At 42.7% G+C, this 207,660-nt stretch overlaps 1 protein-coding gene, 1 non-coding gene and 1 pseudogene across 4 annotated transcripts; 2 read left to right on the top strand and 1 right to left on the bottom strand.

Annotated features, from left to right (window-relative positions):
• Positions 1-21,216: 21,216 nt before the first annotated feature.
• LOC144508822 (U2 spliceosomal RNA) lies at positions 21,217-21,406 on the top strand. The gene has a single exon (XR_013500360.1). It is a non-coding gene; the product is annotated as a U2 spliceosomal RNA (small nuclear RNA).
• Positions 21,407-60,033: 38,627 nt separating this feature from the next.
• On the top strand, positions 60,034-191,475 carry LOC144508506 (serine/threonine-protein kinase 35-like). 3 transcript variants are annotated; one of them, XR_013500292.1, is made up of 5 exons: positions 60,034-61,495; positions 83,598-83,753; positions 127,117-127,266; positions 174,541-174,624; positions 191,436-191,475. XR_013500292.1 is itself a non-coding variant. In XM_078236485.1 (2 exons), the coding sequence occupies exon 1, from the start codon at positions 60,336-60,338 to the stop codon at positions 61,458-61,460; it is 1,125 nt and encodes a 374-aa protein (XP_078092611.1). In that variant the 5' UTR covers positions 60,035-60,335; the 3' UTR covers positions 61,461-61,495; positions 70,119-74,063. The 3 variants fall into 3 exon arrangements, 1 of the variants encoding a protein (XP_078092611.1); XR_013500293.1 differs by lacking the exons at positions 127,117-127,266; positions 191,436-191,475 and having other exon boundaries at positions 174,541-174,619; XM_078236485.1 differs by lacking the exons at positions 83,598-83,753; positions 127,117-127,266; positions 174,541-174,624; positions 191,436-191,475 and adding an exon at positions 70,119-74,063 and having other exon boundaries at positions 60,035-61,495.
• Positions 96,496-96,701, bottom strand: LOC144508823 (U2 spliceosomal RNA; annotated as a pseudogene).
• Positions 191,476-207,660: the final 16,185 nt, after the last annotated feature.

The raw sequence follows: 207,660 nt of genomic DNA, 5'->3' as shown, positions 1-207,660 counted from the left end.
TCTCCAACTGGAATTTGGATTGGAAATTAATTGATTAACACTTTCCATTGAAATTATTTTCTAACTTGTCTCTGTTTCAAGTGGACAATAAAACTGGCGACAGGGGGAAAAACATACTGTAATGCACTTAACTGTTAGTAACAGCAAAAAAAAGTGTCTTCAATGATTTCTAAATAACTAAATGGTTGCCTGTAAACTTTCTATTCTGAATTATACATAGACAATGACATTAAATTAACCTTTCTGGATGGTTAATAAACACATTGTCGAAAAATCATAAAGGTAATTGAAGAGATCCTATCATAAGCCTGATGAAATACAAGTTTTTGTGTGTGCATATGTATTAATACATTGTAATCTTTGGGTAAGGTTTAATTTCCTCTCTCAACGTTGAACTGATTTGACCATTTCTTCTTTTATCTCACAAATGAGCCACGGTGCAGCCACACAACCTTCCAGACTTGTATCGATCACATTGCACCCTGCTTTGTGTTTTTTTTAAGAGAAAATATGTTCCATCAGGGAGAAGGTGAGCAAGGAACATTTATTTATCCGGCTCACTCGATACAGATATCTGCATATTGCAAAGCCAAGTTACGCTGGATGCCAGTTCAAACAAGAAAAGACAAGGCGAAGCTAGGGTAATAAGAGTGGTAGGTTTCCAATCACGATCTTCGTTACCGCTGACGTAAATAATAGTTCGACATTGTAAGATCACTGAATGAGTTCAATGACGAAACCAAATGCACTCATAACAATTAAAATTGCGGCCCTTGCACGGTCACTTAATCCATTGTATGATCATTGAAAAGAATAAGCGTAGATTCAAAGCTAGGGAGTGTATGCAGGGAGGTGGCAGGGGATTACAAATTAATGATATTTGCCAGGGACATTGAAACTGGTGGCACTTAAGTATTAAGCGCTATTGGGATGGCAAGATTGTATTTAATTCTCTCCAATTTATGTGCTGTCATGCTACATGTATAATATGCATTATTCATGAACATTAAATGGAATTACTTACCCTTACCTAGACCAGTTTCCGGTCTAAAGTACGCATCAAACATCACGACAGCATCTTAGAACGTTAGAGCTCCAATGGGGCTTTGAGTCTGAGACAGTATTTTCTACATATGAGCCACTTGGCCACGATCTAATTACACACTTGCCCATTGCCTATTGTTTTTGACATTAATCTTTTCCAATAATAACTCATTTAATATCGCACCTTTAACGTGAGACAATGTCTAATATGCTCAAAAGAAGATATATTTGTAAAAATGGATTCCAAGTCATAAAATGAGGGATTAGGAGAGTTGAGCAACACTTTGATTAAAAATATGGGTTTTCAGAAGGTTTCTAAAGTTAGTGACAGAAATTGAGGTATTATCAAGGAAGGAGTTTTCGAGGGTAGGGATAAGGCAGCCGGAGGCTTGGTCACTAATCCCCAATAATATGGTAAAGTATGGGAGAAGAATAATGTGGGAAACCAGACAGGAAGGTGGAGAAATAGTTGAGGAGTTTAAATTTATTGTTTTGAGGAAACTATTGTCGGATAGTACTGGTATGATGGGTGAACAGGCCATAATATGGGACAGGGTATGGCTTGCACAAACCTATCAACAATTTACCACTAATTGTTTCAAACTGACTGTCTCGCTCAGAGATTACAAAACTGAATAGTGTGAGAAATGAAAATATCACACATGCAATTGAGATATTTTGTTAATATAGGACAGGGTAGAACTTTAAAGGTGGGAGCACATGACCCTGATGCCAAATGTCCATTCTACCAATGAATATCTTTGCTTTGATAAGCACAATGACCAAAAGGAAAATAAGTCTACATGTCTACCCTCTGGTATCTTTCAAATACATAGGCAGAACAAAAACAAAGTCTATACTATTAGCTACTGAAAATGGCATTGAAATTCATGAAGGTATGACCTTAACAGTTTTCTGTATTCACAAGTGAACAGGATTGTTGTAAAGTGAAATTCTATGAGTCAAGAAGAAGGGTGTGATAAATTAGCATTATTAGAGTTGATGCTTCTCGGCCTTTTGGCTAAGATCAAGTGTAGTATGGATTGGATGCTGCACTTGGTTGAGGTCATTAGGTTACATTGAAGCTTCATATGTTTCATATGAAGCAATTTTTAAAAGCGGCATCTCGGCCTTTTGGCTAAGATGCAAATGAGCTCAAGCCTTGGAGGAGGAACCTCCCCCTCCTCCAATCAGCTTGGCTCATGTAGATCGGGCCCAGGACAGGGTGATTTGGTCGCTCGCCCTGTCTTGTCAGCCTGGATCGGAAATGTCTCAACTTGTTGAGACTCTGAATTGGATTTGATTTGATTGAATTGGAAAAGTACAAAAAAAAATTAGAGTTGATGGTTGGGTGCTTGAATAAGCTGTGAGTGAACAAAACACTGGGGTCAGACATGGGAATATCAGGAAAGTAGGCTGGGGCTATTATGGATAAACCTCTTAAGATGTTAAGTCAATGTTTACTGCTGTCAAAGAAACAAATATAATACTTTTTGATGGCTTTGACTGAAAAATGTTGGCCAGAGTTCCTTTTTTTAAGTAAGTATGGAACCCAATTCCCCTAGTGGTAAGCACTCTTCTTGAACTGTTGCTGCCATTTGCTTTAGGTACACCCAAAGTGATATTAGGAATGGAGTTCCAGGTTTTGACCCAGCAATGGTGAAGGGAGGGTGACCAAATATCTTGTCAAATGGTGTGTGGCTTGGAGAGGAGCTTGCAAGTTCTGGTGTTCCCCTGAATTTACTGCTTTTGTCCTTGTAGGTAGAAGATGCTGTAGATTTGGAAGGTTGAGGGAGGCTTCAGGAGTTGCTGCAGTGCAACGTTTATATGATCCACCCCGATTTAAATATGTACCAGTAGTGGAGGACGTGAATGTTTAGGGTGATGGATGGGGTGCTGACCAAATGGATTGCTTTGTCCTCGATGGTGTTGAGCTTCTTGAGTGTTTTTGGAACTGCACTCATCAGGCAAGTAGAGAATATTCCATCACACTCCTGACTTGCACCTTGTAGACTGTGGACAGGTTTTGAATAATCAGAAGGTAAATTACTTCTCACAGAATTCCCAGCCTCTGACCTGCTCTTGTAGCCACGGTATTTTGTTAGCTGGTCCATTAAGTTTCAGGTCAATGCTAACCTCCTGGATGTTGGTCTTTGCGGATTCCTTAATGGTAATGCCTTTGAATGTCAAGGGGAGATGGTTAGATTCTCTCTTGTTGGAGATGGTCATTGTCTGGCATTTATATGTTGTGAATGTTACTTACAACTTATTATTCCAAGTCTGAGTGTTGTCCAGATATTTTTGCATATGGACCCATCTGTTTCAGTATCTGAGGAATGGCAAGTGGTACTGAACATATTGTGCAGTCATTAGTGAACATCTCCATTTCTGACATTATGATAGAGAGAAGGTCAATGATTAATGAGTTGGAGATGGTTGTGCCTAGGGCACTACCCTACTCCCATAGTGCAATGATGGGCCTCCAACAACCACAAGCAACTTTCTTTGTGTATGACTCCAATCAGTAGAAAGTTTCTGATACCTAGTGACTTCAATTTTGTTTGGGTTTTTTGATGCCACACTCAGTCAAATACTGCCTTGATGTCAAAATCAGTCACACTCACCTCACCTCTGGAATTCAACCCTGTTGTCCATGTTTGGTCTAAGGCTGTAACGAGATTTGGAGCTGAGTGACTTGAACCCAAACTTAACACCATTGAGCAGGTTGTTGCTGAGTAAGTGCCACTTAAAGGCACTGTTAATGACATCTTCCAACACCTTGGTGATGATTGAGAGTAGACTGATGGAGAATAATTGGCTGGATTGAATTTATTCTGGGTTTTTTTGGCTAGGACATACCCTGGGCAAATTTCCACATGGTTGGGTAGATGCCAGTGTTTTAGCTGTAATGGAAAAACTTGGCTAGGGTACAGCTAGTTTTGCAACACAAGTCTTCGATTGATGGGATGTAATCAGTATTTATACCCTTTGCCGTTTGCAATGCCTTTAGCCATGTCTTGATATAATGCGGAGTGAATCTATTTGGATAAAGACTGACATCTGTGTTGCTGAGGGACTTTCTGAGGCTGAGCTGGATCATTTATTTACTGTTCTGGTTGAAGATAGTTGCAAATATTTCAGCCATGTCTTTTGCACTGATGTGGTGTTCTTCACCATCATTCTTAGAGGTTGGATGTAGGAAAGATGTTTCCCCTGGCTGGGGTCATAGACTCCGAAAGCTAGTGCTGCCAAATAAACCTGTTGGACTTTAACCTGGTGTTTTGAGACTTCTTACTGTGCTTATCCCAGTCCAATGCCGGCATCTCCACATCATTGGGTCATAGAACCAGGGGATACAGTCTTAGAATAAGGGGCAGGCCACTTAAGACTGGGATGGGAGGAATTTTTTCACTCAAAGGTTGGTGAATCTTTGGAACTATCTTTCCCAGAGGGTTGTGGAGGCTCAGTCATTGAGTACATTCAAGACTGAGATCTATAGATTTCTACATATTAAAAACATCAAGGGATAGTGCAGGAAAATTGTGTTGAAGTAGAATATCAGCCAAGATTTCACTGAGTGGCAGAGCTGGTTCGAAGGCTGAATGGCCTGCTCCTGTCCTATTTCTTATGTTCTTATTAAGATGGGGAAATTTGTGGAGTCTCCTCCTCCAGTTCTTGTTTAATTGTCCAGAACCATTTGTGACTGGTTATGGTAGGACTACAGAACTTTGATCTGATCTGTTGGTTTCAGAATCGCTTTGCTCCACCTATCACATGTTGCTTCCACTTCAAGCATGCATGTAGCCCTCTGTTGTAACATCACTAGGTTGGCACCTCATTTTGTGGATGCCTAGTGCTGCTCTCGGCATGCTGTTCTGAACTCCTCATTGAATCAGAGTTGATTCTCTGGCTTGATGGTAATGATAACGTGAGGAATATGCCAGGCCATGGGATTATAAGATGTGGTTAAATCAAATTCTGCAAATGGCCCACAACATCTCTTAGATGCTCAGGTTTGAGCTGCTAGACCTGTTCTGAATCTGTGCCACTTTGCAGGGTGGAAGCATCACACAACACAGTGACTGGTATCTTCAGAGAGCAGACAGGACTTTGTCTCCACAAGAACTGTATGATGCTCACTGCTACCACTACTGTCACAGACAGATACATCTTTAAAATTCATTCATGGGACATGGGTGTCGCTGGCTGAACCAGCAGTTATTGTCTATCCCTTGTTGCCTGAGGGCTGTTGAGAGTCAACCACATTGCTGTGGCTCTGGAGTCACATGCAGGCCAGACCAGGTAAGGACAGCAGATTTCCTTCCCTAAAGGATATTAGTGTACCAAATGGGTTTTTCCGACAATCGACAATAGTTTCATGATCGTCAGTAGATTCTTAATTCCAGATATTTTTTATTGAATTCAAATTCCACCATCTGCCATGGCGGGATTCGAACCCAGGTCCCCAGAGCATTAACTGAGTTTCTGAATTAATAGTCCAGCGATAATACCACTAGGCCATCACCTCCCCTGTGACAGATAGATTGGTGAGGGCAAGGTCAAGTGAGTTTTTCCTTCTTGTTAGTTCCCACAGCACCTGCCATAGACCTGTCCTGCAGATATGTCCTTCAGGATGCGGTCAGCTCAACCCAACCAGGTTACATTGTGTGTTCTGAGCACTCTCAGTTAAAGTAAGCTTCCTCCCTAAAATAAATCTTTCTAAGGACGGCTTAAGGCCTGCTGAAAATTAATTATAAAAGCATTTTGAAGTCATTCAAGGGGGGAATAGAAATGAGAATTGTGTCCTTAACTTGAATTTAGTTATGTGAAGAAACCACAAGGTTTCACTGCTTAACAGACAGCAGAATATTCATTCTTACAGCATGCAGACACAGCCATTGATATCCAGGAAAACTGGGGCCCCAAAGTGCCAAGGTGTAAGAGGATGACAAATGGCAACAGGAAGTGAGTGTGCTGCACTAAAGGCATTAACCTGGGTGCAGAGGGAAAGTTACTCTTTTATATTTTTGTTCCTGTCTATGTTAGGACAGATTATTTGCCGTCTGTCATTGCATTCATTAATTATGGTGTCCTTCATTTTCATTGGTGTTTTTAAGCAACAAAGCTAGAAGTATCTTCTACACATATAAACCACCTCCACGTTCAGGCTCGATAACATTTCAGTCTTAGCTTGGTGCCACTTTCCAAGTTTTGGAACATCTTCTGATTCTCTTCATAGACCCTCATAGTGATAGAATCTAAGCTGACTCATTTACAAGTTTGTTGTCCCGACAGATGGGCTGCACTTCAGGCCACTGCCTGTCATTACTGCAATCTCAGCTCCCGACACTGACTTCCCGATAATACTGTTGTGCTTTTTAAGGGGTCTCCCATTTATGATGGAGGTGAGGAGAGATTTAATTGTTAGGTGTTTGGAATGTTCTTCCTCAGTGAGCAGTGGAGGCTGGGACATTGAATTTATTCAATGTAGAGAAACAAGATTTTGATTGACAAACAAGTCAAGGGTTATGGGTGGGTAGGGTGAGGAGAGGTTGGGGGGCAGTAAAGTAGTATTAAGGTCACAATCAGATCCTTGATCCTATTGAATGGTGGGACCAGCTCAAGGAGCCAAATGGTCATGTCCTGCTCTTATTTCTGATATTATATTCTTCATGCAGTTCATAGCTGGATAGAGATAGTACTTGCCATTTATACTGATTAATTGTCCATTTAGCTAATTGAGAATCATAAAAAGGGCATTATTACGGGGGGAATTTTACCATTTAGAGTCTAAGTGACGGATCTGGGCGTCAAATAGATCCGCGCCTGGAATCCTCTTTCCAGCGCACTACCAGCCACAGCCATCTCTCCCGCTCTCTCGTACCTGCAGGGAAGAGTAATCTGTGGCTGGTAGTGTACCAGTGATGGTGCCAGGAGGGATCGGCCGCAGACAGGCAGGGGAACCCCCCCGACCAGAGGATGAGACGTCACACCCCCTCTCCACCCCCCTCCCAGGGGATGATCGGTCACACCCCCTCTCCTCCCGCCCCCCCCCCCCCCCCCCAGAGGATGAGACGTCACATCCCCTCTCCACCCCCTCCCAGTGGATGATCGGTCACACCCCCTCTCCACCCCCCCCAGGGGATGAGAGGTCACACCCCCTCCCCTCCCACCACCCCCCCCAGGGGATGAGACGTCACACCCCCTCTCCTCCCACCCCCCAGGGGATGATCGGTCACACCCCCCCCCGCCCCCCCCCCACCAGGGGATGAGATGTCACACCCCCTCCCCCCCCCAGGGATGAGACATCACACCCCCTCTCCTCCTCCCACCCCCCTCCCTCCCTGACCAGAGGATGGCCTGGGTCAGAGAGCCGTTGCAGTCTCTGACCCCGCTCTTCGGAGGCTGCAGCGGCGACTTCAGACTTTTATTTCACAGGTCGGTAACAGCGCGGACACGGATCAGGCCAGAAGATGGTAAAGTGGGATGTGGCGGTAGAGTTGGGCGCGCGGTTCATTAAGTCGATTTAAATGCATGCAAATGCATTTAAATCGTCGGGCCGGACCCGCGCCCGAATCGGGTGATGGTAAAGCTGCGATCTGCTCGGAATTGGGTGCAGATCGCGGTGTAGGCCCGACGCCCAACTTTACCGCGCTTTCACGCCCCAAGTTTTGGTAAAATCAGGCCCTACAACTGCATTATCAATATTTTTTCTTTTTTTCCTGAAACAGGTTAAGGTTGCACCAAGTCTTTGGTGATAGAATTGTGTTCAACAGCCACATGAAATAATTACGTGAATTAAAGGGAATTAATCTTCCATCGGCAAAAGGATAAATACTCTTAATGAAGAACCTATAATCCATGTAGGGATACAAATTCACCTGCCCCTTCAGAAAGTGTGGCTTTCAATTGTGCCAAATAATCTTTTCTCATTTGAGGTTTTTTTTAAAAACATGGTTGTGAACTCTTGCTGTTAATATTTCTCTTTCCAAAGAACTTCATCCCAATAAACTAATCTAAGGTTGCAAAAATGGAGGGAAAGATTTTTTTTGAGCAATATTAAATCCTGGAAATGTGGATGTGGATGTTGCTCAAGATGGAAGCTTTAGCAGTCCACCACACAATTTCCCCCTTGCTAATTGTGATATGTGTAACAAAAATAGAACATGTCAGAAAAAGCTAACAAGCCAATTAGCAACTTCTGAGATCTGCCAATGGGTGTATCTGGTTTTGTTTCAGATTTCCAGCGAATGTTCTTCCAGGTGGTGTTTTTGCTTTTTATTTGTGATATGTGTATTATGCCTACGACAATCTACTCAGGTAACAATCATGTTTTAATAACTCTATTTATTATTTCTTTCAAGCACGTGGAAACTACAAAATTGCAATAATAAATGGGCATTACTAGCACTGGATGAGAAAAGCATTTTGCACAGTCACTTATTGCAATATAGGACTGACTGTTCTATTGTTAAAGTTTGCCAATTTGTGTTTTCTACAGTGCTCCTTAATTTATCATTTTATTCTAATGTCATGGATGCTATGAAAAATGTTTCCCCAAAGTCATCTGTGAACAATGTATTTATTATTATCTTTGTGTATGTTTTCTCACCTGTGGAGCAGGAAATTCAATTTAAAATGACACATCAGCAAAGCCTTTGCTTTGAACAAAAGGTTAGTTTATTTTCCTCTCTTGCTCTGGAAGTTACTTAAGGAAAGATAAATTCAGTTACAAATGAAGATAAAAGGGCACTTTAAAAGACCGGATCAATTTAGTCCATGTTCGATGCGGGCTTGACATTTTTGAAGTTGAGATGTTGTGTGGTCTGAAGTGAAAGTTTTGAAGTTGTAGGGTTGTCTCTGCAGCTGCGATGGTTTCACTTGTCAAATTTCCAGAGGTTGCTGTAAAACAAGTAGCATAATAAACAGAATCAGGTCGAGTTTCTAAATAAAAATAAAATACTGTGGATGCTGGAATTTGAACAAAAACAGAAAATGCTGGAAAATCTCAGCAGGTTTGACACCATCTGTGGAGAGAGAATCGAGCCAATGTTTCGAGTCTGGGTGACCCTTCGTCAGAGCTCTGTCCTTGGGCAGTGCCAGCCTGGCACCTGGGCAATGCCCACAGGGCACCTTGGCACTGGGGGAAGGGCCTATGGGGTTCAGAGGCAGGGCCTATGGGGGTGGGGCCTGAATGTGGCGTGCCTGGAAGTGGGCAGGGCCTGAAGGCCTGATCAGGTGGGAGGTGTGGGGCTGGGGTGGGCCGCCGCTCACTCTGCAGATGCGGTCGGACTGGGGTGGGGAGGGGGCCCACTGCCATTCTGCCTGTGATCAGACCAGGAGGGAGGGGCGCCGCTGCCGGCTCTGTAGATGCGATCGGCGGGAGGAAGAAGCGATCGGTCTGGGTGGCGGGGGCTAGATGTCCATGTGTTGTAGGGCTCACAATCGGGTTCACATAATTGTTGGGGGTGGGAGTTGGTACAGGCTGTTGCAGCAGTAGGGGCCTGACAGTTGAAATTGAGCATGTGAAGCATCAGAGATCTGGACATGTGCAGTACCTCTCTCTGCAGGCTGGCTGCCGAATTAAGCACAGCCCACTGCCTGCAGCAGCTAGAAACAGTCCAGACCATTTTTTCAATGAGTAAGTACATAAAATCGGGCGTGAAAACTTGCCCAAAAAATGGATCAGGAACTCTCCCATTTTCATGCTAGCTGGACACTTAGAATCATTCTCGTAAAATTCCGCTCAATATCTCCTGGATGAGACCACAGTGAACCGCATTAAATTAAAGATTATTTTTTGTCCACTTGGAAGAGGAGACATAGGGGCGGAATTTTTTGGCTATTCACTCCGGCAGGATCTTCTGGTCCTGCTGCCATGTACAGAGATTTGACTGAATGCCAAATTCTTTGTCCTCGCATGGAGCGGCAGTGGGGCATGAACGGCTGGTAAGATCGCACCCCTAGTCTGAAATCCACAATTCTGTCTGGTAGCTCGGAGCATTTTGAAATAGACTTTATACTCAATCCAAGGTTTTTTTTTGATATAACCTTTTAAAACAGCCTTTCTAAAAATGTGTAATATGATATAAGTGCACCGTAACACTAGACTAGCTTGGCAATGGTTCATCTATTTGCATGTCCTGTTATGAGTAATTCTGTAGTTATTAAGCTGTTTGATAAAGCTCATACAGGGGAAATACCGCAATATAATCAGAATCACCAAGTAACTTCAACTGCATTTAGCTGTGCAAGGCCACTTGACCAAATTAAACCTCTGAAATTTGTGGAATTTAGTGTGATATATGCACTTTTCAATATAATTATATCCATTTATGAAGTGATCATTATTCACATATAAGATTGCCACTTAAAGAGTTAGCCAGTTGGAGTTGTATGGAGAGGAACAGAGAAACTGAGATACTGTAGGACTGCAAGCATAATGATGTAGAAAAAATAGTTTAATGCTTGGGTACAGATTCCAAGTCAGATAAATTTCATATAGATATATATGAAATGCAATCATTGGCTGTGCTTTACCCTTGATTAGCTACCAGTTACCCGTTCCCTTCAGTTTTCAGTAAAGTATGCATTCTTTAAAAATGACATTAATTTAATAGGTAACATCTCCATTTTCACCCAACAACAATTTGTTTTGTTTACTTTCAATATCTTTTCAGTAAAAATTGAAAGAGCTCTTTTTTTGCTTCCCACCTGTCCTATAGGAATTGCTTTACTATTTCATTTATACTGAGATCTGATTGCTGGAACATTTTGTGTGAGTTTCACCAGGCACTAGGTGGAGCACTCTTTAAATCAGTGCTTTATCTAGTTTGTCTTTCGAGGCAAAAATGACCATCTTCAGCATCTGGGGTAGGCTTCCGGTAAATACGTAGGTGAATACTAAGGCCAATCTGAATCTAGAAAGTTCTGCTTCAAATAGGACAGGACACCACAGACAGTAGAGTTTTGGATGAGTTGCTGACCTGTGATTTATTTTCCTTGCATTTTCTCTCTGCCTCTGTATGTGCTCGCTTTCAAAGGAGGCTGCACCGTTTTTTATTCGTCTGCATCAATGCAGCAACCCTGAGCAAACCTCTCTCAGAATTTGATGCCAATATCAAAACTCGTGAGTGAAACATTCAGCGTCTCCTTAAGAAACTTCCTTTGATATCATGAGAGCACACCCCAGACTCAAACTTTCCACAGAAGATTTGCTTTGGTAAGTGAGCTGGTCATGTGAGTACATGACCAGCCCAACTGTCCCAATATGGTGTAGATGCTTGACATGCACACTGGGGTGAGCACCTCAGTGTCTGGTAGTTTGTTCTGCCACCTGATCTTCAGAACTTTCTGATGACAGCTCAGATGAACATTGCGGAGCTTTTTCACATTATGCTAGAACACAGTCCAAGTCTTGCACGTGTAGAATGGGCAAGGCCATCTATCTTTATTACTGGAAAACAGAAATACTACCTGGACTATTGGACTATCTGTTCTATAGCTGGGCATCTCCTGCAAGCCACTCATGGAACAACATAAGTTCCATGAGCTGTTGTTAGTGACCATCTGGGCTTCCCTGTCTATGGTTCTAAAGAGAGTGGAGGACATTAAACAGGGAAAGCATGGGATAACTTCAGGAGCATTTCTAAAGTCTAAAATATTGAATTGAAGTAAAATATTTAACAAAGGTTCATGACAAAACCACCTTTCAAATCAACTTTATTCTGAAACACAATCCTTTTGTTGAGTTCAGGACTACTGTCATATCTAAGCCTCCAGTACAAAAGCTACAAACTGGTACTTGCAGTTTATTTTATAAACATATAATTAATGTGTCGTGTGAATTATACTCATGCCATGTTCCAGTACATTTTGAACTTTCAGGCAATACGTTGGACTCATGTCACCTTTGGCATTTTGAGCTCCAGATATTCCCGAGTCTCAAGCAAATATCTAATTAAATATGGACATTCAAAGTTATTTGAGGAATTCACACATCCTTTTGCTTAAGGATGGATCATCGACAACATAACTATAGAATTCCAGTTGGTCTGTCTCTCTGTTTCACCATGGACTAAAGGAAACATTGAAACTCAATGTGTGTAAGACAAATGTGAATGGATCCCATTGACCTTCCCTTATATTATGATGGTTTCCCTCATCCAAACTGGGCTGGATGAATCTTGAGGTATCAAATGGAACCAATATACACATGATCCTTTGTTTGGAAAAATAACTTTGAACTGTGGAAATCACGTGATGAGGGAACCAGTTTGGTTGTCTGCTCTTAAATCAGCAGAAGCTGCTTATAGACAGAGAGAATTCATAGAAATCATAGAAATCATAGAAACCCTACAGTACAGAAAGAGGCCATTCGGCCCATCGAGTCTGTGCACCAACCACAACCCCACCCAGGCCCTACCCCCATATCCCTACATATTTACCCACTAATCCCTCCAACCTACGCATCTCAGGACACTAAGGGCAATTCTTAGCATGGACAATCAACCTAACCCGCACATCTTTGGACTCCACTGAATTCCGCTGAAAACCATCAAACTAGCTGCAGGTTATCCAAGCAGTCAAGGTAATAAACAGCAATATATTGAAAGCAAGAGATCCAAACTGAGAGAACTCCCCTCAACCTGTTCCAACATTTGAGTTCATCTGACAACCAACTTTCTGGAAATTTGATGACAAGAATGCTCACAATTTACAGAGAATCCTTTGATTTACAAGACCTTGACTTCATCTGCAATGTGTCACCTTAATTAAGAAAGTACAGATCTGCCACGAAAGAGACTGAAGTAATTATAAGTTGTAACCATATTGTTTCACCTTCGTCGGTATCAAAACTTTGAATATGTGAGAGCGTGAGTGAGATGAGTGTGTGAGACATCGAATTCAAATATCCGGGGTGAGTGTTGGTGACACATTCCCTTCTATATTAAAAAAAATCACAAAAGACTTGCTGCTGGAATTATTTAATTGGCTCACTCACTTTGAAGGTAAGAAAACACACATTCCTTACATACAAACATACTGACCATGCGCCGAGAAAAAGAACAAATATATTCTGTTCATGACACTCAATAGATTTCCTCCCAATCAATAGCGATAACATAACTAATTTATGTGCCAGCTCTGATGAAGAGTCATCTAGACTTGAAATGTTGGCTTTATTCTCTCCCCACAGATGCTGTCAGACCTGCTGAGATTTTCCAGCATTTTCTGCTTTTGTTTCAGATTCCAGCATCCACATTATTTTGCTTTGAATTTATATAACCATCCATTTGCAGTAATAATAATATGTTTTTCCCTGTTTGACCTCCCTTCACAGGGAACATCATCCGTACCGGGCGGCACAGTTGCACAGTGGTGCGTCACAGCGTCAGGGACCTGAGTTCAATTCTGGCCTCGGGTCGTTGTCTGTGTGGAGTTTGCACATTCTCCCCGTTTCCTCTGGGCGCTCCAGTTTCCTCCCACAATCCAAAGATGTGTGGGTTAGATTGATTGGCCATGTGAAATTAACGCTAGTGTCAGAGGGATAAGCAGGGTAAATTTAAGGCTTTACGGGAATAGGGCCTGAGTGGGATTGTGGTAGCAGCGGATCCGATGGGCAGAATAGCCTCCTTCTGCACTGTAGGGATTCTATGATTCTACCTTTTTGTTTTCTACAGATTACATTCTTCCTCTGTCCCTTGGCTCCTCATATCTTTTGAGTTTCCGTACGTGATCCACATGGTTTCCTCTCAAAAATGTCATTCATTAGTCTTCTGTTGTATTCCATATATGCATGACCTTTCAGCCCTTCTGATAGGATCCTGTCACTGGAATTTTCCCATCCCACCCGCCATGGGAATCATAGTGGGAGGAGGTGGGGGGAGGGGGGAGGTGGGGGGACAACCATGCAAAGGTCCGTTGACCTCAGGTGGGATTTCCCGGTTTTGGGGTGAGCACGGCTGGAAAATCTTGCATGACGTGGGACCAAGAAGCAGAGCTTGTCATCTTTTGTCTTTTCATTCTTTTCTCTCTGTCTAGCCCTGTTTTAGATCTTTGTCATGTTGAACTAATGACCAATCAAATCTTGAATTGACAGTCACCATGGTACTCTTATTTTGCTGATCTCTGCTATGCTGTCTATTGCAACATAATCAAATGCTATTTTGGAAGTGAATGTCACTACATTCACTAACGTCAGCTCCTGGAGATTTGGAAATTCTCAAGGCAGACATTCTAGGAGAACTGCTCACCTCCAGATTAAATGCGTCATTTTTTCCCCTCTTGCTTCTGGTTTATTTTGCTGCTTTTTGGAGAACCAGTGTAAATTGTCTGGTTCCCAAGGTTTTGTGAAGTTCGGTGAAGAGGATGTTTGCTTTCTTGTGCATTTTTGAATTGAGGCGAATCTTCTGGTTAAGAATTATACAAAGTGTGCCTTTCCTGTGCAGTCATCTCTATTTTGCTGAAACTGAACGATCCTGCCTCCCACCCGCTGCTCAATTTTTTAATGTGAGATAATTGAATCCTTAGATTGAGTTACTCATAATTACGTAGAATAGACAAGTATAATACAGATCATTCAGCCCTGCAGTTTTAGCCACTACTTGTACTCCATTTGGTGCTCATACTATCATTTTTCATCTAATTCCATCAGCATGATGCACCATTCCCTTCTCTCTCATATGCTTATCTGGTCTCCCCTTAAATACATCCATACTTTTGATCTTACCTACTTTTTGTGGTACCCACATTCTCTGGGTAAGGAAGTTTTTTCTTGTTTCCTAATTTATTAGAAGCAAAATACTGCGGATGCTGGAAATCTGGAATAAAAACAGAAAATGCTGGAAAGTCTCAGCAGGTCAGGCAACATCTGTGTAGAGAGAAACAGGGTTAACATTTCGAGTTTGTGCGACTACTCTTCAGAGCTCTGAGGAAGAGTCATATGGGCCGGAATTTTCCAGCTGTTCACGCCCTGTTGCCACTGCAAGTGAGCTCAGGAGGAGGACCAGAGAATCCTGCCGGCTTGATTAGCCGGATAATTCTGGTCATGGATTTTAAATGTTAACTCTGCTTCTCTCACCATAGATACTGTCAGACCTGCTGAGACTTCCCAGCATTTTCTATTTTTGTTTCCTATATTATTCCTTGGTGACTATCCTACATTGATAGTCTCTAGAGTATGAAGGGCCATAAGATGTAGGTAGAGGGGCTTGAGTTGGCATAGGGATATGAAGTCCCTGGGGTATGGATTGGAGCATGAGGTAATATAAGTTGGCATGGGGCGTGTGTGGGGTTTGATCAGGGTGAGGGATGAGGGTTGGGAACTTTTTTTCCCTATTTTGTTAGAAGCAAAATGCTGCAGATGCTCAAAATCTGAGATAAAAACAGAAGAAGCTTGGAAAAATAATCAGCAATACTGACAGCATCTGTGGAGAGGGAAAGAAGGTGAACATTTTGAGTCCAATATGACTCTTCTTCAGAACCCTGAGCTGGCTCAGAAGTTCTTCAGAGGATGCATTCCAAAGAAGAGTCATATTGGACTTAAAACCTTAACTCTGTTTCTCTCTTCACAAATGCTGCCAGACCTGTTGAGTTTTTCCTGCTCTTTCTATTTTTATTGTTGGAACTCTATTTGCCTATCCCCCTTTACCTATCTCTTCTGACCAATTATTTCAGGTTAGTTGAAATCCCCCATCATTGTTATTCTTTACCCAATTTATTTGTATATTTCTTCTTTCAATTCCCTTCCATTATTAGGCTTTCTGTAAACTATCCCTATTGGTGTGAGTGATCCGTTTTAAAACTCTTTATCTCAATTCACGTGAATTCTATTTCTGTCATACTAATGGTTGTGTTCTTTTTTCCCACTGCCATCTGTCATCTCTCATTAGAATAGTTACCCCCCTCCCCTTTTCCCACTCTATCTTTTTAAAGTATGTAATATCCTGCAATTTTAATTCCCAGTCTTTATTTTCACTGGCTGAGTCCCAGTAATTCCCACAATATCTGGTTGCTCACAATGCCTATTGTCTCCAGCTGCCCTGTTTTATATGGACACTCTGTGCATACCTGGACAGATAGATTAACTCATTGCTCTTCCTCTCACTTTATTTTTAAATTGAGGAAGAATGCGCTGTAAAAGTTTTTTTTCACAAGATGTGTTTACTTATTTTCTATTTATATCCGCAGATTGTGTAAATGAAACCTAATGAAAATCTGGAAAGCTAAATTAGCACACATGTTTCCAAGTAATTTTCAAATTCATTTTTTTGTTGTATTACTTTTGCAACCTCGAGATTTCTTTTTGCAGAAGGAACCTAGTAATTTGTTGGTTATCATAAAATTATATCATGGAATTAATTATAGAATTATAGAATTCCAACAGTGCCAAAGGCAGCCATTCAGCCCATCGAGTCTGCACCAACTCTCTGACAGAGTGTCTTACCCAGGCCCTCTCCCCCGCCCTATCTCCATAACACATTTGATCATGGCTAGTCCATCTAACCTATACATCTTGGGACACTAAGGGGTAGTTTAGCATAGCCAATCCACCTAACTTGCACATCTTTGGACTGTGGGAGGAAACCGGAGCAACTGGAGGAAACCCATGCAGACACGGGAAGAATGTGCAAACTTCACACAGACTGACACCCAAGGCTGGAATTGATCCTGGGTCCTGGCAGTGAGGCAACAATGCTAACTACTGTGCCACTGTGGAGTGAAAAGGGACCTGGGTTCAGCCTCCTCTCTCAGTGTGATTCTATTTGCATTTTTTAGATATCCCAGTCCTGTAGAGAGCTTTGGGATTCACTTTTGTATCTGGATCCAGGTCCTTGTTGGTTGAGCCCATCAAGCTTTTACAGGAGGTTCAGTTCAACACAGGCATTGGCTGTGATAGAGAGCCTAACAAAGTTATGGACGATGAACAGGGTTTCTCGGAATGATTTGTCTTTATAACACAGTGTTGCCTGCAGGGCGCCTATGACTGCAAGTCCCCTGCAATGTACAGGGGTATCGTGCGTGACGTCAGCAGCCATGGTTCTTTGTCCCATCATTCATTAGATTGTGGATAGGGTCATCTGCAAACTGAATTCAGCTCCCAATTTATTCTAACTTTTTAATTGGGTGTTCTGCAGACAATTTAATGTTAATGTTTGTTGTAGACTGCCTTGGGGATGGCCACACGCTTTATTTCCCTGCTACCTCTTTTACTTCGGCATTCTTTCTCTTGAATTCTTTTTCTGACACACAACAATAATGTAATTACATCATGCTACTGTTGCTAAGTTACTGCTCTCCATATAAACAATGTCCATGTCATGTGTGGATCACCAGATTCTAAATTAGAACAAACAGATGTGATTTAATTAAAATGAAAGCTATTCTGCATTATGATGTTGGCTCATTTCCAATGTATGATGAGTTGCTGTTACAGGCCTTACTAGTGCAAACAAATATATGCAGAGTAGCTCTCCTAAATACAAATTTATTATTTAAGACTTAAGTAACAATGATCTGAAAATTGACCTAGTGGTTAAAACTTGTGCTCTTTGCCTCCTCGCTCTGTAATTGCAGCCCAGAAGCCACTTTACAACGCATCTAATGGATGTTCCTCTTGGAAAACAATGCCATGCCTCCAGCTTAACAACATAAGAGCCTGGTTTCCTGAGCTTCATGCAGTTGTACACTAAAACTGCCAGGTGCACTCACTCTCAATATTGTTCCTGTGATACCGAACAGGAAGAATGGCTTCACCTGGCAGAGAAAGACGTGAACACCAATAGACCCTTCAACTAGCAATTCACCTGGTGCAGCACTACATCATAATTTATATGCGGCAGTCTAACTACATCCATTCCAGGAAAGTTTATTATTTTCCGCAGAGAAGCAGGTTATTCGGTTCAACAGGCCCATGTGGCCATTTATGCTTCACATTAGTCTTCCCCCAACTCTATATCGAAATGCCCTGCTATTACTTTGTTTATAATGGATTCAAACATTTTCCCAATGACAGATGTTAAGCTAACTGGCCCATAGTAATCTATTTTTTCTCTCTCTCCTTTTTTGAATAAGGGTGTTACATGGCAGTTTTCCAATCCTCTGAGACTTTTCCAGAATTTAAGAATTCTTGGAAGATTACTACTATGCATTCACTATTTCTGTAGCTACTACCTTTAATATTCTGGGATGCAACCCATCAGGTCCAGGGGACTTATCGACCTTTAGCCCCATTAGTTTCCCTAGTACTTTTTCTCGACTGATAGTTATTGTATTTATTTCCTCTCCCAACCCATTTTTGTCCCTTGGTTATTTGGAATGTTATTGGTGGCTTCCATCATGAAGACTGATGCAAATTATTTATTTAACTCCTCCACCATTTCCTAGTTCCCCATTATTATTTCCCCAGTCTTATTCTCTAAAGGGCCTATGTTGACTCTGGTCTCTCTCTTCATTTTTATGCATTTAAAGAAGTTTTTATTGTCCATTTTTATATTACTTGCTAGTTTACCCTCATAGTTTATCTTCTACCTGCTTATTTTTTGTTGGTTTTTCAAACTTCCCAATCCTCTGGCTTACCACTAACCTTTGCCACATTGAGGGGGCCATCTTGTTTGACAAAGTCCCTCATGGTAGGTTGGTGCAAAAGGTTGGATCTCATGGGATAAAGGGGGAGGTGGCTAGATGGGTGGAGAACTGGCTTGGTCTCAGAAGACAGAGGGTGGTAGTGGAAAGGTCTTTTTCCGGCTGGATGCCTGTGACTAGTGGTGTTCCGCAGGGCTCTGTATTGGGACCTCTGCTGTTTGTGATTTATATAAACGATCTGGAAGAAGGTGTAACTGGGATGATCAGTAAGTTTGCGGACTACACGAAAATGGCTGGAGTTGCAGATAGCGAGGAACATTGTCAGAGGCTACAGAAGGATATAGATAGGCTGGAAATTTGGGCAAAGAAATGGCAGATGGAGTTCAATCCAGATAAATGCGAAGTGATGCATTTTGGTAGAACTAACGTAGGAGGCAGTTATACGATAAATGGCAGAACCATAAAGGGTGTAGATACGCAGAGGGACCTGGGTGTGCAAGTCCACAGATCCTTGAAGGTGACGTCACAGGTGGAGAAGGTAGTGAATAAGGCATATGGCATGCTTGCCTTTATAGGACGGGGCATAGAGTATAAAAGTTGGGGTCTGATGTTGCAGTTGTATAGAACGTTGGTTCAGCCGCATTTGGAATACTGCACCCAGTTCTAGTCGCCACACTACCACAAGGACGTGGAGGCTTTAGAGAGAGTGCAGAGGAGGTTTACCAGGATGTTGCCTGGTATGGAGGGGCTTAGTTATGAGGAGAGATTGGGTAAACTGGGGTTGTTCTCACTGGAAAGACGGAGGATGAGGGGTGACCTAATAGAGGTGTATAAAATTATGAAAGGCATAGATAGGGTGAACGGTGGGAAGCTTTTTCCCAGGTCGGTGGTGACGTTCACGAGGGGTCATAGGTTCAAGGTGAGGGGGGGGAGGTTTAACACGGATATCAGAAGGACGTATTTTACACAGAGGGTGGTGGGGGCCTGGAATGCGCTGCCGGGCAAGGTGGTGGAGGCAGACACACTGGGAACATTTAAGACTTATCTAGATAGCCACATGAACGGAGTGGGAATGGAGCGATACAAAGGAATGGTCTAGTTTGGACCAGGGAGCGGCGCGGGTTTGGAGGGCCGAAGGGCCTGTTCCTGTGCTGTATTGTTCTTTGTTCTTACCAAAAAATTCTAAGTTCCGAAGAAGCGTGAAAATGGGAGAAAACTGCACCCATTTTTTGGGGAACTCCCATATGCTATCTTATGGCACTTCAGAAAAAAAATCCCAAATGTGAATCTCACAAATAGGTGGAATGGATGGAGTCTATTCACACCAGGAAGCCAGCTACAGACTGCTAGAGGGTGCTATTGCACCTGTGCCCTAATCTATCAGTGCACTGTACACAAGAGCACATAGTGCACTGGGAAATTGTCACTCCTCACACCCCCACCCAGACATTGCCACCCCCGATCATGACACCCTCCCCAGCTGATTGATGCTCCGACTGCCCCCCCAGGTCGATTGCCGCCCCCCAATTTCCCCACCCGGCTGATGACTGCCCCCGTTTACTCCACCCCCCCCCCCCCCCCCCGCCCTCTGCCGGAAGGTTCACCACTTGGTGATCCCTGATGCAGAGTACACAGCTCCCCACACCCTGCCTCCCCTTCAGTTCATGCCCCCTTCAGGCCTTGTCCCTCCCTTAAATAGCGCCCTTCCCCTTTGGCCCTGCCCCTTGGCACCGTCTGCTGCCCCTGACCACCCAGGGGCCCTCAATGGCCTCTGGTCCCACCACGGGGCCATCATGTCTGGTGCCCATTGGTGGGGGATCATTCGTGATCCTTGCCAGTGAGGGCATCCACCAGCGAGGCCATTAAGGTAAGTGAGCCTGGATAATTGTGTCTTGGGTCACTAATAATATTAAAATGACCTCATCAATATTTAAATCAGCCTCATGCCCTTCTTGGGCGCAAGGCTGATTACGCTGGCAGAACAGGGCTGGTAATATGGCAAGAGGCGAGAAACCTGTAAAAGAAAACAAACCAAGCACAACCTGGATTGCCACGGATATGTAACATTGTGCGGATTATAATAGTCCCTCCCTTAATACAATATTATAATATAATAATTAACTCAAACTTGACTGAATTTTACCATGATATGGCTTCAGTTGGTCAATTTCTACACCTCCTACTGCAGGAATCCTCCACAAAAATAGTCTTCAAACTGACTTACAGTTAAGTAAGTGTATCGCTTCTCAGCGAGAAGCGAGAAGCGATACCGCTTCTCGGCCCTTTGGCTAAGATCAAGTGTAGTTATGCAGATGCTGCACTTGGTTGAGGTCATTGGGTTGCATTTAAGCTTCATTTTCATATGAAGCAATTTTTAAAAGCGGCATCTCGGCCTTTTGGCTAAGAAGCAAATGAGATCAAGCCTTGGAGGAGGTGCAATGCCTACTCCAATCAGCTTGGATCATGTAGACCAAGCCCAAGACAGGAGGTGAGAGCCCTGTCTTGTCAGCTTGGATTGGGAATGTCTCACTTGTTGAGACTCTGAATTGGACTTGATTTGACTGAATTGGATTTTTAAAAAAGTGTATCGCTTCTTGGCCTTTTGGCTAAGATCAAGTGTAGTACTGGCATCCTGCACTTGAAAGAAGTCAATGAGTTACACTGAGGCTTCATTTGAAGCAGTTTTTAAAAACGGCACCTAAGCCTTTTGGCCAAGATGTAAATGAGATCAAGCATTGGAGGGGGTGCAATACCTGCTCCAATCAGCTTAGATCATGTGGATCAAGCCCAAGACAGGAAGAGGCTTGCCTGTCTTGTCAGCTTGGATCTGGAATGTCTCACTGGGTGAGACTTTGAATTGGACTTTGATTGGATATGATTGGATATAGCTAAAAAAAAATGTTTTTCTAAACTATGCAATTTCCTTCTGTGTACCCTTGCAGAAGTAATTACAGTAATTATGAGCAGTATAACAAATTACAAACCAAATGCAAGTGAGCAGTATTTTGTATGAGTTTAGATGAAGTGTGGCAGAATGGAGTATGCCAGTCTTAAAAAGGACAAGCGGTTGAGGTGTATAACTATTGAGGCTCCTATCAACATTTGCAGTAATTTAAACTCACCCTATCTCGCAAGAATATCGCAGCCTCATAGTTAAAATTGACCCTTAAAGCTTAGCATCTCTACTGAATTCCCACCCACTGGCCCACTAACTGGGTACATGCTTTAAATGATGCAGGTACCTACCAGAATCAGGCATGAATCTCAAAAATACATACACATCGGGGTCCTAAAGTGTGATAAGGACTCCCATCGCATTTGAATTGAATGGGGCATCTGTTGCAGCAGTTTCACTCAATGGCTTCTGCTCTGCAGGAAGAAGAGATCTTGCGAGGTAAGCGTTAAACATTACATTACAGGTTCAACAGGAGCAGAATTGTTCCTCAGGCTGCATGAAGAAAGCGTGGGCCTCCATGGACTTGTACTCCCACAATCCCTTCCTATCTCCCTCTGCATGGTCCAAAAGCTATCTAGTTCATTATTGTCCTTTAAGGAAGGAAAACTGCCATCTGTAACCTAGTCTGGCCTACATGTGACTCCAGATCCACAGCAATGTGGTTCACTCTAAATGCCCCCTGAAGGGCAACTGGGACTGTCTGACCTGATGCAGCTCATCAGCTGCCCCTTTCTATCCTTCTGAAGCAGATAATTGGACAATAGGGCACAAATGATCTTGAGATTTTTTTCATTCTTTCTTGGGATGTGGGCATCATTGGCTGGGCCAGTATTTATTGCCCAACCCTAGTTGCCTTTCAGGGGGCATTTAGAGCAAACCACATTGCTGTGGATCTGGAGTCACATGTGGGCCAGACTAAAACTAGCTAGGTTTTTATGGCAATCGATAATGGTTTCATGGTCATCATTAGACTTTTCATTCCAGGTTTGTATTTAATTCAAATTTCACTATTTGGCATGGTGGGGTTCAAACCCCAGAGCATTACACTCGGTCTCTGGAATACTAGTCCAGTGACAATACCACTACGCCACTGCCTTCCCTATGTTAAAATAGTTCAAATAGAAGTTAAAATATTCGGGGACAGTTGGTGCACTGGTGAAATTCTTCAATCCCACTCCTTTTATTAATGATCATCGAGGCAGCTTCCGTTTAATACTGTTACTATTTTGTTAATTTTTTTTTGAAGTTCTAATATAAGTACAATAATTAATCCCATCATTAACCAGAGGTTGACTGCATCTGAAAGGATTGCTGTAAAGAAAACAATGAAAGGTAAAATTTGTGCTTCATGTGTAGGAATATCATCATACAAAGTTAATATGCAGTTCATGTAATATTAGGCATCAATGTGAACACCAGGGGGCACCAATGAATGATTCAAAGACTGATTCAATTGCTATAGAAACTGATATGCAGGAACTGTAAAGAATGACCTAAGTACCTTCGCAATTGTGTAGAATTATATTATGCTAATTATCTCCCAGATCATTAAGGAAAGATAAAATGTCTTTGTCTTCTACTTTTCTCACTCCCTTGTTTTTTTCTTTCTCTCTGCCTGGCTATCATTTTTTTGCCATCATTTCTATCTCTCGTTACCTGAATCTTTTTCAGTCCTTTTGTTTGCATCTTTTTGATAGACAAAAGAAGCAGATGATCTCTTTTTAGGTAAGATCTGTGCGATGTGATTGTGTTAAGTGATGGATGTTTTCCTATATTATTCTATCTGATGTAATTCCTGAACAGTTTCCACACCGATCATGTTTCTGAGCTTGCTACTAAGTGACTTGTTGGGAAGCTTATATTTTTCTGTGGAAGAGTAATGTCCTGAGACAAGCCTGAGACACAGGCTTGTACTCGCCCATCTGACCCACGCTGTCTAAAGTGCTGACATCTTTGGCCATTGAGGTAATGGCCTTTCTGCAGAAGCTCATCCTCTGCTAATACTTCCCATTTGCCATTCTTCATCAAAACATTTGACAGTATTTTGAATGATCATAGCCATTAATCACACTTTTTCTTCATCTTAACTTGTTATTGCTTCCAGATAACAATGTCTGATGTAATATGCTTCTCCACTGTCACAGCTTCTTAGCTTGTTATAACCCTCATGCAATATGCTGGGGTAATGTCATGATGGATACAGACCATTGAACAATATCCAGGGTAACTCCTGACAATCTATAACCCATAATACTTTAATAATCATAGGAACTTTAAAACTACCCAGATGGAGAAACACGGAATAACATGAGGACATACCGTATATTAATTCACTTTTGACATATTTTATTTTTATAAAGTAACATTGGTTGAAAATATTCCTTAACGAAATGAGAGAAACCAGGCCTGTTGTTCATCATTTATCTGATAATCAAAGATCCAGCTTTCTTCTTCACCGCACTCGAGGAATTGTGATTGATTACTTAAAGCAATGTCAACCATGTTTTTCTTCAAAGTTCAATGAATTCAGCTCCCAGTGAGCAACTAGAAATGAGAATCATGGTAATTTCCTTTGTGTCTGGTAGAAACACTTGCTGATAAACATTTTCCATGATATCATTTGAACATATGCACTCTTCTGGAATGTTGGCTTTCACAGGGAACTACACGGGGACATTCTCTCTTTCACCTTGTTCCATTGGGAAAAAGGTATAAAAGTCTGAGATCACGTACCAACAGACTCAAAAACAACTTCTTCCTTGCTGCCATCAGACTTTTGAATGGACGTACCTCGCATTAAGTCGATCTTTCTCTACACCCTAGCTGTGACTGTAACACCACATTCTGCACTCTCTCCTTTCCTTCACTATGTACGGTATGCTTTGTCTGTATAGCGTGCAAGAAACAATACTTTTCACTGTATATTAATACATGTGACAACAATAAATCAAATCAAATCAAATCAAAAGCTATGACTGTAACACTATATTCTGCACTCTCTCCTTTCCTCCTTTATGTATGGTATGCTTTATCTGCAAAATCAATACTGTAAAAAGAATACTTTTCACTGTATACCAATACATGTGACAATAATAAATCAAATCAAATCAGAACAACAGCCTTTACTACAAATTTCATTCTCCCAATTAACCCTACCAAAATCACCAATTAATTATCCTATTTCACAAGGCAAACAATGACCCTGATGTTTATTGAGGTTTTTCAAGTCAGGGAAGGAGTTCCTAACAACCCAAAAGTGTACGTTTGTAGCTTTTTGATTCAACAACATGCACAATTTTGAAAAAAGTAAATTCCTGATTGGAATCCAGCCTGATAGACAAGCATGGCAGCCAGGTGATTGGAGAGTTTTGCAGCAAATGTCCGAGCCAAGAAACAGGTAACTTGGAGCTGCTGGGGTAGAGGCATATTGTGGGTACACTGTGGCTCCTGGAGTTTGGGTGGGGTTAGGCTGTGGCAAGGTCAGAGACTGATCTGGTGGCAGTGATAGGGGAGACTCGATGCTTCCAGGAGGGAAGGCCTACCTTGGTGGTGGTAGCGGGGTGGTGGTAGTTGATGGGAGGATGGGGTATGGAGATAGCTGGTTATCTTGGGTGATGGGAGAGAGCTCTCTTATTTCTCTTGCCCCACAGTCACTGCTGGAGAGGTAGATACCTTTTCCACGCAGCAGTTATCTCCCTTTAGCTGTTGGGTTTCCTCAGAATCCCGGCTCACTCGGGTTAAATTTAAAATAAGGATATAATCTGAGGCACGCTGACTTAATAAATGAGTAATCCACCTCCTGGGAACAGATTGGTCACATTGACCCTTGCCTCGCCACCCCCTCTCCCCCCTTGCCCAGATCCCCATCATGCCTAAATTAAGATCAGAAATGTTTGGGTTTGAGGTAAATTGGGTTTGAGGTCGAGATTTTAAAAAAAACCTAACCCAACTCAAAACCACCCATTTTTTGAAAATTTCCCCTTAATAACTTTGTTCCTAGGGTATTAGTGATGCATCCCTGTTTTCATATGATGATGATGAGCAACATTGCTGCAATGAACAGATTATGGGGTTCTTTTTGACCATAATTTCAAAATAATTGGTTGACTGAAAATTAATATTTCAGATTCTTAGTCAATTAGTTTTATTAAACTGCCTGGATATCTTTTGGTGCGTGGGATGGTGGCACAGAAAACCTAAGCTTGAGAATCAGTGATAGTAGGTGCCATTTGGTGAAATGAGACTTTTGACCAGACTTTGAATCAGATGTTAAATCAGACTTTTGAATGGATCTACCTTATATTAAGTTGATCTTTCTCTACATCCTAGCTGTGACTGTAACACTATATACCGCACCCTCTGCTTTCCTTCTCCCCGATGCACTCTATGGACGGTATGCTTTGTCTGCATAGTGCACAAGAAACAATACTTTTCACTGTATACCAATACATGTGACAATAATAAATCAAACCAAATCAAATCAAAGGAATTAACAGCAAAAATGGAGAAATAAATTGACAGAACATCAATGAGGCAACTGATAGCATTGTTACAGATACATTGGTACAGTTTTCAATTTTACAAAATGGAAAATGATGTCTAGCTGAATTATTTATTTTTGAGAGACAAAACTAAAGTATAAAATTGTTTTAAAAAAAACTACCATAACAATGAACATATTCTCAATTTTTTAAAGCATAAAATGATCGCAATAACTGATCCGTGAAGCCATGTGTACTTATAATTAAAAGGAACTAATTTTGATAGTCTTTAGCTGCGTAACCATGGAAACCAATAAGGAGATCTAACCTTAAACTCCCTAGGTTCTAACAAAAAGTGAAATAATAAAATCTTATTAAATTTGTGTCTACGTGTCAATAAAATATGTGAATAACACTTAATTGCTAACTATGTTTTCAGATTACATGATGCATTCCGAAATAATGTCTGGGACCAATTCAGTGATAGATTCCAGAAATATTCCAAACTGAGTGTAAACTAACAATGACAGTTGGAGCCACAGAACATTTTATTTGCCATTCTCTAAAAAGCAAGACACGTTGTAAAATTGTTTTATTTCAGTGACAAAATGAAATGACGTTCTGACAAGACATTGCTGACATTCAACATTTAAAGGAATAGAAAATAAATAAGTATTTCTGTTAACAAAGGTTATGGACAACTGCCATCACTGAGAGACAGTTCACTAGATAGCATTTTGGTGAGAATTTATCCTGTGGAATTCATTTCTTGCAACACTGGCCGAGGAGATCACATCAATAAATTTTGATCCTTTTTTCAACTAGCATTTTGCAAGGATTTTCCTTTATGTTTTCTGTCCTTGCTGGAGTCTACACAAGTAACATTCCATAGTTCCGAGAATGGCTTTCAGAAAATCTGTTTTGGGTAATAGCACTGTGAAATTGGTCACTAAAGTGTACAGGAGCAGTTGGGTCCCCATTCACTAGTCCAGTGCAAAAATGTTGGGACTTTGCCTGTGTGTCAACAATCTGTGCCACTGTGTGTAGGCTGTACGACACACTGAGCCAACCCACCAGACACAGTTTTAGGTTCTGAATAAACTTGGAGGGAGCGCGATGGATAACCTAGCTGTGGAAACGCCGCAATTGTGCCAGGCAGTGTTGTAATCCCTCTCTCAGTGCCACATGTTGAGGTTCAGTAAATCAGGCAGATTTTCCAGTCATTTCCAAGTTCCGATTAGGAATTAATAATAAAATAAAGATTTATCACTTAAATATTCAATCAGAAGGTTAGAATATGTTCTCTTCAAATCGAAGTATGATATGGAAAGGCTCTATCTACCCTTCACATCCACTTACTCACCAACGCTCAGTTTGGGTTTGGACCGGACAACTCAGCTTCTGATCTCATTACAGCTGTGCTTCAGACTCGGACAAAAGGACAGTAAAATTATATCTGCCTGTTTATCGTCCAGGCAGCATTGTTAATAATTTATAGTGTATTTATAGTGAAATGTATATTGGTAAGGAAGTGAAAAAAGTAACACCTTATGAATTCTATACATTTTTGTGTCTATTTTTCGATTAGCTTGCTTTTTATAAAGGCAATTTTTAAGACCTTGAAGGCAGGCTTGAAATTGTACAATTGACACAATACCAATGACTCATTTTGTGTGGAATGTCAGCAAAAGATACAGCTGATCAGAGAATGGAATTGAGTCAGGAATTCAATAGACATATGGGTCCATTATTAAATCGATTTAACAGCACATAAATAACCTTGAACACGGTGTTCTGAATCTTGTTCTGGCACGTGACTTGTTTTAAGAGGGAATGCTTACCATTAGCACTGGGAATGTCATGGCAACGGCTTTGCTCATAACAATAAAAGCTAATATTCTTAGAACTGTTTTGGCTAGTTCTAATCAAAGGGAGAAAAATGTCAAAATGTGAACATTTTCTTTCCTCCACTTCCTCTCATGGCTTATCACCAGAACACTGACAATGGAAATGAGCCATTTTGTCAGAGATAATACCGGTCTCGAGAACCTCATCTGGAGGGCTGATCTTCATTTGTGAACCAGGAAGGTGGGCATTTGTGGGGTATTTAATTCATAGAAATCATAGAAACCCTACAGTGCAGAAGGAGGCCATTCGGCCCATCGAGTCTGCACCGACCACAATCCCACCCAGGCCCTACCCCGACATATTGACCCGCTAATCCCTCTAACCTACGCATCTTAGGACTCTAAGGGGCAATTTTTAACCTGGCCAATCAACCTAACCCGCACATCTTTGGACTGTGGGAGGAAACCGGAGCACCCGGAGGAAACCCACGCAGACACGAGGAGAATGTGCAAACTCCACACAGACAGTGACCCGAGCCGGGAATCGAACCGGGACCCTGGCGCTGTGAAGCAGCAGTGCTAACCACTGCGCTACCGTGCCGCCCATTGTTGCATCAGACACGATTCGGCCTTCATTCACTCTCCAAACATAAACACTTCTAACTGGAGCCACTAAATAGTGATGAGTATTAACCCTGGAAAATAGTAGCATGCCCATAATTAACCTGACCCGAGATTATCTATTATAATAAAGACTAATGACCTTACATCCCATAGGTTTGGTTCGCTATCACACACCTTCGCATGCTGAATTTTTTACACAGAAGCATTTATATTTTAACAGTGGTAAATTGTAAAGAGATGTTTAGCTTTTAAAGCTGTAGTCCATATTTTAATTTTTAGCACATTTGCAATTATTTCTTAACTGTCAGAAACTGCACACAAATATGTTTGCTTTCAATCTACCATTCTATACTTTCACTATTTAATGTCAGGTTAGGAATGACTGAGTTAGGCAGTGTGTTAACACTATAGATATTCCAGAGTGAAGGATGGAATGCCACAAGAGTGATTGACAAGGGAAGTGGAAAGTCATACTATAGAAAAAACTGTTCTCAAGTTGGTGTCACACCTTATTGATCAAGTAGAGCAAGGGAATTTAAGTTATGAGCAGGGATTTATTTTTCACTTCAAATTGATCTAGTCATTTTTTTTCAGCTTACCAAGGAATTGATAGGGTTGATGGCTAAATTCTTTATGATGAAGAAAGTATCAAGAAAAACTTGCAATTTTATAGTGCCTTTTCTGATCACTGGATGTCCCTAAAGTCTTTACAGTCAACAAAATAATTTTGAAGTGCAGTAAATGTTGAAACTGTTACTTCTAAGTTTTTGATAAGATCTGCCTAGGGACCAATAAGTTCTTGTTTAAAGTTAATAGCACGGCACCGTGGCACAGAGGTTAGCACTGCTGCCTCACAGCGCCAGGGACCCGGCTTGGGTCACTGTGTGGAGTTTGCACGTTCTTGCCGTGTCTGCGTGGGTTTCCTCTGGGTGCTCCAGTTTCCTCCCCAGACTGAAAAATGTGCTGGTTAGGTGCATTGACCTGAACAGGCGTCGGAGTGAGGCAGCTAGGTGATTTGCACAGTAACTTCATTGCAGTGTTAATGTAAGCTACTTGTGACTAATGAATGAACTTTAAAAACTTTAACGAAGTTTGAGATTCACTTACAAAAAGAATAAAGCCACAAGAATCCACAGGTTTTGAACAAACAAAATATGCTTTACTGTACAAGGTCTGTAAGATAGAACAGTTTACAAAGTTTATCTTATACTCCAACATTCAGAGTTAACATGAGGTACATTTGAGTTAACAGGTGGTCAAACACACCACACTGCATAATAAATGTGACCAAAACAGATTCTACAGACTTCTCAACAAACCACCCAGATTTAAGTAAACACTTTGAGTCAACCAATTTCACTGAAACTCTGTCTCTTCCACAAGGGATTCTAGTCTTCACCTTCAAAGATCTAACCTGATAATTCTCTCCAAACATCACTCCAACTTGGATGGCATCAACGATGACCCACCTTGCTTCAGTCCGACTATCCGTCTCCCGAAATTCTATTGCCCTGGATTCTCGAGTCAGCACTCAAGCACCAACTCACAATCACAACTTCAGCTTTTTGGCCATGCTGGGAAGAATACTACTGCACTAAAGGGGGTACCTTTGCTCCAATGGCCCACAGCAGGGATCACCAACCTTTTGCTGCCTTTGGTCTTCAAGGCTTCTTCTGAGCCTTCAACACTTAATGTCTGCTGACACCAGCCCTTTCTCTGACTGGAGCCTCTTTCTCTGCTCCTCTCATTTTTCCTTAACTTAACTGCGGCCGGTCTCTTTCTTTCTCCTGTCTGGGACTCCTTGTTTGGGACCCCCTCCTTTCCCTTTGGGACCTCTCTCTGTCTCACCTCCTGCCTGTGACACTTGCCTGCAATGTTGCTCCACTCCCGGTCACATGACCTGGGCTTTTGTACCATTTTCCCTTTCTACATAGGTCCATTGGGCCCATCCTCAGCTCAGGGAACTTAAAATGCTCAATTGTGCATGTGCAGCCTGCTCCTGGTCTGTGCATGCACGGAAGCTATGAGCTTTGTCAGGGCTTGGAGTTCCCGACCTCTGCTCTTGAGGCGAAGGGGTAAATTGGCTTTCATAACAAAACGCGGTAGGCAATTTGCACACAGCAAACTCTGAAAAACAACTATGTGGCAATGACCAGATAATCTGTTTTTGTCATGTTGATTGAGGGATATGTATTTTCTGGGTCTGGGGGCATAACTCTCCTGCTCTTCGTTGAAATAGTGCATAGAATATAGAACATAGGACAGTACAGCACAGAACAGGCCCTTCGGCCCACAATGTTGTGCCGAGCTTTATCTGAAACCAAGATCTAGCTATCCCACTCCCTATCATCCTGGTGTGCTCCATGTGCCTATCCAATAACCGCTTAAATGTTCCTAAAGTGTCTGACTCCACTATCACTGCAGGCAGTCCATTCCACACCCCAACCACTCTCTGCGTAAAGAACCTACCTCTGATATCCTTCCTATATCTCCCACCACGAACCCTATAGTTATGCCCCCTTGTAATAGCTCCATCCACCCGAGGAAATAGTCTTTGAACGTTCACTCTATCTATCCCCTTCATCATTTTATAAACCTCTACTAAGTCTCCCCTCAGCCTCCTCCGCTCCAGAGAGAACAGCCCTAGCTCCCTCAACCTTTCCTCATAAGACCTACCCTCCAAACCAGGCAGCATCCTGGTAAATCTCCTCTGCACTCTTTCCAGCGCTTCCACATCCTTCTTATAGTGAGGTGACCAGAACTGCACACAATATTCCAAATGTGGTCTCGCCAAGGTCCTGTACAGTTGCAGCATAACCCCATGGCTCTTAAACTCCAACCCCCTGTTAATAAAAGCTAACACACTATAGGCCTTCTTCACAGCTCTATCCACTTGAGTGGCAACCTTTAGAGATCTGTGGATATGGACCCCAAGATCTCTCTGTTCCTCCACAGTCTTCAGAACCCTACCTTGGACCCTGTATTCCACATTTAAATTAGTCCTACCAAAATGAATCACCTCACATATATCAGGGTTAAACTCCATTTGCCATTTTTCAGCCCAGCTTTGCATCCTATCTATGTTTCTTTGCAGCCTACAACAGCCCTCCAACTCATCCACTACTCCACCAATCTTGGTGTCATCAGCAAATTTACTGATCCACCCTTCAGCCCCCTCCTCTAAGTCATTAATAAAAATCACAAAGAGCAGAGGACCAAGCACTGATCCCTGCGGCACACCGCTTGCAACCTGCCTCCAATCCAAAAATTTTCCATCCACCACCACCCTCTGTCTTCGATCAGACAGCCAGTTACCTATCCAATCGGCCAACTTTCCCTCTATCCCACACCTCCTCACTTTCATCATAAGCCGACCATGGGGGACCTTATCAAACGCCTTACTAAAATCCATGTATATGACATCAACTGCCCTACCTTCATCAACACACTTAGTTACCTCCTCAAAAAATTCAATCAAATTTGTGAGGCACGACTTGCCCTTCACGAATCCGTGCTGACTATCCTGGATTAATCCGCATCTTTCTAAATGGTCGTAAATCCCATCCCTAAGGACCTTTTCCATCAATTTACCAACCACCGAAGTAAGACTAACTGGTCTATAATTACCAGGGTCATTTCTATTCCCTTTCTTAAACAGAGGAACAACATTCATCATTCTCCAGTCCTCTGGCACCATCCCCGTGATGTGAAGATGCCTGCGTTGGACTGGGGTAAACACAGTAAGAAGTCTCACAACACTAGGTTAAAGTCCAACAGGTTTATTTGGTAGCAAATACCATAAGCTTTCGGAGCACTGCTCCTTCGTCAGATGGAGTGGAAATGTGCTCTCCATTTCCACTCCATCTGACGAAGGAGCAGTGCTCCGAAAGCTTATGGTATTTGCTACCAAATAAACCTGTTGGACTTTAACCTGGTGTTGTGAGACTTCTTACTGTGACCATCCCCGTGGACAGCAAGGACCCAAAGATCAAAGCCAAAGGCTCTGCAATCTCATCCCTTGCCGCCCAAAGAATCCTAGGATACATTTCATCAGGCCCAGGGGACTTATCGTCCTTCAGTTTATTTAAAACTGCCAGGACATCCTCCCTCCGAACATCTATTTCCTCCAGCCTATTAGCCTGTAACACCTTCTCTTCCTCAAAAACATGGCCCCTCTCCTTGGTGAACACTGAAGAAAAGTATTCATTCATCACCTCACCTATCTCTACTGACTCCATACACAAGTTCCCACTACTGTCTTTGACCGGCCCTAACCTCACCCTGGTCATTCTTTTATTCCTCACATAAGAGTAAAAAGCCTTGGGGTTTTCCTTGATCCGAACCGCCAAGGACTTCTCATGTCCCCTCCTAGCTCTCCTAAGCCCCTTTTTCAGCTCATTCCTTGCTAACTTGTAACCCTCAATCGAGCCATCTGAATCTTATTTCCTCATCCCTACATAAGCTTCCCTCTTCCTTTTCACAAGACATTCCACCTCTTTCGTGAACCATGGTTCCCTCACTCGGCCATTTCCTCCCTGCCTGACAGGGACATACCTATATTTGTTCCTTGAAAAAGTTCCACTTTTCATTAGTTCCTTTCCCTGACAGTTTCTGTTCCCAACTTATGCCCCCTAATTCTTGCCTAATCACATCATAATTACCTCTCCCCCAATTGTAAACCTTGCCCTGCCGTACGGCCCTATCCCTCTCCATTGCAATAACAAAAGACACCGAATTGTGGTCACTATCTCCAAAGTGCTCTCCCACAACCAAATCTAACACTTGGCCCGGTTCATTTCCCAGTACCAAATCCAATGTGGCCTCACCTCTTGTCAGCCTATCCACATATTGTGTCAGGAAACCCTCCTGCACACACTGCACAAAAACTGCCCCATCCGAACTATTTGACCTACAAAGGTTCCAATCAATATTTGGAAAGTTAAAGTCCCCCATGACAACTACCCTGTGACCCCCACACATATCCATAATCTGCTGAGCAATTTCTTCCTCCACATCTCTATTACTATTTGGGGGTCTATAGTAAACTCCTAACAACATGACCGCTCCTTTCCTATTTCTAACCTCAGCCCATATTACCTCAGTGTGCAGATCCCCCTCGAAGTACCTTTCCGCAGCCGTTAAACTATCCTTGATTAACAATGCTACTCCTCCACCTCTTTTACCAGCTTCCCTACACTTAGTGAAACATCTATACCCCGGAACGTCCAACAACCATTCCTGTCCTTGTTCTACCCACGTCTCCGTAATGGCCACAACATCGTAGTCCCAAGTACCAATCCACGCCCCAAGTTCATCTACCTTGTTCCGGATGCTCCTTGCATTGAAGTAGACACACTTCAACCCACCTTCCTGTCTACCGGTACCCACCCTTGACCCTGATACCTTCCCCAATACCTTACCACCCTCACTGACCTCTGGACTACAACTCCTTTTCCCACTCCCCTGGCAAATTAGTTTAAACCCCCCTGGAGAGCCGTAGCAAATTTCCCTCCTAGGATATTGGTGCCCCTCTGGTTCAGGTGCACCCCGTCCTGTTTGTACAGGTCCCACCTTCCCCAGAATGTGTTCCAATTATCCACGTATCTGAAACCCTCCCTCCTACACCATCCCTGCAACCACATGTTTAACTGCACTCTCTCCCTGTTCCTCAACTCGCTATCACGTGGCACCGGCAACGTACCAGAGATGACCACATGTTTTGTCTTGGCTCTCAGCTTCCAGCCCAGTTCCAGAAATTCCTGCTTTAAATCCCCGTCCCTTCTCTTACCTATGTTGTTGGTACCAATGTGTACCACGACTTGTGACTGTTTCCCCTCCCCCTTCAGAATCCGGAAAACACGGTCCGAGACGTCACGGACCTTGGCATCCGGTAGGCAACGTACCATCCGTGAGTCTCTTTTGCTGCAATGGTTTATTTTACATTCGCCTGAGGGGGCAGTGTGGTGACACAGCGATTAGTACTGTTGCCTCACAGCGCCAGGGACCTGGGTTCGATTCCCGGCTTGGGTGACTGTCTGTGTGGAGTTTGCACATTCTTCCCGTGTCTGCGTGGATTTCCTCCCACAGTCCGAAAATGTGCAGCTTAGATTGATTGGTTATGCTAAATTGCTCCTTTGTGTTAGGGAAATGTCGGGGGATTAGTAGGGTAAATGTGTGGGGTAATGGGGATAGGGCTAGGGTGGGATTGTTGTCGGTGCAGGCTCGATGGACCAAATGGCCTCATTCTGCACTCTAGGTATTGTAGGACAGATAAGGTCTGGGTTTAATGTCTTATCCAAAAGATGGCTCTACTGACATGCAGCACTTCCTCAGTACTGCACTGGTCTATCAGCCTAGATTGTTATGCCCAAGTCCTGGAGGAAGATTTGAACACACACCCTTCTGACTCAGCAGAAGAATGCTACCAAGTGAGCTGACTCAAAGGTCTCAAAAAGCAAGGAATGCAAGCAAAAAAAACAGTATGTTCAAAGGCGGCCAGTCAGGTAGAACTTTAGTTCCCAATGGCTAATGAAATTGTAGGGATGTTATTTGAAGCAAATTGTATAAATGGGTTCAAAATGCAATGGAATGCATTTCTAAAGAGAAGGCATTGGGGAAAATGCTGAGAAGATATGAAACTTGTGCTATGAGTAAAAACTGTTGGACCCAATAGCTCATTCTTGTTTCTTTAATAAAAGTCTATGCTTTAATTTAGTGAAAGTCTTTTGATCTATCAACCAAATGTCGATCTGATCTTCTTTGCAAAAATTTCAATTTTTCCGATTAAATTGATTAATTATTTTTGATGAGGAGATTTTTGTTTTCTAAAGAAACTCAGTGGAAACTCATTATTTAAGGAAGTGCTGCTGTTATATAACAACCCCTGAACCTGGACAAAAAATAAATATAACCTAATAACAAAAATTGTTCAGCCAATGTGATAATTGTTCAGGTGAAGGTTAAAAATCAGCCATAGTCACTGAATTTAATCATAATTGTCATCACTCTTAACCAGACGGAGAGGCTATGACTTTAAGGAACTTATTGTATTTAAACTGTTTAACTTGTCTTGTTGCTTATCTTGATGCCTCTTGCTTGTATCAACTTCTAAATCCTATAAAAACTACACCGATTTCACAATCATGTGCTCAGTATTAATTCAAATGTATTTCATTTGATTATTTCATATTCTAAATGAAACACTAAATTAAAAGTTAGAATAGAAAACAGGTATTGTTTACCAGAGAATCGTTACTTGGCAGTTTATTTACATTTTACTGATACATATTTTTTGATTTTTTTTAAAGTGAAAGGCCTATTTATTAGAGCATCCAATAAATGTTCAAGCAGCATATTGCATGCCAGATATTTTTTAACGTTTTGATTAGAAGATTTTAAAAACAACTTTTTGAGTTGAAGCCTAGGATTTAACATTGAACATGTTCCATGCACAATAATAAACTCTCTGCCAGTCCACTAGAGGGAGCACAGGTTGGTATTAAAAATCAGCAAAGCCTGGGTAAAAGCAGGGACACTCCTCAGAATAAATATTTTTGATTTGATGTATTATCATCACTTGTATTGGTATACGGTGAAAAGTGTTGTTTCTTGCGCGCTATACAGACAAAACATACTGTTTATGGAGTACATAGGGGCGAAGGAAAGGAGAGGGTGCAGAATATAGTGTTACAGTCATAGTTAGGGTGAAGACAAAGATCAGATTAATATATAATAGGACCATTTAAAAGTCTGATGGCACAGCGAAGCAGTTATTCTTGAGTCAATTGGCACATATTTTCAGACTTTTGTATCTTTTTCCTGACGGAAGAAGGTGGTCAGGGATCTGAATGGTCCATGATCCCCATAGGCCTCATTTCTTTGCTCTATATTTTCTGTAATTTCATATAATGCTGTTGGTATCATTCTCATTGTATGTTCCATCTAATAATATAACATCTATGAATTTTCAAATATTTATAAAAGATTTTTGATTGGATAGCAAAAAGAAATTATTAATGTAATAAAGGTACTAAAAAGGCAGTGAAACTGGATACTGACCCTGGCTTTTGGAAATTGCCACAGCAATTTTCCCAATGGGAGAAAGCATGGCTGATGGTGAGCCCAGCTTAAGTGCATGGTTTCATTTAAGTGCATTGTATTGCCCAAGTGAAATTATGGCTTATTTTCCATAAGAATACTTCAAGCCACTCTAAAAGGAAAGTTAGACAATTGTAATATTTGCAGCATTGATAGTTGCTGAATTGTTGGAGAAGACATTAAAGAGAAGCCCCAATCGTCTAATCAGGTGAACATAAAATAATGCATTAGCATGATTCAAAGAACAGCAGCGTTTTTACAATCAGAGAATCCCTACAGTGCAGAAGGAAGCCATTCGGCCCATTGAGCCTGCATCGACAACAATCCCACCCGGGCTCTATCCACATATTTACCCTAATAATTCCCCTGACACCAAGGGGCAATTTAGCATGGTCAATCAACCTACAGTTCAGATCACAGATCCTCAGGTTGTATACATAAGTGTAAATGTAAGGCCGACGAAAGCTTGCATGGTGACAAGGGGAGTGGAAGGACCGAATTACATTTTTGTGAATAATTACAATATATCACTGGAGTGGTTGATGTATGGGTTACTTGGCGTTTTGTTCCCTCGTATGTTGCTGGGGAATGGATATCATGCTGATTTTAAGATTTGGGATTAGGTTATGCTAGCCAACTCCAAGGACTAAGGGTTTTTATTTATTCCATAGAGAGGTTGGTGAGAGGAGGCAGTTCTTTGGGCTGAGACTTGCAAATACTTATACTGTATTCATCTATAGTGTTGAGCCAAATGAGTATATGGGAGAACTTTGAAGACAAAAATGAGCTGGTCTGAGTCATGTTGGAATTTAAAAATGTTAAAAATTTGAGTACTGACCCCAATCCACATGTAATCCACCTATTTCCAGTTTTAACAGGGGCGGAAGTGGTTTGGTGCTTCAAATGTTATAATCAGGCTGCAAACTGCATTGCAGCCAATATTCTGAATTTAACTGACTGGCAAGGTTTCCCAAAACCCGGCAGCTAATCCCAGGCAAGGGACAGGTTGGGACCAAGCTAGAGTTCCAGGCTAGGCACATGGACTCCCACCAATTATGGCAAGGTCTGCAAGACTTAACAGGCTACAAGATGAAGGCATGTAGAATCGCCGGCACCAATGTACCCCTCCCTGATGAGCTCAATGCATTCTATGCCCGTTAAAATCAAGATGTCTGCCCCGGAGGCCTCGACCGAACCGGTATCCGAGGTAGCCATCACAGACGGCAGATCAGCCTTCTGGGAATTCAACCCATGGAAAGTGACTGGCCCGGATGGGGTACCTGGACGTGCACTCAGATCCTGCGCGGACCAGCTGGTGGGGGCATTCTCCTTACACTGATCTGAGATCCCTACCTGCTTCAAGCAGAGGACCATCTTCCCTGTACCAGAGAAAGGTCAGGCAGCGTGCCTTAATGACTATCACCCAGTAGCTCTGACATCCATCATTATGAAATGTTTCAAAAGGTTAGTCATGGCACGAATCAGTTCCAGCCTCCCAGATTGTCTGGATCCACTACAGTCCACCTATTGCTGCAACAGGCCCACAGCAGATGCCATCTCCCTGGCCTTACACTCAACCCTGGAACACCTAGATAACAAAGACATTTATGTCAGACTCCTAATCTTTGACTACAGCTCAGCCTTTAACACCATTATTCCGACAAAACTCTTCTCCAAACACTGTGGTCTAGGGCTCGGCTCCTCTCTCTGCGACTCGATCACAGACTTCCTAACTCACAGACCCCACAATCAGTAAAGATAGGCAACAGCACCTCCTCCACGATCATCCTCAACACCTGTGCCCTACAAGGCTGTGTCCTCAGCCTCTTTGCTCCTTATACACATTATGACTGTGTGGCCAAATTCCGCTCCACCTCCGTTTTCAAGTTTGCTGATGACACCACAATAATGGGTTGGTTCTTAAACAATGATGAGACGGAGTACAGGAAAGAGGTAGGAAATCTGGCGAAATGGTGTGATGACAATAAACTCTCCCTCAATGTCAACAAAATGAAGGAGATAGTCATCGACTTCAGGAAGCGTAATGGGGGATATGCCCCTGTCTACATCAAGGGGATGAAATGGAAATGGTCGGGAGCTTCAGGTTTCTAGGTGTCCAGATCACCAACAACCTGTTCTGGTCCCTCCATGCCGACACTATAGTTAAGAAAGCCCACCAACACCTCTACTTTCTCAGGAGGCTAAGGAAATTTGGCATGTCCGCCACCCCTCTGAGAATCAACTCCTTCTGTCCTTGATTTGATTTGATTTATTATTGTCACGTATTAACATACAGTGAAAAGTATTGTTTCTTGTGCGTTACACAGACAAAACATACCGTTCATAGAGAAGGAAATGAGAGAGTGGAGAATGTAGTGTTACAGTCATAGCTAGGGTGTAGCGAAAGATCAACTTAATGCAGGGTAAGTCCATTCAAAAGTCTGACAGCAACCGGGAAGAAGCTGTTCTTGAGTCGGTTGATATGTGACCTCAGACTTTTGTATCTTTTTCCTGATGGAAGAAGGTGGAAGAATGTCCGGGGTGCGTGGGGTTCTTGATTATGCTGGCTGCTTTGCCGAGGCAGCAGGAAGTGTGGACTAAGTCAATGGATGGGAGGCTGGTTTGCGTGATGGATTGGGCTACATTCACGACCTTTTGTAATTCCTTGCGGTCTTGGGCAGAGCAAGAGCCATACCAAGCTGTAATACAACCAGAAAGAATGCTTTCTATAGTGCATCTGTAAAAGTCGGTGAGAGTTGTAGCTGACATGCCAAATTTCCTTAGTCTTCTGAGAAAGTAGAGGCATTGGTGGGCTTTCTTAACCATGGGGGGACCAGGACAGGTTGTCAGTGATCTGGACACCTAAAAACTTGATCAGTTGCCTTCTCTGAACTGCTCCCTACCTGACAGGAAACGAAACCTATTGATTAGGATTTTCTATCAGCTATTATCACTGCACCTGCTTCGAGTTCTTCATGGGTGCACCTACCATGTCAACATCAGACTCTCTGGTATCTGCCAGAATATTGGCCTTCAGTACTTTCCTGAATACAAAGTTATGAAGCATAAAACACTATTAGAGGGAGCTGTCCACAAACTGCAAGGTACCTCTACATCTTGTCTAGGCACTGGAACTCACCTATGAGTATCCCAGACACTTGTTCAATTCTGATCCTTGCCTTTATATACAGTTACCTGTGGTGCTTCTCTGCAGCATTGGTAATCCTCTGAAAGGCATGGGATGTCATGGCCAGCATTTGTAACCTGGTAGCTACTCATACTGTCTTAAATGGTTGTCTTAAAAGGATCTATCAATCAATTGTAATATTCAAACCAGATATATTTGTGTGGCTCCTCGACCACTACATGTGTGGTGGGGTCTGATTTGCACCCGAGTCAATACCTGCTAGGAATGGGGTTGAAAGACTCCTGCTAATACACGACCCACAACTGCAACATATTAAAGAGGCTGTTCTCCTCTATGTCCATGGAAAAGCAACTAGAATAATATGGAGTACCAGTAGAGTGACAATCAATTGTTCTCCCCGTGATGAGAAAACCAGATTTCTGGCTTACTAGATAATAGCGCTCAGCTAAATCTCCTCTATGTAAATAGAACTGTTGAAACTATTTATTTTTTAAAAATTCTATTTGGAAATATGTTTGGAAAAGACTAAAATAAATTCATATCACCAGCTTAAGCTGGTAACCGGTTATGAGAAATTTATTGGTGGTAAGGTTTTCTAACAGGTAAAAGTCAAGCAATACATTTAGAAATCATGCAAAGTTGACCTGGCTGTGCCAGTATTTAAGTCGGGCAGGTTACTTATTTGTCCTGAAGCTGCGGGGAGCTGACGGTTCCCAATATTAACCGGTGCGACTGAACAGGTAATAAGGACACCCGTTAAAACATAATGGTGTCCTTTACAGAGTGTGCATGGCAGATCATGATGTCCTTGGAAGCAGTCTGCCAATTTAATTCTCTGGCTTCAGGGAAGGTATAGAGGCATTCCTGCCAGACGAAGATGGTGAAAAAGAGGATCGTAGGCCAGAAGAGGCCAAAACATTTTGGTCACTTTCCTTGTGAGTCAAGAAGGAGCAGTATCTGCTGTAGATGTGTGATAATTGGGCCATTTCATTTTCCAACACCTCCCAATAACTCCCACCCAGTACAGGTGCAGACAGCTGGTGTCATGTAACTGAGACCTGGATGTTTAAATACTCTGTGCCTCATTTCTCAAGCAACAGGTGAGGAGCTAAAATTGCTGTCCATCCACTTAAAACTGACCCGGAGTTAAAACTAGATACCAAATTTTATAAGGAAGTTTTATGCAAACTTATATCACTTTGGAATAAAACTCATAATTATAGAAAATGTGCAGTGTTTCTCATGGAGGAATTATTTACTTACAACAGCGGCTACACATTCAAATATATCTCATCAGTAAAGAGTTTGGATGTCCTGACATCAGGAAAAATTGCAATAATAAATGCAAATCTTTCTTTCTTCTTTAAAGCAAGTAACAACAGCCATATGTATTTAAAAAAGAATCACTCACCTCTGGAAATGGTTCAAAATAAACAGGACTTTATGAATCTCTCGAAGTGATGCTCCCTGGTGCAGCTGACACTGGCTGTGCCAGGGGTCCCTTTAAATGAGTGGCTGTGACCACCTTCTAGGTCATGGCCTGCCGTCGCTGTGTCCCAGATGTCCCACCCTTATTGGCTCAATGGGCGCACAGCCCACCATCCCCTGAAGCTGTTTAATTGGCTGCTACCTGTATTACATCTTTCAAAGGTAGCGGTGGGAATCAGTAAGCCGCCAACCTCTGGAATGGACTTCCACTCACCACTAAGATGCATAAAATTCAGCCCCAAATGTTGAAGTGCTGAACTCAATTTCACTCCCACTGGTTCGGTAAAATCCAGTTTCTTGAGTTCTTAAACTAGGTATCATTGCGTTTGAAATGCACTTGAAATTAAAAATGCTAATGTAACATCTATAACAACATAAAAAGTGTGAAACTATATGAATGGTTTTGAAATTGTTCAATGAAGTCTTCGTTATATGAGAATAAGTGATGCTAATCTTTGCGCAAGTGAAATGTACTGTTTCACTTGCGCAAGTCTCAATTCTTTCTTTTGTAAATAAATGTTCACTGAATGAATCTGTCATGAAGACAGTTCCTTCATTCAGATTAACACAAGTTCTGACAGATGTTATCAAAGCTGAAGGTACTCTATTTAGTATCTGAGATGTTGCAGCACATTGGGCAGCCAATGTTATTGAGCATTGAAACCTGAGGTTCCTCTCCATCTATTGTACAGAATGTGTGGCAATGCAGTGGCAGATTGCTTTTGGTAACAAAGAGTTACACACAAACCATGTGTCAGCCTCACTAAAAGAAAATGATGACCCCCTTAATGCATTCTTATTTTAACTCTCCCCGATTGGTAAGAATACATCAATTAAAATGGATCTGGTGCTTGATCCTGCTAAATCCCCATGTTAACACTGTGAGTGTATGAAGCAGCTCTTTTAACAAATTCTAATCTGATATGATGTACATAAGATGTGATGGTATTTTAATCTGCTCCTGAGCTGACATCTGCAGCAGCAACTCTGGCAAGTAAAACTGCTGGGAGTTCCAGCAAGGCCAATGGAGATAAATGTAGAAGGTTTCCTTAGTGGAGCTTCTCAATGCCCCACTAGAAAGCTCTGGCCCTTTGCTGTACTTAGCTTCCCGAACCATCTTCAGCTGTGAGAAAGAAAGTTCAATGAAGTCTTTCCTGCAATTTACCTTCCAAACGGACACCTTCCCTTAGTGCTGTCAATCTGGGCTTGATGTTTTTTTTTCTCCCTTTCATTTTTAAATTCCTGTAACTGCTGCTCATCTGTAACATCTCCTCATTTTAAGGAAAGGACTTTAGAGCTGAAACATTGTTTGGTATAGAAGGGGAGTGGTGCTGCGGGGAGGTCATTAAAGAATTAAAATTGCACGGAACACAAGTTAATTGTTGCTGAATGGCTTTTCTGGGGGTTGGAAGTCCAGCGGGTGAGAGGGAGATGGAAGTTGATGACTCTGCAAGGTAACTGTCTTTCCAACACTCCCTGTGGGCACAAGGGTCTTAGGCTATCCCATCTCCAATTGTAAACCTTTCCTCCTCCCTCGCCTACCATCAGCCTCCCAGTTTATGGCCTCTTTGGCCATTACTGACTGTTGGGCCTCTTCGTCCTCCCAATGTCATGGAACCATCATTAAGGGTCCTCAGCTGCAGCCTCCTGTTACTGGTGTTCCCTTCAGGCCAGTCTATCCATTTGGAAAGCTGCTGGGCAGAAGGTGGAGCTAAAATGTTGAAGAAGTCTTTCCATGTTTTTGTTCTGCCCTAGATCCCTTTCGGAAATGTTGGGACCCTTTACTTCTATTTTTCCACAACTGTTGCTTGATGGACAGTTCCTCCTGTTCTTTGTTTCTGTTTTAATCAGGTCCTACATTATTTGAAAATATAGATACACAGCATTTGAAAAGATGGTATTTGAGAAGTTTCAGTGTTCGGGTAAGAAATTGGAGAGGGTGGCTGGCTTAAATTTACTGACATATCAACACATAGGAGGTGATTTTCTGGTTCTTCCCATCGGCAGGATCTTCTGGTCCTGCCGACAATGACCCCCTACTGCGGGTTTCCCAGTGGTGGGTGATGGATTCAATGTAAAATAACATTGACTGTGGCGGGATCAGAAGATCCCGTCACTGGCCAATGGTCCTTCCGCGGCTGAGAAACATGCCACAGTGGTGCGCGGAACTTCCCCCCAATAAGCATTTTAAAAAATGGAGAGGGGAAAGACCAGCTGACCCATCTAGCAATCTCCCATATCTATGAGCATTGAGCATCATAACCCCTACAAGACTAGGTGGAAACATACACTATTACAAAGGTACGTGGAAATATAAGCTATAAGGACACAGAGGGGCTGCAAAGAAATAGAGACAGCTTAACTGGGAGGGCAACAAGGCGACAGATGGGGCGGGATTTTATGGCCTCACTCGAGCAGGACCGGAAATTCCCGCCTGAGGTCAACAGACATTTCTGTTGTCCGTCCCTTGCCTGCTCTGATTCCATGGTGGGGCAGTAGAATTCGGCGACGGAGTATAATGTGAGAAAGTGTGAGGTTATTCATGTTGGTCATAAGAATTGAAAACCAGAATATTTTTAAAAGGCATGAAACTTATAAATGTTGATTTTCAGAGAGATTTGGGTGTGCGCCTATGAGGAACTCAGAAAATTAGCCTCCAAATACAGTAAGCTATTAGGAATGCAAATGGCACGTTGGTCTGTTTTGCAATGGGATTGGAGTACAGGAATAAAGAAGTATTGCTGCAATTATGTAGGGCTTTGGTGAGACCATACCTGGAATACTGTGTGCTGTTCTGGTCTCCATATTCAGAAGGATATATGATGCGCATCAATTGGACACGAGGCACGAAGCTTCGGTAAAAGAAGGCTTTTATTAACTAACAATGGAACTAACAGAACTTTAACACACTATCCCAGACTGAAGAGGTCCCGCCCGAGCAGGGGGTCTTATACCTCTCCTAGGAGGCGGAGCCCGACTGGGATGTGCCACAACAGTAACAACCACAGGTGTATCAATCCCACCCTAGCCCAACAACAACATTAGAACAACCCAACAACAACATTAGAACAATCCCACAGTGGGAACCAACGATGGTTCACCACAATATACTTGTGTTATGTTTATACAGGCATGAAAATAGTATATTTTTAAAATTGTATTTATTTTTAATTGACTCTAATGAATTGTAAAATGGCTGCCAAAGGGTCACCTGACTTTGGCTACTGCAAGATTATTCAAGCTTCTGGAAATTTCCAAAGTAGATTATAATGGACATGTTGAATATCATTCTTCTGTGGAATTCCACACCTGCCATTGTTAAGACTTACTCCAAAACATCCAAAACACATGGATAATCAGCCCCCAGATTCTCTGATTCCGGGCTTCACCTTCAAAGATCTTGCTTTGGAATTCTGTCCAAACGTGGCTCCAATTCGGACAGCCTCAACAATGACCGACATCATAGATTTTCAATCTTGTCTCCTGAGACTCCGTTCCTCTCGATTCCCAGCACCAACTCACCACTGTAGTTCTTTGGCTGCGCTGAGCAGAATACAACTGTTCTGAAGGGGTAACTTCACTCCAACAACCACAGCATGGCATCACCAACTTTCTGCTACCTTCTTCGATCAGCAGGGTTTCCCCTGAGCCCTCACTACGATTTACTAAACGGAGCCCTTTTTCTGCTTAGAGTCATAGAGTCATTGAGGTTTACAGCATGGAAACAGGCCCTTTGGCCCAACTGGTCCATGCTGTCCTTTTTTTTTTAAACCCCTAAGCTAGTCCCAATTGCCCGCATATCCCTGTATACCATCTTACCCTCGTAACTGTCTAAAAGCTTTTTAAAAGACAAAATTGTACCCGCCTCTACGACTACCTCTCACAGCTTGTTCCACTCACCACCCTCTGTGAAAAAATTGCCCTTCTGGACCCTTTTGTATCTCTCTCCTCTCACCTTAAACCTATGCCCTCTAGTTTTAGACTCCCCTATCTTTGGGAAAAGATATTGACTACCGAGCTGATCTATGCCCCCCATTATTTTATAGACCTCTATAGGATCACCCCTCAGCCTTCTAAACTCCAGAGAAAAAGTCCCAGTCTATCCAGCCTCTCCTTATAACTCAAACCATCAAGTCCCGGTAGCATCCTAGTAAATCTCTTCTGCACGCTTTCTAATTTAATAATATCCTTTCTATAATAGGGTGACCAGAACTGTACACAGTGTTCCAAGTGTGGCCTTACCAATGTCTTGTACAACTTCAACAAGATGTCCCAACTCCTGTATTCAGTGTTCTGACCAATGAAACCAAGCATGCTGAATGCCTTCTTCACCACTCTGTCCACCTGTGACTGTACTTTCAAAGAGCTATGAACCTGTACCCCTAGGTCTCTTTGTTCTGTAACTCTCCCCAACATCCTACCATTAACTGAGTAAGTCCTGCCCTGGTTCAATTTACCAAAATACATCACCTCGCATTTATCTAAATTAAACTCCATCTGCCATTCGTCAGCCCACTGGCCCAATTGATCAAGATCCTGTTGCAATCTGAGATAACCTTCTTCACTGTCCACTATGCCACCAATCTTGGTGTCATCTGCAAACTTACTAACCATGCCTCCTATATTCTCATCCAAATCAATATAAATGACAAATAACAATGGATCCAGCACCGATCCCTGAGGCACACCATTGATCACAGGCCTCCAGTTTGAAAAACAACCCTCTACAACCATCCTCTGGCTTCTGTCATCAAGATGTCCATCATTGACTGTCCTGGCTGGAGACAATACACATCTCTTTAACCTGTGCTTAACCCTCTCTTCACTCACATTGTCTGTACCTTTAAGACTTGATTACCTGTTAAGACTCGCATTCCAACCATTATTTTGTAAATTGAGTTTGTGTCTTTATATGCCCTGTTTGTGAACAGAACTCCCACTTACCTGACGAAGGAGCAGTGCTCCGAAAGCTAGTGGCTTTTGCTACCAAATAAACCTGTTGGACTTTAACCTGGTGTTGTAAGACTTCTTATTCTGTCATCAAGCCAATTTTGTATCCTCAAGCCAATTTTGTATCCAGCTTGGTGAAGCTTGGTGCTTCTTTCTCTGCTCCTTCTTTCTTCTTGACTGCAGCCTCTTCCTATATCCTCTCTCTGTCCCCTGTCTGGGAGTCACTTTGGGACACTACCCTGTCCTTTCGCCCGGTCCCCTGCTTGGGACTCTTCTCGATATGGTGCACCACTCCTGGGTCACATGATCTGGTTTTCGTAACCTTTATCTTTTTGCACTGGGGCCGTCCTCAGCCTGAAGCACTACAAAACGCCGGATCGCTTATGCTCCTGGTCCACCCATGAACGAAACTCCCGAGGCCTGTCAGGACTTGGAGCTCCTAGCCCTCATTTGCCAATAAGATTGGAACTTGTAACAGCTTTATCAAAAAAATTACATTACACATTACAGGCAGAAGGGAAGGAAAATTGAGGTTTTCAATCTATCTCTCTCCCCTGTCGGTTACATTTACACATGAGACAGAACAGTGAAGGTTCACTGGATTGGTTCCTGGAATGAGAGGATTATCCTATGGTCAGAGGCTGAGTAATCTGGGCCTATACTCTTTGGAGCTTAGAAGAATGAGAGCTGGTCTCATTGAAACATATAACATTCTGAAGGGACTTGACAAGGTAGATACAGAGAGACTGTTTGTACTGGCTGGGGAATCTAAAACATGGTGGCACTTTCTCAGGATAAGGAGATGATCATTTAGGACTGAGATGATGAGAAATCTCTTGACTCAAATCTTTGACATTCACTCCCTCAGAGGGTTGTGGATGGTCCATCATTGAACATATTTAAGGCTGGGATATATATATTTTTGGTTTCTCGGGGAATTAACAAATATAGGAAGGGGATGAAAAAGTGGAGTTGAAGCCCAAGATCAACCATGATAGCACTGAACAGGCAGGATGGGCCTGCTCCTATTACTTGTGGAGTTGTGCCCTAAACAGCAGCAGAATTATGAAGCCTGGGAAGATGCAACAATGATGTGGAGATGCTGGCGTTGGACTGGGGTGAACACAGTAAGAGTTTTAACAACACCAGGTTAAAGTCCAACAGGTTTATTTGGTAGCAAATACCATTAGCTTTAGGAGCACTGCTCCTTCGTCAGATGGAGTGGAAATCTCCTTCGTCAGATGGAGTGAAAAGATTTCCACTCCATCTGACGAAGGAGCAGCACTCCGAAAGCTAATGGTATTTGCTACCAAATAAACCTGTTGGACTTTAACCTGGTGTTGTTAAAACTCTTAAGATGCAACAAAACAGATATAAAAAAAAATCTTGTAGAATTGTAGATGAGAAAGTGAGGACTAAGGACAGATCCCTTTGGATGCTGGAGCTGCAGGAAAGGCAAAATAAGCCATGTTAGAGATATGATGGCTGTATCCAGATCCCATACAAGGACAATGACCTGGAATATACTGAGTACCTAGGTTCCAGTGTTCACTGTGTTACTATATTTGATATTGTTATCAATGTTAAGGCCGAAGATAATACTTTGGAAAGACTTCAGGACTAAACAGAATCAACGGGAAATTTAATTGGGAAATTATACTTAAAATTAGGACAGGAGAAAAATAGTGGCTGCTTATATAATTAAGAATGTAAGAATATAAGAAATAGGAGCAGAAGTAGGCCATTCAACCCTTCAAGTCCACTCCGCCATTCAGTGAGATCATGGTTGATCTACTACTTCAACACAAAGTGGTGAGCACTGCTGCCTCATAATATCGGGGGCCTGGGTTCGAATCCCGACTCGGGTCACTGTCTGTGCAGAGTCTGCACGTTCTCCCCGTGTCGGCGTGGGTTTCCTCCAGGTGCTCCGGTTTCCTCCCACAGTCCAAAAGACGTGCAGGTTAGGTGCACTGGCCATGCTAAATTCTTCCTCAGTGTACCCGAACAGGCGCTGGAGTGTGACGACTAGGAGATTTTCACAGTAACTTCATTGTGGTGTTAATGTAAGCCCACTTGTGACTAATAAATAAACTTTAACTTTAAACTTTATTTTCTTGCACTATCCCCACATCCCTTGATGTTTTAAATATTTAGATATCTATCGATCTCAGTCTTGAACATACTCAACAAATAAGTCTCCACAGCCCCTCTGGGGCTGACAATTGCAAAGATTCACCACCCTTTGAATGAAGAAATTCCTCCTCTTCTCTTCTAGGCTTGCCCCCTATTCTGAGACTGTTCCCCCTGGTTCTAGGTCCCCCAGACTTGATTAGTTGTAAGTATTCGCATTCCAACCATTATTCATGTAAATTGAGTCTGTGTCTTTATATGCTCTGTTTGTGAACAGAATTCCCACTCACCTGAAGAAGGGGCTTAGAGCTCCGAAAGCTTGTGTGGCTTTTGCTACCAAATAAACCTGTTGGACTTTAACCTGGTGTTGTTAAACTTCTTACTGTGTTTACCCCAGTCCAACGCCGGCATCTCCACATCTAGGTCCCCCAGCCAGGGGAACATCATTCTTGCATCTACTCCATCAAGCACTCTAACAATGTTCTATGCTTGAATGAGATCACCTCTCATTCTTCTAAACTACAGAGAATAAAGGCCCAGCCTATTTAATCTTTCCTCATAAGACAATTTTTCCATCCCAGGAATTAATATGGTGAACGTTAGTTGCAGTCCCTCTATGACAAGTATATCTTTCCTTGGGTAAGGCGATCAAAACTGCACATAATACTCAAGACATGGTCTCACCAAGGCTTTATATCATTGCAGTAAGGCACCTTTACTCTTATAACTCAAATCATCTAAAGGCAAACATACCATTTGCCTTCTCAATTGCTTACTATACCTGCATGTTAGCTCTAAGTGACTCATGAACAAAGGCACCCAAGTCCCTGTGAGGAAAGAAAGCATATTGCATTGTTTGAAAAAAAGAAACACCCAGACAATTCAGTAAAAGGACTGGACGATTCCCAAAGTACTTTCAAAAGGTACTTTTCAGAAGAGCTAGGAGCTGGCCTGTGCTGGATATAGCTTAAACAGGAGAGAGGGACAAGGGTCAACAGGCAATGCGTAGGCTGCACAACAACAGATGAGCAGCAGTGCACTAGGTACCCAGACCAGCTGTACATGTGATTGTTTGAGAAGAGAGAAGTGCAAAGGGAAATAGGGACACACTGTGAGACCAACATAATTGCAAAATATTGCTGGAAATCTGAAATAAAACCAAAAGTGCTGGAAATACTCAGCAAACCAGGTAGCATCTGATGGGAGATTTAGAGGGGGCGATTTTGAGCCAGTGCTCTCCGTTTGCGGGAATGGCGGCAGGAGTTCGACTTCTGGTGAAGCCCAGAAATCGTGAATCTCGCTGGCAAGATTGCGATCTCTGAATTTCGCCATCCCTCGCCAGCTACATAATCAGGTTCACACCCACAACAGCTGTGAACCTGATTCTAAGACATTTAAATAAATTTAAATATGATTAAAGTCCCCTCATGCCAGATATTGAGCCCGTGCTGCGCCATATACTCAAATCTTACTGACATTACATCACGTCGGTGAGGTTTACAATAGATTCACCCATATGTGCACCTGTTGTGGGGTTCGCCCTGGGATGCAAAAGGTGAGTATAGCCCCCGGGGGAGTAGAACATGACCAAATAGTGCCTCCTGCCTCTTGCTCTGGCACTGCCAAATTGGCAGTGCCAACCTGTGCTGGGGCAGTGCCCGGGGCAGACCCTAATGGGAGGCTCATGGGGGCGGGGGGGTGTGGGGGAACTCAATTATTTGTGGTGGTGGGGGGGGAACGAACATGTGGGCTGGGTATGCTGGCATTGACTGTTTGGGATGGGGCGTGGGAGGGTGTCCGATGGCAGCCATTTTCACGGGGGGGGGGGGGGGGGGGGAGAAGGTGGGGTGCCCGCATTGACTGTTTTATGGGGGGGGGAAGGGCGGGGGGAGAAGGGATCCAATGCCGGAGATGTTCGGGGGAAATGGGGGGGCTGACAGCATGAAACATGCCCACCTGGAGAGCAACATGTCGGTTTTCAGTCAGACCCTGGCAACTTTACCATTTTTTGATAAGATTCCACCCAGAGTTTTAGAATTGTTGACCTCCCATCAGAACTGGAAAACACAGGAAATATTTAAAGTTTTTAAGCAAATGTAGAGTTAGGGGAAAAGGAAGGAAAGAACAAAAGGGAATGTCTGTGGTAGGATGGAAGGAAGGAGAGATTACTAACAAAAGGGAGGATGGTGCAAGGCAAAACAGGCAGGCAGTGGAACAAGTAAAGGAACAAAGGATGACTCTAGAGAGACTATAAGTGACAGAATCATTACCAACACTGCTGACTGAAAAATTGGAGCAGTGGTTATGACCTAAACTTATATGGTGGAAATTTCCCACCCCACCCCCCACGGGAATTGTAGCGGACTGGGGCGGACCTGGCATTGACCTTGGGTGTGATTTTCCAGTTTTAGGGCTGGAAAATCTCACCCATAAAGTCCAGATGGTTTCAAAGTGCTTACCTGAATACTGAAGCTCAAGCTTCGACTCTGTATCATTGGACAGTGAAGGAAGCTGTAAACAGTGAGGTTAAAGTGGAAGTGCGTTGGAGAAATAAAGTGGCAAGCGAATGTAAGCTCAGGGTCATGCTTGAAAAGCGAATACTTCAATCTGCATTTGGCATTCCCTATGTAGAGGAGATCACATTGTGGGCAGTGAATAAAATGGTCTAAATTTTCCGGTCATTGCTACCAGGGGAATCGTCACGGGCAGGATGGAAAATTCGACAAACAACCAAAATGTCCATTACTCTCGGGCGGGAATTTCCAGTCCTGGGGCGGGAGAAACCGGAAATTGCTGCCCAATACATTAAATTGAAAGAAGGAGAAGTGAATGATTGTTTCAGTTGGAAAAAGTATTTGAGGCTCAAAATAGAGAGACGATGAGAGGGAAAAGGCCTGGGGTTGTATCTCCTGTGTTTGCATGGTTAATTGTAGGAAGGGGAACTGGTGTTGAAATTAATTGAAGATTAATTAATTGTCTTGTGGAGTGAACAGTCCCTTCAGAAAGCTGAAAAGAGAAGCAAGGGGAAGATGTGCTGGTTGGTGGTGTCACACCAACAGTGGTGGAAATGGCAGAGGATAATCTATTGAATGTGAAGGCTGCAGTGGCGGAAAGTGATGACAAGGGGAATCCTGTCATGATTCAGAGAGGGAGAGGAGATCAGAGGTGCAGAAATTAGGCCAGACGTAGCTGTCAACCGCGAAGGTGGCAAATTCTCAGTTGGGGACAAAATGGGGTGTATCAGAGGTACTGTATGGGAGAACATCATCAGATCAGATGAAACAGGGATGATGGAATAGACTCTTTACTGGGGGAAGGCTGGGAGGAAGTGTAAACAAAGTATCAAAGTCAGTGCGCTTATAGTAGATCGAGGTTGACAGGCTGTTCCCAGATATGGTTAGAGAAGTCAAGGAAGGGATCAGAAGAGTCAGAGATGGAACATGCAAAGATAAGGAAAGGTGGAAATGTGAAGAAAAATTGGGTTCGTTTTCCAGTTTGGGCCTAGAGGAGGTGAAGACACTGATAAAGTCATCAATGTATTGGAAAAGGAAATGAAGGCAGGCACCTGAGTAGGACTGAAACAAAGAAGTTTCCATGCATTCAACAAAAAGGTAGTTATGGCTGGGATCCACAAAGATTCCCTTAACAGTTTGTTTTTGGAAGAAGTGAGAGAAATAAAAATAGAAGTCATTCAATGAGAAAACAAGTTCAGTCGCGAAAAGGAGGGTGGATTGGATATTGTTAAGCCACCATTCAGGGAAGAAGAGGAAAGCCCTCTTGGTGAAGGATAGAGTTGCAGAGGTACTAGATATCTCTGGTGCAAAGGAAGTGATTAGAGCCAGAAAACTGATGGTGGACATTGGACGAATTGCAGATATAAGTCAGAAGAGGATTACATCCTCTTCTACAATTAACCTCCTGTATTTCCATCCACAAAGCATGTCCTGCTAACAGCTTTAATGATAACTACAGCACTTTCCTCCATGTGGGCGAGAACTTGAATGGAGGATGGGCCTCCACTACCTTTTGTCCTCCCAAGTATTGTGAGACAATTGGTCCTGTGGGAAGAGTGAGAGTAAGTAAGTGTATGGTTCCTGTTAAAGAGTTGTGTGATACAAGAGGCTGCTTCCTACTGTGTGCATGCTGAGAGGAGCAGGCAAGTTGTGAGCAGGATGGGGAAGTGGTAATGTGCAAGGAAGTGGCTCCAGTGTGAAATGTGAAAGCAGTTAGCAGAGGAAGGAAATGCTGTCCAGTTGTTACCAGGTAAAAATGGCAAGCCTTTTGCAGCTGTTGTGAGGATAGCAGCAGGAACTCAGTGTGATTTGCCTGAGAAAAGGGAGTGGTGCAGTGTGCCCTTGTGTCTGGAGGAAGGGAAGATGTTTGCGGCAAGGTCTGATACAGAGAATAAGAGATAGCAGAACATGTCGGTGCAGATGTGATGGGCTGAATGGCCTACTTCTGCACTGTAGGGATTCTATGATCTATGATTATTGTCACCTTTCCTATCTGAATAGGGTTATTGAACTTTACATGGCAAGCCCCCTTATCCTGGGGATGATGTTTCTTGCATTGATATTTTCTGCCACTTCCTTCCATGCCTGCTTCAGTGTCTATCTTGTAACCTTCTGTCACTGCAGGGAAAGAAAACCTGTCTCTGGGCTTTCACCTTCTCCACCAAAACGTTCGCCACTGCACCACTGAACCACGGAGCTCTATCATCAGACATCTTTTGCCCTAAATTGTGAAAGTGCGCAAATAATTTGAACAAAAATTACAGGACATTGCTTTGAGAGGTAAAAGTGTACTTCAAATAGGCACCATGCTCTCTGGTAATACATAATCAAATCAATGAGCTGTGATTGAAGGCAGAAACTGCATAGGTTGCTTCCCTATGATATTCAAAATGAGGTGTTGCCATCTAAATTGTTCTGGCCTCTCACTTAACACACCAGGTGGGTGGCCCGACTGTCCTCCTTGATTTGTACCACCAACACCATGCACGAAACTCATTAAATAGCACAGCACCGTCATATGCATAATCACGTAATTCATGACCTTTAACATTGTCTAAGTGCCTGAATTTTGCTTGATCTTGGAACCAAATACATTTCTAAATGCATCTGAACTGACAGCACAATCTTATCCTGGGGCACAAATACTGTTGCTGCAAAAATGCAGCTTGTCATTTCAAAGCATGTCGAAACAATTCTCCCATAACTTGATTCGCCCTGACAGTACAATTTGACCTTCCTGTTTTCCTAATTCTTCATTTCAATTATCTATCTTTGAGAAATGTCAATGGAGTAAACATTACAACAACTATTTTGTCAGCGAGGGACAAACTTTTATTAAGAAGTGTAATATCTGAAACATTAAAAAAGAACAACTTTTAGTTTTTTTTTGACTGCTACAAACAGAAGTCTGTCGCATTATAAATTGACAATCAATTCAGGCGAGTTTATTAGGCGCACATTATAAAAATCAATGCCAATGTATTTGAAATAGAAAATTAAATCATATCATGGTTACTTTTATCCATCTATCACTATGAAGTGTATAATGTTCCGAATTACATGTTAATGAATACAGATTAAATAATAAATATTTAAACAATTGCATCATTTTTCAATAATGTGACACTGCTGAATCAATATAGCCAATTTGGCATTTTTTAAAAAAGCTTTGACTTGTCCACATTATTTAAACTTGGTCAATTAAGATTATTCATCGCACAGGTAAAAGAATATGATTGGTCTGTTGCATGGGGTGAGCACCATCAAATTAATATGAACATCTGATTTTGATCTGGATTTCAAAAATCTGAAATCAAACTTCAGAATAGAATTCTTTCATTTGGGTATCTTTTGAGTTGTACAATTCATGATCATTACATTGGTACACCAGGATGCTGACATATAATTTATGTCCACAGTAAGATCGGAAGCAGAAAAAAAGGAAGTGTATTTAGCTGAATTTGTATTGCCAATTTGTACTGAAGCGAAGCGACTTCAGGTATGCATGGATACTGCAGTGGCAGTATAACTCCACAATCATGACACCAATGCCTCTCCAGAATATATTCAGGTAGTGCAAGACCCTCTCCCCCTTTGAGGAGACAAAATATGGTGTTTCGTTCAAGTGCTGTTTAAGCCAGAGTTTAACACTGCCCAAGCAATCTGTTCGGTCTCTTGGCCATTTTATAAAATAACTGTTGCCCATTTTAGTATTATGAAAAAAGCAAACTCCATTTCCCACACTTTTCCCAATATTAGATTCTGGAAGAGCATAGATCAGTACAAGATTTGTGCTAACAGGCTTTTGGCTCAGAAGGCAAGATGAGGATGTTTATAAGTCAGACAAAATCCTTGCCCAATTTGTAAAGAAAAACTGCTGAGCGAAAGTTGTGACTAAGGCCAAAAACCATTAAATAGATATATAATATTTATATAATACTTGCATTGTTCTAATCGACTCTTCAGTGTGAGGTTTTAGAAAATTGTGAGTGAATGGCATCAATCACTGCCCTCACCTTTTACTATCAGAATGGTTACTGCTTTTTCCCAGGGCAGAAATGACAATTACAAGGGAGCACAAGTTCAAGATAAGGGGGGAAATGTTCAGTGGAGATGTATGGGGGAAGTTTTTTTTTACACAGAGGGTGGTGGGGGCCTGGAATGCGTTGCCAAGTGAGGTGTTTGAGGCAGTTACATTAGCCACATTTAAAAGACTTATCTTGATAGGCATATGAACAAACGGGGAACAGAGGGATATAAGTGGTTGGTCTAGATAGGACAACGTGATTGATGCAGGCTTGGGGGGCTGAAGGGCCTGTTCCTGTGCTGCTCTTTGCTCTTTGTTCCTATAAGCAAATGTCTGAAAATGGTGAACTGGATTCCGGCTAGGTGCGACTATTACATCTTTCAAAATAACCAGCAAGCAAACTGCTGACTGTAAAATTCCTTCATGGTTATGCTTCAATTCCAACTACTATATTTGAGACTGATCAAGTTCTTACATTCACTCCTCCAAATAAGAATTTTAACACCACATATTGGTTACACACACTTTTTCGGAAAATAATCACAAATAAATAATCCTAAAAGTATTCCAAGTTAATCAAAATGAAAATGTGCTTTTTAACAGTGGGACTATGCCATCATATCTAATACTATAATATTTAAATTCCTGGTATTGTACTCACTCGTATGCCCTTTATCACCAAGCCTGCCTACTGCCACCTCCATCTCATGACTCATCTCTATCCCTGCCTCAGCTGAAACGCTTATCCATCCCTTTGTTACCTTTAGACTTAACCGTTCCAATGCTCCCCCTTGTCTGCCTCCCACCTTGCACTCTTCGTAAATTTGAACTCATTCAAAACTCCAATGCCATATGCATGTGCTTAATGCATGATCTAAACCGATTTCTGGTTCAGCAATGGCTTGATTTTAAAATTCTTATCCTTGTTTTCCAATTCCTCTATCGCCTTGCCTTATTTATGTAGCCTCTTCCAGTCTTAAACCCTCAGAGAAGTTTACCCAGAGAAGTTTCCCCAGTTTTGGCCTCCTAATCCTAATAACCCTAATTTCCATCACTCCTAACCCTAATAATCCTAATTTCCATCACTCCATGTTGGATATACTTTCAGTTTTCTAGGGCTTAAGATTTGGAAGTCTTTCCCTAAACTTCTCTCCCTCTCTCTTTCTCTCTCCAAGACACATCTTAAACCTATCCCTTTGACCAAGTTTTGGTCATTTGTCCTAATCACTCCTTTTGTGGTAGATTATCAAATTTTCTTTGTCAACACATCTGTGGGATCTTGGGACTTTTCAAAACTACATTAAAGGCATGATATAAATATAAATTGTTGCTGAAACAAGCCTCTATTGCTTTAAATCTATTGCTTGTATCTCTATTGCGAAAGGATATATTGGCCTTGGAGGGAGTGCAGAGAAGGTTCACCAGGTTGATACCGGAGATGAGGGGTGTAGATTATGAGGAGAGATTGAGCAGATTAGGTTTGTACTCGTTGGGAGTTTAGAAGGCTAAGGGGTGATCTTATAGAGGCATATAAGATAATGAAGGGGCTGGATAGGGTAGAAGTGGAGAGAGTCTTTCCACTTAGAAAGGAAACCAGAACTAGAGGGCACAGCCTCAAAATAAAGGGGGGTCAGTTTAGGACAGAGTTGAGGAGGAACTTCTTCTCTCAGAGGGTGGTGAATCTCTGGAATTCTCTGCCCACTGAAGTGGTGGAGGCTACCTCGTTGAATATGTTTAAGTCACGGATAGATGGATTTCTGATCGGTAGGGGAATTAAGGGTTATGGGGAGCAGGCGGGTAAGTGGAACTGATTCACTTCAGATCAGCCATGATCTTATTGAATGGCAGGGCAGGCTCGAGGGGCTAGATGGCCTACTCCTGCTCCTATTTCTTATGTTCTTAAATAAACTACTATTGACGAACAGTTGCAACTTTTCAAAATTACCTTAACAAAATTAAATGCAGAGTACCTCTCCTGCTAACTCTCAGTTCTTGACCATGAATACGGATTTCTTCATTTGATTAATATTGTGCCAGTGGGCATGCAACATGTTCTGTACATTCCATCTGATACTCATTGTAGTTTTATTTTTCTATAATCTTGCCAATATCCTTTTTCCTGTGTAATGTCACATATGCTCTAAAGTTCTAAAGGAGATGAGGGAGGAAATCTATGAGGTTCTGCCTAGAGTTATGAAAGAGTTGGGGAAGAACCACTGAGTACTCGAGAGCTTCCTCAGCATTTGCACAATAGTAATAAGCAATAATAGCACCCATATTTAAAAAGAGCCTTTTGGTTCCTTGAATCACTTCCTCTTCTTGAATTATCTCCCTTGTATCTCCTGACATAAGCTGGATAACAGAGGAGGTGTGGTCCGACTAGTTCAATGTACAGTATTAGCTTGACATGCTTGGATCTTTAGGACAGGATTTCCCTCTTCGAGCTGGAGTTGCAGTGGGGTGAAATGTCACGCAACATCAACGTAACTCAAATTCATTTTCCTGTTGCTTAGGCATGCAATGCAGGCTTTGGATGGGATTCCCATTATATCAAAATATATCTCATCACTGCAACTAAGAGAAATTAGCTGACACTACAGCAATACTGGGGATGTTACTAACAGAAGAGCTCTGAGAGTTAATTTAAAGGGACAGAAAAGGCTGAAATTCCAAATGGGCACTATTTTTGCATGCCTCCACAGAGTGAAAGGTTGTGGAAAGGTGTCTGCTTGGGCCTATGTGGAGGGAGAGGAATCAGGGGGAAAACGCTACGCTGGTTGTAGTCATACCTAGCACAAGGGAAGATGGTTCTGGTTGTTGGAAATCAATCACCTCCATCCCAGGACATTTCCTCAGGGAACAAATGCTGCCCCTAGGCCCAACCATCTTCAGCTGCTTCACTATTGGCCTTCACTCCACCATAAGGTCAGAAATTGGGGTGTTTGCTGATGATTGCACAATGTTTAGCACCATTTACGACTCCTTGAAGCAATCAGTGTGCACATGCAACAACACCTGGACAACATTCAGGTTTGGACTGGTAAGTGGCAAGAAACATTTGTGCCACACAAGTACCAGGCAATCACTATCTCCAACAAGAGAGATTCTAAGCACCTCCCTTTGACATTCAATAGCTTTACTGTTGCCAAATTGCCCACCATCAACATCCTGGGAGAAACGCATTAACCAAACATTTAACTGAAATGGCCACAGAAATACTATGGCTACAAGAGTAGGTCAGAGGCTGGGAAATCTGGGTATTGGACACTTTATAAAGTTTAAAAATTCCATGGACATTTTTGAATACAATGTTGATAGAGCTTTAACTTTTCAGTTTCTATTTTCACTTTACATGTGCAGAACTTGCATTGTATTTACAGGAGGTCTGTGCACATTTACAGGCTGTACACCTTTTATTGGATTACACGGTGTTATAGGCTTTACAGCCTCTGCATTGCATTGCAGAATGTACAGCCTGCGCAGAGGCTACACTGCATTACAAGGACTGCAGCCTCCACAAACTCTGCATTCTGGAGTACAGCCTGCACAGACTCTATGTGACAAGGTTTACAACCTGCACGGACTCTACATTGCATTACAATGTGTACAACCTGCACAGACTTTTTTTTATTCATTCATGGGACATGGGAGTTGCTGGCTGGCCAGTATTTATTGCTAATTCTCGTTGTTATTCCTAGTTGTCCGAGGGCAGTTGAGAGTCAACCACATTTCTGTGGCTCTGGAGTCACATGTAGGTCAGACCAAGTAAGGACAGCAGATTTCCTTCCGTAAAGGACATTAGTGAACCAGATGGGTTTTTCCAACAATCGACAATGGTTTCATGGTCATTAGTAGATTCTTAACTCCAGATATTTTTTATTGAATTCAAATTCCACTATCTGCCACGGCAGGATTTGAATCTGGGTCGCTAGAACATTAGCTGAGTTTCTGGATTAATAGTCCACCAATAATACCACTAGGTCATTGACTGTGTACAGCCTGCGCAGACTCATACATTGCAATGTGTCCAGCCTGCACAGACTCTGCATTACAATGTGTCCAACCTGCACAGACTCTGCATTACAATGTGTCCAGCCTGCACAGACACATTACATTGTAAGGAGTCCAGCCTGCACAGACTCTACATTGCATTACAATGTGTCCAGCCTGCACAAACTCTGCATTACAATGTGTCCAGCCTGCACAGACTCTGCATTATAATGTGTCCAGCCTACAGACACATTACACTGTAATGAGTCCAGCCAGCAGACTCTACATTGCATTACAATGTGTCCAGCCTGCACAGACTCTGCATTACAACGTGTCCAGCCTGCACAGACTCTACATTGCATTACAATGTGTCCAGCCTGCACAGACTCTGCATTACAATGTGTCCAGCCTGCACAGACTCTGCATTACAATGTGTCCAGCCTACACTGTAATGAGTCCAGCCTGCACAAACTCTGCATTACAATGTGTCCAGCCTGCACAAACTCTGCATTACAATGTGTCCAGCCTGCACAAACTCTGCATTACAATGTGTCCAGCCTGCACAAACTCTGCGTTACAATGTGCCCAGCCTGCACAAACTGTGTTACAATGTGTCCAGCCTGCAGACTCTACATTACAATGTGTCCAGCCTGCACAGACTCTGCATTACAATGTGTCCAGCCTGCACAAACTCTGCATTACAATGTGTCCAGCCTGCACAGACTCTGCATTACAATGTGTCCAGCCTACACTGTAATGAGTCCAGCCTGCACAAACTCTGCATTACAATGTGTCCAGCCAGCACAAACTCTGCATTACAATGTGTCCAGCCAGCACAAACTCTGCATTACAATGTGTCCAGCCAGCACAAACTCTGCATTACAATGTGTCCAGCCTGCACAAACTCTGCATTACAATGTGTCCAGCCAGCACAAACTCTGCATTACAATGTGTCCAGCCTGCACAGACTCTACATTACAATGTGTACAGCCTTCCTGCACACTGTTGCTGTAGACAGTATCAGTTCCGCGGCTGCGCAGAGCAGCGGCACGTGAGCGCCAGGCGGGCTGTGGACTGGTCCATTGGAGCCCGGGGGGGTGGGGGAGGAGCCGCGACCCCGGCAATGAATGAGAGCGCGGCCGGCCCGCAGGCCCGCTTTTAAACAGCAGCAGCGGCCGCCGGGGCTAAGGTTGGAGCGGGAGCAGCCGGTGTTACGCCTGGAGCTGCGGCCTTGATTGTGGAGGTAGAGAAGCGAGTGAGGGCCTACCCCCTCCTTAGTCTCTCTCTCCCACTCACACCCACCCACCCCCTACCCCCGGGCAGGGGGGGGCTCGGGGGGAGCTGGAGCTCGAGCGGGGGCCGCGAGGCCCAGGCCCGGCTGAGGGAAGAAGGGAGCCTGGCCCCGGGCCTCTGCCTCACAGTGATGTGGAGAGCCAGCGTCTCCCCTCAGCAGCATGGAGGCCAGAGAGGGTGAGGAGCGGCCGGCGCTGAGCGGCGTCAACGGCGGCGGCGAGGAGGATCACGCGAGCCCCCGGCTGCCGGGCCCGCCCTGGGAGCCCAAGTACAGCCTGGTGCAGGAGGTGGGCCGCGGCAGCTACGGCGTGGTGTACGAGGCGGTGGTGCGGCGGAGCGGCGCCCGGGTGGCCATCAAGAAGATCCGCTGCGACGCGCCCGAGAACGTGGAGCTGGCGCTGTCCGAGTTCTGGGCCCTGACCAGCCTGAAGCGGCAGCACGAGAACGTGATCCGCTTCGAGGAGTGCGTGCTGCAGCGCAACGGCACGGCGCAGAAGATGAGCCACGGCAACAAGCGCTCCGAGTTCTACCTGCGGCTGGTCGAGACCTCGCTCAAGGGCGAGCGGGTGCTGGGCGCCGGCGAGCCCTGCTACCTGTGGTTCGTCATGGAGTTCTGCGACGGCGGCGACCTCAACCAGTACGTGCTGTCCCGCCGCCCGGACTCGGCCGTCAACACCCGCTTCATGCTGCAGCTGACCAGCGCCATCGCCTTCCTGCACAAGAACCACATCGTCCACCGCGACCTCAAGCCCGACAACATCCTCATCTCCCAGCAGAGCGGCGCGCCCGTCCTCAAGGTGGCCGACTTCGGCCTCAGCAAGGTCTGCGTGGTGGGGGGGGCGGCCGCCGGGGGCGGCGGCGGGGGGGCGGCGGCGGCCGCCGCCAACCGAAACCTGAACGTCAACAAGTGCTGGCTGTCCTCCGCCTGCGGCTCGGACTTCTACATGGCCCCCGAGGTCTGGGAGGGACACTACACGGCCAAGGCGGACATCTTCGCCCTGGGCATCATCATCTGGGCCATGATCGAGCGGATAACCTTCATCGACGCCGAGACTAAGAAGGAGCTGCTTGGGACCTACGTGAGGCAGGGCAGTGAGATTGTACCTGTCGGGGAGGCTCTGCTAGAAAACCCAAAGATGGAACTGCACATCCCACAGAAAAGGAGAACTTTCATGTCCGAAGGGATCAAGCAACTTATTAAAGACATGTTGGCTGCTAATCCACAGGATCGTCCCGACGCCTTTGAGTTAGAAACTAGGATGGACCAGGTCACTTGTGCTGCATAAATTATCTATTGTAAAAGTGGATACTCTTGTAAAAGGTATACATTAAGCGCAATGCTGATTTGTGTAGGCTCTTGGTTATATGTGATTGTATATACCACACATGCCTTATCTAGTGTATATAGTTTGTACCTTATTGTGAAACATACTTTCTCATAACCTACGGGTGGCACAGTGGTTAGCACTGCTACCTCGCAGTGAACTTGGGTCACTGTGCACAGACAATCTCCATGTGTCTGTGTGTGTTTGCTCCCGTTTCTTTCCGCAGTCCAAGAGACGTGCTGGTTAGTTGTCTTGGCCATGCTATTCTCCCTCCGAGTACCCGAACAGGCGCAGGAGTGTGGCAATTCAGGGATTTTCACAGTGACTTCATTGCAATGTTAATGTGAGCCTACTTGTGACACTAATAAACTTTAGGCTTTATATCTTTTGAAAATGGGGTGCTAGTCCAATTTAAGATCTGAGTTAAGACAGCAGCCTGAAATTTCTTCCTCCTTTTTTGGGAGGAGGGAGCTGGGTGCTTTTCCTGTAAAGCAACCTATGATTGGATGATCTCATCTTGCAGCCAAAATCATAGGCATGTGTATAAGAACCAAAAACAAGCAAATCTTTATTTTTAAATATATTCTGATTCTCCCACATTCTGTCACTGGTGTTCAGCTGGGGCACTGAGGAATAATGCTAGAAAATCAAGAAAAGGGAGGAATGGAGTAGCTGAATTTGCGAGTTGCAGTACTCTTTTTTTTTGCCAGTGACTCATTCAAAACAATCCCACTTTCAATACTTGTCTTAAGTTTTTGGTCTTCTTGAACACCCTGCAGTCTTTGCTCTTGGCATTCAGTATGTCTAATATGTCTACCTGTATTATTTATGACAAAGCACAAATCTAGTATTATCATTTAAACTATTCTAGGCATTTTACTGGCAAACAAATTAATGGATGTAGGATTGGTATGTTGCAAATCAAACCTTCTGTAAGAATAGAAAGTACTGGATAACACTTGGGTCAGGCAATTACTGTGGAAATGTTGATAGTTCATTAGAATTGTTGAGGATTGTTTTTGTAGCTGTTGCCAGTATAAGCTGATATGGGACTTATTGGTTTTGATCCACCTTATGTTATTAGCAAAGATTATGCTAATAGATTTTTTGAAGTCCATACTTTTTTAAAAACTCAGCATCAAGGACAACTACTGAATTCCTTGCCTCCAATATTCCATATTAGCCCCGAAAACACTTCTACAACTCATCCCTTTAATTGCACACTTGTCAAATTGATGATATGCAATTATTTTGTTGTACACTTAATTTCAAGATTTGAAAAATGAAATGGTTCTTCTCTGTCTTAGCCAAAAACCTTTTATTTGTGAATAAGAAACGATGCTCTTAATCCTTTTTTTTTTCACCCCCATCCTCCAATATCTCACAACAAAACAGTTGTTTTGTGATTGTTTATCCTTTTTAATTAAGAATTTGATCCACAACAATTGAGATGATGAAAGAAATGCTATTTTTGTGGTTGCACTAAATTATAGGATCACTTGACATACTTTAAGCCCTATTTCCCATGTGAATTGTTGGGTTTTGTTTGGCCCATATTATTCTGGAAGTATGTTTGTAAACTTTGTGCATTTCCTATTGAACTAATATAAGTTTGCAGGTGGAAAGGGAAAGATAGGTGGCAGAAGCAAAGTGGGACTTGCCAGCAATATTGATTGTCGGCACTGTAGTTAAATTCTACTATTAGGTTGTCACACAAAATCTGATTATGCTATGAAATTGGTTACTGATGCCCCTTGTACAAATTGTTTTAACCAAGAAAGAAGGAAGTTGAGTATATATTGTTGATCCAACAGTTTTGAACATGTGATGAGGAAGATTATATTTTTAATCAGAACAATGTGCACTGACAAAACATTTGCTGAATGTAAGTTGATTTTTAAAAAAAAATCCAGCTTTACTGTTATTTCATGTCTCTTGTAGTCATTTATATTTTGGGAGGGGAGAAATGTCATTCCCGTGGACCAAATCTTGAAGCTCCAAAAACTAATTATTTTCAGATTGGTTAATTAGTAAAATTGCTCGTTCAAAAATCAATTAATGGTCACACAGCAAATGGTAAATGCTTTGCAGTCTGGAGTGAAGCTGTAAGCAAGCTTATGTACCTGTTCCAACTAAATTAGTACATTGTTTAGGAATATTTTTACAGGAGTAAGCCTGTTAGCTTGTTAAATGTTCACCGTTCAAAAATTTTCCTCCAGCAATAAGTGTGCGTTGCAAAATTTGTTGAGAGAAACTACTTTTGTCCATGCAAACAAGAAGATGAACAGACCCATACCATAAGACCATATGAACGTTCTACTTTTAGGAGTGGAAGTTCTGGGAATTAATATATTCACAAATTTTGGTTTATTAATCCCTTTGCTGTTCTATAATATTTCCTCTGGTCGATAGTCGAGGGAATCTTTTTCTCGACTAGGGGAAATCTTTCAGTTAACTTTCGGTTTCAGTTTTTAATTTTTGAAGAGTTTTCTTTTGCACAGAGTTCAATTCTGTAACTTTTAGTTTTTGCACTTAACAGTGGATCAACAATATTGTGCTGGTCATTTTGCTAAAACTGATTATCCATTTAAGATAAAAGCTCAAAAAGGACACACATAATGTTTGTGGTGAATTTTGGGTAATTGGAGCTAGTTCCCCAAACTGGACACTTGTTTTGATCCTGCTGCAGTAGTCACGTTTCATATACTGTAGTTGCAAACTTTATATTGATTGTTGCACTGCAAGTGGCAGAAAACTTTGAAATCCATAATCTAGGCTACCAGGCATTGGATGAGCATAGTGCCGATATAAATAGTAGCCTTTTTCTATCCACTTCTGTCTTGTGGACCAGGAATTCAACTTGTTGCTCGGTATCCCTCAGAGAACTTGTCTTAAGCAAAGTTTAAAATAACATTACAGAAAGTTAAGTATTTAGAATTTCAGTACTTGTTACTTTGTCTCGGATAAGTTTGGAGCAAATTAATGCCTGAATTATTTGATCTTGCTTCATTTGCAAGCTTTGTCTGTCCACTTAAGGCAGCCATACCATCACATGCCTGCCAAGGTGGGTCTACTGAGTAAGGCAATCACTGCAATTTATATTCATCTAGTTTCACAATAGTGTTATGAAACAATTTTGTGTTGAGCCAGAAGAACACTTTTTTTGGTCAAGATTAAATGTAATTTATCTCAAGAAATAGTAACTTCTTGAAGTATTTAATGTTTAAGTAGTGGGTGCAATCAGCTTACTACGTAAATAAAACCGCCAACTAAAGGCAGTATTATCAATGGCAGGTGTAGTTCTAGTGGATGTGTTGCTTTGCTATTAACACTTTGATATAAAGCAAGGGACCTTTGACCTTACAGGTTCTGAAACTTGTAACTTTTTGGGAAGCCTGCAAGCTGCTTTTGAGTATTCATTTTCTCTGCAAAGTGTATTCATGCAAGTGTATCAAATTTGAATCCATTGTTTGTTTGGATTTCAAGTGTTATTCATACTTGACCCCAAGAAAGGTTTGGCAAATTGGCATGTTCTTTCCTAAAGTTTGATCATCTTGGTGAATCTCGGTGCTTCTTGTATACCCATGACAACTTTCCTAAAATAAGGCACCATTCTAATTTGCAGAGCGTTAGAATTACTATTTGCATTTTTATCTGTGCTCTATAGGATTGTACATGCTTTTTAACAAATTGTGGCTACTTTCAAAGATTCTGTATTATCAATAGTTCATCAGAGCTATCTGCTTATTATAAATACAAGTTGGCTGTGCATAATTACCCTATGCTTTCTAAATGATGTAACTTTTAGAAGCTTTTCAATGACTGTCATTAGCCTGCTATAGTTAAGTGGTTTATCCTTTCATTAAGTAGAAATGTTACGTTGGCTGCTCTTTTGGCACAATCTGGTTTGAAAGTGGTCAGAGGCACAAACCTCTACTGGTTTTGTTCTAACTGACTTCCATTCTCATCTGAGGTATAGTGCTTTTCCACTTTCTGTACTCCAGGTAGGAGATAGGGTGGGGTGTGGGCTTGGGTAAGATGCTTTTCCGAGAGTCTGTGTAGACACAATGAGCCGAACAGCCTCCTTCTGCATTGTAAGGATTCTGTGGTGTTTGGGGCCTAATTTCCAATATCTTGTCAGAGCGTTGACACGGAGTTTTGCAGTGGACACAGTCTTGATGGGATCCTAGGATTTGTGGTGCAAGTTACAAGTATATTAATGCCAGATGTTTTGAGAAACTTGTAGGCGATTTCATCTTGTGCCAAGGCTCAACATTATCAAGGTGGCAATTTGACTGTCTCGGAAGTAGCGCATTTGAGATGGATGTTAGCAGGTTGTTATTGCAGTCTTTGTTGTTCAAATTCATCCTATTGATTTCTGCCTCTGGCTGCTCTTGGAATCCCAGAAAAGTTGATTTATGTGCACAGTTCAAAATGCAGTTTGTTTATATATGCTTTCAGCAGGATGGGTGCACATTATGGGCATTAAAGATGCACTTATTAAGCTTTCAAAATCCTGAAATATATAAATCTTCAGTGCCATTATCTTTGACAAGGCTGTGATTTTTTTTTGTAGTTTAGTGTCTTAAAATGTAAGCAGTGCATTTCTTTTCCCCTCCCCATTTCCTCCTTTACATCTTTTTTTTCAAAGATCAGGTTTTTAAAATGTCTATGCACCTGTGTAAGTCCCATAAGAATCTATTCTTTCCGTTTTCTCTCTCTTCCCAGCATAGTTTGAGCACCTGGGTTGTATTCCAGTTTTGTTCTGAGCCTTTCTCAAGTTATTGGTGAAATAGTGGTGTATTAGAACCAAACCCCGGGCTTGTTGGTTCATCAAGTAAAAATCCTGCCATAACTACACTGGTATCAGGGATGTGGAAATATCTTGGTGTGCACTTTGATTTGATTGCCCCTCTTTATATTTTCAAATTTATAGTAAACAAGAAAAATCTAATGAGTTATTGTTTCCATTGTGCTCCTGACACCCCAAAGAAACTTCCCACATCCAGTAAATCTTTTTTTTTCTCGAATCAGTGTTTTTTTTAAACTTGAGCCTCTGTTTCTCATTGGAATCAGTTTCGTGTTTTTAAATCTCTTTAGTTCAATTTCTGTTCCAGATATTTAGAGTATATACCTAATCATTCTGTTCTGATATCTGTGCTTGCATTTGGTTTTTTTTTTTGTTTTGCATTACCTCATTTTGATCTCTTGTGTCCTCAAAATCTCTTCTAATCTGCTGTAACAGTTAGCTCCCCAGAGCTTGTGTTTTCTCAGGCTGTGGAGAGCAATTCTAAATTTTGGCACTGCTGCCATATTTAATTAATAGGAAAAGGCCATGTGGCCCCTTGAACCTGTTTCCTAATTGAATAAGATTGTGGCTGATTTTTGCATCTGTTAAAATTAAGATGCTGTTGTAATCTCAGATTATCCAACAGTTGGAATTTCTGGCCTAATCCATGATTTGCAAGGACGTTTCATAGTGATGTGAAAGTTGTAGGCTTGAGGTGAGAAAATTTGCCTGTTGATCTTTTTTCCTGTATATTGTGAGTATTGAAATGTCTAGCTGGATATAGCATATTTATGGCCCAGAGTTTGCTGCTATTGATCTTGAAGTCAGCCTTGCAGAGAGATCGAGTGATCTCTTTAAGAATGACACCTCTACTGCAGCAGTCTTTATTGGACATTTCCAGTATGAAACTGGAGTCATGTCTTTTAAAATAAAATAAAATTACTCTTTAATTTGCTGTAAATATATTTAAGATTAAGATATACATACGGGGTAAATGTAGAAGCTGAAATATTTGTGTTTTAAAAATCGCATTAGTACTGTGCAAATCTGAAATTATTTTTAGGGCCATATTAATTGCATTGCCATTTAAAACCCAGTTCCACCTGATTTGAACAAGGCGATGGGGTTTGTAACAGCACTGTCAAAGTTTAAGTTTTTTAAAATTCCAATTCAATCAAATCCAGTCCAATTCAGAGTCTCAACAAGTTGAGACATTTCCTGATCCAAGCTGACAAGACTCCTGTCTTGGGCTTGATCTACATGATCCAAGCTGATTGGAGTAGGCATAGCTCCTCCTCCAAGGCTTGATCTCATTTGCATCTTAGCCAAAAGGCCGACATGCCACTTTAAAAAATTGCTTCAAATGAAGCTAAAATGTAACCTAATGACTTCAACTAAGCACAGCATGTCGATACTACACTTGATCTTGGCCAAAAGGCCAGGAAGCGAGTTCTTATGATTTCAGTAATTGCTCTGGGTGGAGAGCAGTTGGGAACATTGTGTCCATAACATGGTCTGTGACAGAGCACTAGGTGACAGACAGCAGCGTCAGGATTTTTGTGCGTTTTTCGTGACTACTGGATATCTTGAACTTGTGACAGCTAATTAAGTACATCTAAAGTGTTGTTATTGTTGCAGGACGCTGGCAGTTTGTCATCATCCACTACCATCCCTGCAAAATCAAAGCCATTAAAATCTTGGAGAAATGTTTGTTTTTTAGATCCTGAGAAGGAAATATTTTGTCATGAAAGACATGTAGGCAAATTATGTAAAAGATGTGGTAACAGTGGACAGTTTGAATGGTTAGAATAATTGAAAGAAGTGGAGTGTTGTATGATAAAGTATTACTAAAACAGAGGAAGAATCTACAAGGCCATTGAGACCAGCCTCTTGATTTTGTCCAAGCTTTTACAAATATGGAGGGGGGAGGAATGACTGGGTAACAGTGCGATGCAGCTGTTGAGGTCGATGTGTGGAGTAACAGATGACAAAATCAGGAACCAGCACATGGGTGTCAGTGAAGATAGTGGGAGCATTGAAAGTAGCTCAAAGGATTGGAATGTTATAGCCACCCATTGTGGATGAGGAAATGTGATGAGACATGTGATGGAGATGGGATTGCCAGGAGGAGAGAACCACTTGAGACCAAGCAAGTTGATGTATGAACTATGTAAAATTGTCAAATATGAGGCTATAGCTATTGGGCATGTTTTGCTTTGAGGATTTCCATGCAGCAAGATTTCTCTGCTTGACTATATTGTTGCCCCCACTGCCCTGGGTCCTGTCCCACTTATCACGAGTAGTTTTCACACTTACCCTGTGACTCGCCTTGAATTAACCAGCTCTATTGATGGGTCTGAACATAATACAGGAGATTTTCCTGGTCTGTCTCATTGGATCATCAGTAGTTGGTCCAGGATAAAGCAACCTGTCATCACCTCTTGGAAATGATTGTAGACAGTTTTATTGTTCTACTCTAAACCTTGAGTCATCTTTGGCTTGCATTAGAGTTCTCCATATGGAAAAGCTAAGCTTCAACTCATTTAAATAAATGGAATTGAGAACAAAAGAAGCAATAGTGACCAGTTTTTTTTAAGGTTCATGTGCCAGCTGTTTGCATTAATTCACAACCATAAAATGTTTATTGAAATAACAGAAAATTTCTTGCTTCCTATTTTGATTTAAAACATTCAAGAAGCTTTGGAGGATTGCGAACAACTTGGTATAATTGTGATGATATCATTTTCAGTAATGCAAAATTAACAGCATAAAGCTTTTGTCACCTATTGAAGCTGAACTGCCCACAAAACTTGTATTTTGTACATTTGTGGGATGTGGGCATTACTGGTTAGGTCAACATTTATTGCCCATCCCTAATTACCATTGATAAGTGGTGGTGAGCTGGCTTTTTGAGTCACTACAGTCCATGTGGTGCTGTTATGGAGGACATTTCAGAATTTTGACCCAGTGACAGTAAAGGAACTGCAATATATTTCCAAGTCAGGATGTTATGGCTTGAAAAGGAGTTCCCAGGCATTGTTCCCATGCATCTACTGCCCATGACCTTCTTGATGAAAGTGGTTATGTGCTGTCTAAGGAGCCTTGGTGAGTTCCTGCAGTGCTGCTGCCATTGTTCAATGGTAGATGGGGGGTGCATGATATGCTAATAAAGCAGGCTCCTTTGCCATGGATGATATTGAGCTTTTTTGTTGGAGCTGCACTCATCCAGGCAAGCGGAGAGTATTCCATCGCATTCCTGACCTGTGCCTTTGCAAGTGCTGGACAAGCTTTGGGGAGTCAAGGAATGAGTTACTTGCTGCAGGATTCCTAGCGCTTTGACCTCTTGTGGGCACAGTATTTATATGGCCAGTTCAGTTTCTGGTCATTGGTACCCACCCCTCTGCCCCCAGGGTGTTGATAGTTGGGATTCCTAGCATTTATTGACCAATCAGTACCGTCGTGTAGCATGAATTCTTGTGTGGATTATCCTGATGAATGCAAGATGAAACGTTTGAACAACATGCACCTTTTTTCAGCAAAGCTCAAGTTCTGTGCTAGCAAATGACTATACACCTCTTCGTTACTCGAAGTCTTGTGAAAGGTTTGCTTGATTTTATAAAAATTATGGCCAGTCTAGCTGTTAGTTCGTGACTTGAAACATTAATTTAGTTTCACTCTACACAGATACTGATCGACCCTGTTGAGTGTTTTCTCTTTTCCTTCTAACTATAATAACCAATGAAATCATATGTTAACTGATTTTCTTTTGCGAGTATTTTAAAGCAGATTAGACAACAATCTCATTTTGTAAACCATTTTTTTCTTTACAGGCTGGATAAATTGGAACATGAGCTTGCTGCCAAGAATGGAAATTAAACAGAACAGCTTCCTTAGAATGTACAGAGTTTGGAGACTTTTGCTGCATTTAGAGCTTCAGCACTAGCTGATGTCAAGATGAGGAAAGCTATGCAATTAAATTGCTAGGATTTTTTTGGGAAGGGGTGTTTGCCATGCAATAAACTTGTATTTACACTATTTGATTGTACCTTCACTTTATCTGATTAAATGGTGTGTCCTTGAAGATTTAATTGGGTGGATTGAATTCTTAAAGCTGTACGATCCTGTGTTGGTTTATTTTATGTAAAGCATTAGATGATGTTGGCAAGAATTTGAGCAGCTGCGCTTGTATACCAGGATGATTATTTTAAAATGATCAGCATGGGTGACCAGAGTGCCTTAAATTACTTTCAGATTCATTGATGCTAGACAGAATTTGAGGAACTTGGAACAAAATATTCAAACATTTTGAAATTTAAGATAATTTACTGGAGAGCCAGTTTTTCTGATACGGCCTTGGTTGATGTGCTTCTGGTAGGCTGAACACTGAGGACAGTTAGTTCACTCATAAAATCAGTAGCTGCATTGAAATTAAATGCTAAATAAAGAACTTGGCCATTTGGAAACTAAAGCTAAACACTTGTGGTCATTCCTCCTCCTTCCCCTGCCCTACCCTTGATGATATTTGGTAACTGGCAGCCAAAACATTGGGTGTCTCTCCTTTAAAAGGATCTCCAATGCATGGGTTTGAATAAACATCCTAGCTGTGCATGTTCTCCGACCACAGTAAAGGGGTGGGAGCTGCCGCAGTCACTCTTGCAGATAGTAGGTGTGGGAAGCGGAAAATTCATATTCTTTAAAAATGGTGTACTCAAGGAAGAGTTTTAACTCCACTAATTGTGAGACCATATAGCATAGAATCTCACTCCACTGGAGTGAAATCTGAGATTCATGGTTGGTGTTCCTGTTTGCAGCAGTCTTAATTTTCCACCTACATGCCTGGAAAACGCTACTGTGAATTAGGGGTACTAGCCTCTGCATCAGGAACAATGAATCAATTTTAGATAACTATTATCTACTGCTGTGCAATAATTGACCTAGGAGTTCTGATGCTGATATTGTGTAACAAATTAGAATAGCATCATTATTCAGCACAAAAATGACATTCTCATGTTACTGGCAAGTATAGTATAAAAGTTCTCCTGTTTTTTTTTTAACCACTAGCTTAAACACTGATATTATGGAGGCTGGCTCTCCAAATCATTCTGAACAGTTCTCAGTACTAAAGTTGGTACTGGAATGAAAGCTGTGACTTGATCGACCAGGATATACAGATGCCATGGGCTCGAGCTGAAATCTGGTGAGATTTGTTCGAAATGTACCAATTTAGGCATATTTCCACTGAAGGTTGATCTCATTTGCTTGGTCTCCCTCTAATATCAAATATTCAATAGTTGGTCTTTAAAATTGCAAAAACCAGGATAATCGCAATGTTTGGTTTGTTAAAGGCTGAGCTGTTTATGAATTTATTACCAGAACAGCATTTCTTATACATTCAAGGTTAGTGTTGGATTCTTGGCTGGATAAAAAGAAAACTGGCAAATCTTTCCAATTCAAGATTGCATAAATATGATCAGAGGTGGCATTCGTTTTTCATGCAATACTGAGTAATTTTGAAAACTTTCCAAGCTCAATTGTGGTAATTTAGCCCACGTTGTCTCTTCATAAGTGATCTTTAACATTTACTTTTTCTCAGTCATTTTATTCCATAGCTGGCTAAAATGATATAGCTATATAGTGGTTCCCACTTGACGACACATGACTTTCCTTAAACATGTAGTTAAAGCACTGCAATATATCAGTTTACCACAGCAACGTTTGAGGTGTATCTCAGCTTAAAGAAAGTGTCTTGGCCATTAGCTGCGAAGTTTAAATACCAAATTGCCCTGTTTCCATCGCTCAAGCAAAATATTGATCTAAACCAAATTATTCACCAGAGCTTTTTTACTGTAACTAATGGAATGGAGAAATTGCAAGATTGTTATCTTCATTTTTACATAAATTGAAGTTTACTGTTGAGTTGATGAGGCTAGATTTAACTTTGTTCACTTCTACAAGCTAGTCAGATAAAGTTTTTAGATGAGACATTACTACTGTATTTGTCAAATATTAGCTTTAAAATACTGTTTAATTAACATTCCACTATAAGTGCTCCTCCTGCGTGAAAATCTACTTGGCCCTATGCAGTTGGACTGCCAGGTGCTCATTTTGCATTTAACATTTGGAAAAGAGCTGACCCACTGGCAAATTGCAGGCCTATTCGCATCTTGCTGCTCATATGGATGGGATCATTAACCTTTGTACTTATCCTATAGCCTTCGTTTGTATGTAACTGATTTAGTACTGGATTAAGAGACTGACCTGCAGTGATAGACCTCCACTTGTATTAATGGGTATCTTTCTCTAATGCTCATGAGAAAAAAAGATCCTATAATCAACAGCACAATCTCTCTGCCCTTGCCCGCTCTATCTCCTGAAGACATTTAGTATTAGGACTATTTTTATGCCATAAGTAAGTAGCAATTCAATATTGCAATTCTGGTGTGTGTTTAGTGTTTGATCTTGGAAAGTTAAATTTTTAAAGTGAAAGTAAATGTGTGTCAATTCTACAAGGGTTGTATTTTTTTCTTGAGTACATGGGTAGAGTTCAAGGCATATGTTGATTGCTTTCTTAAAAAAAACTTAGGCTACCAAGTCTTATAAAAATTGTATTGGTTTTCTAAGTCTAAGAATGCTCCAATATTTTGACCTTATGGTGACTTAAAAGTCCATTAATTTCGCAATATTATGACATTGCTTGTGTTAACAGGTTCAATGTGACCATTAGAAAATATCGGGAAATAAGCCAAATTTCAAACTTGCATAATCGAAGGCTGGGTTGGAAAAACATGATGTGAAGCGTGCAGTAAAACAGCTATCGAGTCCTTTTTTTTTGTTCAATTAGCACTTCTAATCTGTTGCTTAATGTTTTTACCTAACATACTATAATTACAGGGTAATTGATCTTCAGTCATGAAAATGTAGTGTTTTATTTTTTTGACGTTAATGTCCTTCCTGGAGCATTAGCAAAGGTTTACTTAAATTGCGCAATAAAAGCAATGGAAAGTTGTTGCATTCAAAGAAGGAGGCACTTGCGTATTGAGACCAAATTCAACTCTTAAATCTTCAATTAAAATTGCAGTCCTCGTTAATCCATGAATGTGTTTTAATGTGCTGTTCTCTACCATTTAGCATGGACGTGTTAATACAAATCTTTTTTGCAGCCTCAGCAGCTGAAAGTGCAGGAAAAATGTCTTGTAGATGAGCTGCTTTACAAGTTACTTGGGAATGCTATTCTATATGGAAAGAGTTGGGTGAGATGGGGCAAAAGAGGGAACAGACTCTAGGAGCATTTTGTACTGGATCAGAATGCTAGCTGTGACTGAGCATTTGGGACATGTTTACTGAAGCGTCGCTATGTGGTTTACAGAAGGATTTGCTTCAAGAGAATCCTCGTTTGTTTCTACCTCGTATTCAGGGTTTCACCCAAGTCATGTTGGATGATGTAACACTGCTTGTTCTCTCTACAGTTGGTTTGTCCTTTTTACTGCAAATTCATTTCATTAGATTATTTTGAAGAACCTTTACACTTCTATGCAATTTTTATGTATTCCGATTTGAAACACTGTAATGGTACCACAATCTCTCTTTATGTTGGTCCCTCTGCATCAAGCATAAACATTGTTGTGGACCAATATTTGAACATTTTTGATTTTTGTATTTAACATTAATTTGTAGTTTGGACTGGTGCCATTTGAGTATTCAAATAAGTTGTCTTAGGAAGAATATTTGACGTTCATTGCATTTGTTGTTTCAGCAATAAAATTTTTTTAAAATGTCTTCTGATTTGAGAATTTGATTTTTATATTTTGTAAATGTTCAATTTAAGTCCTTCCTATAAATTTAAAAGCAAAATTCTATTACCTCAATCAAAAGTACTATCAATTTATTTAAATCTAAAGCAGCTTTTTAGTCAGTTGTCCCAAAAATGGTTATACAGTTGTTACATGTTTGTATTCAAAGGCTTGAATAAGCAAGAAATGCTACTATCTCACTTCCATTCATGTCCTCCACTTTGTCTCCTAGTAGAAACTCTCTCCTTTTACTATGGGACTGTCCCTCTACATACCCCACTTGGAAGGTCTGCAGGTCCTCCATTTCATCCCTGAAAGACTTAAACCAAAGCCCACTTATCACCACTCTCTGTCTAGCTCAACTGTTTTTATATTTGAACAATTTCTCTTCCAGATAAAAGGTAGTGTCTTGGAAACTCATTAGTCCTGGCTATGCCTGCCTATTTGTGAGATACATGGAACACTCTAGTTCCATCCTACTTGTGAACCCTCCTTTTTGGTGGAGCATATTAACTATCAGTGCTACTTCTTGCGGTTACTCTGAACTGGAATTTTTAAAATCAACTTTGCTTTGGATTTCACTTTGCCTGCAGGTGTCCATTTCTGACTCTTCCCTTTCACTTGGTCATTTCCCCTTGTCCTCGCCTTCCATCCCACACAACTTCCCATTGGATAATTTCTGCCATCTCTAGTGAAATGTCATTATCAAATACTTCACCCTTTCTCTCCTTTCAGAATTCCAAAGGGACTGTTCTCTTTGTGGCTCTCTCCATTCTTCCATCAATGCTAATACTTGTGTAACTTCCCACTGAAGCATAGATGATGCAGTATCTGCCCATTCTGACCTTCCCAGTGTGGAACAGCACATGCACTCCTACCAGCTAAAAAGCATTTTGCATCTGTTTTTAATTTGGTATACTGGAATTGCAACGTTTGCTTGCTGAATGTCTGTCTGCAAGTGGGGCGTCAACTTATCCACCCCAATCCCAAGCTGTCCTTTGCTTCATACACTGTTCCAATAGTGGTTGTTTCCCAGACATTTGGAGGTGAAATTAGGGAAGCCAATGTGGGGAAAATGGCATCTAGTTGAAATCCTGATTCCACCCCTTTGTGGATGTAGATTGAGTGCAGCAGGAAACTGCTGCAGCTATAACACAAATCTAAGGCACTTTGAGGCAACTGAGAGACACTTTAAGCATTGTGTCACAACCCAACAGTGCTTGGGTCACACTGCAATTCTGTAGCTCGAAGGTGAGCACGCAGCACAAAGTCATTAAAGATGGTGATAGACAAAAATGTGTTTGTTGGAGTAGTTAGGTACTGCAAAACACAACTCTATTGTAACATATTTTCTGTTATAAGAACACTACACCAGTTTCTGACCATGTCTTGTTCTCCAACTCCTAGATCAGGTGAGTGTATGTCACTTCCTTCTATGATATTACAGTTAGCCCCCAATGGGACTTAGTCTAACATACTCCATTATACTACATCTCCCTCAAGAGTCTGTTCTGACTTCAACGTTTTCTGGTGTTCCAGGAAATCCAACGCTTAAGTCTCTTAAATGTAGCCTTTTTTTTTGCTCTTGCGTAAATGTTATTTTTCTCCATGTTCTTGTTTTCTCTTTTCCATGTGCTCTTACATCAATAAGCTTTGTGGTGCCTTCACATTTCTACCATTTATAGTTCTCTCGTTTGTAGGGGTAAGGCATTCCCATTCTGATGTTGGTCTGCTGGATGCTGTTGAACAGAATTTCAATTAAATGATTTGGGATTACCTGCTTTGGTGCTGTCTTTCATTTGTGACCACTGTAACCTTTCTAATCTGTTTTTCACACTGTTCTATTTTAATCAAAGCTCTTTTTCTTACTGTGCTTAGTGTAAGGTCTCTGGTGCGGTGAATTCTTTGCCATTTCTCCATATCTTGATTGATCTCTGATCTAAATCTGTTCTAGTTGTGCAATAATGCTCACTTTCTATAATGACTATCATGATGTTTCATCTGTCCACTTCAGTAGGTTTCCCCTCAGTTGTACTTTTTCTAAGTCAATGTCTTTGACCTGTTGCACCTGTATGCGGAAGGGTAGGAATCTGTCTGCAACCTACTTCCCATGAGTAACTCGCATGAAAATGATCCATTTGCAAGGGTGAGGATCCATATCTTAAGACCATTGGTTGAAAATCCTAATTTTTCAGTAATGCCTTTGCCGTTTAGACACTCTCCCTCGCTGTCCACAATTCCATTAGCCTGTGGGAACTGTGATGAACCTGTGAACAAATCCCGATTCTGTAAATTTTGAAATTCTGTATTTGTGAATTATGGGCTTGTTATCTGATATCACAATATCAGGAATTCCACAGACTGTGAAAATGTCTTTCAATGACATCACAACTTCTGTGTGACACTTAACTATTCCATTTCACCTCAAGTAATCTGTAACTTATAAACAATTTCTCTTCTCAAATCCATTCCTAAGCATTCCCACCCCATTACAGTAAAATAATTACATCCTTTTATTCTTATCTGTGATTTTAAAATGGAGATCTGGCAGCCAAACAGAATAGCATGCTTTGGCTCTGCACTTTATCCTAATACGGATATTGCAAGATCTTAAGTTTCAGTATTCTTCGGATTGCTAGTCTATCACTGTATATGAGTAAATCATCACTGTCAGATGTGCTTGTTCCTTGAAATACAGTCCCAAGATGAGACTGTAGTTAGCCATCCTCTAATACAATATTCTCTGATTTCTGAGCCTCTGATTTAACTCCATCTTCTTGCAGTTGCTGGTAATGTATGGACTGTAATTGTAGCAGACCCCTCGACTTTTCACAAAGTCAATATTGCGTCTTTCTGGATTATTTGTTTCAATGCATGATAGTGTGTCTGTTCTCTGCTGTTTCCTTTGGTGGACACACCGCATGAGTATTAAACCTCACCAATCTTAATTAAATTCTTGTACTGTTGATGGCATTGTTCAAGCTCTGTTGAATTCAATAGCACAACTAAGGGTTTGTTGTCTGTTTCTATCATGAGGTGAAGGTGTAAGATATAGTCAACAAATTTTTTGCCTGTCCCTACTGCTGCTAATGCTTCCTTTTCAATTGCTGCGTATCTCTTCTCTGCATCTCTTAATGACTGATGTAGAGTAGGTATCTGTCCCTGAAGAAGTACTGCCCCAAATCCAGTAGAGGATGCATCTTCTGCAATAACTGTAGGAGATTCAAGAATGTAATGGTCCAATATTTCTGATGGCATCAACTTTGTCTTAATTGTTTTGGAATGATTGTCTGTTCCCAACATCATGAAGCTTTAAAACTCTGTTCCTTGGAGCTGGAAATTCTTTAATGGCTCTGGTCTTCAATGGATCAATCTTTATTCCTGATGCACTCACCGTGTGACCAAGCAACCGGATTGTTAGCTATGAAAAACTCACACTTAACTGTTTAGTATCAATCCTACTTCATATAGCCTTCTCAGCACTGCTCTCTCTCTCTCGGGTCTGCTCAAGCTGAGCATAACCTATCAACACATCATCCATAAGGCAAACAACTCCACAACTTTGAGTTATGTGACATCAACACACACTCTTATGGAACAATTTGGCCTTGGAATCAGATGGGGTGGTACTGCTGCCTCTCAGCGCCAGGGACCCGAGTTCAATTCTTGGCTTGGGTCACTGTGGGGAGTTCTCTGCGTGGGTTTCCGCCAACATTCTGAAAGACGTGCTGGCTAGGTACATTGACCCGAACAGGTGCCGGACTGTGGCAACTAGGGGATTTCACAGTAACTTCATTGCAGTGTTAATGTAAGCCTTACTTGTGACTAATAAGTAAACTTTACTTTATTCCTGGACACCAATGTGTTGGTTTTTTTTTTAAACTGTGAAATTACTCCTTGTCTTACCATTGTATTGATCGATCCCTTTCTTGACCTTAGGAAGTAGAGTCTGGAACCTTTTCTGTATGTTTATAAACATTGGTTTCGCTTCTGAGCTTGGGCTGTTTTCAGCTTTCTCAATCTTCTGATTGGCCATCACCTTCCTTTATTTCTATTCTATTGAATTAGATGCAATTTGATACATGCCTTTCTACTTAAAAGTGAACAACCCTAATCTTCGCCCATGATCTTTAGTTCGGTTCTTCCTGGTCCATGTAACTTTTTGCAGAAGAACTTTCTGGTTTAGCCATGGATCATGAAAAAATCAAAACTGTTGCTCCAATAACTTCAGTATAAAGTATGACTTGTGACCTTCTGCCACGATCTCTTCACTCCAATAAATTCTGCTTAATTCTTTAACTTCTAAGAAGGGTTTCTCGAAGTCTCGTGAATCTTCACAGACTCTGTTTACCTTTTAAAATTTCCTCGTGTGTTCTGCTCATCTTCTACGGTGACATGCTGCCTGAAAATGTCCCATCTTTTTAGACTGATGGCATTGCACATTTTTGCTGACTCAATTTCCGTACCCGTATCTTTATCAGCTGCAACAGCCAGTCTCTGAGTTGCCAACATTAATTGCTTTTCATGCCACACACATTTCCTCTCTCCCCTTTTTTATGCCTGATGATGAATTCATGTATGTTGATTAGGAATTTGGACTGTCTCCGCCTGATTATTGATTAGTTTTGCCTCTTGATCTTAGCTTGTCTACATGACTGAATTGCTTTCACCAGCATCAAGTCACCTTAGGACTGCAAATGATCTGATCACCATCCACTGTTCCAACAACTGTTCGGCTGTGAACTAGCTGCTCTTTCAGTTTATTTTACTCAGTCTTTTGTTAACCAGTACGAATCAATAAATGCGTCAATGCTTGCCCTGTGTCTCTGGGTATGTTTATTGAACTTTGTGCAATTCGCAATGGTGTTTTTACAAAGAATGAAATATGTCTCGGATACAAAAATAATCTCTGCTAATATGGCTTTAGCCTTATTGATCCCTAAGGTAACTAGGATGTTGTCTAGACAGTTGCCAATTGAGTGCAAAATTGTACTGACCTGCTCACAGCTCTGCTGCAAGACCCATTGCAGTGGTAAATCAAGCAAATTTTCTATACCAATTTACATGCTTCAACATGATTTAGGCCTGCCACCATCTCAAAGAGCTAAAGTCGTGGTAGAGATTTTTCTAGTACCATCTTTCTACTACCGTCGCCATATATTGTATTGCTTGGTTGCAGTAGTTTCAATAAGTTCTGAAAGTCTGCTAGCTTTATTGTAACACATTTACAGTTATATAACATTCTACACTAGCTTCTGATCATGTTTGCTTTCAAGTCCCAGATCAGATGAATATGTCACATCCTTCCATGACATCACAGGCCAGTACAGCTAACCCTTAATGGAACCTAGTTTAATATACCCCATTATACTACAGATACCAGTACTGTAGTGTGTGAAACCAGAGATCAGACACTGCAGGAGCAGTTCCTTGAGGCTAATAGTGGTTTTGTGAAGGATGTCAACTTGGTGCTTTGGACACCGCTGAGGGGCAGTTTGTTTATTGTCAGAGTGCAAGGTGCAATGGAGTCCACGTATTCTGAAGTGGCCTGGACCACTGAGGAGGAGGTGTCTGATCCTCTACCTCCGCAGTTGCAGGTGCAACATCTTGCAAGAGGAGCAACATTCCCTTTTCTTCACAGCCACATTGTCTTTCTTCAAAAAGACTAGGAAATTATTAGGTCTTATACCAGTTGCTGGTAAATTACAAAAGCTAGTAATATGGGATGGCACTGTTACAAATTATGCTGAAACAATGATCCAATTTGAGAAACATTCATTAACTTTAATCTTTTGGTTCCTGCCAATGAATTTTCTCTGTGTTGCTGTATTTAATATAATACAAAATGCCTTAATCTTTATTATGAGCCTACTGTGAGACACCTTATTGAAAGCCTTCTTAAAATATACATATCATGTCTATTATATTTCCTATAACTAGTCAACAGGTCAAACACAAAAGAACACAGGAAATTGTGGAGGCAGATCATACAGCATGTTGATTGAACTGTTCCATTAGTTAATATGATCATGACTGATCATTGGCTTAAACATCATTTTCCCACTCACTTCCCATATCCATGATTTCCTAAGAGATCAAAAATCTGTCTATCCCAACCTTATGTATTCAATGATGAGGCTGTAGATTTTTTTTGTAGGTTTTAATAAGATTACCACTCGCTCTTCTAAAATCCAAAGAATGTAAGCCCAGTTTACTTATCCTCTCATCATAGGACGGACCCCCTCATCCCAAGGACCTATCTCATGAACATCTACTGCCTCCAGTGCAAGTATATCCTTTCTTAAATGTGGAGCCTAAAATTGCACACACTGTTCCAGATATAGTCTCTCAAAAACCCTGTACAATTGCAGCAAGACTTCTTTTATTCTTGTACTCTAAACCCCTTGTGATGAAAGCCAACATACTTTTTGCCCTCCCAATTGCTTGCTGCACCTACATGCTAACTTTGTGTTCTTTGCACAAGCAAGCTCATTTCTTCGAACATCAACATTTACAAATTTCACACCTTTAAAAAATATTCTGCATTTGTTCTTATGACCAAAGTGAAGAACTTCACACTTCCCCACATAGTACCCCATCTGCCATTTTGTTGCCCACTTACTTAACCTGTCAATATTTCTTTGGAGCCTCTGTGTCCTCCCCATAGCTTATTTCTCACCTCACTTGGTATAATCAACAAACTTTGATACATTATTCTTATCTCTTCATGTAAGTCGTTAATCTAGATTGTAAATAGCTGAGGCCCCAGCATAATTCTTGCGACAGTCCATTATTCACTGCTTGTCAACCTGAAAAAAAACTCCCATTTATGTCACTCTCTGCTTTGTATCCATTAACCACTCCTCTATCCACGCTAAAGTATCACCCACAACTCTGTAAGCCATTATCTTGTTTTTTATGCAGCTCTTTATTGAATACATTCTGGAAATCCAGGTTTCTACATATACTTGTACCCTTTTCTCTACCCTATTAAAAAACCTCTAATAAATTTGTCAAACAGGATTTCCTTTTACTAAAACCCAATTGGTTTGTTCTGATCATATACTTTTCTAAGTGGATTATTAAGGCTTCCTTTTAGGCTAACTGGCATGTAGTTTATTGTTTTCTCTCCCCTCCTTTCTTGAAAAGTAGTGTAATGTTTGTCAACTTCTAATTTAAAGGGACAATCCCTGAACCTAAGGAATTTTGGAAATTCATCCGATCATATCCACCATCTCTTTTGGAATCCTAGGGAATGGACCATCAAGTCCAGCTATTTAATCCCTAAGGTTTTTCCTATACTACTACTCTGCTGATTGATATTAATTGAATTAGTTTCCTCACTTTTTAGCCACGAGCTTAGCATCTATTTCTGGTATTAAACTTGTGTCTTCAGATAAAGAACCTTTTTTTTAAACTTCTATTCCCTGCAATGTCCTTAATCACCAATGTATAATTTTGGTTAAATTTTCTGTCCCTTCCTGTCCCACTTCATTTATCTTTATCCAGATTGCTTTATTGTTCTGATGCCTCGACCTTTAACTTTGGATTTCTAAATTTCCCTTCACACAAACCCGTTCCACTTCTATTAGTTTAAAGCTCTGCCCGCAGCCCCAGCTATATGACTGACCAGGATACTGGTCCTAGCCTGGTTCAAGTGGAACCCATCCCAACGGAATAGTTCACTCTCCCCTGAATGCTGATGTCAGTGGCCTATGAACTGAAACCGTTCCTTCCCACATTACTCTTTAGGCTGTGTTTAACTCTCTGTTTGGCCCAGTGCTGATTGGCGCATGGCTCAGGTAACAATCCGGAGATAGAATAGAACATAGAATCCGACAGTGCAGAAGGAGGCCATTCGGTCTATTGAATCTGCACCGACCATAATCCCACCCAATTCCTATCCCCTAAGGGGCAATTTAGCATAGCCAATCCACCTAACCCGCACATCTTTGGACTGTGGGAGGAAACCAGAGCACCCGGAGGAAACCCATGCAGACACGGGGAGAATGTGCAAACTCCACACAGTGACCCAAGCTGGAAATCGAACTTGGGTCCCTGGCATTGTGAGGCAGCAGTGCTAACCACTGTGCCATTGTGTAGCCCACGATGATTATCTTTGATGTTCTACATTTTAATTTGGTCCCTAACTCCTCCGATTCTCTTAGCAAAGAAAAATATTGACTTACTTTGAACCCAATCCTCCTTTCTAATCTGAATGTATATTCATGCGTTTTATCATTTTTTGCTTTTAGTAATTAATAAACTCACTCTATCTTTAACTCGAGAAAGTCTGGTTAAACTGGCTCCTTTACAACATAACTCTTGGGTTTGCGAAAAAGAATCCTTTTTAGGTTAAATCTTGTGGCAACCAATAGAGGGGGTGGAATAAAGACAGGGAGTTAGTTCATCCCTCCTCATTTGGGTTTATTACAATTTGGTGCCTTCCTATGTGTGCAATTTAAGAGTCCGGCTCAGCAACTTTGAGCTGAAGTTGCCCAAGTGCAGGCACTTGCTGCAGATAGGGTTGTGCAGAATTTCAATGTATTCCACAGATTCCCATATGCTGCAGTGATGGCACAGCACCAACCCTGCCATTTCTGTCCAAGCTTATTTATTTAATCCGTCAATTACTTGATAATTTACATGGATAAAGTGCAGTTGCCTAGCTTAGAGACAAGGAAGAAAAACTCTCAAAGTACTGGAGAAAGAAGAAAGTAGAAAAAGGACCACCTCTTTGCTCCTCTGCATTGAATTTCACTTGAGCCAAATTTCCAACTACATGATCTAGCTACATCTCACTCCAGCATAGTATTCTTTCTATGTGTCTTCTGTTCCATCAATTTGCCTTTAACAACTCTGTGTTGACTCTACTTGATTAACCCCAGTATTTTAGAAATTGCAATAACTTAATCTCAAATTATTGATCCTAAACGTTTCCCGCACAATTAATGTTAGACTAGTTGATTTATACTTACCCATTTTATCCTTCATTCCCTTTCTGAACCAGAGATGTTACTTTGATACAATTTGAAAATTCGTAAAATGGTTCACTGGATTGATTCTTGAGGTGACAGAGTTGTGCTATGAGGAGAGATTGAGTACAACTGGTTTATACACTCTGGAGTTTAAATTTCAATAACATTCTTCAAGGACTTGGCAGAATGGATGCTGCAAAGTTGGTTCCCTGGGCTAAAGAAACTAGAAGTAGAGGTCATAGTTACAGATTAAAGGTTTTACCATTTTTGACAGATTTGAGAGAAATTCCAATCTCCAATGAATCTTTGGAGTTCTTTATCTTAAAGAGCTGTGGATGCTCAGCAATTGAACATACTGAAAGTCAAGATTGATGGGTTTTTTAACTCTAAGGAATCAAGGGATCTGAGGATTGGGTGGGAAAGTGGAATTGAGATCAAAGATCAGCCATGGTGTCATTTAACAGCAGAGGAAGGCTCAATGTACAGTCCTCTCCTTGTCCAATATCTTATATGATGTATTCTTCTGTTCTTGTCCTTATAGTCACTTGGTAGTCATGATTTCTCACTGGTCCTGGACCTCTGGTGGTGCATTGCTAGCGGCTATCACTGCTTCCTGGAATGGAGAGTGCCCAGCCTCTGATTGGCCGGCAGCGACTGGAGCAGGGTGAGATTTCCATCCCGGATTCCTTGATACCAGGTAAGGCTTGTCACTAGCCATTTGATTGACACTTGCAGGCCTTCCCCGAAGAGGGTGATGCAGGGCTCTCGTCAGCTCTCCAGGTAGCAAGCAAGACCCCACTGGTTAACTCTGTTTCTCTCTGCAGATGTTATCTGATCTGCTGAGTAATTCCAGAATATTTCTGCATCTGTTTTGGTGATGTCAGTTGTGGGATAAATATTGACCAGGGAGAGGGAAAACAGAGGCCTCGGTTTAATGTTCCATTGTAAAGATAACTGCAACAATCCCTCATTAATCTAGTACAGGTCTCTGGACTAGGATCCACAACTTTCTCATTCAGAGGCAAGAGTAACCGCTAACACGCATTTCTGTTTTGGTGGTTGGAATCACAAATTGATATAATTTATTTCTGACAGATGTATGCGAAATATCAAGTGGATCAGTAAATACGAACTGACAACTATTTAATATAATTTTTTCACTCAAATGGATTGTGTGTGAACGGACGGCCTTATTCAGATTTCACAAAAGGAGGCTTTACACTCTACATTCCTAATAAATGGAGTCAGCGATCCAAATGTCAACAAGTTATGTAATCACATACGCTATGCAAAATAACATTCAATTTGTGTTATAATTGTTGCTGCAGCATTTGAATTTGTCGTCAAATATAAATTATATAACCATGTTAAACTAACCCTTTTGTAGGGTTCCATTAATATTATGAAATTAATTAAGAGATGATTGCTTGTAGCAAATCACTCATTAAAGATTGCATTATTACTCCAACAATGGGGCAGAGCCTGTTGGCCAAAAGAGTTTGTGGAGCTTGGTCTTTATGCAGACACCAAACATAATCTCTCTCAACCCATCTCAAATAAGCTTTGAGGTTGGAGATTAGCCACTGATCCCAGCCGTTGATGCAGTGTGCAAATGTGTTGTGTGATTTATCAATCAAATATATCAATTTACTACTTTATGACAATCCTCATAAATGAAAATTTTTTCTTCTTACCATTCTTACTTTGTAAATACAGCAATTCTGAGCATTTATTAATGTGTTTAGTCCCCAATATAAAGTCACATTTGAATTGGTTGTTAGAGTAATTACTTGGTCCTACATCCTGTAAACCTTTAACTCCAGCTCTACACATTAATTTTGACTGCAGTTGATAAAACCTATTTATTAGCATACCTCCAAAATAAAATAAACTCATATCTAGTATGATCTGACCAATGCAATGACCAACGCCTCGACTTTCTCAGAAGACAAAGAAAATTTGGCATGTCAGCTACAACTCTCACCAACTTTTACAGATGCACCATAGAAAGCATTCTTTCTGGTTGTATCACAGCTTGGTATGGCTCCTGCTCTGCCCAAGACTGCAAGGAACTACAGAAGGTCGTGAATGTAGCCCAATCCATCACGCAAACCAGCCTCCCATCCATTGACTCTGTCTATAGTTCCCGCTGCCTCAGCAAAGCAGCCAGCATAATTAAGGACCCCATGCACCCCGGACATTCTCTTTTCCACCTACTTCTGTCAGGAAAAAGACACAAAAGTCTGAGGTCACGTACCAACCAACCCAAGAACAGCTTCTTCCCTGCTGCTGTCAGACTTTTGAATGGACTTACCTTGCATTAAGTTGATCTTTCTCTACACCCTAGCTATGACTGAAACACTCTCTCGTTTCCTTCTCTATGAACGGTATGCTTTGTCTGTTTGGCATGCAAGAAACAATACTTTTCACTGTCCGTTAATACATGTGACAATAATAAATCAAATCAAAGTAATGCTTTTCATATCCATCAGACATCTCAACACTTTACAGCTAAATAAGGAAAGACGCTGTTGTAGTATAGGGGAAACACAGCAGCCAATTTGCACACAGGAAACTCCCAGAAGCAGCGATGTGATAATCTCCTTTTGTGATGTTGATTGAGGGATAAACATCGATCAGGGCATGTGGGATAATTCCACTGCTTTGTTTCGAAATACTGTCATGGGTTCTTTTACGTGTACCAGAGAGGGTAAGCGGGACCTCATGTTAATATTTCTAATGAAAAAAGGGATAAGATATGGGGAGTAGGTGGGGAGGTGGATTTGAGACCAGGGAGAGATCAGCCATGATCTGATTGAATGGCGGAGGAGGCTTGAAGGGCTGAATTTGCCTACTTCTGCTTCTAATTCCTATGTCTCATCCAACATGCATTCTTATTGTGTTTACACTCCTCCAGTACTGCACGAGAATGTCAGTCTTGTTTTTTTTTTGTGATCAAGTCCTGGAGTAGGACTTGAACCCATAATGCCTAGGGACCCAGAGGTATGAGTATTATCAACTGAGCCACAGTTAGCAAACAATGAAATGTGTGATCTAATAGCAGCCAATATAGCAGATCTATTATCATTATCAGTATTCAGACCTTTTTTTTTCATTATCAGGACATGGGTGTCACTGGCAAGGTCGGTTTTTAGTTGTCCTGAGAAGGTTTTGGTTAGCCTCCTTCGTGTAGTGATCATTGCCAGTCCCTGTAGAGGCCAAGTCTGTATACACTGAAGGCATACTCAATTGTATGGTGTGGTACTACCACTGTGCTAATTGTGAAACATGCAGAACTGAGCGAGCAGTTCAAAACTTAGTATCCATGAGGCACTGAGGGCTATCAGCAGCAACAGATGTGTATACCACCTAAATGTCCCTCAATGTCAACAAAACGAAGGAGATAGTCATCAACTTCAGGAAGTGTAGTGGAGGGCATGCCCCTGTCCAAATCAATGGAGACGAGGTAGAAATGGTCGAGAGCTTCAGGTTTTTAGATGTCCAGATCACCAACAACCTGTCCTGGTCCCTCCATGCGGACACTGTAGTTAAGAAAGCCCACCAACACCTCTACTTTCTCAGGAGACTAAGGCAATTTGGCATGTCCGCTACAACTCTCTCTAACTTCTACAGATGCACCATAGAAAGCATTTTTTCTTGTTGTATCACAGCTTGATAAGGCTCCTGCTCTGTTCAAGACCGTAAGAAACTACAAAGGGTTGCGAATGAAGCCCAGTCCATCACTCAAACCAGCCTCCCAACTATTGACACGGTCTACACTTCCTGCTGATTTGGAAAAGCAGCCAGCATAACCAAGGATCCCACACACCCCAAGTATACTCTCTTTCGTCTTCCATTGGGAAAAATATATTGAAGTCTGAGCTCATGTACCAAACGATTCAAAAACAGCTTCTTCCCTGCTGTCATCAGACTTTTGAATGGACCTGCCTCACATTAAGTTGATGTTTCTCTACACCCTAGCTATGACTGTAACATTACATTCTGTACTCTCTCCTTCCCTATGCACGGTATGCTTTGCCTGTACAGTGTGCAAGAAACAATATCTTTCACTGCATACTAATACATGTGACAATAATAAATCAAATTAAAGGACTAGCATAACTCTTCACTTCCTCCTCACCATCAAGTTAGATGATGTATCTAAAGGAATGGCAGGAACTGCATCAGTATACTTTAGAATAAAATTTCAACTGATAAATCTATGACAGAGGATTGCATGCATGCTAAACAGACAAAACAGCGTTCTATAGATTAAACACCAGCCCAAAATGTTGCAACTCTGTCCAAAATTTTTAGATTTTTCTATTCATTTGTGGGACATAGATGTCGCTGGCTGGCCAGCATTTATTGCCCATTCCTAGTTGCCTGAGGACAGTTGAGAGTCAACCGCATTGCTGTGGATCTGGAGTCACATTTAGGCCAGACCCGGTAAGGATGGCAGATTTCCTTCCCTAAAGGACATGAGTGAACCAGATGGGTTTTCCCAACAATCGACAATGGTTTCATGATCGTCAGTAGATTCTGAATCCAGATTTTTTAAAAAATTGCATTAAAATTCCACCATCTGTGGTGGTGGGATTCGAATGCAGGGTCCTCCGAACATTAGTTGAATTAGGGGAATCTCGAGCAGGGGTAACATATATATAAGATTAGGATAGAGAGCAGGAGAACTGATTTTGCACAGAGTTTGGGATTGAAGAATGTTAACATTTAAAAATGTTAGAAAGTTTGGCAAATTAAAGATGATAAAGGGCTTTTGGAATAGAACATGCACCACAGCATTAGATCTATTGTTCATGTGGAGGATAAATAACGATGTAGACTGGTTGGGCCATACTGTATGGTTCTATGCTGTAATTTAAAATGTAATCCGTACATCTGATTCTCAATACAGTACAATTGGTTTTCATGCTCAACTGTCAGAAATCTCAGCTACAGTTTTCATCCTTGGGCATGTTCTTCCAAACCTCTCAGCAGAATATCTTTCTATTTCAAGGTCAGTTTATAACATTCAGGGAGAGACCAATTTAATGGCATAAAATGAGAACCCTTGCAGAATGTTCTTATCTGGTTGTGTTTCATTTTCATGTATGCCTGGGTTAGTAATATTTTGCTCATTACCAGCCTAAACTATAATGGTTTATATGGTTAAACTGGATATCCCTGCTTCAAAATCTGAACTGATATAGAAAAAGCAACCAAGCATCAAATTTCTATCTATCTGTATTGCCGTATGAAAACAACGGGGTGAATTTTCCCGTTCTGCCCGCTGCGGGAATTGTAGCGGACAAGGAATGGACCATGGAAAGGTCCGTTGATCCTCGGGTGGGATTTTCTCATTTCGGGGTGAGTGCAGCTGGAAAATCCCACCCAACACCTCTCAGTTACTGGTTGGCCTTTTTTTCATATAATCGCTATGATGAATCACTTATATTATGGGCAGCATAGTGGCACAATGGTTAGAACTGCTGCCTCATAACGCCAGGGACTCGGGTTCAATTCTGGCTTCGGGGTCACTGTCTGTGTGGAGTTTGCACATTCTCCCTACGTTGGTTTCCTCTGGGTGCTCCGGTTTCCTCCCACACTCCAAAGATGCGCAGGTTAGGCCTCGGTAAGTTGCCTTAGTGTCAGGGGGACTAGCAGGGTAAATAAGTGGGGTTACAGGGTTAGAACCTGGGTGGGATTGCGGTCGGTGCAGACTCGATGGGCCAAATGGTCTCCTTCTGCACTGTAGGGATTCTATGATTTAATAACTGTTCAACATTTTATACTGAGTCAAAGGCACATGATCACTATGGTTACCTAACACCACTTATTGATGCTGATTTATAGACCACAGTCATTTTCAGTATGTCCTGTCCTACCAGTAACTGGTGTATATTTGGGCTGGTGGGGAGAGGAACTGTTGCTCTGGGAATCTTCAACATTGACTCTGGATGTTGGCAAAGAAATCTCTTGCTGATTACCACCTACATCTTCTCTCAGCAAATGAATCAGTACTCCTCCATCAAACACAAACAGAAAATGCTGGAAAATCCCAGCAGGTCTTACAGCATCTGTGGAGAGAGAATAGAGCCAACGTTTTGAGTCAGGATGACCCTTTGTCAGAGCTGTATTTTGCTTTTGCTTTATTCATCAGAAAGTATTTTATTTTATATCAATGCTCCTCCATGTGGAATACCACTTCGATGAAGCTCTGAGGGTGGCAAAGATTGTCCATTTGGCAGAGGATATCAATGTCTATCATCAAGAGTGGTTCAGTCTTACCACCACAAACCAAAGTCGCCAAATCCTGAAGAACTCACCAATCTGTGCAGATGGTCTGTCCATTAGCATGCTAATTGAAGTTACCTTAACCTGAGACATTAAGTGGAGCTGAAAATATCCTATTTTTAGGTCGAGGCCTTACCATGGAAAATGCACCAGGGTGTAAATGTTCTCTTTGCTTCTGTGGAGTCAAAAATGGCTCAATGCCTGGGCATGTTCTTTCTGATGGCAGAGGATATTTGCATTTGAGTACGTGTAGCTTCTGTCAAGCATGAGGGATGATAACTCCCTGGTGCCTCAACAAGGCACATCAAAGTTATCCTATGGGATAATGGCTACCCTGATCATTATGCTTTGTGCATAATTACAAATAGATTTGCTGCAGGGTTGATGTCAGCCTTTTAATTGATCACAACTTCACCCTTCAAGTAACTAGACCAAGTCACGGAGTTTCCTTAAACAGCTGTTTTAATCAAGCTATATAACTCGGACCCTAGAAAGTCACAGGTCTCAGTCTATAACCAGCCAGAGTGCAAAATTCAGAAATACACAAGCAATTAGAGTTTCAAATTTGATTACAAATAATTAGCATATACTAATCACATTTTAGGAGTTATGTCTATCCACTCAGAGTTATTGATTAAGGTTACATCATGCATACATAAGAGTATTGTGTCCGATTATAACTTCTGCATGTTATATTATCTAGCAATGATAGCTATATCTCTGACCAATGGTATATCATCCTCCCTTTTTTTTAATTCCTTGTTCTAATGGGCAAACATGTACTGTAGCTGCACATCATTCAATTGAATGGTCCTTGACTCTTATCTGGGTCTGCTTTAATCAAGATCTATGATTTTCACATAGCTTCGCTGTGTGACTGAGATACAGCTTGCAGCTTATGTGATTTTTAAACTTGTGTGATTATTAACTCTTTCAGGGTCTAAGACCACCATTTTCAAACCTGGAGAAGAGTAAAGTAGCTCAACATTTGATTAACAGGCGAAGCTAGCCGTTTCATGCTGCTACTATGCAGTGGCAATGTGAGTGCTGTATTCCACTAACAGATTCGGCCATCAAGTCAAAATTACATTCTGTCTACCATGCAACTGAGTAATGTGCTACATGAATTTCAGTGTTGGTGTGATGTCAGGTAAATGGGCTGTTTGTCCCAGTGATTATCGGATTGTATTCAACAGCACATCCTTTTGGCTGTTTGCAGTAGGCAGAATACTGACTGTACTCAACCAATCCATGCTTGTAAAACTCGGAACACAATGTCCAACGTTACGTGTGATTCGGCGATTGGGCAGAACTTGCTAAACAATCCCAAGTATGCTAATAATTACACTAACAACCGATGTCAGATTATCAATTGAACTTTCAATGCAGCCCTCCTACACTTGCTATGTATAATCATATGTAGGGACTTGTCCTTTGACAGGAAAAGCAACATGTCCAGACATTGGAACTTTATTGAACAAACAAAAGCATAAGGACTAGATTTCCCTGGCGCATTAACCATAGCAATGCCTCAACCAATAAGAGCTGACTTTCCAACTAATCAACATTCCTTTTCTCATGCAGCATAAATTTTCATTCCTCTTGAAATTTGGCATTCTTGTCTCTGTCCTGATGAGTGCAAGATGAATAGTTTCAACAGCATGTCTCTAGTTTCAGCAAAAACATGTAAAGCAGGCAAAATAAAAATGAAGGATTATAGAAAATGCTGAACTACTATAAGTAGATCTAAATGTGCTAGAAGATTGGTCCACGTTAAAAGGGTAATACATGTGGAAATGTTAAATCCTAAGCATACATATACATACAGAGGGAAAATAATTAACACCAACCAGTGCTGAAAGAAATAAATTTGGACATTCTAATGCATCAATCTCAAGATCCATGACCAATGTCAGGAAGCTAAATACTCAAAGAACAATTCACTATTAAACAATGCATTCATGTACAAGACCTTGGTTAGGCTTCAGTTAGAATACTGCATTCAATTTGTTTATTCTTACATAGCAGATGATATTGTGACTTTAAATGGGGTGCAGAGAAGAGCCACAAGATTATTTTTTGTGTAGGACAGCTTAATTATCCAAATAGACCCCATGATCTGGGTGTTTATTAATTCAGAAAAGTATAGAACTGGGATGATTTGTTCGAGGTTCATAAAATAATGCATTTATGTAGATCAATTATTTCAACTGGACAATTTAGGGAGGACAAGTTGTAAGGGCAAAATTTGGTTTGATGTTAGGTTCTTTTCTCAGTAAATGGTGGATTTTGGATGTTGCTCTTACAATGAATACTGATTCACTGAATTCCTTCAGGCGAGGACCGGACCTGTTTTTGGCTGGGGTGAAGATCACCTTATATAAGGCATATATATATGTACCTCTAATGTAACTCGGAGCCAATGTGATCTCCTGGGCTGGCTTTGATCTCCATATGGGGTCGGAGAGGCCAATTTTCTTCATTTTTTATCACAGGCGATTTCATGGCTCCAGGTGATTGGGGAGTATGTGCATTGTGATGTATAAGGCAGCACAAGCGTGTGAGATAGGCTGAATGAACCAGTAGGCCTTTTCCTGCATGTCATTTTTTGCTTATATAGTGAACAACCTCACCTATTTTCTTCAAGAGAAACAGGTTCACTGAGCTTATGAATTAGACTTATAGAATTCTTGAAATTGAAGGACCCTTACCGGTCAAACCCAAGAATCAGTCTTGCACTCCTATAGCTTCCCAGTTTCGAGAGAGCTGGATGAGTTAATGGAGGCAATTTTTAAAAAAAATACTCAGAAAGGCTGCAGATTTGTTGTAAGAATTGTGATGTCTGTTCAATAGGGCCCATGAGGCTCAAGTCGCTCACTAACATACCATCAATGAGCTATGTTGCTCGAAACATCTCACCGATTGTGAGAGGGCAGAAAATTAGCTCGCTCCCATGCAGAGCTGGCTGTCAGATGATGTCTGGAAGGTGATCTCAGGGGATCAACAGCAAGCAGGAGTCTTTTTGCAGCCCCAGGAGAAACATTTCCAATTTTATGTGAACATAAAATCATTGGTTTAACTGCTTTGTGCAGGAACATTAAAATTTAATTCACTAAACTGCAGTAGTACTCTAATTAATTCTTTTCTCATGCTTATGATTTCCCATGGATGTATAATTTTTACCATTTTCCTATCCCCCATTTTCTACTTAAATATTTTATAGATCATATTATTTGTTTTTACCTATCTACGTTTCTCCACACTGCTTGTTTTGTTCCTTTTTAAATATGGATCACAGATCGTATCTTGCAGTTCTGGCAATATGTTAATTCATCGGTTCTCTACACAAATATTACCTAACCTGCTGAGCATGTTCAGTACTTTCAGCTTATGTTTTACAATGTCAGTGCACGCTCAGTTTGTTACATACATGCTTTGGAGGTTTTTTCCAGTTTGGTGTTGAGGACTAAACTAAGTCTTGTTGCAAAAAAAAATATTTGGTTGCTAAGCAATAAAACTTTTCATTTCGGAAATTAGTTATTGGACAAAGAATTACAGATATGATGTAACCAAAGCTTTGGACAGCTGACGAATTCATGAACAGTAAACTGTGCAGAGCTCCCAGAAACACAAGTCTTTTTTGGAGTTTTGCATGGCTGCTCTAAGATACTACAATGATCTCTTCAAATTTGCACAACTACCTCTGGCATGGTCAGATGCAGAATCATTTGAAGTACTTGGGGTAATTTTGACTTTGGTTCCAAGTGTAAAATGAGTTTTAAAGTTTATTTATTAGTGTCGCAAGTAGGCTTACATTAACACTGCAATGAAGTTACTATGAAAATCCCCTAGTTGCCACACTCCGGCACCAGTTCGGGTACGCTGAGGGAGAATTTAGCATGGCCAATCCACATAACCAGCACGTCTTTTGGACTGAGGGAGGAAACCGGAGCACCCAGAGGAAACCCAGGCAGACTCGGGGAGAAAGTGAAACTCCGCACGGACAGTGACCGAAGCCGGGAATCGAACCAGGGTCCTTGGCACTGTGAGGCAGCAGTGCTAACTATTGTGCCACTGTGTTGCCCCACGTTTCAGTAATTGCAATAGAAGTGAAAATTTGGGCGGGGATATATCGTGAGTGACTGTCCCAACATCGTCCGTTTTACGCTGTCAACCAAAGTTAAAATTACCACCAGGTAGTGAATTCATTGATCTATTTCAAAATTAAAATAATTTGATGATGCACAAAAAATGAATCTGCCATAGGTGCTGGGTGTCTAAAGGCAGCAAGGCAACAGCTTTTCTGTAGCTGATTTTCATGACTTTTAATTTAGATTGGTATTTATATGGGAAGCTAGTGGAGGTCTTTGGAGCAATGGTGGCAGCAACTAGTGTTAAAGTGAGAATAGTTGGAATCAAAGGAAAATGTTGGAAGTTACTGCCATCAGGGGATCTGTGCGTATTAATTTACATGGTGGAGCTCTTGTGATGTTATTTGAAGGATACATTGGGGTAGGTTTATCATTTCCTGGGTGTGTTAAATTAACTGGGTGCATCACATCGAGGGAAATTAGACTGGGACAGGGACTGTGCACATTGCACCCAGGTGAAGTGGAGGAGAGGAAAATATACGCACTATTTTGTAAGGACGGTGGTGTTACGCCATGTAAAACACAATGCACAATTCTACTGCGAAGATGTATGTTTGCGTAACATGGCCATTCTTTTAAAGTCACAAAGAGTGAATTTCTACAAGATTTCTCCCACCTAATCACTGTAACTTTGACAGAAGATCTATGGAAACCTTTGACAAATGATGTTAAATTCACTTTTTGCTGAAGTGGGGCAATTTCCACAGCAAAGGCTTACTTGCTGTAAGAAAGCAAACTATAAGGCTTATTGGAGGCACATTTCTGTCAGGCAAATTCTCCAATCAATTAAAAATTAATGTGTTCTCTGTAGATTTGAATTTTGTTGTAAATCCCTGACACCATCCCAAGATTAGAATAAACTTATTTTTTTTAAATAATTGTTTTGTATCAGAGAAACAAACTCCTCTAAGTGTGATGCCTGAAGTGTGTTATGCACGCTAGATGCAAGAATGTTTTGTATATAGATTATATATGTTATAGTGACACAAATCCAAATGACTTCTTTCTTGACCACATGGAATTGCAGAATTGACAATGTTTTGATTCGTTGGCCAGAAATCTTACCACCGTTCATGCCGGCGGAAGTTTCCCACCCCGCCGCAGGGAACGGAGATTTGGCTGGCTGCCAAATTCTCCGTACTCGCTGCAGCGGGAGCGTAGCTTGAACAGCAGGTAAGATCGCACCCAAGATTTCAGAAAGACCAGGTAACTGATGAATGATTAAGTCATTGAATGAGTTATGAAGATGTATACAGATTCTAGCCCCAATAGTTACAGTGAAGTGGGGGATGGTCAGGTAGAGGTGGGAGGAGGTCGGTGGTGGTGATGGAAGGTGGTGGTTGGTGAGGAGAGTTGTGGATGTGAAATCCAGAAGCACAGCAGAGAATCCAATGATTCATTCCCCATGTAAAATACCAACAGAACTTTGGAAAACTGTGGTAGGTGCTGGAAAACTAACAATTTCATAGTGAATTGAAAAGAATTGTCTAGACATATGGATACAGCCAGAGCAATACACTGAACCTAGAACTGAGGGCTTTTGTCATCAGTGAGCTCAGTCTAATGGTTTGGATGACTCATTGTGCTAAACTGAAACCAGAATCAGGCAATGGCCCCAACTTTCAAACAGACACTCGTTTCACCTAAGATTGAAATTGTAGATTATAGTGTGGTCTATATCCAATGTAGTTAGTTTAGCTGTCAGCTGGACACTAAGCTTAACGATAGCAGGACAACATTATGCCATCTGCTGGATAGGAATGTCTACCTGGGACAAAAACAGAAAATACTGGAAAATCTCAGCAGGTCTGAAAGCATCTGTCACAGTTAAAGTAAAAGTTTATTTACTTGTCACAAGTAAGGCTTAACACTGCAATGAAGTTGTGTGAAATTCCCCTCGTCGCTACACTCCGGCACCTGTTCAGGTCAATGCACCTCACCAGCATGTCTTTCTGACTGTAGGAGGAAACCAGAGTACCCGGAGGAAACCCATGCAGACATGGGGAGAACATGCAAACTCCACACAGATAGTGACCCAAGCCAGGAATTGAACCCGGGTCGCTGGTACTGTGAGGCAGCAGTGCTAACCACTGTGCCACCATGCCGTCAGAGCTAAGAGCAAAGAAAATAAAAAAGAAATTCTGCATTTACATTCCTTTTGTCCTATTTCAGTGCCCCCACCCTCCTGGTATATATCTTTTCTGATTTTCTTTGTGCTTAGCTCTGCTGAAGGGTCATCCAGACTCGAAACATTGGCTCTACTCTCTCTCCGCAGATGCTCTCAGACCTACTGAGATTTTCCTGCATTTCCTGTTTTTGTTGCAAATTCCAGCATCCACAGTATTTTACTTTTATCTTGATGTCTGGTTGGGTATGAACATCATGAAGAATGCAGATAATAATGAAATTGAAAGAATGGCCTCTACTGGTACACCTGTATAAGGTAAAGGCACCGTAGTCCCAGGTGACCAGAGGCTGGCCAGTGGTGATTTAACTTGAGGATCACCACACCTCAGACGAGGGGCAAGGTTGAGAAGGCAGAATGAATAACCTCAGCTGAACCTGAGAATTGAACCCATGCTGTTGGTGTCGCTCTGCATCACGAATCAGCTATCCAGCCAATTGAGTTACCTGGCTCCAAATATGATTGACAACTGCAAACCAGTGATCATGGAATGCTTATGAGTGAAACATCTTCAAATCTTCATTATGTCGGATCAAGTTGAGAGAGGTTCAAAAAGGGATTAGATCTAATTTAACTTGTCCCAAACCAAGTCCTCTGTGGCAGCCATCTGTCTCGTAAAATGATAGTGGTGCTCTCGGCCTTTTGGCTAAGATCAAGTGTAGTTATGCAGATTTTTAAAAAATACTTTTCCAATTCAATCGAATCAAATCCAATTCAGAGTCTCAACAAGTTGAGACATTTCAGATCCAGGCTGACAAGACAGGGCGAGCGAGCAAACCACCCTGTCCTGGGCCTGATCTACATGAGCCAAGCTGATTGGAGAAGGGGGAGGTTCCTCCTCCAAGACTTGAGCTCATTTGCATCTTAGCCAAAAGGCCGAGATGCCGCTTTAAAAAATTGCTTCATATGAAACATATGAAGCTTCAGTGTAACCTAATGACCTCAACCAAGTGCGGCCGACCATGGGCTGCCGACCATACTACACTTGATCTTAGCCAAAAGGCCGAGAAGCTATGCAGATGCTGCACTTGGTTGAGGCCATTGGGTTACATTTAAGCTTCATTTTCATATGAAGCAATTTTTAAAAGCAGCATCTCGGCCTTTTGGCTAAGATGCAAATGAGATCAAGCCTTGGAGGAGGAAGACCTGCGCCTCTTCCAATCAGTTTGGCTCATGTAGATTAGACCCAAGACAGGGTAAAGGGTTGCATACCCTGTCTTGTCAGCTTGGATCGGAAATGTCTCAACTTGTTGAGACTCTGAATTGGACATGATTTGATTGAATTGGAAAAGTATAAAAATAAAAAAAAAGTGGTGCTCCTTGGTGGGTGACTCTGTGTTAACCATGACTGGAGCGGCTCAGCAGCCCCAGTCCAGCATGGCAGTCTCTTCCGCATTTGCTGCAGAGGACGTACTGGGTTGAGGAGGCACAGGGTTCACTGCTCTCTGTTTTCTCTGAGCCCTCTTCTCGACCAGCTTGAGCTTTTTGTTCCTGCTCGCCTCTTCTAGTGTTATTGCAAATAGCTCCAGACTGTCAATGACTGTCTCCTAGTTGTCAGTGTCTGCCATTTTCATATCTTGCAGAGGACGTATGGAGTTCATGACTCCTAGGAGTTCATGACTCTGTGTCCAGTTCACCACATACAGAAGGTCTTTGGGTATACCGCTGTCGTCCATCTGATGAATGTGGCCAACTCGGCACAGACATCACTGGCTTAGCAATGAGTGAATACAGATAGAATTAGCATGCCTAGGACCTCTGACTTGGTGATCTTGTCCTGCCAAGAGATGTCGAGGATATGTCTGAGACTGTGGAGGTGGAAATTATTCAGCTTTTTCTCAGGCCTATCATACGTTGTCCTGTTCTTACCACTAGAGAGAAATGTGATGAGCAAACAGGCTTTGTTAGCATGTAGTTTGGTGTTCTCAGTCAGGTTGCTGTTTTTTCCACACGCTCTTACTCAGTTTGGACATAACAGCTGCAGCTTTTACAACATATGTGTTGATTTCAGCATCAAGTGACTGATTGCTGGTGAGTGTAAAAACTAGATATGTGCAGCTATCAACAACCTCCAGTGTCACATTGTCAATGCTGAGAGATGGTGGCATGGCAACATCCTGGACCATGACATTTGTTTTCCTGATGCTGATGAGCAAACCGAGATCTTTACAGGCTTAGAGAGAGAGAGAGAGAGAGAGAGTCAGTCCATTTGCTGCTGCAGGTGCTCTTCAGTACAGAATGTCAGTACAGCATTGTCACCATAGAGCAGCTCTCTGGTGCTCTTGGTACACCTCTGTCTTGGACCTTAGGTGAGCAAGGTTGACAGCTTTCCATCAGTTCTGGTATGTCAGTCGACATCCTCTGTAGATGAGCTGAAGGCATTTGAAGCAGCATAGAGAAGAATATGCCAAAGAATGTTAGTGCCAAAACCCAACCCAATTTGAATCCACTGAGCATCTCAAAGTGTTCTGACGTTGCACCACCCTAGCTGACTTTACCCATCACTTTGTCACAGAGAGAGGAGATCACATTGAGAAGCTTCAGCAAGCATCCATCTTTCTCCAGCAGCTTAAATAGGCTGCCTCTGCTTGCATGGTCAAAAGCATTTGTGAGATTGATGAAGGAAATATCTAGTGGTCTCCTTTGTTCAGGGCATTTCTCTTGCAACTCCCTGACTGAGAAGATCACGTCAATTGCGGATCTTCCAGTTCTGAAATCACATTGTAATGTGGGCTAGATGGGTTCAGCCAGGGTCTGCAGCCTGACAAGGGCAATGTGGCTAAGTATTTTCCCATGATGTGTATCAGGCAGACGCCTCAATGCTTGTTTCAATCACTGTCGTCGCCTTATTCTTGTACAGGGTCACAACACTAGCATTATGCATATCCTAGGGCCCTGCTCCCTCCCTTCAGCAGTGACAGAGAAGTTTGTGCAGGTGCTGCAGGAGTGCAAATTTCCTGTGTTGGATGAGTTCAGAAGGTGTAGCATCAGCACCTACAACTCTGCCCATGACAAGCGAATTAATAACCTTGCTAAGCTCCTCCATCGTGTGTTCAACATCCAGTTATTCCATGACAGACAGACTTTCTATAGTGGTAGGGCTTCCTTGTTGACTATGTTCTCCCTCAAGTACAACTCAAGGTCATGTTTCACCTATATCTCCAACTATTTATTGCAGTCGGTGATGACTCCCTTCACTTTCTTTTCAATGGAGCCCCTTTCTTTGTTGATGGACCTGTTGCCTTTTTGATCCTTTCATACATGCCCCCAGCACTCACTGTGATGAAGGACATCTGGACAATCTGGCAAAGTTGTAACCAGCCCACATGAAGTTCCAATGAGTTTAAGGTATGAACTGAAGGAAACCCTGGACGTACAGGTCAAATTAATCAAGTGAGTTCTTGCCACAATGCCAACCTCGTGGATTAATTCAGTGGTAGCTCAACCTAAGAAGAATGAAACATCTGCTTAAATTCCATAAACTTAAACAAACCATCAAGCAAAAGCATTACCCCCAGCTGACAATTGAAGATGTAGCTAGATGCTTATACAGTGTTAACATTTTCACAATTCTTTACAGCCGCAATGGGTTTTAGCATGAGTCTGAATAAATAACCATTACACCTAACCACATTCCCCACAACTTTGTAATGATTTCACTGGCAAAGTAATTCTATTAAAGTGGAGATTGAAAGTATAAAATAAGCAAAAAAATATGCAAAACAAGTTTATAACACCTCTGTTACAGGTATCCTTACTACTCAAATCTATTTGGTACAACACAGACCTGTATTGGAATGTAATGAAGTGTCAATAATTTCAGCTGGCCATGCTCTCATTCACACCCAACTAATCTAACATTATTTTTAATGTTCATTGGCATTTCATTTATAAGATTTGGACATGAGATTCAAAATTAGCATCATACATTTCTCACCACAGTCATCAAACTTGAAGATTAAGAGCCCGAGGATATTTTTGGCAGTTGAGACAATAATCACAAAGTCAAAACGATTTTAGTAGAGGAATTAAATTTAAAATTATGGGTGTGGTGATTCAAATAGTCATTTTCACAGGATGGGAATATTTGGGTGTTGACACATGCTCACATTTTCTCTCAATATCCTGCCAATGCAATTGCTCAGGTGTCCAATAGCGATTTGCTGTAAATCTGACAGGAATATCTAATATGACTTGTTTATCTTTCATGGTTGAATATTGGACAATATTAGTTTTGAATTGCTGCTGAATTTTGCTTGTAGTCAGGGAAGGCTTCCGAATAATGCCACATTTTATTGACCTCATGAATTGCTAGCATTCTTGGATCAAAAGAGGTGCCGGATTAAAATGATTGCCAGTGAATCAAAACCATGCATGTTGAAATCATCATGGCACAAGGTTGAAATTGGAAGGCGCACCTCATAAAATGTTGGCCTTCATTTTGCAAAATCAAAACTGTGACTTTAAATGTTTGGCAAACGCGGACACAGCACATTCCGATCGCCGCTTGTAATCATATTTAAAAGCTTGTTTTGCGGAAGAGGTTTAATCATTAAAGCGTGTTATTATTCTCTGCTTACCTTTTTGTCAGTATAAAGCATATAGCATCAAATCCAAACTGTAAAACCATTTGTGACAACCTTAACCACTAATCTGTATCACTGACTTTTGGAGTTAAATTAAGTATTGACTTTAAGTGCAACTGGCAGTGGCCAGGTAGCACGGAATGGGTGGCGCTGATTCTTGCCCCATTGCTTGGAGCTCAGCACCATTCGCTAATCATGCATCTCATTTGCTGTTTATGGTGTCATGCTGTTTGAAAAACGGTTGCCCCATTTAATCCCTGCACATTATTTTCCAGATTTAATCTTCTGTGAATCTGTTTGGGAATTTCAGAGAGATGTTACAAGACCCTACATGAATGCAAGTCTTACATTTTTATAATTTTCCTGAAACTATAAGGAAACTGGGTTTTGGGTGTGGGTAATTCAGCGGGACAAAACAATGAATTGCTCAGCTGCAATGCAAGGCTATTCTGACACTTTAATACTTAGCATCTTTCCCATCGCATTGTACCTCACACACTTAAACCTCAAGTCACAGGTGCCTATTCACAAGATTTTAGAATATTTTGTCAATGTCAGTTGACATTTATTGTAGCATCTTGCTCACATTCTGACTCTCAAAAGCCTGTCCACAAGTCAGGAGTACGATGGAATACTTTCTACTTAACTGGATGAGTGCAGTTCCACCACACTAAAGAAGGTCAATACCATCCAGCCCGCTTGACTTGCACCCCATGCATCACCTTCACCATTCACTCCTTCTACCACTGACATACAGTGGCAGCAGTGCATACCATCTGCAGGCTGCACTGCAACAACTCACCAAGGTTCCTTTGATAGCACCCTCCAAATCTGTGACCGCTAACACTTAGAAGGACAAGAGCAACAGATGAACAGGAACACCACCACCTGCAAATTCTCCTCTATGTCACACACCATCCTGACTTGGAAGTATATCGTCATTCCTTCACTGTCTCTGGGTCAAAATCCTAGAACATCCTCCCTAACATGGACTGCAGCTGTTCAAAAGGCAGCTCACTGCCACCTTCTCAAGGGTAATTATGGATGGGTAATTAATGCTGACCGAGCCAGTTATGCCCCACATCCTGTGAAAGAATAATAAAAAATCTAAGCTGGGGACTAACAGTTTAATATATTACTGTCGCAGTTAGTAGCCACCTGCATGCATGTCTTTCTTCAACTTTGGAAGGCAGTTTGTTGTCTGTAACTTCAGACACTTTGACCAGTTTATACTAAAACCCGTTTACCTAGGTGCTGTTACTCATGAGATGAACAAAGAATATGAGTGGATTTGCGGTTTAACCCAATTTTATTAACAAATCCTTATTTTACAAACTCTATTTTAAAACAATTCTCAATTCCCACAATAACTTAATACTTTATTCTATCTCTGAGATTTCTAATACTATCTGTGTTGATGAACTTGACCGAGCTGCCAGGTGCAATTCACTGAGCTTTGCCGTATCTCGAACTCAGGGTCCTCTTTGCGAAGGTTGGTCTCTCACGTTTTCTTCCATCCTCACTGAGTCTTCGCTTAGTCTTTGCAGTAGGTTGAGCCGGGTCTTCACCGGGGGTCAAGTCGAGTCTTCACTGAGGGTGTCCTCCAGGTGTCTCTTCATAACCCCCTCTTTGCACCCTTCTGGAAGATTCTCTGGCTTCCATCCAATGAGGTTATCGGACGGAGGTCGCAGCACTCAATGGGATTGCCAATTCCATACATGTAAGTGGCAGGTTACAATTAGGCCACCTAATGAACTCATTAAGAACATTCTGCTGACTCATAATTGCCTCCTGTTAAGGCTGAAACATGACTGTGGAGTGGAGGAGGCCTGCTGATGGCAGATTGAAGGGTGGGGAGGGGAGAAGCCTGTGCTTCAACATACAAGGAAACTCCCTCCCTCCATCCCCACATCCATCATAGCCATAAGGCCACAGCCTCAGTGGCTGAGTTTCCACTTTAGTTGTAAATTGGTAAAGGTCTTCCAGCTTGAGGGACCCTCTCTTGTTCTTACTCACGTCAACAGCTCCTGCCTCTGAGGGTGAGACTACTGATCACTCAGTGCTGGAGGAACATCCAGCCTTGAGAGCACATCTGCTGCCCTTAATTGGATGTGACTCCTGTGGCCCGCCACTTAATTGGCAGCCACTTTCAAAACCACTTCCACAGGTTTCTGCTGCTAGGATCTCTGCATTCCTGACCCAGAATTCACCACAGCATCAGGATTGGGCAATAGAATTAAAATCCAGCTCATGGTACATTGTTTTGAAACTTTCACCCCTTAGGACAGATTAATACTGCATAATAATTTGATAGTATATAATTCAAAGCACTGAGCTTCTGCTAAACATCATTGGTATTAAGATGGTGCTGATATGGGCACTGCCATATTGGATCAGCCATGGTGAGAATGGGTGGGCATCAGTTCCCAAGTAGATATTTTATGATGAGCTCAAGGAAAGAAACTGGGCAGGAGTGTTCTTAAAAAGCTTTTCAAGGGGCAGGAAGGAAGGGAGGAAGAAGGTGTGCTATATTTGGCGTGGTGGCAGGAGGATCTGTGGGAGGCGAGGAATCAGCTGGCCCTAAGCCAGATGCCAGGCCTTAGGTTCATTCATCCCGAAGCTGGTGGAGATGCATCACTTATGGATGGGCTGTCAGCAACCATGCTGTGACTGCAAGGCGGTTGAGAAGAGTCAAAAAGAGTGCTGTTGCAGGAGGTGGTGCCAGCACAGTGTGGGAACCAGGCCAACACTGTAAGAATGGCATCTGCAGTGGAAAGTCTGGGTCAGGGATTTGGCCTCATGGGTGACAGGGTTCAGGCCATCTTGGAGACACAGCGGGCTCCGGCCAAGGGTGTTGCCGGCATCCAGGAGGCACATTGGTCCGGGCCATGGGTGTGGGGGGGCAAGTTGGAGACACTGGTGACCATGGCTGGGACACTCGCTGGCATTCTGGAGACACAGCAGGCCGTGGCTGTGGATCTCGACAATTTAGCCCAGTCTCAGAGGGCTAATGATGCAGGGCTCCAGAGCCTGGCTCGCTCACAGAATGCTGATGCGGAGGGGTCCAGAGCTTGGCCCCGTCTCAGGGGGCCAGGGCTGAGAGATCACAGACTATGGAGCAGACGCATCTGGACTTCCAAGACTGGCAGAAACAGGTGACGATGGAGCTTCTGGAGCTCAATCTAGCTGCCCTGGTGTCCCGAGTGTGCCCAGGGCCTCTGGGCACCTCCAGGGAAGAGGAAGGGCTAGACCCCATGCCAAGAGGCTCTGGATATCCTGAGACCTTCCGATTCCCCCCTTCCTCACACCGGGGTTCACTGAGGAAAATGGAGGTGAGATGTTTTTGGTTTTTCCAGCCGAAGTTGTGGTCAAGACCCTGTCATGAAGGTATATTTTTACAGGTAAAACAAATGAGCCCACTTCTCTGACGATGCGGTGGATCTTCAGCAAGATCCTCTCTTGTGTTGGACAAGAAAGGCTTCCCTCTGGTCTTCATATCCCAGACTGAGCAACTGGGCTGGCCTAGTGGATTAATAAGGTATTTTCCGGTCATGTTTTTGTCATGTGATCACAGTATCGATCTTTCCACTGTCCACACAAATGGGCTTATGGCTGAGCAACTTATCAGACAATGGAGGACGTTTGATAAACGATCAGCATTCCAGCCATGAGTAGCCTCCAAAATGTCTTATTTGTCATTCCACCTTCACGAGGGCAGCAGGTTTAGCAGTCATTCTTACTTTAAATCTCTTCAATGGAAGGTGCTTCAAGGTCATTTGCATTTTAATGCCTCCCTGGAAGCCTGTCCGACTAGAAAGTCAGTTCCTGTCTGTGCAGAAACCACAAAAGAAGTTACCTGACCCTCTGGTATCCATTTTGTCAAGGTAAGTTGCCCATTCCATGCTGCTTCTAAAAGTAAAGTGTCCATCTTCCTAATAGCTTTTATGGGCACACGAGGTGAGTGTGACACAGTGAAAATGAAAATTTATCCCATTGGGTCTTAATTCAAAATCATTGGCAGAATTTATTGGTCAGGGGAATGAACCCGTCCATTAGCCCGAAAACAGGTTTCAACCGCATTGCAGGCATTTTTTGGGATGTCTAATGGAATTAACTCCCAACTGGGCACTTAGCTTCATGCTGTCGGGCTTCCTGTCTTGTGTAAATCCTTGTGTGGCTCAGTTTTCACATCTCAGAGAGCAGCTGGCCAATCGGAGGCCAGCAGCTCTCCTGTACCAGTGGGAGTAGTGGCTGCTGCTGGTACTGTGCTGTGGCCAAGGCAGAGGATTGGCAATGGAGTTCAGGAATAAGGCAAGTTGAGCAGATTTGATGGGGCCAGACGGGGTGGCCCTGGTGAAGGGAGAAAGTTGTTCTCGTATTCAGGGCAGGCGGGAGTGTTCATGCGTGGGTGGCCCATGCCTCCAGCAGGTGTCTCTTTTGGCCATGGGCTGTCTAAGTTTGAGGGGATAACCCAGAGACCCACCAGGCTGCAGACTTTGCCTGGGGGTTTCTTCTGGTGCATTGCTTGTATTTTAAGGCTCCTGTTGGCCATTGACTAAATAGCAGTGGCAGTGGGATGAGATCCGTGTAGCGATTGAGTGATTAATTAAGGATCTCAATAGACCTCTGGCTCATCTCACCTGAGACTAAATGAAATGGAAGTGGTACGGTGGTGGGATCTCCACCCCACACCTGCCCACCCGATCTCTCAGCACCTCACCTCTTTCGCATCTGCTCTGGGGTGAAGTTATGGCTAAATAAATTAAATACTGCCCCACATCTCCTTTTTATCACCTTAGCATTAATACTTCTGATTTCTTTCTGGTCTATTTGTATGCGGCTTGGGGGTCAATCAATGGTATATGAAAGCAGTTCTGATCTGGACTGACTCATTCAAAATTAAATTAATATTATTTACCAGACAGTCCCTACTAGATAAAGCAGCAAGGAGCCCATCAGTTCCCCCTGCCTCCCCCTCCACACCCTCAGCACGATATAGTCACATTCTAGAAGCAACCAATCCGATTTATGTAACTTTGTGTTAAGTGTCCTTATCTGTGACTCTAAACCTGCCCAAGTAGAATAATGCTATGCCCAACCAATAAGAAGCCGCTGAAACCTTGTTGTCTTCAGTTCGGTGGGAATTTAAGCTTGTACTAAAGCCACATTTTACTAGTAAACACTTGAAAATTCCAAGAATGTAATCTTATTAATGGTATTAGAATCTTTCCCTATTTAATTACAAAAAAGTTTTGTAAGATAACTACAGATGGCACGCTGGATTTAAAGATCTGGCCTATTTCCTTAATCCTTATACACAGTCATGAGCATTTGTTTTTTGCATTGTTAAATAAGAGAATGTTTTTATTTCTTTTACTGCATCCTTTCAATTAAATACCTGCTGTATAACTTTGAAGCAATTGTATGGTTAAATAGATTACATTTTATAAGAAAACTGTTAATCCTTTAGATTTTCATAAAAAAATACTCTTGCCTTGAATGTACTGTTCAGTTATGTTCATACTCCACCAGTAGGGTGTGCGGCAGTGATTTACAGTGAACGGCTGTAGATTTTGAATTCCATCGCTTAAACTATTGTATAACATGAGCATGTTCCCTTTTGTTCCAGCCTTACCTTGTCAAGGACAATTAGGGATGAGCAACAAATGCTGGCCTTGCCAATGACGTCCACGTCCCATGAACGAATAAAAAAAAAATGCTTGGCAGCTACCAGTTGTCCAACTTCTTTTCAGTATCTCTTGTTCTTGTTCCTCAGCTTGTTTCACTCCAGCAGTTTTCTTCAGGCTGATTCCTTTCCCACTTCTCAGAACTGTGGAATAATACAGCGCAGAAGGAAGCCATTCACCTCATTGAACCTATTCTTTTGAAGAGCAACTCATTTAATCACATTCCCAAGCGTCTTTTTTCCCATTTTCCTGTAATTGGTTCCCATTCTAATATTCATTCATTTCTTCTTTGAAAGTTACTATTATATTTACATCCATCACCCTATGAATGGTACCTTCCAAATCCTAATCGCTTATGTAAAAAAAAATGTACTCATGTTGCCACTGGTGGTTTTGTTTTAAAGCTACGTCTGCGATCTATGACCCTTAGCCATTGGAAACAGCTTTTCTTTATTTCTGCTCTCCATTTTAACCAGTCTCTCTTTTCTTACGCTTGTTTACTTTTTTTCATTACACTGCTATGCACTGAAGTTTTTTATCCAAAAATTTACTTTTTTCCTGAAATCTGTAAAAGTGCATCAAAAAACATTTCAACTTTTACAGAATTTACAGAAATGGCAATAGAGTTTAACTTTTCTCTTTACAGCATGTTGCACTCCAAGATGCCTCAATACAATTTCAATACTCTTAATATTCGCAATGTACATTCCATGTCAGACATACAGCCCGAGGGCTTCTGCTCAGTGCGCTATGCTTGAAAGGCCTTAAACAGTGAGCTTTTGAAGTTCCATTCATACTGCGATGAAGAGAAAGATCAGTATTCACAGATCCCAAATGACATTGACCTCTAATAAACTGCTGCAACACTTCTTCTTTGGCAGTTCCTCAGGGTCAAGGATGACTTGCTTCCATTCATGGAGGTGGGTTCTGTGGTGGCTGAATAGTCCAATCCTGGAGCCGCAGACTCTGCTATTTAAGAAGGGTAGGAAGGATAACCCGGGTAATTATAGGTTGGTGAGCTTGACGTCCATGGTGGGGAAGTTGTTGGAGAAGATTCTTAGAGATAGGATGTATGCGCATTTAGAAAGGAATAAACTCATTAACGATAGTCAGCATGGTTTTGTGAGAGGGAGGTCATGCCTCACTAACCTGGTGGAGTTTTTTGAAGAAGTGACCAGAATGGTTGACGAGGGAAGGGCCGTGGATGTCGTCTATATGGACTTTAGTAAAGCGTTTGACAAAGTCCCTCATGGTAGGCTGGTGAAAAAGGTTGGATCTCATGGGATAAAGGGGGAGGTGGCTAGATGGGTGGAGAACTGGCTTGGTCACAGAAGACAGAGGGTGGTAGTGGAAGGGTCTTTTTCCGGCTGGATGCCTGTGACTAGTGGTGTTCCGCAGGGCTCTGTATTGGGACCTCTGCTGTTTGTGATTTATATAAACGATCTGGAAGAAGGTGTAACTGGGGTGATCAGTAAGTTTGCGGACGACACAAAATTGGCAGGACTTGCAGACAGTGAGGAGCATTGCCAGAAGCTACAGAAGGATATAGATAGGCTGGAAATTTGGGCAAAGGAATGGCAGATGGAGTTCAATCCTGATAAATGCGAAGTGATGCATTTTGGTAGAAATAATGTAGGGAGGAGCTATACGATAAATGGCAGAACCATAAAGGGTGTAGATACGCAGAGGGACCTGGGTGTGCAAGTCCACAGATCCTTGAAGGTGACGTCACAGGTGGAGAAGGTGGTGAAGAAGGCATATGGCATGCTTGCCTTTATAGGACGGGGAATAGAGTATAAAAGTTGGGGTCTGATGTTGCAGATGTATAGAACGTTGGTTCGGCCGCATTTGGAATACTGCGTCCAGTTCTGGTCGCCACACGACCAGAAGGACGTGGAGGCTTTGGAGAGAGTACAGAGGAGGTTTACCAGGATGTTGCCTGGTATGGAGGGGCTTAGTTATGAGGAGAGATTGGGTAAACTGGGGTTGTTCTCACTGGAAAGACGGAGGATGAGGGGAGACTTAATAGAGGTGTATAAAATTATGAAAGGCATAGATAGGGTGAACGGTGGGAAGCTTTTCCCCAGGTCGGTGGTGACGTTCACGAGGGGTCATAGGTTCAAGGTGAAGGGGGGGGAGGTTTAACACAGATATCAGAAGGACATATTTTACACAGAAGGTGGTGGGGGCCTGGAATGCGCTACCAGGCAAGGTGGTGGAGGCAGACACTGGGAACGTTTAAGACTTATCTAGACAGCCATATGAACGGAGTGGGAATGGAGGGATACAAAAGAATGGTCTAGTTGGACCAGGGAGCGGCACGCGCTTGGAGGGCCGAAGAGCCTGTTCCTGTGCTGTATTGTTCTTTGTTCTTTGCTATAGGTTTTGCGGGTAGTTTTCGGTGAGGTGGGTGGGTCGGAGGCTCTGGATTCTGCACCCTCTTTCCTCTGTTTACACTTGGCCTCTGCATGCTCCACCTGATGATGCATTGTTGATTGGCGCCTTCACGGATGCTTCTTCTCCAGTTTGTGCACACTAAGGCAAACTCTTCCCACGTGTCAATGGGGATGTTGCAGTTATTTAGGGAGGCTTTCAGAGTGTCCTTGTATCATTTCCTCTGCCCTCCTAGAGATTGTTTGCCATTGTGGAGCTCGGAGGAGAGCACTTTCTTTGGGAATCTTGTGTCGGGGCATGTGGACAATATGGTCCACCAATCACAGCTGGTTGAGCATGACCAGTGCTTTGATACTGGGGATGTTGGCCTGGGAGAGGGTGCTCACATTGGTCATAAGAACTAGGAGCAGGAGTAGACCATTTGGCCCCTCGAGCCTGCTCTACCCTTCAACAAGATCATGGCTGATCTTTTCGTGGACTCAGCTCCACTTACCCGTCCGCTCACCATAACCCTTCATTTCTTTACTGTTCAAAAATCTATCTATCTTTGCCTTACAAGCATTCAATGAGGTAGCCTCAACAGCTTCACTGGGCAGAGAATTCCACAGATCCACAATTTGGGTGAAGAAGTTCCCTATCTATCTTTGCCTTAAAAGCATTCAACGTGTAGCCTCAACATCTTCACTGGGCAGGGAATTCCACAGATTCACAACCCTTTGGATGAAGAAGTTCCTCCTCAACTCAGTCCTCCCTATTGTATGCCTATCCTGCCAGTTGATTTGCAGGATTTTGCGGAGGCAGTGTTGGTGATATCTCTCCAGGGATTTGAGGTGTCTGTTGTACATTGTCCTTGTTTCTGATGCATACAGGAGGGTGGAAACCACAGCTTCTCTGTAGACCAGGAGCTTGGTGCTGGATTTGAGGTCTCGGCCTTCGAACACTCTGTTCCTCGAACATCTAAAGACTGCACTGGCATATTGCAGTCGATGCTGGAATTCATCATAGACGTCTGATTGTGCCGAGAGGAGGCTCTCGAGGTATGGGAAATGATCCACATTGTCCAAGGGCTCACATGGATCTTGATAGTCGGGGGGCAGTTTTTTGCGGCAGGAGCAGGCTGGCAGAGAACCTTTGTTTTCTGGATGTTTAGTATAGGTCCATTCTCTCACATGCCTTGGTGAATGCGTCAATGATGGTTCGTAGCTTGGCCTCTGAGTGTGTGTACACACAGGCATCATCTGAAGCTCGATGACCGAAGTTGGGATGGTCTTGGTTCTGGCCTGGAGATGTTGAAGTTTTGACAGTTTCCTGCATGTCAGGTAGGTTAGCCCCACTCCAGCAAGGAGCTTTAGGGTGATGGGTTGGAGTGTTGCTGCAAGGAAGATGGACAAGAGTGTTGGTGCAATGACGCAGCCCTGTTTGACCCCAGTTTGCAATCAGCTTTGGTGGTTCCATTGATGAGGATCATGGCTTGCATGTCATTGCGGAGCAGGCAGAGAATGGTGAGGAATTTCTGCGTACAGCCAAATTTGAGGATCCCTCAAAGTTGACAGAATTAAAAGCCTTAGTTTAGATCGAAGAAGGCCATGTACTGAGGTTGATGTTGATCCTTCCACCTTTCCTGGCTTTGTCAGGCACTGAGGATCAAGTCCATTGTGCCATTTGATGGGCGGAAGCTGCACTGAGACTCGGAGGAGCTGTTCAGCCACTGGAGGGAGGCGGTTGAGGAAGATATTTGCAATAATCTTTCTTTTGGCGGACAATAGGAAAATCCCTCCTTAATTTCCACAGTCGTACCTGTCTCCTTTCCAGAAGGTGGTCAAAATTAAGGCACACACACGCATTGTCTGTATACCACAGCTTGATGACAGAAGTCGGGCTGGTCTCCTGGCATTGGGGAGATCTCTTCCAGAAAAGGGTGATAAGGTTGCGAATTCTTGTCAAGAGTGCCTCTCTACTGCATTTTAATATTTCAGCGGGGATTCCATTTGCGCTGGAGGCGTTGTTGTTTTTCAGCTGTCGGATGGCTTTTCTGACCTCATGGTGAGCTAGGGTTGCACTGGGATGGTAGCGTGTTGCGTGATGGTGTCGAGGGCAATTGCGTCAAACCTGCAACATTAACATCAACTTGTCAATCATTTCACATCTGCTGGTCACTGCAAGAATCTTTAAAACTGAAAAATAATCAAGTACATGTTAAAATGGTGATGTTCATGGAGCATAATTCTCATAATACAGTCACTGCAATCTATTCACATGTATGGCCTTTCCAATGTATCGCTGAATGGCTTACCCCCTCAAAGCATGGCCAGAATTCTCTGGCCGTTCACGCCGGTGGGACTCTCCGGCAGCAGGCACCTGCCCGTGTGTTTCTCACCAGTGTGGGGTGACGTCAATGGGAATTCCCATTGACAACGGCGGAATCAGAGAATCCCGCCGCTAGTGAACAATGCGACACCTCCCAGTGATGGGAAACTGGGCGGCCAGAGAATCTCACATCATATCTTTGATTACTCTTTGAGCTGCAAGTTTCATTCTTTGCTTGAAAGATAACAGTTCAGATTCCTGCAGCAGGCAGCTGAGCAAATAGAGAAAATTAAATTTAAAAAATTCGCAAAATAGGAAAATTAAACTCTGGCTAATTACCATTAAAAACAATACAAATAAATTAATAACAACCAAAACACTGCATTGTTCTGAAATTATCAGCATCTCCAGAATTGGTTATTAAAAGGGATTTTACTTGTAGCTATGACACTAGTTTGGCATTTTCAAACCATTTAACAATGACAAGGTGAAGATTTTTCAGTTTACTTGAACAACCTTACTAATAAAGAACATTTATGTAACTTCATATTTTTCATTTCCATCAGCTACCAACCATCATAACAACAAGAGAATTCCGCATTCAATAAGGTAATGATTTTAATCAGATTAGTTTTTAGCAAAAGTAAATAGTTTTTATCTGTAGCTTCCATAAGAGTTAATTCATTTCCAGAGAGGAAATAAAAGCACTAAGGACAGATAACAGAAAACAGATCCGTGAAATTCTTGGTAACGTTTAGTGCCTTTAATATGTAAAGCAGTTCCACCACAAAGAAGCAAATACCTACTCATAATCTGAAAGGATATTAAAAGTCTGCGGTGATACATGTTCTGATTTTAAACATTTAGAGTTGTGGTTTTAGGTAGATCTGATGCTGCTGTAATCCCGAGATTTTGGCATAATTTTAAAGAGTTAGCCTGTGTTTTTCTAAAGGCCTTAGTTGTAATGCGGCTCCTGTGACCTTCTATGTACCAATGTAGTAATGGAAATCTGTGCTTACATTTCAAGCCAATTTCATAAGAGTCATGACAATATGCTTACAAATAAGCAGGCAGATCAGAGTTTCTACCTCAATTATCAATGCTCAAATTAATTGTGTTCTTGCTTAGACACGAAAATTTTCACTGTTATTGGGATGCCAGCAGGAGATTGAGCTGCAATTTATTTTTCTCTTTTGGAGCAAAGTCTGCTGAGATTCTCTCAAAACAATTCTAAGTCCCTAATTCGCGTGAAAACTGGAGTAACTCACGCTGATTTTTTTTCGTGGGATTTTCAGGATGAATCGCTGATTCACTCTGAAAATCAGGGGGTGGGGCCTATTGCCGCTGGAGAGGCTGGTAGCAGAGTGCTGAGCGGGTCACTGCGCATGCGCCGATCTATCAGCACTGAGATTGGCCCATGCACAGTAGCCCCGCACTGCTGGTCTCCCAATTGCTGCCCTCCCAGTCACTGGTCGGCCCCGCAACCCCCCTAATCAATGGCCTTTCGACCCTCCACCACCTGATTTCTGGCCTTCTGGAACTCCCCGGGCAAGCCCCGATGTCCCCACTCTCCGGCCAGCCCTGATCTACCCGACTCCTCACCCGGTCAGCCCTGATTTCCGCAGCCCCCCCCCCACCTTCCCGCCCATCCAGATGGCCAGCCCTGATCGCTGTCCTTCCTCTCTCTGTCCGCGACCCCTGTGCAGAGTGGCAGCAGGACCCCCACCCTCACCAATTACCCACCTAATTGATCCTGCCCCCTATGCCCCCTTGGCACTGCCCAATGCCTGGTGCCCCTTGGGCATTGCCCGTTTGCTCCTTGGGCAGTGCCAGAGGCCAGGCTGTCACTGTCGGGCTGGCATAGCCCAAGGGGCACCCCCTCTTAACCTCGACCTCCTGGGGGGCCTCCATGGTCTATTTGCACTCCAGTGGCATCAAGTTGCCTGTTCCATGTTAGTGGAGAGCAGGGGGGTGAGAGATGTTAGTAGGCCCGGGGACTTCAGTCCCAGGCCCGCTAATGATATGGAAATTCAGATTTCTATAGTGTAATCAGCTCCATGCCGATTTCCAGTGCAGAGCTGATGACAATGGAAATCTTTGTCGCAGAGACGTGCGCAGGCCGGGGCGCCCAGCGGGAAGCCCGCAAAATGGCTGCTGCTGATGTTTCCCAGTCCAATGCGCTACTAGAACAGCGCAGCGGGCTGGGAGAATCACTCCCATTCTTTGTTATTATAGAAGTTTGAATCAATGTTTAGTACCTTTAGTTCCAACTAGTTTCTGACCACTCCTGGTATGAGTGACTTGGTTTATGCAGTTATAGGTTTATTAAGTTAAAGTACAAGTTGTATAATAAAATGGTACTTAACAAGGTGGTAGTCGCAATCTGTTCTGATGAACATCAGCTCTGAACTCTCCGGATAATTGGGATGCTGTCTCTTTCTTCTTGTTGCTGCTGTGTTCTTGTTGACCATAGTCTATTTTCTGTTCTCTTGGTTGTGTGTTGAGGGTCAGAAGATTATTCTTCCTGTACCTTGTTTGTATCTAGCCTTGTGCCCTATCAGGTGACTGATTAGTTTATCCTTGAGTCGGGTGAAATCTCATCTTGGCCAACCTGATTGGTATACTATTATTTTATTGTTGTGCTGATTAGCTTACCATTATTTCATTATAGCCTATTACTGTATGGTTAACTTACATGTCTCTCATGCATGACGTTTTTGTTTATTAAGCAGGTACACAACATAACACAATGCTTTACCTTTGCCATTGTCTTATAGAGTCCAGAAGTTGAAAATGCTTATCTAAGCTTCCATTCAGCTAAGGTCAGAATAGTCCCTGACCTAAGCTTTTATAACAGCTCCATATTTCTTTCCACTGTCCCCACTACATCAGAAACTTACATTGACTGAATGATGAAAAATTATGCTCAAATTTCTCAACATTTCTCAAATTCATTCTTCCTTACTAACTTACGAGTAAGATTGGTTCGTGCGATAACAGAGGATCAATCAGCTGATCTGCTAGTTCTTGCTTATCCATGACTCCAACTGCCACAGGTCTACCACAGATCCAGGACAGCTACACACTACTCCAAAGGAAACAATAGTCCACAAAGTAGAGAAGGGTGCACTAATTTATTGACAGCTTTTGCATCACTAATCGTGGTAATCTTTGAAAGAAACATGGAGACTGTTTGTAAAAATGGTTGGAATATGGAGTGATATTTAAGTCATCAATTTAAATAACATATCATCGAGTATATACTGAGGCAGGGGTCCCAGAATTATGCTGGATGTTTGATTTTCACAGGGGTACAATATATTCATGACTTCTCCAATAGCTTAGCAAGTTCAGCACTATTCCTGGTTCAAGTGTATGCACTAAGTTGACACAGTGCCATACTGAGGGAATGCTTACTTACCTACCCTGGTGTTTCCTCAAAGCGGTTTCCCAGTGTTACAACTTGGATAGTGGAGTGCATTTCAGATGATCATGGTGGGTGACCCAGGGAAGCTGTGGCTTTGAGGAGGAGTTGGCTAAGGTAGATTGGGAGCAAAAACTTTATGGTGAGACAATTGAGGAACAGTGGAGGACTTTCAAAGCGATCTTTCACAGTGCTCAGCAAAAGTATATACCAGTGATAAGGAAGGACTGTAGGAAAAGAGATAATCAGCCATGGATATCTAAGGAAATAAAGGAGGGTATCAAATTGAAAGAAAATGCATGCAAAGTGGCAAAGATTAGTGGGAACCTAGAGGATTGGGAAATCTTTAAAGGTCAGCAGAAAGCCATGAAAAAAGTATAAAGAAAGGTAAGATGGACTATGAGAGTAAACTAGCTCAGAATATAAAAACAGATAGCAAAAGTTTCTACAAATATATAAAACGAAAAAGAGTGGCGAAAGTAAACATTGGTCCTTTAGAGGACAAGAAGGGGGATGTAATAACTGGAAATAAGAAAATGGCTGAGGCATTGAACAGGTATTTTGTGTTGGTCTTCACAGTGGAAGACACGAATAACATGCCAAAAGTTGATGACAGGAAGGCTATGGCAGATGAGAACCTAGAAACTATCATTATCACGAAAGAGATAGTGTTGGGCAAGTTAATGGGGCTAAACGTAGACAAGTCTCCTGGTCCTGATGGAATGCATCCCAGGGTACTAAAAAAAATGGCGGGTGAAATAGCAAATGCACTAGTGGTAATTTACCAAAATTCGCAGGACTCTGGAGTGGTTCCCGCAGATTGGAAAACAGCAAATGTGACGCCACTGTTTAAAAAAGGAGGTAGACAAAAGGCAGGTAACTATAGGCCGGTTAGCTTAACTTCTGTAGTAGGGAAAATGCTTGAATCTATCATCAAGGAAGAAGTAGTGAGACATCTGGATATAAATTGTTCCATTGGTAAGACGCAGCATGGGTTCATTAAGGGCAGGTCATGTTTGACTAATTTGGTGGAATTCTTTGAGAGCATTACATGTGCTGTGGACAATGGGGAACCTGTGGATGTGGTGTATCTGGATTTCCAGAAGGCATTTGACAAGGTGCCGCACCAAAGACTGCTACATAAGATAAAGGTGTACAGTGTTACGGGTAATGTATTAGCATGGATAGAGGATTGGTTAACTAGCAGAAAGCAAAGAGTGGGGTAAATGGGTGTTTTTCTGGTTGGCGATCAGTGACTAATGGTGTGCCTCGGGGATCAGTGTTGGGACCGCAATTGTTTATGATTTACATAGATGATTTGGAGTTGGGGACCAAGTGTAGTGTGTCAAAATTCGCAGATGACACTAAGATGGGTGGAAGAGCAAAGTGTGCAGAGGACACTGAAAGTCTGCAAAGGGATATAGATAGTCTAAGTGAGTTTGCGAGGGTCTGGCAGATGGAGTACAATGTTGGTAAATGTGAGGTCATCCATTTTGGTAGGAATAACTGCAAAATGGACTATTATTTAAATGGTAAAAAATTGCAGCATGCTGCTGTGCAGAGGGACCTGGGTGTCCTTGTGCAGGAATCTCAAGGAGTTGGTTTGCAGGTGCAGCTGGTAATTAAGAAGGCAAATGGAATTTTGTCCTTCATTCTCATTAGGGATGGAGTTTAAAAACAGTGAGATTATGTTGCAGCTGTATAAGGTGCTGGTGAGGCCACACCTGGAGTATTGTGTACAGTTTTGGTCTCCTTACTTGAGAAAGGATATTCCTGGCACTGGAGGGGGTGCAGAGGAGATTCAATAGGTTGATTCCGGAGTTGAGAGGGTTGGCTTATGAGGAGAGACTGAGTAGACTGGGGCTATACTCATTGGAAATCAGAAGAATGAGGAGCGATCTTATAGAACCATAAGGTTAAGAAAGGAATAGATAAGATAGAAGCAGGGAAGCTGTTTCCACTGGCGGGTGAAACTAGAACTAGGGGGCATAGCCTCAAAATAAGGGGAAGCAGATTTAGGACTGAGTTGAGGAGGAACTTCTTCACACAAAGGGTTGTGAATCTGTGGAATTCCCTGCCCAGTGAAGCAGTTGAGGCTACCTCATTGAATGTTTTTAAGGCAAGGATAGATAAATTTTTGAACAGTAAAGGAATTAAGGGTTATGGTGAGTGGGCGGGTAAGTGGAGCGGAGTCCACAAAAAGATCAGCCATGATCTTATTGAATGGCGGAGCAGGCTTGAGGGGCCAGATGGCCCATTCCTACTCCTAGTTCTTATGTTCTTATGTAGGCGAGAGCAGCCTACTGCCTATATGGCACTAAATGAAGGCATCAGAGGAGGGTTTGGTGAGAGAGACCTCCCTCTCGAGCCTCAGTTTCCTTCCTGGGAAATTTTGTCACCATTCCTGTGGCTCTATGTGGGGCCAGCAGACAGGAGTGTGGTGATGTTCTGGAAGTTCAGCAAAACAACAAAAAGAGAAAGAAAACATAGAACAAGATGAAATTATTGGTTCTAATCTAAAGTTGTTTTAATTTAACATAGTATAATGTATTCACTGCTCATGATGTTTATGGATTTACTCATGACATTATGGAGACTAAATGCAGCCAGGGTAACAACTTTGCATAACACCTTCCGCTCACTCTGCAAGCACAACCCGTGAGCTTCTGCTTGTTTGTCATTTCAATTCTCCACCTTGCTCCCATGTGGACCTTTCTGTCCATGATAAGTTTGAAGAACGACACCTTATCTTTCAACTTAGCACTCTACAGCCCTCTGCACTTGACATTGTGTTCAACAACTTTAGTTCCTAAGTTTGCCTCAATCTTGCCCTATGGGTTTTTTTTCTTCTTTGTTTTGTTGGGCTGGTCTTGCTTTGCTTCTTTCTTCTTCACTTCAAGTTACATTCAGATGGGTTTTATGTAGTGTCAGGAAAACTAAGAGTTTTGATATTTTGTTTTTTACAGTTCATAATGTACATAGGAGAGAAGGAAAGGAGAGGATGCAGAATATAGTGTTGCACTTACAGATAGGGTGTAGAGTAAGATTAGCTTAATATATGGTAGGTCCATTCAAAAGTCTGATGTCAGCAGGGAAGAAGCTGTCCTTGAGTTGGTTAATATGTGCTCTCAGACTTTTGTATTTTTTTCCCGACAGAAGAAGTTGGAAGAGTGTATGTCTGGGGTGTATGGTGCGCTTGATTACGCTGGCTGCTTTCCTGAGGCAGTGGGAAGTGTAGATGGAGTCAGCGAATGGGAGGCTGGTTTGCGTGATGGACTGGGCTGTGTTCACAACCCTTTGTAGTTTCTTGTTGTCTTGGTCAGAGCAGGAGCCAAACTGTGATACATCTGGAAAGGATGTTTTCTATGGTGAATCTGTAAAAATTCTTAGAATTGTGGCGGACATGCCAAATTTCCTTAGCCTCCTGAGAAAGTAGAGGTGTTGGTGGGCTTTCTTAACTGTAGCGTTGGTGTGGATAGACCAGGACAGGTTGTTGGTGATCTGGACACCTAGAAACTTCAAGCTCTTGACTATTTCCACTTCATCACTGTTGATGTAGATGGTTTGTTCCGCAGTTGTTGACTTCATTTGAACAATCTCAAGCCATTTGGATTGGTCATCATATGACAACCATGAACATGTGCCCCTCGTGTGGATCTGTGAAGTCTATGTGTAAATGTTGTCAAGGCATTTTAGGCCATTCTCACAGACATAATGGTAACAATGGCGGTGCATTCCTTGCAATTGACTGGCACTGTCCTGCTTTATCCTTGATCTGGGCATCGTGTCTTGGCCACCAGAAGTTGCTTCTCACAAGTTCTTTCATTTGAACTATTCCTGGGTATCCTTTATGTAATTGTTTCAATATTCTTCGTGGCAAGTTTGGAGGAAATATTACTCTCATCACCCACAACAGGCATCCACCCTGTACTGTCAGCTCAAATTTCCTGGAAACATATGGCTTTAATCAGAATGCATTCCTGCTATCCTCCCTTTTAACACCATTTCCAGTACCTTTCACATCATAAGATCATCCCTGGTCTATCGTTGGACTTGAGCTGCAGTCACTGGGATGATGTCTATCTGTAAAATGACAAAATATTGGAAACGCAATTATTGGTACTTGACCAGCAAGCAAAGTCAAGTGTGACAACGCATCAGCATTAGTATGGCTGACTGGCAGTACTTGAACTTGTAGGAATGTATTGATAAAATTAAAGACCACTATTGAAGGCTGCTTGTGGCAAGTCATGGAATGCCCTTTTGTAGCCCAAAAATAGTTGTTGAGGGATGGTGGTCCGTCAGCAATGTGAAGTGACAACCTGGAGGTATTGGTGAAAGTTCTGCACTCCAAATCTAATGCTCAGTACTTCCTTCTCCAACTGGGTGTAATTTGATTCAGCACTTGCTAAGGCCCGCAATGCAAAAGCTATTGGTCTTTTTTCCCCGGGAGGTACTACATGTGACAACACTGCTCCAACTCTGTACGATGACGCATCACAGATAAGTTGTAGTGCTAACTTTGGGTTGAAATGCACCAACACTTCTAACTTCTTTAAAGCTTCTTTAACTGACTGTTATGCTTTTTCACACTCTGTTGCCCATTCCCATACTTGTTTTATACACAACAAATTATACAATTGTCTAGGCATGGTTGCTAGAATCAGAACAAATTTCCCATAAAAATTAATTAACCCTAGGAATGATCTTAACTGTGTTACATTCATTGGTCGTGGGGCCTCCATAGAATCATAGAATATCTATAGTGCAGAAAGAGGCCATTCGGCCCTTTGAGCTTGCACCGGCAATAATCCCAGCCAGGCCCTATCCCTGTAACCCCCACATATTTACCCCGCTGACCCCCCTGACACTAACGGGCAATTTAGTATGACCAATCCACCTAATCTGCACGTCTTTGGACTGTGGGAGGAAACTGGAGCAATCCACACAGACACGGGAAGAACATGCAAACTCCACACAGACAGTGACTCAAGACGGAAATTGAACCGGATCCCTGGCTGTGAGGAAGCAAGGCTAACCACTGTGCCACCGTGCCTCCATGATAGCTGCCTTCCTCTTAGCTGCCTTGCGTAAACCCTTGCTATTGTTACCATAGCCTAAATAAAGCAGGATTCTGTTAAAGTATATTTGTTCAAGTTTTGATTGTTGTTTCATGAAAAAATAGGAATATTTTTGTTAGACCAGATAAAGAAAAATTCAAGCCATTACCACAGCATCTGCAGATTGTTAAAGTTTATTTATTAGTCACAAGTAAGGCTTACATTAACACTGTAAGGAAGTTACTGTGAAATTCCCCTAGTCACCACAGTCCGGCGCCTGTTCGAGTCAATGCACCTAACCAACACATCTTTCAGAATGTGGGAGGAAACCAGAGCACCCGGAGGAAACCCACGCAGACATGGGGAGAGCGTGCAAACTTCACACAGACAGTGATCCAGGCCAGGAATCGAACCTGTGTCCTTGGCGCTGTGAAGCAGCAGTGCTAATCACTGTGCTACTGTGCTGCCCAAAAGTAATTGCATTTTGTGCAGATTATATTATAGCTGCATCTTCATTGGCTAACAATCTAGATTCAAGCACAGTTACAGGTGATCTACAGCCTCCCTTCAGATTATTCAGGAATGATGTTGCCATCTAGGAAAACAGGAGTTGGTTGATCCTTACAAGCTGTTTTTTAAGAACATGAGAATATTACAACTAAAGATGCTAGGATGTTACTTCACTGCACTAATATAAATTCTCATGATACAAAGAAGCACTTTGCTATATTTATGAATATATTATGAATATTAGCCTACGCTAATCATGTTAAATAAATCAACAGTAGATAGGGGTGATTCAATAGGTGTTTCTGAAAAGCACAAGACACATGGGCTTCACGACACTGAAATGATTCATACATTGTGATACTTCTAAAATAATTGTTAAATTATCAAAAATCATTTTGAGATTCTTCCGTTTATATGCCAGAAAATTCACATTACAATTGCCTCTAATAAGCTTCCTTGTTCATTGCCCTTGTAGATAACACCACAGCATACTCTTATTGTAAAGTCAACATGATTCTATGAGAGGAACATTGATTTTATTACAGAGTTTTTTTTAAAGGTGTAACTAGGATTGATAAAGGAGAACCAGTAGACGCAGTGTATTTGGATTTTCAAAAGGCATTGAATAAGATGCAACACAAAAGGTTATGACCCACAATAAGTGCTCATGAAGTTCAGCGTGATCTATCACCATGTTTGGAGGCTTGGTTAATGGACAGGAAGCTGACAGCAGGGATAAACTGAACTTTTTCAAGTTGGCAGTCTGTAACTAGTGGAGCGCCGCAAGGATCAGTACTGTGGCCTCAGCTATTTACAATCTATATTTATTACTTTGATGAGGAGGCCAAAAGAAATGTATCCAATTTTTCTCACCATACAAAGCTGGTGAGAATGCAAGTTGTGAGGGGAACACAAAAAAGTGGCAAATAAATTTAGGCAGATTAAATGAGTTGGCAGATGGCATATAATACAAAGGTATTGACTTTGTATCACTTTGATATTAAGAATGGAAAGAAGAATATTTTTCAAAAGGTGTGAAACTTCTAAATGTTGATTTTCAGAGACACTTAGATGTACTTCGATAAGGACCACATAAAGCGAACTTGTAGGTAGAGCAGGCAATAAGGATGGCAAATGGCATGTTGGCTTTTATTGCGAGGGAATTAGAGTACAAGAATAAAGAAATCTTAAAGAAAATTGTTTTGAGCTTTGCTGAGATCATACCGGGAGCATGTGCAGTTTTGGTCTCCCTATTTAATGAAGGATATATTACATTGGAGGCAGTACAGTGAAGTTTCACCAGATGGTTTCTGGGATGAGAGGATTGTACTGTGATGAGAGGCTAAGCAAGTTGTGCCTATAGTCCTGAAAGTCGAAAAGAATGAGAGGTGATTTCATTGAAATGTCCAAGATTACGAATGGGCTTGGCAGGGTAGACACTGGGAGGTTGTTTCCTCTGGCTGGAGAATCTAGTGCGTGGAGGCACAATCTCAGGATAAGGCGTCAATCATTTAGCACCAGGATAAGGATGGAAAAAGTGCATTTACACAGGGAGTGGTTAGGTTTCAGAATGCAGTACCTGAGAATGTGGTGAAGGTAGATACAATTGCCTTTCAAAATGGAATTGGATAAGCACCTGAAGAGATTGCAGGTTGACAGGGAAAAAGCAAAGCTGAGATTAAGCTGAGTTACTGGTGCAGACAGCTAGTTTGGACAAGATGGATAGAAGGATCTCTTTCTGAACTGTAACCATTTTATAATTCTGTGATTCTATGAAGAAAATCTTCTTCACTCAGAGGATTATGAAACTTCGAAATTATCCAACCCAGAAGGCTGTGAATGCTCTGTTTTTAATGATATTTTAGGCTGAGATGGACAGATTTTTGGTCTATCATGGAATCAAAGGATATTGGGAATGGGCAGGAAAATGGAGTCAAGACAGAAGATCAATGAATGGCGGCATAAGCTTTTGGGGCTTTATGATTTACTCCTGCATCCTATTTCTTATGTTCTGGTGAAGGATATAAATGGTGGTTCTGGTGGTAGACATTGGTTTGGTTTTCTTTGATGAATCTTTCAGATTACAGAACCCACACAACCACACAAGAATCGAACTTCAGCAAAAGAAACTGTAAATAGCATTTCTTCAGGAAACTAACAATATTACAGTGTTTAGACTTGTTGATAAAAGTCCCGTTATGATATGCAAATTCTGCATCAGATGCAAATATTTTTTTCATGTGTGCCTATTACATTCTTCTGTCCAATAGTTTAACGGAACCATTAATACATCCAATAAAATGGAAGAGAGGAATTTTGTATTACTAACAGTAATGTTTACCCAGACAGAAACATAATTACAATAATAATTGATTCATCTGAAGATTTAACTTTCTCTTTACACTACAAAATTTCAGTAGGATAAGTATACCATGCAATAAAATTGCACAAGAAATATCCAGGTTTGAAAGTTTTTTTCAATCATTTGAGAAATAGATTTGCGTGTTTCTGGGCCTATTGAAGCACCTAGATCCAATGCTTTGAGAAACATTGGAAGGAGGTGACTGCATTCTCTTAAAGAAACCTGTCCGTCTTGTCTTTCCTTTTTAAATTTATGGACAGAAACTGGGGTCGGTTCCCAGCACGGTGGCACTGCTGCCAAGGACCCTGGTTTGATTCCCGTATCTGCATGGGTTTCCTCTGGGTGCTCTGTTTCCTCCCACAGTCCAAAAGACGTGCTGGTTAGGTGTATTGGCCATGCTAAATTCTCCCTCAGTGTACCCGAACAGGCATCGGTGTGTGGCGACTAGGGGATTTTCACAGTACCTTCATTGCAGTGTTAATGTAAGCCTACTTCTGACTAATAAATAAACTTAAACTTTTTCCTTTCGCATGACAAATTACAAGATCACAGCTTGTAGATGGCGGGGGGCACTTGTCAGTCTTGTAATATATGTACAGATTTGAACAAGTTGTCTTGACTGATTGTACAAATATATGTCAATGCAAACAGCAGGTTGTTGTACCTATCCTTGCTGTGCTATGGGGCAGGAGAATGCAAGTTTAGGGTACACTTAAAATTTAGAACTCTTCTAAATTTTAACCTAACAAAAGAAGAATAGGAATAGAAACAGGGCATTTACCCATGGATAGTTGGAAAGAATTCGAGACCGAGTGATCACCGGCTGTCTTTGCTCTTTTTTGGGATATGGTATGGGTAATCAAGAGGATTAAACATGTGCCAAAGGGAAATAAAAATACAATGGAAGGTACTTGCAAGATTTTTTAGCATGGTTATCTAATGAAAGGGTGCAGTAATTTAATTATGTTAACAGCCTTAGCTTTAGTTAAATCGATGCAAAGATCCAAATGGGAAGATTTAAACTCAAAGCCTTTTACATTGGCTTGAGGTAGCAATTTTGGAGAACTTTTGAGGGACTGAACTCCGCTGGAAACAATGATACTGTCCTTTTAAGATATAATTCAGTAATTATCTGTGTGCTATTAATGCAACACAATACAAATATAATTTTAGTGGCATTTTATATAAGCTTCATTTATCAGCCTTAATAGAACTGCCATCTGTAACAGAAAACTGAAATTTAATTGGAGGTTCTTACAGTTAATGCCTATTAAACAAAGCAGCAGATGCAAGATACCACCACCTTTATTCTCTATCTTTATCTCTAACCCTATCTTTGTCTTTATGAGGGACGTGGGCCGAAAGAAAAGTGGCAGAGCACAAAGGAAAGGGGACAAGTCCTCTCTCTGTCCAACCCTAATAGACCAAATATGTGCAAGTTACGTTGATTGGCCATGCTAAATTGTCAGGGGGACTAGCATGGGAAACACGTGGGGTTACGGGTATGTGGCCTGAGTTTGATAGTTGTCAGTGCAGGTTTGATGGGCAGAATTGCCTCCTTCAGCACTGTAGGGATTCTATGAAAAGCAAAATACTATAAATGCTGGAAACCTGAAACAAAAGCAGAAAATGCTGGAAATAGTCAGCAGGTCAGGCAGCATCTCTGGAGAGAAAATAAAATTAACAGTTCAGATCTGTGATGCTTCATCAAGTAAGCTTAATAGATTCTCATAAAATCAGGATTATTGATTTTCTTGGTGAAGGGTCACATACCTGAAATTCCAACTCTATTTTCTCTACTTCTACCTGAACCGCTGGGTATTTCCAGCGTTTTCTTTTTTTATTGACATATCTGAATTGCAAGCGGACAGATGGCCTTTCCATAACCCATTCAGCCATCAGGAAAATGGCCCAATGGTGGGATGGTGCCGGCAGTTTAGCCACGCCGACAGGTGACGCCAATTTTTATGCCTACCTGCTTCAGTACTCGCCTCCATATGGGAGCAAAGTTTGGAATGAACTGTTTGATAGGGTGGTGAATACAGATTGAATAGTTGTCTTCAAAGGGAAATTTGGTAAATGGTTGAAGCAGAGGAACTTACTTGGTCCTGGAACAAGAGTGGGGGAGTGGGGCTAACTGATTACTCTTTAAACAAGCTGTTGCAGACCCATTGAGTTCTAGGACCTCCTTATGTGCTGTATTATTCTGTGATTGTATGTGAATGTTACTGTTAGCATACAGAACTTTGAAGATTTTATTTTATAAGGCCAAATGAAGAACGGCTTCCAGCAAGTGCAAGCCTCATTTCAATTATACAATTATTTGATCCCATGTTGAATTGCTCAATTTTCAGTGAACTGTCACTCAGTGTGCAGCTTTCCTATGTAAAGTAGGTGAATAGGTTCAGTCTGATTCCTCCACAATCCTTCAAGCAAGTACAAATTGTGAACTGTTTTTGCTTCATAGTGACCACTTACCTTCTGTATTTAGCATCTTGTACACTCTTTCTTTACCTCCGAAAATCTACATTTTTGCTAGTCGTTCTAGGCAAGGCTTTAATATAGGTTGTTCCAGTTGGCACTGGATTGTAAATTTCACCAAACCAGAGACTGAGGATGGGAATCCCTTTGGGTGTTTCCATCGTGTCCATGAACTAAGTAAGGAGGAACGTTCCATGTGGGACTAAATCTTTACATTTCCTAGAATCATAGGATCCCTACAGTGCAGAAGGAGGCCATTCAGCCCATTGAGTCTGCACCGACTCTTTGACAAAGTATCTTACCCAGGCCCTCCCCCCCCCCCCCCAGCCCTATCCCTGTAATCCCACACATTTATTATGGCTAATCCATCTAATTTACACATCTTGGAACACTTATTGGGCAATTTACCATGGCCAATCCACCTAACCTGCACATCTTTGGATTGTGGGAGGAAACCCACACAGACACGGGGAGAATGTGCAAACTCCACACAGTCGCCCAAAGCTGGAATTGAACCCAGGTCCCTGGCACTGTGAGGCAGCAGTGCTAACCACTGTGCCATCATGCTAATTGCTCCCATCAATAAAAAGGACCATGTCACTCATGCTTGGATGTATCAGAGGAAACTGGTCTTTTGCATCTATTGTTCACTCGAGGCACTGACCAAGTCATACTATCTGTTGCTGGTCACCATACCATCAACGTCAAGGATTGAGCTTGTGGCGATCACACCAGCATGAGCGATTTGCCAGATAAATGCAGTTCACACCTGTAGAGAGCAAGTGATGAATGCCCTGTCCGCACCTTCATAATTGGAGAGGGCTCAGAAGCTGGCAGGCTTCCAAAGAGTCCCAAGCATTACAGATAGAGCTGAGACTGCCACTAGGGGATTCTTGAAGACCTTAATGCCCACAGGGACAGGATGGAATACCACGTCATACATATTTAGGTAGTTCCTAACCACAGAAAGCTGCACCTGCTCATTAGCGTTCATTATCCAAGCAGCATCAGTGTATTTGATTTTCCTACAGTGCTTGCAGTTTTTGGAGATTCCAATAAAATGAGCAGTTACTGGTTGGGAGCAACTTTTTGCATTCATAGCTTATAACCACCATTAGAAACACTTTTTGAGCAACAGATTGCAAATACAGCAAGACCCATGCTCCAACCAGAGTGAATCTGCTGCCTAATTTCCATTCCAATATTTCCATCTCCTGCCACCACAGACACCAGGTACCTGAAGCTATTTACTTGCTCTAGATCTTCCCCATATTCTTTACACTTTCACTCTGATCTTGTTCCCTAGGGTCAAATTGTATCTTTGGTCTACTGATCCTCAAACCCTGTTTTCCAGTGCTTAGCTCCAATTATCCACGTACTCAGTCAGATTCTCATCATCTTCATCACATAGCTCAAATGTTGTCTGCAAACATCTTTGACCATGGCCCCTTCCACCACACTTTCTCAGTTGGAACAGATAGGACATTCAGGAAGAGGAAGGAGTTCAGTGCTGATTCTTGGTGCAATCCAACTTTGGCCTTAAAACTCTCATTCTTCCCCACATTGCTTCTTTCCGAACAAGTTTGTTATTTAAACATACAAGAATAATCCACACAATTACCTTTACTGAAAATGGAGTGCTCTCCTTCTGCCTTTTACCTGCACTTAGCACCTATCCACCAATAAAGGTCACCCATACTGTAGAAGCATCAAGAAAATCAATACTTATTTTGCGAATTTTAAATCAATGAAGTCCACAAAATCTATCACCGTGCTTTCTGGCTTAACCCTATTATGTGCACTTAGCTTATTTTGAAATCTAAGGCTCTCTCTAATTGGTTTCTGAATGGTTAAAGTGATGATGATGATGATCTGTTGCAGCCAGGTGTAACACCAGGATGGCGATTTTGGTGATATTGTATCTTTAGATGGGGTAATGAAACAACTAGGTTACATCCAACAATGCAGATGCTGCCACCACCTTCTGTCTCTCTGCTATTTCCTTGACGAGATTTGGCCGAGTGAAGATACCCTCAGAAGAAGTGGCTTCATCTACTCTTTCTCTTGGCTGGGGTGCATAAGAGTAGTGCTATGCTATTTCTAATGAGGGTTGTAGCGTTTTGATAATCAGATAGTTCATTTTAAAAAGGAATGAACAGTTTATTTTGTAACTTTAACAGACAAACAGCAGTATCATCATCGACTAGGACAAAGATGTCATGTTCCTCCAGTAGTGAGGTGAAGGTCTTGCTGATCTGAGTGCCCATGTATAGAAACAGGATAGCCACAACAAAGACTTTCATAAGACCGAAGGTAGCCTTGACAGGTCTGGGTAAAATGGCTCCTGAGCTTGTCACCACCACTTTTTTGATGGCAAAAATAAAATTGTGGAAGTTCTTGGACCCTTTTGTCATCACTTCCTGTCTTAGAACTCCTTACAAAACCTGCATATGTTCAGTGCTATATAATGCTCCACATGGGTTAAGGTCAACCTCATTGCTGTTTCCAGTCAATTACCCAATCTTTCAATTCTGGCACCATTAGACATCTGATAATCCTGCCTGAGGTCTATCACTTGTTTGACGTGTTGGTATTGCTTGTTTCTTCTGTTCTTTGCAGCTCCCAGTCACTTAAAGCACTTTTAGAAAACCCTTCACACAAGAATGCAGTAGAGGCGCACTGCTACATCACTTCTCCAACTCCCGCACGTTGTTCATGGGGATTCAATATAACAGCATGGAATTCCATCCAAAAGGAACATCCAATCAGGTAACAACTCAGTGCTCATATCGAAGAAAAATACTGTCAGCTCTCCGCCTCTCCTGCTTTACATTGTTCTCCTCCTTCTCCCTCCACTTGCTTGTCCCCACTTCTGAATAATGAATCTCCTTCCCTGATCTTTCTATTTACATTCCTCGGGGACAGGTACAGTTCCTGATGCAAGCTGTTGTAATGCGCCAGAGTCCACAGTCCAGTGTTACTTGATGCACCCGCATCATCTTAAAAAGAGCCAACACATGAGATAAAGAATGTCAATGAGTCATGCGATCATGCCCTCATTACGAGATAAGAGATCATTTACTTATTTGCCACTGCTAAATAAATCTTGCCCTGCTGTGAAGATAAGTGATTAAGAGTAGGATGATAGTAAATGGAGAATATTTGCTGGGTGATGGTACAATGCTTCTCAATTCATTTATACCCATACCCTCCACACATCAACATCCAAAAAGAGTCAGAACTATCTTTCTAAATTGCAGCAATGGAATTAGCTTTCTTTCTATGGCTGGTACTGTCTGGGCTGAGAATCGCAAAGCTCACCTTTCTTTCTGTGGAAAGACATTGCAAAGTAGCTAGCAGCTTGTTTCTGGTGAGCTGAACTTTGACTTGCAATATGTCGGTTATTACTGTGCTCCAATTAAGCTGTGCCATGGATTATATGAGAAACTCTTACAAAAAGAGGGAAATATTCTCACACCTTTGAGAGTGTGGACAATAATTATTAGTGTGGGAAATAAACATTTTAAGGTAGTTATGTTCACCTTAGCTGCGCTTGATGCTCACTAAATTTATTCATTTGCTTCCTATACAACAAACTTAATAGACTGCATTAAGTCAGTCTGGAATCAGCATTTGTAGAGTTGGGCAATTTAACACAAGGCTGGTTTTAACTGGCTTTAATTGGAGAAAACTTCAATCATGCATCAGTGTTTGACTGCAAGCAATCTGTGCACACTCAGTAATCTTGACCTCATACAAGTTAAAGCAGTCTGCTTTAAAGCAGTACCTCATTCACCATCATAAACATTCACTCCCTCAAGCACTTCAGGTAGGGCAACATTTAACATCAACAAGATACATTGCAGCAACTCACCAGGATTCCTTTGACAACACTGCCCAAATCCGAGATCTCCGCCACCCAGGAAGTCCAGGGCACCAGTGCAGGGGGGCACCATCAACTGTAAAATCTCCTCCAAGTCACACACCATTATGACTTGGAGTGATATCTCCATTCCTTTATCGTTGCTGGGTCTAAGTCCTGGAATTTCCTTCTTGACAGTACCGTGGGTGTACCTATGTCACAGGGACTGCAGCAATTCAAGAAAGCAGCTCATTACCACCTTCTCAAGGGTAATTAAGGATGGGCAATAAAAGCTGGTTTCGCTGATGGTGTCCATATCCTGTGAATAGTTAAAAAAAGGAATTTTTAAACTTTGCTTTATGTAGCAGGAACTGAGAAATTTGCAGCTTTCCCATCCCAAATTCTTGGCTCCAGCCCCTCTTCCCTTCTGCCTTCCTGGAGTTAATATTCCAGCGCCTATTGTCCTACTCGAGCTGGCTGGTGGTCAGGGGCCACCAATTTTTCATAGGCCAGAAGTTGCTTTCCATCCACTTCTGGTGGAAGTCAGCCAGCAGCCCTATCAAAGCATAACTGATCCACATTCTTTCATCAAAGGGGCACATCATGTACAATTTTCCCCTAAAATGATCAGCTCTCAAGCAGATATGAAATGTATAGCTATGACATTGTACAATTGTACATTATTATGTTTACTTCACAAAACATTTCCAAGGTCTTTTTCATCACTGAATGAAAGACAAAAATGCAGTTTTGGGGTGGTGCTCTTGTAATTAAAGAAAGCTGAATGTTTTCCGAAAGAGAAACAAGTTACTGAAAAGCATCTATTTCAAAATGTTAAACTATGTTGCCAACTGGAGCCTGGGCCTCAAAGTTACAAGGGACGGAATTCTTCACTTTTGTGGTGATGTGGAGTTGCCGGCATTGGACTGGGGTAGGCACAGTAAGTAGTCTCACAACACCAGGTTGAAGTCCAACAGGTTGTTTGGCAGCATGAACTTTCGGAGCATCACTCCTTCATCAGGACTCGCCTCCGAAAGCTTGTGCTACCAAATAATCCTGTTGGACTTTAACCTGGTGTTGTGAGACTACTTACTGCACTTTTGTGGTGGTGGGTGGTTCCAGCAGTGCCCGCAAGGGCGGGTACTCGCTTGGAGAATCATTCATCGTGCATGAACGGCATCTTTGAATCACCTGGTGGGTTGGGAGCTGATTCGCCTGCTCTTCAACAGCTGGCGGGTTTGAAGGTCCAGGCGCAATATTTAAATAAGCCAGCACACTCAAGTCACTCTCTCTAGACCCCTTCACAACATCACACTGGATATCAGTAATACAGGGGCAAAAGGCTAGCAGCCTCAAGAAGAAGTCTGCATCCCGATTCAACCACCTCAAGGTCATGATTCGAGGAGTCTTGATACAAAAGCATTGAATCATAGAATCATACAGTGCAGAAGCCCATCAGTTCAGCATGTCTTGAGGAAACAGCAACCTTACCGTTCCAGCCTGGGAGGCTGTTAGCCAGGAGGTCAGTGCCACTGGCAACTGTACCAGAAGGGCCATGCAGTGCAGGAAGCAGATAAATGATCGAATCTGCTCTGTCAGGATAAGCCCCTCTCAACTCCCTCCAGTATCAAGTTCTAATTATGGCATCATGCACTGAAATGGTTACAGCCTACAGGAATCTGTTCATGGGGGACATATATCAACACTCATTCTCTCACAGAGTCCTTCACAACACCATCATCCCATCTGTCATGTTACTCACACTCTGGCCCTTCTGCAGGGGGCTCACCACATATCAATGATCGTCAGCTGATCCTGGGTGCCTTCACTCAGGACACTCTAAGGTTGTGCAGCTGCTCAGAGGCCCCTCTGCCTGTGCCCCCTCCAACAACATTAGCTCAAGCTGCCGAGGGGGCTTCTTCCCCTGAGCAGGAGATGCTTAAAAGTCTGGGCCTCACCAAGGATCCAGCCATCAGAGGACATCCACCAAGGCATCAGGACATAGCAGTCAGCAGGCTGGTTTCTGGGAGTGCTATCACTGTAAATAAATTGCACTTATCGACATTCATTGGATGGATATATGAATGCTTTAGTCAATTGAAGATGTTTTGATTTTGCTCTTTGGAATCCTCTTATCTTGAGGTTCAGCCATCCTCGCACTCAGCCAGAATGTCCCATTTTAAGATTGACGTTCATGTGGTGTCAACCTCAGTTCAACTAGTGTCCAGATCCCCAGACCCTTGTGTGTTGTCAGTGAGATGTGTTTAAATCTTTATTAGAAATATATGATGGTGATGATTTGAGCCCTTCTTCCTCAAGGGACAGCAATGGTTGAGGGCAGCTCGTCAGCAATGATACTCCAGCGGCATCTGGGTCTCCGCACCATCTATGTCTGAACCCAAGACATCTACTTAACGATGAGATCCCTTGGCTGGTCTGCAGTGTTTGCAATATTAAGTGGCATTGAAAGCATCAAGCCTCAGCACACATCATTGTCATTCCTCACTGACCCTTAAGTTGACAGAATGAGCACATTAGCAGGTCACAAATGGTCACAGCGAAGATAAAAATCTGAGAGATCACACAACGCCCAAGCGTGAATGCAAAACTCATTCTCTCAGCGATGTTTTAGCTATCTCCTGAGATGACAGAAAATGGCTTGGAGGGCCAAGGGAGATGTTTTCAGATGAACTGACTGAATTTTATTCCTCCTGGAACCTGTCAGGTATTAAAGTATCACATCCTCCATGTACCTTCCTCCATGACATCATGATGCTCATGCTGTCTCTCGGCAACTCCTTGGTTGCCCCTGCTGCACCACCTCATCTTCATCTTCCAATGAGCTCTCAGCCTGCTCCAGTTCACCCTCTGGCAAGGGATCACCTCTTTGCAGAGCCAGATTGTGAAGAGCACAGCAAACTATGATTATGCATGTAACTCTCTCTGGTGCTTATTGCAGTTAGCCAGCTGAACAGTCCAGGCATCTGAATCACATCTTCAGAAGTACTGTGATCTGCTTTAAGAAGGCGTGTGCGGAGTTGTGAGCATCGTTATACCTCTACTTAGCTGGACTCTGAGGGTGACGCATCGGAATCATCTGCTAGTGTTTAATGGAAGGTCTTTTCCTCCAGCAACAATCCCTTCAGACATTCTGGCCCCTCGAAAAACACAGGCATGTAGGAGTTATGAATGCCCAGGGTACCATGCGCCCACTTGCAGGATGTGCTTGCGATGCTCATACACTAGATGCAGATTGATGGAATGGTAGCCCTTACAATTTATAAACATTAGGGGCTGCTGGCAGGGAGCCCATGTAGCCACATGGTGCAACCTGCACTCTTGGGAAGTTGTTGTCACAGACTTCCTCACACCCCTCAGGCAGAACCAATTTTACTTTCAGTTTTACATCACACTATTGTTCTCAGACTTCAGGATGGGTGTGCTTCACTTTTATTACAGGGCAGAGTTAGACCCTCCTTCCCTTACTGTCCACGTGCCTCCAATTTACCTGGAGCCTCACGATTTGCAGGTAGAGATGCCACTGTTATTCTCCAGCTTCCCCCAATTATCCTGAATCCTATTGTTGTTGTTGTGGACATTCCCACCTTCCCCCTCAAGCCCATCACCCGTGAGGTGTCTACGACCAATGTGGGCCTCTCCACAGTCCATCTGGAAGGTTCTGTGCAAAATTATGTACTGAAGTGGCACCTTCCCACTCCAGTCCCTAATGAGTGCTTCACATAGCCTCCTCCCCACCATCTCCTCCGCCCCCAGCATTATGTTCCCTAATTATAGGCTTCAGATGTCCACCATCACTATAACCTTTGTAGCCCAGCTCAGAGCCTGCCACACCCAGGGACACCGACTGTAGGATAGTCCTGCACACCAAGCTGTGTATTTTCCCTATCGAGCACTCAGTCCTTGCCCCTCGCTGCAGCTGGGGTACATCATTCTCCCAATGATTGCCCTTGCTGCATGGCCGCTGCCCTTCTGCACTGTATCCTATTTATGACTTCAGACTTTGAGGTCCACATAGCCCCTGGATTGCCTGTCATCTGCGACTCCTCTTCATTTTGCAGCAGGAATGTCTGCATTCTGACTTCTGTCCGCAAGCCCCTGAACTTAAACAGGAGCCTTGACATAGTTCCCGTTTCCAAAGAGAACCAAGGACAACAGTGACCTTTACAAAGCACTACAACCCCGAAGTCTGAGTGCTGGTGCTAACCATCTCTAATGTGCCACACTAACAAGACCCCACCACATATTCTGGAGTCTGCATACATCCTCTCCCAGTAAACAATCAGTATCCCTTTGACCTCCTTGTTTATCATACAGCTTTGTTGGGGTCCAGCTTCCTATCCCTCTGCCTTCCCTTTGCCTCCATTGTTCGTCATCCTCATCCACCTCCTTGCCTCTCTGCCTGCCGTTGTGCTCCCTCACCATTCCCCTCCTGCACATTGCCTCCCTTGTCTTCATCAGCCCACCACCATCTCTCACCCCACACCCTACCCCCTGTTGAACTACAGTCCGCTTGAATGGGGCTGCATGAGTCCCGCAGCACAGCTCTGTACAGACAGAAAACAGTGTGAGGTGCCAGGAGCATGCCCCACCCATGGTGCAGTGTTGATCAGTAAAACGGGAGGCTCCATGAGTTCAGCAGCACAGGGCTGTCTATCAAGATCAGCTCAGTATGGAGCTGGAGGGCAGGAAACGGTCTGCCCCAGCAGAGTGGCATTCAGTGCAACAGGAGCAACACGGAGTATGGCAGATAGGCTATGTATGTTGTTCTCACCTCAAAGTCACTGGTGAATTGAGGTCCCCTTTGTTCAATCTGGTTTGAGGCTGATATGATTTTCCCGCTGGCATGATGCAAGATTGGAAGGTTTGGTGAGACTTCAGCGAGGAGCTGTTTTAATGAGAATTCATGAGAAGGAAAACCAGACCAGGAAATGAATGTAAATGGCCGTCACACCACCAGACCTTTTCTGACCCACTAGTAACCCACTATTGGAGAGTTTCAAACTGTTTTTATGCTGGCGGGTTTCCGACTTCTGGGCTCCAGTTGGATTCTCCACTCCCGCCTGCCACCAAACCTACCATGGGCGAGATGGGAGAATTCCACCCAAAGACTCTGACCGTAACTGTGACACAAAACTCCTGCACGTTTGAACTATCCTTCTACAAAGCGTGGAACATTTGATGATATCATCCGTTTGCTGACTGATTTTAAAAAAAATAATCTGTGTCACAAGAGCAAAATATCTTTTGATTTTACAAATCATAAAAGACCCATCCTTATTTATTCTGGAGTTTGATGTGTAAATGTCCCACTTCCTTAGCTGTAAGTTTGCAAATCTAGGATTTTCAATGCACCATAAAATTACATTCGACATTTCACACCATTAATATAGCCCGTAATGTCACCAATCTGGAACTGGGGAGGCCGAAATACTTACCTGTCATAATCCAAAGATGTGCGGGTTAAGTGCATTGGCCATGCTAAATTGCCCCTTAGTGTCCTGGGATGTGTAGGTTAGAGGGATTAGCGGGGTAAATATGTGGGGTTATGGGGAATAGGCCCTGGGTGGGATTGTTGTCGGTGCACACTTGATGGGCCAAATGGCCTCCTTCTGCAGTGTAGGGTTTCAATGATTCTATGATCACAACCATTCCAATTCCAATTCTGCTCACTTCAGAATCTCTTCAGAGAACCTCTTATTGTAATGTGGGATTTCAAAGCTTAAGAAGCAGCTTTGTTCCCTGACAACCTTTTCTGAGTGCTTTGCCTTTTTAAAAATAAGGATTTTTCAAATATCCTTCGTCTGTCAGTCCAACAAGGAAATGGCAGACTTACCCAACTGCGACAGACAAGGAATCTAAGAGCTGATTTGAGATTCAATGCCATCAGCAGCCTTGCATCGGAAATCAAGAATGAGTCATCTGAGCTGCCCTGGTTTTATAATGCAGATTTCCACTCCATCTGACGAAGGAGCAGCGCTCCGAAAGCTAATGGTATTTGCTACCAAATAAACCTGTTGGACTTTAACCTGGTGTTGTTAAAACTCTTACTTTATAATGCAAGTCAGAAGTCAATTCATTGGAAGAAACAGTTAAATTAGTGGAGTACCAGTCAAGTGAGATCGTTTGTGAGTGATGGAACAACTTTGATCCTTAACTTTCTTGGTTGCCGTTTTGAATCTTAACATGATGGCACTGTGACAGTGGTTAACACTGCTGCCTCACAGCGCCAGGGACCCGGATTCAATTCCAGCCTTGGGTGACTGTGTAGAGTTTGCCCGTTCTCCCCGTGCCTGCGTGGGTTTCCTCTGGGTGCTCCAGTTTCCTCCCACAGTCCAAAGATGTGCAGGTTAGATGGGTTGGTCATGATAAATTGCCCCTTAGTGTCCCAAAATATGTAGGTTAGATGGATTAGCTATGGTGAATTTGTGGGGTTGTGTGGATAGGGTGGGGAGAGGGCCTGGGTAAGATACTCTGACAGAGAGTCAGTGCAGATTCAATGGACTGAATGGCCTCCTTCTCCACTGTAGGTATTCGATGATGATTTTAATTCTATACACCCAGTGAAAACAGGGTGATGTTCAGTTGAAATTACCAAGTTACTTAGCTGCCTTGGACCCAGTGGGAGTAGGTGGCAAGGACAGCTGCCAAATCCAGTGGGGCCCTTTTTAGCATCTGCATGATGAGTTCCAATGACATCAGTGGAACCTCCCTGTAATTTTTATGAGACAACTTGAGGAATAAGTGACTGCAATGCTTCCAGAACCGGTATGATCTCAGAATTATGAGCAAACATTGCCTTTCTTTCTTCTGGAAAGATAATTTTAACCTTCTGAGATATATGTGTAATGAACTTTGGCAGTGGAGATGGTATTAGTTAATCCTGGCTTGTCTGCTCCTGCACAAACTCCCATTTTGTGATGGTAGATGCACCAGAACTATCTTAAATCTTATCTCTCATGCTCCTAGAGTGGCAAAATTATATTCGTATTCATTTCATTCCATGTTAGTATTTTCTCTATCTGACAAAAGCACATCTTCTGATTGTAGAGCAATATTTAAAGTAGCTATTTGTACATTTGTGGGTATTTATACATACTCGACAAATGACTCCACCACCTTATACTCCAAAGATTGCTCCTAAAAGAACAAAAACGAGGCCTAAACTAAGGACTGAGGACTGAAGGCTTATATTTAGGGTCAATAACACTATCCTATATATTGTGAATTTTCAAAGAAACCTCCTTAGTTCTTGACGAAAACAATGGCGGGGGCGATTCTCCCAAAAAAGTTCTAAATTTGCGGGAAAACTGGTGTAAATCACGATTGTATTTTCAGTGGGAGTTCAGACTCGAATCTCCCACACTCTGTGGACTGCAGAGGTCACAATCGTGAATATCATTAACAGCTCGGGGGCCAGGGCCTATTCACACCAGAGTCTGACAGTCCTGGAACTCTGCGCATGTGAAGTGGCCCCAAACTATTAGCCAGCAGTTTGCTGGCCAGCGATTGAGCTGGCCAGCCTGGACCCCCGCAGCGCTGTACTCCCAGCCCATCCATTGGCCCGATCGCGGTCCCCCACAAACATTCCTGGGCCAGCCCCGAACACACCATCCAGGAGCGGTCTGATTTCCAGTCCCCCTCATCCAGCAGTGACGATTCTCTCCCTTACCCCCCTTCAGCAGACCCCCTCCCCCACGGGAGGCACACCCCCACCCAACCCACCCTGATCGTTGGCCTCCCTCCAGTCCTGACCGATCGCAACGTAGAGTGGTAGTGGGACCCCCCACCCCCAGCGATCGTCCCTAAGCCTTGCCCCCTAGGTCCCGCCCCCTGGGCCCCATCCCTTGGCACTACCCAATGCCTGATGGGCAGTACCAAGGTGTCCCTGGGCATGGGCACTTCGTCTCTTGAGCAGTGCCAGGGGGCACAGGCTGGCAGTGCCAGGGTGCCCATGCCCAGCAGACAGCACCCCCCTCCCCCACTGCCTGACCACCTGGGAGACCCCGATTGCCCCCCCTTCACTCCAGTGGGGTCTCCCGCTAGTTCCCCGTAGAGAAACCCGACCCGAGTGAAATTGTACTGGCGGGGTGGGAGATGCTATCGGCCTGGAGAATTCAGTCCAGTTGCTGAGTGGGGGTCTGAGGGGGAAAGGTGGCTGAGTGAGGGTCTGAGGAGGAAGGGGGACTGAGTGGGGGTCTGAGGGGGAGGGCGGCTGAGTGGGGGGTCTGAAGGGGAAGCAGGCCTGAGTGAGGGTCTGAGGAGGAAGGGGGACTGTGTGGGAGGCTTGAGGGGAAAGGGGACTAAGGGAGATTTTGAGGTGGAAGAGATCTGAATAGAGGGTCAGGTCATGTCAAACTCATGCCTGCATGGTGGGGAGGGGAGAATGCCTCTCATGCTGAGGAATTAGTGATGCTCCTTGGACCTTTGGGGTCTAACACACCAGGTCCACACTTGTGGGGACCTGTACCAAAGCCCGCCTGCTGCAGATCCCACTGAGGAGGTGCGCGGGTGAATAGCGGGAGGGAATGAAATTGAACTTCAAGCCCACTAATATGTAAACTGATCAATTTGAATATTTACCAGGTTCCTGCTCACTATTGGGGCCAGCGGGGTGGACTGGAAACATCGTGTCAGGTTCCAAACCTATTTTTTGCTTCATGCTTGATTCTCTGGGCCATTGCGATTCTTGCTGGCAGCTAGTGGGCCTCGAGACAGTAATGATGTGCTTGATTCCCCAACTGAATAATGCAATCAAAGATAAAACTGTTATAGCTGAATAAGCTGTTAACCAGATAGGAATTAAGATGATCATCACTGCTTTATGCTGTTGCTCTGGTTCCATATGATCTGTTCTGAGATGACAGACCACTAACAAGCCATCTGTATGCAAACTGCTTTGACAGGTTCCTTTTTGATGAGGTTGAACATTAAAATCTGTGTACGAAGGAAAGTAATTCCGATTTTGATATAAGCATTCAAACAATAGAATATAGATTCTTTAATGAACTTACCTTATTTACTTTGAAGAATTCATAAAGGATAATAAAAGTATGTTGGTAAAAATATGTTGGTAGTCTCTCCAATCTGTGGCATCTACTGGCGCATTCTAAAACCACAGCAAAGTTATCATGGAGCTTCTGTTTGCTGATGATGGTACCACGCAAACCAGCCTCCATCCATTGACTCTGTCTACACTTCCCGCTGACTTGGAAAAACAGCCAGCGCAATTAAGGACCCCACGCACCCCAAACATTCTCTCTTCCACCTTCTTCCATCGGGAAAAAGATACAAAAGTCTGAGATCACGTGACAACCGACTCAAGAACAGCTTCTTCCCTGCTGCCATCAGACTTTTGAATGGACCTACCTTATATGAAGTTGATCTTTCTCTACACCCCAGCTATGACTGTAATGCTACATTCTGCACCCTCTCCTTTCCTTCTCTATGAGCGGTATGCTTTGTCACTATAGCGGGCAAGAAACAATACTTTTCACTGTATGATAATACATGTGACAATAATAAATCAAATAAAATTAAATTCTAGCATTCTTGGAGGAAGCAATGTAACTCATTGTAAGCTGGTACTCTGAGGCAGTAAATGTTTTTGGCCTTACTATTAGTCTAAAGAAAACATGGCACTGAAGCATTTACAGTCCACTGCAGATCAGCTTTGACTGTAGCAGTGTCAATCCAGTAGAAGTTATGCATCTGAGCAGCATCATGTGACATGGTGAGACTGTCAACAAGGCTATAGACAATCAACTGTCCAAGGGCAATAGCTCCATGGCTGTGTTTTGAAGCATGTCTGGCGACACCATTCACTATATGCATTTCGACCAAAACCCGAGCAAACAGAGCTAAAATCATCGCCACCCTCTTGTGTGGATCAGAACCATTGGTTCTGTACAGAAAACAAATGTGAATGCTGGAGCGCTTCCATCAACACTGTCTTCAACCCATCATGAACATCAGATGCTGACACTACATCATAAACAATGAAGTCTTCTACAGAGCCAATCTGCCCAGCATTGAATGCATTCCCTTACAATGCACTGAACAGGACATGTACCTTGCATGGAAGATTCCAGAATGCCGAAAGCAGTGCTTTATGGTGAACTGTGCTTCGGTAAGCAGCTTGAACACTTCACAGAGCGGCTGAAAAGACAGCTCTCTCTGGCTGACATTGACCAATGGGTGTGCGACCAGAAGGCAATAGACAAAGACAACTAGTTTGCAACAAGCAGGTAAGCAAACTACAAGTTTGAAACAAACAGGTGAAACAAACTACTGAAGAAACGTTGAGGAGCTTGCTTATACCAGGAGTTTCTGTGCCCCAACTGCTTAAGAGCCTGTAGATCAAGAATTGGCCTCTTCAGTCACCAAATACTGCAGAGATAAGTCTTGCCATGACCTTCACCTGCATATAGACAGGGTAGATGCAGGTAAGATGTTTCCCCTGGTTGGGGGGTCTAGATGTGGAGATGCCGGCGTTGGACTGGGGTGAACACAGTAAGAGTTTTAACGACACCAGGTTAAAGTCCAACAGGTTTATTTGGTAGCACATACCATTAGCTTTCGGAGCGCTGCTCCTTCGTCAGATGGAGTGGACATTTCCACTCCATCTGACGAAGGAGCAGCGCTCCGAAAGCTAATCCATCTGACGAAGGAGCAGCGCTCCGAAAGCTGATGGTATTTGCTACCAAATAAACCTGTTGGACTTTAACCTGGTGTTGTTAAAACTCTTACGGGGGTCTGGAACCAGGAGACACAATTTCAAAATATGGAGGAAGCCACTTAAAACCAAGATGAGGAGAACTTTATTTACTCAGAGGGTTTTGAATCTTTGGCATTCTCTACCCCAGAAGCCTTTGAAAGCTCAGTCATTGCGTATGTTTAAATCAGGGATTGGCAGATTTCTAAATAACACTGACATAAAGGGATATGGAGATAGTGTGGGAAAAAGGCATTGAAGTATCTAGGAGGTCTAGAGGCTCAGTGGTAGCGTCCCTACCTCTGGGTTCAAGCCCCACACACGGACTAGTCTGGAGCATAACACAGTTGTCTTGAGAATCCTTCACTATTCCCTAAAGGGCAAAAAAAGTGTTTGTGTGAAAGATATGTGAAGAGAGAAATTTAAGTTGATGATCAGTCATGATGGTATTGAGTGGTGGAGTAGGCTTGACAGGCTTAATCAGTCTAAGTTCCCATTATCATCAAAGGGGAAAGGTTTCAGCCAAGCCAAATATCCTGACCCTAATATTTATGGAGAGATAGGGAACAGGCAGGAGGACAAGGGAATGTGGAGGACCTGACAAATGTAGCAGCGGAATCTCATTTGAATTTTATTTTCAATTTTCTGGCAAATGGCCAGACTGGGAAGCAGTGTGGCTTTGGGTGGGAAAGCCTGTGTTAAAAGGCTGCAGCAATGGATTGGAAAGTAGGAAGGGAATTGGTGAAAGATAGTGGGTAGGGGGAACGATCGTTGGGGAGGGAGATCAGTGTTGATCTGGTGATGTTGGGGAATACATCACATTGCGGGGAGTGGCTCTAAAAATTGTGGAGAGGGAGGGCAATTGTGGCACCCTGCTCTTCCTGACCACAACCAATCCTATAAATAGAATGTACCTGCTGGATCTGGCAGATCTAGATTTGGAATGCGCTGCCGGGGAGAGTGGTGGAGATGGGTTCCATAGTTGGTTTCAAACGAGATCTGGATACACATTTGAAAGTGATGAATTTAAAGGGCTACGGAGATAGGCTGGAGAATGGGATTAGCTGGGTCGTCCTTTCGGGAGCTGGTGCGGACATGGTGGGCCAAATGGTCTCCTTCTGTGCGGTAAAATTCTATGATTCAACGTTTCTATGATCTAATTTCCCTTCAGTGGTGGGTTTTCTGAACCCTGCACAGGCTACAGTAACATAGTGGCTATGATACTGGACCAACAATCTGAAGGCCTGGGTTAATGGTTTGGAGACTGAGTTCAAATCCCATCATAACAGCTGGGAAGTTTAAAATTAGCGAATTAAATAAACCTGGAATAAAAAAACTATTCTGAATAGTGATGACCATGAAACCATTGGATTGTCATGAAAAACCCATCTGGTTCATTAGTCTCCTTCAGCTCATCTGTTGCTGAAACCCTCATTCATGCCTTTGTTACCTGTGGACTCAACCATTCCAATGCATTCCTGGCTGGTCTCCCACATTCTACCCTCCATAAAACTTGAGGTAATCCAAAACTCTGCTGCCCGTGTCTTAACTTGCAACAAGTCCTGTTCCCCTATCATCCCTGTGCTCGCTGAATTGGTTAGCACAGTAGCACAGTGGTTAGCACTGCTGCCTCACAGCGCCAGGGACCTGGGTTCAATTCCCGGCTTGGGTCACTGTCTGTGCGGGATCTGCACGTTCTCCCTGTGTCTGCGTGGGATTCCTCTGGGTGCTCTGGTTTCCACCCACACCCAAAAGACATGCTGGTTAGGTGCACTGGCCATGCTAAATTTTCCCTCAGTGTACCCAAACGTGTGCTGCAGTGTGGTGACTAGGGGATTTTCACAGTAACTTCATTGCACTGTTAATGTAGGCCTACTTGTGACACTAATAAATAAACTTTGAGAAATGTTTTAATTTTTAAATTTTTATTCTTGTTTTCAAATCCCTCCATGGCCTGACCCCTCCTTATCTCTGTAATCTCTTCCAACATTACAACCCTCTGAGATGTCTGTACTCTAATTCTGTTCTCTTATACGTTCCCTATTATAATTGCTCTATCATTGATGGCTGTACCTTCAGTTGCCTAGACCTCAAGCTCTGTAATTCCCTCCCTATACAACTTTGCCTCTTTATTCCACTATCCTCCATTAAAACACTTCTTAAAACCTACCTCTTTGACCAGCTTTTTGTCATCTGCCATTATGTGGCCGAGTGTCATACTTTGTCTTAAAATGCTCCTTTGAAGTATCCTTAGGATGTTTCATTATGTTAAAGGTGCTACATACATACAGGTTGTTGTTGTTATGAGGTAAAACGATATGCTGTCCTTACCTGGTTTGGCCTGTATGTGACTCCAGACGCTCAATAATGGGGTTGACCCTTAACCCCGCTCTGAGATTGCCAAACAAGTCATTGATACAGACCATGCAGAGGTAAAAGCTCTCTAGTTTAGAAAGGCATCATGTGTCGGCACAGGCTTGGTGGGCCGAAGAGCCTGTTCCTGTGCTGGACTGTTTTTTGTTCTTTCTTTGAATTGCATTTGAGAAGGGGGTCCACCACCATTTCACGGGGAGCAATTTGGGATGGGCAACAAATGCCAGTCGAGCAGCGACATCCACATCCTGTTCATCAATAAAGAAAAAAATAGTCTGTAAATCTTAAAGGCTGTTAAAATCTTTCGGACACAGTGTCATTAATACATTTAAATTGCTGACCCATCTCTTGCAAATGGGTTAGACAGATACCTGTCTACCCATCACAGTTGGAGGGTTGGCTTCGGGTTTCAGATTTTATGAATACAGCCTTTCCCTCACCCCTCTCACATCCATACTGGCAGTGATCTTTCAATAGTGCACTGGTGTATCAGCCTAAGTTAGGCCATCTGATATGGAGCTTGAATTCACAACAAGTGCATCAAACCTGATCCATAAAATGGATTATTCTCTGGACGGTCCCATGCAACAATATAGTTCAAGTTCTCCTCTTTGGCACCTCAATCAATGACTGATACTCTCCTTTAATAGAAAAATGTCAAATTCCCTTTTGAAAAAAAATTATGGGCCATACAATTATTGCACAAGGAAGCAGTTTATTCTACAAGGCAACAATCTTCCATTAGAAGTTCATACTTTTCCTTTCTCAACTTTTATGCAAGCTACGCAAGATGGTTAAAGAAATGATTTATGATTTTGGCTTTTAATTGAAAACTGTTGGCATGCTTAGTTATAGATTGGACTGCTCCAAGAGTTCACCTTACAGGATATAAAGTGTAAGTCTTATTTCTCATCCAAGTTGCTATTATTTGTAGGGTACATTTTTGTCTACATCACTAATCTGTTGTATAATCCAGCTGGTTTCTATTCCGCAAGCTCACTCACCTCTATTTTATACCTCACCTTCACTGTATGGGAATTTTTAGTCCGACCGCTTCAAGATGTACTCAAATTTTTACTTGAGTCACTCTTGCTCTAAACAAACCAGCCTCTCCAGTGCTGACCCTCACTACGCCAATGAAAACCTATGCTATATACACGTGCAACTCCTGTAGAATTAATTGTGTTTTCTCACAGATCCAGAAATACCTCCTCAATAGATAAATTGAGTAAGTAGTCTCACAACACCAGGTTAAAGTCGAACAGGTTTATTTGGTAGCACGAGCTTTTGGGGCGCTGCTCCTTCATCAGGTGAGTGACACACTGCAGAGTTCAACAAAAGAATATGTTCTCAATCTTTGGCTATTCCTAGAACCATTTAATCTTTCCAAACAAGAATCCTGCCAGTTATGAAATGTTAAATGAACCATTGTACTTTCATACTATATATCATTTGAAGCCTCACGATATCGATTGTACGTTAAGTACTGGAGTATTAAACTTTGAAATTACAATGTATGCCATTTTCAAACATTAGCTATAGTTGGGAAGTGACAATAACTGTAGAACTTACTATTAAATAAAGATTTTCAATTTTTACTTTGTAGACTATTATTCTTTGTCCTGCACCTTGTGCTCAATTCATCAGTATTAGCATCAACGTACTATTGGTTTTAATTGATTTTCAGCAGTAATAGTGAAATTATATTTTAGATTTTGATTAAATGTACAAGATGGGGATGATTTTGAGGAATGAAGTTCCACAGATGTATTGAAAAATCATAAAGGCCACTTAGAGGTTTTGGGACCACAACTTACTCGTCCAACAATAGCTTGCATTTGTGTAACATCTATAACATAGTAAAATGCCTGAAAGCTGTTCACACAGCACGGTGGCACAGTGGTTAGCACTGCTGCCTCACAACGCCAGGGACCCGGGTTCGATTCCCCGCTTGGGTTAGTGTCTTTGTAGAGTTTGCACCTTCTCCCTGTGTCTGTGTGGGTTTCCTCTGGGTGCTGCGGTTTTCTCCCACAGTCCGAAAGATGTGTGAGTTATGTGCTTTGGCCATGCTGAATTCTCCCTCAGTGCACCTGAACAGGTGCTGGAGCGTGGTGACTAGGGGATTTTCACAATAACTTCATTGAAGTATTAATGTAAGCCTACTTGTGACTAATGAATAAACTTTAAACAATAATATTATCAAAGAAAATTTGACAAATAGGCAGTTGTTAAGGCAGGTGACTGAGGTTTTAAGGAAGAAAGACAAAATGATGTAGGGAGCGAGTTCCAGAGCTTAGCGTCTACGCAGCTGAAGGTACAACCATCACGAGTGGAACAAAGATCAATAATTGATGTGGAAGAGGCCAAAATTGGAGCACAAACGTACCACAGAGAATAAGAGAATTGATGGAGGTGACAGAGCATGGTGACACTAAAACAAAGATGAGAATTTTAAGAGCTACAAATAGCTGGACCGGGAGCTAATGCAAATCAGTGAACCCAGGGCCAAGAAAGAGGCAAGAGAAGCCATGGTGGTTTTCTGACAATGGCTGGATACATATGAATGGAACCAAGTGAGGGCAGTCCCATTCAACTGGACAACAAAAGAGAGATGTGGGAAGGTGATGGTATAATCAATGTACTATCGCCAAATTTGCTGATGACACAAAAATAGGTGGGAAGGCAAGTGGTGAGAATGACACAAGGGGCGGAATTTTCCCGTCCTGCCCACTACAGGAATCACGCAAAGGTCCATTGACCTCGGGCGGGATTTTCAGACTTTGGGGCGAATGCAGCCAGAAAATATTGGCCAAGGAATCTACAGTGGTAAATAGCCAGGGTCAGTGAGTGGGCAAAAACCTGGCATATGAAACATAATGTAGGAAAATGTGAAGTTATGCACTTTGGTAAGAAGAATAAAATAACTGAATATTATTTAAATGGAAAAAGACTGCAGAAAGCACAGAGGAATTTAGGGGTCCTTGTGTATTAATCACAAAAATCTAGAATGCAAGTTCAGCAGATGATAGGGAAGTAAAATGGAATGTTGCCCTTTATTTCAAAGGGAATGGAGTATAAACATAATCTTGCTAAAACTATACAAGGCACTAGTTAGGTCATGCTTGGAATACCCTGAACAATTTAGGGGCGACAAAGGGGCACAGTGGTTACCACTGCTGCCTCACAGTGCCAGAGACCCAGATTCCCGGCTTGGGTCACCATCTATATGGAGTTTGCACATTTTCCCCGTGTCTGCATGGGTTTCCCCCGGTGCTCCGGTTTCCTCCCACAATCCAAAGATGTGCGGGTTAGGCGGATTGGCCACACTAAATTGCTCCTTAGTGTCAGGGGACTAGCTGAGGTAAATGCATGGGGTTATGGGGATAGGGCCTGGATGGGACTGTGGTCAGTGCTGACTTGATGGCAAATGGCCTCCTTATGCTTATGTAGGATTCTACGATTCTAATTTTGGTCACCTTATCTGAGGAAAACTATTGGAGGCAATCCAGAGAAGGTTCACGAGGTTGATCTCGGGTATAGAGGGATCTGAGGAGATGGTAAATAGGTTGTAACTGTACTCAATGGAGTTTAGAAAAATGAGGCACAATCTTTTGAGACATATAGGATTCTCAGGAAGCTTGACAAGGTAGATGCTGAGAGATTGTTTCCCTTTGTGGGAGAATCTGCGACCAGAGGGCATAATCCCAGAATATTGGGTGCCCATTTAACACAGAGATGAGGAGGAATTTCTTCTCTCAGAGTGCAATGAATCTGTGGCATTCTTTAGCACAGAGGGCTGTAGAGGCTGGTGTTGGTGTGAAATCTGTTGGGAAGGGTTCAAATATGGGTTGTGGGAAAGATGGGACAGGATTTGGAAGATGACAACATGTTCAAGAAGTTTTGAGGTGAAGGTAAGATTGGACATTAGTGTGCAAGAATGGTCAATGTTGAGATTTTTTTTATGGGAGGGGTGATAGTAAATTTGAAAGGGAGGAAAACAGTATCTAAGGAAAGGGAGCTGTCAACAAGACCAACTGATGTGGGGCCAGGAAGGAAGCTGAGCAGCTAGGCATTTGTTTGCAATAGGACCGAGGAAGCAGAAGATGGGTCTTGTGGGAAAAATAAAATCTAAGAAGACAGGACAGGAGCTACACGAGACATTCAAGAAATATGTGGTTGCAGTTGTGGAGTTAATTTCCAGGACTGCAGGAACAAAATAGTATGTATATGTTTTATTCCAAAGATTATGAAATAGATCTTGGGTGCATTATTTTAATTTTTTCTCATTAGTGAAAAATCAAATTATTTTTAGGTCTGTCAGTGTAACTCAGTTTCTGCACCAGAAATAATTGGCAGAGATTGAATTTCAGCTGATTTTAGGCTAGAACAATCTCTGAAATGTATAACCTGGAATCTAACACGATGCTACACAATTTCAGCACCAAACAGCAATGGCTGTGATCTAGAAAGATTCACAAAGAAGGAATCATTATCTGACGAAGGCTAATGGCATTTGCTACCAAATAAACTGTTGGACTTTAACCTGGTGTTGCTAAAACTCTTACTGTGTTTACCCCAGTCCAACGCCGGCATCTCCAAATAGTACAGCCATTGGAGAAAAGACCATGCTCACTTGGGACTTGGAAGAAAGCTGCCCACAAAGATTAAACAGGTTCTTGAGCCCACTTCCCTTCTTCAGCTGGTGTCATCCATCGTGATTTGTGCAATTGTGGTCCAGAAATTGTGTCAGTGTCAAGCAAGTTGATCAGCCAATCAGGTTGATGAATTCTCATAGACGGCAGACCAGAAAGTAAATGGCATAGATGATAATTATTAATAATTTCACCGAAAGCCAAATAAAGATAGGTACATATCCATGGGATTAAGATAGATATTTGTATATCATTAAAAATAAAAGAATTTTAAAAATTGTTTTAAAAATCAACTAATTATTAAGTATTATTGTGGGAGATGATACTTCACATACACAAAATTAGTTTATCAGCAGTAATTATGATTTAGAATACTTAAATACTCAATGCACCTCATTCAATGAGACTTAATATTTTGCAGTAAGAGTAATGCGTAAAAAATTGAAGTTCATATCAAATCATTGATTCTGTGCTGATTGTCTCTGCAAACACTATAATGGTGTACCCACTAAAAAAACAGACGGTCATAGATAACAACTTCTGGATTCAGTTGTTAATGCCAGGAGTTGCTGTCAGTTTTATTTAGCAATGATTTTCCGTCATTACAACCACAAATTCCATACCAATATATTTTTGAATTTCCTGAATAAGGGATTTGGATTTAGTTTTCTGTGAAACGATGGTATCCAGACACTATTGTAAACATCAAATGTCAGAATTCTACCTGGTGCTGGTTAAATTGAAATCACATTATCTGACTTACTTGATGTAAATCATAATTCCATCCAATTCTGCAAATCTTTGGAGCAGATCAAATTTCTTTAAAATGACAATTACTTTGTACTGAGAAAAGCGACAGTTGCAGAAAATTTGTGAAACTTTATAATTCCAAGCCTATAATTTCTTTCTATCCTCCATTCCTTGTGGTGATGGCGTTCCAACGGTGATTTTAGGCAGGGAGTTCTTAGCTACTGACCATGATAGAGGAGCAAGTTACAGGGCCCTATTTTACTATTTGGAGTCTAAGGGCCTGATTTTAGGGCGCGAAATCGCAGTAAAGTTGGGTGTCGGGCCTATACCGCGATCTGCACCCGATTTCGAGCAGATCGCGGCTTTACCAACACCTGATTCAGGCGCGGGTCCGGCCCACACCCGAATCAGGCGGCCCGACGATTTAAGTGTATTTGCATGCATTTAAATTGACTTAATGAACCGCGCGTCCATCCCTACCGCCAAATCCCACTTTACCGTCCTCTGGCCCGTGCGGCATCCACGCTGTAAGCGACCTGCAAAATAAAAGTCTGAAGTCGTCGCTGCAGCTTCCGAAGAGCGGGGTCAGAGCCTGCAACGGCTCTCTGACCCAGGTCATCCTCTGGTTGGGGAGGGGGGGGGGTGGTGGGAGGAGGAGGGGGGGGGGCGGGACCCAGATCATCCTCTGGTCGGGGTGGGTGGGAGGAGGGGGGGAGTGGGACCCAGATCATCCTCTGCTTGGGGGGGGGGGGGGTCCACTGCCAGTCTGCGGCCGATCGGTGGGGAGAGAGGGGGCAGGGGGGTCTGCCACCACTCTGCGGGCGATCCCTCCTCCCCACTGGAGGAACGAATCCCTCCTGCCGGAGTGGACGTGCGGCCATGCCATCCCACAAAACCTTCAGGATGAAGCGACTCCTCGCTAAAAAGATGAAGCAGAACCGGCCGATTCCACAGTGGATCCGCATGAAAACCGGCTACAAGATCAGTACAAGTCCAAGAGGAGACACTGGAGAAGGACCAAGCTGGGCCTGTAAAGGGATACACCATCACTGGTACACTACCAGCCACAGCCATCTCTCCCGCTCTCTTGCCCCTGCAGGGAAGAGTAATCTGTGGCTGGTAGTGTACCAGTGATGGTGTATCCCTTTACAGGCTTTCCTCCAGGTGCTCCGCTTTTCTTCCACAATCCAAAGATGTGCAGGTTAGGTGGATTGGCCATGCTAAATGGCCCCCTAGTGTCCAAAGATGTGTAGGTCAGGTGGATCAGCCATGGTAAATATGCGGGGTTACGGGGGATAGTGCAGAGGGGAGGGTGTGCGTGGGATGTTCTTTTAGCGAGTCAGTGAAGACTGAACTTCACTTAACCGTCTATAGCCTTCCTTTTTTGGTGTTTAACAAGAAGTATCCTTTTTTTAGGAATTGGAATAGTTTGTACCTCATTCCAAGTGTTGTCCGGAAGTTAGACACTTTGACCAGTTTGCACTAGAAACTTGATCAGTGCTCTTACTCATGAGACAAAGGACTAGTTGACTTGTAATTATACTTAAAATAAACTTCAGTCTTTATTTCAATACTTGTGGTGCCAAACATCTTACAACACTCTTTTAACTCAAATAAACAGCTCTGTCTTATTTTATCTGAGACCTAGATACTACCCATGAGATTGAATTGGCCAGGTTTGTGCCACCAGGTACGAATCTTGGTCTTGGGTCTTTGCTGAATTCCGAGCCCAGGGTCTTCCATGTGGCGAAGGTTGATCTCTTGTTTTTTGCTGCTTCTTATTGGATTCTCACTGTATCTCTGCTGCAAACACTGAGTCTTTGCTCAGGGAGAGGCCCCCCTCTTAACCCCTTCTTTGTGCCCTTCTGGAAGGTTCACTGGCTTTCAGCCAATGAGGTTACTGGGTTCATAGCCCAATGGGATTGCTGATTCCATATATGGAAGACGCCAAGGCTCTCCTAGGTGTTAAAGATCAAAGAAAATTACAGCACTGGAACAGGCCCTTTGGCCCTCCAAACCTGCACCGATCAAGAGTGTACATCCTCAGGTGCACGGGCTGTGCATAGCTCTTTTCCATATCAGGAACGGCAGGAATCTGAAGTGCCAGAGAGTCTAGCTGAAACTGGGGAATACACAATACTGTTCTTATTCAGTCAGGGCTGAGCACCTCTGCTTCCAGCCTCCAGGGCAAGTCCAGCCTTGCCCTTGCTTGCCTCCAACCTGCGTCTGTGAGTATTAAACTTCATCTGTCCAAATTCCCATCAGGACTGACTGCTGTTTAATTCAGATGTATCTGGCCTAGCTGTTCAGATGATGTGGAGATCCTGGCGTTGGACTGGGGTGGGCACAGTAAGAAGTCTCACAACTCCAGGTTAAAGTCCCACAGGTTTGTTTGGTAGCACAAGCTTTCGGAGTGTCGCTCCTTCGTCACCTGAAGAAGGAGCGACATTCCGAAAACTTGTGCTGCCAAATAAACCTGTTGGACTTTAACCTGGTGTTGAGAGACTTCTTACCTAACTGTTCAGGACATGGGCCACTTGACGTCACAAAGTATGCTTAATGCTGCTCTCAATGCACCCTGTTATAATCCCCTTTCAATCAAGGTTGGTTTTATGGCTTGTTGGTGATCAAGCAGTGAGGAATCTGCTGGGAGCTGACATTACAGATTGTAGTAGTATTCAATTCTGCAACTGCCCACAGCAGGTTCTGGGTGCCTTGAGTGGGTTGTTAGATCTGTTCCCATTCTCTCCCATGTAGTGCAGTGCAAATTATTTTCAAAAATCATATTGACATAATGTCATATATAAATACTGTTCCCATGGTCACCGTGGCTAATATGTGAATTGCTGTTATAAAAATAGTGATCATGTGCTCATGATTATGATAGGTATTTTTACAAAATCATTTTATCCCGCAAGTGAGGCCATAACATATAATAAATGAGTAATGAAGTAAAAAATGAGTAATGAACTTCTGCTTCAAGATTGAATTAAATACATATCAATTACCTAGTGCTTTATCTCTTCATAGAACTAATTTAATTGATTTTGATCTGGCAAATTTATTTAAAAAAGAAAGCGCTGAGTTTTAATAATGCTCATTAAATTATAGAGATTTTATTACAGCTCATAGTTAAGAGAGATGTCTGGTTGTCAATAGTTCCTCAGTGAATGTGTTTCAATTATAGTTCAGAGATTAGGCTTGCAGACTTACTGAGCCCTCCTGAATGGTTGTGTGTTGAAATATCCTGAAGTTAGCTCAGGTAAATGGCTATATCTCTACTGATATTAATGCAATTTCATCAAATTCAAATGTCACATTGTCTCAGGTGTCATGGTGTTAGACTCTTCTTTCTTTAAGTATAAAGTTTATTTATTAGTTATAAGTATGTCTACCTTAACACTGTAAATAGTCTTACAACACCAGGTTAAAGTCCAACAGGCTTATTTGGCAGCACGAGCTTTCGGAGCGTTGCCCCTTCTCACTCACCTGATGAAGGAGCAGCACTCCGAAAGCTCATGCTACCAAATAAACCTGTTGGACTTTGACCTGGTGTTGTGAGACTACGGACGGCACGGTAGCACAGTGGTTAGCACTGCTGCTTCACAGCTCCAGGGACCTGGGTTCAATTCCTGGCTTGGGTCACTGTCTGTGTGGAGTTTGCACATTCTCCTCGTGTCTGTGTGGGTTTCCTCCGGGTGCTCCGGTTTCCTCCCACAGTCTAAAGATGTGCGGGTTAGGTTGATTGGCCATGCTAAAAAATTGCCATTAGTGTCTTGGGATGCGTAGGTTAGAGGGATTAGTGGCTAAAATATGTAGGGATATGGGGGTAGGGCCTGGGTGGGATTGTGGTCGGTGCAGACTCGATGGGCCGAATGGCCTCTTTCTGTGCTGTAGGGTTTCTAAGATTCTAAGATACTTACTGTGCCTCCTTCAGTCCAATGCCGGCAACTCCACACCATGACTACCTTAACACTGCAATGAAGTCACTGTGAAAATCCCCGAGTTGCCCACACGCAGGTGCCTGTTCAGGTACACTGAGGGAGAATTCAGCATGGCCAGCACATCTTTTGGACTGTGGGAGGAAACCAGAGCACCCAAAGGAAACCCACGCAGACACAGGAAGAACATGCAGACTCTGCACAGATAGTGACCCAAGCCGGGAATCAAACCAGGGTCCCTGGCACTGTGAGGCAGCAGTGCTAATCACTGTGCCACCATGCCACCCTATGTCCAAGTATGTCCAAGTGGTAAGTCACTTAATCATTTTCTGTGGGTCCACTTCCCTACCCTGTGACCTCTCCCACTTAGAAGGACAAGAATATAAGTAGCATGAGAACATCATAATCTTAAGCCCCCTTAAGTGAACACTATCCTTACTGGACATATAGATCTATATATATATATATTGTCACGCTCGCGACGTGAAACAAAATATATGTATATTCATCAGCTGAACCACTTTATAAAATTATTTTTTTGATAAGTCAGCATGGACTTTGACAGGACTGGCAGCACAGGTTGTTGTTACTAGTGCTTGGGGAAGCCTCTGCAGTTGTGCCACCTCTGGCCTTCCTCTGAGCAAGTTGGGCATGGAAGGTATATTGTAAATATCAAGTGGCTTGCAATTGAGACATCCCAGAGGAGGTAGTATGGAGAAAAGTTGAACTTTATTGCCGTTTCTGTAATCTTCGAGTTGGAAATGTTTTGTAATGTTCCTTTACAAATTTTATGAATAAAGTATATTTTTGGAAAATATTTTTGGGCTGGATTTTCCATGCAACCCACCACTTGGAGGTGGCTTGCCATTGGCCGGCAGCAGAATCTTCTGGTCCCACCATTGTCAATGGGGTTTCCCACTGAATGTACCCCTTGCCGCCGGGAAACCCACGGTGGGGTGCGCCATTGATAGGACCGGAAGATTCCGCTGGTGTGAATGGCTGGAAAAGTCCGGTCATTATCTTCTTCATGAATTCACTGAATGAATTATTAATTTGTAATTTTGGCATTTTCAAATCAGGTTTTGACATATGGAGTGGAACTTAATGCCCTCCCCTGTAGCAAATTTAGTGGGGGGAGGGCATTTAATCAGGTGGGCACATGGGAACCCCATTGCCTTCCCACCTCTGTCCTGATCATGTCCAAAGTGGGAATGCTTGTGCACAACCTTCCTAGCCCACTGCCAATTGGAGCCCTCAAGTGGGTATATAAGTAGTATTCATGCAGCAGCAGGTGGGCGACCCAAAGAAAGTAAACCCTGGCGTGTTTGCTTGCAGGCTTCTAGGAAGTTGGGGGGGAGGGGGGGAGGGGGGTGGGGTCCCAATTACATGATCTAGGAATCTAGCATTGGGAAGGGGGTGTGCCTACTTGAGAATCATCGCCTGCTCATGTTGCTGGCACCCTCTCCAAACCCTCCCCTATAATCCCCACCCTGCGACCTCACTCTTGCCATTGTTTGCCTGTGACTGGGTCCATTGGCGATTCAACATCTCGAGTAAGTCTCACGCCAGCAATAGCTACCACCTCCCCAATGGTACTGTCAACCAATGAAGAGCTGCCAGCATCTGATTGGCTGGCAGAACATTCATCTTTGGCAACCTTGATCATGGGGATAGAGTCATAGAGGTTTACAACATGGAAACAGGCCCTTCGGCCCACTTGTCCATGCTGTGCTTTTTTTTTTGAACCTCGAAGCTAGTCCCAATTGCCCGCATTTGGCCCATATCCCTCTATACCCATCTTACCCATGTAACTGTCTAAATGCTTTTTAAAAAACAACATTGTATGCGCCTCTACTACTACCTCTGGCAGCTTGTTCCAGACACTCACCACCTTCTGTGTGAAAGAATTTCCCCTCTGGACCCTTTTGTATCTCTCCACTCTCACCTTAAACCTATGCCCTCTAGTTTTAGACTCCCCTACCTTTAAGAAAAGATATTGACTATCTAGCTGATCTATGTCCCTCACTATTTTATAGACCTCTATAAGATCACCCCTCAGCCTTCTACGCTCCGGAGAAAAAAACTCCTAGTCTATCCAGCCTCTCTCAGAACTCAAACCATCAAGTCCCGGTAGCATCCTAGTAAATCTCTTCTGCACTCTTTCTAGTTTAATAATATCCTTTCTATAATAGAGTGACCAGAACTGTACACAGTATTCCAAGCGTGGCCTTACCAATGTCTTGTACAACTTCAACAAGACGTCCCAACTCCTGTATTCAATGTTCTGACCAATGAAACCAAGCATGCTGAATGCCTTCTTCACCACTCTGTCCACCTGTGACTCCGCTTTCAAGGAGCTATGAACATGTACCCCTAGGTCTCTTTGTTCTGCAACTCTTCCCAATGCTCTACCATTAAGTGAGTAAGCCCTGCATTGGTTCAATCTACCATGGCCTGCCATTGCCCAGATAAGAGCCTGATTTGCACTTAAGTTGGTGACCCTCCCAAAAAGAGGTGATTTGGGACTCTCACCAGCTCCCCAGCCAGCAGGCCAGACCCCATTTGCCTCCATTAAATAATGCCCATGATATTTTTAGAATTATGTTGCAATTAGCAGTGTTTGTAATCAAAGGTAAAACTGCAAACAATTGCAAAATACAGTAAATATTCTAACAATTCAAATACAATCATTGCTTCGTGGTGAAATAAATTTTCTTTATTCCTTTTCACTTCAACAACCAATATAATTCTGTGGAAATGACTTGTGTTAAGGAAACATCACTTTGTGATAGAGTTGGGGGATGCAAAATGTTTTTGAATTGAGAATTCTCATTTTCTATTAACAAAAACTGAAGATGCTACTGGTCCTTCTGTCATTTAACCATGTCCATTCTCCAGTAGACACGTTACAGCTCATCCCAGTTATTTTCCCTTGCATGTGGCTGTTACTCTTAAAAAAAACTTTCACATTGTTTCTTTTTAAATACTGTTCAACGAAAATATCTTCCAGTTCTGATGAAGGGCCCACATGTGAAATGCCTTTGTTGTTCTCTGTAGAATGCTGTCTGACTTCCTGAGGGATTTTAGCATTTTCTGCTGTTATTTAATTTGCCTCGCATCTACAGTATTTTGCTTTTTGTTCTCTGTTCAGGTCGAATTAATTTTCAAAGGTCAAACTATTATTTCAAACAACTGAGATTTTTAACCAGATCTTACAAGACTGTCGTGAATTTTTATATATTTTTTATTCACTCATGAAATGTGAGTATCAATGGGACGAACAGCATTTATTGCCCGTCCCTAATTGCCCCGAGAAGGTGGTGCAGAAACACTTTCTTGACTACAACTGAGTGGTTTGTTCAGCCATCTCCAAGGGCAATTAAGAGCGAACCACTTAGCTGTGGGTTGGAATGATGCTACAGCTCACACCAGGTAAGGATAGTAGATTTCATTCCTCAATGGGCATTCGTTGAGCGAGGTTTTTTCTTTGTGAAAATCAAATAGTGTTGTGGTCATCATTGCTGATACTAGCTTTTTATTCCTGATTTTATTTAATGAATTTAGTTTCAGTTCTCCAGGGACTGTGGTGTCAATTAAACTCATGTCTCTGCACCATTGGTCTAGGCCTCTGAAAGTAACCACTATGCTATCATACCTCAAAACCAAAATATTATTAAAAATGCTCGCAAAAAATGGAATGAACAAGTTTACATTTATCTGCATAGCTGCTGAAGAAAAAAACATGATTAGATCTTATTGTCGTGCTCTAAACCATAAATAATCACTTTCCTAGCTACTTTAAGGCTGATGAATTGATAACTAGAGCAAATCAGTCAGTAATAGCACAGCACTGTGTTGATGTGGGAACTTCCATTCGGTTCTCTACAAGGCAGGTGACATCTTTAAAGAAGAACATGTGTGATTACTGTTTCAACCTCCTCATATCCAAATCTTTGTTCCTCAGTATGGGCGTTCCCTTAAGGCCAATACGAAGATTTTGTGACATTTCACACTCTGGAACTCTGAGCTTGTTTACTTCTTTCTAAATTCCAGAGCTACAGCTTTGTGCACCAACTCCTTCCTATCATGCAGTCTGAGGAATTCATTTGATATTTTTGTTTTGAAGCACAGAGTTAACAAGTTGAATTAATTACATTACATATTGTATTAGAATGCCCCCAAAATGAAAAACCCAATGAAGATAATAAATAGGAAAGTAACACTCTGTACTTCTGTCACTTTCTTTCTTTCTCTCTCGTTCGTCTTAAGGTTCGGTCTATGAAATGCATTTTAAGAACTCGCCATTGCATAAATCTCTTCTGAAATGTAGCAGAGTTTTTTGGAGACTCTGTATAAAAGAGAAAAACAAGGGTAATAGATTTGGTGCAACAAGAACCTTTATTTAGAGGTTGGGTTTAAGGTATTGACAGGAGAAACTTTATTTTGTGCCTCCCTGCTTTCCATGTTGGACCAGGTACAAGGCATACAATATTGTCCCATTTTCTATTGGGAGTGTGTTGGTCACAGATCAGTGCATTTTAAAGAAGTTACCATAGTCTTCTGTAGGTTAAAAGTAAGTCTTTATTAATTGCTGGAACTATTTACACATGTACAGTAAAGGGTACAAATTAGGAACTGTACTCAGTCCTGCATTAACCCAAATATGCCAGACCCCCTCTTTTACATTTTTCTGTATTGTAAATCAGCAGACATGCAAATACAAAATAAAATGTCTAAAAATATATGTAACATCTTGATATCATAGGAATCATAAGCTCTTGAACTCCCTCCCGCTGCACCTCTCTAACTTGCTTTCTTCCTTTAAGTCATTTCTTTAAAGCTACCTCTCAGGTCATCTGCCCTAATGTGTGTGCTGGGTGCTGTACTTTGTGAAGCACCTTGGAACATCTCAGTATGTCAATGGTGTCCATACAAATATAATTTGTTGTTGCTGGAAGCAAACCCAGATAGGCTAGCTACATTGACTTTGTCTGCCTGATAGGCAGTTTTCATGGTCCAGCACTAGTTGTATAGTTTATAGACCTCCCACCATTTGGAAGGGCAGAAAATCTGATAGCCCTGGGCCACCCAAAGGCAAATTGAAGACTTTAAAGCAGAGCTGCATTTTTCAAAGGTTATCAGTGGCAAGCACATTAGCAGGCAACATTGCCTGGATTCTCCATTACAGCTATGGAGATGCTTGTGGAACATGTGTGGAAGAGGAAGGAGGTTCTCTTTCCATCTAATATCAAATTAACCAATTGCATGGTTGAAAGGTGCCTAAGCACTCAATGCAGAAGCATAGTTCCAAGGATCTGCTTACTGTGCAGGAAGAAATTTAACAACCAAGGTAAGACCTTGCTATACATGTCTTTTATTCAACTTTATAGAACCTCAGTTAGGCCGAACTTGGAATATAGTGTTCAATTCTGGTTGCCGCACTACCAGAAGGATGTGGAGGCTTTGGAGAGGGTACAGAAAAGATTTACCAGGATGTTGCCTGGTATGGAGGACATTAGCTATAAGGAGAGGTTGGAGAAACTTGGTTTGTTCTCACTGGAACGACGGAGGTTGAGGGGCGACCTGATAGAAGTCTACAAGATTATGAGGGGCATGGACAGAGTGGATAATCAGAAGCTTTTTCCCAGGGTAGAAGAGTCAATTACTAGGGGCATAGATTTAAGGTATGAGGGGCAAGGTTTAAAGGAGATGTATGAGGCAAGTTTTTTTACACAGAGGTGGTGGGCGCCTGGAACTCGCTGCCGGGGGAGGTAGTGGAAGCAGATATGATAGTGAGTTTTAAGGAGCGCCTGAACAAATACATGAATAGGATGGGAATGGAGGGATATGGTCCCCGGAAGGGTAGGGGATTTTAGTTCAGTCGGGCAGCTTGGTCGGTGCAGGCTTGGAGGGCCGAAGGGCCTGAACATGTGCTGTAAATTTCTTTGTTCTTTGTTCTTTATTCACGACGCTGCCCTATTTTAGCCCCAGCATTGACAAACTCTGCTTTTCAAGTCTTTGTCTTGAGCCTGAATGGGAGATCTCACTAAACATCTTTCTGCAAATATTTACACAGTTAACACCTGTGGCTGCCTTCACAGCTACTTCCCCTTCTTCCCTAAGTTAACTGCTTATTTCTCACATACAAATGCTGTGCTAATCTGCCTCACACGTCTTCGAAACCCTTCAACAGCATTCACACAAACTCAATTCCCAGTTACCAAGCTGGCGAGTGGGAATGAAAAGGTAAGTGGCATAGGCGATGAATGTCAGGGTTTGGGGCAGAGGAACATGTTGCTGAAGACACTGGCACAGAGTGCCTCCCATCAGTGCATTGGCCTGTTCCTTAATGGCATCAGGCATTCAGAGTTGAGATAATGTGTGCGATTTTATGGTCTCGCTCATCCCAAAACCATAAAATCCCATCTGAGGTGAATGGACTTTCCTGCCCCTTGCCTGCTCCAATTCCCGTGGCGTGTGGGCTGGTAAAATTCTGGGCAATGTTTGCAGAGACAGCCTCCTGCAGGCATTGCACACCATTGATTCCCTGCAATTGGATTAAGTAAATTAGATGTGGTGGCATCACTCTGTTAAAATAAAGGAAGACATTTTAAGGATGTGCGTGTTAACAATTGCTGTTAGGAGAGATGAGCAGTCATACTTTAAGGTCCTGTGTACCTCCCTTAGCTACAATGCATTGTGAAGGGTTAGTTTTGCAAGTGCTGTTTTTAGAAGGTGCAAAGTGTGCTAATGGCCAGGGTACCAGAAGAAGCAAAGGGAAGGTGCTAATTGCCTGACCGCAGCAGAATATTCAGCAACACCATGGTTGAGAGAGTTGTCAGTCAGTGCCAGTGCCACCTTCCTCCACATGCTATGAGTGACCTTTTCAGCAGGTTGCCTCTCACAGATATCCAGCACTCTGTTTCTGATGTGTTCTATTGAATTGACATTTTTAAGATCAGCCGCAGTGCAATTGTGGCATTTTCCTCTGTCTGTGTCTCATGCTTCACTGCCTTCTCTGCCGTGTCTGTGTCAGCCTCCCCTGTGTTAAACATTCTTGTAATGTGGCAGAAAAACAGTCATCAGACATCCAGTCAAACTAATTGACAATCAACGCACTGAACCAAACACCAGTTTCTTTCTTCCCTTCTGTTCTCTCAACTTGCTACTGTAATATTACACTGGAACTGTTTTAAGGCCATAATCTAATTTCTATGTATCTCAACTATATAAGAATCCAGCAGGGTTAATGTGTGACTGGGTACAATACTACCCGCACAATGGTGTCAGAAGGCACATGACCCAGACCTTGGGTCAGTGCTCCTTACTGTATATATGCATATAGTTGCAAATAGTTCATAAAGACATGCTGCTAACCTACTGAAGACTACAAACACTTCTCTGACAGACACAGTTCTGCAACCAACACACTCACAAGATGGTGGCTGATTGGGATCAAAAATCCTCAACCTCACTAAAATGCTGAAAAACTATGAAAAAGAAAATGTCAATGGAAATTCTGACCTGAGGAAAGCTCCCAAAAGAAGCAGGAGATTCACCAGATAATACTCCAAAGAAAAAAAGCCTGGGGGCTGATGGCAGAGATTTTTGGTGAAGCAGAAGACTCCATTGAATCTCCCTTGGAAGGCTGGCTTCAGAACACAGAGTCTGCAGAGTTTACAGAGTCTGCAACGGTGAGTTAAATCTTTTAAAGTTCCAGGCTGCAGCTAATCTTGAGAACCCTTTCACTAATTGAGTGTCAGAAGTGACATTTGAATGAAACACAATGAAACAAATCCAATCCTTGGCTCGGAGTCTCAACAGGTGGCCTCTGGGTTTGTAAAAAGAAACCAAATAAATCTCTCAGGAACGTCATGACTGTCCAACTCGGAAAATAGCAAACTTGCGTTTAAATTTGAATGCCTTGTTACTCAGAAAAGCAAACTGCTGAACAAAGGAAGTTGACAGCCATTGTTAAAATTTTCCTTCAAGAAGAGCGCCATTGCCATTTTGCGGAGTCTGTCAGAACTGGCAAGTGTGGGAAATCCTTTGCATCGCAGTGAACAGCAATGCCACCTTGAAAGCCCATAGGCTCTTAAAGTTATCCACACACTTTAAAAATATTTAACATGGATCGCCAGTCAACACTTCCAACTCAATCTGGACTAAAGCCAAGGCCCAGACTAATCACTAAATGGAATTTTTAAGATACAGCATTGTTTCTGGCTTAAATATAAAGTCAGAGAAGAAAACGTAAAGATATTTCTTTACTCTATAGGGCCAACATCATTGCAAGGTCGGGTATTAATAAGTCATCTATCAAATTTGAAGAAAATCTTTTGACATTTATTTCAACTTGTGAGCCATCAAAATATTGAAGAGAACTAAATTCAATAGCAGAGTCCAATTACCTATAGAACCTAGCAATTCCTTCATAAATAATCTCAACAGGATAGCAGAAGAGCTGAATATGGAGATTTGAAATCTGAACCTGTAAATTAAAAGACTTAAAAATGGAGGTGGAATAGTGATGATATTGTAGTGGTGATAAAGGAATAATAGCAATAATACGGTAACGACAATGCTAAATGTATGAGACTGATAACAGTATGAAACATGAAGTAAATTACTGTAATTTCTTATTGTGGTGATTGTCCCTTTAAGGATCCATCTGCGGAGTAAGGGGCACATGACCTAGGACTCAATCGGGGAGCAAGGTGGGGGAATCACTGATGAGCTCGGGTTTCTGTTCCAAAACCTTTTCGGGAGCTGACTGCAATCATGAGGCTGCAAGCCTCTGGACAGCCTTTACATAAGAACATAAGAAATAGGAGCAGGGGTAGGCCGTCTAGCCCCTCGAGCCTGCCCCGCCATTCAATAAGATCATAGCTGATCTGAAGTGAATCAGTCCCACTTACCCGCCTGCTCCCCATAACCCTTAATTCCCCTTCCGATCAGAAATCCATCTATCCGTGACTTAAACATATTCAACGAGGTAGCCTCCACCACTTCAGTGGGCAGAGAATTCCAGAGATTCACCACCCTCTGAGAGAAGTTCCTCCTCAACTCTGTCCTAAACTGACCCCCCTTTGTTTTGAGGATGTGCCCTCTAGTTCTGGTTTCCTTTCTAAGTGGAAAGAATCTCTCCACTTTTACCCTATCCAGCCCCTTCATTATCTTATATGCCTCTATAAGATCACCCCTCAGCCTTCTAAACTCCAACGAGTACAAACCTAATCTGCTCAATCTCTCCTCATAATCTACACCCCTCATCTCCGGTATCAACCTGGTGAACCTTCTCTGCACTCCCTCCAAGGCCAATGTATCCGTTCGCAAGTAAGGGGACCAAAACTGCACACAGTATTCCAGCTGCGGCCTCACCAATGCCTTGTACAGATGCAGCAAGACTTCTCTGCTTTTATATTCTATCCCCCTCGCGATAAATGCCAATATCCCATTTGCCTTCTTGATCACCTGTTGTACTTGCAGACTGAGTTTTTGCGACTCATGCACAAGGACCCCCAGGTCCCTTTGCACAGTAGCATGTTTTAATTTTTTTCCATTTAGATAATAATCCAATTTGCTATTATTTCTTCCAAAGTGAATAACCTCGCATTTGCCAACATTATACTCCACCTACCAGATCCTCGCCCACTCACTCAGCCTATTCAAATCTCTCTCCAGACCTTCCGCTTCCTCCACGCAATTCACTTTCCCACTTATCTTCGTGTCGTCACCAAACTTTGTTACCCTACACTCAGTCCCCTCCTCCAGATCATCTATGAAAATAGTAAACAGTTGAGGCCCCAGTACCGATCCCTGCGGCACGCCACTAGTCACCATCTGCCAACCAGAAAAGCACCCATTTATTGCAACCTGTAAATAAAGATTTTTTTCCCCTTAATTGATGAACAAGAATTATTAAACTTATACATTGGATAAATACTTGGGAGCAGCTGTGGTATAAGGGTTTGGCACATGAGAATCATGAGAAACCTAAAGCTTATTCATTAGTGTGACAAGGAGGCTTACATTAACACTGCAATGAAGTTACTTCGAAAATCCCCTGCACCACACTCCAGCGCCTGATCGGGTGCACTGAGGGGGAATTTAGCATGGCCAATGCACCTAACCAGCACATCTTCCAGACTGTGGGAAGAAACCGGAGCACCTGGAGGAAACCCATGCAGACATGGTGAGAATGTGTAGACTCCACACAGACAGCGACCCAAGCTGGGGATCAAACCCAGGTCCCTGGTGCTGGGAGGCAGCGAGCTACTGTGCCACTGTGCTCTACCTGTCTGTAGCCCACAATGTCTGCGCTGACTTTCCCTGACTTTAGCCTGTTCAGAACAGAATTGGAGGCTTTCAGATCCGCCCCAGTAAAATGCGACAAGAATAATGGTGTGTCTTGCACAAAGTAAGACTTAAACATGCTCAACTGCAGGCAGCCATTGTCGAAACGACTTGATTTCCAGCTCCCCCAATAGAGAGGGCAGCAGTGAGGGAATCTAATAAAATGCTCAGCTATTACAAGATACTACAAATTACAAGGCGCCAGATTATTCATTGCATTCTATTAAAAAGCTGGACACTGACACATGAAGAGGTTAAGTGAAAATAGGGGCATAGATGGTGGGTGGGATTTTCCAGCTGTGTTTACCTCAAAACCGGAAAATCCCACCTGAGGTCAATGGACCTTTGCATGGTCCACCTCCTGCCACCCACCCAGCCCACCATGATTCCCGTGGTGGGCAGAGTGGGAACATTCCCCTAGGTGTTTCATCTAAAGTTAAAAATACAGCCACTCTGAACAACTCTGCCCTAATTTCAGAAAATAAAATATTTTCTGTTCCTTATTGGCGTATTATTTCCTTCTCCCTTGCAAGTACTGGAATGAGTGAAGACTTCATTAGAAATTCTTATTAAGTCCATACTTGAAAAAGGATTTTCTTTTATGCTGTACCTTCTGTCAGTTATTTATGAGTCATTATCTTCCTCCAACCTAGGTAGATTAGTACTCTATTGCATCCATTTAGGATTAAGGCTAACATAACTGCTAACTACTAAGGATTAGTGAAGAGACTGGGATAATTTCACAGTAAACACTTGGCAGTGGATCACTGAATTGCCTTCTCTACAAAGAAACCTATTAGATTTTTTTTAAAGAATATTAATGTTCTTACATCTAATGCTTACAACTAAATAATAAATCATATCTGTAGAACATGGACTGGCAAATGATTGGTTCTGTGTGGGAACTATGTTTGCATCATGCAAAATATTCAACAATGTCTGTTTGTGAGGTTTGGTTTATGTCCATAACTGTGTGTGTGTGTTTGTGTGTGCGTGCATGTGTTCGTTCATATGCACACACTGTGTAAGTTAGGAACAGGAATAGCCCATTCAGCGATGTAACATCAGGGTGACTGCTGTGGTTGCTGGAGGATATATTCAGAAATTATATTAGATCAGTGCAGGTTCTTAAACTCAATTTTTATTATTGGGTCAGAGTTTCTGAAGTGGACACTGGTTGGGGAAGAGTGATGGGAGCCACATATACATTTCTACCAATGTTATTTTTGTTTGTGCTGCAGGATATTAAAGAGAAAATCTCGTGTTCATGGCATCAACATACGGCTTCAATCCTAAAGTTTAAAGTTTGTTTATTAGTCACAAGTAAGCTTACATTCACACTGCAATGGAGTTCCTGTGAAAATCCCCTGGTCGCCACACTCCGGTGCCTGTTCGAGTACACTGAGGGAGAATTTAGCATGGCCAATTTACCTAACCTGCACATCTTTGGACTGTGGGGAGGAAACTGGAGCATGTGGAGGAAACCCTCGTAGACACGGGGAGAATGTGCAAATTCCACACAGATAGTGATCCAAGCCGGGAATCGAACCCGGGTCCCTGATGCTGTGAGGCAGCAGTGCAAACCACTGTGCCACCCCGAGCATTACCTGTGCCACTGCTGTTAATATTATAGGAAACTGATTGTTGGGCCATATCTCTCTAATGTTCCAGTGAACACATTGTGACACAAAGGTTACATACAGTACTTAGTTTATAAATCAATGATCATTGGTTTCTCTCATTCAGGAATACTAAATGCTAGATGCAGTGAGAGTTTTCCTAATTGTCTTCCTTAAATTTGGCACTTTGCTGGTAGATTAGTGGAAACTCTGGAGATACGTGGTGGAATTATCTTAAAAGATTTCTAAGTGTTGTAATGGGGAGAATAATGGTGTGATCTGCACCAGTCTCTCAGGTGCACTCTGCACCGCAACCCTTCCACACTTTTTTGGGGAGTTGGGATTATTTTGTGATACAGGGATGGGGGGGGCGGTGCAGAACCTAATCACACTGGTGAACCCAGATTCAGAGCACTCAGTTGCCATTCTGTGAGGGCGCCCCAATCTCACAGTGCACTGGGAGACCTCCCTCTCTCGTCCTACGGACATTGGGACCCACCCTCTCATTGGTGGCATGTTCCCCCAACCCCTCCCCAACACAGGTCGCTGGTGTCGGAGCCCTCCTGATGGGTCCTCCTGCCCGACCCTTGACATGTCCCCCAATCAGCACCCTCCACATGCCTCCCTCCATCAAGACTGCCTGCACGATCCAGCCCCGTCAGACCTCACCTGCATAGCACCCTGTCATAGCCCCCACTCAGGATCCACCCCGTCGCAGGCCCCACCCCCTCGGCAATGCCCCTGGCACACTGGTGGTGCCCAACCAGCTCTGCCGGGCTGTCCAGTGGCCACTGCCGGGAACTGCCAGTGTGCCAGGTGGGTGATGCCTGATGGGCACCATCTGGCCATGCCCCAGACCACCCAGGGATTTCTGTGGTCTCTGAGCCCATTGGCATGACTATCATGCCAGGACTCCGCTTGTGAAGGCCAGTAGTGATTCTCACCGTTAGTGCGCCATGCCTGAAAGCCAGTGAATTCCCGGCGCTGGGGTTAGAATGGGCTGAGTATATATTTAAATGCTACTTTAAATATACTAATAGGCCTCAGTCCCTTTCTAGGCGCGAACCGGTTTGAGCCATTAGAAAGAGACGGGAGAATTGTAAACTGTTTTGCGCCGGGTAAAACGGATTTTTAGGCTCGCACGCTATTCTCCGGGATTGTTGCAATCTACTAACTGTGCGGCAAGGTCGGAGAATTGCTCTAAAAAATAGTCTACGCCAGTTATTTAAGTTTCTGATAAACTATTGCTGAAGTTACAAAGGGTGATCGCTGGAACCATCCTAGAAGTTCAATCCCCCATAATCTTGAATCACAGAGGCTTAAAGGTTTGCAGCAGAGGAGGGTTTTCGACCCAACCGATAGCCTTGCAGATTCCTCTGCTCTAGTTATCCAATTTTTCCTCCCAGGGTGCGATAGTCTAATCCTCAATTAATCCCTGTGACAAAATAATCAATGTTGCAAAAACTTTTTGTTGAAAGAGAATTTTCTAAACTGCTTTACACAACCTTACTGATCATTTTCATTTGACGACCCTCTCTTTTTTAAGGAACATTAAGATTGAATCATAGGAAACCTACACTGCAGAAGGAGACCATTCGGCTCATTGCGCCTGCACCGACAGCAACAATCCCACTTAGGCCCTATCCCCGTAACCCCACATATTTACCCTGTTAATTCCCCTGACACTAAGGGGCAATTTATCATGGTCAATCCACCTAACCCACACATCTTTGCATTGTGGGAGGAAACCGGAGCACCCAGAGGAAACACAAACAGACACAAGGAGAACAAGCAAACTCCACACAGACTGTCACCCAAGGTTGGAATTGAACCCAGGTCCCTAGCACTGTGAGGCAGCAGAGCTAGCCGCCATGCCGCCCCTCATTCTCCCCTAAGCATATTGCTGAGGGGAGAATGTAGAATGAACTTTTTTCTGAGGACACCACTTTTTCCATCAACCATTCCATTACTGCCACTTGTTTATCCTCATTATATTCAAAACAAACAGCTAAGTGCTTTTACCTTAAGCTTAATGACATTTTTGAGGATTATCGGTGCAGTACTCTAATGAAACATGCTGGACAAGTTATTTTTCAGACATCTTTTACAATAGGCATAAACAGGCTCTGTGGTGGATGGCTGTTCCTTAAGTGAAACAGCTTTGTTGACCAGCTTCAGCTGCTTCGACTTAAGAGTTGGATGACCAGAGAACTATTGTTCATTTTATGCAATGTCCTCTAAACAACGTAATCCCAGCCTCAAGATTTAACCATAATTACAGACAGAAGACAGTTACATAAAACAGATAACCCGATTATCATAAAAACATGGGAATGGGGTTGTACTCCAGAGAGAAACTGGCTGCTCAATAGAATAGGGAAAGGGCCATAGGAGGGAGACACTGAGACCAAAAGGACGCCCAGTGACACTTATTGACTATGGCAGGGTCATACAGAGCTGAGTTACACATAAAACATGATGTGGAGATGCCAGTGTTTGACTGGGGTGGACAAGGTGAGAGGCCACATGACTCCAGGTTATAGTCCAATAGGTTTATTTGAAATCACAAGCTTTCAGAGCACTGCTCCTTCGTCAGGTGAGTGCTAATTAGTAGAATTCACCTGATGATGGAACGGCGCTCTGAAAGCTTGTGATTTCAAATAAACCTGTTGGACTATAACCTGGCATTCATGTGGCCACACATAAAACAGTTTAGCGTCTTCTGATAGCATATGGCTTTGTGCATTCAAAACATACTTTGTGCCGACTCTGATGAAGTTGTGAACTCATTTATTTCAAGCAACTGCATTAAAATAATAGAAAATTCCTCCGGCCAGGATATTTAGGATGGCCATTCCTACCAAGAGGGGCAGGATGAGAGACGGGGGTGATTGTGGTGTCAGGGAGAGGCTGATAAGGGAAGGAGGTCCCTCTGCCCCCAGACTTTAATGGGGGAGATCATCCAAGTTAGGAAGAGGCTTCTGATGGAGGGATCACACCATCACCCCCCACCCCCTCCTCGCCCGAAGCCTAAGCATGATCATTTTGGGGCTTCCCCCACACTCAGGAAATCCTCCTGCCAACCTGAAAATTGAGGCTAGGCAGGAAATGGTCAATTAGTGGCCACTAATTAGCCATTGAAAAGCCTCAACTGGGGCAAGAGGGGATGGTTGGGGGAGAGATGGGGCTGCTCTCCAATGCCTTGCCCGCCTCGACATAAAAAGATCAGAGTGGGCAGGAACCCAATAGAATGCCCATTCATTTTGTTTCATGCTCCCCCCATCTAAAAATCCACTGACTGTGGTCCGTAAAATTCAAGCCCATGTCTATGTGTAAAGCGAAGTATGTACCAGCAGGAATTAAATTCCAAATGAGATAGGAGGACCCCCAGAGCGACAAACCATCTCCATCCATTCTTCGCCTCTTGGGAAATCACAATGAGATAATTAGCTTGAGGCAGGTACTGCAGATTGAGTTAGTTATATGCTAAACAGTGTTTGAAGTCGCTTCGGCCTCATTTGGGAATTCTCTCTGGTCCAATAGAAGGAAGCAGAGCCAAAGTGGAGAGGCACAAAGCTGCTCGCATCCCTTGAGACCTACAGAGGAGATGGTTCTTGGTTTCAGAGGACCTTCTGTAACAGAGCTTGTGGCTTCCAACACTGTTGAGAACTAGTGAGGATGCAGGCATGATCTTGCCTTATGCCCTTTCTTAACTCCCAACACACACTCATCTTGCTATGTATTATGATGAACAAGTTGCTGATGGTGACTATGGAGTTCTTGCTTTCCACACCATTATTCTTCCATCACATCAACCTTCTCCTTTGAGTTATTGTCACCTGACCAGCCACAGCAGCGAAACGAAAGGAACGGAAGAACACGGAAAAGGCCCAGTCAGTTAATTTGACATTTGCAGCCATTAACTCTAATACTAGCACTGTACATATCTTACAGCCTAGTTTCGAGTTGGAATCATCAGCTTGCGGTGACTTACATGGGTACGAGTAGGCTGCAGCTAGGCCAGGGATAAAGGAAGTTCATTAGTCAGCTCAGCTGAGGGTGAAGTTGCAGATGGGTGGTGTTGCAGACAACTCAAATGAGGACCTCAATGGGCGGCATACAGGAAAACATCGAAGAGCATGTACTCTGAGGTGCTGGGTGCATTGGCTGGTCTGCCAGACAGTCACCAGCCCTGACTCAGCAGAGAGTATTATTGCTCTCTCTGCAGCCTCTGATGCATTTCTCTGTTGTGCTGTAGACCCAGAGGCAAAGCCACTGCTGCCCCTATAGTTATTTTGGACAGGTCATCAACACCTCTACCCCTATGCCCTCTGAAGATAGGGGAGGCATTGGTGTAGTGTATTATCGCTGGACTATTAATCCAGAAACTCAGCTAATGTTGTGGGGACCCGAGTTCTAATCATGCCACAGCAGATGGTGAAATTTGAATTCAATAGCTAGAATTAAGAATCTATTGATGACCATGAAACCATTGTTGATTGGCGTAAAAACCTATCTGATTCACTAATGTCCTTTAGGGAGGGAAATCTGCCATCCTTACCTGGTCTGGCCTACATGTGACTCCAGAGCCGCAGCAATGTGGTTGACACTCAAGGGCAACAAGGGATGGGCAATAATTGCTGGCCAGCCAGCGACGACCATGTCCTATGAATGCATTAAAAAAAAGATATGGCAATGCTCTGTGGCAAATCGCAGAACTCACCATAACACTCCAAAACATTCCAGCCAATTTCCAGATGCTTTGCAATAAAAGAAAATCAAAAAATTACCTTCCCTGCAATCAGATTCAATAATGCTATTGTATAGGGTTATTCTTGCAGATTCTAGCTTTTTTCTTCTTGAGTAAACCATGTAGGACGATGTTCATCAGCTAAATTAGAGATCCCGGCAACAATTCTGTACCTGAGGTGAAACCGTGTAGAAAATTGTACAAAGTTTAAGGGATTTGATTTATTCATTAAATTCATCAAATGAGAAAAATAAGAGCGAAAATACAAGTGAGGTAGCATTAGATCATTTGATCTTTTAGAATGAGGTGATGGTACTGGATGCAATAAAATAAGTTTGAGAATGTGACAGCCCTAAATACAAGGTGATATATGAATACCATTGAATTTTATGTGTCCATAAAAATAGGAGAAATCATTGATCACAAGATAGACTGAGCTGAGGGAGACCATTTAACACAAAAAAGCATTGCAAAGAAAGTAGAAAATCAAGGGGCAAAAGTGAGGGAGGAACTTAAAACAAATCACTATCACCAGGGAAAATATACTAGCGAAACTAATGGGATCTAAAGGCTGACAAGTGCCCTGAACCTAATAGCCTGCTTCCTTAAGTTTGTAAAGAAGCTGTTGCAGAGAAAGTGGGATGCATTGTAAACTTCCAAAATTCCTTAGATTCTGGAAAGGTCCCAATGGATTAGAAAAGTGCAAATGTAATGCCACTATTCAAGAAAAAAGGGGAACTAAAAGCAGGAAGCTATAGGGCTGATAGTCAGACATCTGTCATAGAATCAAGGAATCCTACATTGCAGAAGGAGGCGATTTGGCCGATTGAGTCTGCACCGACCACAAGTCCACCCAGGCCCTATCCCCAAACCCCATGTATTTACCCTAGATAGTCCCCCTGACACTAAGGGGCAATTTAGCATGGTCAATCCACCTAACCTGCACATCTTTGGACTATCATAGAATCATAGAAACCTTACAGTGCAGAAGAAGGCCATTTGGCCCATCAAGTCAGATAGTCAGACATCTGTCATAGAATCAAGGAATCCTACATTGCAGAAGGAGGTGATTTGGCCGATTGAGTCTGCACCGACCACAAGTCCACCCAGGCCCTATCCCCAAACTCCATGTATTTACCCTAGCTAGTCCCCCTGACACTAAGGGGCAATTTAGCATGGTCAATCCACCTAACCCGCACATCTTTGGACTATCATAGAATCATAGAAACCTTACAGTGCAGAAGGAGGCCATTTGGCCCATCAAGTCAACAACCCCATCCAGGCTCTATTCCCACAATCCCACACATTTACCCCACTAATCCCTCTAACCTACACATCCTGGGAAACTGTTGGACTTTAACCTGGTGTTGTTAAACGTCTTACTGTGTTTACCCCAGTCCAACGCCGGCATCTCCACATCAGCCTAACGGTGCCAGCCGGGTATCGCCAGTGTACTGGGGGCAGTGTTGAGGGTCTGGGGCCTGAGTGGGGGCCATGAGGAGACGGTTATGCGGGAGGGGGCGGGGGTAGGGGAGGGGCATGTATCGCAGCACATATTCACTCCTCAAGAGACTCGCAGCACTTCTTGAGGCCACATGTAATATCCTTTTAAGAGGTTATGGAGCCTTAAAGTGGGGTGAGGCACTTGTGGTATCAGGCCTGTGCAGATGCATGCAACCAATGAACTGCTCAGATAGTGTTGACAGCACACAGCACTCATTTAAAACTGCAGGCAGCACAAATTTAACATTTGGAGGATTTTCCAATTCAACCCACATCAGGATACATTTCTTTTGATCTCAAAGGCAATTTGCATCAATAATCCTAAAATATTTTTTAAAAATTTGCATTTCTGAAATTACTCCACATCATGTGCTGTAAAGATATAGGCAGCTATTATAACAGCACTTGTTATTTGCAAGTTTAGGTACTTGTAGAAAAGCACGGAGAGCTGTATAGACCATTCTCTTTTTGGATTTTTTAATTGTTTCTTTTCAGCATTTGGTGAATTGCTGAAGAGCTCAAAAACACAATGCATTTTCAAGACAAACTGTAGCATGACATCTTCTGGTGACTGAAGGTAATGCATGACCTTCATCAGTTAAACGAGGAACAATGGCATTGCAGCACAACTAAGCCAGTCTCGCTTTCCCTACGGGAAATAAACAGTGTGTAGTGGGCAGCACGGTGGCACAGTGGTTAGCACTGCTGCCTCACAGCTCTAGGGACCTGGGTTTGATCCCCAGCTTGTGTTGCTCTCTGTGTGGAGTTTGCACATTCTCCCCATCTCTGCGTGGGTTTCCTCCGGGTGCTCCGATTTCCTCCCACAGTCCAAAGATGTGCGGGTTAGGTTGCTAAATTGGCCCTGAATGTCCCGGGATGTGTAGGTTAGAGGGATTAGCGGAGTAAATGTGTGGGGTTGTGGGGATAGGGCCTGGGGTGGGATTGTTGTCGGCGCAGACTCGTTGGGCTGAATGGCCTCCTTCTGCATTGTAGGCATTCTGTGATTCTATAGGACTTTAAGTAACATTATACGGTTAATTTCTACAACTTTATGCTCCAGGTGAGCAGCCTTACCCTGTCGATTAGAAGGCAGGAACTGAGGTATTCGCTACACACTATTTTCCAACTATTAAAGTTAATTACTGGGAAATCAAGCGAAGCCCATGACTGAATGTCCAATGTGCACTCTCAGTGGGCAATGCATTAGGAGCACAGAGTAAGAAAGCTAGTCCTCTCCTCACTCATCGTTCAGGTGAATTGCTGTGCCACCAGCTGAGAAGAAAAGCTCAGATCTGGGTGAGGATAATAAACTAACAATTGTAACATTGCGCTCATATTCATATGTTGTAATATAAATGGTGGTCTGTGCTTAGACTGTTGTCAAAAACACAAAGTATTAAAATACAAGTCAAAAATCAAGCATTTAGGACAAAGAAGGGAAGTCGAGTGGTTAATAATAACTTACAAGGAAAACAGACAGCAAAAATGGGTTCAAGAAGCAATTATTCCATTAATGGAGAGAGATAGGATTGACAGAAATGGTGAGCAGGTTGCTATGTCAAAATTGGAAAAGTTTTGTTGGCCCCGATGACAATTTGTTCTTCTGCAAAGTTCCTATGTGAACACACAACTATGATGTGGAGATGCTGGCGTTGGACTGGGGTGGACACAGTAAAAAGTCTCACAACGCCATGTTAAAGTCCAACAGGTTTATTTGGAATCGCGAGATTTCAGAGCATTGCTCCTTCATCAGGATCATCACCTGATAAAGGAGCAGGGCTCCAAAAGCTCGTGATTCCAAATAAACCTGTTGGACTTTAACCTGGTGTTGTGAGACTTCTTCCCATACAACTAAACCACTGGGACTCTCCTGCTAATTGCCTTCACCTTTTTTTTGATTAGAATCCTCAGATTTGTCTACTCTGTAAGTTGTAAACAATTATGAACTAGTTGAAATTTTAATTTTATAATTTCCAGGCAGATAGAATATTCATTGGGTATACTATAGCATATTTTAATACCATTTCACGACATTAAGACATATTTTACCAAAGAGGTTTACATCACAAAAGACAGTTATTCAAATAAAACACTTCAGAACTCTTTTGCTCTTTTGAAGGCACAATTGATTGTTCTGCATTACTCATTCACTGCCAGAAATTATATTTCCCTATTATCCTTATCAAAGTTTTAAATTATTTTAAAAATCTCAATTAAATTTCTCCTTGCGCTTCTACATTCCAATGAAATTAGCCTCAGTATCTCAAATCTTTCTTCAACTGTAGTTTTTGTTGTCATTTCTATCATATAGTGAATCTACATTTGAGTGCCCTTTATGGCTTTAATGAACTTTATGTTATCTCGATGCTAGTGTGCAAAAACTGTACTTAGTGCTCTAACTGTAGCCTACTCTAATTGTAGGATTGGTGAATTGTAAGTCTCCAAAGCATAGCAGTAATTGACTGGTCCACCCAGATCTTACAATTGTAACCTTGTCTGGAGGCTTCTTTGTAGAATTGTCATTCTCGGATGTCATTCCTGCTTGCATTTGGGATCTTATCCACAGCGGTTGAAGCGCTGGAATGGATCTGATTTGCCCTTGGTGCCTTTGTGTTAATAGAAGGTTAATAGCACCTTGGATCTGAAAAACTTCCTTTTCACCTCAGCTGGTTGCCATGTACTTTCTGTGGGATTCTGGATATAAACCTTTTGTCCCAACTGTAAACTTGGCAATTCTGTGCCCATATTTTTCTCATGCATGTTGGTCATCTTCTCTTTCAATTTTAAAAATTGCTGTTTAGTTTCTGAGGGAATATAGTGGGTAAGAGTAGGTAGATTGGTATGCACTGATCTGCCAAATATAAGCTCTGCCAATGATGGAATAGTTGCATTTGAAGATGTAGCTCCCAGATGAACATTGCAATGTGTAGATCTTTCTTTGTCTGGTTATATTTGCAAATTAAATATTTCACTGTGGGAATCATTTGTTCAGCTAGGCCAATAGTAATCGGAAGAAGCAGTAGTGTAATCAATATTCCACTTCTCACATATCCTGGAATATCCTACTTTCTCAGGAGGCTAAAGAAATTCGGCATGTCCGCTCTCTCACCAATATTTACAGATGCACCATAGAAAGCATCCTTTCTGGATGTATCACAGCTTGACATGGCTCCTGCTAGGGGATTTTCACAGTAACTTCATTGCAGTGTCAATGTAAGCCTACTTGTGACACTAATAATTAAATAAACTGCTCTGACCAAGACCATAAGAAACTACAAAGGGTTGTGAGCGAAGCCCAGTCCATCACGCAAACCAGCCTCCCATCCATTGACTTCATCTATACTTCCCACTGCCTCAGAAAAGCAGCCAGCATAATCAAGGACCCCATGCACCCCAAACATTCTCTCTTCCACCTTCTTCAATTGAGAAAAAGACATGAAAGTCTGAGATCACATACCAACCAACACATGAATAGTTTCCTCCCTACTGCAATCAGACTTTTGAATGAACCTACCTTATATTAAGTTGATGTTCCTCTACACCCTAGCTATGAATGTCACACTATGGGCGGGATATTCTGGCCTCGCTTGCCCCAAAACCAGAAAATCCCAAGGTCAACGGATCTTTCCATAGTCTGCCCCTCACCCACTCTGATTTCCATGGCGGGCGGGACAACACAATTTCAGCCTATATTCTGCACCCTCTCCTTTCCTTCTCCTCTATGTACTCTATGAATGGTATGCTTTGTCTGTATAGTGTGCAAGAAACAATACTTTTCACTGTATACCAATACATGTGACAATAAATCAAATCAATCAATCAAATGGCTTACCAGTAAATAGGTGGCAATAGGGTGGCACGGTGGCAAATTTGGCAGCACGGTGGCACAGTGTTTAGCACTGCTGCCTCACAGTTCCAGGAACCTGGGTTCAATACCGGCCTTTGGTGAGTGTGTGGAGTTTGCACATTCTCCCTGTGCCTGCATGGGTTTCCTCCCAGAAGCTCTGATGAAGGGTCATCCTGACTCAAAACATTGGCTCTATTCTCTCTCCACAGATGCTGTCAGACCTGCTGAGACTTTTCCAGCATTTTCTGTTTTTGTTTCAGATTCCAGCATCCACGGTATTTTGCTTTTATATTGCTGTCATTTGCTGGTTTGTCAGTCACTTCCTATGTTTATGAAGGGACACTGGATGGTCATTTTTATTGCTTGAAGGTATCCATTGTGTTTGGTATGTTTGGATCAGTGCACAGTTTTTTATAGCTATATCAGCCTTTGTTCTAGTGCACTGACACTGTCAATGGTCCTTTCTGCCACTTAGGGTCATACGGTTCATTAGGTCCTTCGGCCCATTGAACCTGCACCAACAATAGTTACCCCTAAAGTCAAGCTAATCCCATTCTCCAACACTTGTCCCATATCCTTGAATGTTATGATATTTCAAGTGCTTATCCAAACATGTCTGAAAGGTTACAAGGTTTCTGGCTTCCACAACCATTCCAGACAGTGCATTCCAGATTCTCACCAACTTCTGAGTGATTTTTTTTTTGAAGTCCCCTCTGCCCTTCTCTCTAATATAGTGCCTCCTTGTGAAAGACCCTTCAGCCAAGGGGAACAGCTGCTTCCTATTCACCCTATCCATACCTCTCACAACCTTATACACCTCCATCATGTCCCTCTTCAGCCTTCTCCACTCAAAAGAAAACAACCCAAGCCTATCCAGTCTCTCCTTATAGCTCAGATGCTCCATCCCAGGCAACTCCTGCTGAATCTCCTCTGTATCCTCTCTAGTGCAATCACATTCTTCCTATAGTGAGGTGACCAGAACCGCACACTGTACTCCAGCTGTGGCCTTACCGATGTTCCGTATAGCTCCAACATAACCTCCTTGCTCTTATACTCCATGCTACGATTGATAAAAGCAAGTGTCCATATGCTTTCTTAACTACCCTATTTACCTGCTCTGCCACCTTCAGGGATCTGTGAATAAGTATGCCAAGATCCATCTGTTCCTCTGAGCTTCCTAGTGTCCTGCCATTCATGAAATACTTGCTTGTCTTGTTACTCCAAAGCGCATCACCTCACACTTATCAGGGTTAAATACCATCTGCCACTGCTCTGCCCATTTGACCATCCCATCGATATCTTCCTGTAACCTACAACCATCTTCTTCACTATTAACCACCCGACCAATCTTGATGTCATCTGCAAACTTACTTATCATTTCCCCCAGGTTATCATCTATATCATTTATGTATATAACAAACAATGAGGGATCCAGCACATACCTTGTATTATTGGTGAAAAACTGAGCAGTTCCTTGGTGCATGCAGAAGGCTACACCTTCCACATGTTCTGCTAGGTTTAGGTATTCTAGTGAGTGCATCAACAATTGGGATTGTACTCAGGACCTGCAAGCTTTGTTGACCTGTGAGGAATGCTTTAGATTTACATTCATCCTTGAATAGTTCTTTGATGCTATATGTTTTGGGCTTGTCTCACAGATCTTACTGGAATTCCTCCATGGGAGTGGATACAATCACCAACACAACAACTCTACCTGCTGGCTCTGTGTTTGAAAAATCATGGTACGTACCCTTTTCATGGTTATCTGTGCTCTAATGCTGTATTCCACTACAGAGGGAAAAAACATGGAGCTTGACACTGCTTTCAGCAGAATCTCTAAGTCACAATAACTTTACCTGTTGGGGGATTGCATGGACCATGAGGCATGGCCCTCCTGTCTCAGACTGATAATGATAAATGAAGACAGACAGAGACTGCATGCCTTTTTGTGCTACTGTAAGTTTTGTGTAACCAACACCTTTATTCAGAATAAACCATGCCACAAGGTGCCCTGGAAACATGCAAGATCTAGGCACTGGCCCTAACTGGATCAAATCATCACCAAACATGATTCCCTCAACAGCATTACCAACATACTCACCTACCAAAGTACTGACTGTGAGGCAGATTATAACCTCATGTGCACTCGGGTTAGGATACAATCCTTAAAGCTTTGCCATTCAAAGTAGAAATGCTGTTCTGGTGTCAATGACATCCTAACTGCTGACCAAGATAAAAACCGATCGTTCTTCATGTTAATTGAACAGCACTCTCTGGTATTCCCACATAGTCTGTGGAGCAGCTTTGAGATACTCTCTATAGTATTGTGCTTTCAACATGTGGGAAGCAAAAGCCTAAAAATGTTGACTGATTTGAGGCTAACATCGCTGTGATGGAACCTGACATTGAAGCCAAATAATCTGTTCTCATTAACTACAAAAGAGATTCAAGTTCCCCAATAATCAACTCACTCCTCATACTTTTGTAATTCCCTTTGTTTAGATTTAGGACCCTAGTTTCAGATTGGACTTCTTCCCTTTCCATCTTAATGAAGAATTCTATCACATTATGGTCATTGTTTCCTAAAGGACCCCACACAACAAGATTATTAATTAATTCCTTCTCATTTCATAATATCAAATCTAGGATAGCATGTTCTCTTGTTGGTTTCTTGACATACAGGTATAGAGAACCATTTTATACGCACTCCAGGAATTCATCCATCGCAGTGTCGTTGTTAATTTGGTTTGCCCAATCTATATGTAGATTAAAGTCATTCATGATTACTGTAGCACCCTAATTTCCTATTTACTGCCATCCCTTACATTCCCAGTGGTGTTTGGAGGCCTATAGACAACATCCACTAATGTTTTCTGTCCCTTGTTGTTTCTTAGATCCATCCTTGACTAATTCTACATCTAGATTTCGTGAGCCAATGTCCTCTCTCACTATTGCATTTAATTCATCCTTAACTAATAACACCACTCCTATCATTTTCCTTTTTGCCTGTACTTCATAAATATTGAGTACCCTTGGATATTCTGTTCCCAGCCTGGGTCACCCTGTAGCCATGTCTCCATAATTGTAATCATATTGTATCCTTGGATCCAAATTGACACTGTTAATTCATCTACCTTATTGCAAATGCCCCATGCATTCAGATAAAGGGCCTTTAGACTTGTCTTTTTAACAGTTTATTTGTACTATGATCCGAATTGCTGCTAACCCTTGTTTCCTCCACCCTCCACTTTTACATTCTACTTTTCTGTCATTTAATTCTATGTTTCACTTTCTTGTATATCCTCACAAAGGTTCCCATCTCCCTGTCAGTCTAGCTTACACCCTCCCCAGCAGGACTAGTAAATATCCCTGCAAGGATATTGGTCCCAGTCCTGCTGGCGTATAACCCATCCAGTTTGTACAGGGCTCTTCTTCTCCAGAATTGGTCCCAATGCCTCAAGAATCCAAATCCGTCTGACACCCTTTCTCCAGCCATGCATTTATCTGGTCTATTCTCCTATTCGTGCATGTGGCCTGAAATTTCTACCTTTGAGGTCCTGCTTTTTAGGTATTTGTCAGTTAGGTCAGTTGGCTGGACAGCTGGTTCATGATGCGGGGCAACGCCAAAGCGTGGGTTTAATTTCTGTACTGGCTGAGGTTATGCATGAAGACCCCATCATCCCAACCTTGCCCCTCGCTTGAAGTGTGGTGCCCCTCAGGTTAAATCACCACCATTGATCATAGATCATAGAAATCCTACAGTACAGAAAGAGGCCATTCGGCCCATCGAGTCTGCACCGACCACAATCCCACCCAGGCCCTGCCCCCATATCCCTACATATTTACCCACTAACCTACACATCTCAGGACACTAAGGGTAATTTTTAGCATGGCCAATCAACCTAACCCGCACATCTTTGGACTGTGGGAGGAAACCGGAGCACCCAGAGGAAACCCATGCAGACACGAGGAGAATGTGCAAACTCCACACAGACAGTGACCCAAGCCGGGAATCGAACCCAGGTCCCTGGAGCTGTGAAGCAGCAGTGCTAACCACTGTGCTACCGTGCCACCAGTCAGCTCTCTCTCTCAAAAAGGGGGATAACAATCTCCTGTCTTCTGGGGCTTTGGTGACTTACATATTCTGCTTGCTTCATACATACTGACTGTTCACACCTTGTTAGGTCAGGCACAACTGAGGTCCCCTTTGTGTTATAAGTTATGAATTCAGGACAGAGTTATTCAAATGAACAGGATTTTCTACTTCAAATCCCCTAAAACTTACAGCCTGAATTCATCAGTGTCTGTATGGACATCCCTGTCTCTGCTGGAGGGATCGGGCAGTGCCTAGGATATGCAAGAGGGAAGGATTGTGACCCTGTACAAAAACAACAGCAACTGCAGCAATTGCAACATCAGGGCAGCATGGTGGCACCGTGGTCAGCACTGCTCTCTCACAGCACCAGGGACCAGGGTTCGATTCCTGGCTTGGGTCACCGTCTGTGTGGAGTTTGCATGTTCTCCCCGTGTCTGCGTGGGTTTCTTCTGGGTGCTCCAGTTTCCTCCCACAATCCAAAGATGGTGCAGTTTAGGTGTATTGGCCATGCAAAATTACCCCTTAGTGTCAGGGGAACCAACTAGGGTAAATGCATTGGGCTGTGGTTGGTGCAGACTCAATGGGCCGAATGGCCTCCTTCTGCACCGTAGGATTCTATTTACTAAGGCATCTCCCTGTTGAACATTGTGGGAAATGTATTTGCCCATGTTGCCCTGCCAGTGAGGTGGTCGGACATAAAGGAACAGCAGTAACATTTTAAAGTTTTAAAGTTTATTTATTAGTGTCACAAATTGGCTTACATTAAGACTGTAATGAAGTTACTGTGGAAATCCCCTTGTCGCCACACTCCGATGCCAATTCAGGTGCACTGAGGGAGAATTTAGCATGGCCAATGCACCTAATCAGCACATCTTTGGATCAAGAACAGCAGCACAGAACTGTTGAAGGAGGCAAAGGCAAAGGAAGGTTTGCAGTGTGCAGCTGCAGGTGTTTAACATTTTCCCTTTATCTTTTCTCCTCCCGGATGAGAAAATCCATGCCTGCAGATTTTGAGCTTTCCTTGACATGGTGACATTGAGTTAGCAAAACAAAACCTTAATATTTATTAATATTGATTCATTGATTATCGATGATAACTTCGAAAGTCAAATAAAAATGTAATAAGTTACTGTACAATGACATAAAGAATGCAGCCAGCACTCTGCAGAGTGTAATCATCTTCTGCAAATGAACACACCACGCAGAATGTAAACGGTAAAAAACAGAGAACTGAGGGGTGATTTGTGATAGCAGCAAAGTCATTTGCTTTTGTAGGAAGAATAATGATCCTTATCAGAGATCCACTGTGAGCTCATCTGATAGATAGCATATTAATATAGAATGATGTGAAACGCCAGGCTGCTTTCCCTCACTGTGCTGTGAAGAATGGTATTTTTGTGTGTTTAGAGTACAGTTGATTCTGTTACTTTATCAGTCACAACATCCTGCTAAGAACATAAGAACGTAAGAAATAGGAGCAGGAGTAGGCCATCTAGCCCCTTGAGCCTGCCCCGCCATTCAATAAGATCATGGCTGATCTGATAGTGGTTTAGTTCCGCTTACCCGCCCGCTCCCCATAACCCTTAATTCCCTTATTGATCAGAAATCTATCTACCTGTGACTTAAACATATTTAACGAGGTAGCCTCCACTGCTTCAATGGGCAGAGAATTCCAGAGATTCACTGCCCTCTGAGAGAAAAAGTTCCTCCTCAACTCTGTCCTAAACTGACTCCCCCTTATTTTGAGGCTGTATCCTCTAGTTCTTGTTTCCTTTCTAAGTGGAAAGAATCTCTCTGCTTCTACCCTGTCTAGCCCCTTCATTATCTTATATGTCTCTATAAGATCTCCCCTCAGCCTTCTAAACTCCAACGAGTACAGGCCCAATCTACTCAATCTCTCCTCGTAAGCTAACCCCCTCATCTCCGGTATCAACCTGATGAACCTTCTCTGTACTCCCTCCAAGGCCAATACATCCTTCCGCAAATAAGGGGACCAAAATTGCACACAGTACTCCAGTTGCAGCCTCACCAGTACCTTGTACAATTGCAGCAAGACCTCCCTGCTTTTATACTCCATCCCCTTCGCGATAAAGGCCAACATTCCATTTGCCTTCTTGATCACCTGCTGCACCTGCAAACTGAGTTTTTGCGATTCATGCACAAGGACCCCCAGGTCCCTTTGCACAGTAGCATGTTGTAATTTTTCACCATTTAAATAATAGTCCATTTTACTATTATTCCTTCCAAAGTGGATAACCTCACACTTGTCAACGTTATACTCCATTTGCCAGATCTTCGCCCACTCACTTAGCCTATCCAAATCTCTCTGCAGACTTTCCACATCCTCCACGCAGTTTGCTTTCCCACTCATTTTTGTATCATCCGCAAACTTTGTTACCCTACACTCGGTCCCCTCCTCCAGATCGTCTATGTATATGGTAAACAGTTGAGGCCCCAGCACCAATCCCTGCGGCATGCCACTAGTCACCAACTGCCAACCAGAAAAGCACCCATTTATTCCAACTCTCTGCTTCCTGTTAGATAGCCAATCCTCAATCCACGCTAACACTTTACCCCCAACTCCGTGACCCTAACCTTCTGCAGCAACCTTTTGTGAGGCACCTTATCGAATGCCTTCTGGAAATCCAAAAACACCACATCCACCGGTTCCCCTCTGTCAACTGCACTCGTTACATCTTCAAAAAAATCCAGTAAGTTCGTCAAACACGATGTTCCCTTCATGAATCCATGCTGCGTCTGCTTGATCAAACCATTTTTTTCCAGGTGTCCTGCTATTTCTTCTTTAATGATGGATTCCAGCAATTTCCCAACTACGGACGTTAAGCTAACTGGCCTGTAGTTACCCGCCTTTTGTCTACCTCCTCTTTTAAACAGTGGCGTCACATTAGCTGTTTTCCAATCAGCCGGCACTTCCCCAGAGTCCAGCGAATTTTGATAAATTACATCCAATGCATCCGCTATTACTTCTGCCATTTCTTTCAGTACTCTGGGATGCATTCCATCCGGGCCCGGGGACTTGTCTACCTTTAGTCCCATTAGCCTACCAAGCACTACCTCTTTAGTAATAGTAATCGTTTTAAGAACCTCACCCCCTACAGTCCTACGACCATCAATTTTTGGTATGCTATTTGTGTCCTCTACCGTGAAGACCGACACAAAAAACTTGTTTAAGGCCTCGGCCATTTCCTCATTTCCCATTATTAAATCCCCCTTCTCATCTTCTAAGGGTCCAACATTTACTTTAGCTACTTTAGCTGATCAACTCAAGCACATACATGCTGTACAGGATCATTCTGGGAATGTTTGGAGCACCAATTAATCCAATTTGGAAGTCATGTGTTCAGTTATGTGTCCATAGATGCAGGTGGTGCACATATTTCTATAAGCACCAGTCAGTGCCTAAGTCCCCTATTAATAACTCTGCCAATTATTCAATTCAATTATACTGGGAGGTAGCTTGGTTCCGGTCTTGACCGCTATGTGGGTTGTGTAACCGCTGCCTGTTGGGAGCCAGATGCTTGGTCTAACCTGGTCTGGAATGGTAGCATATTGGCAATGTTACTGTACTTGTAATCCAGGGGCCCAGGCTAATGCACCTTGACCTGAGTTCAAATCACAAGGTAGCAGCTGAAGAAATTTTAATTCAGTTAACTAATTTATCTGGAAAATATAAAGCTAGTTTTAATAGTGATGATCACGGTTGTAAAAATGCATCTGCCTTTCGGGGACAAGGAAATTTGCCATCTTTACCCAGTCTGGCTTACTGGTAAAACCAGACTCCAGCTATGTGATTGAGCTTAATTGTCATCTGAAATGGCCTAGCAAGCCACACAGTTGTATCAAACCATAAAACTGGGCAGACCACCCAACAGCAATCTAGGCACTGGAAACAACAGAAGCACACTCTTCCTAATCGACCCGGCAAAGTCCTCCTCATCAACATCTGGGTATCAAAATTGGCAGACCTGTCCCACAAATTAGTTAAGCAACAACCTGACAATCATACTCACCAAATCAAACGTTATTTGTGCCAACAGCACGGCAGACTCACCAGAGGTGGGGGCACAGCGGAGAGGGAGTGGCCCTGGAAGCCTCAACATTGATTCATTAACATTTTGTTACCAGAGAAGATTCTTGACTCACAGAGGCTGTTCGGTTTAAAAACCCTTGTTGTCCGCTTGCAAAATAAGGCAGTTTGTACCCCATAAATCCCACAGGGAGATCCGTTGATCATCCTCCATGGCCTTTGTGGCCATTGTAACAATCCACGATTGAAATCTGTGCAACATTGCCTGACCCAGCTGCAGTGGATTCTGGAGAACGCGGTTCCAAGCAACTCTGCCAAAAGAAGTTTGAACTTAAATTCCCATGTATGTCATAGAGATTTTACACTCTCATTTACGTCATTCTCCTTTGGAATCAGATTGATAGCTTAACAACTTCTTAGGTCTCATTTAATCTCTGACCAGCGGAAGGAGAGTTCCAGCATTTGCATGGGTCCAGTAGCTACTTCACTTACACTGTTCGAGGCATCCATTTGCTATCCTCTTCCTTACCCCTCTCAATTGGGTAACACATAGAATAAATATTAGTTTATAATATAGAAATCATACTTTGATGAAGGATAAGTTGAAGGAAAAGCTTCATTTGGGATAGAATAAGAACATAAGAAATAGGAGCACGAGTAGGCCATCTGGCTCTTCGAGCCTGCTCAGTCATTCAATAAGATCAGGCTAATCATTTCATGGACTCAGCTCCACTTACCCGCCCGCTCACCATAACCTTAATTCCTTTATTGTTCACAAATCTATCATTGCCTTAAAAACATTTAATTAGGTGCTTCAGAGGGCAGAGAATTCCAGATTCACAATCCTTTGGGTGAAGTTTCTCCACATAGAACATAGAAGTCCTAAATCTGCTCCCCTTATTTTGAGGCCATGCCCCCAAGTTCTGGTTTCACCCGCTAGTGGAAACAACCTCCCTGCTTCTATTTTATCTATTCCCTTCATAATTTTATATTTTTCTATAAGATCCCCCCTCATTCTTCTAAATTCCAATGAGTATAGCCCCAGTCTACTCAGTCTCTCCTCATAAGTCAACCCTCTCAACTCCGGAATCAACTCAATGAATCTCCTCTGCATCCCCTCTAGTGCCAGTGCAACCTTTCTCTGTTGTCCATCGCGCTCGTAATGTCCTCAAAGAACTCAGTAAATTAGTTAAACATGACCTGCCTTCCATGAACCTATGCTGCGTCTGCCTAATGGGACGAATACTGTCCAGATGTTTCGTTATTTCTTCCTTGATGATAGATTCAAGCATTTTTCCGACTACAGAATTTGAGCTAACCAACCTATAGTTACCCGCCTTTTGTCTACCTCCTTTTTTAAACAGTGGCGTCACATTTGCTGTTTTCCAATCTGCCGGAATTGCTCCAGAGTCCAGTGAATTTTGGTAAATTACCACTAGTGCATTTGCTATTTCCCCGGCCATCTCTTTTAGTACCCTGGGATGCATTTCATGAGGGTTGTGTCTACCTTTAGCCCCATTAGCTTGCCTAACACAACCTCCTTAGTGATAATGATCATTTCTAGGTCCTCACTTGCCATAGCCTCCTTGTCATCTATTTTTGGCATGCTATTTGTGTCTTCCACTGTGAAGACAGACAAAAAAATACCTGTTCAATGCCTTGGCCATTTCCTCAATTCCTGATATTAAATCCCCCTTCTCATCTTCTGAAGGATCAATATTTACCTTAGCCATTCTTTTTTGTTTTATATATTTATAGAAGCTTTTGCTATCCGTTTTTATATTCTGAGCTAGTTTACTCTCATAATCTATCTTACTTTTCATTATAGCTTTTTTTGTGGCTTTCTGTTGACCTTTAAAGATTTCCCAATCCTCTCGTTTCCCACTAATCTTAGCCACTTTGCATGCATTTTCTTTCAATTTGATACCCTTCTTTATTTTCTTAGATATCCCTGGTTGATTATTCCTTTTCCTATTGTCCTTCCTTTTCACTGGTATATACTTTTGCTGAGCACTGTGAAAGATCGCTTTAAAAGTCCTCCACTGTTCCTCAAGTGTCCCACCATAAAGGTTTTGCTCCTAGTCTACCATAGCCAACTTCTCCCTCATCCCATTGTAGTCTCCTTTGTTTAAGTACAAAACAATGGTATTGGATTTTACCTTCTCACCCTCCATCTGTATTTTAAATTCAATAATTTAAAAATATTTATAAATAAATAGAGATGGAACACAATTGGGGAAAACTGCTCAAGAAAAGGTTATTAATGAAGATTTGGGCTCTTAGAAGTTGACTGAATGCTTCTGCCTGCACACATTAGAACAGTTCATTCACTTACCTATAACTGTGGGGCTACAACTTGGGAGATCTGCCTCGTGTGGAGTAAATGCAATGCATGCCCCTTAAAGGAGCCAGCTACTATATCGTGTTTCCAGCTTTCCTCTTCACTTGGAAGTATGGTCAAAATATAAATGAAATGGACGAAAAGAAACATTAAATGCCATTTGATTGAACTTATTAATTGATTCAAACCACATGATGCAAATACCCACAAAGGTATTAAAACCAATAAAGTTTAGTTCATTTTGTTGATAAGGTACCAGAGAGCTCATGTAAAAATGAGAGAATGGGGGCAATTCAATGATATAAATGAGATTTTCAAAACTGTATTCAACAATATTTCTCAAAGGAGGTTGCAGCAGAGGTAATGGCGCATGGAATCAAGTGAGATACATAGAACTGAAATAAAGATTGGATAGTCCAAAGAAAAATATATTTTCACATTGAAGAGCAGTGACCAACAGAATTGCACAAACCTTGGTCCTCAGGTATTCACTATTCATCATCAGACAGAATCACTGACAGCAAGGACGTTCAACAAAGAATAGTTTATTCACCAGCTTAGCAGCTACTTCAATAATTGTGCTCTGCCCATGCTTCTGGGGATAACTCCCACGCTCCCGCCCCGTGACCACTTTTGTAACCTCATCATCACACTCTCACATGACCACTAGGCCTACATCTTCCCTGTTTGGTTTATCATGGGATATGATAGTGTACATGGTAGGAAACTATATACAGGCTGTTGTGTAACTTTTTTTAAATTCGTTTATGGTAAGTGGGTGTCACTGCCTGGGCCAGCGTTTATTGTCCATTCCCAAGGGCATTTAAGAGTCAATCACATTGCTGTGGATCTGGAGTCACATGTAGGCCAGACCAGGTAAGGATGGCAGATTTCCTTCCCTAAAGGGTATGAGTGAACCAAATGTTTTTTTTTACGATAATCGACAATGGTTTCATGCTCATCATGAGACTTTTAAGTCCAGGTTTTTATTCAATTCAAATTTCACCATCTACCATGGTGGGATTCGAACCCAAGTCCCCAGAGCATTATGCTGGGTCTCAATATCACTATGCCACTGCCTCCCCTCTGAACATATACAGTGAGACACGATGGAGCTGTTGTATCCGGTACTTAGTCCATTGTGTCCCCTTTTCCCCCCACTCCTTTTTTGTTCTAGGAAGTTGAAATTTGAATGTCAGCTCTAGGCTAACTGGTAATAAAGTTTTGGAATGTCATGTTTGGTTTGCTCAGGTGTTCTGAGTTTGTGTCAGTTAGTGGTGTTGTGGGGGTTGCGAGTCTCCTAAAAATGTTTTAAGTGTCGAATTCGCGTAAAAACCGGAGTAACTCCTGCTGGCTTTTTAAGCAGGATTTTCAGAAAAATCTCCCATACTCTGTGCACTGCAGAGTACCCCAGTGAGATTCACTCTGAAAATCAGTGGGTGGGGCCCAGTCTCGCTGGAGAGGCCAGCATAGTGCTGAGCGGGCCACTGCACATGCACCGCTCTGTCAGAGCGGCGATCGGTGCATGCACTCTGGCCCTGCACTGCTGGGCCCTCAATCACTGACCAGCCCTGTGACCCTGCATCTCTGTCCCTCTAACCTCCTCACCCACCCGATCGCTGCCCTCCCTGCCTCTCCAGGCCAGCACCGATGGGCCCCCAACTCCTCTGCCGGCCCTGACCTCGCTGACCCCCCACCTCCAAGGCCCCCACCGGCAGTCCCGACACCCCCTCCCCCAGCAGTCTTGACCACCCCCTCGGCAGTCCCAACCCCGACCCCAACTCTGACCCTGCCTCCCCAGCAGTGCTTCCCCCCCCCGCCACCTGCCCTACCCACCTCCCCACCCCCCCCCCCCACCCCTGCCACCCCCACCCAGGTGGCCAGCCCTGATTACCCCATTCCCTCCCTCGGCCATTGATCCTAGTGCAGAGTGCCAGTGGGACCCCCACCCCACTGATCCCCTCATAGACCCCATCCCCAATAGGCCCCATCCCCTCCTGGCCCACCCCTTTTGCACTGCCCGATGCCCAATGGGCAGTGCCATGATGCCCCTTCTACATTCCCTCTTTGCCCCTTGGGCAGTGCCAGGGGGCCAGGCTGGCAATACCCAGGCCACCCCCACCTTGCCGCTGACCTCCTTGGGGGTCCTCCATGGCCTCTGTTCACTCCAGCAGAGTCAGCTGCCAGTTTGCTGTTAGTTGGAAGCTATTGTAAACCCTGCTAGAGTGAACCACTCCTGGCATGATGCCTCCCAGCCTGTTGTGCTGCTAGAGCTGGGAGAATTGTCCCCGTAGTCTTACTCTGGCCAGTCTCCTTAGTGTGGGTGAGTCACATATTCTAAATTAAAACATACAAACACTTATAAGCACGCCACACGTAAAGTTATATAAAAAACTATAATGCAGACCTAAATAGTAGTTTCACGATTTAAAAAAATAACAAAACCCATGCTCATTTATACATTAAATAACACTCATGGACGGCACGGTGGCCCAATGGTTAGCACTGCTGCCTCACAGCACCAGGGACCTGGGTTCAATTTCGGCCCTGGATCACTGTCTGTGTGGAGTTTGCATTCTCCCCATGTCTGTATGTGTTTCCCCAGGTGCTCTGGTTTCCTTTCATACTCCAAAGATGTACAGGTTAGGTTGATTGGCCATGCTACATTGCCCCTTAGCGTCAGGGAAATTAGCAGGGTAAGTACATGGGGTACGGGGATAAGACCTGGGTGGGATTGTTATTGGTGCAGGCTTGATGGGCCAAATGGCCTCTTTCTGCTCTGTAGGGAATCTATGATTCTAAGATTCAATGAATCATAACATTAAAAATTACAGTTTACAAGATCCAATAACAATAGGATTAACTGCTTAAAAGAAATAGCAAAAAAAAAATCAACATACCGAGGAAATCGTTTTGATTTCTCTGTCTTCACTTTAAAGCTGCTGTTTCAAAGCTAGACCTTAATGGGTTCTCCCAGTCTGGTCCCGTCATAAGGGGTTGTGACTAGAGTCCTCCTGCTGTATGCTGGGGCCTGCGGAGATTGTCCTGTTGAAGGCTGAAGGCTGCTGCGCCCATTGGGAGTTGGACCACAATGTTTGAATGCAGCTAAGTGGGCAAAAAAATCAACTATTTTTGATGGCCCACGGCTTTCAAAAGTAAGTGGGTTGATGTGGCAAAACCCTTTTGCCACACTGCCAACTCCTGACACCATATAAATGTTGTTGCTTCCCGAATCACTGACAGCAAGGACTTTCAACAAAGAGCAGTTTATTTACTGGCTTAGCAGCTATTTCAACACTCGTGTTCTACCTGCGCTCCCTGGGATAACTCCTGCCACGTGATCTCTTTTGTAGCTACATCATCACATTCTAATGTGACCACTTTGTCTACAGTCTGGATAAATAGTTAGCATTTATGCTGAATAATGGTAGGGTCGGCAAATCATTTTGATTTAATTTGATTTATTATTGTCACATGTATTATCATACAGTGAAAAGTATTGTTTCTTGCATGCTATACAGGCAAAGCATACTGTTCATAGAGAAGGAAAGGAGAATGTGCGGAATGTAGTGTTACAGTCATAGCTAGGGTGTAGAGAAAGATCAGCTTAGTGCGAGGTAGGTTCATTCAAAAGTCTGATGACAACAGGGAAGAAGCTGTTCTTGAGTCTGTTGGTACGTGGCCTCAGACTTTTGTATCTTTTTCCCGGCAGAAGAAGGTGGAAGAGAGTATGTCCGGGGCGCATGTGGTCCTTAATTATGCTGGCTACTTGTCCGAGGCAGCAGGAAGTGTAGATAGTGTCAGTGGGTGGGAGGCTGGTTTGAGTGATGGACTGGGCTTCATTCACTACCCTTTGTAGTTTCTTGTGTTCTTGGGCAGAGCAGGAGCCATACAACCAGAAAGAATGCTTTCTGCTTTCATAGAAGCTCCCTCTGTGTTCAGTAGCTGTCCCATCCACTACCTCTGTCTACATTCCCACAAAACTCATCTCCAAACTCTGTGGCCTGGGCCTAGGCACCTCTCTCCGCGACTGGATCCTGAACTTCCTAACTCACATACCACAATCAGTAAGGATAGGCAACAACACTTCCTCCACAACCATCCTCAAAACCGGTGCCCCACAAGGCTGTGTTCTCAGCCCCCTACTATACTCCTTATACACCTATGACTGTGCGGCCATATTCCCCTCCAATTTGATTTTCAAGTTTGCTGACGACACCACCATAGTGGGTCGGATCACAAACAATAATGAGACAGAGTACAGGAATGAGATAGAGAATCTGGTGAACTGGTGCGGCAAAAATAGTCTCTCCCTCAATGTCAATAAAATGAAGGAGATTGTCATCAACTTCAGGAAGCGTAAAGGAGAACATGTCCCTGTCTACATCAATGAAGACCAAGTAGAAAGGGTTGAGAGCTTCAAGTTTTTAGGTGTCCAGATCACCAACAACCTGAACTGGTCCCCCCATGCTGACACTATAGTTAAGAAAACCCACCAACGCCTCTACTTTCTCAGAAGACAAAGGAATTTTGGCATGTCAGCTACATTTTCACCAACTTTTACAGATGCACCATAGAAAGCATTCTTTCTGGTTGTATCACAGCTTGGTATGGCTCCTGCTCTGTCCAAGACCCCAAGGAACTACAAAAGGTTGTGAATGTAGCCCAATCCATCACGCAAACCGGCCTCCCATCCACTACCTCTGTCTACATTTCCTGCTGCCTCGGCAAAGCAACCAGCATAAGTAAGGACCCCATGCACCCCGGACATTCTCTCTTCCATCTTCTTCCTTTGGGAAAAAGCTACAAAAGTCTGAGGTCACGTACCAACCGACTCAAGAACAGCTTCTTCCCTGCTGCTGTCAGACTTTTGAATGAACTTCCTTGCATTAAGTTGATCTTTCTCTACATCCTAGCTATGACTGTAACATTACATTCTGTACTCTCTCATTTCCTTCTCTATGAACGGTATGTTTTGTTTGTACAGCGCGCAAGAAACAATACTTTTCACTGTATGTTAATATGTGTGACAATAATAAATCAAAACAAATCAAATCCTTGTGGCCCCGTAGAGCAGGGATGGGGATTAGCTGAGATGCTGTTACAGAGAGCAGACATGGACATGATGGGCTAAATGGCCTCTTTCTGTGCTGTGAACATTCTGTGACTGCATACAGTTTTCTTCTCCCATTGCTCATGCCTTCAGCTCCTTTGAGCTTGCATGTGGTACTGAAAATAATTATACACATGAGCTTAACCTAAAAAAACTCAGCGCTGTTTGCACCTGGCCCTTCTCAGCCTCGATATGAATGAATTGTTTATATCGGAAAATGAAAATGGAATAATTCATCCTCTTCCTTATTATCTGCTTTCCGTGAAACCAAATTTCTTTAAATAGCACTGATTATTAAAACTATTTTAGTGACAAGCTTTGGAAAAGTAACAATTATTCATCGTTGCATCATTCTATTCGAGGAAACCCAATCTTCGAATGAATAGTGTGTGACGCTATCACCATTAAGCACTCAGATATGATTACAAATTGAAGATAGTTCGTGATTCTAACCGTTGTTGAATTCTCTACATTGTCTGTTTAATGGCAGTTGCATTTGGGAACATATTTTCATTCCATATCAATGAAGCAATTTAATTGGGTGGCACGGTGGCACAGTGGGTGGCACGGTGGCACAGTGGTTAGCACTGCTGCCTCACAGCGCCAGGGACACAGGTTTGATTCCCAGCTTGGGTCACTGCCTGTGCGGAGTCTGCACGCTCTCCCCATCTCTGTGTAGGTTTCCTCCCGGGTGCTCCAGTTTCCTCCCACAGTCTGAAAGACGTGCTGGTCGGGTCCATTTGCCATGACTAAATTCTCCCTCAGTATACCCGAACAGGCGCCGGAGTGTGGTGACTAGGGAATTTTCACAGTAACTTCATTGCAGTGTTAATATAAACCTACTTGTGACACTAATAAATAAACTTTAAATAATTTTTTTCTGATTTTGAACAGTGCCGAACACCAGCATGACGCAAATGTTTCTTTCCATTGCAATATGACAATGAAATGTAACTCAGATAATTGGAAGTGACTAATTTCTCAGAATGGGTAAAGAAGTGATAAATGTAAAACAGAAGATTATTTTCTAGTAAAAAAGGCACCATTAAGTACCAGCTGTACTGTCTAGATTTTGCACATCACCACAAAACATAAAGTAATTGAATTCAAAAGCACATTGATTGGTTTGCAGTCTATTTTGTCAGGGACATGAATCACTCTTTTAATGATCTGTGTCATTCTTTATGTATGTATTAAGTTCTGTATGTCGGCTCCAGGATTTCAATCCCTTGCACTTTATTCATTAAAGGGAGAAGTCGAAGATCACAACAACAAATTCATGGATTTCGGAAAAACATTGTGTTACTTCATTCTTCTTATGTGCAGAAAAGGTTTACCAGGATGTTGCCTGGTATGGAGGGTATTAGCTGGGAGGAGAATTTGAATAAACTGGGATTGTTCTCCCTGGAAAGACTGAAGCTGAGGGGTAACCTAATAGCAATTACAAGGAGGCACAAGTTCAAAGTAAGGGGGGGAAGGTTCAGTGGAGATGTGCGGGGGGAGTTTTTTTACACAGAGGGTGTTGGGGGCCTGGAATGCATTGCCAAGTGAGGTGGTTGAGACAGTTACGTTAGCCACATTTAAGACTTATATTGTTAGGCATATGAACAAATGGGAAATAGAGGGATATAAGTGGTTGGTCTCGATAGGTAAATGTGATCGACACAGGCTTGGACGACCGAAGGGCCTGTTCCTGTGCTGCACTGTTCTTTGTTCTTTGTTTTTTAATCCAAAGAAACACTCGTGTTGAAAGGGAAATTTAATTAAGACGTTCCTTTACAGAACACTCACAGAGTTACTAGACTTTCGATGAGGTTTTACCTTATCTCATATCACTACACAATTAATCTTTTCCAATAGAGAAGATGGCTGACGCCAGAAATGGGTGGGAATTCTGGGTCCAGGTCCCACCAGCCCATGTTGTTTGCCCACTGAACGTGATTTGGCCCCACACTGGGACTGCCTAATCCACTGTTGTGATCTTCAACTTCTCCAGCACCCACTCAGGAAATAAATATTATAGCCTTTTAAAGGTGGATCATTCATTCCTGTTGGACAATCTTAAATTAATTAACATGATGTGGAAGCGCTGGAAAGAGTGCAGAGGAGATTTACCAGGATGCTGCCTGGTTTGGAGGGTAGGTCTTATGAGGAAAGGTTGAGGGAGCTAGGGCTGTTCTCTCTGGAGCGGAGGAGGCTGACGGGAGACTTAATAGAGGTTTATAAAATGATGAAGGGGATAGATAGAGTGAACGTTCAAAGACTATTTCCTCGGGTGGATGGAGCTATTACAAGGGGGCATAACTATAGGGTTCGTGGTGGGAGATATAGGAAGGATATCAGAGGTAGGTTCTTTACGCAGAGAGTGGTTGGGGTGTGGAATGGACTGCCTGCAGTGATAGTGGAGTCAGACACTTTAGGAACATTTAAGCGGTTATTGGATAGGCACATGGAGCACACCAGGATGATAGGGAGTGGGATAGCTTGATCTTGGTTTCAGATAAAGCTCGGCACAACATCGTGGGCCGAAGGGCCTGTTCTGTGCTGTACTGTTCTATGTTCTATGAGTTGTCACTAGTCGCCATATGAATTAAACTCCAGGAATAAGAAGTTTGCAAAATGAAACACTCAACAAATACTTTTAAAGCTTGTACCATTTTATCCTTTTTAATAAATAACATAGACAAATTTGTATGTTAAAATATTCTGACTTAAGTATTCAGAAATTGTAGAAAAAATGACTTTTCTATCAATGGGTCAGTTTCACAACATGACATTCAATTTACCTCATGAATTAATCATCTAATACAATATAAAGCTGAATATTAAATAAGTAGAGAGAAATGGTCAATGAGCTGAAATGTTATTTTAGCTTTGTATTAACATATTATTTAGTCTAAAGGGTTTAAGTTCAAATGCTGAAGAACTAATTTACCTTGTATTTCTTTTGGCCAGGGATCCAAGCTCCTTCACACAAGAAACAAGGAAAGTTGAAAAAAAGTAAACATTTATTTTCATATTTTTATTGTAATCATTTTGTAACCTTATTGTACATTTGTTCCTTGTGGGTGGGGGTGGGGGTAGTGGGGTGGTGGTGATGATAGGAAAGCAAGAAGAGCGTGCTTACATTTCCTTCAGCTTCCAAATCAGACTTTGTGGGTTGAGAGGGAAGTGGGATGTGAGAGAGTGGAGTAGGTGTGAATATACTGTCACCCTCTACGACATTCCACTGTTGACTAGATGCTCAGTGGTGCCTGTTCCACTGCTTCTTCCCTGGGGGTGAGAACATGCAGCAGTGCCCGACTCATGCCAGGTTAGCTGCTGCTGCTTTGGATGACGGGGCCACCTTGTCACACAGTGAGTGTCACGCAATATGTTTGGGTAATGTGACAGTCATAGTTAAATTGATGGCAGTGTGTGCAAAGCTGTGAGATATGAGTGTGAATCCAGCAGCAGGGCTAAACATGTGAGGGTGAGGAGAGGCTATGACGTTATGAGTCATGTTCAATAGAGATTGCTGTTAGTCGAGTGAAGAGGGCATGGAGAATGAAGCAGCATGTGATGTTAGTGTGTCACTTGTAAGGATGACGTGTGAAGATGCCGCTTGTGTGAAGTCATTGAACTTTTCATGGCACTACAGTTTGATTCTCAGAGCTAGACTGCTGGCATTGACTGTGAGGGCTACTTGTTCCCACAATGTCAGAATGGAGGACATCCAGGCCTCTTGAGGTAAGAGGATCTCTCTCCCCCTGCACCCTTCCTGTACCAAAGCCTCTCTGGCCTGTGGCCTCACTGCCACTAGTCTTTCTGCTCATAAATTCACCTTTAACAGCTTCCAGTACCTGCCTCTGACAAACTGCACCTTTGATAAGCCTCGCACAATACAGAGCCCAGCTGCCGGATGAAATAATGCACACCAGCGAGACACAGTGTTCTGCTTTCATTTGCTTATGAGCAGGCATGGGTTAATCCTGCATCGTGATCCCCATGCCCAATTACTGCCCTTATCCAAATTTGTCCCCTCTATTTTCTCATTTGTGCTTTTTTCAAGGTATAGTCTATAATATCAGGTAATTTTTTCTATTGGAATTTTCTATGCACTTCCTGGGATATAATCACTTTATTCACATTGAGCCTGATAACTTGACCAAACGGAGGCAGGATGGCCAATGATATAGCTGCAGTCAGTCCTGGCAGAAGTCCCACCTCCATTCCTGCTGGAAGCTTTGCAAGGTATGGGGTAAAAGCCCACCCACCCATCTCGAAAAGCCCAAGGTCAGACCTTCCAGGATTTTACCACGATGGTAAAACCCTCTTTGAATCTGCTAAGTGAGAAGGGCAAAAATGGTCAAGGACGCAGGACAGAAGGCCAGGAAATTTCTTGAAAGGTAGGTTAAAGGATTTTTAGGTTCTTAAGGGTGGCATTTGAGGCATTTTCAGGTTCAGGGAGGTCAGTAAGGGAGGGGACAGATGCATGGATCAGCTCCATAGAAGGAGCAAATTTTGGGCAGCCATTTTAATAGGGTCTCACTCTCAGAGGGCCCAAGTGGTTCATTTCCACATTCTCAAGTGCTTGGTAGCTGAGAATCAAACCTGTTGCTGTTACTTATAGGGGATCTTCGGAATTGTCAAAGGATTGGTGGCTGAGGCAGGTTCGCTCCAGGCCCATCCTGCCTCTGTTCATGTTGCTATTGGGTCGACCAAATCTGGCACAAAGTGGGGCCCTCCACCAAGAAAATTCCATCTCCCATCAGTCTGGTGACAGAGGAGGGATTACAATGGTGTGATTAATCCCTCCTCCTGATTTTTGCCTTTGGCATGAAAATCCGGCCCATTCCCGAGTGAAAGTGAGAAAATAGGTGGAATATGTGCCCTCCCCTGTGGTGACTTTGATAGTGGTGGTGGGGCATTTATTCGGGCAGGAGGGTGGGTCCCTGCCACCTTCCCACTTTCACCCCAATTAAGTTTATGCAGAAAGGCCTGTGGAAAGCCTTCTCGCACCACTGCCATTTGAGGTCCTTAAGTGGGCCTTTAATGCCTATTTAAGGGCCTCAGTCTGCTGACACTGCTATTTACCTAGCAGTGGTTGGGCAGCTTACCATGCAGAGAGCACAACAAGCAACGCCTGGTATGTTTGTTTGTGGGTTTCCTGGAGAAGAGGATGGAGCTCTCATTCAAAGGCACTCAGCATCTGATCAAGGGACTCAGCATTGGAATGCCATCTTTTCTGCCCTTGCTGCCAACTTCTACCCCACCCCCATGACACGCTTTCCACCACCACCCACCTATGCCTGGGTTCCTCCTCAATCCGAAGCCTCGAGTGGGTGTAGTGCCAGCAGCAGACACTGTCTTCCTGGTGGCACAGCTGAGCGGAGAAGAGCTGCCGGCCTCTGATTAAACACGGTAAGAAGTTTAACAACACCAGGTGTGGTGAACCATAGATGGTTACCACTATGGGTACTTGTACATATGTTACTCTTGTTACTGTTGGGGTTAGGGTTGGGGTGTTCCACCTGTTAGCATTGTTCTGTGGTACACTCTGTTTGGCTCCGCCTTCTTACAAGAGTATAAAGGTCACTGCTACTTCCTAGTAGCCCTTAGTCTGGGATAGTATTGTTAAGCAGTATGCTCTATTCTTGTTGTGAATAAAAGCCTTTATTCCCGGGTACGTCCTAGCCTCCCGAGTGAATTAATCGCGCATCACCAGGTTAAAGTCCAACAGGTTTATTTGGTAGCAAAAGGCACACAAGCTTTCGGAGCCCCAAGTCCCTTCTTCAGGTGAGGGGCTTGGGGCTCTGAAAGCTTGTGTGGCTTTTGCTACCAAATAAACCTGTTGGACTTTAACCTGGTGTTGTTAAACTTCTTACCGTGTTTACCCCAGTCCAACGCCAGCATCTCCACGTCATGGCCTCTGATTAGCCAGCAGGTGGGAATTCAGCCCTGGGGTCCTTTCCGGTCTGTGTCTAACTGGCACAAGATGTGGAAAGCCTTTCAAAAAGCAGACCTTTGACCAGCTCAGTTGGCAGCTGAGATGCCCATCGCCGCCAAATAAAAATGCCACCCAATAAGTCACTAAAAAGCCCTGTGTCCTCTTAAGATGACTTATGGTTCTGTGCTCTTTATGAAAATATGCCTGAATGTGTTTACATTAAAAGCAATATATTAATAAGTCCTCACATTTATATCTAGCATCTCAAGTTGCTATATATAAACTTGAATCAATGAATTTCTCATCTAATACAGTGGCCTTGAAGGATTAATGATGAATTGATGATCTTTCAAATGGCATTAACTTTATTTATTACAGTGCACAAACCTGCAAGACTTAATCATCAACATCCCAAGTCAGCAGTCGCTCCTTGCATGATGAAGTCTTTAGGGTTTCTCAGGAGGATTTTGAATTGGAAGAGGAGGGTAGAATAAAATCAGTCAACTTTTGGCACCAACCCATTGATGACTGAAGAACTCCTCGCAGGCACTTCAAAAATCATTGGAAAAAATGCAAGACATTAGAGGAGTGAGTTGAATGAAATAAAAGGCACATTGATCTCCAAGGTCAGAAGTTCAACACACAATTAATCAATGCTACTATTAAAGAGACGCAGGATGGAGTGTTATCAGTAGGTAGAGCAGTTAACCGCGCATATTTATGTGCGGGTCCACATCATGTAAGAGTAAAGGGAAAAATAAGCATGATAAAAACATTCTCAATCCCACTGAACATCACCCTATCCCTCTCATCCTAGCATCCAGTTTATTTGTGGTTTTAGCTCCAGTGTGTTTCGCCAGCTTCTACCAGATATACAGCAGAATTCTAGCAGAATAATTGAGAAAACTTAAAGCTGACATCTTAGGTAGACCAAGGGAAAGGTCGGGGACTGGTTGGAAGGTTTTTTTAAAATTCTCAAACTTGACTCTGACCTGTCTCCAATCCACCCACTTCTGGTTTTAATGGAGGAACGTGGGGTGATGGCTGACTAATCCAGCTGCGACTCCCAGCAGGCTAAAGGAGGGAAATGAATCCGAATCATGAGTGAAATCCCTTTACTGCACGGCTGGTGGGCCAGGAGAAGCAGCTTGTTGCGGGCCCAGCAAGTTTATCTCCATTCTCCCATTTTCCATGATTCCCATGCTCCCCACCATCTCCAGCCCTCCCTGTAATGTCTGATTTTCCTCCACTCCTCACAATGTCTGACCGACGTATAACCATCCCCTCATTTACTCCCCCAGGAACCTGTCAATCTGGTTGTCTAAAAAATACCCTTGTTGTAATTAATTTTCTGTGGAACGTCTGGAGAACTCATACTTCTAGGTTTCCCATCTGGAATTCCTCCCTGCCACTTTGACCCTAAGCAAATATCCAGACATGTGTTCAGCACGGAACCACAGTGTAAAGGTAACTAACCAATGAGGTAGAATCTTTCTAATTTGGACCATTCCACCACAATATTTAAACTAAATTTAGGGAAAGTATTTAGTTCTGATAATTCTATGAATTAAAGTTAAGCATCTATAGGTGAAGGGCACTCATTATTTTATGCCTTGTTCACAGGCACTGGTAGTAAGTTGTAGAGTTAGGGGCAAAATGTTTCATTCGCTGGAATTCTACTGCCCTGCCCACCATGGTATTAGAGCGGGCAAGGGGCGACAATGAAAATGTCCATTGACCTTTTGTCAATGAATCAAAAACTAAATAAAGATTGACTTCTTGTTTTTTCCTTCATCAACTACCTGCAAGAAATTTAATAGGTTAGTACTGTGTTTGCAAAAAGGCTTGAGAAATGGGAAAACAAAATGGACGGAAGCTGCAGTTAAATCACAGAGAGAGAGTGTGCCTGGTTATTGTCTTTGATTGTGAGCTCTTTAATCAGTACCTGTTTGTGAGAGACAACATGACGGTAGAGTGTGACCACCAGACAATTTAAAGCATCTTTCTCAAACCGCAGACATACACGTGCGACTGGAGAAGCTGCTCCTCTACAGCAGACAGCTGATGAGGAAGCTCACAACATCGTGGGCCGAAGGGCCTGTTCTGTGCTGTACTGTTCTATGTTCTATGTTCTATGAACTGAACAGCCATCAGATATGGAGGTTGACTACTTCCCAACAAAGGCAACAGGTCAGCAGCAACAATGATCCCAGCAGTGACACTCTTCCCGGGGACCTCTAAATTGCATCCAGAATGTAGTCAGAAAACTGTAAGGAACTTTCAAAAATCCAATTATTGGGCCCTTAACCATTCTCTAATTCCACCCAGACTGGACAAAACAAAAAGGAAAATCTCTCCTCACATATCAAGCTCCGGTATACCAGATATATTATAAGAAAATCATCACATCTCAATGACTACACCGCCTCTGGAGGATGAGTTTAAAGAAACTTGAACTCGGAATGTTGAATTCATAAGCATACTTGTCTTTTAGCTTACTATAGTCATCTAAAAATTGGAACAATCTGTTACAGAAGACAAAGAATAACAGCAGCAAATATCTCTAACCAAGTGACAATAACTGTGCAATCTTGACATTGCGCAGATTCGTTCGACAGACTGAATTTCCTTTGTGTTATCTTCAACGAAGGAAAGCTAGAGAATAAATCTTCAAACGTCAATGGCTTTGTTCAGAATGTTTTAATTTGGAAGATGCTTGTGAATGCACAACAAGACAAATAATTGCCTCATTCAGCAATGATTTTTATCTTATCAGACATGCAGCTGTTTGCTGTGATAACAGTTTCATTACTCTCACACTTAGTGGATCTGCTCAGTGAAACACTGCATGGTAATAATTACAGTGCTCTGCAGCATTAAAGCACTCAAGGTTCTCCATAGGTTTCTTGACTTCAGGACACACAATGATATCTTCAGTGCTGCTCTAGTCAATACTAGGTGTGCAGCTGTCCTTCCCACTGACTTCCCACATGTATAAAGAAGAATTGCACTGTGATTTCTATGGTGTACTTTGTGCTTTTCTTTCTGAATTTTCTCTTTTATGTTTCCCCTCACTTGAAGCCAGTGACTCATGTGGAGTAAAGTTCCATGAACATTTCATTGAATCCCTGCTATGCAGAAGGAGGCCATTTGGTTCATCAGTTCAGCACTGAAAGAGCATCGTACCCAGGCTCACTCCCCGCCCTACCTCCATAACCCCGTGCATTTACCCTGCTCATCCCCCTAATCTACACATCTTGGGACATGAAGGAGCAATTTAGCATGGCCAATCAACCTAACCCGCGCAACTTTGGACTGTGGGAGGAAACCGGAGCACCCTGAGGAAACTCAAGCAGACAAACGCAGACGAATGTACAAACTCAAAACAGAATCAGAGAATCATACAGTGCAGAAGAGGCCCTTTGGCCCATCGAGTTTTCACCGGCACATTAGAAACACCCAAACTCCCATCTCCCATCTGCCAGCACTTGGCCCATAGCCTTGAATGTTATGCAGTGCCAAGTGCTCATCCAGGTATTTTTTAATGGATGTGAGGCAACCCACCTCTACCACCCTCCCAGGCAGCGCATTCCAGCCATCATCACCCTCTTGGTAAAAAGATCTTTCCTCTCATCCTCCCACATTCAGTCACCCAAGGTGCTGTGAGGCAGCAGTGCTGACCACTGTGCCACCGTGTCGTCCACTTCAATTAAGAGTGTGCCTAAATGCTGAAAGTATAATTTTCCTCTACTTCTTTGCCCACTCTTAACTGGCACTAAGGTGACTGGAGTGGAAAACAGAGTTGGGGACCTGTGGACCACATTTATTTTTTGACAGATTTCCTGACATTCTACAAGCATGTACCCAGATAGGGGCAGGTATATTCAAATTAGGCTGTCAAGGTAAGCTGGTGTCATATGTTGTTCTCATCAACAAGGCTGAACTTAAATTATACAGTGTTATTAGTAATGGGAAATGCAAAATAAAATGTAAATGACCACAACAGATATTTTAATGAAGAAAGAGATGAATGATGTAAAATCTCGTCATGTTTAGATTAGGAAAGGCTAATATACAGAACCATAGAAATCTATAACATCGCAGCCATAGAATCGCTACAGTGCAGAAGCTGGCTATTTGGCCCATTGGGTCTGCACTGGCTCTCTGAAAGACCATCTTACCCAGCCGCACCCCCCCAGCCCTGTCCCCGTAACCCCACACAGCCCATTCAGCCCATCATGCTTGTGCATCCAAAAGCGAATTATCCAGTCTAATCCCACTTTCCATTTCTTGGTCCTTAGCCCTGCAGGTTACAGTATCTAATGTGCCAATGCAAGTACTTTGCGATGGACATTTATATCTCTGCCACCCTTTCAGGCAGTGAGTTCCAGACCCCCAACACCCTCTAGGCTGAAAACATTTCTCCTCAACTACCCTTTAACCCTTCTACCAATTTCTTTAAAACTATCCTCCTGGGTATTGATCTTACTACCAGTGGAAGGAGATGCTTCTTATCCACTTTATTTTGGTCCCTCATAATTTTATCCACCTCACTCATGGCCTATTGGTTTTATCACTGGACTATTAATCCAGAAACTCAGCGAATGTTCTGGGGACCCAGGCTCAAATCCCGCCACGGCAGATGGTGGAATTTGAATTTTTAAAAAAGTCTGGAATTAAGAATCTACTGATGACCATTGCCGATTGTCGGAAAAACCCATCTGGTTCACTAGTGTTCTTTAGGGAAGGAAATGTGCCATCCTTAACTGGTCTGGCCTACATATGACTCCGGAGCCACAGCTATGTGGTTGACTCTCAACTGCCCTCCAAGGGCAACCAGGGATAGGCAATAAATGCTGGCCAGCCAGCAATGCCCATGTCCCACAAATGAAAAAAAAATCCCCCCTTAGTCTCCTCTGTTCCAAGGAAGAAGCCCCAGCCCATCTAATCTTTCCTCATGGCTAAGATTCTCCAGTCCTGGTAACACCCTCCTAGATCTTCTCTGTTCCTCATTTAACACAATCTTTTTCTTCACTTTTTTTCTTTGCTGGGATTGATCATTATTTTCTTAAGGTCACTGAAAGCCATCAGTCTCACCAAAAATCCACCGTCGGTGACTGAGGAGAGCTTCAGATCAACTGGATGAAGAAAAACTGGATGTGGGAGAGTCTGTGCCCAAATGTCACATTTTTTATGAAATGGATTAATTCAGGGTAGATAGCAAGGATTATTTGAGGAAATATTACGACGTAGTGAGAAAGCAAATGCAGTGGATATTATGTAGATTGATTGTCAAAAGATGCTTAATAAATGCCAGACATGAGGCTTGTTATTAAATGAATCATCATGATACTGAAGGAAGTGGAACAATGTGGATAAGAAGTTAGATAAAGGATAGAGAACAGAATAATGGTTAATGACTGATCTTCAGACTGGAAGGATTAACATTGATCATATCCCAGGTTTAATATTGGGGCTACTGTTGTTCTCGATATAAACAAATGATCTGGGTTGTGTATATGGAGTATAATCTACAGACACATAAAAGGTTGGGAAGGGAAGGGATGTGGCCACTTCAATAAAAAAGAGAGGGTCTTGCATCGGTATGGCACCTTTCACAACCTCACTTTACAACCATAGTGTAGTTACTGCCCTAATGTAGGAAACATCACAGCTAGTTTGCACCCAGCAAGCTCCCACAAACAGCTACATGATAATAACTGGATGATCTGTCTTAGTGATAGTGATGGATTGGTGAATATAGGCCAGGGCGGCAGGGATAACTCCCTTATGCTACCTCATAATGATGCCATGGGATCTTTTAAAACCAATTGATTGGACAGATCGTGACCTTTGTTTAACATCTCATTCAAAAGATAACACCTTCAACAGTGCAGCACTTCCTGTCAGAAATCACTACAGTAAAGTCAAATAATAATATAACCAGATGGATTATTCAGCTCGGCACTGAAAACAACAAACACCCTACCCAATCGACTCTGCAAAGTCCTCCTTCTGGGACTTGTGCCATAATCCATGCTGAAAAAATTGATTCATACTGTCCCTCAGAATTTTTTGTCAATAGCTTGTGCGCCACTGATGTTTGGCTTATTGGCTTGTAATGAACTGGTCATCACTTTCTCTCTTTTTAAGTATGTACAACATTAACAGACGTTTTAGTCCTCCCGCCTGTCATCAGAAAGGATAACGGCCAGAGTCTCTGCTAATTCCTCCTTTTCCTCCCTCATCAGCCTGATTTCGTCTGACCTGGCAACTTATCTTTTTTCAAAGATGCTAAATCCTTTAATATTTCGTCTCTCCTCCTTAACTATAGTCTGCATTGCTTCCCCTGCATGTTAGCCATGGCTCAAATGGTAGCACTCTTGCTACAGAACCAGGAGATTGTGAGTTCAAGTCCCACTCCAGGGCTTGTGTACAAAATTGAAGCTAATGCAGCAGTGAGGTAGCAAGGGAGTGCTGCACTATCGGAGATGCCACCTTTCGAGTGACACATTAAACCAAGGCTGTGTCTGTCCTCTCAAAAGGATGTAAAAGTCCCACACCAATATTCCAACAAAGGATTGGGGAGTTATCCTTGTGTCCTGGCCAATATTTACTTTCAATCAACATCATTAAAAACAGATTATCTGGTCATTATCATTTTGCTGTTTGTGAGAATTTGCTGCACACAATTTAGCTGCTGTATTTCCAATGTTACAATGGTGACTACTCTTCAACAGTACTTCATTAGCTGTGAAGCACTTTGGAACATTTGGCAATCATAAAAGGTGCTGGATATAAATGCAGGTCTTATTTTCCAATGGAGGGAATTTTAAAACTCTCAACTTGATTTGTTTTTACATTTTTAAATTATGAATAATCTGCTGAGTGGAATAACTTGTGCTCTCAAGATTATGATATGCCATTAACATTAAAGTGCAGAGATGAGAACCCCAAGCGATTGAAATCTAAGAGAGGTCTGCTACACTTTCAGATAAAGTATACGATTGTGCAAGCAACATAACAATAAGAACTGAAGGGAAAGGATGACCGGTGTGCTGATGATTCATCTTGCATTGCAGAGAATTCATTCAGTCCCTATCTTTGTTGCACGTCAGGAATTTATATCCCCCTTATAAATTATGTGGTAGCCTGCAGAGTTTGGAAAGGAGGAGGACTGGAGGTCAAGTATTCAAACAAATGGGAAAATAATCACTGTGCACGGGTGCAGAACCATCTGTCACACAAAGGAAAAATAGGCACAGGTGAACATATTTGACATTTTGTTATTTGAAGTAACGAGTTCTAATTCGATATTAACTTGAGAAAACATGTTGGTGTCTTTTTAGCACTTGGTCATAATCTTTCAAAGTTTGTCAGAAATTGCAGTTATTGTGAAGCAACCATTTAACAGTTTAGTTTTGCAAACATGTAGGTTTATTCACAGTGGCAAGTTAATTTGATTCATGGTGGCATTTTTCTTGATTCTGCTGAACATGGACTTCTGTCTGAAAGCAATAGACGTCTTACTAGGAGTAACTCCCATCTGTACCTGAAGGAGTGGGTGGAGTTGAAAGCACAACAGTAAAACATTCTGCCAGTAGCAAACCAGTAGTTTTACCGTCCCGCCTGCCATGGGGATTGGAGCGGGCGAAAGGTCCATAGACATCAGGCAGGATTTTACAGTTTCAGGACGAATGAGGCCATAAAATCCCGCCCAGCACAAGGGTAGTTAAAGAGGTTAGGATTCTGAAAGTTTGTAGGAAGTGAAATTTAAAAGAGAAATAGTCAAATTAAGTATTGTGTTCTGGATGATCAATATGATCCTTTTTTATATAGCACAGCTACTTCTTAAAAATATTTTTAAGTCAGTTTGGCAGAGAAACTTGCCAAGTGAAAGGGTCAAATAGCAAAAGTTGCATTATTCCTCCAGGAGCGAGGGCATTTCTGTGGCACTTGGTACAGTTATGAAGAAATTATTGGATACTGATGAAGTTCCATGGAATTGGAAAGAAGCAGTCGAATAACTAAAAAATCAATAAGGGGGGAAGAAGATGAAATATGAGTGTAAGCTAACTAGTAACATAAAAGAAGATAGGAAGAATTTTTTAACAATAAGAACTGAAGGGAAAGGTTGACTGGTAAGGTTTGATAAGGTTCACCATGGTAGGCTTCTGCAGAAAATGCAGATGTATGGGATTGGGGGTGATCTAGGAAATTGGATCAGGAATTGGCTAGCGGATAGGAAACAGAGGGTGGTGGTTGATAGTAAATATTCATCATGGAGTGCGGTTACAAGTGGTGTACCTCAGGGATCTGTTTTGGGGCCACTGCTGTTTGTAATATTTATTAATGATCTGGATGAGGGTATAGTTGGGTGGATTAGCAAATTTGCTGATGACACCAAAGTCGGTGGTGTGGTAGACAGTGAGGAAGGGTGTCGTAGTTTGCAGGAAGACTTAGACAGGTTGCAAAGTTGGGCCGAGAGGTGGCGGATGGAGTTTAATGCGGAGAAGTGTGAGGTAATTCACTTTGGTAGGAATAACAGATGTGTTGAGTATAGGGCTAACGGGAGGACTTTGAATAGTGTGGAGGAGCAGAGGGATCTAGGTGTATGTGTGCATAGATCCCTGAAAGTTGGGAATCAAGTAGATAAGGTTGTTAAGAAGGCATATGGTGTCTTGGCGTTTATTGGTAGGGGGATTGAATTTAGGAGTCGTAGCGTTATGTTGCAACTGTACACAACTCTGGTGCGGCCGCACTTGGAGTACTGTGTGCAGTTCTGGTCCCCACATTACAGGAAGGATGTGGAGGCTTTGGAGAGGGTGCAGAGGAGGTTTACCAGGATGTTGCCTGGTATGGAGGGGAGATCCTATGAGGAGAGGCTGAGGGATTTGGGATTGTTTTCGCTGGAAAGGCGGCGGCTAAGAGGGGATCTTATTGAAACATATAAGATGATTAGAGGTTTAGATAGGGTGGATACTGATAGCCTTTTTCCTCTGATGGAGAAATCCAGCACGAGGGGGCATGGCTTTAAATTGAGGGGGGGTAGTTATAGAACCGATGTCAGGGGTAGGTTCTTTACCCAGAGGGTGGTGAGGGATTGGAATGCCCTGCCAGCATCAGTAGTAAATGCGCCTAGTTTGGGGGCGTTTAAGAGATCCGTAGATAGGTTCATGGACGAAAAGAAATTGGTTTAGGTTGGAGGGTCACAGTTTTTTTTTTTAACTGGTCGGTGCAACATCGTGGGCCGAAGGGCCTGTTCTGCGCTGTAATGTTCTATGTTCTATGTTCTATGTTCTATGGTGTGCTGATGATTCATCTCACATTGAAGAGAATTCATTCAGTCCCTATCTTTGTTGCACGTCAGGAATTTATATTCCACTTATAAATTATGTGGTAGCCTGGAGAGTTTAGAAAGGAGGAGGACTGGGGCTCAAATATTCAAACAAATGGGAAAATAATCACTGTGCACGGGTACAGAACCATCTGTCTTTGTTCAGTAAGAGAGAGGCAAAAATAGCCATAGGACCACTGGAAAATGAGGTTGGAGAAGTAATAATAGGAAACAAAGCAGAGGAACTGAATAGTTACTTTGCATCAGTCTTCACGGTGGAAGACACCAGTGGGATGCCAGAGCTCCAGGAGAGTCAGGGAGCACAGGTGAGTCTAGTGGCCATCACTGTGGAGAAGGTTCTGGGGAAACTGAAGGTCTGAAGGTGGATAAATCACCTGGACCGGATGGACTACACCCCAGGGTTCTAAAAGAGATAGCTGAGGAATTGGTGGAGGCATTGGTGGTGATCTTTCAGGAATCATTGGAGGCAGGGAGGGTCCCAGAGGACTGGAAAGTAGCTAATGTAACACTGCTATTTAGGAAGGGAGGGAGGCAGCAAACGGGAAATTATAGGCCGGTTAGCCTGACTTTGGCCATTGGCAAGATTTTAGAGTCCATTATTAAAGATGAGATCGCAGAGTACTTGGAAGTGCATGATAAAGTAGGACTGAGTCAGCACGACTTTGTCAAGGGGAGGTCATGTCTGACAAATCTGTTAGAGTTCTTTGAGGAGGTAACAAGAAAGTTAGTTGGAGGAGAACCAGTGGACGTGATTTCTTTAGATTTCCAGAAGGCCTTTGACAAAGTGCCACATAGGAGACTGTTAAATAAGTTGAGCATCCATGGTGTTAAGGGTATGATCCTGGCATGGATAGAGGATTGGCTGACTGGCAGAAGGCAGAGAGTAGGGATAAAGTGGTATTTTTCAGGATGGCAGCCAATAACTAGTGGTGTGCCTCAGGGGTCAGTGCTGGAACCACAACTTTTCACAATATACATTAACGATTTGGAGGAAGGAACTGAAGGCACTGTTGCTAAGTTTGCAGATGATACAAAGATATGTAGAGGGACAGGTAGTATTGAGGAAGCGGGGGGCTGCAGAGGGACTTGGACAGGTTAGGAGAGTGGGCAAAGAAGTGGCAGATGGAATATAATGTGGAAAAGTGTGAGGTTATGCACTTTGGAAGGAGGAGTGGAGGTGTAGGCTATTTTCTAAATGGGAAAATGCTTAGGAAATCAGAAACACAAAGGAACTTGGGAGTCATTGTTCAAGATTCCCTTAAGGTTAACTTGCAAGCTCAGTCGGCAGTTAGGAAGGTAAATGCAATGTTAGCATTCATGTTGAGAGGGCTAGAATACAAGAGCAGGGATGTACTTCTGAGGTTGTGTAAGGCTCTGGTCAGACCCCATTTGGAGTATTGTGAGCAGTTTTGGGCCCCATATCTAAGGAAGGATGTGCTGGCCTTGGAAAGGGTCCAGAGGAGATTCACAAGAATGATCTCTGGAATGAAGAGCTTGTCGTATGAGGAACGGTTGAGGACTCTGGGTCTATACTCATTGGAATTTAGAAGGATGAGGGGAGACCTTATTGAAACTTACAGGATACTGCGAGGCCTGGATAGAGTGGACATGGAGAGGATGTTTCCACTGGTTGAAAAAACTAGAACCAAAGGGCACAACCTCAGGCTAAAGGGACAATCCTTTAAAACAGAGATGAGGAGGAATTTCTTCAGCCAGAGAGTGGTGAATCTGTGGAACTCTTTGCCACAGAAGGCTGTGGAGGCCAGGTCATTGAGTGTCTTTAAGACAGAGATAGATAGGTTCTTGATTAATAAGGGGGTCAAGGGTTATGGGGAAAAGACAGGAGAATGGGGATGAGAAAAGTATCAGCCATGATTGAATGGCGGAACAGACTCGATGGGCCGAGTGGCCTAATTCTGTTCCTATGTCTTATGGTCTAAATAGCTAACAAATCTGGCTGAGACTATTATGGTTCCATCTGTTTAGATCAATAGCAGATAAGCTAATGGAAACTAGTCCAAGGCTGAATGAGTGACTGTGAAGGAAAATGCAGTAAGAAATGGCCAGTATTGATTTAAGGACAAGCCCTTCACAAACCATCTTTATTGATTCGGCATTTTTTATAAATAAAGTTCACTGGGGAACTTATGAGACTTCTTATGGTATAATGTTTGGAACTTTTGGACAGCTTTAAATAAGGTTGCATATCAAATAATTTTTTAAGCGAAGGCCATTGAAATTTAAATGGAACATGAGGTCGGATGAAAGGTTTGAGTAAAAAAAAAATAAGAGGCTGAGGGCACTTCTGGGAGTTGTTATGTCAAACTGGTGTTCAGGGGGAGAAATGACTAATATCCAAAGGGGGTCATATTTAGGCTTCTCTTGTTTCTAATCAATATTAAATGACTGAAACTAAATACAAACATATCAAATATGCTGGCAGGGTAGAGAAAAAAAAGTTATGTAGCTGAGGATTTGTGAAGAATTCAATTTGACACTGAAAAATGGAAAATCTGAGTTATGATGGTAAAATAAATGGAATTAATTTAGCGTAAAGTTACTTAGAAAAGGACATGGGGGTGATAGAAGACTTGTCAGTTTGACCACTGCTGCAATGCTTTAAGGAAATTAAAACAGCTAATATAGAGCCAACACACATACCCAGAAGAGAAGAGAGGATGGCATTATCTTCAGTGGTAGTTGTTTTGCGCTGAAAGTTAAAGTTTCAAGTCACAAGTAGGCTTACATTTACGCTGCAATGAAGTTACAGTGAAAATCGCCACACTCTGGCACCTGTTCAGGTACACGAAGAAAGAATTTAGCATGGACAATTCACCTAACCAGCACATCTTTTGGATTGTGGGAGGAAACCCGAGCACCCGGAGGAAACGCACGCAGACACGGGGAGAATGTGCGAACTCCACAAGGACAGTGACCCGAGCCGGGAATTGAACCTAGATCCCTGGCGCTGTGAGGCAACAGTGCTAACCGCTGTGCTACCCTGAGTAGATTAGACTGAGAAGGATATCTCAGTGGATCACCTCATTCTACGCATGTGAGCTTCTGGTTGGGCAATAAGGAGCTCTTACTGTCAATACTGTATGTTAGTGCAGACGCATTTCCTGTGATTCTAGTCAAGCAGGTGCGAAAATGCTGAGTCTGCCAGGTGATAGATAGCTAGGCTACCTGACAGAAAGCCAACATCCAAAGGACAACCTCCTATATTTTGAAAATCGTTTGAAAAAGTATCATATTTTATCTTTAGCTTGATGCTATTTTTAATAGCAATTTTTGCCAGTTTATTTGTCCAAATTTTCTCTGCAAGCATTATCATGACCAACTTTTACTGGTTGGAATTATTCTCTTGAAAATGACAGATTTGCATGCACTCTGTCCTTAGATATGATTTTCAGCCAACCTTCCACCATAGGAATGTCAATGACAGTGGTTGTCAAGGTCACTGCCAGACTGAACATTTAAGTGTCTGGATAATTTTAAGGTACCAAAAGCAACTTTTGTAATATCACTTAACATGCAGTTTGCAGGGTGGCACGGTTGCACAGTGGTTAGCACTGCTGCCTCACAGTGCCAGAGACCCGGGTTCGATTGCCGGCTTGGGTCACTATCTGTGCGGAGTCTGCACATTCTCCCCGTGTCTGCATGGTTTTCCTCCGGGCACTCCGGTTTCCTCTCACAGTCTGAAAGTGCTGGTTAGGTGCATTGTCCATGCTAAATTCTCCCTCACTGTACCCGAACAGGCGTCGGAGTGTGGCGACTAGCGGATTTTCACAGTAACTTCACTGTAGTGTTAATGTAAGTCTACATGCGACACTACTAAATAAACTTTAAACACAGATGTATCAAGAAAATGTCTGGAGCACTGTTTACAAAAT

This window comes from Mustelus asterias, chromosome 20 (assembly GCF_964213995.1).
Source record: "Mustelus asterias chromosome 20, sMusAst1.hap1.1, whole genome shotgun sequence".
Classification (NCBI taxonomy): Eukaryota; Metazoa; Chordata; class Chondrichthyes; order Carcharhiniformes; family Triakidae; genus Mustelus; species Mustelus asterias.
The sequence above is the reverse complement of the archived record's forward strand: the minus strand, read 5'-3'. Positions and strand labels throughout refer to the sequence as shown.

What these genes read in the sequence shown, in the direction of transcription:
- LOC144508506 (XM_078236485.1), top strand. Translation starts at nt 60,336, where the DNA reads ATGGAGGCCAGAGAGGGTGAGGAGCGGCCGGCGCTGAGCGGCGTCAAC.